Source organism: Asterias rubens, chromosome 22 (assembly GCF_902459465.1).
Source record: "Asterias rubens chromosome 22, eAstRub1.3, whole genome shotgun sequence".
Classification (NCBI taxonomy): Eukaryota; Metazoa; Echinodermata; class Asteroidea; order Forcipulatida; family Asteriidae; genus Asterias; species Asterias rubens.
The window spans coordinates 324,792-580,858 of NC_047083.1; the positions used below are offsets into that span (position 1 = coordinate 324,792).

Consider the following 256,067-nt stretch of genomic DNA (forward strand, 5'->3'; position numbering starts at 1 on the left):
ATAAAAATGAAGGTTATGAGAATTTTAAAACAATTGTAGACTTTGTAAAACAAACTTTGAAGTCAGGAACAAAATTACAAACTTTAAACTCGGTTCAAGATTCCAGTCGGATCATACAAATATTCGTAAAAAATGACTGTCGAACGCTCACTTTAAAAACACTTAAAATAGTTGCACTTGGCCCCAATTAGAGTCAAATCATCAATTCCAGAAAAAAAGAAATGTAGAGACTTCATCTCTGAAAATGGGCCGGTCAGTTGTAGAGGCAACCATCCCCGCCCTAGTTTCATAAGGGTAGAACCACCCACATGAGGTTTACAAAAAGTTGCAACAACCCCAAAACATCCCCCTTGCAGTGGCAACTGAGTCACGATTTTCACAAAGACGGAAGACACAAAGACGGACCTACTTTATAGCAAAAGAACTTCTTTATTTTGAACATAAAATAACTTGACACTTGTTCAGGTCCATAATCAACCACATGATATCCAATACATTGCGTGATCATATATAAGCTCAATTTTATCCATTCTTCATTCTGTTACCATCACTCGTTATATTTTGCATGGCACCTCGTAAACATACAGTGAAACATATAGTGGATTAAAAAGTTTTAAATGGGTACCAGTCTATTTTCCTACAAGCCTCACTTTGACCACATTGAACAGCATCAAGAAGTGTTTGTTGAGCAGCTTTATGAATATTGGGAACAGGACTTTTCCTAAAGAGCAAGAAGCCACTGGTGACATAAGCATGTTAAATTTTGCACCAAAATAAGAATCACAAAAATAATCACTAAGCAAGTTTTGAGATGTGCATTGTTTCTTCATTTAGATATTAAGTAGATTCAAATTTTAAAGTGCACGCTTTTGTTTACATTCTCTTCACCGAGCTGCGTACAAATAAAACCTGCAAGAAGCCTGCCGTTGTTGTCACCAAACTCTTCCCAACTTAGGAGTTAATCTTAGGACTTAGAATGAGGTAAGTTCCGTAACCATAGGCTTTAGGACGCATTGAATCCATCCTATACTCGTCCTAATTCAAGATAGGATTAATCCTAGCGCTTTGTGAAATCGGCTTCTGGTTTGGCGACACTTCGGAACCAAAGCAGTTTGTTGAACTGAGTAAATTAATTGACTTTTACTATGAAGAGTCTAGCTTAACGTTACATTTAAAATTAATTCACTTGAGAAATCAGACATCATAACAGAAGTTTTAAGAATAGAGAAAAGAACAAAAACTTAAAATGTTAGAGTTTCCGTGAAGTAACATAATTTCATTCCAATTAATTCGGAATTGTTTGTTATCACATAGAGCATGTAATATTATTGCAAACTTTTAAATGAAGTGCACTTTCACTATAATACAAATTATGCACTTAATATTTATTCAACTGCAAGCTATAGTTGCCTTAAACCATTCAATTGGTCCATTAAACCCCACCCCATAACATATTGACCAATCACAGCAGAGAGTACAATATGCGCATAATTACCTGTAAACCAGATATAATTTATAATTCATATAAAGGCTTGATTTTCAGCTGGTAGGTCATTTAAATATATTAAAAAGTGAAAATAACACTTGAATAAAATTCCAGCTTTTCTTGCAACGGTATCAAGACATTCACTAGTTATGTACAGTATTCACAGTTTACTACACTTATAATTACGTCTTTACATTTACAAAGCTTTTACTTAATATCTTATTTTTGTTTAACTGCTGTGTATCATACAAGCAATAAATAGTAATTTTTATATAAAAGTTAATACTTAAATAAGAAAGGAAATCTATTCTTTATAAGAGTTGGCAAAAATGGCACTCGGGTCTTTTTAAAACTGAAATAGTGTTTGAGAAATTAGAATTAGCTGTTAAACAAAACTTACCAACTAAATGAACTGATGGTATAATGCAAAAAAAAAGTTAATAGCCTGATGTTTCGACCCTAGCAGAAGAAAAAAGAAAGAAAGAAAAAAAGGAGTATTTCAAAGGCTTTGTCCAAATATAGAGGTTTGAAAATCTGCAAGAAAAGGTTTGGCCGCGGCTGTGGTATACATTTTCTCCCAGCCACTTTAAGAGAACATCTTTTCAGGGGTCAGTCTTTCATCATAAAATTGCCACAACAGAGAGATATCAAACTGAGCCTGCAACTACTTTTGAAAGTGTATCCAAAGTAAGAGATGTTTGAGGCTTTGAAGCTTTGAATTACAAGAAAATTTCAAGTTGATCATAAGTATAAAAACTAGAGTAGTTTTGTATAGTTTTTGAGGCATTGTATGGTGAGGTATCAATGTATATTCAGTTTGCGGTAACATCATGTGTGTAGATTTTGTTCTTTTGGAACTAGGCCTTGCTTTTTACTACTACCGAGGAGTAAATTTCGGAATTCGGGAGACTATTTTGTTCTGAAAAGAACTACAGTATAGAAGTCATCTTCTGAAGATGAACAGAGAACTGTTTGACGCGTCGAGACTACATTGGCTCTTCCCAGAACCAACATGGGTGTACCTGCAAGTTTAATACTATATTTTGTTATACATCCAACTATTGTGTAGATATTGGTTCATAACCACCAATTGTTTCTGAAATAGAAACTTTGATTGGCTATAATTTTCCAGCTTCTTTCTGGATCCTTCCCTTAATCCCTTTCCCCACTCTTTTTCTATAAATTGATATGTATTTGTTTGTACTTGTTTTATGCCGCTGAAGAAGGTCTGGTTTGGATCGAAAGCTAAGGCCATCTATATACCCTACTCTTGTGTGATGATACAAATCTTAAAATTTAGCATTTATAGTGCTATTACTGTTATGGTCCAAAACCCAAATCTACCAGATATGTTACAATACATAAACACTCTTTCTCCTGAAGCCAATGTAGCACATTAAAATACTATACATGCATTAACTCACTGCCTTACAAATAAAACATATTCAAACATACTGTACAGTATTGGAGAGAGTATACAGTTGACTGTCATCAAGAAAGCTTGCCTCTTCTTAAAGACACTGGACACTATTGGTAAATACTCAAAATAATTGTTAGCATAGAAACTTACTTGGTACCGAGTAATAGGGAGAGGTTGGTAGTATAAACCATTGTGAGAAACGGCTCCCTCTGAAGTAACGCAGTTTCTGAGAAAGAGGTAATTTTTCACTAAAATATTTGAATTGAATGAATTCAAGCATTTGAAAGCACACAACTTGTGCGACAAGGGTGCTTTTTCTTCTATTATTCTCTCGCAACCTCAACGACCAATTAAGCTCAAATTTTCACAGGTTTGTTACTTTGTGCATATGTTGAGATTCACCAAGTGAGAACACTGGTCTTTCACAATTACCAAATGTATCCAGTGTCTTTAACAGGATCATTGTTATAGAGGACAGTAAAACAAAGAACACACAAAGCAGAAATGTGATTCAGGACTTCAGCATGTACTCTTTGACATCAGCCTTCACACCGTTGTCGTCTTTTGGAACCTCATATAAAGACGATGTGCGAGAGTGTCTTGCAACGATGCCAGTAAATCTTGAGATGAGGCTTTAGAAGGGAACATGTGTTGGCGGAAAGATTCATTCTTAGTGAAGAGTTCTGGGAAATTGGCAAGGAAGTAGGAGTGGCAGTATTCCTGAAGGACTTCTGAGCTGTAAAGCTGTGGAGAACAGAACAAACAAAACAAAACAAGATGTTCAATGGCTGATTCATTTTTTAAACTTTCATCCAATTCTATCTGTATATCTTTTATCTACTGTAGTGCTCTTTTTATTGAATTTATTGTATTTACCTTTGCGTGTTTATAGATAATAGTGGCTGTCTCAATGTTGAGCATTCGACTGCACAGCATCTCACAATACTGCTGTAGTGGTTCAACCATGAAGAAACTGGACGCTGCCAAAAGCTATCATGAGAAACAAGAACACAAATTATTCATCACTTTGTAAATGCAAAGACAAATGAAATGGTAACATAACGTTTGTCAGCTACAATTGTACTAGAATTGGTAAAGACAGTAGAGTAAACATCTTGAAAAATTACAGACATATAATTCATTAATCTTACTTTAAAGGAACACGTTGCCTTGGATCGGACGAGTTGGTCTATAAAAAGCGTTTGAAACCGTTCGTTATGAAATGCATATGGTTAGCAAGATGTTTTAAAAGTAGAATATAATGATCCACACAAGTATCACTAAAAATTGCACGGTTTTCATTTTACGTCGCGAACTAACATGGTCCGCCATTTATGGGAGTCCAAAATTTGACTCCCATAAATGGCCGACAGTGTTAGTCGACGAGGTAAAATGAAAACCGTGCAATTTCGAGGCATATTTGTGTAGATCATTGTATTCTACTTTTACATCTTTCTAACCATATTGATTTGATAACAAACGGTTAAAGAACGCTTTTCAAAGACCAACTCGACGCGATCCAAGGCAACGTGTTCCTTTAATAAATCATGAATAATTCATTAGGCCTACTAAACGTACTATAGAAGATTAGCAAGGATAAAAACATCATTGCTCAATTTTAATCTGAAAGCTTACTAATTATTAAGGTCATACTAGAATTGTTTTTCTGTGAACTATTTTCCTCTTAAATTAAATCAAATTCCACAAAACAGTATCTGAAAATCTAAAAGAAAATGCATCAGCTTGTTGCGTTTTTTACAACCAAAACATCACTAGTTTAATTACATCACATTAAAAATGTATAGTTTCTCTTTCAGATTACCAACCCCCCCCCCTTATTTTTAGTTGGTACCTACCTCTAGAACTTCCACGGGCTCAACCTTCAATCCTTCGCTACTGCCAAAGTACAAATATTGCATCACCAACTGCAAAATAAACAAGTTGAAATGACATCAAAAACAATTTCTTTAAAAGTAGGCTTCTTTTCTTTCTCAAACTAGCTGTGAAAACTAGTTTGAGAGTGACAACCAAAGAAGAGTTTTAAATGATTAAAGGCACTACAATGTTTAAAGTTTGGTAAGATTTAAAATAATAAATCATCTAAGATTCTTACCTTGAAGATGTTATAACTGAAATCACTAATCTCAATACATGGTTGATTTCCTTCTGTGAATTTATCAGACAGCATTGCTTTGAATCTTTTAGACGCTGTGACTAAGACGATCTTATGAGCATAGAACGGCTTCCCTTCCACCATGAAGATGACGTCAGACATCTCTTGATTGTTCACATAGTGAGAACCTGACAAAGAAAGACAAAAATAAAGATGAAATTTATTGCTTTAGAAAATCAAATTGTAATTTATTCTTCAGCATGATTACAAGAGGGGAAACAATTATTACTCTACTTACATTTGAATTCCTCAGACTATAGAGACAGTTGCTATGTCAAATGATTAGGGGCAAATGATTAGGGGCAAATGATTAGGGGCAAATGATTAGGGGCAAATGATTAGGGGCAAATGATTAGGGGCAAATGATTAGGGGCAAATGATTAGGGGCAAATGATTAGGGGCAAATGATTAGGGGCTAATGGTTAGGGGCAAATGATTAGGGGCAAATGATTAGGGGCTAATGGTTAGGGGCAAATGATTAGGGGCAAATGATTAGGGGCAAATGGTTAGGGGCAAATGATTAGGGGCAAATAGTTCGGGGCAAATGATTAGGGGCAAATGGTTAGGGGCAAATGGTTAGGGGCAAGCTTTTGTATAGCAACCTCCAGATGAGCAGACCCTGATACAGTTGTACCATACACATTTATTCCGAAGTGTGTTTGGGTGTTCACCGTCTCTTACATAACTACGCAAAAGCTTACCCAGAATCATCTGACATAGCAACTGTCCCGATATTTCTGAAGATTTTCAAATTTAAGGTGGGAAGTCGGGATCAAGTCAGTGTACCTGGACATCTACATTAAGGTGGGAAGTCGGGATCAAGTCAGTGTACCTGGACATCTACATTAAGGTGGGAAGTCGGGATCAAGTCAGTGTACCTGGACATCTACATTAAGGTGGGAAGTCGGGATCAAGTCAGTGTACCTGGACATCTACATTTTTATGCCAGTGTATAGTCTAATAAATAAAACTAAACTATTCAGAATCTAACTCGCAACTGGCTTCTTCAAAGTAATGATTTCTGGACCTACCTATTCTTGCTGATGGAGGTGTGTTAACGACTCTGATACCAGGGATTGGATCGTCACCAAATAGAGAAGAGAATATACTAGAAAGCTGCTGACTGATCACATCATTCTGTCGAAGCAAAAATTCAAATCTTTATTTAGTTTAAATCAGTTTCATTACAAGAAAACTTAAAATGTGGGTCGATAAATCAAACATATTTTGGCAGGAAAATATATATATAAACCAAGGGAGCATGGGTGATTAGGAAGAAACAAACTGGTCAAAGCATCGATCCTTAATTAAAACTAATTAAACATTAGGCGATTAACTATTTTAAAATTGTACACCCTCTGTTAGCAGTTTGCAACTGCTATACTGATTTATAAACCTATAACTTTATAATTATTTCAAAACATAAATAAGTGATTAAGTAAGTAGTGTTTTATCAAATATCGGTGTTAAGTTAAAATATCATTTCAATATGGGCTCTAAATAGAACTAACACTCCTGAAGAGTAATCATAAAGGTAGGATACTCAAGCATTAATAATAATAGTAATAGCACTAATATTAATACAAGACATTTATAGTGCACAGTAGGAACCTCTATGTGCAACATAAAACATAACACAATGAAATATATCAAGCAATTTGTTACAAAAATATAGATACAAGCAAGTGAGATACAAGTATAGATACAAGCACAGTGCGGTAATCTTCACATTTTCTGAAGCAGCACTTTAAAGGAAGAAGAAGAAGAAGAGTTTATAAAAGTCACTTGAAAATCAGAGTCAGCATGACAAAAATGAACAAAAGTCATTCAATAATGAATTGTCACTATTAAGCATAGCATACAATCTCACACTTATGCAAGCATTAAAACAACTTATCAAAATACAATAGCACATTCAATAAATATAGACACAAAACCATTCACATGCAAAGATCAAAACAATCACAAGCATTATAAAGTTAGCACAGGTTGGACTCCTCCGTTGCATACAGAGACTAAGTATCCTACCAGAGAATAAAAATTGCAATAATTTCTAAAATAACAGTTCAAATGATTACGACAAACATAGTATTTGACATCATGCAACGACTGGACGCCATTGCAGTAAGCAACTCTTTAGATAAAACAATAATCATAGCAAATAATGGCAATTGCTATAAATTCTAACACAGTGCATGTATTAACGACAAACATGTATCCAACATCATGCAATGACACGACTGGACGCCATTGCAGTAAGCAACTCTTTTAGATAAAACAATAATCATAGCAAATAATGGCAATTGCTATAAATTCTAACACAGTGCATGTATTAACGACAAACATGTATCCAACATCATGCAATGACACGACATTGAAATAATCACCATTCTCTTTGCTCGTTTTAAAATCTGCATTGTCCGGGTATAGGAGGAATGTACAAACTATTCCCACATGCAGCAAGTAACAAGGGCATCAAAATACAGTTAGGATTACAAGTTTGCATGGAGGGCTAGTACAGTCGGGTGAGTAATGAAAACACATTCTCGGTCTTCAAGACAACTGCTCATTTTTAAAGACAATTTTTTCTCTTTTAACTCAAAATATTTTGAAGATGATTTCTTCAAGTTGTAAATTCATTGGGATGGAAATTAATTGAACTTACCCGACACTGTCTTAAGATGTCGAACATGAGTGTCAAACCTTCCTCAACAAATTCTTCATTATACTCTTCAAGACGTATGGATCCGAAATCTCTAAGAAGGCACTGGATGATAGCAAGACGATGAAGCTGCTTAGCGGTAGAAAGAGATTCAGTCCAACAATGTAAGGTCCAAGGAACGCCCAGACTTCTTAACTCCATTGACATGTCAAGGTAACCATGCTCACAGCTATGATACATTGCCTCCTAGTAGAGTAAAGAAACAAGGAGTAAGGGTTAGTTATTAAGCAACAGAGAAACTCTGTCTAGCAGAGTAAGGTCCAAGGAACGCCCAGACTTCTTAACTCCATTGAGATGTCAAGGTAACCATGCTCACAGCTATGATACATTGCCTCCTAGTAGAGTAAAGAAACAAGGAGTAAGGGTTAGTTATTAAGCAACAGAGAAACTCTGTCTAGCAGAGTAAGGTCCAAGGAATGCCCATACTTCTTTGAGATATCTAAGATGCTCACCCCAGGGATGCAACATTCCTGGATAAAGCAAGAACAGTTTTGAAATGTTTTGGATGTGGTGAATTTTTGAGTTAGTACCGATCATTTTGGACAACAATAATTAATGGATTGGCAATCAAGGACAGGGAAAAGGAAAGAGGTAGACAAAGAAGAAGATGGAGAGATGACATCAGGGTAATGTTTTTTATAGTCTGCATTACAGAAATATAGCTTCCATTGGCATATATAATAAAACAATTATTAGTTAAAAACAATTATTGACCAGAATTGCAAGAAATAGAAATGAATGGAGTCTACATGAGGAGGGCTACGTCTTACACTGGATGAACACAGCCTAAATGATGATAGATGATGATCATCATTTTGATTCATCAAATAAACCAAAATCAAATAAGGAATGACTCAATTATTAATGAATTATTCATTATTTATTCAGATGAGACTAATGAATTATTCATGCCTGATTACCTGTAGAGCAAGTGTTATTTTGCTTTTGCTTCCAGATCGTCTTAACTTGGGCATCTTAGGAACCATAGGCTCAGGTTCATTTCCTTCTGCTAAGATTTCTTCTAAGGATAAGATGTCTGTTGATTTGACGCTCCGTGGTTGCTCAAGAAGCTTCCTCAAGACATTCCTGAAAAGAAGAAAAAATAAGTTTCAACTTTGTTTTTAGTTCCTCTATTAATTTTGGTTATGAAGCCAAGGGCTCTCAGAAAAGCAAACTTAATCACTGTACTAGCCAAGAACCAAATGGAGAGAACCCAAGGAATGAAGTTTTAGTTTAAGATGTGGGAGCAAAACCCTTGGAAAAAATTCCAGGGAACACCCACCACGTCAGGTAAGGACTGAAAACCCAATCCACATATTGCCCCTGGCATGATATTAATATATAATTAAATAAAAATTTGTTAAATTTTTGTGTGAATGTAACTTCACTGTGTGATCACTACCATCAACACATCAGAAAGACAATACATGTTTAAAATCGGGAATACTAAAACTTTCCTGAGTGAGTTAAGTTTACAAGCCCGGTGGGCCTGCTTTTTTAATATTAGCTTACCTATGACCATTAGCTGCTGCTAAAGCAAAGGAGTTATTGTGACCCTTGGTTGTGATTCCGTTTCTATGCACCGTCGTCAGGTATGGATCACCTCCCTTTGACAGAAGCAGCGAGACAATCTCATAATTACCTGCAGAAAAAATAAATAAATAAATAAAGGTGTTGAGTTCATTAGGCTCTATTCAGAACCAACACTACTCAAAAGAGATTTGTTACGGCAAGACTTTCTTGAAGAGATGAACTCATTCCCTAGGCCTAATTTCTCAAATCTTGTCTTATGACTCCAGCCTGTTTCTACTTGCTGCATTTCCACTGCGTACGCAACGCGCAAATCCTAAGCAATAGACGGAGCCTAAGACAGAGACAGAGCCCAAGCAACAGACGAAGCCTAAGCCAGAGTCTAAGCCAGAGACAGAGCCCAAGCAACAGACGGAGTCTAAGCCAGAGACAGAGCCTAAGCCAGAGCCAGAGCCCAAGCAACAGACGGAGCCTAAGCCAGAGACAAAGCCTAAGCCAGAGACAGAGCCTAAGCAAGAGACGGAGCCCAAGCTAATGTTTGAGAGAGGCCCCTCTAATTGATTGATACGCACCTGCTGATGATGCAAGTTGTAACGGTGTCTCAGTGTAGTTATCACCACTGATATCTACAGATCCATGAACGTTAGCTCCAGCACCTAATAACAGCTGCAATTCAAATCAAATCAATAGTCAGTCACAAAATATCTTATAATTATTATCAGTTTATCTTCCTTCTGTCTGGCAATACAATAGTATCCAATGTGGCTTTAAATGATAAATCATTCGAGCCATCCTATAATATGATATCATGTGGTGAGGGCAAATACACAGTACACAACAGTCAACCCTCCTACTGTCTGACCATTCAATCATGGTTTTAATTAACAGATAAACCATAGAGCTACAGCCATTTGGATAAACCATGGAGACGGGAAACTAAGCCAGCCACAGTGATGAAAACATACACACCTATTAAAATTAAAGATGTAAACACAAAGCCAATAAAAGAATACTACGAAATTTTAACAACTTTAAAATAACAATTATATATATAATAATAAATAATAATAAATAATAATAAATAATAAAAAAAAAAAAAAAAAAAAAAAAAAAAAAAAGAGAGATGAAACTGAGATGTTACCTGGACAACGGAGACATTTCCATTGATAACAGCAAATGACAAAGCTGTCCAATGTCTAATTGCGGGATGGATGTACGGGTAGGTGGTATGCTGACTTGGAACCTAAGGAGTATAACATTAAATCAAAAAGTTTTGAGTTTGAACAAAGAAAAATTGACTGGAGTGGGACTTGAACCCTCTATCTCTGGATTAACGTAGCTCTACCAACCGAGCTATCCAGCCCTTGACAAATCGAAAAGTGTTACTTGAACATTAGGCAAGAAATCATTGTTGCCAACATTTGTATCTTGTGTGGGTTTTCCCCCATTTGGGGTTTCCCCCTCCTGCATCTAAAACTAAACAGTTCTTTTCATTTCCTATTCATCCTGCTATTAGCGCTAATGCTGTTTAGTGTGTAATCAAATAAAACAAAATTACAAAATAAATAAATACAAAATTTTGCGTTCAAGCAAAGACTCTACTAGGGTCAAAACGTTGAGCTATTTAAAAAAAAAATAACTATTTTAAAAATAAAATACTTACCGATTGGTCTACATCGGCGCCATTCTTGATGAGAATCTGTACCATTGCCTCATCCCCTCTAGAACAGGCGAACATCAACGCTGTTAACCCCTACAAACGAAATAATATATCCCCAAAAAACATTACAAGGATTTCAAACTGATTCTCTCTCGCTTTAAATTCCACTTAACTGCTATGTGACACTTGTTCATGTGTGTTCTGTTATCATTTAACCTTCAAGAAAGACAACGCTAGGGTAAAAACATCAGGCAATTTATTATTTTTTTGCACGGATTTCAAAACTTTTAAATTTTTTTTCCAACCACAATAGTTAAAACCTCAGCCTCAAATCCTTCTTTTAGCTGTGGGTACCACAAAATAGATTTAGATTTGCAAATTTGCGTTGGGATAAAGAATATTGACTGGTTTTACCATGGATTTTCTACCTCCATGGTTTTACCGTTACACTAATGTGTTATGCGCTGTATACTTCCAGGTATACTGTTCTAAGTCTTGTGGAAAACAAACACTGTCTTCAATTTGAAGACAGTCTTTAACTCCTCATCCACTGTCTTCAAGATGTCTTCAAGACAGTCTTCTCCCTGACCTTGATGCCACTCAGCGACTCATCATCCAATCATCAAATCATCCATCCAATTAAACTTAACGATAATTATTTACACATGACAAGTTTCTGATCATTAAAATTGGTAAACATAAAATTCTACCTCGACAAGGAGTCAAAATGAAGTCCTCAAAAAAGTCAGACAATAAATATTTCAAGTCCTTTGACATAACAATTAAATAGATATAAGCTGTTGCTATTTCAATTAGCAGAATCAAATCCCAACATATCAAACACGATTTATTGATAAAATGAAATTTAAAAAGCCTACCATGCGGTTTGGTTGTGAACATTTTAATGCACAAACAAACATAACTGGAGCACTTAAAACCACTTAGAACTCTGTTTGCTGTTAAAGCAAATAAGAACTCTACTGGTTGACTAGTAGCAATCTTAATCCAAAATACACCCAGGATTTATGCAAGTAACAGATCGCTGTGTTCTTCTCCGAGTATTTTCTAGAAGATGAAGTATTTATCTGAAAATGAACAGATTTGTCCCCCTTTTGTTCAGAGGACTTTCTCTGCAGAATCAGGGAGAGTTGGCAGGTCTGCATACAGGGACATAGTTTCCAATATCAGTGAGATTTTAGCAGTTAGCAATTCTGTGGATGCTCTTCCGTATTCTAGAGATAACGACTTAACGCACCTGTTCACTAATTGAGTTGATTCCATCTTTACCCAGAAGCAACACGGCTTCAGAGACGAGATCTGCTCGGCCGCATGCTAACATCTTAAAGCCAAGATCTTGCTGGAAGCGTAAAGCTGATTGGTGAGCATTCAGATGTCTTGATGAACATAAAACTTCATCAGTGCTGAAATCAAAATCAAATTAAAATCAAATTAAAACAAAAATCAAATCAAATCAAACCAAATCAAACTAAAAAAAATAAAAAATAAAATAAAAAAGGTGATGTTGTAGAACTAGGTTATATATCATATTTTTCTTTTTTTCCCTCGTCCCTTTGGTTAATACATGAGTTTATAACAATTCAAGAATTAAGTCCCCTACTTAGAATGTTAAGTTCAAACAAATTAAGCATAACATATGGGTTTGAACAGGTTTTTTCATAGATGGCTTACACTGCTTTGTTCAATGGTACACAGGAGATGAATAGACTAAACTAACAATACTAAGTGCCTGTACCAGCAGAAAACTCAATTATTGTTACTATTCAATAAATTACTATGGTGATACAAAACAACGATTGTACAATATACATTAACAGTCAAATATATTTATGTTGTCATTATACATTATTCCACCAACCTAATTAAATTTGAATCTTATTAAGCAAACGCTTTGCAATGAATTAAAATATCAAGGTTTGTACTCTTAAAAAAAAATCTTTCACATTTCTTATCATCAATTACACACTTCACAAACAAGCAATGATAGTTAAAGGCACTGGACACCAACTGGTAATTACTTTAAAAAAATATTAGCATAATAAATAACTTGGTTATGAGAGATGGACAGCTGTTGATAGTATAAATCATAGTGAGAAACAGCTCCCTCTAAAGTAACATAGCTTTTGAGAAAGCGGTTTATAGATTTGAAAGCACACAGATTTGTGCAAGAGGGGTGTTTTTTCTTTCTTTTTTTGGTGCAAAATACTACACAAATTGTATCAGTTGCTACTCAAAAAACAGGATTTGCTACTCATAGCATTCAGTGTGCAAAATAAATTCAGTCTCAATATTTTCCAACACATAATTGCTGGATGAAATTGTTTTCCTGGAGCTGTCCTTTTTGTATGATTGGATCGGAAGGAATGCACTAGTTAAGACTAATCAGGCATACAGCTTTAACCAGGGTCCAGCAGTTTGGGTAGATATAGAGTTTAGACCATATGGTGGATTCCAAAGTATCCAATGAAATCACCCAATTGGAGGGTTAGGATGACTTGCGAATTGTGTTTTGAAAAACGACCTCAAGCATAACTTATTATTAATTATTTGTCCCACTTATAATTAATTATTTACCTAGGGCCTTTTTATCTATTTGTTTTCTATCGTTCCATTTGTGGTTTTCTTCTTCATTCACATTCTTTGTTTTGCTTCTAGGTAAATTTGGCTTGGTTTGACTCTATCAAATAAATAATAAATTTACCAATAAACACAGAGCCAGGAGCTTCTACATTTAATTTGCAAATTCAGATTTTGTATTACTTCATTTAAATCCTTGTGTTTTAACAAAAGAGAATTGAAATTTTTCAAATGAGAAGACATAAAGAAAGATGAATCTCTGCTGGTACGAAGAAATTATCAAAGCATAAAAGAACAGATTAAAAGTCTCCCGCCGAGAGATTATAACAACAAGAATCAATCTTGCTTCATCTTCAGTTCGTTTCAATTCATATAACTCTATCTGCTGAGTTACAAAATCCAATCGCACAATAAATCAAGTTTCGACAATGTGCGATTGAGAAATTCCATCCATCCATTTCTAATTAGCCATGCGAGCTCTCTCTGCAACTACAACTTCCATTCATTTCACAACCACAGTAAATAAAGACCACCACGCCAGAGCAATCATGGACAATGTGTAGATGAAATATAACGTCCAGCGAGCCATGCAGTGATACGTGTAATTACTACGTGTAAAGTGGTCCTGCCAACACTGCCTCTTTACACCTTTCATGGTCAGTAACAAGAAGTACCGAACAAATTGCACCTGGACTTCGCAGTAGGATGGGGACGCATCAGAGTAAAATCTCTTTCCATGACAATTTATTGATCTTGGTTGTTAAACCTCTGAGGAGTAACTCTTGTGATTAAGTCAATCATCGCAAATCATCAAAGATGAAGGTCATTTGAAATATATTCTTGAAATATTTATTTATTGTTGATTTATTTAGACAGGGTAGCCTGTTATCTGCTTTCCCCAAAGGCCCTGTAGACAAACAGTACAAATTCAAATAGTAAAATGTATACTAAAGTAAAATGTATACTAATAAGAAAATCCATGAAAATATATGACGTATCGGTTTAAAATCGTTGTCCATGTCCAGTTTTTGATCTTGGTCATCAAACCTCTGAGAAGTAACTCTCATGATTAAGTCAATCATTGCAAATCATCAAAGATGAAGGTCATTTTTTGAGATATTCTTGAACTATTTTTGTAAGTGTTTGTTTATTTAGATCGGGTAGCCTTATCATTTTTACAACTGCTAACCTAAGGGCCCTGTGTATGTATTAAAAAGTTAAACCGAGCAATAAGAAAATCCATGAACATACATGTATATTTATGGAAGCGAAAAGGGTGTTTTGGTGTCTTTTGGACACCCCGTTTTATCTGCCATTTAAATATATTGTAAGTAAACAATTTGAACACCCAGTTTTTAATTTTTCATCAAATGTGGACAACTTTTTACTAAATAGCTAATACAAAAAAAAACCTTTTATTGAAGGTTTTGTTCTGGCATATAAAATGTAATTCAGGCCTGATACTTCAATGAGGCAATAAAGGCGATTGCCTCGGTGCCCTTGAAATGCTCCAGTAGAAATTTACAGTTTCCGCATAGGGTGCCCTTTACTAAGAAGAAAAAGCCATGGTGCCCTTGCCCTTTCAAAAACAAAGCACACAGGCACACCTTGGCTTTGGTTCGTGGAACAAATTGCCTTGACAAATTAGCAAGCTAGTGTTGTAAACATGTTGACTACCCACAGAGCTAATGTGTTTATTCCATGGTCAAGTATGTTGTTGCATAGATTATTTAGAAACCACAACCCACGTTGTATCCACGGAGAGAAATAACCATAACTAGACACAACCACCGCATCTTACCATGATGCACAGCTAACTGAGCGCCCTCGTTCATCTACGCTTTGTTCACGCCTTACCAAGCGTGATGTCTTATTGACGTGATGGAAATGAACATCGAGTATACTAGGCGATGTTGTGATATATCGCACCTCTATTTGAGGCATACTGCTGTGAGTATCAGCACCTGCGGGACCCCTGCCCGCAACGACGAACAATAAATGCTTACAATTTTCTACTTGTACATCATCATTTCTAAGGATTGTTAGGCCTATGTTTGAGTCATAGAACGAGGGGGGTTTGAGCTATACAATTGTAACAACACTTTTCTTTTTATCTAAGCAATTCATTTGAGAACAAGTTGTGACAAGTTGTTATCATCCACTTTTAAAATAGCACAGTAGGGCAAATCAAGCATTTTTTAGTGAGTTACTTTTTTTATGTTTGTATGCAAAGGAACACATCAGCAGCACAAGATACTTTTTATTAAGCTGTAACTTACTATTGTAAAGATAATGAGAAAACTGAAATGCGAGTGATTTTTCTTCTTTGAGATTGTCTGAAACTGGTTGTCTGAAAATTGGTCCATGTGACATGGCCTTAAGGACACCACTGGAAATAGAAAAGGAAACTAGAAATTATTGTCCGCATAAAAAAAATACAGATATTTAGTTTCCTTAAGCCTTCAAGAAAAGACTCTGCTAGGGTTGAAACTTAAAGCCATTACCTATTTTTCCCATTTTTACCATAGGTCCTTGTGGTTGTTAAGCAATTTTCAACCACTAATTCTATTTTCAAATTGAGTTTCCTTTGGTTTATTGGTATATTTACCTGAGTGGTCTAACGGGGCAGTCAATGCCTGGTAGTAGTAATCTAGCAGCTTGTCTAACATTGTCACTGTCTACGATGCAGCTCAATCTATGCTCACAGTGAGTTGTTGATACTCGAATCCACTCAATCAAAGGAGGTAAGACAGTGTAAGGCCTGGGAGAAGACAACAAAATTACCTGGTTAATACCACTCAAGGATTTGAGTTTCATATTCACTGGGTCTAGAGAGTGACGTAATAAATGCCTAAATATCAGCAACTTACCTCTCCGGGTTGAGTTGTATCATCGGTGGATCTACATTTGGGTTATCACTGTATTCCAGCTGACTGCAACGCATGAAGTAGTAGAGAGTATGTAGTGCACTAGGAGACCACGTTGTACTCTGACGACCGTTCAGATTACTAGGAATCTTCTGCCGTCCTTGTTGGTAATGCATCGCTCGACAAACAAGATCACCTGAACAAAATAATTGTATTTTATTGTATTTTAATCCGCAACCGGAGCAAACCCCATAACCTCTTTCTCAAAAACTATGTCACTTTACAGGAAATCGTTTCTCACAATGTTTTAAACCATCAACAACTCTCCATTGCTCATCATTACCAAGTTGGTTTTTATGCTAACAATTATTTTGAGTAGTTACCAATAGTGTCCATGCCTTTAACCATAGAATTTAGTAGAAAAAGAAGTTTGAGTCAGAATAACATCAAAGGAACTATTCCAAAAATCTACTCTGCAATAGTGAAATATACAGCAAGCCAAGTTCTCAAAAAGAACGTAGATACACACACACACATGGTGTTACCATAAACCAAATTATCCATTAATACCTCACCATGCAAAGCCACAGTTCCACATAACATTTTCCAGTTTGTCTATTTGCAGAGTGGAAACAGCTTTGGCATTTAAACCCCTAACCACCTGTCCTCAGACTACGCAGGTGTATATCTAGTTAAGACTCCATCCTAGTATCCTCACCTAACTCAGCAATGCTACCTACGCAGGTGGCTAGCAAGCTTTGCTCTACCGCCTTGCTAATCTCCTGAAGACTCCCATTAGTCTTGATCTCACATCCTCGGCAGGAGCTCTTCCCTCGGCTGTGCTCACTCCCTCTGGAGCAGGAGGATGAGGATAGGGTGGAGGAGGAGAGAGTTGAGATGGTTGTTGAGGAACTGGATAATGTCACGACACCTGGAGGAAATAAAGAAGATTAATTCAAACTTAGAGACTCAAACGTGTAAACAGAAGCAAGTTAGCAAATTTCTGATGTATTTGTAATGATAGGATTGTACATGGTAAATACTCCTCTGACAAACTCTTTCAGTGCCAACGTCGGACATGTATTACATATTTTATGTATTTTGAAAGTCATGTGCCATTATCGTACAAATGTGATCTTTTAAATGTACTGAAAAAGTGTCATCAATGATTAATGTTGCCCCTAATATACATGCTATCACTAGAGGCAATATCAGACAACATCTGGAAGCGTTATCAGACAATATCTTCCATGGTCAGAGGGCCAGACCCTACAGCAAGGCTTGCTATTTGGTCTGACCATAGAGAAAGGGTCATTTCTTTATGGTCCAGACCATGGTCAGACACTCAGACCATGGTCACAGTTAACAGTAAAATGTACCACCAGCAAAACAACCATTAACCTTCACCACTCAGCAGGGAGCACAAACCTCAAACTGCCTTTTCTGTCTAATTACCAGTTAATTAGTCATTAGTCCCTGGCACTACCCAAGCCCCAATGGGGGTTGCACTACTTGACTGTGAATCACACGTACCAATGGAGGGAAACTACAGCAGTCTTGATCGAGTGACCACTGTGGTCAGAGTTGTTTTGGTCAGCATCAATAATCCAGGTGAATAACAGCAGGGGGCAATTAATGGTTCGGCTAGTTGTTGACCTGGCTGGATTATTAGACAATCTAGACAATCAAGACACGAACACCACATCACAACAGGTACCTGCTCACTAAAGGAACACAACAAGTGCCTGTTCCCTCTAGTGGGCCACAACAGGTACCTACCAACTACTAGGAAATGGGGGAATGGGGTCTAAGGAGGGCAGTGATTTAGCCTTCGTGTGATTGCCCATTAATGAGGTCAGGTTATTGCTAAGGTTCGTAAACACCTCTTCTCTTTGAGTTCACACTTACATGTTAAGTACACAGCTTTGATGGAATCAGTTCTAAGCCATGCAGTTATAGTTAATAGAATAGGCATTTATAGATCATTCAGAACAGAATCTCTGGCTTTTGGATAAGGCTTCATCAGCCACATGCACTTGGTAAAGGGCTTCCCATTACAATGAATGGCTGAGAGTATAAGTATACAGCCAAAGCCAGTACACATATTGTAGGCCTAAAATTTCAGAAGGGAATGCCATTTCCATTGTTAAAAAGGGCACTTCCTTAGAAAAACTTAAAAAGTCCATCTAAAAAAGGCCAAGACCTGGGCAACACAGGTTGTGGCCTCTGTGTCCTCCCTGTTGATATATACAGTGCAAGTCTTGGGTGTATTCACTTACATGCACTTTGCCAACTCATGAAGGGAACAAACTCCAACACTTTAACAGTACCAATGTTCAATGTTCAACTGCACCTAGACAAGTTATGAAGAGGTTCTGCCTATAAAGAGTACATTCTGAAGTCCTGAATCTCATTTCTACTTAGTTTCTTTGTTTTGCTATCCTCTTATAACAACGTTCCACTGTTATATTAAGATGTAATTTGGCCAGTCCCAGTGACCTTGTTATAACGAGAGTTGACTATTCAGGTAATAATACTCGGAGACTGTCAGGGGTAGTGTAAACTATCTTCAATCAATAAGAAACTCAATCAGGGAAGTTCTATAAAGACTTCTCAATTACATCCGGCCTTTCCTTCTCAAGCCAGGTTCAAGGATGTCTCATTCAAAACAAACCTCTTTCTTTATTTGTGTTTTGTCTTTGGAGGAATAAGTATTGTTGTCTGTAGCTACTGAATCACAATTTCTTGATGTGTGTATCTCAAACCAATGTTTGTATGAGAGATTGGATGTTGCTAGCTTGGTGTTTATATCCCACTACTGAAAGATCATCTAAACAAACAAACAAACAAACAAACAAACAAACAAACAAACAAATAAACAAACCAAGGAACCAATAAACAAATAAACAAGTAAACACAGGGCCAGGTTTCAAGCTCTGCTTATCTGTAAGCAAATAATCAACGCTTACGGAAGCAGGGAATTCCGTACTTACGTCAAGCGTATCAAGGGTTAGCTGAGGCAAGTTCTGCTTGTGTGAGTGCGTATTCCACATTACTAGGCATTTCGCTTACACAGCTACCGCAGAATGCATGGTGAGCGCAGAATTTGGTGGTAAGCAGAGCCATGAAATTGGGCCCAGGTCTTGTTTTGTTGTGGGATGACAGTCCAGTGGAACTCTACTTCCCATAAAACACGCCAAGAACACCTGTTCACTTTTGATTTATTCCCAATTTCATCATCTCTAGTTCTTCTCCAAATCTGCACTAGTTTTGTTTACAACTCCAACCCAGACTACAAATTAGTATTTTCATCACAGATCTCCTGTGTTGTCAACTTCTATATCATTATGCTCACCCCCCCCCCCCCCCCCGCCAAATCACCTGTTGACGTCTTCACTTCATGAAAGAGGTTGAGCCAAGCATGAGCCAAGGCAAAGGAAATAAACCCTAGAGCAATCTTGACAAAAACTCCGCACAACGAACTCTCACTTTGTCTTCGTTGTACGAGGGAAAACTCGGTCAAACTTTCCACTTAACGTCCCACACTTTCTGGTGCATGTCCCCCTGAGCTGTGATTGCTTAGCTTTGAGTTTTAAGAAATACACGCTTCTAAATCCTTCAAGACATCTAGTAGGGGCAATGGACTTCAATCAAGATCGGAGCACGAAGGAAACAAGACTTAAAGGTGTACGTTCGGTAATCAGTCTTTAAATTAATGGCAATAAAAAACTGTTGGTTATAAGCATACAGCAGGGTTTGTATAAAGCATTTTGAGGAACATTTCACTTTGAAGTATTGTAGTTATATAAAAAAAGATAAAGTTTTTATGCCTGAAAATTTTAATCTGAGAATTGTGAATGTTCTAGATGAAGTTTTATTTGTATACACATCTACATTTATATAAAACAATCCAACGGTTCAAAAACCCCAAAGTATAGTTTGCCTTTAACAGGGTACTAACAAATGTAAAAACCTCAAAATTGAATGTTTCTTGCTTTCAGAGACAGAATGTCAACTTCCGAAGATTTCTTTGTCCGAGTGACATAATACATTAACTTATATTCTAACACCTTATAAGCAAACTCAACTCGATGATTCCAAATTCTCTGATGGATTTTGTCAGCACATAGTCAGGGGACAAGGCTACCGAATAATTAACAACAAGGCAACAAAAATACTCCAGGTGCAAAATGTCTTTGAAGGTCGGCAAAATTTGCTCATTCTTTTTGTGACTTTTTACCTAAGATGTTTTGATACTCTCAATAGCTCTCCATTGCTCTTTTATCAAGTAAGTTTTCCATGCTATTTTAAGTAATTACCAAATGTACCAAGGCTCAGCTGAGGTCTCGAATTTAATTAAAATATTTTAGTGAGAAATTACCTCTTTCTCAAAAACTACATGACATGTACTTCGGAGGGAGCCGCTTTTTTACAATGTTTTATACTATCAACAGCTCTCCAATACTCGTTTACCAAGTTTTTATGCTAACAACTATTTTGAATAATTACCAAAAGTATCCAGTGCCTTTAAAAGAAGCCACCAGTGGATTGGTAATCAGACACTGCTAATAAATATTCAACCACTCCAGGAGATTCCAAATGGAGTGAAATTGAGAGTGACAGAAACTAACGTCTGTTGGAATCTATCTCTGATGTTTACCTCAGCTGGATAGATCCTTCCTGCCAAGGAATGACCGATAAATGTCACCTTCATTCTAACTTGGCAGTAGAAGAAATGCTTCTTAAAAATGTTTCTGTATATCCGGCCTCGAAATTGCTGTGGTGCCCTGTGCTTTTGCTGTGGCGCCAAATCACAAGTAGCTTTCCCTCTCACTGTGACCTCTTTTTTATTTGACTTCATGTTAAACACCTTCCACAAAAACTTGGGTACTGCATGAACTTCGCACCCACAAAATGCTATCAATATCCGATAAAGACATTCCATCATTCACAATATGATAATAAAACACAGACTCAACAACCACCATCCGCCCTTTGCAGTCCAACACATAAAAACATCAGCCTTGGAAAGGCCTTTGCCACCAATAGATTTCCACAAACCCCAAGACAGACAATTGCTTAGTCCTAAAAAATTCTCACTAAAGCAATTGTGGGATTTGTTGTGGTTAGACTTCAAGACTCTGTTTACACATTAAGGTTAGCCTGGTTTTATTTGAGTTTTTGTTCACTATCAGCAGTAGGGAGAGGGGTTATCGCCATGGCGATCAATAGATACTAAGTGGTTACCAAGGATTCTATCAGGTTGAAAACAACCCCTGTGGTTCTAGGCTATGAATAATATATTTTAGAGTCCTACTGAATTGTGGCACTGGCTGATTGCTAGGCGCAGCTAGGTATAATTCACTTGTACTTTGAATGGAGTTTAATATTAAGTGATTCCTTGTTGATTTTGGTCAGTGACTAGACAAGTAAATTCAGTCACACATGTCAGGAGTCAAAGTAATCGACAAGTTTGTGCTACTTGATGACAACAAAACATTAAAAACTGTGGCTTAAGTCGGTGTTACCATTGGACTTTGTTATGTTCTGAGTACTGCAACTTTTATGTAGAATGATACAATTACATCCAATGGGGACGCATGGTAAACTGACCTCCCTGTCAACTTGCTGCGACTGTGATGTAAAACTAACAGACCGAAAGAGGTTGCGGAAGAGTTCCGTGCAGCCATGGTAACTGATCAGTGCCAGTCTCAAATAGCGAAAGAACCGTTTTGATGTGGAAAGGAAAGCACGGTTAAGTTACAGTCACCACAGACAGTCACAGTAACTTTCTGCTAGGCTGTGGAAGATTTAAGTCAAGTGGGAACATGGCTTTACAAAAGGCATCAACCAATAACAGTTGGCTGAAGTAAAATAGAAATTGTGGAGAAAGAAAACAACTGGGAAATATCCGATTGAAAATTGGATCATCGATTAAATTTTGTGAATACTTTGCAACAATCAAGGTTATGTGTAATCCTCTAATCCAGATCCTTCTCAAAAAGGTCAAATCCAATAAAGACAACTTTTGTTCAGACTCTATTAACGCCAGTCTTTTTGTACCGTCTGATTCATTTACTTTAGTAGACGTAGACCAAAAAGATAAATTACCCTCTCAAAACCCCTTGATAAATTCTAACAATTCACAGATCCTTGAAAACAAGAATCAACATTTCAAGGTTTTTTTTTATCAACAATTGAAATCTAGACGCTGCCCTAATCCCCTTTCAAAAGCTGACCATGACCATGTGAGATTATTCCATCTTAGAATTACTCACTAATCCACCGATAATCCAAGTGACAAGGATATGCTGTCATTATCCATTCATCATTACCCTATTTATCTTTTCCGACTGGAACTTAATTAACTTTGAGCTTTATGACATGGAAATCCTTTGCTACTATCTTGCTTCTTTTGAAGTCAATTTGAAAAAAAGTCACTAAATTAAGCCTATTAGGCCTTGTGCTTAAGCTTTTTGTTAAGCAGCTGACCGAGCTAGCAAACTGTGCCCCAGGAAGTTTTAGCAACCCAGACTTTAAAAATATTGTCATAAATGCATCTTTTTGTTGTATTAGGCCTAATGGTAGCGATCACAACAAGTTAAGTAGTCAAGTACAATTCTGACACTCAACAAAAATTACCACAATTTAAATTTTTTACTATTCACACTGAGAATGAGGAAACAATTGGGTTGCATTTTTTTTAAGAGCCCACAGGACAGAAGTTGAGATGTGGTTTTTACTATTTTGTAACAATTTTTACTAGAAAATGTCTGCTTGACGTAAGGTTTAGCCCCGCAGCTTGTCAACTACTTAGCCTACAACCTCAACTTCAAGTCTTAAGTGCATAGCCACTTTCTTTTCCAGTGACATTTTGTTGCTCATATTTTGCTCAATACAGGAACAAAAAAATTGAAAAAAATATGAAAGATGACACTTAACTCATTAGCCATCAACCATCTCCTTTAATTTCGCATCAAACAGTGTTTGATTACAACATATAAAAACCATTAAATAAAAAAATAATTTACATAATTAGGATGTGATTTACGAGGGGAGACTTTGCACCTGGTGTCTGTCTACAAGATTACGGTGAAGATTATGGTGATGATCAGACGAAAGATTATCAACACTGATATCTGATATGGTGAATACAGGACCCTACAGTGACTCTTAATCTTCATACATTGGAAGTATTCTTCACGGCGGCAACGAAGGCGATTGTATCCATGCCCCCTGGTCAATGCCTCGGTGACCTTAAAATGCTCCAGCAGAAATTTACAATTTCAGGCCTGTATGCTTTGTTTTTGAAAGGGAAAGGGCACCTAGGCATTTTCCCCTTGGTAAAGGGCACCCTATCTACTGGAGCATTTCAAGGGCACCAAGGCAATGACCAGAGGGCATGGAGGCAGCGCGAAGTATCAGGCTTGCAATTTCCTCATAGGGTGCCCTTTACCAAGGAGTAAATGCCTCTGGTGCCCTTGCCATTTCAAAAACGAAGCATACGCGCCTGTAAAGCAACACCCAAAGCTATTCAGATATGGCCTGATAGTAAATTTATTTTCATAAGATTATTACTAACATACCAGCAGAATTTGAGTGTAAAATTTATAAGTGCATTTATTTAGTTTAGGTGAACACACTGTAGAAACAACCACAGACGAACTGACTACACTGTAAGAGCTAGTGGAATCAAGGTTATTATAGGTCATATTTAATCACACCTGGACCAGTGTAGATCAGTTTAGACCAGTGTAGACCAGTGAGTACTGACCAGTGACCATTTAAATATTACAGAGCAGTGAGTGTTGACCACTGACCACTTATTAAAGGGCAAAGGGCAGCGAGTGTCAACGTCCCCCGTTTTTAAACTCTATATACAGGGGACCTCGACACTCACTGCCCTGATATATATATTCATAGTTTTAAGAAATCGAGGATCCGAATGGGAGTTACATGGCACACTAACAGAGCTGGATATTTACGCTGGATCGCAGGCCCAAGGCCAGTGGTGTAAGCCCCGGGCCAGTGAACTCATGACCTGACAAGTCTGGTAGTTTTATAGATGGTCAATGAGTGGACTACCATGACTTATTTGCACTTTCCAGTTCAAGTGTACTTAGGATGTTGTTCACGTACATTTAAGGTTCAAGTCTGTAATTCTCCATTCCCAGGGTTTAAGAGGTTTTCGGCAATTGTCATCTATTTATAAAGAAATTACCATAATATTTTTAATTTGCTGGTCATCTGATGTTATCTGATCCTTTTCTTGCATGATTGATTTTATTACAGCAGATGAAACCTATAACACTAATCTCCCACATACTCAATTAACCCCGCAATTTGCCCTTTTGTAGAGTACATTCCTTTAATCATACTCTAAACATCCTCAATTTCATAAATATCTCATTTCTCAATCTTATTTCTGCCCTTAATTGCCCAACAAAAAGCATAATTTAAAATGGCCGCCAATGCAAATGAGTCCTTCATGTTAATAAAATTAAACCAATAGGCCTATTTATAACTAATCAACCGTTCTGTACTGGGTACAAATTTTTTTTGGGGGGAGGGATCTGGGTAAAACAATTAATCTGACAGAACAATTAACAAAGCAAGAGAGAAAAATAACAATTATGTGACCAAAATTTTCTGTTCTTTTGTGCCTAGAACGTGCCCTACGTTTGAGACGCTCCTTTATCGTCACTGAACCCCAAAACAAGCTCTGACAGCGCCCACGATTCAACCTTAACAAGCCCAGTCAGATAATGACCAATAATTTCAAGTTTTAAACGTTCTGCCAATTAGTACGACTTAAACCTGAACAAAGCAAGAAAGAAATGAATAATTATGTGAAAAAAATCACGTTCTTTTGCCCCTCGATTGTGCCGTCACTGAACCTTAAAACAAACTTTGACAGCACCAGTCACGATTGACAACAATCCCAGTCAGATAATGACCAATAATTACAAGTTTTAAACGTTCTCCCAATTAGTACGACTTAAACCTGAAACCTGATGCACTGTAACTAATGATATTGATTTCAAATCTTCCAACCATCAATCCTTCTAACTCCCATCCAAGGATGACGCTAAATCAGAAGCCAACCAAATGTCACTCCCTATCCAAACACAAGATTTCAATTTGTTCCCATCACAGTTTCTCCCTTTTCATCCTTCACAGTTTTTGAGTCTACAGAGAGCACTTGTAACTTTTATTCTCTGGGTACAATACGCCTCGCTGGTGGGCGTTCCCGTACCCACAATGGGCATGCCATGGGGGAGATTACTTTCCTCCTAGGAGTAAAGGAAGACCTTCAAACTCTGAGTCCACATTCCTTACTCTCTTGTCAAGAATACTTCAGTGTCTTCTCTGCAAATAGGTCTGAATGCATAAGATCTTTACTACAGTTGTATTTGCATTGATGGTGTCCCAGCTTTAGTGATGGGTCTGTAATAACTAATAAGGGCTTGTCTGTGTCTGGAGTGTCTTGGTTCGGCTGTGGCTATGACTCTGGCTATGGCTTCTTTACTGTAACCAATTTTTTGTAGCCAACAGTGAGCCATGAGCTCTTACCTCTAGAGCTCTTACCTCTAGTTGTATAGTATGGATTTATAAAGCTGGGGTCCAGTGAAATGCCGAGTGAACTGGCTCTGTTGGCTTGTCCCTAAAAAAGGTTAAGGGCCAACCCTGATTTTCCTAACCCTTACCCTAACCTTAACATATAAATCACATTTGATGAGTTGTCTAAACATCCAGTTGTAGAAACATAAGACCAGTTACCAACTTGTACACTAGCACTACATTTCATCCCAATTAAAGGCCTTATTTGTTTAAGAACGAACCACGTCACATATCCCTGACACTCACAGATCCTTGGTACAAAAGTGTCGATTTCAATCCAATTGAAAAGTTTAGCAAACATTAAAATAACCAACACAAACAAAGTGAGGTATCGATTTATAGAGCACTGCTGTTACAACACAATCAGTGGTATTTAAATAAGGAGGATATTGGATTAATTCTGAAGTAAGTTGGACAAGGATTTCTGCAACACTTTGAAAACTTTTATTTGTAATAAAGACAATTCAAGGACTGATTTGTTTAAAAACGAACTACGTCACACATCCCTGACACTCACTGGTCCTTGGTATCGAAGTGTCGATTCCATCCAATTGTTAAGTTTAGCAAATATTAAACTAGAACCAACACAAACAAAGGACAAGTATCGATTATAGCACTGTCTGTACATACAACCATTGGTATTTAAAGAAGAAAGCTAAGCCTTTTTGAGATATGGCGGACACAATACTACAACACTATTATTAAGTTTGGGTAAATTTGTCTAGAGACACCAAAATCACACGCGGTGTACTCCTATAGTGTCCACAATACCTCAAAAAAGGCTAAATGGCTCAATTGTGACAACGAATTCGGCAACACGTAGTGTTTTGAAACATACACTTTGACTACGACTTAAAAAAGGCAGATGGTGCATTTAAAGCCAGAGACGAAGCTGTGGATTTGAAAACAGCCATCAAAATGTCCATAAAACAGGACCACCAGACCACCATGGCCAAAGTAATACTTATTGACTTTAATGGTCATGCCTTTAATACTGATCAATATGCAAGCCTGATGATTGGTTTTTGATGCTTGGCACCAATGGCATCTTCTCCTTGGTATTCTCCACAAGGAATATACATTGTTATAGGAACAATTGAAGGGGCTCAAAAACAGAACTTGAACATTCAACAATTTGCTTCTGTTCAAAAAAGTTAGATCATACAATGTGAGGTACAAATTAATATTCAATAAATCAAAATAAAATACAAGACTGCAGGAGTTGTCCGGTCGTGAGAAAACTGGCCAAAATCTAAAAACCACTGGCCTCGGCCTGCCGTTCAGTGTAAAATTCCAGCCCTGGCACGATGCTGATCACTAGGAATGAGGATGGGTAGATGCTTTAGATGACAAACAGTTGTGTAGGTTTTATAGTCACCTCATAAAAACACCACAGATGCAAGACGAGACAGCAAAAGCCTTCCTTACACGTGCTGTCTAGTCTTTACATAATTTAGAATCAGAAATGGCCACAGGCGTGACCCTGTTAGTCAACCATGGATGTCATTAGCGATCAACATTTCTACTTTATAATTGACATGAGATAGATTACACTTAGCATAGTATTAATTAGTGATGTGTAAGGAGCTTGTGAAAGTAATTATCATTTGCCAAAACGAGCTCGTTAGAGGAGAGTGAAATTAACTACTTTCAGACAGAAATTCTTTGGAGGACAAGAACAAAGAATGAAAGGAATTGACTGGCGCCAGTTAACAGTGTCAACATGGGCAATTTAAACAACTATCTGAGGCCTGAACTAAAAAACCTTGAGTAACAAATTTTCAAAAAACTTCACCGCTCAAATTTGGGAATAATAACAATGTACAATAGCTCACAATCATTACACACTGCAATAGACAAAATAAAGAACAGCAATCAGGGAAATATTTAGAGACTTTCAAATCTGTTCGTCAGAACATGGAAAGATAGGTTTATTTTCAGGGAACTTTCTGCAGAATCAAGGAAAGTTGGCAGCTGAGCTCTGCATAACAGGGACACAGTTTCCCAAACCAGTGAGATTTTCAAATTTACTCATCAGACTAAGGAACTTTCCGCAGAATCAGTAGAGTTGCCAGCTCTGTCAGAAGCCTTGCTTTGCTTCCCTGCAGCCCAAAACACTCCACATACAAGCCATAAGAAGTCTCATAACAAGTTCCCTTTCAATCCCACAAGTAAAAACATCTTTTCATCTACTCTTCCCTGCTCAACAAACACCACACAAAGCAGTTTTAGTTTATTTGTTCAACGCAGCAGTTATCATCTGGTTCTAATAACCTAACAGTATACCTGTCTGTCATTCTGTTGTGTGACTATTTGATAGACAGGCTTGTACAGAGACTAACCAAGCAAATATCCTTCGGCAAGCCGTGCTTTTTCCATAGTTATCTCCCAATAAAGGGACACCCAAGAGTTATCTTACCTAAAGCCCATTTCACACAAGAGCAATCTAGCACAATTTTAACACGGTTATCAACTTTTACAACATGTAGACCTACCTGGCCCCTTTTCACACTGAGAGAAATTTAGCAAGGGTCCCTCGATAAATTGAAGCATGGCTGTAAAATTTCACAAAATTTACTCGTGCTGTCCAAAAGGCCCTTTCACAGGAGAGCAATTTAGCAAGGGTCCCAATTTTATTACCCTTTTTGCTTGTGTATTTTATAAAAACAATTTTTGTATATTAATTGTTGTTCTCTTAATGATGTCCTTTTAATCTTTTTAAAATATTGTATCATAGTTGCAATTCAGTTTTTATGCTGTGATGGCTATTGTCAATAAACCTTTTATCTATCTATCTATCTATCTATCTATCTTGATAAATTGAAGCATGGCTGTTAAATTTGACAAGTACTTATTATGGAAAGGTGTTCGTATGACCATGACACCCTGCTTATTCTCCTCATGTGAAAAGGGCTAACTTGTTGTACTATCCAAGGACCCTTGTAAATCTTGTCAAACTATGCAATATTTTACAACCATGCTAAAAAATAAGCAAGGGACCTGTGTGAAATTGCTGCTGTGAGCATAGGTTAATATCCATGTGATATGCATTTTCTTCTCCAGTTTCAGTTGAAGAAACTTTAAACAATAAACAACTTCTGCAGACTCTTGCCATTATTTTTTTGTTTAAAGGACCAGTATTCTCACTTGGTATATCCCATGCATAAAACAACAAAACTGTGAAAATTTTGAGTCAGGAGAATGCAAGTTGCAAGAGAATAAAGAAAGAAAAAACAAACCATGTTGCACATTTTGGTGTGCTTTCATTGCATAATAAAAGGCCTCACAGCAACAAAGTCTTTTATTATTTGAGTAAGAATTTACCTTTTTCTCCAAATGTTACTTCAGAGGCAGCCATTTCTCACAATGTTTAATTCTATCAACAGCTCTCCCTTGCTTGTTGCCAAGTTTTTATGCTAACAATTATTTTGAATAATAACCGCTAGTGTCCAGTGCCTTTAAAGACTAACTTATTTCCCTCTTCCTTTCTAGCACTCTCCCATGTTTTCTTAACAATAGTGACGCCTGTTTGTTCTTTACATTTCCTCTGCATATCAGGGATTCAAAATAAACACAGGAGTGGTTTCCTTTTTTGTTGTGTTTCAACTTTGCTAAATTCACCAAACAATTTGGTATTACCCAAGCACTGTACAGCGAACAATTTCCCATTATGTATAGCAGAGCAAAATGCTACACAAAATGTAGCAGCTACTCCAAAATCACAAAAAAATTAATTGCTACTCAATATCAGCATTCATTTTGCACAAAGAAATGTTTTGTTATGCAAAATTCCTGGACGAAATCATTCCATGACTGTATACTCAGTACTTTCCTGAGTTATGTGATAACAAATCACTGGCATATCACTCGGGTCGGATTCGAACCCACGACCTTTGCCAATCTAGAGCAGATGTCTTACCAACTAGACTACCGAGATTTTATCAGTGGGTACCACAACTAAACAAAAATCTAATAAATTCAAGCAGTAAAAGACTTGACCTTTGACCTTGATTTACGGCACCCTTCCTCTCTCTGCTCTCAAACCATGGAGCAATAAATCAAACAAAACCCAGTGCCCTAATGTGGTAACCAACCCAACAACAGAAATGTTCAGACTCTGACTATAGAGGTGCAGGATCAGATATTATGCATTGCAGCCCCCAGTCCAACACCACACAGTAACTTTACACCCAAACTGTCAGTTTTGTATTTTTTTCTTCCATGGTCAAAGAGAATCAAACAAAACATTGGAAATTGATTGAGGCATTTGGGTGGCTAGGGTTATAAAAAAGGTCTTGGTGAGACAAGAATTCTCACAATTATTAAATGTTCAAAGTTCAAAGACCCTAACAGATGAATTAATCATTTCTTAATCTAACAGCAAGTGTAAATGTACATGTACACCTGTTTATACGACTACACTTGTAGATAATTGGAAACACGTTATGTACCTTCAGGGCATTGTACTACTACATTGCTTGGGCTAGAAAGGAATCCTGCCTAGGCAAACTTCACGATCAGGTGTCAAGTTGAATAAATATCATTTCGTTGAGATATCTTTTTATTTAATGAGACAAAATGTGACATGTGCAATCCTTCATTGGAAGGAAATACTATTGGTTCAGAACATTATTAAGATCCTTACTGAACTATCCTCTATAAGCTTAAGTAGTAGTCCCAGCCTTTTTTTACCTATCGCCTAGGTAGTAGTTAAAAAGCAGAACAGTTCTTTTCAGAACTGAGAAATCTCCCGAAATCCAGAAATCTACCAATATAAAGCAAGACAGTTCTCTAAAGAACAATAACCATACTGAAGTTCATATGAACCTAGATAGGTGGTTATTTTTTACCATAATTTGAAGCTTGTGGTAGCAGGCCTACAATTACAAGGAAGCCACTGCCTCTGTTGCCCCTTCAAAAGTTCCCCAGAAACTTAATTTTTCAATTGAAGTGCCCTTTGCAAAATGAAAATGGATTTGCCCTCTCAAAGATGAAATCCCTAGCTTGTGGTAAATTGGGTTTCTGGTGATAAGTCTCCCCCAAAGTGTTTCCTTAACAAAGATAAATGTGAAATTCTGTCATGAAAACATTTGTCTGTCATGTTTTATTCTTCGTCTGATTTATGGCCGGTTTAGACAATCATGTAAGGCGATTTTGATTATGAAATTGCAAATAAGTTGTTACATTGACGTACAGCAAGGCAATGACTCAATTCAAAACCAACCTAACATCATCATCACAATAATCTTGGAAGTGCCATTTTGGAAAGTCAGTGCCCCTGTGTCTTTGGCCTACACAACATAGTGTGAATTTTATGCGACAAGACTTTTACGGGTGCACCACACTAAAGTAAAGAGAAAACAGAGTGTCGGTCTCATTGATATTTGGTGGGCCTCAAAATATTAAATTTGAGGGTCAACTTCAGTGTAAAAATTTGGGAAAATTGGCTTCCAACTCAAGTTATTTTGGATGACATCTTACCCTAAAAATGGTCCTATTTGCTGAGTGGAGTTGAGACATTTTTCAAAGTTGCTTGGAATGTAAAATAGTTACCATCAGAAGTAAAGCTTTTGTTCCCTCGCATAGCTTCCTGACCCCACCCTTCAACTTTCATGTACTTAGCCTAAAAGTGACCTCACTAAAACCCTGTTCTACAGTAAACATCAACTACACACATCACCATTATTATGAGAAAAAACCAGCACAAATTATAATTTATTAATCCTGTTAAGTGAACTCCAACCACCATCCCCTTGCACTTTCCCACTCTGCACAGTAGGTGGTCCCACTGAAAACACAACAACAAAAATCCCCTAAAACTGGTCATAAATTGTGCATCCTATATCTTCAAAGACGCATTTAGTGAAGGTGGCTAAGGTCGGACCATTACACCTGGGTGATCAGAGTCAAAAGGGAAATGTTTTACGCTTCATGGGGTGGTAATTTGGCGGAAAGGTGAAGGCAACAACATCTGCAATGCAAAAAGCTGGCTGTATAGTGACACAAAAATAACGCATCCAAGCGCTCTGTACTTTTTTATTGCTCAATGATATATCTCTACAATTTACTGATGAATGGAACTTCCATTCATTTTTGATAACGGTTTAAGCCAGGATTTGGTAAAAGGTAGGGCCACTGATTTTCCGCGATCGCGGAAAACGGACGGAATTCGCGGAATCCGCCCTTTGAAACGGAAAACGGGATTTCAGAAAATTTGATTTTTTTTTTTTTTTTTTTTTTTTTTTTTTTTCTTGACGCCAAAACTATTGAAATTGCATTCTTTATTAAGATTCTTTTTGTTAAACTAAAAAGGCATCAGAAATCACACCATTAAAAAATACGAGATCGTAACCGTGGATCATTCTGTTCTACTTCTGCCACACCATCCTCAATGTTTACACACATGATGTACACACGTTGTTAACATGGTGAAGCGAAGGGCATTATTCGCGGCACAATAATACACAAACTAGCTTACCTATGATCTATAAGAACACATACAATGTTTTTTCATCTCGGAAAGGTCTAAAATAAAACCGTTAACTGTCAACATTCTGTCGCCAAAGCGAAAACAAAATGGCTGACATTTTGTTTGTGGATGGAGAATGGTCACGTCCATAGACTTGTTCCCAAGTCTTTGATCATGCTGAAACAGCGCCCTCTTGTGGATACACTCCTGTCATTAGCCTACAATGTGGCTGATGCAGAGAATCAACTGCAGTTTTAGACTTGGAATCAAGTCTATCACATCATGTGCATTGATACTGCAGTCACAGTGATACTGCAGTCACAGTGATACTGCAGTCACAGATCAACCTTTTTACCCTGACTACATGTTTTTGTTTCATCGAACAGCAGTATATAAAATAATCCACAGTTATAAAAAAAGTATTTTTTTGAAATTTGTCAGTTCAAATGAACATTTTACAAAGTCAACAGTGCAACTTATCTCAAATTGATTTTTATAATGTGTCCCTGGGTATTAAACAACCTTTTATCTAATTAAAAAAACATGAAACGGAATTTTTTGTGCCTGAAACGGAATTCATGTTTTTGCCAAACGGAATTTGCACTTTTCTGAAACGGAAAATCAGTGGCCCTAAAAAGGGTGTCAAAATTTATACCATAGGTCCTTTTGGTTGGTAAACAGTTTGCTTATTCTATTTTCTCATGCTCTACACTGTGATTGAAGGCTCTTTGGATGAACAGGATGATATTTCCTTCCAGCTTTGTGTTTATACTCAATTTGGGAGGAAAAACCTTCATGAAAAACTCTGTAGGGTGGAAACATCAGGCCATTTTACTAATGCATTTATATGATAGGTCCTTTTAGTTAGTAAGCAGTTTGCAATCAGCTAATTCTAGTTTCTCTTCTGTGATTGAAGGCAAGAACCTTCTCTTAAGATGGACGTGGAGACATTCCCTTCCTGCTTGGTGTTTGTATTCAAGTGGAACCGAGAGCGTTAAGGTGGTATTTAGTTTACACTTGCCAACCACAACTAGTAACAACACCAATCAGGGTATAATAGAAACTCATCTCTTGTTTCATGTCTTGTTTACAGATTGTACCTAGTTCCATTGTGTATAAATAGACCTAAACATTCCCTGCTGGGGTGTAAATATAGCTTTTTGACCCCCTGGGGTAGCCCGCTTTGGGACTCCAAGGGAAACGTTAGACTGCTTGATACATTAAAAGGTCCCCTGCATTGTTAGGGAAGGGGGAGGGGCGCGAAGGAAAAACCTCCGATCCATAGGGTATGTTGAGGACTGTTCATGGAACCATGGATTTCTACCTCTATGCGGGAAAAGTTGCTGAGATCATATCATCCAGGAATGCTATTGATTGATACAAATCCTAATTTTAAATCAGAACTGTTTCTGGCCCATCTACTCTGTTTAACCATGGTTTAACTTTCACTTATCCAAATTGTGTAGGCTATACATCAATTAGCAACAATACATTCCCTGTCCCTTTCCCCAGTGCCAATAAACATCCCCCTCCCCCCCTCTGTTCCCCCACTCAATGTTGGTAGGAGCACGGAGGAAGAACGCACATGGCGCAAGTAGAGCCAACATTGAAGGGGGCACGTGGGATGTGGTGCGGGGGCCCAACGAGAGATATGGCCGGGATTGTAGGGCCAAGCCATGGAATTTAATAATCTTGAATTAAAAATCTGGAAGAGAAAAAGGAAACACACTAACGCTACGACAAGTGCTACCCATGCTTACTCCTGGTTAAATGGGATTTAATTATTCATTTTATTTTACTACCAGTCTAAGTCTAGCTAATTGTAATTAATTGATGGATTATTCACTCTGTCTGTCTCCGTAATTAACGAACTGACTAATTGGAAAGGTGATTAATAAAATTTCTAGATGCACTTAGGCATACTGTTTTTAAGGGTATTTTTTTTGTTAACAGATACATGTATTACTTATTTACATATTGTACATCTTGTCAAATCAGTGGGTGGAACAGGTAGAATTTCTTATGTATTACTTATTAACATATTGTACATCTTGTCAAATCAGTGGGTGGAACATCTTACTCTATGGTGGAACAGGTAGAATTTCTAATCAGTGGGTGGAACAGGTAGAATTTCTTATGGGTTACAGTTTCTTCATAAAAGATAAACTCACAATGTGTTTATGTACACAGCCACAATCATTGTATACACCTGTTAGGTGTCCATTTTATGAACAACAGGTTGAAAACCACTGATGCAGCAGTTATTGACTATGTTGTTTACATATCAATTAACAATCGCTGTGAACATGAATAAAAAGTGCTCCAGTTTGTCAATGATCTGTAAAAAGAGTTTACCTCACTATTTATCTGTTGTTTGTTGGGTGTCTCTGTAATAAAAAGTGTATGCTTGATTGTGGCTGTGCACTTTGATTCATTTTGTTCACAGAAATAAACTTCCATGGCCATTTTAAAATAAAAACAGGAAGATAAACTTATCCGATAAAAAACAAAGAATTGGTTTGAGGCATTGCATAGGGGGGAAACAATGTAAAATTGGCAGTAACACATTGTGTACATTTTGAGAACTTGTCTTGAGTTATATTCTGCTAAACTGAATCTAAAAAATGTACTATTTGTGTTAGTAGAATATTTAGCAAGACAAGTTTTCAAAAGAACATATTCTACCCAGCAAGTAGATACACACGGTGTCTGCAAAATATACATTGATACCTCAGCAAACAATGGATCTAACCATAATAGAGTTGTACATGTAGAATAAAACAAGGTGGTTAAATGTTTAGTGTGTACATGTATGTGAATAATTGTTCTATAAAGACAACCGAGATTATACACGTGGAGTTACCACAAACCAAATATACAAAGATACAAGAACTTTTTCAATCTTTCTTCCTTCCTCCATGATTGAAGAAGCAGTGGGTGCTACTAGTCAATCAATATCAACAAAAAGGGCATCAAAAGCATTCTTAAGCAGGTGTTGAGGATCACAGATAAATCACTGCTTTTGTTCTCAAGGATTAGCGTCAAACTCTTCAGTTCAAACTCCAAGTGATTTGTTCCAGGATTAAGACAGTATCCAAGCAGCCATTCAAGGGATGGTTATTCAGAGATTAAAAAGGGATTAAGAAAGGATAAAGAAGGTAAGAAAGGAGAGAGGATGGGATGTGCAATAAGGGAAGGTATTTGATGATTCATGGTGGGTGATCTCAATTGTTAGAAATGTGGATAGAAACAGGGTGGAAGTGATCCATATAGACCATGAGTAGACACAAGGTTAGCAAAGCAAGATGAGGAGTGTCTGGGTGTTTTGTGTACACCCAACACCCTCAAAACATGGTTGAAATAACCAATAAATATTGGTAAAATTCAACCAATGTGGTTGGTATGTGTCCAATCAAACATCGGTTTAAACTAACCAATCCAAAATAAACCCCTGAAGCAATCCCAAAAGAGGAAATTAACATTTCATTAAAAGAACTTTAAAGAACAATGGTTTGTTAACGAGGGGGAAAAACACCTGTCAATGAAGTCTACTGAAAACAAACTAATTAATCAACAACACTAAGCATGCCACGCAAATTGCAAACAAATAAATAAGTAGCACTCATTTCCATCTGACAGAAAAGTAGTCTTTTGTCGTTTTTAATTAAACCTGAAATCCAACCTCCCAAAATGTCAACAGGGCCTCGGGCATTGTTTCAATGAGAAAGAATCCGTACAACTAAATTGCAAAAGTAATTATTGCTAATTAAAAAGGAAAGTGGGCTGGCTCTCTCAAGGACCCAATTCCTCAACCATAGCATTATAGTAATTGGTAACTAAAATGCAAATTTCTATAAAATAATTATTCATACAACAACCATTTGGGAATAAACCATCCTTCCTCTGGCCAAATGCTGGTTAAAACACCAGAGGACCAATCAGAATTCTCTCCAACGAGGGCAAATACAGTGTTGGAAAGCAGCCCTATTTCATTTGAAATATTGACTTGTGAAAAAGCTGACTGACTATTGAAATGACAAGCTACCTGGTCCTGCTGGCTGGTCATCTAGAAAAAATGAGGGTAAATCCTGACCACCTTGTTAAAAACTTAACCCTATACATGCTTAACTCTTTGGTTATATCAATTATAAATTAAAGTTGGTCTAGTCCTACAGGTGTAGCAGGTTTGCAACCCAAAAATATCCGCCTTGAGGATTTGCCAAAACTCCTTTGTTCAAATCCATTTTCTAATTCCTAAATTGGCTCAGCTACCTTGTGCCCAATAGAGCTTGACTACAAAGCTTTGATTCTCGTTCTTCGTGACGCAATCAGCCCCAGGCAGTAATTTGTTCCATTCTCTGTTAGTTTTACTGAAGCTACTTTTTTTGTAACCAGAAGGTTACTTTCCTATTTAAGATGAACTTTTGATACCCGTTGGTTCATCATGCATGTCATCTACATAGTGTGCGACTGGGTGGCCTGCCTTTAAAACAGGGAAAACTGCAGATGGTATTTTAAAAAAAATAAATAAAAAATTGGATTGCCAATTGGGTAATCCCATGTAGGGTAAAAGACTAACAGTAAAAGAAATAGTTAACTGTGTTCTTATGACGATGTGACCTCTGACGTCAATCAAAAACCATAACAGGATTCGCGCGCATACCGCCGGGCAAAACCTTTGTGTTTTGGCAGCCAGCTAGAAAGTGTATGCAATCTTGCCACGTGACTACGCGTCTTTTTGCCCAGCGCAACATGACGCATACAGTGTTTTGTCAACAGAGGGCAGTTTGAATGTAAACATAGGTGACATCGGCTATACCCAAATTGAATAACTCAAGGAGAAATTTCCACACCAGACTTTGCTCCGTTTCCTCCATGCCTATCAACTCTGTCACCCCAATTTGAATCCCAGACCATGGACAAGATTGTATTTCCAGTCCATTTGATTGCGTGGGATTTTCCCCCACATCTAAACAAAAATGAAATATTCATCAGCTTCTCAACACAGCGCCAAATTTGTGTGCTTTCAGTTCAGATTCAAAGTATTTTTTAAGTGAGAAATTACCTCTTTCTCAAAAAACAATGATACTTCAGAGAAAGCTGTTTCTCACAATATTTGTTATACTATCAACAGCTCTTTATTGCGTGTTAACAGATAAGTTTTTATGCTCACAATTATTTTGAGTTATAACCGTTAGAGTCCAGTGCCTTTAAAGTGACAACTGAAGCTGAAATAGAACACCTTGAGGGGGTCTGATGTGGTCCCATCCTTGGGACAGAGTCACCCTTAGCTTCCCTCCCATTGTCCCCATGGGGGTAATAAGAGTAAACTGCTTGCTGGTAACAAAATCATTGAAAGATCTAAAAGTTCATGGACAAATCTTACTTCTGAATTTCTCATGGATTTTTTTTACAGGGAATGGTTGATAGATGTCAGACACAAGGAAAGCAAACTTAAAGGAGACAAACAAGTCTAGAGTGAAGCAGAAGAACACTTAAAGGGGCTGTCTATGGTTTAAAAAAACCTTTGAAAGTTTCAATCATATATAATGAAGTTTTGATTAAAACCATAGCCTGCTCTTTGATAAAACTAACCCATGAATATTTCATTTTAAAAGGTGGTCACATTTGTGAGATATCGCTGATCCTCCGGCGTGAATATGTAGGCCTACTATTACACGCAAGAAGAATATATCTCTAGTAGCTGCTGTACTTCTTTAAGTTCATATTGACATTAATTTGCAGAGTCATTACTAAACGTAGGCCTACAGACCCTTGAACTTCAAGTTGAAGGCTATGAATGTAAGGTTTTATCTAAAGAGCAACCGCAACAAAATTCTGCCAGCCCAATCTAGGGATCATTGAAAAAAAAAGTTCTACTGTACTTTTATAACTTCCCGTACAAGTCAAGCGTACAAGTCAAGCGTATCTGCCGCAGGTGACTTTTCATTTCAATCAAAAAAAGAAGAAGAAAGAAACAATCAAATGAAAAGTTATACAAACGGTCCATTGATTCTGCAAATGCTAATGGTTTAGTGAGAAGGAAACTCAAATCAAACAACTTTTGCTGTAATAGTTCATTGCCATGGATCATCTCACTCTAACAAGTCCTCTCTGTTATTATTTTTACAAGCCTCGTTTGACATTTGTATTCACAGGAAAACCATAACGTACTATGAAAGCATGACAGCTAGCTGGCTCTTATGGACCGGTGAGTGCTCTATACTCCCAGCACCACTAGGTTCCAGCAATCCTATATTATTTCCAAACCAAGGCCTGATACTTCACAGAGGCAACAAAAGCGATTGCCTCCATGCCCCCTGGTCGTTGCCTCGGTGCCCTTAAAATGCTCTAATAGTCTAAATTACCAGCACCACTATGTTTCAACAATCCTATATTTCGAACCCCACTCAGGCCTGATACTTCACAGAGAGCAACAAAAGTGATTGCCTCCATGCCTCCTGGTCATTGCGTTGGTGCCCTTAAAATGCTCTAATAGTCTAAATTACCAGCACCACTATGTTTCAACAATCCTATATTTCGAACCCCACTCAGGCCTGATACTTCACAGAGGCAACAAAAGTGATTGCCTCCATGCCTCCTGGTCATTGCGTTGGTGCCCTTAAAATGCTCTAATAGTCTAAATTACCAGCACCACTATGTTTCAACAATCCTATATTTCGAACCCCACTCAGGCCTGATACTTCACAGAGAGCTACAAAAGTGATTGCCTCCATGCCCCCTGGTCGTTGCCTTGGTGCCTTTAAAATGCTCTAGTAGCAATTGACAATTTACTCTGTGCCCTTCACCAAGGAGAAAATGCCTTAGTGCCCTTGCCCTTCAAAATTGAAGCATATAAGCCCGTCAACTAGTACTACGTGTATGCTAGGGTTGGAATAGGAATATGAATAGGAAAATACACAAAGTGTGTCGGAACAATCAAAAACTATACTGTACTGTTACATCACAAATTCTCTCTTAATATCACTCGATTCCAACTCTCCAAGTTGTATGATTCGACCGCAATGCTGTGCGATTTGTGCCTACGCACCACTTACTACTCTCAGATCTCACTTCAAGACAACTCTAACTGCCATTCCTCCAGGCCAACACTTTACTCCTCACACATCTCAAGATCATCTTCAAGATCGACTTCTTGCATAGGAACACGCCTCTAGGGTTTCATCTTTTATCAACTTCAGGCCCCAAGAAACCATGTTAGTAGTGAAATAATGCTTGAGGACACACAGGAAACAAAATTGTACCACTTAATTCACTTCAACAAGTGCACATTTCATTACTGTTCTTGACATATTGAAAATAGGCATACATGTCAAAAACTTTGAGAAGCAAATTTTGACTTCCTCGATTAAAAGCAGAGCAACCCACACATCCTTACAGACCCTGTTTGGTAAATGGACCCCTGGGTGACAACTGAAGAAGTAACCCACCCCCACTATCCTGTTCCCCACCCCCGTTCCCTAACCCTCTGTCAACGTGTCTTTTTATACACAAGATTACATCAGTTTCCTTCTACAACAAGTACCTGAAGAGTAGAGAGGTACAACATCAATCAATGGCAAAATCAGGCTTTGAACTTTGTTCTTGAAGGGGCACGGCAATTGTCCTCTGGTTAGGGGCCCTTCTGAAGGAGTTACAAAGAGTATCCCAACCCCACACTATTCTATTCCCCACCCCATTCCCATACCTTCTGTCAAAGTGTCAAAGTGTCGAACAAAATTGCATCAATTTCCTTCTACATGTACAAGTATTTGAATAGTGTACATCGCCAATCAATTGCAAAATCATGCCCTGAACTTCGCTCTGAAAGGTTACATAAATAGACCGATCCATTAAGCTCCACCCCATTGCGTATTGACCAATCACAACGCAACGAAGGTCCGACACTAAGGTCCGACATGCGTGCACGTATGCTTGGCGCGCGCGGCAGAGTTGTGTAGAAAGGCATTGGAGAGCCCCACGTGTTCTTGCTCACACGTGCATCGTGGGCGGAGCCTACTGGATCGGTCTATTGTCCTAAGGTAAGGGGCACTTAAATTTTATTTTGTATACAGTATTGAAAATCTTAAAAAGGGTATCACAGCAAAAGCACAGAGCATTACGGCAATTTACTAAGCATAAAATGAGTGGGATACCAGTCACAACAATGTATAACTAGAATGTAATTTTGGCTGATAACCTTTTTCTGTTGAGCAATATTTTTTCTGTGCTTAGCAAGTTTTTGTGCTTATTCTTTAAGAAATTGGGCCCAGGTACATGTACCAAATTAAAGAAGTAGATTTTTTTTTAAATCTAACCAACCCTCAGGATGTTGTTGGTTTCTTTTGACCAAAATTGACAGACAAAGGAAATCTTACAGACATTCTCAGATCGGTTCCACTATTTGCCAGAACACAAAACCACCTTCGTAAGGATTGATTGCAAGCTGAAATAGAAACTACCAATTGTAAACATCAAAACAATGATTTCTTTTAAACACATTTTTTTGAAGATGAAAATACTTCCAAGTTGACCTGTAGCACATTTTCTGAGAAACAATTCCTTTTTGCACTAACATCATCTAGACGCAGCACATTTTCTGAGAAACAATTCCTTTTTGCACTAACATCATCTAGACGCAGACCATTTTCTGAGAAACAATTCCTTTTTGCACTAACATCATCTAGACGCAGACCATTTTCTGAGAAACAACATCATCTAGCATGTAAGCCATCTTTAAAGAAATTGGTGAATAAAGTGCCCTCAAAATAATAAAACAACTGTGAGACAAGCTGCTATCTACAAAAAGGTGTGTTTTTCATGTATTAATTCAGAAAACAATTTATCATAAAAGATCTTGCCACAGATCAAGGAAAGGAGAAAATGAATAAATAAAGGACAAGTTTCTTTTACAGTCACCAACACCAAATGCGGCAATCTTCGAACGGCTCTTGTACATGGACCATGCAATATGACTCCTTAAAACATGTAAAATCCATTAAAATTTGAAGCTAGTGTAAGATGAGAATTCTCGTTTTTATAATTTAGGCGAACATTCTAAGGTGCCCTTTGAAATTCGATCTGCAAAATTTTAACTTGATGTCTTTTCCAGCGATGTAGCATTCAACTTTCTCGGTATATCTTCAGTTTTTTCTTCTAATAGCGACATAAAAATGTGATAAAAGCATCAACATCTTAGATAAACTAAAAGCATCAACATCTTGGAGAAACTCAACCATTGTACTGCTTTTCTTATTGATTTCTGGCACATCGGAGGCAAGTGTCATAACGACAGTAAAGGAGGGAAGCTCAGGAAATAATTGGATCAAATTGCTAGAGTTTCAGGACAGGAAGTTAGCGTTATCTAATAAGAATCCAAAATCAATTATTATATTTTAGTGAAAATATATAACCTTGAGTGTCCTGCGAGAAAAAAAAAACCAGTTTACCTAGAATTAGAAGCTAGTATTTATTTCAAAGTAGGAAAGGAAATATAGGTCAATGACCTAGTTACTTGAATCTGAAATTTGTAACAAATTTCAATAATAAAGAGCCAGAAATGTTCACTGATGACCAAATATCGTCACTGTTTTCACAGTGTGATGAATCTGCACCACAGAAATTGTTTGGAGAAAATCGTTTGAAGTTGAATTTTTTTTCAAACTGCTGTGTCAGAGACTATTGATATTTTTTTTTAAGTTGAAGTTGAATTATTTTTCAAACTGCTGTTTCAGAGACTATTGATATTTTTTTTTAAGTTGTACTATGCCAGCATAAAGCAGACTTTCTATACAGAGCTGTCAATGCTTTCAATCTTGCAACATTTGTTGATGAGTTATTAGTTCCTAAACACTGTCATTTTGTGACATCAGTAGAGAAACATGCACGTAGAGCGCTTTTAATGACCAGATGAATCAAGTAAAACCAAATATTTTGTTGTGATGCATTGAATTTTTGCTTCAAAACATGAACTTGTGTGAATCAAACTTTTTCTGCTCTAAACTCGGTGACTACATGTCTATAAATATAAATAGGAAGTATGAAAAGCCAACTAAACCAAATAATCCTAAAGTGGGTGACTTTGTGTTGACTGGGTTAACCGGACCATGACAACCCAAATACCCAACTGGGTTAACCCAACCATGACAACCCGGTCATCAATCAATTATAAGTGGGCACCTACAGGTGTCTGCACTTTGTATTGTAATTTATATTTATAATCCTTTCTTGTTCTGTATCCCTCTCTTGTAACTGTCAGTAACCAAAACAGAGGCAAAACCCAGTCAAACAACGCTGTTTCCTTCGCCTACATTTCATGTTTTGCGTATATTTTGCGTATATTTTGTCAGTTTGCATAAAGTCGCGTTTTTTTAACTATATAAACACTGGTTCTGACACACTGCCATTGTCTGACAAGAAATAAAAAATGATTTGGGGTTGAACAAAGTAAAATTGACAAGAACTGATTTGAACCAACGACATCCGGATTAACGCACCGACACTCTACCAACCTGAGCTTTCTAGCCCTATGTTTGCGGCCTTCCTATTTTTGTCATCTTTGTTCAATGGGATGGGGGGGGGGCGGTGGTGCCAGTCAGAAGCCCTACAGCCATTAACTAACTGTGTGGCCAGGGATCACACCCAAGTTTACAATACAACAAGGAAAGCGGCAGAAACAACAATGAAATCCACAAGGAACAAATCGTCAACTCAGATAGGAAAGTTAGTTATGGAAATCCAAATTTTTTTCATAAAGCATAGAAACTTGCTAAGCACAGAAACAAATTACAAGCGAAACAGATTACCAGCCAAAATACCATACAGCTGCGACTGTTATCCCAACTCAATTCTTGCTTAGCAACAATATTTACGAAGCAGAATTGTCTGCAGGTGGTTTACTCATCATCTTTTCTTCCCACTAACTTGTAACCCACATTGGAGTGTGATATGGGTGGATTATGAATGTTTGAAAGTCCAGCTGGGTCTGAGATCAAAGAGCAATGGTAATAAATAACAACAGTATATGAATAACAGATGAGAAACAGTTGGGCGTTGTTTGGACAGTCAAAGTATTGTACTATTATGAGGTAGTTTCCACACACACATTTGTATTCTAAGTTCTCATTAGGTGAATGTCCTCATTTATATTTGCCAAAAATCAGTAAATCCTAGAGTTAAAATGTGGCTGCTTACACTTAGGCAGACTTTTTAAATGGTTTTCAAAACTGGTACTTGGCCTGCGGACTGTTAGTTTTAAAGGAGATCTCTATGAAGATTTGAATGCTACTTAATTCTGCAGTTTATGAAGGTCAACATGAGAAGGGTTTCCAAATCTAGTCGAAACTGAGAGTGAGAAGTGTACAGCCAGCATTTGTTATCAAGACTTTGATAAAATACCCTCTCCCCTCAAAAATTACCCCACAAGTACCAGCACCTCTTAATACAACTGAAAAATACAGCAAGCATTAAAATGTTGTCAAGATCCTCTTTAGTTCAGACATTCAGACCACAACAAGTGGTGCTACAAGCAAGGTCACCCCTGTGGGAAAAGTATACATGACGACGACTAGACTTCGCCGATAGCTATAAAGCAAGGAATTGCATTTTACTTATATCAAATCAAGGTTAATTGAACCCATATGTTACTAATAAATTAAATGTAAGCAGCTAGGTTAAGAAACAGTCAATCTTAAGGGATTTAAAATTCCACTTGAAAATGATCTGAATTGCAAAACAGACTCAAGCAGCTTTCAAACCCAATTGATAGGGAAATTCTTTTGAAGACGATCAGAGCATACTGATCAAAATGTTGGGTTATCAACCAGTAGATCTTTTCATAACCAACACTCCTCAAAGGAAACGCTCACATGGTGTTACCGCAAACCTCATCTTAAAAGACTATGGATTGATGTCGGGAAAAACTTGTTATTAAAAAAATAAAAAACACTCACCTGAGGAATTCCGTCCACAGATCAGATGCTCGAATGGTTGCATGATTCCCCATAAGTTCATATCATTAGCAATCCCATACTCCAACACCGCCATTGAAAGTTCCCCGTCTGATCTCTCATAATCGACGCAGGCGCGACAAAATATCTCCAGTACCAATGTCTCCATACAGGCCGCTAGATAGACGGCCGCGTGGCTGTGGACGCGTAGCGATATCTTGGTATCGACGAGCCAGCGGTAGAAACGTCCGACGGGAAATATCAGTTCCGATCTTGATTTCTTGCTTTTCTGGTAACATTCCGAACTCATCTGGTATAAGGAGAGAGCACGAAGAGACGACGAAAGACACACCTCTGCCAGCGGTTGGGAAAGAATCAACTTTATAGCAGTGTGGATCTCGTTTTTTGTGCACTTTCCATACATGACGCTCAGACGTTGCGCTTCCTTAGCGATGCGTACTAGAGGGCGCTGTAGAAGATACGACACTCGCTGTATGACATCGTAGGGTACAGTTTTAATGATTTGTCTCGTACGCTCAACCTGTAGTATCCTTGTAATGTGTCTCTCACCCCATGGGACTTTATCGAGTTCTGTCAGACAGTCATGTCGCTCGACGCACTCATAGTCGTCATGGATACTCGTATTGAGAGTGTCTATACTCCCTCTATGGTTACCGCTCGTCCCGTCCCAATCATGTACTGAGCTATGATTAGCTCGACTGCAACGAGACGTTGATGAGTTTCTTGAGACTGATGAGTTGCGAGACGCTGAGGAATTAGAGCGAGAGTTTGAAGAGTGACTCATACTCGTTGTTGAGGATGAGCCAGCCGACTCGTTTGATGTTGGGCTATCCATCTGCATTCGTTCAAAGGCTGAGCTTAAGTTTCCTAAGCCTGCCATTCAATTACAAAAGGAAACTGACACCTAGACAGACTCTCTCTTAATTGACGTCTTTTTACACACCTGTTTTAGCTTCCTAGCTCTCATGTGCTTGTCATGTGGAAAAGGCTCACTCAACTTCTGAAGAAAAATAATTCAAAAGATTCCATAAATATTAATTCCTTAAACAACGTATTCTACAAGTTCTCACAAGGCAAACAGCAAAACTGTGAAAAAGGAATCTTTTGTAGATCCCACTCAGAACCTGCGTACGCAGAAGAAGGAAAAAACCAAGTAATGCTTTGATAAGAGTTTTATTTTTTCAAGAAGCACAAAACTGGGTTTACTAAACCATGACTAAGCCTACATTGGAAAAGCACTGTATCAAGTTTCAAAATTTTATTTAAAACCAAAAGGCATTCAACAGCTAGCAGTATGCATTAGATGTAAATTTTATAAATTGGTTAGTGGAACTCAAGGCGTTTGTTTACAGCGAACACTAATCTTACCAGTATTGGTTGTCAACGATAACAAATCCTTGCCCCCAGCTCAAAAGTAGGAAACAACAGAAATGTCCCTTTTCTTATTCATGATCACCTAGATTCAGGGATTTATTTTCGCTTTCAAGTTTCTGGCGATGACTTTCATTAAAATTAAGGCCAAGTAGAAAAAAAACGCGCTTGCCTGACATCCTTTTTAAGGACCACATTTTTTTCTTCTTTTTTATCCCCCGAAAGACTAAATTTTTAATGTGTTTTCTTCTTCCTTTTTTCAATGATTGATTTCAAATCCACAAAGCCAGCAATTTTTTTTTATTATTGGTTGGGGTTCTTTCCTCCTTAAAAAAAAGAGGAAAAAGAAAAAGAAAAAAAAGGCTCACATCGTCCTGGACAATCAATCAGAAGGTGTGAATTTGTGTACTTGGCTTTTTAGGGATTGTGCTACGACACACAATGTGTATTGTTAATGACAAACAGCAGTTTCATTGTTTGTTTAGTTTTGAAACCCCACTTGTTACAAGATGGATGTCAATTTTTTCAAAGATTTAAGAACCCAAATGCCTTGAGTGATTTATTAGGGTCCCTGGTTTCACTAGCAAAATCCATTAGCAAGTAACAACCACCAAACTGTCGCTTACATTGCGTACTTCTACTAGCATTTTCCCAATGCAATAATGATTGTCTATTTTAGCAGTCAAATTTGGGACCCTAGTTTAGCACTGAACTAGGCAGCCAGAATACTTGAAGAAAATTCTTACTCATATATTTTGTTTTAACTAGTATTTTGCAAGTGGGTGAACGTAAAGGGTGAATGTACAATGTAGAACAAAGAAAATTGGTCGATGACAAGAAGCTGCGATTTTTAAAAGAAATTCTAGGGGTTTTTGTATCAGGATATTGCAAACATTTCTTTTTTTTCAATATCCGTCTTCGAACGAAAAACACAGACAGTCCGGATACGTTGTCGGTAAAACAACAGGAAATTTGGCTAACACCACTTATTTCCAGTTTCGTGTTGAAGGCACTGGATATGTTTGGTAATTGTCAAAGACCGGTATTCTCACTTGATATGTCCCAACATAATAATGCATAGAATAACAAACCTGTGAACATTTGAGCTCATTTGGTCATCGAATTTGCAAGAGATGAAAGAAAAAACACCATGTTGCATTACTTTGTGTGCTTTCAATGCATAATAAAAGGCCTCAGCTGAAGTATTTTATTATTTGAGTGAGAAGTAACCTCTTCTTCAAAAACTATGTTACTTCAGAGGGAGCGGTTTCTCACAATGATCATCAGCTCTCTATTGCTCGTTACCAATTCAGTTTTTATGTCATTCAATTAATACCAATAGTATCTAGTGCCTTTAAATCGAGTCATTTCAATTTCTCTAATAGAGGATGTATCCTGGGGAGTATTGGTGCACATTGGATAATATGATCTCGAACACGAGATAACGCGGAAGTAAAATGACTACCAATAACGTCCATCAAACAAAGGATTGCTGACAGCATCCCCTCGACAGGATGTGAGATGATTTTCTCTCTCTTTGTTTTCTGGAAATTCTAAATCAAATTCATTGTCACTTTATTATAGGTCACTGACTTCTTTTGTTATGAGATTATTTTCCTATTTTTTTTTATGAGGGCCTATAAATTAGCACTGATTTCATGAGAGTCTTGAAAGGAACTTATTCACACCCATGAAATTAGGAGCTTCCTTTCAGAGACCTTGTCCCGAGTGACTGAAAATGCATTGTTCCTAGCACATCAACTTCTTCTTAAGTTTGGAGAATAACAGCGAGACAAACTCTCAAAAGAACATAATCTACCCAGCAAGAAGACACAGTGCTACCGCAAACCAAATACAAAAGTTTAAATTGGCATCGAATAAAAAAATTCCCCCAAAATACTTTTTACAAAGTTCGGAATGTAAGCTCTACAGGTAGCGAAAGTACAAGACCCAAGTTTAGACGACAAAACGCCATACCGATCATTCTAATGACCACACCCACAAACACAACGACTATACTTCAAATCACCACCTGCCCTTAGCTTGCACTTCCTATTCCTAAAGACTACACAAATTCCACGGTAACACTTAACCTGCGGCCAATTATTTTTTGTATCCCGCAAGTCAGAACCTTTCAGAAAAACACCTCAAAAAAAGAGAAATGGTCGACTTCTAGTCACTCATAAAGAAAGCGTCTGTCAGAATTCTGGACTCTTTTCATACTGCGGGTCAAAAAACACCTTTTCTCCCTCTTTTCAATTCTTTTTTTTATCAAAATCGTTTTCAGAAAACCTCAACCCTTGCGGTTGAGCGTCCAATGAAAATAGGATTTGGCTCTAGGTGAGTTTAATCCCCTGAGGATCCAGAAGGCACCATTTGAAGGTTTTTGATGTTTGTGTGAGGGTTAAATACCATTCAGGATTAGTCCTTAGAAATGTTATTGTCAGTGTGCATTTCTGACTACTGAGCTTTCTGACGTCGTCCGCACAAATTGATTCAAGTAAAAGCTCACATAACGGTATAAAAATAGTTTTTTTTAAAGTATCATAAAAAGTGATTGCGATAGCTTTATCATAAAAAAAAAATATCCAATTAGGATTATAAGAAGATGAAAGATGACGGAAAAATATCAAACAAAACGAATATTACAGTATGAAAAACAAAAACACCTAAACAAAGCAAAGAAAAATCAATAAATGAACAGTAAAATATAAAAGAACTTCAATCAAAACTTTATTATCCATACCCCAATGGTATTTTATATTTATCTTTAAAGTTAAGTGTAAATTAGGTAAGTGTACATTGTAAATGTATTTCTATGCAACTCAGTACAGATACTTTTTCAGAATTTGAGTAATAAAAACCTAAGGAAAACAGCTTATCAAATAGTTGAGATGAAACCGTAACCGTAGTCACGTCACGGTTATCATAGTTACTAATCACATTTTCATATGAGCCAATATTAATACTCTTTTGATTAAATTTTGAACACGAAACCCCACACTTGCCCCCGGGTTAAGAAAGGCCAACTCACTAGCCCTAGGTTTTTATGTAACACAATACACTGTATAAATTGCAAAAACACTGCAAAAATATCACATTTCCTGATAATTGTTACAAGTTACATGATCAACCTAGTGCCATTACCAACCACAAACTCTCGTCAAATTTCAAGCTCAAAATGTAAGACTTTGGTCACAACGAAAATGAAACACTAGTCCAGCACTGCAGATGTCCAGACCCATGAATGGTCAAGCGTACCCGCGGGGCGTGTGGCTTGTTTTTTCCCGTGTAGATAATCCCAAGAAAACAAGCCAATACACGTGCGTAACTTGGTTCTTTACATCGGCAAACCATCTCATAAAACAATACAAACACAGCTTTTAATGTGCTCAAATGTACTCACCTTTGGTATCTGTCCATGCTGAGGGTAACATTCTGGATGTAAATGATTTAGTTTCCAAGCAAAAGAACTTCAGAAATGACGGAACTCTCACTAGATTTCCTATTGCTTTTTGTACACGAAATGAAAGCTTTGCACACACACCGTCTAAAAATCGTCTGCAGCACGTCGTTCGCATACAACACACACATTCACATACCGTACGTTCACTTGTTGTGTGTGTGTGAACGCGTGGCATGCATTGAATGCACACAACACACGATCGTCTGGTCACCGACTGTTTATTGCACGTCATTAACAAAAGGACCAATAGAGACACAGAATTTAATAATTTGCATATAACTCGCGCAGTGCTGTCCAATCAGAAAATTATAAGCAACAAAGCAAAGTGCCGATTTGTCAAAGATGCGTGTGGAATAGTTTCTTGGATTTTTTAAAGGCAAAGTTTATTACCTTTGGGTGATGGAACCGTTCAATTGTTTTAATTTAATGCTATTATATAGGCATAATGCAGATAGTTAGTTTTACTATAAAACTATCCTGTGAGAATTTATTTGTTCAACACCTAAAAAGTCAAATAGTTTTGCATTTCATAAGCGATGTATTGTTATTATGATTCAAATTCTTAACAATCATATCCCTTAACAATTATTCAAATTCATTGATGATGTCATGGGGATTATTGTAATAAACTGCACTTCATAGCAAAACCCTCACGTCCACCAACACATGATTCGGAACACGTAACCCATTCCATGAAACTTCCCGGTTGTGGTTTGAATATTCCAAACAATGAGTTAACATTATTTTCAGTTCCAAACTTTGCTTTTCTAATGGTGCGTAAATCAAAAAATAATTACAAATGACTTTGACAATTATACTCTGGATAAAGGTTGTAGTACACATGACAGAGCAAAAGATATTCATGTGACAACTCGTCACTTTTTCGACAGCAATATAACTGGTGTCCCTTGCTTGATTTTAGCATGGCTGTAAAAGTGTAGCAATGTTTGACAAGATTTTGCAACAGAAATTGGACACTAGGCCTGGAGTTTGTGACGTTTTCACACGAGATAAGTTTTGTAAATGTTTACAACCATACTACAATATTAGCAAGGGACCCTTGCTAAATTGCTCTCGTGTAAAAAGGGGCCCAATATGGTTGATTGAGGCTTACTTTGTACATTACACACTGTGCTTTGTATGAAACTGCAAAATCTGTGGCCCTAAATCCTGATCATAAATCGCCATAGCTTTCTCTGTCAGGGAAAGGCCACGAGAGACAATTTTAGGAAACCAGTTCCAGGCAATCTCAAAGCTATGGCGACATACGCGAGAGATCACTCTCTGTGTTTAATCTGACGATCGTGCCGACTGCAAAGTTTATTTTCACAACTGTAGTCCTATCTATATGAGATATCAAATACTATCATACCTATGATGTCACGAGTGTATAATCACATTAAACAAATAAGGTAAAAATCCCTCACATCATATCTCTTCAATGATGTCAGATAGTTATTTGGAAAATGGTGACATAAACAAAACAATCACATTCCAAATTGTCACCTGATTTCAAAATAAACTGATCTAAATTTCATTTCTCAGTTAATTTGTAAGTTAGTTTTTAATGCTCATTTTCACCCTCTTTTCATCTCCCTAAGAAATCAATGTATCAGGCTTTGGTTCCGAGTTTGACATAAAATAAATGAAAAAAGAGAAAAAGAGGAAAATTCGTGTGATCCAAAATTTTGGTCAAAATTACCAAGAAATATCGCGTAAAAAAAAATAGCCTGACCCATAAATGGGGCAGCGCGGCAGCGCCCTCACCGGGCAATAACGTGTCAATTATTACACGCCATGAAGTTTCTAGAGGGGAGCATTGGTGACCAATATTGTATAAAACCTGTAAGCAAACAAACACGCAAAAAGAGCGTAGCATTTGGTGACCATAGTGTCCAACATCATAAAGCATATAAGCATACAAACTTGCTACGTACTACAAATTAATGTGGTTTAAAACCAGTGGACACTATTGGTAATTGTCAAAGACTAGTCTTCTCACTTGGTGTAGCTCAACATATGCATACAATACCAAACATGTGTAAATTTGAGCGCGATCGGTCGTCGGAGTTGCGAGATAACTATGAAAGAAAAAAACACCCTTGTCACACGAAGTTGTGTGCTTTCAGATGGTTGATTTCGAGACCTCAAGTTCTAAACTTGGGGTCTCGAAATCAAATTCGTGGAAAATAACTTCTTTCTCAAAAACTACGTCACTTCAGAGGGAGCCGTTTCATGTTGTATGCTATCAACCTCTCCCCATTACTCTTTACCAAGTACGGTTTTATGCCAATAACTATTTTGAGTAATTACCAATAGTGTCCATTGCCTTTAACAGAAACTGATTACCAGCCAAAACTCCATAAGGTTTTCATTTTCGCAATTGTTGCCCACTAGTTTTTGCCTCAGCAAACACACTTGCTAAGCAGTTAATTTCTGCTTAACAGAGTATGAAATTGACCAAGTCTCTTACACATTAATATTAGTTTGAGCATTGTGTAACTTCTGCTTAGTTACGCATTCACAACAACAACCTCGGGCTTCACTTTAATTAGAAAATCCTTTTCGGGCAATAAGCAATGACGTCATGAGAGACCATGTTACATGTAAAGTACACTGTCAGATACAACAAATTATTCATTTATTTGTAATTTGTTCATCTTCATTCCATTATAAATTGCATACAATCCTCTCGTGTAATTCACTTCTCATCTTTGATTTAAGAAGACATCCCGTCTCTTAAAAAATTTCTTGAGATGGAATTCTCATCAGATAGTGCGAAGGTGGAAATGCGATCCGAAGTGTTTGTTTTAACCGTACTCAGGGTTGAAAACGACATGAGTAATTGGACACCCACATGAATTAAACGAGGGGTGAATAACATTGGACTGTCAAGGGAACGAGGATGTGTTGCTCACTAAACTACCCCCCCCAACCTGCGGCTTTATGCGCATGTCTCAGTGAAGGGGGGCTTGGAGTAAAGCTAATTTTAAAAACATCAGGACATTATCTGTATAACTGTTGTTCAATATTATTAATGAGGAATTTCCTGAAAATATTTTAGCTTGAAGACTACCATCAACCCATCTGGTGTGTGAACTATACCTGGTATGGGATGGGGTGTAGTGGGGTTGGGGGGGTTGGGGGGGGGGGTGGTGGGGGGGGGGGGGGGGGGGGGGTGGGGGTGCGGGGGGGGGGGGGGGGTGGGGGGGCTGTTTGGGTTTGCCTTTCCTTACCTGCCAGATCTAAGACCCCGGTTCGAATCACGCCAGGAGTACTATGTGGATTGAGCAGTCCATTAAACCTGATTGCGTAGGTTTTCTCTTGGATTAATTTTCCGGGGTTTTCCTTCCACATCTACAATTGAAACTTCTTTCCCTGTCTTCATACACTTGGGTTCTTGGCTAATGTGATATAGTTTTTTTTCTGAGAGAGTGGCTTCGCAACCAGAATTATATGAAATGAAATTAACTGGTGCTGCATGCATCAGACCTGTTTGGGTGTTTCGACTGACCAGATGAATAAAACACACAAGAGCTACTAGTGGTCGTCTACAAATATTAATGACAGTGAATTATTGCCAATAATAAATCGCCATCTGAAATCCCAATGCGGCCGCTAAGTGGCACGTTCAACCCACGTATCGGCCATCTTTCATTTCTTACAATCTCCGTCTAAATAGTAATGCACTTAAGTTGATCAGATCATCCACGCTCCATCGATTCTGAATTTTACTTCTTCTATGGGGGAATTAAGAAACTGGTAAATAACAAAGCTGGTGAACTTCGCTCCGTAAATTCATGTCAAGGGCATAGACCTAACCTAAAATCGAATTACATGTTATTAAAAACCCAATAATTAGTTCAAGGATTGGAGGGTGACCAAATTAAGTTATGGTCCATTTGAAATGCCCCCCCCCCCCCAGCGTGCCTCCATCCCAACCATTAATTGCTTCTCTATACCCAGGAGTAGTCGATCTGTCGTTTTGTATTCACATTGCAGGCATACGATCAATAAACAAAACATGTTTTACAAAGTTCCAAAGATTTAAGCATTCTACAAACCTTAGCGACACTACTCCTAAAATCAAACCCGGTCTTCTGACTAGGAAACTCCTCCCCGGCCGCCCTAACCCACTTGACCGTAAATCACACCCATTTGACGGCGCATCATTCAGAGCATGCACGCCTCGTGTTTTCCGTATCTCCGTCTACAAGATCTTACATCAACAAACTTCAGCAGGCTAATGTATTACTCCTCTAACGGTCAGTCAACCATTATCTCAAGACAGTGAAGTCGAAGAGACGTCCCCCCTATCATAACACACTCTCAGCAAAGGGGTCGAGGTGGAAAAACAACGGCGATAGAAACAGTATCTTATCAACCAGAAGAAACAACCATTCAGCTTCAAGAGTCACCGTGACAACGTAGGTTACTATGCTCTGGAAATAGTATACATGGAAATAGTGCGACGGTTAGGAAGGCATGTAGACCGCTTATGTGTTACTTGAGTGGTAGGGGAGTCATGGCAGTTATAATAAAACATTCCGACGGCTCCTATACAGAACCTTCCGGATCACATTTTCCCCCTTCTGCAGGACCAACTTCATATTGCCTGTTAGCAAAACACGTTAAGTACAGAAAAATGCTGCTTAGCAGAAGCAGGTTACAAGCCAATATTTCATACGGTTTATACTGTTGCCTCCGGTGCCCAACTCAATTTTCTGAGCAACATTTTCTGCTAAAAACTATTATGAAATTGGGCCCTGCTCGCTGCAACCTCATGCTTACATAGAGGGCGCCCTAACTGAGTGGATGGTCTCGACTCCTGCATTAAATTGAAACCTTCAAATGTGACCTGCACTCAATTTTGCCTAAGCATACCGACAAAAACAATCCATGGCTCTCTACCTTTACCACGTGGTTCCAACATGTCTTCAAGATGTCCCATTATTACATTCACCTGCACCACGTGCAAGTCACATGATATCCCAGACAGTTTGCAAACACTTCTAAACATATCCGAACAGATCAATATCTCTACACCTTGCTAAAAGTCAACAGTATCGAATGATGTACAACGAGGTTTTCAATTCATCATTTTCCTTACAAGATATGGAGACATAGTTTGGGTAATTGTTCATTTTGGACTCGTCGAAGCCCAGGGCCAAATTCCATAAAGCCCAAATTTCATAAAGTTTACAATGTGGCAACTGGTGCCCCACTCAATTTCTGCTCAACAAAGAATTTTTTTAAGCAAAATTTTCTGCCAAACTCGGGAAATTGTGACCTACACCCCTTGCATATCGTGCAGCGCACTCATAAATGCGTCTATCTTGTCAGCCATTTTGGTGAGTCAAATAACGCACTTCTCAGCCTCACTCGAGAAACATCAAACTTTAAAATTTAAAAACAAGTCATTGACAACAATGTTGACGACTTTTCGCTGGGCCCAGAGCCTTCATACCTTTCTCGCGGGGCCTATCACAAACAACTCTTTAGTGCGCAGTTCCTTTATATGCGCAAGGGGGTTTTAGCCTGAAATAATAAGAGAGAAATAAATTAAAAGAAAACAGAAAAAGGTGTTTAACTTGAACACATCACTGGGTCAACAATCTCTACTTCCCTGTGTTTGCGTCCCAGTTTATATTCTCCGTTACTTTATCCCCCTTTTTGACACACAATTAGAATCGACGTTTTTCGTTACCATGGGAACCACATAGAGGACAATACCCCAGAGTCGTATGTTCATCTCTTATGAAGTCAAGTCTTTGTCACATCGGAATAAAAAGGGTAATTTTTGAAAGCAATATTTTGACGAGAAGGCGACCAAAATACATAATCATGGTTTATAATGGAAATGTAAGAATGACCTGTAAACAAATCTTTAGAATTTAAAAATCAGACTCAAAGCAAACTTAGTTTATGGATAACCTTAGAAAAATTCTCACTAGAGACAGTTTTTTCAGATTTTAAGAATGTACAAAGGTTTAAGATTAAAAAGTAATACAGATTTTGAGATAATGTTGGTTGTATGTATTAACCGAAATAAGCTGGTGCGTTTTTTATACAAATTTTATTAGGTTTTCTTAAATATGACTTAGTTACACATTGAGTCGTGTTTGTTTAACATGAAAACCAACTAACCAACAAGCAAACTAACAAACAAACACCCCAACGAACGAGTATACAAACAAACAAAAGACTGAAATTCGAAGATAGAAAGACAGATAGACAGACAGACAGACGGACAGACATACGAAGAAAGTTAAACCTAACGCGGCAATACAGCGCACATGATTTGAAATTGAAAAAAAAAAAATAACACGATATAGAAAATGTATTTTTTCATGTACCCACACATAAAAAATATGAAGAAAAAAAATTCCCTTTCTATTCAAAAGATCTTTATCCCAATCCATCTCCCTCTGGACTGAGACTCGACAGAGAAAATTGTGCAAAAATAAAAGTGCATTATATCATCGTCTCCCTCTTTTTGATAAAAAAGGAGAATTTTTTGAAGTCGAGTTTCAGACTCGTTGGAAATATAATCCGTGTGTTTTCCCATTGGGAAATGGCCAGTTAAATTATTTAAGATCGATCCCCAGTCTACTTGTCGCACCAGGCATTAACGTTCGTGCAAAATCTGAGGCCACGTGGAAAATAAATGTTGTTTAAGGGGCCTGAGTTCAATGCCCTATATAGAATTGGAGTAATGTATTTTAGTTTTTACAAACAGAATAGCGAAGAGACACGGGGAAGATGCTGCACGGGTCACCGAATGTTCAGCCGTGTACGTCCCTAAAGGCGGTTATGGCTCTGACTACGGTCGGCTACGAATGGCTTGCCGTGTAATTTGTGTTGAAGTATCTATTAGGACGCCCTTAGTAACACCTCGGTAGCCATACAGCCGTAGCCATGAGCTGTAGCAGCCCACTCGGAAAGTAACTTTCCACCGAGGCCGAGTTTCAAATTAGACGCGGTACCCCATCCGTGTTACCGTACCGTTTACAATGGAGGTCGTCAGGGAACCATACTTGCATATAGAGAACAATGGGCAGTGCGGTAAAATGATGCAGCGAGATCGTACACTACTGGGAACGAGGTTGATATTCAAATGGAAAAGATGAACATGACATCTTGTTTTTTCCTCGTTCCAAACACTGAGTCTCGGGAGGAACTTTACTCATAATGCTATAACTACTTAGAAAAACATAACTTTTTAGCATTATGATTGTTTTTTGTTAAGTCACTTATTTCCAGAAACATGTTCACAAAATATTGCTAATTGTTGCGGATTCCTTTTCCCTGCCACCGCATACAGGACCCTTTATTTATAGAGTGTCCCAATTGTTTTGTTCTTGGGGTTGCCTTTGTTTTTCGGAGTAAAAGAGGCAGGTCCATTGTGCCCCCCTCTGGTTTCGCCACTGTAAGTTTCTCCAAGCTATAGGCTCCAACAGGCAAAACCAGAAAAATAAACCGGACAGACTGACCGATGGCATTACTCGACAAACCGCACCCGTCAAACAGCGCGTTCTTCCCCATGAGTCCCTGGTGTGCCCCGGTGATGCAAATTTGAGCGATACTTATAAAAATCACCGATTCTGATCTAGTTCCTGGGGCATTTTTTATTTATCTTGATATCCAAACCTCGAGGGATTGCCGATATGAGTATCTATTGTTCATTCCCTGACGCTCCCGAGAAGCGCCCCATGGGGATTGCTAATAACGCGGAGACCGTCGCCGGGGAAGCGCGCTTTTATACGGTAGACACTCAGCAGCCATTTCCCCCTCTCATTCTCGGAGTGTCGGGCCGCCAGGCAAAAGCGCATTATCTTTTACATCCCTTTTCTTCTTCGTTCTTTCTTCTTCATGACAGATTGCCTCGGCTTACAACAACTTTGATTCTAAAAGCCGGAAAAACATCGAACTTTTTTTCTCATTTTGTTTTATGAACGGCCGTAAGATATTGAAATCACATTAACGGATGAAACGAGAAAGCTTATCTTACATCATAGATGAGGCTAATTGAGCCTATACACTTAACATCATCTGACAGGAATACGAATCAAGAATCAAAACTTCGACATTGGATGTTTATATTGAACGCGATCAACTTGGGCCAAATTTCATGGCTCTGGTTCATCCATAGAGTAAGGACAGTTACTCTATGGTTCATCGCCGAATTCTGCGCCAAAACGATCACCATTCTCGGTAAGCGCGAAATTTCTGCGCTAGCTGTATAAGCGTATTATGCCTAGAACGCAACAAGCCAGAATTCTAACTAAAAAGCAATGTTCTGGTGCTTTAACCATAGCAGAGCAGTCGAAAAAGATAGGAACGTCCAACCATAACTCATGTTTTTAAGTTGAAGCTTTTGTTGCACAATTTGAGAGTAAAGTATTCCAGACCTGAACAACTGCGGCGTCATTTCTCTCTTTCAAGCATCTTCACATCTTATAAGACCAAAGACTGATCCACTGACCTCAGAGGAAGGTTAATGGTGCTTTAAAAGACCCAGTGAGGATAAGACTGTCTAGCCATGAGGGGTGCACATCTGCGACTATGTCTAACTTTCACAATCTGAAGCTCTTAAAAAAGATAACCGTTTCTCTAGGTCTCTTGCACTTTCTACGCGAGCAAAAATCACTTTCACCCGTTCGTTTGGTTTTCAGAGGACATTATTGGTACACGGATTATTTCAGTAGACGGAATTTAGTCTCTCGCCAGCGGCTGTAGAAGCGTCTGCTACAGTATCAAAGTTCAAGCTTCTATGCTATACTTGAAGCCACGATTTGGTTAAAAATTACTTGAGGATCGAAAGACCACTGACTCGTGGCCAAACAAGAGGCGAGTGGTTGTTGTATGGAATTGTTGAGGAACAACGCTTGTGGTATGGTTTAGGGTGACTCAAACGGGGACATGGTGGAACTGTGATGTATGGCAAATCAGCATGTACCACGGTCTCTTGGGACTAACACGATTCGGCTATGCAAGGGGCGAAGTGGCAGGGGGCGATGTGGCAGTGGCTGTGTTTATATACAGCACCGTCACAGGTGGGGGATTGGACGAGCAGGAGTTGAAATGAATGGGTGATTTTATGCTCGACCCCTCAGGTAGTGATTAGCTTAAAGTAGTCCTGATGTTATACTACTATTTAGAGGTTGACTGACGTAGAGAGATTTGTTCTCTTTATCTATGGAGGTAGAAAAGCTGCCAGTCTTTCTTGTCTATTTTTTTTTCATTCAACAATTTTAAATCTTCACTCATGAGTAGAGGACGAGCTACTAAGAACTTAGGAGATTTAGCGAGATATTACGAGAGTCCTTGCCCTCGGAACTTCCGAACTTCCGAACGGGAGAAATATTGTTCGAGGCAATTCACGAAATTCTTGCACGGCATGGAAGCTCAATCCCATAACTAGGTATCTAACAATTTCAATCAATGAGTTTTAAGGAACCTTTCCTGTACAGCCATGTCGAGATAACAGCACAGAACAGGAATTATTTGCAGTTTTGTTACACCTCCTTCAACTGAATTTTAATAAGTAAGTTTAAGAACATTTCTTGCAGTCTTGTCGAACTTCACATAATCTACAGCATCTTAAAAAGTGGAAAATTGACATTATTGTTTCATAATAAATTCTAAAATTTGTAAACCTTCCTGAACTGAAGAGGAAGCAAGCACCTATAGTAATGATTATTAGCGGAAGCTTACACATTATTTACAAGAAAATGAAGAATACCAAAATTAGCCTTAAAAAACTAAAACAAAGAGAAAAGGAACTCCCGATTTTTTGTGTGAGGAGGACTTCACCGTGTTATGCCTCACTTAGACTTTGCTGGATTAAAAACACTGAGCGCTGCTCTTTGTGTCCTTTAAAACAATGGAACAAAACGTATTGTTCCTTCGAAATAACTAAGAAATAGATTTTAAAAACCTGTTCTAAAAATTACCTATCCTAATTTTCCACGACAAATCTACAGATAGGAGGATCTGTTGCGAATGCACGGAGATTCAGGGAAGCTAATGATGTATCTACTTACCCGTGTAATAAGCCTGGATACGGTAAAGCTGCAGTGACATGTGCCTTGGGCTAGCTCATTTACGGAATCTGAGACATCTCGTCCTGGACATAGCCCCAGAGCCTCGGGAGGTAATCATGAAATTGGTTCCATGAATGCAGTCTGAGAGAACACGGCAAAGTACGGGAAGTGATCAAGATTCGTGTTTCTTGTTATGGATAAATAGAACCCCCCCCCCCCTGCAGCAAGGAACTGCCCTGCTGGCTCAATTTGGATAAGTTGATGACATGTAATCTTCCATCGAAAGTAGGTTACTTTAACACCAGCAGAGGGCGCTAAAGAGAATATATTGTCACGTGGTGTTGGATCATTTTTCCCCGTCACCCCCACCCCCCCCCCCCGCGTAGAAATTGTGTCAAAAAATAACGGGGGAATACAATTTTTTTTTAAAGATAATCTTTCCGTCAAGGGAACTCGGCAAACTCATTAACACCAAGCTGGCAACAGCCAATCTCTCTCATACAAATATTGGTAGAATTGCACCAATCAAGAAAATGTGACTCAGTATTATAACTTAACAACATACAACAATAATTATTCTATATAGTCATTGCGAAACCAGCGGTTAGCTTGGGTGATCCTAAGAAAAGAATGCCTTTAAACTTTCCACCTTGCTCGTCTCCAACAGGATCTAGCCGCTTCTTTAAGAATTCTTGATGTCTCCATCTGCATAATAGTTTTGTTCCACCACCGGTACATCTTGATATAAGAAATGCCATAAAAATAAACTCGATGAAAAAATGTATACACAAATTGTGATACATAATTTAAAAGCATATCATCCATCCACGTTTCTGCATGTTTGACCTAATAAAGAACAGCTTGATAAGTAATTTGGAATAAGCGGTTTGAAACGCAGTAGAAAGCGTTCAACCACAATGCCTTCAAATTTGTATTTGAAGTACATTGGTACAATCTCCTGAAGACGAGCAGAGTATACTGTTCGAAACGTCGAGACCAAACCGGCCCTGCTCAGAGCCAACACAAGAGATTTTACACATGGTTGTACACGCAAGTCTACTATTCATATTTATATTTATAGTAACTCTTCTTCTCAACATCTGAGCTTCAGACACCATTTATTGATGCATGTATTTATGATCTCCTTGACTTACGCCTAAAGAACCCTGGGACACCCTACCTAGGTTTCTTCCCACATTCATAAGATGGACATCTAGAATACGACAATTCTCAAGGGGAGATGAATTACATTGTTCGTAACTCAACCAAGGACATTGGAGACAAGCACATACAACAGAGGAACCTAAAAGCATCGAGATTGTAAGCCTTGAAAAAGGATATCAATTTAAGAATCGACAGTAGTCATGTGTAACTTCATATGGCATGTCTGCTTTGTTCAAGATGGCTTCATGTTTCAACTACTGTGCTAGTGTTACGTCGTGTCTTCGTTGTGTCCCTCCCAATAGACCCCGGCATTGATGACGTCACGGTGTGTTTACTGCATGGGTTCAAGTGCATTACTGTTAGACCATTCCATTGTTGATAAACAAACCTAGCTGGTGGGCATGGACGGCAGAACTTTTAGTAAAACACTCGATTGTCTTTACCGATGTTTTCATGTTATAACCAATTCAACATTTTCTGCAAACTTTCTATCAAATAAAATACCCCCCATAATTTATTGTTTTCTCCTAAGAAATTCAACACTATAGCATTTTTCCTTTGGCATTTTTTGCCTGTCTGTAGTATCCAACGTAGTCTGTGCCACATTATTGTTTGCCATACAAACGTGAACGTTTGCGCATGACGTCATTGACCACTAACAATAATGAAGTGCACGCGTGTACGCGCTGCGCACGACCTCTGCCAATGATTGTCTTTCACGCGTGCACGTTTCATCAAAGATGGCCGCCAATGCAAGATGGATTATTGTTTAACATAAACAATGACGGTCGATGCGAGGGGTTTATTAATAAAGTAACCCAGCTCATAGCTGAGTTGATATTAATGAAATGAAGTGAGTCCTGCCACCAAAAAACAACAACAGGTCAGTCAGGCAGGATTAAACTTGACTTTGATAATTACCTTCCTCTGAAACTAAACCTGACACAACAAAAGACAATCGTCCACTCCATCAGCCTTGAACATTATAAACCTTTCCCTCCAACCCCAAGGACGTGTATAGAATTGCTGCACGCCTGACCACGCGTATCTTCCAATCATTAAAATGTGTCCTTTTCTCTTCCAAGTATCTGTGTTTTTTGAAAGGAGCCGTGTTTGAATTGACAGTGACGTTCGATTCAATTTAGTAGTTGAGGAAGTTGGTAGAAAATAATAAAACACGGCAGGGGGGCGCATAGATCTACGACTTGCTTTGAGAACAACATTAGCTTGGACTTAAAGGTTATGGGACACATTTGGTAATTACTCTTAACATATAAGCATACAAACTTATTACTTGGAAAGGAGCAACAGAGAGCCATTGATAGTTTAAAGATTGTAAGAAACTAGTCCTTCTGAAGTAACGTAGTTTTTGAGGAAGAGATAATTTCTCACAAAAATATTTACAACCGAGAAAGACTACGCCTGAAGCATGTATCGTGCATCTGAAAGCACACTTTGTGCAGTAAAGGTGTTTCTTATGTCATTCTACTTCAATAGGTTTTAAGAGTGATTAGCAACTGTTGTACCTTCACTTTAAACCTGCAAACGCTTTTTGGTTATAGGAAAAGATCGTTTATTCAGATTCACCTTAGACTTATTACAGGCATTCGTGGTGTCCGATGCTAAACAATATTGTTGGCTCAGAATTGAATTGAAGTGTACTATTTTACCACCGCCCCTACTCGGAACTGGGCCCTTAAGAACCTGTGAAATACACGCTTGACGTAAGCACAGAATTCCCTGCTTCCGTAAGCGCCGATTCATTGATAACGGAAGCAGAGCCGTGAAATTGGGCACTGCTCTGCAAACTGGGTTGAAGATGATTAAACGTATAGAGATATTGTCATAAATTACGGCCTTTCCAAAATTACAAATTATTGATGACCTTGAATTTGACAGAGGCTTGTGAAATTGACGGTTATTTTCCTTGCACCATGGGGAGACTGTGCCCTGGACATCCATGTCTGGACCTAGTCTGTAATCATAACACAATGGTCGACATAGGACCACGTGTTTTCGTTGCAACTGTAGCAATATTTTCCAGCGCTCACAGCGTGATGTCCTATTTTCGCGGGTATTGTGTGTAGTCACGCAGGTAAACTAACCGTGAAAAATGAGCCGAGGGGCCCATGCACACAAGATGAATATAATACTTTGTAACGAATCGTCTCTAACCATGGAGCAATGCTCTAACACATGACGGGCATGACAATTAAGAAGTTAAAGGAAATATTTCTTATAGGTCAAAATTTGCAGCAATTTTTATTGATGGCCGGACCACAAGAACAAAAAACGTAAATGTTCAATTGGAGACTTTCCAACGCTAGGCGGCAGCAGACATACTGGGTAAATTTCCATTGTTTACGTAGTTCTGAACATGCGCATAATTCCGAAAACAATGGATTTACCCGGTAAGTCTGCTGCCCTCTATCGTCCCAGAAAGTCTCCCATTGGACCGAAGCGTAACTCTCATTTTGAATTCCCATGCATCACGTGACACATTATTATTATCATTAAAAATATTTATATAGCGCATTTACAAAATAGACAATGCACTTTAACAATTGAAATAAATACCACTTTCTCAGAGAAAAGGTACAAAAACAACAGGACATTTTGTTGGAAAATAACCCAAAACGTTAAAATCGTTTGACCAAGACCAAACAAACGGTTGGCATGTCAACAGCTGACCCCCGATAATAGGCCTAACAATATTTCTAAATAATATAACCCTCAATATTTGGAAAAGTCGCATTATATGCAGCTTTAAAATATAAACGATGTTTCCTCTTAAAGGCACTGGACGTTATCGGTAATAACTCTAAATAATTGTTTGCATAAAAAAATACTTGGTAACGAGCAATGGAGAACCGTTGAAAGTAAAACATTGTGAGAAACGGCTCCCTGTGAAGTAACATAGTTTTTAGAAAGAGGTCCCACTCGAATAATAAAATACTTCAGCTGTGGGCTTCTATTATTCATCTAAAAGCACACAAAGACAGTAGTGCAATAAAAAGGGTGTTTTTATCTCTTTTTTGTTGCACGTTCTAGGACAAATTCAGCCCAAATTGTAACAGATTTGTTATTATATCTACATGTATCATGTATAAGGGATACACCAAGTGCGAATACTGCAGTCTTTGACAATTACCAAGTAAGAATTTCGCCCCAATTGTCCACAAACAAACCCAATAGACCAACATGGAAAACTATAGTAATTTGGAAGCTCTGCGGTCTGTCACTTTAATCACAATCTGTGTCACACTCGTTCTTACAGTCAATTATTATTTCATTAACCACAAAAGTACAATTCACTTTCTCTATTGTATTTTATTCAGGTTAATTGATGGTCGAACAACTGGTCTCGAGGTTGAAAATGACCTTGTCGATAGAACAGGTTTACAGACAAAGAACTAACAGCTTCCGTGACCAACAGTAAAGAATTTCACAGAAAATAAAAACGTACTTTAATTGGACGTTCCTAATCAGGGATCCCAGACTGAAATAACACAATAATGTTCTATCATTATCTGTAAAATACCTTAACATTATTCATCACGTGTTGAAACAAATTTAAATCAACTCTCGAAACCAATGGCGCAAAAATGTCAGTCAAAATCCGCACCCAAAACCCCTTTTTCCTGAATTAAAGAAAAATACACTCCCAGATCCTGAAATTGTTTTCTTTTTCACATCCAAGCTGCACATTATATTGCTTAAAGGCACTGACTGTCGAAACCTTTGGGACTTGTCAAATACCAGTAAAGTCTCACTTGGTGAATCCCAAACATTATAATATGCATACAATAACAAACATGTGAAAATTTGGTCTCCATAAAAAATATTGGTCATTGAGTTTGCATGAGAAAAATAAAATAAAAAACACCCTCGCCGCATTTGTGTGCTTTCACGTGCCTAAAAAAGGCTTCATGCCTGACTCAAATTGCAGTTGTGTGAGCTATTACCTCTTTCTTAAAAAATACGTTACTTCATAGGGAGCCGTTTCTCAAAATGTTTATACATGTACCATCAACAGCTCTCCATTGCGCATTATCATGTAAGTTTGTATGATAATAATTATTTTGAATAATTACCAATTGTGCCCAGCTTCTATAAAATGGCGGTTTAACACAAGATTGTAGATTTATATCTTTGTACCACGATCCTTACAGAGTGTTGATGCATAATAGTCTATAGATCACGGAAACTTAACACAGAAAAACAAGTGAATGTGAATAATGTCTTGAAATTATGAATCCTAAGAAAACAAAGCCTGCTGTACTAATATTCATCAACAGTCTCCAGAACAAACATATCTTGATCGACAAAAGATTGGCTAAACATTGACACAAGTGATTTATATCAACAGATTATGTTTAGAGAGAAATCTGGGTCACAGATTGTGTTTGTTCAATCGAGTTTGTATCATTCATCCCGAAATTTGATCTACTTTAATTTAAATGAGAGGTGTTTTTTGGCGTCAAGTATGGCATCAGAAATTGTCTTCATTCGTGGGTATTAAATGGTTTGGGCATTTGATATTTTGAAATAAACATCACGCTGAAAATAAATGATTCTACTCAAGAAAGTGTTATTCCACAATCAGTAAAACAATAGGCAATAAGTGAACAATGCTTCAATAGATATGGATGTACAATCTGTCATGCATAATATCGCATACGTGATATAAACTCTCAATGAATTATTCCTTCACATGTATATTTTAATCGCAAATTCCTTCGTTTTAAGATTGTGCTTATCGGACGTTACGTAAAAGGGCCACTACCAAAATAAAATATCTAAACTATATTTTCGGAAACTTACATCAAACACGAAAATCAAAGAACAGTCAAGTTATCAACAAAGATTACACCAACAATTTAAAGTAACAAGATAATAATGTAATTTATTCCCTCTACACCAATGTGAGTGGAGCAATGTAACCCAAGTTCTGTGAAAACAAACTCAACAGGCAAATCACTCGGATGGGATTCGAACCCACGATCTTTGTATTGCTAGAGCAGATTTCATACCACTACATGTATATAGACCAACGAGCTCTAAAGCCCGGTGCCTACCTAGAGGCCGTTCGAGTCGCTTAGCAGCCGGGGGGGATTTCACAAAGAGTCAGTCTTATCTCAAATTAGGAGGAGCTACACGTTCTACTTTTAACAGGACTGGCCCTTTAGTTTTTAATATCTCCTATATGACTAGTCCAATAGTTTGGACTCGTCTTAAGTTCTTTATGAAACCGACCCCTGGTACCCAACGACTAAAAAATAATAATAACTTCAAAATGTTTTAAAAACACAAATTTAAACACTATTATTTCAAAATGAATAAATGTACCATTAAAGACATTGGACACTGTTGGTCACTGTGAAAGACCAGTCTTCTCACTTGGTGTATCTCAACATATGCAAAAAATAACAAACCTGTGAACACTTGAACTCAATTGGTCAAATTTGCGAGATAATAATGGAAGAAAAACGCCCTTGTCACACGAAGTTGTGTGCTTTCAGATGCTTGATTTCGGGACCTCGATTCTAATTCTGAGGTCTCGAAATCAAATTCGTGGAAAATTACTTCTTTCTCGAAAACTAAGTTACTTCAGAGGGAGCCGTTTCTCACAGTGTTTTACTATCAACAGTTCCCCATTGCAATTGTTACGTAATAAGTTTTTATGCTAACAATTATTTTTAGTAATTACCAATAGTGTCCACTGCCTTAAAAACAAAAACAAAGCAACAATATCAACAACATCATGGTAGGTGCACAAATTTTGTAGTGTTTTTTTTTCCCAGTGAAAATACATGTATTGTTTTACAGTATTGGTAAGCATAGGCAATTGGGTATGTCTACTCCCAATCTCCCCATATTTTATTTCTTGGCCCTTCATAATCGTTCGGTGGGAAAAACACAGGCATCGAAGTGCTGTAGTGTACCTTTAAACGGTCCATCAGACTTCTTACAATGTCTGGTTTCTCGTCTGCCAAATTGTTATTCTCACTTGGATCATCTTTGATGTTGAAGAGCCAGACTATCTTGCCATCCTTATTTTCCGAATGAATTCCGTAACCTTCACACACAGGGAAAATACGATGTTTTTTTATTTTGGGTTGAGATGAATTAAAAGAGTTGGATATTAAAGGAGCTGGACACATTTTTTTCAAAAATTAGTATTATTATTTACCTTGGTGTATCCCAACATTTGCATATCATAATAAATCTGTTAAAATGTTGGTTATATGAGTCATTCAAGTTGCAAACAATTGGTTACATAGGCCTAATGCTTTTAGATGCCTTGAGAAATGCTTCAAGTAAGCTGGCCCGTCGTGTTTTTTATTACTCAAATATTTTAGTGAGAAATTACCTCTTTTTCAAAAACTACGTTACTTGTTTGTTTGTTTGTTTGTTTAGATGATTTTCCCGTCAAGGGAACTCGGCAAACTCTCACAAGGGTATATAAACACCAAGCTGACAACAGACACCCTCTCTCATACAAACATTGGTTTAACGTCTATGCCGAATTGCACAAATCAAGAAATTGTGATCCAGTTAACTACATTACTTCAAATGGAGTTGTTTCTCACAATGTTTTATACTATCAACAGCTCTCCATTGCTTGTTACCAAGAACGTTTGTATGCACATAACTATTATGTTATGTGAATAATTACTAAAGTTGTCCAAGGCTGGTGTGGCAGGGGATTCTTTTCCTCACAACTCCGAACTGTGTACAAACTACTTTTGAGAATAGCGCCCTCTTTTGAAATATCCCCCTTCAGCCCACGTTAATCTCCCCATAGAGCTAGGACCCAGGGCAAAATTTCATAAAGCCTGTAAGCACACAAATTTGCGCAGCATGAAATTTCTTCCTTGATAAAAACAGGATTACCAATCAAATTTCCGTTTGTTGCATATTGCTTGTTACTGGTATTCAGTTGTTGCTTGCTTTTCCTGAAAATCACGTGGAAATTTGGTTGGTAATCCTGTTTTTATCAAGGAAGAAATTTCATGCTAAGCACATTTTTGTGCTTACAGGCTTTATAAAAATGGGCCAAGATCTCTCTTTTAGATTTCCCTGGGACACCCGGCTCTTGATAAATCTGTCCTCATAATAGGAAGTTAACGTGGATTGAATATGAAGAATGATTCAAAAGAGGGCGCTATCAGCAGAAGAAATTTGCACACAGTTCGTCGGATGGGGGGAGAGAATCTCCTGCCATACCATTAAGTAATGCCCATTTAAAATTAAGATAAAAATGGAAAATTTACATCGATGAAGGTTCCAAAACAGAACACTAAAAAATACAGTTTTGATGATATAAAACTCTAAAACTTTCACACATAATTGTACAGCGGAAACAAAAGAAGAAAACAAAGTACTAAATATTTTGTTAAGATGTTCGTCAAAAATGAAACGTCACATTGTTGTCTTACCTACAGGTCCTGTCATAAGCTTCCAGTCACCAACCCGTATTGCAGCCCGCATTGTTTGTGTGAATGTGAAATTATTGTGTAGTGAATATGGAAAAGGGGAATTATGGCCTCCGAAGGGATCAATGTTGTGCAGGATTTCTGTTCGAGGCGACGGTAGACCCTGACTGTAAGAAAGCAAAGAAAGAAATAATCAATTAAATTCAATGCAATCCAATCGGAGACTTTGGAACGCTAGGTGGCAGCGGACTTACAAGGTACATTTTCATTGTTTACGTAGTTCTGATCATGCGCACATTGCCAAGAAAAAAATGGGGTTTAACCTGGGCCCAATTTCATAGAGCTACTAAGCACAACAGTTTGCTTATTATGGAACTTTGCCTTGATAAAAATAGGATTACCAACCAAATTAACAAGCTATATGCAAGAAAATGAAAATTTGTTGGTAAACCTGTTTTTATCAAGGAAGAAATTTCATGCTAAGCAAATGTTTGTGCTAAGCAGCTCTATGAAATTGGGCACATGTATTACAGTCTGCTTCCACCTAATGTCCTAAAAGTCCCACAGTCAATACAGTACAATACAGTGCAATTCAATTCAATTCAATTCAATTCAATTCAATTGAAATCTATTTAATTAAATTAAATTCAATTCAATATTTATTTCCGTACACACAATAAGAAAACGAACAAAACGAAAAACGGACCTGTATAATTTTATGCACCTGTAATACAATATCCAAGAAATAACAAATTGTAGAGTAAGATGATAGAAAAGGGTGGAAGAAAATATCGCAGTTTAGAAAAGACACCGGTATAACGAGAAGTTATTTTTGTAAGAGAAGTAGAGATGTGATCAGAACAGGAAAGTTTGTGGTCAACAATCGCCTGAAAGTGCCCTCTCGTGGATTAAACCTCCGTCTAGCCTTTGCGAGTTTAGAGGCGTTTGATAGCTAAAGTGTGAGATTTTCTCGTGGCTGATTCTGATAAATAATAATAATAAACGGCATTTAAAGACGCTCTACTTAGTAAACTAAATCACAGCGCTTACAATAATAATTAAGTACATGAAAATAAATAAATTATATGAAAAATAAGCGCGATCTCAGACTTGAAATCAAGTCTAAACCTATACCGGATTGTGTCCACCAACTAGGCCCACTAGCAACGTAGAGGAAACCAATCACGGGCAAATGAAAAGTACGCGCGATCTCATACAGCCTTGAAATCAAGTCTAAACCCCTACCTGATTGTGGTCCACATGTTGTAACCATCCAATGGTTTAGTTCCATTCAGATCTCCACCAGCTAAGCCCGCTAGCATCGTAGGAAACCAATCACTGATATGGATCAAAGCTCGACTGGTTGTTCCTCGAACCCGTGGGTGTAACAAGGGACTATTAACGAATCCCACTGCACGAACACCTCCTTCCCAGAGGGACGCTTTGCCACCCTTTAGAGGCCAGTTACTGCCGCCATTGGATATCTGTCCGCCATTATCTGAAATTATATCGTAGAAATATTGTTTTGGGATTTTGAGAGAGGTTTAATAGACATACACAACTGAAGAGCGACACTAAAAGTTCATGGTCTCGAATACTTCAGAAAACTAAACCAGCTACATGTCTATACGGAAACAAATTAAACAGCGAGAGCCGATAGTTGTGGACGGAACCACGCCCAAGACCCGTCTGCCCCGAATAACGGCAAGCTCATCTCTTATTAAAGTTCAGAACAGTCATTGCTTATAACGTAACAGTCGTTCAAATTGTCAGACTATAGCAAACCTGATGAGGGGCAGTAAAATAATTTAAGGAATTTAAAATGCCTCACACAGTGCGCCAGCACAGAAATACAATAAGCAAAGAAAAAAACCTGACATTCAAATCTAAGACATTATATTAACATCTGAGATCTTCGGGTCACTCTTAAAGCCGAAGCAAAGTATTCAGACATGGCCACACAAACGTTTGGGCCATGCGCACATCAACCACGTGACCAAAGAAAACTGCCCCTCTATGACGTCATTCATATGATTAATTATACGCTACGATCATAGAGCTATATATATTGACGCAACACAGGTACAATAAAGCATTTAAAAAATTCACAATCAAATATAAATCACTATAAAAATGCAAAAAATTAAAACTAAAATGTACCTGTTGAAAAAATGAAAACTGTATTATTCCATAGTCCTCTTGCATCCAATGCATCTGCAACCGTTCCCACTGCCTCGTCCATGCATGTAGTCATACCAGCAAATACCCTTCTTTTGATGTCCTTTATATGAGCGTACTGTTTCAAATACTGAGCGGGAACTTGTAGCGGTATGTGTACGGCTTGCATTGATAGCAACATAAAGAAGGGCTGCAGATAACAACAATTTACTGATGAGTAGAGAATATTCATCTTGGTTTTTACCCTTACACCGATGTGTGTTTAGTTTCAAGAGTACTTTCGAGCTTTCTGTGAAAATAAACACTGGAACTTTTACTCGGGTGGGATTCGAACCCACGACCCTTGCAAATCTAGAGCAGTGTCTTATATCAATAGAATGTTTCTCAACAACAGATAGATTCACTAAACCAACTCATTGAAAAAGTCAACGAATATCAACTGGGGTCGATTGCACAAAGAGTTAGGACTAGTCCTAAACTTGGGACTAGTCCGAGGGGATATTAAAAACTTAACGCTAGTCCTAAGTTAGGACAAGTAACTCGTCCTAACTCGAGGTAAGACTAAGACTATAGTCTTACCTCTTTGTTAAATTCACCCCTGGACTTTTGCGTTGGATTGATTGATTACAAAAGGGCAGTCGAGTCTTTGGAACACATCTGTTTCAAGCTTTGAGGAAAATGGAAATCAGTAAAGTTACTAGAATTATCTAGACGCATTATCAAAAATGGCTGTGGAGATGCATCTGGTAGCAACAGTTCGCCAACGGTGGCGGCGCATAAACTCGTTCAACTCAAAATTGCACTACAATGAATTTGTTTCTGTTTAAAGCCAGTGGACACTATTGGTAATTGCCAAAGACCAGTCTTCTCACTTGCTGTATCTCAACATAATATGCATAAAATAATAAACCAGTGAAAACTTGAGCTCGATTGATTGTCGGAGTTGCGAGATAACTATGAAAGAAAACATACCCTTGTCACACGAATATGTGTGCTTTCAGATGCTTGATTTCGGGACCTCAAATTCTAAACTTGAGGTCTCGAAATCAAATTCGTGGAAATAAACTACTCCACTTCAGAGGGAGCCGTTTCTCACAATGTTTTATACTACCAATCTATCCCCATTACTCCTTACCAATGCTAATAATTATTTTGAGTAATTACCAATAGTGTCCACTGTCTTGAAGTTACAATACATAAAACAGGTTTTCATTAGAAAAATACATCTACACTAATTTTTATATCAAAAAGTCACGACTATTCCTACGAGTATATTATTTAAAACGTATTAGGACGAGTAACTTGTCCTTGTTTAAAAGGTTGAATAGCTACCTGGCTTGTACTTTGATGGGCGATAATTTGTTTAGCCCGGTCAGCAAACAGGTGTGTTCCATACTTCCCTTTCACCCCCTTTGCAACTCGTTCTTGGTCTCTGAAATCATAGCCGCCATCAGTATTGTGTGAATAGTAATCCTGCATGCCAAGCAAGAATCCTGACAAACAGAAACAAAAACGAAATCTTTTTAAATTGAAGTTTTTTTTCTAAGTCGGCGCTCTTCAGGGCAAAATAGAAAACATAAACACGAGGAGGATTCGAACCCAACCACAATCTTGGAACATACCCGATATTTTAAATACACGGGCCCCGTTTCATGGCTCTGCTTACCGCCAATGCGCTCACGATCACCATTCTCCGCTTACGTGTAAGCGCCGAATTTGTGCGATAGCTGTAGTGTAGATTTTGATTGACTGTATGCATAGGTATATTAATGGATAGCACTAAATATAAATACTGCATGGTTTTTAACAATAATATTACCAAACCAATACAGTGCCTTTAACTGTTCAATGAGGTACATGCTGGTCTAGCTAGCGATCAAAGTTGATCCCTGCTAGACCAGCATGCACCTCACTCACTCAACGCCAAACTAGGGTGCGTTTTGGCGGCTGTAACCAATAATTGTTTCTGACGTCATAACAAAAACGGTAACCGAGCTCACAACTCGGGTATCGTTCAGTCTGCACAGCAGCACCAACGACCAACAACCGAAACAGTTTTTGGTTACCGCCGCGAAAACGCACCCTGGCACGCGCATTGCAAGGCGTGTAAGTGTGTGCGAAGGCTATACTTACCAAAGAACGTATCAAAACCACGCCGTGTTGGCCAACAAGCTTTCTTGTACAGACCAAGATGCCATTTCCCGATGTAGTGAGTCGCGTATCCTGACTCCTTCAACTTCTGAGCAATGGTAACCTCATCAAGATTCAGGCACGATTTCATACGGGTCTTGATTATAAAGTGTTGGTGACCAGTGTGGATCTCAAAGGAGAACAGAATTGTTTTTTTAAATTTATTTTCAGTCGGAAGCCAACAAAAAAAAGAAAAAAAAAAAAAATCACACATCTTGGACCCGGCCCTCTCTATGTAAAATGGTCCAGTTTAGGATATCAATGACTTTGAATCCCCAGGTCATTGCACTTTGTAGAAAACAGTTGAATAAGTAAAACCTGCCTTGACCCAGTGTTAGCAGTGCATGCTCATTGAAGGTTTTTAAAGGTAAAGTAAGTCGTGGAAATTTTACTAGTTTTGTTGCAAGACGTGTTTTTACCCTCTCTATCGGTGGGATAATCGCAATGTTCTGTTTAGTGTTGAGTGTATGTCACGATTTTACCAACTCAGCAAGAACGTCTTGGACCAAGACTAGGAACTCACCTGATATCTCCCTGTCATTAACTGTTCTCGAGATGGACTGCAAATCGGCTGGACGTAGTAATTCTCAAGTTTGACGCCCTCAGCGGCCATACTATCCAATACGGGCGTTTTAATTTCCGATCCATGATACCCAATGTCGTTATACCCGTAGTCATCGGCTAAAACGAACACAATGTTTGGTCTCTGAGGTGTTTCTGTCCAACGGTCTTGTAAAAATTTTTTAACAAGGGGTCTTGGTGGTTCTAACCTCAATGGTTTATTAAAAACATTCACAAAAGAAGTTGAGTCGCCAGACTTTGCTGATAAGCTATACACTAAATACAGTACCACCACTGATAAAATCAAAAGAAGGAAAAAACTTGACCTTTTGTACTCCATTATTGATTTCCTTTCCTGGTAATCGATCTGTACCTTTTAAGATATGTATCTAGGAAAGATGGCATTCAGATCACACAAAAAATTCACGTCGTCTTAGTGAAAAGATGGCGTCCAGATGAACTGGTACCTACGCCACATTAACGTTTTTGAGTGTCAAGACCTGCAGTAAGATTTACTAGATTCACGTTTTTGAGTATCAAGATGGCGTCCAGATCAGCTGGTACCTAAAGAAGATTCACGTTTTTGAGTATCAAGATGGTGTCCAGAAAAGCTGGTACCTAAAGAAGATTCACGTTTTTGAGTATCAAGATGGCGTCCAGATCAACTGGTACCTAACGATGATTCACGGTGTTGATTATCAAGATGGCGTCCAGATCAACTGGTGCCTAAAGATGATTCAAGTTGTTGATTATCAATATGGCGTCCTGATCAGCTGTTACCTAAAGAAGATTCACGTTTTTGAGAATCAAGATGGCGTCCTGATCAGCTGGTACCTAAATAAGATTCACGTTTTTGAGTATCAAGATGGCGTCCATATCAACTGGTACCCGTGGTAGATTCACGTTGATCAAGATGATGTCCAGATCAGCTGGTACCCGTGGTAGATTCACGTTGTTGAGGTCAGTGCCAAAATAGCGAAGAGGTCAACTGCCACCCACCAATTCAAGTTGTTTTATAAGTCTAAGAAAGAATACCAGTAATCAGTGTATATTCTTGAAAAGAGTCTTACGACAACTATTTTTCACTTTAACCCAATACAGTCTTTGAACCAATGTACATCACCCTCGAATTGTTTTCTTCTTGATACTTCATGGACAAACATGTGGGCCTATGAATCGAGGCCTATCGGTATGCCATTCTTCGTAACCAAAATTTATACCCCACAAAATGGCCGACCGTTTTAGTTCACCAAACTGTACAGTTGATTTTCTTTTTCAATTCACATCAACATTTATTCCTGTACTGGTGGAACAATAAACGAAAGTAAGTGCAATAATTTATTGTCAAAGACAGTCAGTCACCGAGAACTAACAATAACAATGAAATGAAGACAATATAACGTACACAGAGCAAACCAGTATCGGGGCATTTACAGAAGCCAAAAAGGTATGTTTCGAAATGCCCTTTGACAAAATTACAAATTACTTGCGTGCCCGGATTGGTGTATATATGAATACAGTTTAGTTTTGGTGTACATGTTATCAGAAAAATTCACAAGAACTTATCATGTCTATTTTGTTCATCATACTCAACATTCCTTATCATAGCTAAAGTTGTGTGTTTCTCGGTCTGTTTTGAACAAAAAAATAGCATATCATTTTTTTTCTTTCTATGTTTTGATGATCCATCCCATTAAGGAAACTCAGCAAAATTCAAAATGTGAATAACGACCTTCTGGCAACAGCCATTCTCCCTGGTACAAACATTGGTTTAACGTCTATGATATGCACAAATCAAGAAATTGTGATTCAGTAACAAGACGACAATGTTTATTCTAGTCATTGTGAAATCAGCAGTTAGCTTGGGGATTTGAACCCACAACCTTTGTGATTACAAGTCCTGCAGTCTAACCTACTACATGTATGTTCCTACCAAACATTACTGAATGGCACCTACTATATTGCGTTCTACCCAGTAGACACAATCTGCTGAGCATGTACGGAAATAAAGCAACACACTCACCCTTTGACCGTAGACGAGAATTCCTTTTTCTCAGATGAGCCGTAAACTACCGGTTATTTCCCGAAACAACCCTACTCCAAAGAGACATTCAAAATGATCCAGACCTCTCTTAGTTTATAAAACTACAAGTAGGGGGACTTTAAGGCAACAGTTGCTGTATTCTCGTTTGTAGCCTTAGAGTAGCCAATAATTTACATCTCGTCAATAATTTACATCTCGTCAATAGGGTCTCTTCGGTGGTGGAGGTCATTCCCCATTGTGATTGTGAAGACATGTTGTGAGCAAGCCATTCTTTTCAGAACTCAGAATTCTTCAGTAAGAAGATGTCTGGAGTGAAAGGAGATAGGAGAGATAATCCGGGGCACAGTGATTGAGGGATTTATATGTGTGGACCATTGTACGGAATTGAATGCGTTGGGCAACTGGAAGCCAGTGTAATTGCTTGAGAAGTGGAGATGAGTGAGTGAATTTGGGCAGCTGAAAGATAAGTCTGGCACAGCGGTTTTGGAGCCGTTGAAGGCGGGACGGATCTTTCTGTGAAACACCATTCAGGAGGCAGCAGCCATAGTCCAGCTTGGACAGAATTAAGGCACGGACAGCATTATGGCAGAGTTAAAGTTAGAGTTAGACACACCATGCCTCCATGGACACACACAGTCAAACCAAAAAGTTATGGCTGACACATGGAACTGTATAGACTTGTGAACAAGTCGTTAAATCGGCCCCACGCGGTAAGATAATCGAGTTGCAGCGGTGCTCTCGCGAGATCACTGCTCTCGCGCGAACTGCTGGATTTCTAAAATCGGGGAGCCAGCAGTTCGCGCGAGAGCAGTGATCTGGCGAGAGCACCGCTACAACTCGACTATCTTAACGCGTGGGCCGATTTAACGACTTGTCCACGAAAGCAGTATGTTTTACCTCTTCCCCTGAATGTTGGATGGCACGTAACACTCGATACCTTGGACATTTCTATACATTGTTGAATTATGTGGCATCCATCTTTCCATAATTATACCCATTGTTATTTGTCTTCAACTTTATGTTTAATTGTTATTGGCAACATGAAAAATAAATAAGGGAATCAATGTGTGGTGAAGAGGTTTTCAACTAGTGGTTTAATCCCAACGAGGCCTGGTTCTTGGGAATTTTACCGAGACGAAGTCGAGGTAAATTTTCAAGAACCAGGCCTAGGCGGTTTTAAACCACTAGTTGAAAACCGATTCAACACACTTTAAACCCCATTCATAAATACCTTTTCGATCAAAAACATCAACACTTTTTGGGCAAAAAGTAAAATAAATGCACAAATTTTAATTGTTCAATGATTTCTTTCAACACAACACCCCCAGCTGTGAAATGGTAAAGCCCTCCGCCGCCCTCGGGTAAACAACTCCTTATAAGGGAATGCTGTGCGCGTCGCGCGTATCGCGTGATGTGATGTGGCACAACCATAGAGCTATATTGACTAGAGCGCTTACACCCATAGATAAAGAGATCGGCCGCGCGTACATACGCGCCATTACCTGTGTAGAAAATAAAATTGTTCGCCATGGACGCGGTAAAAATTTCACGTTCGAATGGCGACGCGCAAAAATGAACACGGGAGATAGGCCTTTGACGCGCTAAATGTCACGTGCTGACGGCAAAAAGTCACGTGCTGACGGCAACGCACAGAAAATGTACACGGGAGATAGGCAATGGCGGCCCCCATGCCAGAACCCGCGTATTTACGCGCGGCCGATCTAGTTATTCTATTCTATATCTATGCTTACACCCCGTTATACACGCGCTAAGGTTTTGAAGCCTTGTGGGCGCATCCATGTTTATGTACAAACCAATACAAAAGCTTGAAATTTTGTACGGCAATTGTACGGCTATTTGCATGATAGTGCGTTTGTTCTTTTCTATGTGCCATCGAAGCAAAAATGCAGTAAATGTGAACGCACAATCTGCTGATCAGCGCACAAACTGCGAGCGTCATGTGCGTCATGATTAAATGGCGCGTTTACTTTTTTTAGTACGGCAATCAAGTCGAAGTTACAGTTTTCGTAGCGCGGACGTACGCGAGTGGACAGTTGCGTACGTAAGCGCACACGCCGAATGTAAAATAATCGCGGCAATGTGTGTTCTCTTAAAATTCAAAATTCACGCAACACATCAAACATGTCTGCGCACAGGGTGGCTTCAAAACGCAGAGCAAGTTAGCGCTCTAGTCAATATATATAGCTCTATGGCCACAACTGTTTCAGCCGTTGCTCTCGACCAATAGGAATGAAGAAACTGTCTTATAAGAACAGATGCAAGTTCGCCTGTCACGCCCATGTTTCAACACTTTTGACTGGTCATAAACAAAGGTTTAAATACACCCACGTGACGCGCTCTCCACCAATAGGAATAGCGAAACTGTCTGAGGTATTTATGAATGTGAATTGAATGAATGCTTGAATGACTACCTCACCGTGGAATACCTCAAAAGTTGATAGCGCCCTCTTGTGGATTATGGCCCAACATTAACTAAAGGTGAATTAGAGCGTGCGATAGCGATAACTGGCGGGCTTTTAAATGAAGTCTATATATAAGTAGGATTTGAAACTTGGCATGGTGGAAATGGAAAGAGCATACTGATCGAAGCGTCGAGTTGAAACCAACGGTTCTTTTCAGAACCACCCCAACTCATTTAGAGATAGTCATGACATGGTGTTACCGCAAACATTTTCCATATATAGTCTATAGGTGTTTCGTATATGCTGCACAGCCAGCTTTGTGTAAAAACCATCAACTTAAAAAAAAACCTACAATAGATTTGGTAGCAAAACAAAACGCATTGTAAAGTATCAACGAAATAATATTACTGGATGCAATTATCATTTTCTGTACACAATTTAATAACATTTTATGTCACTTTCATGTCGTTACAATACTTTAAGTCAAACATTCAAACAAGTAAAATAATATTGTCTCCTGACGATGACCAGAGCAAGCTAGTCGAAACGTTGAGACCAATTTAAGAACTGACTCTGCGGTAGTACGGTTAATCACGATCCAATAAGCTAGAGTAGTATAGTCCCAGCCTATTTCTATACCATCCGCCCAGGTAATATTTAATAAGCAGGACAGTTCTTTTCAGAACTGAGAAGTCTCCCGAACAATCTACTCCGCGGTAGTAGAATAAAGCAAGGCAGTTCTCTAAGAACAAACTCTACCTGGCAAGTAGATACACATGGTGTTACCGCAAACCAAATCATTACATATTGATACCTCACCATGCAATGCCTCAAATCCTATATAAAATAATTATTGTTGTTACGTAGTTACACATGCTGCCAGAGAAACTTATAGCAACCGACTGATTTCCCATTTAATTGTTGACAATAATAACACTCTTTGAAATGTGGCTAATCACAGTACACGGAGCCTCTGACATGCAAGCAACATCTAGGCCCCTACTAATGATTGTAATGTGCATCTGACGAAACCTGGGCACAATTTCATAAAGCCTGTAAGCACAAAAACTTGTTAAGCAAAGAAAAATCTTGCTTAGCAAAAGTAGGTTACCGGGTAAAATAATGCACATTTACCACTGATGTTACTGATACCCCACTCATTTCTTGCTTAGCAAGGGATTTTTCCAAGCAGAATTTTCTGCTAACAGTTTTATGAAGTTGTCAACCACCGGTTCTTTTCAGAACCAAAACTATACTCGAAAGAGATTTATAGTACTACTGCATACCTCACTTGGTTATTCTTTTAAAAGACAAAGTCAAAAATAATATACGATCAACATTGCTGACACATTACATGCTTCCATGCACTTAGTTTTTGGGGCCCAATTTCATAAAACATGTAAACAGACGTTTTGTGCTTACAAAGCGTCCTTTAGCAAAATTTGTATTTCATAAAGCTGTTTACCGTAAGCAAGGGGGAATGCTGGCTACCTGCAGTAAGCAAAGTATTAAACAATGCAAATCCAGGGAAACGTTCATGGGGCAGCGCCAATGAAATGTTCAAATCAAATCAAATCAAATCAAATCAAATCAAATCAAATCAAATCAATCAACAATGTTCTGCTTACTTGAGAAATCATTGTGAAATAAGAAATACGTTTATGCTCACGTACATTTGTCTGCTGAAATAAGCACAGCAAATGTGCTTAGCACAGCAAATGTGCTTACCGTTAAAAAGCTTTTTGAAATTTAGCCCAGGTGCATGACTGTGCCATTGTTAAAACTATTTTAAAATAAACATTAAGCAGAAACAGACAACAAAAAACCTCTTGATCAGCTGTTTTACAACTCATATACAGAAAACGTTGATCAACAAAAACCAAACTTCGCTTTGTGAGCCCGTTGCTATGATGCCATACGCGGCTACATGACCCCATAAACTATGACCCCATGCCCCTTGACCCATTGTAGACGCGGAACGCTCGTCCGCAAAATGCGCGTATACAATTTCCACAACTTTGGGGGCCATTTAGTTTGTGTAATTCTATTTTTGACAAAACAAAAATGACGACAGAATATCATACGTGCTGCATATTATTGTGCAAGGGGACAAGTGCTAGTCTTGATTTGAGACGTCAGTCTTTGTATCAGACACCGATAGAGGGCGCTAGTACTATCCGCATACCTACCATTGGGCATGCTCTGATCGACTTAAGGAGAAAGAGAATACTGATCGAAGTGCTGAGATGTCAACCACTGGTTCCTTTCAGAACCAACACAGAACTAACACAACTATAATAATAATAACAACTCAATTCTATCCACCATAGTTTTATCGCAAACCTCATCTAATTATACTCCCGCCATGTTTGAAATCATATACTATTAGTTGTAACTATTACAAATAAATGAAAAAACATTTTGATGAACAATGTTACACAAGAGTTTCTGCCACAACTGGTAGGTTTTCAATGTCGTCTTGACTATGTAATGAGCTGAGTCCAGTATCCGAACTTGAATCAGTATCGATTCCAGATCGACACTGATGTTTCGATGTTGTGGTATCGATTTCAAATCGACACTGATGTTTCGATGTCGTGGTATCGTCGGGACTACTAACGCTTATTCCACTATCATGTCCATCGTCTATTTTTGATTCTTCCAGCTCGATATCATCACATTCTTCGGTTGGAAGACATATTATTTTCTGTGGTCCTAAACTGTTTTCACCGATAGAGGGCGGTTCGGTTATCGAGCTGATTTCAAGACGTTTGAGTTCCTTTAAGAGTATGTCCAGCCAATGGCATTTGTCGTTATAGAGTGTTTCGGCTGTTGCCAGCTGGTTGTGCATGGTTGTTATTTCAGATCTCTGTGCAATGCACACGTCTGTGTACCATTCCAATTGTGCACGCACCAGACCAATATCTCGCTGGTGATCTGCCATGTGTTTTTCATCATCGGTTATTACCAAAGGAGCGTTGTCAGTGGTCCCCGGCTCATTACCCAACCCTGCATGGTTCCCAGACACGTTCTTCACAGTGTCTTGACTAATATGGTGCCTCTCAATGGTTCCCGATAAGTCTGCAATCTCACCTCTTCTAGTAGACAACTGAGACTCAACATCTAATAACCGCTCGTATAATGAGATGTACGATTCTAAATCTGAACACCCATTGGTCACAAGTTCGCATAAATTATCTTCAGCATCATCTGATTGGCTGCTGTCACCCAGACGCGAGTTAAGATACGCCTCCTGAACATAATTCTTCCCGTTTTCTTCGATTCTGAGAATGTGAGCTTTGGTCTCATAGAATTCGATTTCGGAATCGATTTCACTCACTTTCTCTAGAAGTTCCTGCAAGCGTTTATTTTGTTTGACAACCGTGTGGACTAGAGAATCGAGTTCCCCTTTGGGCTCAACTTTACTTCGACTGTTCGCTTTCGATTTTCGAGTTTTCTCCTTTCGCCGAACACTAAGAGTCGAGTCACTTTTACGGTGAGCTTTTTCAGTAACCCGCAAGGGTCTCACAGTGCTATGCCGAACTCTCTTTCGACTCTCATCAACCGAAATCGGCACTTTTCCGATTATGCGGTTACCCGATGTCGATTTCCGGTCACCATGGCCAATCAACTCGTCCCCGATTTTCTCAAGGTGTGGTTCCCCTGGTGTAGATTTCTTCAGCGTGAAACATACATTCTTCTGTTCATGTCCCCATGCCTTCCATAGTTTGTATAGCCTTGTTCGTGGGCTTAGTATTCTCTCGCACCCCCTCCAGCGTTCAAACAGAGAGAATGATTCGCAATAACTTGGTAGTATATCATCCGCACGTAAATGATCTCGTAGTAGAAGTGCAACTACGTCATGACACGTGGTCGAACGCGCAACTCCTGAGAGGCGCTTCTCGCGTCCATTGACCCAAACAATCAACTCAGTCATGTTTAGTGGTTAGGTTGTCTTTCATCAGTAGAAGATGTTCATCAGCTCTAAAATCTGAAAGAAAGCAAACAAGTCTTGGTTATTAGGAGATTATATTATAAAAAAAGTATTTTATTGCGCATTATCCACCTAAAAATAAAGTGCGCAAAGAGCATGTAAAGAAAAACAAATAGCATCAATAAAGAAAGGAGAAACAGAAAGAGGGACGAGGGAACTGTGAGATGAAGGGATGAAAAGACTACTGAAAAGCTGTTTGAAACAATGAAATATTAATCTGTCTTTAAATGTGTCCGGAAATGCAAGAACTCAACCTGATTCCGATCAATCAAGAAATCTGAACGTGGGTTCAAATCCAACCCAGTAATTTACGCCTGCCATAAATTCTTTCAATGAACTCGAGAAAGTACTGACTATACAGTGCTAACACACACATATACAGATTAATAAACTAATACAGATTAATTGATTACTTTCACTTCAAGACGCAAGTCATAAATGATGAAGGTAAATGCGTCTTTAAGTAATGTTAACGGCGTCGTTAAGTCTTTAAGCAAACATGTCCACACCCTGAAGGATTGTGAAAGCGTTTACCCATCGAATTAAACAGTCATATAACCCACAAAGCCAGTGTGTGTGTTCAGAAAAATAGATAATTTACGCAATGACGTCATCCACGTCATCTTAAACATTGATGCGCGTCACACGAGCTTGACCCACTTAAATTCATGTCACTTTATTATCCCCGATGGGAAATTCATTTCGGCCTTTACTTCAAATTTAAAACAATAAAAACTTCAAACAATACTCAAGATAAAAATGTAAAAGCTGAAAGTACATACAAGATTGCTTTTTCAAAAATATTTTAGATATAATATATCTAAAATATTTTAGACTGGGTCATAATTGTCTTTATCTGCATAGATAAAGACATGCACTGTTTTTTTTTACACGGAAACAATGGTTTCAACGATTTCAATCTGTCCAATAATTGTTTAAATCAAACAACTTTCTATATTTTGTGATTTGATTAATTAATTAATTGCCAGGTGGTTCCGTCTTTAATAGCCGACGGAACCCAATTATTATAACTTTCTCTACTGTTTACTTTTGATTGGTGTATTCCTTAGATTTTCTAAACTGCGAAACATGTTTTTGATAACCAATTACATTCAGTGAGGATTTGAATTACTTTTAGTTTTTTGATTTTTTTTGTGTGGAGGGGGGGGGGGGGGGTGCGTGTTGTATACGTGGCCTTGATCAAGCTTACACCCACAATGTAAGTATACATTGTGTGGAGAGGGGGGGGGGGTTGCGTATACATTGTGATGCGTGGGTGTACACTACAGTGTACATTTCATTTTAGGTTGACATAGATTAGAGTTACAAATCCATTGTGAAATTCACTTTGCTGCAATATTCCTTTCATCTTGCCGACTTACATCGCAACCATTATGTTTTCCTCTTACAAATTAAATTTCATTGGGAAAATTAGTTCAAAAAATGCCAGTTTAAAGCCCCTTTCACACTATAGAGCAAGTTAGCAAGGGTCCCCTGCTATACTGTGGCATGGTTGTTAAATATTTGTTGGTATTTTGGCTAGTAACCCTATTCTGGTATACATATTGTATTGTATTGTGCTAAGCAATTTTTAGGTGATCTGTGTCCGGTTTCCTGCTCATATCTGCTTAGCAAAAATGTGTTAGGCATTATTTTCTTATTAAGCAGCTCAATGAAATGTGCCCCTAGATATTACTCTACATCAAGCCATGTAACCCACACTGTCTGTATAATATGCTCATTTCTGCTTAGCAGAAATTTGTTTAGTAATATGGAATTCGGCCCTGGGTATCTACATCGGGCTCTGATAACCAACACAAGATAATAAATCAATCAGAATCACCCAGCTGTGATATGATCAAATTCAATTAAATTCGATATCCTTATTACGAGAATCACCTGTATACAAAACAAATGGATATGAGAACAAAATTCCAAAGCCATTCTTTGCCGCCCCATGCTGTTAAATTTAACGAGGTTTGTGGCTTGGAGTTTTGTGTAATCACCACAGGGTGTTGTGTTAGTTGAGTTTAGAATACACACTGATGGATGTAGTGTATAAATATCACTGATAAATATCCAGTGGCATTTTCCTTTATTCTATTTTTATAAAGGGTTAGTAATTTGCCGCCGTTTGGCAAAAAGTGAGTTGTAAAACACAAATGTATCATACAATTGGGAGATTTATGTTATAGCTTTTGTATACGCCTTTGTCACATTCCTTTTAGCACAGATTCGATAGTTATTAAACTTGTCGTAAAGACACTTGTTTTTCTCTTAACAAAACGAAAGTAATAGTATTATTGTTCGTCTTTTGCTGGTAAACATGAACTCCTGTCCGCCGCCGAACAAGCAGAGTGGTGAAGACATGTAGAGTTTGCATCATGACTCAGGACAATGCTCTAAGACTAGATCCTCAAGCTCTATGATGCATCCGGATCAACTCTTAGAGCCAGGACTAGGGCTCTTAAGATGGACCCATGGATAAAAACTTAGAGGCAAGACTAGATTCTTGCTCTATAATGATCTCTTAGAGCCAAGTCTAGATCATGTCTTTAAGATGAACCCGTGTATGAACATAGAGCCAGGGATACAGATCCTTACTCTGAGATAAACGGTTATATTCCATGAATGAACTCATTATTACCCCTAGATTAAAATCGGAACAATCATACAGCCTTTCCCCACTTTCTCCCAAAAATATCAAAATGCAAGGAAACATAGGGAAAAGTTTCCGTATCCACCACCACTTGTTCATTCGTTATGAAATAAACTAGTATATAGATTTTACTAAACGAGATAATTCCCTTTGGTAACAAAAGTGACAGGATATACGGGGAGTTCCAATCATTGATGTTTAAAGGCACAGGCCACTATTGGTAAAATCAAGATTGTTAACAAAAAAACTATCCATGTACACCAAGTGAGAATACTGGTCTTTGACAAAAATGTGTCCAGTGCCTTTTAATATAAACATTTACAGCCTACCTTTGCAGCATAATAGCAACTGTGTCTGCTGCCCCTGGCCTGTATATGAAGCTTGCAACATCTGATATATAGTAGTCCATTGACTTAACCCATACCATCGACCTTCTAAACTCCAGTAACAATACTGACAAGTTATCAATAGTATATCCCTTACCTATGATCCACCTTCAAATCGATCCGACACGAAAAGTACACAAAACACACACAACCAAACTATGCCAATCAATCCAGCTGCTCACTACGTCACGCTAGTCACGTTATTTGATCTACGATTGCTATTGGATGGTTATCACACGTGGTAACAATCAATACAATTCGATTGGCTGACAAGGTTCGTGTCAACATGTCGTATAGGCCCTTTCGAAACCACGGCTCTGGTTTTGGATTCGGCTTCAGGCTCTGTCGTCTCGTCTGAAGCCCTGGAGCGCGTACGCAAAGCACGCGCAAATTGTCCAAACAACAGCGGGGCCAAGCTAACCTGAGCCGAATCTGGAGCCGAAGCCTTGGTTTCGTAAAGGGCCATAGTTTGTATACAGTACGTGCTTTAATTGTGCAATACTTCCCCAAACAACTCTAATCCAATTGCTGACGGTGTTTACCTTTAAGTACCGCAAATAAAGAAGAAAAACACTTCTTGATTCACAATAATGTTAAATGAACAATGATCTTCTTAATATAGAACAGTCCCGCTCTTGACAAGACCCTCAGTGGGATTAATAAATAAAGAGCGCAAAAAGCTTGGTAGAGCTTAAAAAATACTTGCGCAGTTGTGTTATGCAGGTGTATTTATACAGTAAACAAGCGAGCAGGTTACATGTGCCTAAGAACCAAAGTTTCTCTATCAGCTAGAACGAGCCTTTATATACATCACAAACAACAATTAGGCATACCAGCTGGGCAAAAAGGTAAAGGAATATTGTCCGAATTCAACATTAACTTTGGTTTAGACATAAATACTATTATATATTTCTGATAATGATCAAAGACTTGGGGAACCCTCAAAAGCGCGCACTTTGACCCGTATGATCATAGTCTGGTTCCCTTGTAAAACGATACGTCACTGTGACCATACACCACTGGGAACGAGGTTGAAATCGTGCTGTCAAACGTACCATTGATGACAGTCCATTTTATGATGAATACATCCTTCTTCTAAAACTCAAACAATTCATTCTCATTCACACACAAAGACAAAACCCACATCACAAACATGCTTGTGATTTTAAAGTTATTGAGACCAGTTCCACTGTTTACAAAACCTTACCGATCTGTTTACCCGATCACAAACTGACAATAGTTCAAATCCCTTATAACTGGTATGTCATTGTAGGTCCATTATTCTTACAATGGACCGTTATAATGACCGCTGGCAAATATTAACCTTGTGTGGAGGTGGTCAAACAAGTTTAGTATAACATCAACCATACAAAGGCACAAGGATAAGGCTGCCTTTTGTATTAACTATACGTTAAGTATACATGTTAATATGTTTGAGCAATGTACGTTTGTAATACCATTTGGAGGTTAGTTGATTTATTAGTTGGACAATGGAGTTTTAAGTGTGCGGCTTTACCCTACCCTTAACCCCCCATTCCGTGGTAACCATAATAAATCATGAGGAATAATAAACATGAAAATGTTGTTTTTATTTTGTTGCAAGTTTTCTCAGGGTAGTTGTTATAACAGACAAAAACATTGGAATTATAAACTACACAGCCGAAGAAAAATGACAACAGCTAGTACAACGTACAAACATGGCATCAGTCAGTTTTACTCAGACACCAGAGTTACAAGCTATTTCCATGTTAAACCATTAGTAATTACTCAAAATAATTATTATCATAAAACCTTACTTGATTACAATTAATAGAGAGAGGTTGATCGTAAAACATTGTGAGAAACGGCTCCCTCTGAAGTAACGTACTTTTCGAGAAAGAAGTAATTTTCCACGAATTTGATTTCGAAACCTCAAATTTAGAATTTGAGGTCTCGAAATCAAGCATCTGAAAGCACACAACATCGTGTGACCAGGGTGTTTGTTCTTTCATTATTATCTTGCAACTTCGACGACCGATTGAGCTCAAATTAACACAGCTTTGTTATTTTATGCATATGTTGCGATACACCAACTGTGAAGAGTGGTCTTTGACAGTTACCAATAGTGTCCACCGTCTTTAAGCATTATCAGCATTTTCAGCCCGTCAATATACTGAACACTATTCAAGCTATAAACTTTTTAGACCCACACTGATTTGCAGTTTCACAAACAAGTTAGCATTTTCAGTCAGTCTTTACCTGGCAACATTATAAGATCGATTTCTTAAGAATCCACCTCACTACAGCCTTGAAAAGGTGTTAAATCTTCAAGAATTAATGGGATTAGAGTCCTCAATCCTAAATGTAAAGATGTCTTATCCAGTTAAAAGACGATCGATTGTAACAAAAAGGCAACATCAGCTTCTGTGAAATTGACGATAAATTACTTTGAGCCCCCCCCCCCAAAAAAAAAACATGCACACTTCTCGTTCCATTTTGCAACTCTATAAAGAACCCTTGCGTTGGCCGTTATAAAAGGCACTGGGGTGGATTTCACAAAGGTAGTCCTATATTAGGACTAGTCCTATAGGCAATGCTAAGAGATAGGACTGGTCCTAAGTTAGGACCAGTAACTCATCCTAACTTAGGACTGGTCCTATCTCTTAGCATTGCCTAGGACTAGTCCTAAGTTAGGACTACCTTTGTGAAATCCACCCCGGACACCTTTGGTATGATGTCAAAGACCAGTATACTCACTTTGTGTTTCTCAACATGCATTAAATAACAGAGCTAGGAACATTTTTACTCAATTGCTCATCTAAGATGCAAGAGAATAATGAAAGAAAAAAAACCTTGTTCCACAATTTTGTGTGCTTTCATCTGCCTCATAAAAGGCTTCCACTGAGTTTTTTAATTATATATTTGAATGAGAAATTACCTCTTTCTCAAAATTACGTTTCTATAGAGGGAGCTGTTTCGAACAATGTTTTATATACCACAAACAGCTCCCCATTGTTCATTACAAAGTAAGATTTTATGTTAACAAACATATATTTTGAGTTATTACTAAATAGTGTCCGGTGCCTTTAATGAAACGTGTGGGTGCAAGGCTATCATTGGCCGAGAGTCGTGCGCAGCGTATACACGCGTGTACTTGTCCATTGTTTTACATTAAAGATGACGACCAATGACGTCATGTGCAAACATTCAAACAAAGAAATCGTTACATCGCCTAATTTGCCTTCTAAATATTTTAAAATCAATAATCCAACCTAGAAGTTCACCGAACTACAAAGAAGGTCTGATTTAATCGATGTTTATATTGTTACTTTATAAATCAAGGTTCTTATAAGATTTGTTTATCAGATTATACAACAAGTAAACACGCGACAACCTTCTATTTACCGCGAAATCTTACATAACAAAAAATACTCAATTAGTTTAACTTCTTGGAAAAGAGGCAGCAAAACCCTCTTATTCAAGAGTTTGACAACACAAACACAACTTAGTATTGTATAGTCGTTTTATAAGTGCACAATGGTGTTTGGAGAAAGTGCACTCTTTTGTGGTATGTAGATCCACCGTAAATAAACTCAGGCTCTTGTTACAGTTTTCCCCGAAACCGACAACTTTCAAAGCGCGGCTCGAGTCTCGACTAAAGTAGAAATGCAGTAAAGGCTGACGTTGAAGGAGAATACTACTTGAAGTCGGAAAAAACCCTCCATTTAATTATTTCAGTAGGGAAGCCAATGACTCTCAGAAAAGTGAACTTCATCACTGTACTAGCCTCTTAAGAACCCAATAGAGAGAGGACAAAGAAGGAAGTTTCAGTTTGAGACGAGGAACTGACTCTTAGTAAAGCGAACTTAATCACCTGTACTAGCCAAGAACCCAATAGAGAGAGGACAAAGAAGGAAGTTTCAGTTTGAGACGTGGAACTGACTCTTAGTAAAGCGAACTTAATCACCTGTACTAGCCAAGAACCCAATGGAGAGAGGACAAAGAAGGAAGTTTCAGTTTGAGATGTGCGAGGAAAACCCAAGATAAATATTTCTGGGAAAACCCGCGCAGTCAAGTAGGGACTAAAAACTCAATCCAGATAGTGCCCCTGTTGGGATTCGAATCGGAGTCATGTGCTGGAAGACGAGAAAAGAATCCATATCTACAAGGTTTCGTTTAATGGAACATTTTTGAAGTTGTTTCAAGCAAGAATGGAAAGAAAAAAATGCCAAAAACAAATTCATCTAGAAGTAGAATTATATTAAAAAATGTTACTTAGTGGTAATTAGGGCTGGTGGTATTTAAACATAATGTTGTATGCACAAGCATTGTATGAATTCAACAAGTTTTTTTCAGTTTCCCCCGTCTTTCGGCAAAATCGGGCGATGCATTTTTAAACAAAAGATACTCATTTCCAAACAGAGCTAATTTTTCAAAGTTTTAACTATCTGAAAAAAAGGAAGACATAATCAAGCTTACCTTACATCACATGGACGTCTCCGTCCCGAGTAGTTCTAAATCCTGAGACGTCTGTCATGATCCGAGGATGTAGGAAGCTTGAGAGTAGTCTCTCTCTGCAACCAATCTGAAAATGCCAGAAAATGTCAGAGTTTAAAACCACGTTTAGCATCAGTCTGTGTAGAGATCACGTGATAACAGCGGCGTGTGTGTGACGTAGCCATCAGTGGTCCCTGACAACACATTGTAAACCCCAATGGGATTGAATGACCTTCTTGAACAATACAGGGTACCACATAAATGAACAACTGGAATTGATCGCAGGATTCCTCTTCTAACTCTTTCCAGTAAATTTGACGTAGAATTTGGCCTTTATGTGATTTGTTTGGATGGACGAGCTGAGGGCTTAAATCTATGATGACCCTTAATGGTTCATCGCTTGAAATGATTTGAACGAAACGGACGCTGCGCGCGTGTACAGTGATGGACACAAAATAGATCCTTGCGGTAACTGGTGGGCACAACAGAATGTATCTTTGTGTCCATGCTGTGTCAAAACTAGCATTAAATATTATATGATTGTTGAGAACCGTTGTTTACTTTCAGTCCAAACTTCTGAAATTAATATGAAGTTTCTTGTTGAACCAATCTGTTTTCAATGAAATATTTCCCACTAAAATGAAGTCAATAGGCCTAGATAAAATAATAAGAAAATTCAAAAATCTTTAAAAACGCAAGGGAAGTAACCAGAAATCCGACTTAAGTAGGAAGAATATCGTGCCTAGCGATCTAAGGAGAGTACTAGGGTAAACCAAGTTTCTGAAGCCCTGCGGTTGTCACTCCTTAGGGGAACCAGAGGGGGTAGGTCTTGCTGAGGAATTTATGGGTCAAGGGAGTGGGGGGTAATAGATCGGTCGGTCATTGCTGACAGTCATAAGGTTTGTATTTAGCTCAGAGGGTCAGGTGGATGCAACATTCTATAAGAGTTCTGCATCAATCATCACAAATTGCTGAAATGCTCATCACTTACGGTTTGTGACATCATTATGGGTAAAATACTTTTTGTTTTACTTCGTTTAAATGCACTGGACACCTATGCTACAGATTATTGTCAAATACCATTACTCTCACTTGGTATATTCCAACATATGCATAAAATAACACTTGTTAACAGGTCTGTGATTTCTTTTACTCCTTTTAAGCAGGAGACGTCACTCCAATGAAGAGTCCTAAGATGGTTCAGATCAGGGTGTGGAGTCTCCTGAAGACCTTAGGGTAAGGTGGGGGGTGGGGGTGGGGGGGAGGACCAATGTTCTTTCTAGGTTCGGCACGGCTTCCAGTTTGAGAGAAATATTTAGAGCTGCGGTTAACTTGAATCAGGGTGGGTTTGAACTTGAATTATGATAATACAAGAACCAAACCGCAACTAAGTGGCGCTGATGGGGAGATGTTTTTAACATAAGTGATGTGACTAAGGGATACACCGATGGCTACAGTTGCAATTAGGGTTGTAGACTGAATCCTAAGTAGTTAAGCAGGTTCAAAGCAGAGGAAACTGCATTTGGGCATAGATCAAGGATTGGGCAAGCTCAGAAAAACACCAATCGGTCTACCATGTCGAAATGGGCTTAGTTATAGGGAGGAATAAGGATACCCATTGGCCAAACCAGGTTCAAAATCACAGGCATATTACTCGCGTAGGATTCGAACCCACGACCTTTTCCAACCAATTGGACCACCGAGTTTGCCCGGTAGCTAAATATAAACCAAACACTATCCCCGATTCAAATTCAACATAAAAAAGAATGTTAAGATTATGTTAAGATTTAGTATATTGTCAAGACCAATCTTCGGGTAATTTGCCAAGTTTTATTCTAAAGGAATCGTAGTAAGCTAAATTAACATCGAATATATGTCAATCATGCGATGACCTCGACGAGAGATCCAAACTTCCAGGTATCTACCGGACAATGAAACCGTCCACCAAGCCGAACACTTGCCAATTTGTACCCCACTGGTTGTCACTTTATCATATCCTCTAGGGACCTTCATTGCTAACAATAGATTGATCATTCCGCTTGGGATGATGTAAATCAAATTCAGTAGGATTCCAAACTTTGCGGAGAGGTTTGTAGTAAACACCTTGTGAATATCTCTTTTGAAACAGTCGGTTCTTTTCAGAACCCAAACTCAGAATTTTAGGAAGGATTTGAAACTTTGCATGGTGGAAGTATGGTAACACCATGTGTACAACTCGTTTGAGCAGTGTTGGTTCTGAAACTTTGCGTGGAAGATGGTACCACCTTGAGAAAATCTCTTTTGAGTGGAGGTTCTGAAACAGTCGGACCAAACTATATAAGAAGGATTTTAAACTTTGCATGGTGGTAACTAAGACATCTGGCCCCTATGATGTGTATATTTCATCCCAAGTATACATAACTTCCACCATTGTGTTAATATTAAGTTTGTAAAATTGCCAAATACGAATACTCACAACAAAGACAGACTCTTGGTCATTTCCAGAGTTCCTCAGCTCCAAAAAGTGTCAATATCAACTGAAAACAGGCTTGCTTAAGACGAAAAACAAACTGAACGTTTCTGTTCCAAGCTACCAACATCTCTTAGTTATTCAAACTATGTTGGATGATGGTCAGCTCTTGAGTATTTCCAAACGATCTTCTCAGCTCCAAAATATTGGCCATATCAACATGAAAGAAGCTTACTTATAAAGAGAAACGAATTGAACATTTCCCTCCCGAGCCACCAACAACTCTAATGTTGTATTCAAACTCACTGTTGGATGATGATCAGCTGTTGAGTATTATTTTACAAAGTTTTCTCTGCTCCAAAATATTGTTCACATCAACTCAAAATAGGCTTCACAAACTGGTAATTTCAGTTTGAGCTACAAACAACTCTCAGGTACTCAAACCATGTCGAAGTTATCGACAGGACTCATCAGACCTATGGCAGCAAATGAGAAGGCTGTGTGAGATGTCCCCAATCCTGGACAAACATTTAAAGAGCATATGATGGACTCGAAGTAAGATCAGAGTGAACAGATAGGAAGCCACATCAGAACACTGCAGTACTCCACCGACCGAACCACCACATGAACCATCCAGCTCAAACTGTTTGACACTGCAGTATTCCACCAACCGAACCACTACATGAACCATCCAGCTCAAACTGTTTGATTACAACTCTTTTTATTCTTAGAGAAAGGACCATTCTAAGATCTCCCTCTTTCTCCGGGGACCACCTACTGGCCTTTTTGTCCAGTACCAGGGTTAATCCCTAGGAGGCATTGTAACCATAAACAGTCCGGATGTTGTGTCCATCCATGGTCCAGCCATTCCACCTACTTTGTACAAGGCTAGGAATGGGTGACCAGCCCCCAGTTTCATAGAACTGCTAAGCACAAAAATATGCTTAGCATGATGATTTTTCCTTCATAAAACTGGTTTACCAACCAAATTCAGCTGTTGTTTGCTCATCCTGAAAATCTTGTGGAAATTTGGTTGGTGATCCTGTTTTTATCAATGAAGACATTTCATGCTAAGCAAATTTGTGTGCTTAGCAGCTCTATGAAATTGGGCCAAGATTCTATGGTTATTGTACTCAGGTTGAAATTGCAGGTTTATGTTTTCCATGTTGTCACTTCAGCGGCATGACTAAGGAGATTTATTGTTTGGGTCGAAAGTCCGGAGCGAAAGTTCAATGCATGAAATAATAATTCCTAATAGGAACACACACCCTGAGAAGCGTAACGCGGTAACGCTTCAACTACCCCTATTGACTGACACCCCTGTAGGAAGTGGTATGGTCCAACGTAGGATATCATAGCATATTATGAAGTGTGTACAATTTGGTTAAGACAATTAAATTGTTACTAAAATAATATGTCAGAATGTGCCGACAACGTTCCTTATTGCATAATATATTGCCGCTTCGATTCTCTTGCAACATTCCACTCAGGGATATAGTGACTTCAATCACAAGGTCTTCATGTATTCATTGTCTACAAGAAGACTGGCAGCCTTAAGGTAGCTTCCACTCCAAGAGAACTTCAAACCACTCATAAACTTCAAGCCCCCCCCCCCACCCGGGGTATGACAAGAGCCTCGCTTTATGTCTTAAAAGTCAATGACTTTCACCAAAGTCACCTTTTAAGCTCCTTTAAAGATGCCCTCCCCCTGTACACTTGATTCCCTTTCTCTGTCACTCTTTCTTTGAGACCTACAGAGGATTAGCTCAACAGCAGATCAAGAAAATATCCATATCCATCATCCTCAATGACTACTTATAAGACGTTACATCAAACCAAGCACTTGAGAAGCACCTTGATGTTTAAGGATGTGGAGCTCTGTAATTACTCGCAATGACCACGTGGGGGTAAGGCAAAGCTCAATTAAATCCCTTCTTCTACTCGACTGATCGGATCAAGAAGGGATTAAAGATCCCAATTTTAGGATGATGAGACCCCCTGCTTGTTATCTTGAATGTACTCACAAGACACTTGGCTGGTAGACATGTCAAAATATCATCTATAAACTGTGCACGACATGATGTCATGTCAATCATGGTTTCAGCTTTATGCCACTTGGATAACTTGCTCTTCATGTCGCATTTTATTTTCTACCACTGTCGTAGTGCTTTTTAATTTTCCCCCTTCTAAATCGATTCGAAAAAAGGGAATCCTTGAAGAAAATCATGAAATATTTGAGGATTGCAGTTACAGCTACGGCTACGACTGTTGCTAAGGGTGTTGCTAAGGACGTCCCACGCAAGATGGCACGGAACTCTAGCCGTAGCCCGTAGCCTTTTGCACAACCAGAATGGAATCCATTGTTTAAAGTAGACACTATTCACAATAGGATGCAAGCCAAAACTGGCGGCTGCTTCTTTAATGTGATACAACGAAAACAAATACATGAACAGTCTAAAAAAACACCAAAGTAAGACAAAGTCTGAGGAATAAAACAACACATTTTTGTGCTATTTCCTCTAAGCTGTTAATTGGGTAAAGGCCTACATCGTTCACCAAAACTGCCAGTGTCACCCCACTCCAACCCCTAACCCCACCACAACAAAGACATGCCTCAATTCAAATCTGCGCTCACCTGTTCGAAAATTTCATTAAAACAGAAACAATACAAATTGTCACCGCATACCAATGTCAAATCTAATGGCGGTTACCTATCAGACCAAGACTTGGCACCAACACGTGCATGCAAACAAACCCAGTAGTCATGGCAACGTTCATACTAGGAGGGCGGGGTCAAGTCTAGGAGCAAGATCTTACGGGGAGGATTTCAAAAATTAATTCCTTCATCGGTTTCAAGTTCTCGTTTTTTCCGTTAACGACTTATTCCCACGAGATTATTGGAGACGTCGAATATTAAAGAAACCGTAATGTGATGACAGCAAGTAATATCTTCCTTCAAACTTGAAGTTGTTTGTACAAATATTGGATTTCATATTTTAGAAGGTAGGTGCCAGACGACATTTTGCTGTCAGTGTGATCGTTTCCTTGGCAACATAACCCATTCCAGGCCAACTTGTCCCCAGGGCACAATTTCATAAAGCCTGTAAGCATAACAATTTAGTAAGCACAACAAAATCATGCTTAACTGAAACTGGTTACTAGCCACAATTCCATACGAAAATTAATGCAACTGGTGCCCCGCTCGTTGTCTGTCTAGAGCAAAGAAATTTGCTATGTAGTATTTTGAAATAATATGGGCCAGTGAATTTCTCAACGAGTTTTCAACTCTTATCTTATCTCGAGTAATATCTCCTACAACTAAAGTTCTAAAGTTCTTTAGACCCTAGAGTCTTTATAAAGTAACTTTATAAAGTAACTTCATATTAGATATTTGTTTGAAGTTGATTCATTAAGCAACGGGACACTAGAGTCATAAATAACCGTCCTTTTACAAACAAATTATCCAGACAGTAAAATTGAAAAATTACTCCCCAGAATCCTGAACAGAAAACCCCCAGACTAAGGCAACCTCTTTATAGGTATCATCAATGGAAGGATTTAGAAACCTTAAATGTGCAGGGAGCACGCAAAACGTTCGAGTTATTCCAATTCAAGGCGGTTCGTTTGTTACCGCCTACTCTAATTTCTGGGGCCAAAAAGCGATCCCTGAGGCACCCCCTTATTCGTGCATCGACGAGGGATGTAGAATCTAATTGGGTGAATAACGGTGAGCATGTGCACTGCTTGAATATTACCAAATCAATGCTCTTCTGTAGCAGGAATCTGTTACAATATTGCAAAACGAGTATGACACTGCAATATATCGCTGCTTTTGCTCTCCTTTTTAGTAGTTGAAGTAAAGAGGTATATCTAGACAAACACAACAGTATAACTTTACAGTGGCCGATCTCACAAAGCCCTATGATTGATCTGCACTGTGTATCAATCTTAATTGCTAAGCAAAGTGTATTGTCACTAAGATGATCCTTGGTGCAGAAATGATCAGGATACTAGTCACAAACTGTACATGAAACATTGTAAGTTTGGCTGGTAACCTTATTCTTGAAGGCAATTTTCGTCGTGCTTTAACTACTTTTTAAGCTTAAGACGCCTTATAAAATTGCCCCCTGCTCAATGCATCGGCAGTCATCCAAAAGAGAGGGCTGCATTGATTGAGCTAAGCATTGATTTTAATTTGAGGCTTACGAGAGAGACCAGTCAAGGATTTCAATAATAGACAGATACCTGGATGTAATCAAGTGAATAATAATCCTGCCAAGAATGTGCAGTTAGACTTGATTCAAGTCCCAATCCCGTGTCATCGCCAGAAAACTATAGCTGGTGCGTTACATGTGTTTGGGACCTCGCACGAGAAAAATACTTGAATCAAGTCTAGTTTGAGTTAAATCACGCAAGCGAAATGATGAGCCGAGACATGACTGAAGATCTAAGCTGGGTGTCATTTACAGAACAACAACTCTGTCTTACTCAAAGAAAATGTCAAGAAATGAGAAAGAAATTGTTGACAAGTCAACACAATCAGAAAGAAAATGTCAACAAATGACAAAGAAAATGAAGCAAGTCAACACACATCAGAAGAAAATGTCGGCAAATCAACAAAATGAAAAGAAGAAAACATGTCGACGAATTGAGAATGAAAATGACAACAAATTAATGAAGAAGAACATTTCAACAAGAGTTAAAAAAACACGTCGACGAAAATGTGTGAAAGAAACTGACCACAAAAATAAACGAGAAAGAAAATTACAAAAAAAAATAAAATGCCACTTTTTGTAACTGAAATCAATAAACAATATATCTCGCAGTGTCACATTCTATAATACCAGCTGAGTGCAAGTTTAACAATTCGGCATATTGACACGATACTTCAGATTTTAATAATCAAATTTGTACAGAGCAACAAGAACAGGTTGTCCGTGTATGCGCACTGTCACTATGGCAACACCCCTACTGAGGTCAATGGGGTCATGATAGTCATTCACGCAACTCCTTTCAGTTTCTACTTTTCCTTCACTCTCTCTTTTCTGAATTATTTCCCAATTGTCAGCAGTTCACTCAAGAGCCCTAGTTCCTGGGTACACAATGGCAAAATCCCAGGACAGGTGTTTCGGGCTCACTTCATTATGTGCATTTTCATTGCCATTTTCATTTAAAAGGAAATACGATATAGTAAGGTGTGCGGTAACACCAATTAATGATAATCTCTAAATGAGTGGTTCTGAAAGAAGACGATCAGAACATACTGATCGAAACGTCGAGTTGAAACCTACGGTTCTATTCAGAACCACCCAACTATCATCACAAGGTGTTTTTACTTACAGTTTTTTTTGCCAGCGAAACAGTGCGCGAAGGTCGGCACCATATTATAGGATATCCAATGTTTTGTACGAAAAGGTGGACACAATGCAATAAATTTCAGCAGTAATTGTGGCCACTCAACCATAACCGTGGTATCGGCTTATGGATAATTGATAGCAGTTAATAGCAAACAAGTGTTTTCACGTGATATGTCTTAATCAAAGTCTAATAATTACAGCGTCCGGAAAGCTGTTCCTCAGTTGTCGTAATGATCAACAAAATGCACTTCTTCAAAGATTTTTATCAGCACAATAATTTTAATTTTCACTCATTTTTTTTTATTCAAGGAATATCTCATTGAGTCACTTAAATACGAATTTATTTCATATCGAATAAAAAAGTGGTGGCAGTATACTGAAAGTTGTCCATTTACAATAATGATAACAAAAGAAACACAATATTACCTCTGGTATATATTTCTGACAGTATCAATATGGAGAGATGGCTGGCAAACGTTCTGCCCGAATGGTTGGGAACCCTTTACCATGTCATAGACGCAAATCTGTACCGTTCAAAGAAGCATCGTCACGGCTAAATCGGAACTCCCAGCTCTACCACGGTGCTTGCTGTCGGGGCACACAAGTGAGGCATAGGTTTGTAACCAACTTCAGGCCTTCGCTTCAAAATCCAGTTAACTGTACACCAAGTACCAAAACGTGGCTAACTTTGTAGTTCAATACACAACGCACTAACAAGGAGAATGTCCAATAAAAACCCACTAACAGTTCGTTGCTCTGGTGTTCTGCTCTCGTGTTTCCACTCAACTTTTGTATCAGAGTTTTTTTTTTTATACAGAAAGATACTCCACGGTTCGCTGCCCTAGCTTAGGGGTGTAGGGTGTACAGCAGTTTGACCGTATTAGTTCACACTACATAACCATCAAACAGTGTGAATGAGCAGTGCTGTAATACTGTGCTCCAGGGCGTCCAGTGCTCCATCCATCACTTTACACGCGGTTAGAAAAATCAGTGCCAAAAAAGTCTTGCTCTTTCGACAAAAAAAAAGCAGTTTCACCGACACTCGGTTATTGGTGCAACGTTTTGACGGCAAGTTAGCAGACTCTTATTGGCACCACGTTGTGATTGGTTTAATCAGAAGCCTTTAGAAATGTTTGCCTTGCAATCTTTCCATCCATCGCAGTGAGCTAAGCTCGAATAGCAGACCAGACTCACACATTGGACCTCTTGTCTGAAGTCTCAGGTACACGACCCAGTGATCACGTGATGCTTCGCTGGTAATCGTTATTGGATTACAGTTATTCTTAATAGAGGTATGGTTCGACAGGAAGGGATTTAAGTTTCAGGCAATTTGCCAATAATTTGGGCGATTAAAAAAATCTCATTCAAATAAAAAAGGCCGTGTGGTCTTTTGAAGCAACGCCAACTCCCACTTGGAGCGTCACAACAATTCATACAAGTTCAAGCCTGGGACTTGCGAGCATGTTTAATTCAACCTAAACGTCATTCCAAAGCAGAGAAAGAAAATGATTTTCACTAGTCAACTATAGATTGGCATTTAAGCCACTTTCTTAAAACAAAATCCACTGTTAAGTAATCATTTAAGACACCAAACCCAAAATTGTACCAAACTAATTCAACAATACCGTGATTTATTTCATATCTTTGCTCCTTTTTTTGTTATTTCTTTTTAGAAAGTTCAAAATTTAAGCCGTTTTTCCACAACCTCATGGTATGTAGCAATAGCGTGAACGGGCTATCGAACTCCTCTGTATAGAGTAACAATGGTTAGAGGCGATGGCATGTCTGGAAAATATCCTTTTTATAGATATATTATGATTATAAATATTGTTCAATAATAGATTATTCAACTAAGACCAAACTTCTTTTCTCAAACTACCTCCCGGAACGCCAACCAGAGTGAAATCTTTGTTGATGTATGTTTATCAAAGCAACAGTAGCTTTTTAGTCAAGCAAATCAGAATTGTGTGGGAATTTCTGTTTTTGTGTTTGAGTTGACCTTGAATGTGAAAGCAAGCGAGACGTAATCTTTTGACACACGTGACAAGATCACTACAACGCTAAGCAAAATTACTTCACTTTAGTAACTGGGCCCCATTTCAAAAAGCCTGTAAGCAAAATAAAATTGCTTAGCATGAAATTTCTTTCTTTGATAAAAACAGGATTACCAACCAAATTTCAATTTGTTGCATATTGTTATTGCTTGATACTCTGGTATTTAGCTGTTGTTTTTTAATCCTGAAAATCACGAGGAAATTTTGTAGGTAATCCTGTTTTTATCCAGGTACAAATTTCATGCTAAGCAATTAATTGTTGTGCTTACAGGCTTTATGAAATTGGGCCCTGGTAACTACCGTTGTTCAATACTTGGCTCTGAAATGGTGGGTAACCACCTGCAATGATGTATGGCACTTTTACCCACTGGCCATTTCCCTCGCCCCCATTCCACTCTAATGGTCGCATTAATTTTCTACCCATTCCTGGAATCACATTTTGTCAGGCCAACCCAAAAACAAAACTCTCCTGAAAAGTACAAAGTGGTTCTTCTAGAGTTCATGATGAGTGACTTGATGGTAATGGATGACGGGATTGACCGGGGCTAGCACAGTCCGTCAACAGGTAATCTAGCACCGATGAACCCACCAAGTTTCTTGCTATCACACGCTGACTTAGACAGACCTCCCTTAATATTCGGATCAGTTAACATATTCTGTCCAAGTTGTGATATCGGACCAATTGATGACAAATGGACAAACAAAATGAGAGTTTCAACGCTGCACCTCCTGTCCAAGTTGTGATGTCAGACCAATTGATGACAAAATCGACAAAAAACGAGAAATTTCAACGTTAACACCACCTGTACAAGTTGTGGTATCGGACCAATTGATGAATATTTGTGACTCTTTAATTTGTCTAGCCCCAGTAGCATCATGTATCCCCACTTTAAGCTTTCATTTTTCTCGTTTAGGGGATGATAAATAGGTTTCTTTTCCGGTTCCGTCCAAACTCCCCACACTTCCTGTGCATCATTAAAAAAAACTATGCCGGAAAAGCGGAAAGAAAAAATAAATAAAATTGAAGATTCCAGACACGTCTTGAAGCGCACGCGCTCCTGGGATGATTGAAGACCGATCATTTTTCATTTACTTAAATACCACGACATGTAAATACACACCCATCTTATAAACACTTTTATTTACAGAGCTTAGGTTGCCGAGAGGTTTCCATGGCACCATATGGTCCAAATAACATAACATCTGACGGGGACGAGGTTACAAGGTCAACTGGGGTCACAAGGTCAACTGGGGTCACATGGGTCTGTCAACGTCAGGAGAAGAGTCTAACTGCCACCGCAACAAGTGGTTTCGTAAAAGGAGTGGTCGAGGAATTCGAAAGACAAATACAACATAGCACCGGAAGAAGACTAACAAAGTGAACAAGATGAAGTGTCTATTTTTAAAGCAAGTTCGCCCGAAACAAGGCAAAATGCCACTCTTGGTAGACCTGCAAATATTAAAGATGAAAACGAAATATTAAAGATGAAAACGAAATATTAAAGATGAACTGAAGATATAAGGAATTTATATTCCTCTTAAAACAGTCTAGATTGTAGGATGGAGGGAAACGTGCACAAGACAAAGAGTCCCAAAGAGATGGTGCATGGGGGGGATGTTGGAGGTAGAAATTGATATTCCTCTTAAAACAGTCTAGATTGTAGGATGGAGGTAAACATACACCGCAGGTGTGGAGTTCTAAAGAGATGCGGTACATGAATAAAGCTGTTGGAATGTCTCTTTGTATGTACTACATCTCAACAAATCAAGAGTGTATGGATGAGAAGAAGCAGAAAGTCTGGTTTCACGCTCAAACATTCTGATAGGAGGAACTAGGTCTGCGACAATGGTGGCAAAGATTGTCCAACCTGCATGGCTCTGTGTCAGCAAAGCCAGATATATGGATAAGAAGAAGCAGAAAGTCTGGTTTCACGCTCAAACATTCTTATAGGAGGTATAGGTCGGACACACTGTGGCAAATTTTTACCAATGAAAGAGGCCTTGCTACGGGACTATGGATTGTAGTCCCTAGTGGTGTTACAAATACATAATCATATACTTATACCAATCCGCATTCTTGATCTATGAATATACTGGGGGAAAAACAAGTTTTTAGATAAAAATTCCATATCTTGCCCTGGACCCTCTGCTGCCTTTCTTAGCGTCTGTTTCTTGTATAATCTCATGAACAATTTATTGGCTTGATGTCGTAAGATCAGACGAAATGAAACAAACGTAAATATTTCGCTCATGACTTCATCGCCTTAAGTTGTAAATAACTATAAACTTCTCTTGACTCAAACATAAGACGGTACAACCAATTAAACTAAGAGTATAAGCCTTGTATTTTTGAAGTCTGTGTTATGTTTTACTCCGAGCAGAATTTGTTGATAAACATACAAGAGGCGCCAAAACTGCGACTATTACTTTCAAATAATAAATCTATCAATTTAAGAGTCGGTACACATTCCACCAGAAAGTTAAATAAACGTAAGTTAGGACCTCTGAGTTTCTGCTCCGCTTCACAAAAATCGACACTGAATCTCGCGAGAGGTGATCGAACGCGTTATGTTGAGGAATAAAATTATTAGGGCCTCGTCACACACGAGTCAACTTTAGGCAACTTGGAGGCAACTATCTGCAGTGCATTCTGAATTACCATTAATTTGGTTGTACGTCACATAAGTCATTTTTCGAACAATATAAATTGTTGCGATCAACAAGAAAAATGAATAATGCAAAAATTAACATAAATCTGAATGTGTTTTTTTTCTTTCTGGGAGACTGCCTATAGTTGCCTGTAAATTGCTACTGTGTGACGTAATGATGTAGACCCTATGTACATATACATGTAATAATCTTTGCATAAAATGTTGTGTCACACAAAACTCTTTGGAAATCGTAGCTCTATCTGAAAATGCACACTTAACATTGATACTCGGTTGACCCAGTCATGCAAAAAGTGAACAAAACCAACCCAAAACCAACAAGTTTATCTGGAGATACTTTGATCTCTCCTTAAAAAGTAATTGATCATAAAAACCCCACAATCCACTGTTCACCGTTTCAATTGTGAAATAAAATTGTTACAGAGTGTTACAGGAGTGTGTTTGCAGGTGAAGTTATCAACAAACAAATAGAACATTTTGTGTCAAGTACCATGATCCTACCTCCGGAGTTGCGCAAGTTGTAGATATAGAGCTTTTGTTATAATATTGAACTTCTAATCTAGGTTGTTAAATGAGGCAAGAAATAGTTCCTCTCCTTTTATTCTAAACTTGAAGAGAGAGAGTCAAGTCTTCGGGGAGCCCCCATCGACCTGTCTACCTTTTAATACCCTCATACTCACAAGCTCGTATAATATAAACCTGAGGAATACCCTTGTTTTAAACTGACAGAAATCGCAATGCCCAACCGACTATGTTAACTCTACCCACAAACAGCAAGTGATAAAACACCAGAGAAAGACTACAAAAAAATTCTTATGGGAAGTCGATAAGATAAGGGATGATCAATTTCTTGTTTTCCGAAATTTTTACAAAGCAAAATTGATTGTCAAAAACCAGCGACTTTGATTTACGATTGTTTTCTTATCATCAGTCGGAGTACAAACTCCAAATTCCATCAACTACAAAACTTACTTGCATATCATGCCAAAAGTGACTTTGCTTAATAATTTGCATTACTTCAAAATAATGACATAACAACTATTATTATACAGGTACATGTACATGGGGACGTTGGGTTTCACAATAATTATTTGAATGTCTGAGCCACAGCCTGCAACTTGCAAAAAATATCAGAGGGCAGGCTTCTGTCATGTTATTGAAAAGCATGCAATATTTCTACCCTTTTTAGATCTCACTTATAGAGTTAAGATTATTGTAATTTTTTTAACAATAATCTTATGCATTAAATATATTGACAAAATAGAGACACCGCCATCATAGGGCTAGATAGTTCAGTTGGTAGAGCGTGGGCACGTTAATCCGGAGGTCGTTGGTTCGAATCCGTCAGTTCTTTGTCCAACCCCTAAAGTAATCTTATGCATCAGGAAGGAGGTCTGAGGTAATTGTTTTTCTACTTGGTTTGGCAAAAGTTCCATTCTAAGTACAAGTAGACTACTTCAAATTGCTACAACTTTCTCTAAACAGGAATTTATTTATTAACAACTATTTAAAATACTGACAATAGCAATTAAACTCTTTACTTCTATATTTATGACAAATTCAATCCAAACAGTTGTAAACAACCTTGAAAGTTATTTTGCAAGCTACAGTTTTCGCTCGACTGGCTGGCCGCTGCTAGTAGCTGGGGCCGCCGAGCGACAGTTTTGCAGAGGGCGCCCTTGTATGTTGATTTTGGTTGCCAGGCTTTGCTTAGCGATAACAACACGAGTGCACTTTGCAGTCGGTCGTCAACACACGAAGATTTTTACACGAAAGAGCTTCGTGTATTTTCAATTCAATAAGACAGGATCCAAGTGCAACAAGTGACACAGTTCAACTACTTCTATTGAAAATTAAGTCAAAGTGAAATCAAAATGCCTGCCGAAAGACGATTCGATCTACACCAGACGAGTTCAGGACGGGGCCTGAACTACAAACCTGAATACTATTTCCCAGCTTCAGATTTTAAGGTAAAAAGATTGTCTTTATATAATATTATCATGATTATATTAAATTTACATGAGACTAGGACTCGAATTAATTTTAAAGTAATGATTGTTTTGAATTTACAAACAGGATTTGTCTTAACTTAAATACAAGTTGATTATCAATCATTCAATCATCATCATTGTTGTTCATGCTTCAACAACTTGCAGTTGAAATGAACATTTTATTTCATTAAATAAACATTTATTTAGGCGACTTTTTATTTTTCTCAAATAACTTTTTGTGTGAGTGATACTATCTGAATCTGATCAAACTGACATTAATAATTTTGACGCTTTTGTAGTTTGGTGTTGTTACCCTGGCTTAACTACCAAGTTTTCTTCAAGTTAATGTGATTGTGAGCAAGCAAAGGCAGCAGAACCATAGTGCCAAATTATTTAGAAACACAGTGGTAAGCAATGTATACATTTATAAAATCATTATTTGTTTTTATTGCAGACAACTGTCAACAATCCATTACCCCCAGAGTTAGCCAAGCAAGATGAAATCATCAAACCCTACACGACAACGACAGGTGAAACCCATGATTACAAACATCACGATGCTATCCTAGGTAACCCTGAACATCATAAAGCACCGGGCCATTGGAACGCTCACTACAACAAAGATCTAAAAGAAAAGGTATGAAGTCAATAAGATAAGAGAAATGTTTTTCAAATTCATCTAAGTCTTGTAAAAAGTAGTAAATGGCCTGACGCTTCAACCCTAGAGTCTTTCTTGAAGGACATTCTTAGCCTTTGAGAAAGACTCTGCTAGGGTCAAAATGTTGGGCCATTAACTATTTTTTGCTTTTAACTATCTTTTGCTTTGGTTGATAAAGCAGTTTGCAACAGGTAATTCTGTTAATGAATTTGTGTATTCTCTCTCTCTCACAGCTTCAGAACCGTCCATGGAGGAAGCCTTTAAGCATGGGTAGCCAGGAGACCGAGGTACAAGCTAATTATAAGGGAGCACAGACGCAACCTGGCGTTGACTTCTCAACCATCATGAAACCACAGACTACCGATCTGATCGATCACCATAAAAACATGCCAGCACCTCTAAAGGTAAATATTGTTAAAGTATACTCCAATTTAAAGGCACTGGGGGTCGATTTTACAGAGTTAGGACTAGTCCTAAAAATAATAGGTGATATTAAAAACTTAAGGCTAGTCCTAATTTTGGACGAGTAACTTGTCCTAACTCGAGATGAGACTTTTTGAAATCCACCCTCGACACGTTTGATGAATTGTCAATGTCAAAGCCCAGTATATCACTTGATGTATCCCAACATATGCATCAAACAAACTTTTGAAAATTTGTGCTAAAATAATCATCAAAGTTGCAAAAAAACAATGAAAGAAAAACACCCTTTGTCTCAGCAAGGTGTTGAGTTACCAACCCTAGATGTCTTCAAGAATAGACAAAGCATGGCTTGCACAATATGTTTTTGTATGCCTTAAGTTTTGTCTGCGATTGCTTGTTTAACCAATGTGCAACTTCAAAGTTTTGAAGAGGTTTCTGCACAAAACAGGAAAGTAGAAAGAAAGATTATTCAAGTCAATAAAATGTTGAGATTTACCTTTCTTTATCACCAACTTTCTTCTTATCCTTCACAGGACAACTTGCCCAAGTACAAGCCTTCTTTAGTCCGTGATGACGGAGCTCTCCAGCTTCTTGATCCTTACGTCCCAACATCACATCAAGTCCATAAGAGATTCAGTCGTCATGAGCTAGGAGGTTATCCCAAGAAAGATGCTGCCACTTACTGGAGGTGTGAGGACTATCCGCATGCCTGGGGCCATGGTACAAAACATAAGTAAGTCATTAGCTTTCTATTAAGTTTGTATTTATTTATTTTTTAGATATTTCTTTATATAACACATAAACAGCGACAGTGCCAATAAGTGGATGTATAAGAAACGAGAAGAAATGCTCGGTTTTAGATGAGCGAGAAAAAACCTCTCTTAACCTTTCCATCCATCTGCAAAAATCATTAATTTAAAGTTGTTCCCTTCATTCATTTGTTTTCCTTTCATTCCCACAGCCCTCTGCCAATGAACTCTGTACCAAGGGAGCGTCCACCAATGAGAGACGAGATGGTATTCAAAACACCCGTCGTAGAACCCGTCCGCTGGCCAGAGAGATTTCCTCGCGTTCCTCACAACGGTATCAAATCTACCATGACGACTTCCTACGGCCCACCGTCCGACCCTAAGAATCGTGAGCTGTTTTCCTGCCCTGTCGATACACCTTGGGTCATTCCAAAGTCTGGTCCTCAACAGACTTTCTCCGTTCCTTCTATGTACAGTACAGAGTACCAAACTTATGCAAGTGGCAAACCAATTACAACATAAAGTTTTTTATATTATATTATTGTAAATACAAATTATGTATAAATTGTTTATGATGATGTTCCTTCTGGAAAGCTGTCGGCTAGTTGATGTCAATGCATAAGGTCTACTAGTACAAGTACCTTGACAATTCATACAGTGCCTTACTTATATGAATTTGAAATTCATATTTTTGGGGTCGGTTTGAAGTATGACCTAAATTGCCTTTTTAAAGAACTGTTAAACTTGCCTTATTGCCTTAAATAATTGTTCAAGGATCAAAAGTGTTTTCCTTAGGAGAGCAACTTCCACCAGTTTACAAAAATAATGTTAGTTATCAACCTTGATTTTGCGAAAGCGTGCATACCGTGTGTATCTGGTCAAAAGCAAGATACGCAGTTGAATTTTACACCTATTGACCAAATAATATAAACCTATTATTAAATTTTAAAATATTTAACTTTAATTTGTAAGTTGTTTTACTTCCATTATTAATGATTATTTGAACGTTTTGCATTTTGATGATTATACTTGGTGCTCTGAGAACATTGTATGCTTTAAAGTTGTCAAAAATGGTTTAATTGACTGTTTATAAAATAAAAGAGTTTAAAAGATTCTAAAAATCAAAACAGGAAGTTAACTTTTGTTTTTAAATTTTAAGGAAAGACAAAGTACAGATTGTTACAATAATAACATCGGTAAACAAACCAAACCCCAAAACGCTGTCTCGATCATTCCCAGATCCCAATATCAGAGAGCTGATTATTATAAAATATAAGCTCAAATAGTTTGGTAGCATAAAACAATGCTTACCAGAATAAGGCTGCCAACCAAAGAAACATCTCACATGTACTGTCTGTGGCTGTCCCCTGCTTATTTCGGGTAATCTTCCGGTCGTCGCCACCAATTTATCCGCCGTTAATTAACTCCAAAACCACTGAATTTTTTTCTTACCTGAGAAGAAGGGTTAACGCATATATACATCCAGAAAAAAAAAAAAAAAAAAAAAAAAAAAAGTGCCGGAAGTTGGTGGCGACGACGTAAAATTTTTCCCTTATTTCTGCTTAGCAGATTTCTGGGAAAGCCAACTTTCCAGAACTTGGAGAAGTACCAGGAATTCTTCCTCCATGGAAGTCTTCCTCCATGGAAGTCTTCCTCCATGGAAGTACTGAAAGCTTAGCCCCCCACATTGTCACTGTTTATGGCGCTATGACAGCTTTCTTTTGCTCTCATCAGTTCCAAACTTGAAGTTTCTTTCCTGGTCGAGACGTCGAAATACAACCGGGGTCTTCAGACAAAGAAATCTTCAGGTTTTTAATATCATAAATTTAGCCAAAGATGAGTCTGCTGAGCGCTGTGTTGTGCTGTGATCCTGCAGATAGCCTTTCTCTTTTTGAACAAGCGGTGGCGCTCGCTTAATCTTTGGAGGTTAAAGTGCAACTGAAACCGAGGCCGTTTAGTGAGGCACTTGTTTGTTTGACAACAAACGTACTGCCGCGATCATCCCGAAAATACCCCCTAAATCGGATAAATTTCCCCTTCTGGAAAGTTGGTACGTATCTTTATTAGACTTGGAATGTTTCTGATTCATTTGGGTGTTGCGGTTGTTTGAGAAATAGTGTGAAATTTGAGGTAAAGTGGATCGTCATTGTTCGTAAAAATGGAGTTTATTAATCATGCTAGCTCTCTCGAACCTCCACTCTGCGCAAAACACGCTGCGACACGTTGGGGTCGAAGGTCATAGGTCATTTATTCCTTTTAAACAAACACGGTAGTTGTTTGCCCTGCGAATCCGATGGAATTGTCCGTATCCTGCCACAATTTTGTTAATTCGTTATGAAGTAAATTGCCTTCCAGTTTACGAAAAAAAAATACTTTGATATTCCGTTTGTTTTTTTGCTTTTTTGGGCAAATAATAAAAAATGAGTGAAAAAGTGGTGGCAGGATTAAGAATAAATATGAACACATAAGAAAGTCTTTCCTTATTTAGTTGATTATTATGATTAAATTGATTGAAAAAGCATTATGCCTATTAAGATTTTAGAAGTATAAATTGGGCTATTTGAGGTATATTATAAAGGTAGTGGACACTATTATATTGGTAATTACTCAACATAATTTTTAGCATAAAACCTTTCTTGGTGACGAGTAATGGGGAGAGGTTGATGGTATGAAACATTGTGAGAAACGGCTCCCTCTGAAGTGCCATAGTTTTCGAGAAAGAAGTAATTTTCCACGAATTTGATTTCGAGACATCAAGTTTAGAATTAGAGGTCTCAAAATCAACCATCTAAATGCACACAACTTCGTGTGACATGGGTGTTTTATTCTTTCATTATTATCTCGCAAGTGTGATGACCAATTGAGCTCAAATTTTCACAGGTTTGTTATTTTATGCATATGTTGAGATACAGCAACTGTGAAGGGTACAGCTTAAAATTCAAGTGTTGTTTTCCCCTTTTTCCCCCACTATCTGTAAACAATGGACGTAATTTTAATGACTAATGTCTATCTCATCTGTGGACATTTTGTGGTTTGGTTCAGAATACAATTTATAAGTACCCTGAAACCCTTAAAGAAATTTTATGTTATTAATTTTTATACCAAAGTCCCTGTGAGGAATTGTTACAATCAGGATGCCACGGAAGTCTCGGTCAGTATCAAAGAGCCCAGGAGCAGAGCCAAGGCGTCACAGTGCTCGAATAGCTGCACTGCCACAGGCCTCTCCAGAGCCCAAACCCTCACCAAAGGCCAGGACACCAGCCTCAGCCGACAAACCGGAACGTCGAGGGCGCCCTCTTGGATCTACGAAGAATTCTCCCTCACCGAAGAAGGTACAGAACATCTGTGATTTTCTCATTTGTAACTTGTTTATTTATATGTGGTGGTCCACACTGCATTCAACAGCAAACATAGCAAAGAAAAATACAATATCATTTATGAGTAATGTTTGTAAGACTGCTTAGTACAGCTGACTGTGAGACAAGTGGTTGCAGAAGACATGTTAAGTAAAGTTCAGTTATTTTAATTGATTTGATTTCATCTGCCACATTAAGATTGAAAACTCTAATATAGTACTGTTTCTTCTTTCGGAAGACAAATGTTTTACTAATTCTGAAAGTCGTTTTGCTAGTAACTACAGGAGGAATTAGTTTCAAAGACCCACGGTTCAGGATAGACTTGGCCATGTTGTCATTGCAGTTGTTTTGATTGCATCATGAATTTACTTTGCCGGGCTTGATTCTGGAGACATGATCCCCCAAATCCACTGGTGCCGTGCCTGCGATCCAGTGTAAATTAAAAGTTCAAAGTTTATGGAGAAAGAAAGTAATTGCTCTGACAAGAACTGGTTGTTTTTCTCAATATTTACAATTTTTCTTGCAGGCCTGATACTTGGTGCCCTTGAAATGCTCCAGTAGAAATTTACAATTTTCCCATGGGGTGCCCTTTACCAAGGAGAAAATGCCTTGGTGCCCTTTCAAAAACGAAGCATACAGGCCTATACACTTGATTGTAATGACTTTTTGTCTCGATGCTTTAAAGGATGCGAATAAACGCGGACGGAAGAGAAAGTCAGAAGCTGAAGCTGAAGCTGAGGAAGTACCTGAAGCCAAGACGTCTAAAGATGAGACTGAGGAGACTGTAGAGGCCAAGGAAGATGCTAAGGAAGAACAGGAAGCAGTAGAAGCTAAGGGGGATGGTGCCAAAGAGGGTAAGTCAAAGGTCAACAGGTCAGGTCAAATCAAGTCATCTGGCCTTTTTTTTTGGAGGGAGGTAATAATTTAAAGAGTTGTAGTTATAAACATTTTTTCTGTTTTTTTTTTTATTATTATTCTTTGTTTGTTTTCTTAAGATGAAGCCAAGAAGGAGGAAGATACTCCCAAGGAAGCGGAGAACGGAAAAGACGAAGCAGCTGAAGAACCAACTGAGAAGATGGAGACCAACCAAGGTTTGTTCAGAAGAATTTGTTTTGTTTTGTTTTGTTTTTTAGAAAATAATGTTTTCTCTCAAGAGCATGCTACCAGAAACACACAATTATTTTTATTGGGCCTTACTAAAGGTACCAAAACATCTACGTTGTGATTCTGTAAAACTATCCGATTCAAGAAACTTTAATTCAGGGAAAGATTTCGTCCTAAATATTTTGTGAGCACACTGAATGCCAATTATTGGGAATCAAACGGTGAGTTTTGAGTAGCAACTGATACATGTTGTGTAGCTTTTTGTTTTGCTATACAAGGAAAAACGTGTTGAGGAAACAATTTGAAATGCCAGAGATGCTTTAAATTAAGTGTAAAACTAAACCTTGAAGCTTTCGTTGGAATTAGTTGTTTTTATCAAAATCAAATGTTGCTCTGAATTATTATTTATAGCCTTTTGAAACACATTGCGCCCTTCTCTATGTTAATTTTTTTTTTTTTTCCACTTGTTGTTTTCCTGTCCACATTTTCAAAACAACCAACTCTAACTTCCCAAACACCATCCCCACTCACAACAAAAAACAAAATATCCAAACACAATTTTGAAACGCTTGGTACAGCTCTGAGCGAGTCTTCTTCTTCTCAAGAACCTAAACCAAAAGCCGCTCCAGTGGTTCCGGTTATTGAACAGTCCTCAACCGGCCAACAAATTCAGGACCCTGTCGCTAAGATCGCTCCGCAACCATCACCTCAAAAGATCGTTCAAGCAACTCCTCCTCACCCTGTCAAGTCGGCAGCCTCACCTGTTGAGGTCTTTAAACCAACTCCAACGGTTGCTCAACAATCACCTAAGAAAACAATTCATCAAGAGATTAAGACCGCACCCCCTGGAATGAAACCGGCTTCTCAGCCACTGCCCCAGCCGACGCCCCAGCAGAAGCCCCAACCGGCACCCCAGGCGACGCCCCGTCAGAAGCCCCAACCGGCACCCCAGGCGACACCCCAGCAGAAGCCCCAGCCGACACCCCAGGCGACGCCCCAGCAGAAGCCCCAGCCGACACCCCAACCGAAGCCCCAGCCAACGCCCCAGTCGACGCCCCAATTGCCTAGGATAGAAACTCAAGGCCAAGCTTCTAAAGCTGTACCTGACGCTGTTATTCCAGCCACCCAGGTGGCACCAGCAGCAGCCTCTCAGCCTGAAAAGCAAGCTGCTGAGAAAATTGTAATCGCCCCGAGCGTACAAGGTACGGCTCCTGTTGAACTAGACAAATGCTCTACGGAGCCACAATCGGTTACTCCTGAGATGAGAGAATGCGATCAAGCTGACCAGAGCAATGTTCAACAGCAACAAGTCGGTGAGGAAATCTGATTCTAACGGAGCATGCAGTCATTTGGCTTTTTGTGTTGCTCTTGCTTAGAATGTTTCATTGGCATTTGGGGGATCGCAAATAGTGCTTTGACATACTTATACTGTTTGCTTGCAAGTGAAAATACAGCCTTTGTGACTTCAATAGTTCAATTGAGAATGTTTTTAGACCATCGGTATTCAGTTGGTGGGGGTCGAACAAAAAAACTTTCAAGACAAGAATTTGAAAACATGTTTATTGAAACGTTCCTTTCATATGAAAGAAAGAGCAAAAATATTCCGAAAACATTTTTTTCAGAATGTTTGAACCTCTTGCAGCTTGGGGCTGCTTGATGGTTTTCAGATTCACATAGCTGTAATTTCATCCATGTTTTCTTTGATGCTTTTGCAATGCAGTAGAATTTTGCATCTTGCTGTTTGTTAGTTTTTAAAGTCATTTCCAGTTTGTGTTTTTTTTTTGCTTAGATGTTATTTAGATTGGTTTTGCTTGCTGATTCACTGTGCTTTGTTAAACTGTGCTTTGTTGAACTACTGCATCTGCTTTTGGCTTTAAGCCATTGCAATGCTAACTGGCTTTAAAACTACGGGTGTGGCTTAGCCAATGACTTACTGCATTTCTCTAGTTCACAGACCTTGCAGATCTCACCACAAATACTGGTGATACATATTTAGGAAATAAAATTTGCATTCATTGTAGAGGAGCCTGATGTTCAAATTTTCAAGGAAATAAGAATTCAGTTCATATGGAACAATAACAATCACACAAAGTTAACTTGTGGCTCAAAACTGCCAAAGGCCAGTGGCTTCATTGTCAGGCCAGTAGATTTATGACCAGATAAGTCCAGTAGTTTTGTGTTTTTCAACTGTTAAATAACAACTGTTACATAACTGTGGAATATCTTGAACAGAAACAAAATTTAAAAATGTCGACCTTTGAGTCTTAAAATTACCTTGAGTAATACTTATTAATATCTCAAATTTACCTTGAGTAATACTTATTAATACCTCAAAATTACCTTGAGTAATACTTATTAATACCTCAAAAGACCGATGAGACAAAACTTCTCAACATTGTCCTAGAGGGTGTGAATGCATGTTGTCAGGACTCAGTCATTTATCTTTCATTTTGAGTCGGTCAGTGAACGATTTCCCTTGTTGAGCTGAGCAAAATGCTTTGCAAATTATATCAGTTTCTGCTCACAATTTGGTACTCTATAATATTAGCATTCAGTTTGCACAAAATCTATTTAGTTAAAATGTTTTGGAGGAAATCGTTCACGAAGTTTGGTCTCGTGCCAACAATTCTGGTCAAGTCACCATTTCAAGCTTACAAACCTTGTGGATTTCTCTCCAAGTTTCAAGCTTACAAACCTTGTGGATTTCTCTCCAAGTTTCAAGCTTACAAACCTTGTGGATTTCTCTCCAAGTTTCAAGCTCTGACTGTACAGTTAGTTATTATATTAGAATTAGAATTAGAATGTTTCATTGTCCGCATCGTAAATAAACAGAAATTTAGTTTCCATTGGCACATAGAAAAAACAAAACCTTGGTTAACAAAATTAATGTGCACAGTTGCACGGCAATGCACAACCTTTGCATTCGTCAACTCACTTTGGCAAATGTTATAGAAGTGCAGTGGTTTGAGTTAACTGCATTGCAGTTGAATGGTTTTAGAAGGCTTCGTCAACTCACTTTGGCAAATGTTCTAGAAGTACAGTGGTTTGAGTCAACTGCATTGGATTGTCGTTTTGTATGTTAAGTGGAATCCAGATACATAAGACACGACTGTGTCTCATAAAAACAAGATCACTGGGACTGGCCAAACTGCCTCTTTATAAAACAGGAATGTTTTTTAAGAGGACAGCAAAAACAAAGAAACACAAAGCAGAAATGAGATTCAGGACCTTAAAATGCACTTTTAATATGCAAAAATAAATGTTTGGGAGGTAGTGCTTTCTGCTCTACCAGCCAGGCTTCTGATGGATGATAACCAAGCCTACATCCATATGGACCGTAAAGGGGTAGCCCTGTTTCAGCCCCAGGATTAAATGACAACGGCCCCTAGAAAAAATAGTTGAAATGTACCCCACACCTTAAAGTGGCCTTCAGGCCTTGTGTGTCTGGCGACTTGTATTAAAAAAGAAAAACTATTTTTAGCAGTGCTCTATGAAACAAGAGCTGAGTGTATTCTGAAGTGCTGGTTTGTCAGCTTATCAATCTAAGGAGTTGCAAATAATCGGGCACTTGTGTGTGTTTGTCTGTTTGTCTGTTTGTGTGTTTGTTAGTTTGTTCTTAACTTAAGTAGTCACGCTTATTTCACATTGTCAAAACAGATACCTCACTGTCCCTTCATCGTAAGGGTCAACCACCACCACTGCAATACCTCACAAAGCCTGAAATCACAATAACTCCCGCATCGGACGCTGAGCCTAGTCCTACTCCGGGCACCCCCGGAGGGGAAGAGTCAGACTTTGAGGAGGAGGAGGGTGAGATCCGTGGAGCAGCATCAAGTGTTATGCATGACAGTAGTTGTTTTGGGCTGTTGCTGCAAAATTTCATGTCACTTGCTCCACATAGTGACCTTTGCACATTGTGGCCATGTTATGTTTTTAAGTGCAATTGTTGAATCAACAAAATATTTTGTAGTCATTACTGGACTTTTTGATTGGTGAACCAAAATTGAATTAAAAAAAATTAATGTTAATTGTTGTAAACAAATAAAATGCAGAAAAAGAAACACCACAATAATGGTAGACAAAAAGCAGTCTGGTTCCCTTTTCACACTATAATCAACCATGTGAAATTAATGCAAGGGTACCAGGAGTGGATTTCACTAGTCTTATCTCGAGATAGGACAAGTCCTAACTAAGGACAAGTCCTAACTTAGGACTAGCCTTGAGGTTTGGATATCTTCATGGTACTAGTCCTAACTCTATGTGAAATCGACCCCAGAAGGAGGCAAGATTCAAAGTAGTCTGGTCTCCTGTTTGGCATTTAGAATTAAACACACTTGAGACTTGGGTGACCAGACCAACATGGCTACAGTGTAGTAATGGTTGACGTGTTATGCAAAGTTGTTGTGGATGCACAGTTTTTTTTCTAATATTAAAGTTGTCACTGCTTGACCTGAATCAGCCTGCTCACCTCCCCCTCCTAAAGCAAGACTCAAGTTTCTTTCCTGTAGCTAAACCGGGCCCAATTTCATGGCTCTGCTTACCGTAAGCAAAGAATCCGCGACCATAAGCAAAGAATCGGCGCTTATGTAAGTAGGGAATTCCGCGTCAACGTCTCAAGCATATTTCACAGGTTAGCAGGGAATGTTTTTCTTGTTTGTGTGCGTACTCCACGTTACTAGGCTTCTTTGCTTACTTATACAGCTAGCGCAGAAAGTTGCCGCTTGCACAGTAAACAAAGAATTGTGATCAAAAGCGCAGAATTCGGTGACAAGCAGAGCCATGGAAATGGACTATGGATAGAGTTTTGAAGCAACTATTCTAGGTTCATCCCAGCTAAAGATCATTTTACGTTGTCACTGTAAACCGTAATTTACTGATATGTTCAGAGATTTTGCATCTTGTGGTGACCACAATCTGAGTCAAATTGTCCATTTAAAGAAACAACTTTGACTCAAAGTGGGTTTGTTGACTGAAACAAAAGTATGATTCTGTGTAAAGGAGTTTGAACTAATCGTTTGTACAGATTGGACAAGAACCGCTGGACGATTAAACAACCAAATAAATGGTCAGCACTCTTTCCATGCTAATGTCTCATACGACACCATCAGGTCAGGATGCTTGACTCTGAGACCTTGTATCTAGTCTGTATAGTGTCTGCAAACTCAGACTATTTTTTCATCTAATCATATTTCAGGCAAAAAATGTGATTTATTTTGTGGCGAATACTAATTTGAGTAAATTTTTCGCATGACTTACTTTCTGCATTTCAGGATTTCTCTTGATGTTGTGTCATTTTAATTTTCTTTTTGTTCGCTCAATTTCTATCGCTTTTTAAATGTTTGCAGCATTATTTGAACCTTGTTTTTGCTTTGAAGCAAACCTAAGATATTTAAAAGCTTCCCGACGCTTAGTTTGTATATTTCTCCTAGCACTGTCCTCATAGTTTGTGTAGCTTGTTAGCTGTGTTGGTTTCGTGGAAATATGCAAAATTTCCCATCGGTTTTGAAAGAAGGAAAACAACAGATTTTTTTATTGTTTATAAATTTGTGATATTTTGAATTATTTTTTTGCAGTGGCTGAAAAAACAGCGGAGGATTTAACCAAAGAACAAGTGAGTATTTAAAAAATAAAATAAAACAAATATCTTCTCTTTTAAAGGATTTGGGTACTTTTTGGGACACAATGTCAGATTTACATTAAACAGATTTGCATTAAACTTACACTGTTTGAAAATAATGATATTGGAAGGCTTCCCTTAAAATATTATTTGCTGTGGTGCTGTATTTTTTGAGAAATTAGTAAACAATGTCATGAAAATACGTTGTACGCTAAAATAAAGTTTTGTCTCTTGAACAAACATTATTTTCTTGACATTGTTTTACTCATTTCTCAAAAACTAAAGCACCTCAGCAACTAATGTTTACGCTTTCTACTATCATTATCTTCAAACAGTGTAAGTTTAGTGTAAATCTCTGGACATTGTGTCTTGTGTTACAAAAAGTACCCACATTCTTTAAAGGTGTTACACAGGATTGGCAGAGCTGACCAAATAGTCACAGTGTTCTATGGTTTGTGTGATCAACCTTCTACATGTAACAACAACCCGGTGAAAACTTGGGCTCTATCCATCGTGTAAATCACAAGAAAGCAGTGAAAACCAGCACAATTTGCAGCATGTAAACACATTGTTCTTATTGTTGGTTGTAACAATGGTTTTCTTAAAAAAAAATCAGACACAGTTTTCTTGAATATAAATCCATTTCAGAGAGATATTTTTCAGAAAAATTTGTTCTTATCAGAAATCTTTTCCTGCTCTACCAGCCAGGCTTCTGATGGATATGATACCAAAGCCTACGTATAAACATATGGACTGTAAAGGGGGTAACCCTGTTGCAGCCCCAGGAGTAAATGGCAACGCCTCCTGGCAAAAATTTCAGGCCTTGTGTGTCTGGCAACTTTCATAAAAAATTTGCAAATTATTATAATAATTTCAATCGTTGTTGTTGTTTCAAGGAGGTGCCCAATAACAATGTCCCGACTGAAAAGATTGACACTTTGAAGAAAGACGGAGTTCAACACGACGGGATGAACAACGGAGAAAGTGTCGCTGCGGCGGTCGCTGTATAGATCAGTCAGTCACATGTAAAGTATCAATACCCAAGATGGTACGTAACCCTCCAAGATTCATGTTGTGCAAATGAAGGGAATTATACAAAAAAAGTGATTTTGGGAGTTTTTAAAATGAGAAAATGAATTAATTAAAGATAGGCTTGAAGCCATTTGGACACCGTGTCATCTAGAGAAAATGTTTTTTTAAAAACTAGATGTTTTTTAATTGTTATGTTTTTTAAAAGGTTGTACCTTCTTTAGGATATTAATAAGTGCAGGGTAATTTGAAGATATATTCTCAAAAGATTGTTAACAATTCATTTACTGATTCTTAGCACTGATGTTTGTTCTTTCTTACTTGAGGAATACATGGATCAACATAATATCTTAAGAAAAGCAACCCTTAAAATGTGATAAAGGTCTATAGAGTTTTACTGGATTACATGTTTGTATCAGTTTTAGACTTGGTGCTTTAGGTTTGTGTGGGATAGTTTTATGTTTTGTGTGGGATCCTGAAGATGTAGTTGATTGTTTGAATTGGAATGGTGTAGATTTGGTGACTAAGGTCTTTGAACGCTTGCTCTCCAAAGATTTCAGAATGTTTGTTTTAATTCATGAGTAAGTACAACTTCAACGTAACAACAAATGGGTCATTCTTTAACTTGTTATTTCTCAGTGACCGTTGTTTCTCCTGGTTGACTTCCAAACTAAACTAAATCATTCTTAAAATTGGAGTCATTGAACTTTAATCAAGTAGCTGCCATATTGCTCTTCAATATCAACCACATCATAGTTAGGCTCTAGCCATTAATGAGACTGGTGCCTTCAGACTGTTTCATTGAAACTAGTGAATGTAGTCAAGGAACCAAACAAAATGGCAGCTGCTTGATGATGATATTAATCCATGTAACCTAGGTGTTATCTTAGAGTATCTTATTTGTACATAAAGAGAGGGATTATGGCATAAGTCTACTGTAAACATTTTTATAGAAACTGTAGGCATGTGGAAGGAATAATATTCCTAAAAAAGTAGTCAATTGAAAAAAAAAAATTAATGTAAGCATGCAACTGTAGCTAGCATTCATCTTTTGCTATGATTCTGTGTTGTGGCCATTTGTTGTCTAGTTCCCAAATGGCCTTGTGTAAGATCAGTTAAAAGTAGGTCTTGATAACAAAGGTGCCAGCCTATTCTGTACATAGCCTCATTATGGCTCTCATAGAATTTGTATGTAGGAGAGTCAAGTGGCAGTTTTGTGCTGTAGGATGTTAAAGTCTGGTACCCAGACTTGAAAAGCATGCAAGATTGTGATTAGCATTCAGTTTGAACTAGTTGTAGTAATTTATGTGATGTGGCTGACTGTGTTTTGGTTTCTGCGTACATTTCAGTAAAACTGTTTGTGGTGTAAAACAAGACGCCCAATTATCTTTATTTTTACGCTAACACAAACCTCGACATTTTAAATCTGACTCGAGAAAGTGGTTATGTCCTCCTACTTGGGCAGTTTGCATCATAACACAATAAAAATGTGTCTTCAAATCAAATCCAAAGGTTCTCAAATGCGGACAAAACAATCACTAAAAGACAACTCTATTCCAACTCCAAATTTCCACAGTAACTATATTTCTACAAATTAAAATGAGACTATTTTTTAACTCAAAGTGTAATTTTTCCAAAAAACTAAGGCATCACATTTTGATAAACCTTGGCTTTTTACCTGAGGGAAAAATCATACTTGTTTGTTTTTTCCTTTCATACACATTGTGCCCTTTTCACTTCATATCTGAAATGTTGTCTTTGGTCACATTAAACGTTTTTTCCTTTTAAAAACTTCAGTAGTTTTCTTTACAAAACTTAGAATCAAGTTGGAATTGAAACTTAACATGGTGGGAGTATAATTTGGTGATGTTTGCAGTAGCGCCATGTGGCAATCTCCTTTCTGTCCCTTCCTGTATTTTTATTTTTATTTTTTGTTTGGGGGGAAGTGTCGGTTCTGAAATGAACTGTTAGTTGGCAGCTCTAAATGTATACAAAAGCCAAGCTTGATCGAAAAGTTTCTTAAGAATTTGTTTGTAATTTAACAAATAATTGAACTCAGATGAGTTTAACTAAGCACCTAATTTCATGTTTCGACAAAACGGTTGATCAAATTTCGTAATTTTCTTAGAAAATGTTTCCTTTGCCTTGCAAACTTTTATGATTCCTAGTGATTTGTAAGTCTTTTTAAATGAAATTTATACGAATTCTTAATCTTCTTTAAGCTTGTCTAAAATCATCAGATGCCAAAAAGAAGAAGTGTAACAAAACCAGTCATGATTTGAAACAACCTTCTTGTTGTTTTATTTAAACAGAAAAAAGCAGCAATCTTTGTTATATTGGAAAACATGAATTTGCAACTCCTCAAATATCTATTTTTACCTTATTGCTTTTCTTTAAAGAAAATGTTTTTAAATTTTGTATTTTGTTATCATCATTTTTGGAGCAAAGATGATATAAGATGATAATTTGAGACTTGCAAGAAGATAGTCTGGTAGCTTTGTGAGAGTGCGTGCAATTATCATAGTTGCATACAGGTAGTTGGACAAAGATGTAAAGCTTCAGATTGCTTGATTAAATCTGTTTATCCTCTGGTAATATATCTTTAAATTTCTGTGCATTTGCGTGTGATAATTAGTTCTTTAAAAGTAGCAATGGCAAATTATTTGACTCTAAATTCTGCAATGTTTTTTTTTAAATGAAAGTATGTCTGTTGTTTCCAGTAACTTTGCTCAGTTTGTACCCATAACGAGAATTGTAATTATTCAGCACAACATTTTGTTACCTGTTCATGTTTGTTGTGTTGTCATTTAGCCTTCGAGAAAGACTCTGCTAGGATCGAAACGTCAGACAATTAACTATATTTTGCACAACATTTTGTGTTACAAATCCATGTCATGGTCTCCAGTAAGTCGTAACTGTGTTTTAAAAACTGAGTTTCAAGTTGATTGAGTTTTTGTTGTCATTGCAAGTGTTGAATGATGTAAAGAATTTAAATGAAATGTTAATCAGATAGTATGTGTCATGTGCCCTAACTCTACAAACTTCCGGATCAAAATGGGGTCAAGATGACCTGAAATCTAAATTTGTAATCACTTTGTGGGTCAGCTTGACGCAGAAAGGGTCAAGACTCTGGACTCTGGCTTAATTCTGACCAGGGAGTTTGTGGAGTATATCATAAAGGCAAATTTAACGAGTATTTCAAATGAATTGGTTAGCATTTTGACTTGGTACCTTGCTTTATGTCATAGTCGTGGCGTTTCATCATAAGGCTGTCATTTTGTTTTTGTTTTTCAACGCAATCAGAAAAAACCTGTCTGTTCCCTTGATTGAAAGACCAGGAAAGCTACATAGTTGTAAAGGGAACCAGACAATGGCGGCCATATGATGAAGAACCACAACATTGTTTAGTCTGTATCGCAAAAATGTGGTAAAGTGGCAGAGAGTTCAAATCAAGCATAGTTGCTTTTTAAAGTCATTGTTAGACGAGAGTTTTTTAACAAATGTATCTAGGCATGTTTTGAAAGTTTTGGTTATGCATATATTATGTTAAAACAGTAATATTTTACTCTATGCTGATGGTTGCAGCCCAAAACTTTCTATATAATTGTGAATGTCTAAGTATTGTTCCCCAACGACGCAATGAACTAAAGTAATACAGTCCGTTACTGGCACCCAGTCATATTGCCAGGGCGCTATTTTGATTGTCAATTTGATTACGTCATCATGATTATGATTTGAGGAACTGTCATAATTTTAAAATTTAAATTATTGCACATCGTATTAAACAAATTAAGTAGAACTTATTCTATATCTCAAAGAGAAACAACTCGTTGCAAGTAGAACTCAATCTGCTTTTAATACCGAAAATTGTTTTCAAAACTCAGCAATCTTTGCCAAATATTTACCTTACCAGTCCGACTGTTCTTTGCACAATTTCAAAGAGCAGCCAAGCTTTAAAATAACCGCAGAGTGAAACTTTGCTGGGAAAAGTCGTATACAAAAAAACATAAAATTGTTTGAAATTTGTACCTGATTACGCCAAGCTTTGAATGTTTTGAATGCTCGGAGGAACTGTGGAATATTATTGTTGTTTATTATTGTTAGAATTTAATACTTTATTCATGGGATCTGATATTTCAATTAATAGTAGAATTGTCTCTTGAGTTGTCTGCTTTATTTTAGATTAAATAAAAACAGCCATGTTGAATTCGCAAAGGAAACAGTGATGTAATAATTTGTCATTTGTCGAATAGTTTTCTCTTTTTGTTCACTTTAAAAAAATGACCTTTCTTGCAATTAATGGTTTGGCCGTTTACGTATATGTTGAATGAATCCTATGATACATAATGTAAAATTTCAGCGAATAATGGTATTGAGTTCCCTCGGCACAAGGGGATGGCTGGCAACAGCCAATCTTTCTCATACAAACACCGGGCTGGCAACAGCCAATCTTTCTCATACAAACATTCGTTAAACGTCAATGATTATGAGTTACACAAATCAACAAGTTGTCAATCAGTAACATACAAGTATATTCATGTTGGTTTTTACCCAAACACACCGATGTGTGTTAGCACTGTATACTCGGCACTTTCCCGATTTCTGTGAAAAAAAATCACAGTCATTCCTCTGACGGGATTCGAACCCACGACCTTTGCAATGATAGCGCAGTGTCAAAACCAAGATTGCCCGTTAGCTAGAGGCAGTTCGAATCTGTGATTTAGCAGCAGATTCTGCAAACGATTTTCAAAACCAAAACGAATATTCTTTATCCTCTGTGCAAATTTAACATAATAATTTTTATTAAAAAACACGTACATTCAAGTACTTATTCTAAAACTATTCATATGAAATCAGTATCTTAAAGGAGTCGAACCTACCACTTTGACATAGAAGTTACAGGGATGAGATTTGTCAGACTTTTGGCTGAATTCATACTTTTTATGTCGGCCTGGTGAAGAAAATAAGACAATATTTGTTTCTACAAATAAATAAATCTTGCTCATTGGTCTACTTCTCTAGTGCTTTGGATACTGTCTCCAAAAGCTCCTTGGAATCTATAACTCCAAAAAGTAGAAATGCCATAAATTCAACGTTCTTTAAAATTTATGTCAAAGTTTAAGACTTTTTAAATATCACCCCTGAAGTTAGAATTATCTGCATTTTTACGTTCTAATAAAATATGCCAAGCCACATCACCATATCCCATGTGAAGCGGTAACACAATGTAGTATAAATAAATACCATTCATGACATTGGTTACCTTGCTTTATCTATTGGAAAACAACACGCCTCTGAACAGAACAGGGTACCAGTGTACATAGATGTGTATTCCTATTGTAGTGTTACGTAACATTTTGTGTTTGTTAGCACCGGAGTATTCTCGAGTCATAAAGCAACGATTGAACCACTTGGAATCCTCCGTTACAATACCGTTACGAATGATATGGTTCACCATAGACATCTTAATATGGGTATGGGTGACGACAAATTATCACCCACTGACCTTATCTTTCTCGGTTTGAATTTCTACAATTAAAATTGTTTGCTGTATTGTCCATCCACTCTTGGATACAATTGCGATAACATTGGACAATAACAGGAATTTTACGAGTGTTGTGCAGCGAGATGCATTGGACCATGCAGGACGACAACACCTGCCTACGGTATACGGAGGACTTCACAGGTTGATAAAATCAAACAATTTGATGTCTTGCTCTATGGTTTAGACACTGTTTACACCGTCTTAGGGACTGAAGTAGTGCACACCGGTTTCTTTAAACATCTTTGGTGATTTTGAGCTCACAAGGAAAGACCACAACAAAAAGCTAATGAAACACTGATTCTGTAAAGTTTCATCAACTGCTTCAACCAAGGAAGACCAACCCTTAAAAACGAACCAGCAGAGCAACAACATGTTTTTCTGCAGAGGTGGGAGGCAATCCCGACCCAAGTCCACCTTCATCCTGCTTGTTATACTCCTTGGCGCTGGTTACTTCTATATACGCTACTATAATTCAGACCAGCAGAACCAGCGCGATGGGAGTCTGTTTGAGGGGCGAGAAGCAGGGTTTGGTGGGGGAGGGAGAGCGCCGGAGCCCCCACTAGAAATCGGCAAGAGACCGGGTGATTTGGGTTTGGAAAGGAAGGTAGCTGCTGTCAAAGAAACTGTGAAGGAACCTGCAAAATATATATCAGGTAGGTACAACCGTATATGTAGAACCCCTCCGGGAAACGTTCCGTATCTTGCCACCACTTGTTCACTTTATCTTGACAAAAGAAAAATATTTTTTTTTTGAGTAAATTTATTTTATTGCACTAACGAATGAAAAAGTGGTGGCAGGATACTGAAAGGTATATTGAACATAGCTAACGCACTAAATTGGTCCTGGTGGCTATAGTCTAGAATTTGGGGAGAGCAAACCCTGGCTACACTCCTACCCAACCACCTATCGCCCCTTCTTTCACTCTAAATCTGAATCTGAATCTGAATTATAGAGTCGGCAAAGCATCCTTTCAGGAAATATCACACCAACTTTTGTTTAGCTTGCGCGTCGCGTGGGGGGAGGGGGGGTTGACACTCTTCTTTCACCACATGGTCCAAATTGCATAAAGCCTCAATCACAGAAACTTGCTAAACTCGACCGCACTTCGAAATGACTTAATGAAACTCAACAAATTATTAATTCGAGAAAACACAATAACATAAATTCCTTTGTTTTTCTCTACCAAAACGTCTGCAGCTTATAATACAACAAATTGTTATTTAATTTTGACCTTGTCACTATCGGCATACTTTAAACAACATTATTTTATTGATCAACATAATATATATATTTTTTCAACCTGTATTTTAATGGGGAGATGAAAATAACAAACTTAAATTTTCACTAACAAGAACATGAACATAATGTGACCTACAGAATTAGTACGTCCCGTAGCTTTTGAACCCTGTATTCATCTAAACCTCTGTCTACGTCATTAACAAGGTTTACACGTTGGAGTAAAGTCCATTCCTCAAATGTTTATTCAAAAGATTCCAGAACAGGCAACCGATCTTGAATAGAACACTTGTTTGAACAACATGGGTTGAGCAAAGATGTCCACTTTAGGGAGCGCCACTTTTACAAACACACTGTAGGTATATTTGCTGTTAAGACCACACATGCCACGTATACAGTTTAGGCACTTTCAGACAGAATACACTCTGCTTTTTGTTCGAATTATACCTTAGTTATTCCATTTTATCTACTTTGGGAGCTTGAGTTTGGGGAAAAATCGTCAAAATATCAGAATAAACGTTTATGTGAAAGTTTATGACAGGAGATGTGAAACTACATGGTCTGCTTTGACGACTAGACGATTTAGTTGCTACGGTAGTATTGCGTAACAGTTTTGCCTATTGGACTCAAGGTGTCTTCAAGAAAACTACGTCAATGTATTTAGCCTCTTCTTACACCAGAAATCACCGCACAAAGGATATAGCAATTTTCCGTTTTTCATCGAGTATCATCGTCTGAAAGTGACAAGCATCAGAGGTATTATACGACTGCAAAGAAGACTACATTCCAGTGATGTCCATAATAACTCTTTATTATCCTGTAATCAGATGAAACTGATAACTGATAGTCTCTTTTCGTGCCGCCGAGGTGCTGATCCAATCCAGATAACAGTAAATCTCCCGTGCTCAACGGAGATCTGATGACGACTTTTGTTTTTTCTCCAAATTCCCAGTGAAAGTTTTGAGAGAATTGTTTCACATTTTAAGTGAACCTTTTCAAGTGAATCTTTTTATAAAAGGGATTAATTTTCACAAACATCAGAGCGATGTTTACAATCAGGCATTTAATCAGCCGGATGAACAGATTGAAGGGCACGTTGTTAATCATCATTGCGCTTTGTGCAGCAAGTTTCTACGTCGGACTTTACCTAAAAGCGGACTCATCTAAGGCTACCCCTACCGACAAACGACTCGCTGAGCCCCGTCGTGCCGTGGACCCTCCTGATGCTCCGGTCGGTGCTCCGGTCGGTGCTCCGGTCGCTGTTCCGGTTCAACCAAGGCAAACAACATTAAACCAGATTATTACAGAGACAAAACCCAGATCTTTCATCTTAAATTCAGCCTCGACCAGTGCATTCAAGTCAGGTATAATTAATATCTTTATTTTCTAAACTTCCTAAGTTCCAGTCATTTGTATTTCACCCCTGTCCACACATTCCAGTAATACCAATGGAAACAAGACGAGTCTGTGAAGAAAGCAGTCAGGCTCCCATCCATTTGTGATGTAGACATCAGGGCAAAATTTCATATAACTGCTAAGCACAAACATTTGCATGACAATTCTTCCTTGATAAAAACAGGATTGCCAACCAAAGTTCCATTTGTTGCATATTGCTTGGTACTGTTATTCAGCTGTTGATTGCTTATAAAATTCACATGGAAGTTTGGTTGTTAATTCTGTTTTGACCAAGGCAAACATAATGCTCAGCAAATTTGTGTGCTAGCAGCTCCATGAAATTAGGCCCATGTTCACTTTATGCGCTGAGAGGCTTTTGCATCATTGTTTGTATCAGCCATTTTTATTTTAATATTTTTCAGAGTAACCCTTCTTTTTTACTCTTTATTTGTTTCTTTCCAAAGCTCTGAATAAAACTTGGATGACATGGACTGACATCGAGAGTCCTGGGGTCTACCGCGCATGCGTACCGAGACCCAAGGACGGCATTGAAATGACTGAAGTAGTAACGGGAGGACTGGTTGAACACTCTAACAGAATGACAATAACGCATTGTCTACACAGCTGCATTGCCCTCGTAAGTAAAATGGGACACGTTGGAACGCTAGGTGGCAGCAGACCTACCAGGTATAATTTCCAGCGCTTACATAATTCTGAGCATGTGCACATTGCCGAGAACAATGGATTTACCTGGTGACTCTGCTGCCACCTAGAGTCTCAAAAGTTCCTCTTTTTTGGAAAGGATTACAAACCATCATTGTTTAATTTTAGTCTAAAGGTACGTGTATACTGATTGTATATGACAACCATTCTGTGAAATATTTAACCCTAAAATGAAGTCATATTCAAGAAAATTGTTCTACTGTATTACTTCGAAATAAAATGGTTTCTTTTCATGATTCTCTCAATGTTGTTTACACAATCGAAAGCTGTACTTCAATAACCAAGTAAGTTTGTTTTGCCAATCATTTTAGCAGTGATTTCCAAACGTATACCTGAAGGAAACAACATCTAAGTATGCTTTTACGGGTCGAAATGTTTGAATAATGTATGCAACTTCTTCTTGTAGGGTTTCACCTATGCTGCCCTCAGTCGTGGTACTGAATGTTTCTGTAGTGACGTCAAAGGTGAATCACCTCTGCTGAACTATATGGAGAGCGCCCTCTGCGACATACCGTGCTCAGGTGAAGGCAGGTATCACTGCGGTGGTGCTCATCATATGTCGCTCTACAGAACGGCTGTGCCAGGTAAAGTTCTTATGTCACTGTTTTGTCCCAACTTGACAATCGTCCCAACTATAGTTGGGACACCAAATATAGTTGGGACAGGTCCCAACTTGAGTTCAAGTTGGGACGTCCCAACTGTAGTTGGGGAAAGCCCAATAGAACTCTTAGGCCCTTATACAGGCTGCAAGGTACATGATAGCATCCACCAACTATTAAAAAAAAATTAAGAAAACAAAAAAAATAAGAACAAGAAAGAACGATTATTGTACTTGTAGATAACGCAAAACAAAACCAACATTTATTTATTCAATCGTAATGTTGTTATTAAAAAGAAAAACAGAGTTACGATTATGTTATTTACCTTTCAAAAGCGTTTTTTTTTTTTAAACCAAAGTACAAGTAGTAGTAATGCTAGTTTTTTAATTTTAGTGTTTATCCCTCAGTGTTTTTAATTATTGATGGCTGTGTACAGGTTCTGCATTTAATTACATTTTAACTGCATTATCTCTAAGGTTTTATTTATAACTGTATAGATTTTAATGGGTTTGCTTTTAATTGTTCAGCGCCCAGGAGCATGTTTCATGGATGGGCGCTATATAAATTGCCATTATTATTGATTCATAATTGATAAATAATTCCCATAATTCTCACCCCTTGTTTGATTTGACAGATAATCGTTGTTCTAAAGTTGAGCTAAAGCCGGTAGGTAGCTTGCCCCTGGTTGCTCTAGCTAGCTACCCCCGGTCTGGTAACACTTGGACACGGCAGCTCATCGAGCGAGGAACCGGGCTCCTGACGGGAAGTGTGCACTGGGTCAATGAGAAAGATATGACCATCTCCAAGAAAAGTAAGTCATTTTGAAATTCCTTTTTTAATATTTTATTGTATACCATGCTGTATTGTCTTCAGCACCTTCAGTTCCTTAAAGACCCTGGACACTATTTGGCAATTGTTGAAGACCAGTCTTCTCACTTGGTGTATCTCAACATTATGCACAAAATAACAAACCTGTAGAAATTTGAACTCAATTGGTCGTCGAAGTTGCGTGATAATAATGGGAAAAAAAAACACCCTTGTCACATGAAGTTGTGTGCTTTCAGATGCTTGATTTCAGGACCTCAAAATCTAATTCTGAGGTCTCGAAATCATATTAAAATATTTTAGTGGAAAATTACTTATTTCTCGAAAACTACGTTACTTCAGAGAGGGAGCCGTTTCTCACAATGTTTTATAATTATCAACAGCTCTCCAATGCTTGTTGCAAGTAAGTGTTTATGCTAACAATTATTTTGATTAATTACCAATAGTGTCCCTGCCTTCCAGTTTTTTCTCTTCTGATTGCACTTTTGTGTGCGATCTGCACTCGACCAACAAGCACTGTCCTCCGCCCTCAATCACATGTTATGGACCAATACATGACATTCCAATGTGTATCTGTTTTAATTGTACCCTTTCGTACATTACAAAGACCATAAATCAGTATTTTTATGCGAGTGTCTTTAAAATCAGCATTGAAGAAATAAATTAAAACAATAATTTACAATAATTTCCTTCCTGCAGTATTTCCCGGTGGAAACATCGACTACCATTCTCGGCAGACCATCTGCGTCAAGTCCCACCTCAACGAGGCTAAGCATATCCAGACGTTTGAGGGCGCTGTTCTTCTCATTAGAAACCCTTATAGCGCTCTTGTGGCGGAGATCTTCCGGAGGCAGATGTTAGATCAAGCGAAGACAGCGGAGGAAACCATTCAGTATTTCAATTCTCCCGGTAAGACGAGGATCCTTCTCTTTTTTCGTATCTTCTTCAAATACTAAAATGGATACGGTTAAAAAAGGTCATATCACTGCCCTCAAAATGAGGATGAATTTTACGGTTTCTGGGCATTACAAAACAGTTCTTCTCTTCATAGTCAAATGTGAGACTTTTGGGGACATTACGTTGCAGCAGACTTAAAAGGTAAAACCTTTGTTCTTGGGAATGTGCGCATGATCAGAACTACGTAATAAGTGGAAATTGTCATAGTAGGTCTGCTGCCACAAAGCATTCTAAAGTCTCCCATTGGAAGAAGGTTTTTAAAGTTTTCATCAGGCTGAGAATCACTTGAAGATCAAGTAGCGAATGAATCAATAGTAACTTTTAGTTTTGTTGTTAATTTGGCACTGTGAAACTAAAGTTCTTTTGTGGCACAAGCCTATGTAGAAAGTGTTTTCTCACTGGAATTTCCGAGTTCATGAGTCATACTTCCTAAAAGGTATGCCATCGGGCCTGTCTGAGGAAAGAACTTGACAGATTTTACCTCTCTTTTGCTGAAAACCGAATACTGAGTAATTAAAGGCACTGGACACTAGGCCTATTGGTAATCACTCAAATTAATTGTGAGCAAAAAAACTTACTTGGTAACGAGCAATAGAGAGCTGTTGATAGTATAAAACATTGTGACACAACTTGTGCAACATTACTCTTTCGCAACTTCGACGACCAATTGAGTTCAAATTTTCACAGGTTTGTTGTTATGCATAATAATGTCGAGGTACACCAAGTGAGAAGACTGGTCTTTTACAGTTACCAAAGGTGTCCAGGTCTTTAACTATTCGTGTGTTTTTGGTCACTGTCGCTGCTAGGCCATCGAAGGGTTTTTATACCAATGTTTCAAGACAGATCTTCTTTTTGTGAAAACAAGTACAGCGTGCATGGGTGTATGCTTTGAGTGTGGAAACCCTTATGGAGTGTGGGCAATAATATTGTTCTGAAACTAGTAATTAAAAACTGTTTAAAGTGTTTTTTGTTTGTGGTTTATCTTCCGTGACAGAATGGAGAAACTTTGCCGAGAACCAATCAAAGAGCTGGAAGAAAATGGCGGTTCAGTGGATCACAAATTCGAAAAAGATCTTTGTGGCTCACTACGAGAATCTTCAGGAAAACACCAACGAAGAACTCACAAAGATTGTACAGTTCCTAAACGTCCCTGTAGATAAACAACGTGTGTTGTGCGCCGTACAGGAGCACCCGTCTTCTAAAGCCACTGGTATTGCTCTTGGCAACCATGGACGAAAGACCCGCGTGTATCTGACTAAAGATCCATTCCCAAGCGATGTCCGGAAACTGGTCGATGATAATATTAAAGAGGTGAACGCAACTCTGATAGCACATAAGCTAACACCACTCCCGAGAGACTACTCTGTAGAAGTATACTAATCCCGTCAACAGCCGTCAATAACAGACAGTTGATTATTCGTATAAGCTTACATCACTCCCGAGAGACTACTCTGTGTAGAAGTATACTAATCCCGTCAAACGACCGTCAATAACAGACAGTTGATTATTCGTACGAGAGGAGTTGTGACGATGCATAGGCAATCACGTGTTTATTTCAACAAACGAAGAAATACAAAATATTATTATTATTAATTAAACGAACTTACTACTATTTTCACTAGATACTTAACTTCCTTTTGTTAAAGGGCATTAAATGAACTCAACTGAAGCTAAAAGAAAGCGAGAAACAGCGAACCGCAAGAAGATAATGTTATTATATATTTTTTTAGAAGCTGCCCTGCTTATAAGCATGAAGGTATTCTGTTTATCAGGATGCTGTTTTAGTTTTAAGATTCTGTCTGTTTCACAATACCGTGAATTATATACAAACTTATTCTGCGGTAGATTTCACAAGACTTTACGCAACTGCATACTCTCTTAATGTAAAAGAGTGAAAAAGCACTCTTTGAAGAGCCATACTCTTTTTCGAGTGGTCTTCCACTCTTTTAGATTGAAGTTTGCATCTTTTTGAATGTTGAACTCTGTGAAATAACCACAATTCTTTTTAAAGAGCCATATGAGGGACAACTCGAAATGTACAGAGTGGTGTTTTTCACTCTTTTACATTTTAGAGAGTAAGTCGAGCATTTATTGCTCATAGTTGTGCACCAATGACACAATAACTCTTGCACAAGTGGAATATACCTTAATCGCGGTGTGGCCATCTTGGTTTTACTCCATTCCAACTCATTGCAGCCAAAGTGAGGCTGGACGAAATAATAGTCTGGTGCCGTGTTTGCGAAATTTACGTAAGCATTTACTGCACTTGGAAACAGGGAACATGACCACTGGTGACAGTGTGATGAAGGTCTATTGGCGCAGTTGTGTAAAGTTTCATGAAATCGGCTGCCGAATAGCGCCCTCTTTGAACCATTCTCCTTCAACCCATGATCATTTTAAATAATGGGTTGGCAGATGCGGATATTTCGAGGGACAAATTTCCCATCGACACTGGCACAGATTTATAAACTGCATATAAAGCAACTTCAAAGAGGGTGCCTTTTAGGCTTGTGACGTCATAAGAAAACTGAATGTTTTAATTTTGTATTTTTTTTCACACTATAATGATCATAGAGCTGATCAACTTGTCTTTCAATCTGTTCTTTTCAGAGTTAGTTCCTTCGATATTCATTTATGTGTTTACATTTTTATTTAAATTTTTTAGTACGAGTTATAAACTAAACAGGTGTCTAACTGAACACTGAGAAATAAATCAGCTGAAACAATAATGAGTTTATTTCCACAGTTCAACTTTATTTTGCACTGTTTGCATGATAGGGTTGTCATGTCCCGAGTCGTTCCCCGACGTAGTTTGCGATAATAACCAATTCTTATAATATAGCGCATTTCACAATAACCGTATCAATGCGCTTTACATGAGTGCCCTGGTCATAGGACCAATAACATCCCTTTTTAATGTTTCTCAGCTCCCTTGGGAGTATACAACCTGGGCAACAGTTTATATCGCTCCAAAGGCTTTTTCATACACAATATCATCCTCTACCCTCGCAGGTACCCATTTATACCCCTGGGTGAAGAGAAGCAATTATGGTAAAGTATCTTGCTCAAGGACACAAGTGTCACGACCGGGATTCGAACCCACACTCCGGTGAATTATCGATGAAGATTAAGATGGTAAACGAAACAAGTTTATACTTATAAGAATGTACAGATTTATTTACAATATTACACGAGTTAAAAGTTTCACCAAAATAAAAAAATACGATATCTTAGGAATAACTTTGTGTGAGTGTCACTCCTTGTCTATACATCTCTACACCAGTCCAACTCCTCGTCTTAAGAGTTAGCACTCATTCAATTTCAAATAGGCAAACAACATTTTAAAATAATTGATCGTCCTCTCCCTCATACATTTTCGAGGCCGCATCCTTTTTATTTCCCTTTTTTTAATTCCATTTTTGTTCTGCAAAGGGCAAATATTCTGTGTAATTCTCATTCAGAACTGACTAATCTCTTAAGAACTTGTACACTATGGCCTTCATAAAGTAAGTGGATACTTTTAAACTGAAGAATTGGTGGCCAGTTTCAATTTAAATGCTTGGCGGTAACCTTTGAAGAAAAAAAAGAAAGAAAAAAAAACAGCAATAAAAAGGCCCTCATCCTCCTCGTTTTGGAAAAACCCGGACGATCAACTTTTTTTTTACCATACTTTTTTCATTTCATTTTCATTAATTATTTTCTTGATCTGTCCTTGACTGTCTTTGACTTATTGTACTTAATTTGTTTATTATTCTCTTGTTTTGACCGATTTGGACATAAATGTTGATTGAATTGAATAGAGTTGATCATGATGGCGCAGCGCCACGTTTTCACCCTCTACTGGTTGCCTGTCTGCTCCCGTGCATTGTTGTAGATGCCACGCTTCGGTACCCATCTACAGTCAACAACCTATCGACTCAGACACCTGTGAAAGCTACCCGATTGCTGTTTTTGTAAAGCTATGTCCTAGACAAGACTAACAGTCATCATCGTATACTGTGAAGTGCAACAAATGTGAGCAGGCCGTGGGAACACACATTTTTGTCGCGATCCATGTGAACATTTTTGTATAAACTGCCATCTCAATGCCGATCGATCTGTTTTAAGATCGCAGTGTTCTATAGGTAAAGATAAGCGAGTGATAAACACACAGGTAAAGCCTATCTAAACCTACATCTACGCTGGAACTCAGCAAAGTCTACTTCTGGATGTAAACGCTTAGGTGAAGACTATATGGGCGTGAATCAGGTGGAAAGTTGTGCCAAATACAAGTAAAACAACACTGGTTGGAGCCGCATGACTCTGAGGTTACTACCGAAAGTAACTGACTGGTAATTAACAAACAGGTGTGAGCAGATTATGCAGCCGATTCTTTAGCTTGCTATCACAGGTACACCATGACTCGTCGAACGTATCAAACAACATGTCGGTTTCTAAACTTGCCAGTCAGACTATTGGCACTAGTTTTACTGATAGTAGGAGGTTATCGTATCGCGAAAAGTTGTAATCGAATTGAGAAGGGTACCAACGTATCTAAACAAGAAGTACAGCAAGACGGCGACGGACAAGGTCAGGTGCCAGAAATTCCTCAGCATCCAGCATCTCTTCCTGACACCAAGGAGAAGTTTATTTCCGGTAAGTCCCACTCCCTTTTACTCACCCCTCCTCCCAACCCAAATGACTCCTCCCTTAACACCCTTCCCAACCCCAATACCCCCTTCCCTACTCACACGCACACTATTGTGTATACACCTGCAACCGTGGATGTCCCTGTTTTTTTTTGCAACAGCTCCCATAATACTGGCTTTGCCTACGTTTTCCAATTAATTATTAAAAAAATGTACCTTTTTTCATGTTGACAGTAAAAATTTTAAGCATACAGTAGAAAACAAATATTGATGAGTATAATAATGAAGGATGGATGCCAGACAATTTAACAGTAATACAATGTATAGAAGTTTGAAGAAAATAACTACAGAAATTAACGAGCTAGTCAACATACAGGACAAAGTTTACGCATCATGCTTTTGTATATTTCCCTGAGACAAACAAGGACTTTGACGACAAGAAAGAAAACAAAAACACAGAACAAAGAAACAAAAACACAAACAACTGAGGATCTTTCCCGAACCGTGGAATCATTATCCCTTTTTTATTTTGTATTATTGGTTTATTCTTTAAAATAAACTCCCATGGCGACCAAAGGTGGATTTACAGGAAAACATACAGAGATTAAAAACTAGGAGAAAAACAAAATTAGAAAACATTAGAAAAAAATTACACTAAAAAAACGTGATCAGTATAAAGTTACTTTAGGTTAATATTTTGATACCTTTTCATTTTTAAACTTGTGTTGTTTTTGGTTTGGGTTTGTTGGTTTCGATTTTAATGTTTTGTGGCTGTAGAGAAAGAGGTTTGAGGATCGGAAGGGGGTGGAGTGAGGGCCTCCTGCGCCATGCACACACTAATTCTTCCTTTCAAGCGCTGCTTCAATAATTGAAGATTACCGCATTGCGGCTCGGCGCACGCGTGAAACCATGATTAATTGTTTTAATCTGTTGTTAATTTATCAAAAAAAAAAATACAAATACAAATCACTCATACAATTAATAGAATGGTAATTTATTATTACTTATTTTAAATGCGAATACACACATCTATACCTCGTCTTTTATTATAACAATATTCCTGTTTTGTAGCAGCTCTTAATAAAACGTGGATGACATGGACTACTATTGATAGCCCAGGGGTGTACCGCGCATGCGTTCCAAGACCTAAAGATGTGTTAACAGCGCATGATATTGTGACGGCTGGATTGGCGAAAGAGTCGACGGACATGACTATTGGACTGTGCCTAAAAACATGCATCTCGCTTGTAAGTTGTTAACAAATATTCAAAAGTTTTCCTATGATTTATTATGTTAATGATTAAAAGAACTGGGACCCAATCAGCTATTTTGCACATAACATATAAGGCCAGATAAAAAAAAATATTAGTTGATCGTCCCCTCCCTCATCCTTTTTTGAGGCCGCATCCTTTTTAAAAACTTTTGTTCCCTTTGTTTTCTTCAAAAAGACACATTTTCTGTGTATTTCTCATTGAACTTACTTGTACTTGTTAACTACTGCTGCATGAAGTAAGTGGTGACTTTCAAACTGAAAAATTGGTATCCAATTTGAATTAAAGGGCTTAGCGGAAACCTTTGAAATAAATAAAAAATAACAAATTAATTTGCCCTCGTCCTAATATACACCCTTTTAGGAAAAACCTGGATGATCAACTTGTATTGTTTTTTACTTGGCCTTATATAGCAGTATAGTAGTTTGGCTAATAACTGTAGTTTGGCTGGTACCTTGGTAGTTTTGGCTGGTACCTTGGTAGTTTGGCTGGTACCTTGGTAGTTTGGCGGTTAACTTGGTAGTTTGGCTGGTAACTTGGTAGTTTGACTGGTATTAAACTTGGTACTTTGGCTGATAACCTTTTCCTTTCATATTTATATGTTTTTACGAAACCGAGGCCGTAAAGAATTTACAGTATGGCCCCTCATTATGTTTCGTGTAGTAGAGTAGTAAAAACAAACAGGAAACCAAACATTGCCATGATAAATCCTCAAAAATGAGTAACTATACCGATTTTTTTGTCTATAATGCAGCATCTCACCTATGCCGCCCTCAGTCGGGGAAGTCAGTGTTTCTGTAGTGACGTCAAAGCCGAATCAGTTTTGTTAGACTACATGGAGAGCGCCCTCTGCGATAAACCATGCTCAGGTGACCCGAAGTACCACTGTGGAGGGTTTGAGTTTATGTCTTTATACCGGACATCAGTTCCAGGTGGGTGTGGTTTCTCTTCCCCCAACTTCAGTTGAAGTCTTATTTTTATTTGGTCTCTATCAACAGCACTGCTCTCCATTGCTCCTTATGCCAACAATTATATCAAGAATTTACCACTAGTGTCCAGTGCCTTTAAAAAGTTTTGATCTGTTGACTATTTTGTAGATCTTCGATGTTCAAAAGTGGAGCTGAAAGCTAAGAACAGTCTACCGTTTATCGCTTTGGCGAGCTACCCTCGATCCGGGAACACGTGGACCCGTTCGCTCATCGAGAAAGGAACAGGAATACCGACTGGAAGTGTCTACTGGAAAGGCGAGAGTAAAATGCAAATCTCAAAGAAAGGTACATTGTTTGAATGAATGACGTCAAAGCATACGTAATATTGATGTGAATCTAATCATTTATTGTTTTATACTAGTTACAGTTAGCAATCATATATATTTGTGTTTACTCTTACAGTCTTCATTGGTGGGAACGTTGACTACAAAACGAAGCAGACAATTTGCATCAAATCTCACCTGAGTGACACTAGCCATGTAAAAGAGTTTGAGGGCGCTGTTCTACTCCTGAGGAATCCATACAGCGCAATCGTTGCCGAGATTTTTAGACGTCTTATGATAGAGAAGAAGATCGCTCACGATGAAGCGATAAAGCAATTCCAGTCTGCAGGTAACGCACCCCCAAAGGAATTTTTCTCAAACCTCTTTAGTATACAAAACTACACAATCAAAATTATTTTGTAAAACAAACTACTTTTAGAACTATTTTTATGTAAAGAAAAAACAACAGCACATGAAAAAAACAGGAAATTTTATGAATGGCATTATTTAGTTAGCTCATAGCAATATAAAAGGCTCCCATTTGGTATTGAAATTATCCAAGTTGTTACTTTGAACTCTTAAGATTTTTTTTAACATTACCCCCCCCCCCCAAAAAAAAAAACCCGAGGGTTTTTATGTCATTCATCCTCAGGCAAAATAATATGAAAATAGCAAAGAGCAGACCATTTCAGACCATACACTTTGGTCGTGTTGGCAAAATTAAAAACAATGTTCCGAGAATTAGTAACCTTCAGGTAAATCTTATCTAAGATAGCAAAGCTATAGTTTGAGTCGATTTTAATTCTGTAGATCATTAATATAAAAACATTGGACACGATTGGTAACTATTGTTAAAGACCAGGCTTCTCATAAAAAAAAACCTGTGGAAATTTGAACTCGGTCGTCGAAGTAACGAAATAATAATGGAAGAAAATAACACCCTTGTCACACGAAGTTGTGTGCTTTCGGGACCTCAAAATCAAAATCTGAGGTCTCGGAATCAAATCCGTTGAAAATTACTTTTTTCCCGAAAACTACGTTTCTTTAGAGCCGGTAGCCGTTTCTCACAATATGTTATACTATCAACAGCTCTCCCTTGCTTGTTACCAAGTAAGTGTTAATGCTAACAATTATTTTGAGTAACTACCAATCGTGTACAGTACATGCCTTTAAAGAGTTGAACCAAGGGTGCGTACCACTTGCGCAAACGTTTAGCAACCACAGGCGAACGTACAACTTAGGTGTTGGTGGTGGTTTTAAAATGGCGAATAAAGCCATGCACAAGTTTCAAATCCTAACTAGTCAAGTTATAGACAACACAGTATAGTCCCCAGTCTCTGATACTCGTTTTTGTATGGTCTTGTTACACTAGAATGGACGAAATTTGCCAAGGAGCAGACTGCACAATGGAAGACAATGGCATTACAGTGGATCACACACTCTAAGCGCATCCATGTAGCACATTACGAAGACCTACAGCAGCACACCAGCGAAGAACTCACAAAGATTGTGCAGTTCCTGAACGTCCCTGTGGATAAACAACGCGTGCTGTGCGCCGTACAAGAGCACCCATCTTCTAAAACCACTGGTATTGCTCTTGGTAACCATGGATTGAAGACCCGTGTGTACCTGACTAAAGATCCATTCCCAAACGAAGTCAGGAAACTGATAGATGATAATATTAAAGAGGTGAATTCAACTCTTGTTAAATATAACTTGACACCTTTCCCGATGGATTATTCGGTTAAGATTTTCTAAAAGGCACTTTGTCAGCACACGCTGGCTTCATTTTAAACTGTTCATTGTCTTAGTTACATCGTCCACACTGATGGTCTGCTCATATGCAATGATATACCAAGCTGGACCATACCACACGTCCTGGAGGGGTGTCAATCAAACAGGGCATGTGGCTGGGATACATGGGAATGGAACCAAAAAACATGGTTTGTCGATTGTCAATGGTTCAGATGAAACTAAATTATAAAACTTCCTTAATTCGGAAAAGAAGCACAACAAGAGAAAATAGAATTAGCTGTTGCAAACAACTTACTAACCAAAAGGACCGATGGTATAAATGCAAACAATAGTTAATGGCATGACGTTTCGACCCTAGCAGAGTCTTTCTCGAAGGCGATTTTCAAAGTGCATGTACATATTGGATATTGTGTTAGTAACTATTGGCCCTATCGCAAGTCGGGAGGTAGGCTGAGTACATTGCCACGCCCTTAAAGAGCTTAGAGATTTAGAGAAAGATATAAATTAAATGGTATGCTAAACCACTGTTACGATCTTAGACAAATGGCTTGGCATGTATTTAAAGGCAGTGGACACTATTGGTAATTACTAAAAATAATTATTAGCATAAAACCTTTCTTGGTGACGAGTAATGGGGAGAGGTTGATGGTATAAAACATTATGAGAAACGGCTCCCTCTGAAGTGAAATAGTTTTCGAGAAAGAAGTAATTTTCCATGAATTTGATTTCGAGACCTCAGATATAGAACTTGAGGTCTCGAAATCAATCATCTAAACGCACACAACTTCGTTTGACAAGGTTGTTTTTTTCTTTCATTATTATCTCGCAAGTTCTATGACCGATTGAGCTCAAATTTTCACAGGTTTTTTATTTTATGCATATGTTGAGATACACCAACTGTGAAGGCTAGTCTTTGACAATTACCAATATTGTCCACTGCCTTTAAATAAGTCACATAGAAGATGTACAAATTGTTGGAATAACAATGCCCAGAAATATTTTAGCAAATAGATGTTGTGTTGGGAAAAATTGGCTCTTAATTTGAAAGCAAAAAAATCTGCAAAATAAAGCTTCTTTTTTGTGTCCTTTTATTTTGTTTTCTTCTTCTTCTTCATGATAACATGTTTTTATACAAAAGTAATCAAAGCATTCCCCGAGCTGTAAACCTACAACTTCAAGAATCAATTTCTTTTTTGTTATAGAACTCTAATATGAGAAACTTGAATGATCGTAGAAGTCCCTAGAAAATGTATAGCAGAATGTAAACCAAACACTAATTTGTAAAAAAAAAAAAAAAAAAAAAAAAAAAAAAAAAAACACAAACATGTAATAAATAACTATGCAATTTTATTTTGTGTTATATCGATGGAAGATGACGTCCAGTTTGCACACATTCCATCACTTTCAGGAACTAGAAGATTACAGGACTCGGGAAAGTACTGAGTATACAGTGCTAACACACATCGGTGTATGGGTAAAAACCAAAATTAATATTCTTTATCCCCGATGCAAATTTAACATCTATTAAACTAGAAGATTGTCTTTCACTACAGTTTAAATAAATTATATCTCACTGTTTTCTGAAACATTTGATTTTTGTTTTAATTAATGTAAGATAAATATTTTGGAATTGATTTTTACAACGTATGGTTACCACTAGAGGGCGCTTAGTTTACATACTAAGAAAATAATAAATTCCGCGTATCCTGCATGTCCATACACAGCTATTAGTCTGGGCTGTTATGTATGGATTTCAAAACGGCCGCAATTGTTTACTTAGTTTATTGAGTAACATGAGTTGTGAATGTCACATGAAGTTCACTTTGGTGGCGATACCCCCCAATTACAATGCTAATGAGTTCAAAAGCACCAATTAAAACTTTTTTTAAGTAATGGATAGCAGCCATCGTGGATTTCAAAATGGCCGCTTTTTAAAACTTGGTCTCCTGAGTAACATGAGTTGTGAATGTCACATGAAGTTCATTTAGTTGGTGGATACCCACTTTGTAACACCAATTAACTTAAACCTGAAGCTTTCTCTAGTTTTGCAAATGGAATAACCTTCTTAGGATACATAATGTGCCAGCAGACTTGACTAGACTTTACTTTAGCAGACTGTTCGAACCCACAACATTGTGATTGCAAGTCCTGCAATTTAACCACTTGGCAACAGTGACAGGGGTATTCCCCGATACGGCATAGGGCCTACTTCGAACAAAAACATATAATAAACCTTTATTTATGGCTGACTGCAAGGGCCTTTTACGTTACCATGCCAACGGAGGGAAATAAAACGATTTATTATCCCTCGGATTGAAACACAGCCGTATAGATGAAATAACCCAGCAGGAGAGCAAGTCACACGCGTTGGGCTAAACAGAGTGTTGCCGAAGCGACAGGTTAAACTCTTCAGTACTCTGGTTTGATACGTTGTTGATGTAGCTACATCAGAAGGACGAGTTGTCTCCCCTAGCTGAGTTTGTGTCAATACAGCAGGACGAGTTGTGTCACATCTCACCCAAAGATGCCAGCAACATGCCCTACACTATTTTAGAATGAACCAAGATCATAATATTGTGGTATTTGTTTCCGCTGTTTTGTGAGTGAAGACCTTTCTTTTGAAACGCCACAGCCAGAGTTTTTGCCAACCCATGGTTGGAAAACTATGGAAAACCATAAATGCAAATCAAAATAAGATCGTTACCGTTTGTAAATATGTTACCAAATTATTCAAAAATTGTGTTGATTTTGTTGGAAAAAAACCCAACTAATTACGAGAGGTATTTTATTTAATGAAAATTTGCAGAAAATGTTGAATTTGGTTAAAACATCTGTTTATACGATTGAGTGTTTTACTGACCAAGGCGGTTTGTTTGCCAAAGAAAGGTGTATAGCAACCTCTCGATGAACGACCTTAGTAGTACGTGTACCATGGTGGTGTACACCGCTCCATCAATGTATGGATGTTTAACGTCTCTTACGTAACTACTACACAAAAACTGTATTGTTGAAGATGTCACGCTTCGGTACCCACTAAGCAGTCTAGAAGACTGGTAAAATTACAAATATTCTTTGGCTTACTATCACACGTACACCATGGCATTGTGTTGTACGTATAAAACATCATGGAAGTTTCTACAATTGCCATTTAGACTATTAGTGTCATTGGTGTTAGTTGTGCTGATAGTAGGAGGTTATTATATCGCGCAAATTAGTTGGAATAGAGCTGAGAAGGGTACGCAAGATGAAGATGGCGACGGACGACATGGTCAGGTACCAGAGTCTCCTCGGCGTCCAGCTATTCTTCCTTACACTAAGGAGAAGTTTGTTCCTGGTAAGTCCCGATGCAACCATGGATACCTATTCATTGGTTTTATACTCACTTTTTATTTTGCAACTTTGTACAACTTTTCCAATTATTATTTCTTACATCAAAAAAATCTCAAAACGCTGTACATATTTTTTACATATTATTGTAATCATTAAGCTAAAACAGATAAGCAAAATACAGCAAGATTACATTGGACAATAAGAATGACAACAATACAAACAATGAGATAAACCAATAAGAGACAATCAACAATATATCACACCACTAGAAAAAGCAATAAATAAAATGTTAAAAGGATACAAAGATTCAAAGATAATGTCTTATAAAAAGAAATGTTTTGAGATGAGTTTTAAAAATACCAAAGTTGGATGATTGTCCTCAAATGAGTCCTGAATACCCTGAATATTGTCCCTTTTATTTAATTTATTCATTTTGTTTGAATTCTTCGAGCAATGCAAATAAAACAAGCACATGCCGTCTTGGGAGGGGCAACAGTAAAAAAAAGAGAAAAGAAAAAAAATGTAATTAAAAAGATTTGCTCTCCCAGATCTAGCTCATAAAAAGGTTAAAATAGATTTACTATATTAAGACACTCTAATAGGAGACTTTCCAACGCTAGGCGGCAGCAGACATACCGGGTAAATTCCCATTGTTTACATAGTTCTGAACATGCGCATAATTCTGAGAACAATGGATTTACCCGGTAAGTCTGCTGCCCTCTATCGTCCCAGAAAGTCTCCCATTGAAACGGAAGATGGCAAGTAAATGCAATACACACACGATATATAGAAGAACCACCATTTTTCATTATTGGTGTATTCTTTGAAAACATGGCGACCAGAGGTCATAATTACACTTAAATATACACTGATTCAAAATTAGCAGAACAAAAAAACTACACTAGGAACGTGATCAGTATAATTACTCTAGGCCACATACCTTTAAATAATATAATGAGCATATTATGATTTGTACTTAATTACTTGTATTAATCTGTTATTAATTAATTTATATCAAAATACATGTATAAACATTATTACAAACCACTCATACAATTAAAATGACACTTTATTACTATATTTGTAAATGCGAATACACACATCTGTAGATACCTCGTCTTTCATTGTCAAATCTCCATTCTGTGGCAGCACTTAATAAAACATGGATGACATGGACTACCTTCGACAGCCCAGGCATGTACCGCGCATGCGTTCCAAGACCTAAAGATGTCCTTACAGTGCATGATATTGTGACGGCTGGATTGGCGAAAGAGTCGACGAACATGACTATTGGACTGTGCCTAAAAACATGCATCTCGCTTGTAAGTTGTAAACAAATATAATTCAACAGTTTTTTCTTTATGATTTATTTTAAAATGATAAAAGGCACTGGTCTAGACTTGCGGACAAGTCGTTTATGGTCCCACGCGGTGAGATAGTCGAGTTGCAGCGGTGCTCTAGCTCCCCGCGCGAACTGCTGTTGCGCGACTACTGCGCGCTGCTCGACTTCACTCCATGGGGAGTAGAAGTCGGCAACCAGCAGTTCGCGCGAGAGCAGTGACAACTCGACTATCTCACCACGTGGGGCCATTAACGACTTGTCCACAAGTCTACACTGGGACACATTCAGCTATTTTGTCACTGGTAATTTGGCTCATAAAGAACTGGGTAGTTTGGCTGGTAAAGAAATTGGTAGTTTTTTGTAGTTTGGCTGTTAACTTGCTATAGTCTGGCTGTTCACTTGCTAGTTAGTTTGGCTGTTAACTTGGTACTTCGGCTGGTAACTTTTTCCTTCCATATTTTCTTACGAAAAGAAAAAAACAGTATGGCCCCTCATTATGTTTCGTGTTGTATACAGTAGTAAAAGCATACAGGGAACTAAACGGTTGCCACGATTTAATCCTCAAAATGATTATCTATTGTTTTATCAATAATGCAGCGTCTCACATATGCCGCCCTCAGTCGGGGAAGTCAGTGTTTCTGTAGTGACGTCAAAGCCGAACCAGTTTTGTTGAACTACATGGAGAGCGCCCTCTGCGATAAACCATGCTCAGGTGACCCGAAGTACAACTGTGGAGGGATGGAGTTTATGTCTTTATACCGGACATCAGTTCCAGGTGGGTGTGGTTTCTTGTTTTTTTCCCTTCCCCAAACTTCAGTTGAAGTCATATTATTATTTAAATTACCTCTTTCTGAAGTTATTATATTTGGTTTGCGGTAACACCATGTGTGTATCTACTTGCCAGGTTCTTATTTAGACAGTGACCGTCTTTATGTATTCTACTACCGCGGAGTCGGATTGTTCGGGAGACATCTCAGTTCTGAGAAGAACTGTCCTGCTTCTTAATAAACTACTACCTGTACACAAGTTGAAATATAGAAAATCGGCTGGGACTACTACATTGTATAGCTTTATGGGATCATAATTAACTGCACTACCTCGAACTCTTGAATTGGTCTCTATCAACCAGCTCTCCATTGCTCGTTATGCCAACCATTATTTTAATAAATTAACAATAGTGTCCAGTGGCTTTAAAATAGTTTTGATTTGTTGATATTTTGTAGATCTTCGATGTTCAAATGTGGAGCTGAAAGCTAAGAACAGTCTACCGTTGATCGCTTTGGCGAGCTACCCTCGATCTGGGAACACATGGACCCGTTCGCTCATAGAGAAAGGAACAGGAATACCGACTGGAAGTGTCTACTGGGAGTACGAGAGTAAACTCCGAATCGCCAAGAAACGTACATTCTTTTGTTCTCTCTTGTATTTTTTAAGATTCAAGATTCAAGATTTTTCTGATGATGGCGTCACGTGAAATGGGTCAATACGTTCATTTGCCAGTCCTGTACGTCACGCATGAAATTCCGTTAATACATCATCGGTTTTGCATCAAGATGGCAGCCGAATAAAGTCAAATCATACGTTATTGAATCTAATCGTTTATAATACGTGACCAATCGTATATATTTGTGGTTACTCTTACAGTCTTCATTGGTGGGAACATTGACTACAAAACGAAGCAGACAATTTGCATCAAATCTCACCTGAGTGACACTAGCCATGTTGAAGAGTTTGAGGGCGCTGTTCTACTCCTGAGGAATCCATACAGCGCAATCGTTGCCAGACGTCTCATGAAAGGAAAAATGGCTCACGATGAAGCGATAAAACAGTTCCAGACTCCAGGTAACGCCCGAGAATTTTACTCAAACTTCTTAAGGAAACAAAACGTCACATTAAAAAGTATTTGTAAAACCAACTATACTATAAAGCCATGGTACACTTTCGGTAAACAGTATTATCCAAGGCCCACACTTCGTGTATATATAACATAACAAACCTGTGAAAATTTAGGCTCAATCCGTCATCGGAGTCGGGAGAAAATAACGAGAGAACCCACCCTTGTTTCCGCACGTTTCGCCGTGTCATGACATGTGTTTACTATAATCCGTAATTCTCGATATCGAGAATTGATATTGTTTTATTGTTTTCTCAACAAGTAAAGCATTTCATGGAATAATATTTCAAGAAAAGTTTTTCACCACTACCTTCTGTAAACCCTGTAAGTTATTTGTAAATCTGCGAACTTTTATTTTTGTTCTGTTCCGAAAGTGTCCAATGGCTTATAAGCACTATACAATGTATTATGTAAAGAACAAAAGAACAAACAGCAAAATGGCAACAGGAAATTGTGTGAATCGCATTGGATTTGTCCATAGCAACAAAATGGCTCCCATTTCGTATTGAATTTATGTAAGTTTTTACAAAAATAAAAGTTTCTTTTTTAATAAGAATAAACGAGGACTTCCTGTCATTTAACTTCATGCGATATTGAACACGGCAAAGAATGAGAGGTAAATTAAGAGCAGACCATTTTCTATTAAGGACTCCAAGTAGCTTGGTTGTGTTGTCAAAATTAAAAACAATGTTCAGAGAATGAATTACCTATGTACAGGTAAATCTTATCTAAGATAGCTAACCTATAGTTTGAGTCGATTTTTATTCTTTACTTCATTAATCTAAAGAGCTGAACCAAGGGTGCGTACCACTTGCGCACACGTTGCCAATGATTGCGCATGTCGCCAACAATTTCGAAATGAACTGGTTGTGCGCCACCACCGTTGGCTAAAGTTAACAACCACAGGCGAACGTACTTCTGGGTTGTTGGTAGGTGATTTTAAAATGGCGAATAAAGCCATGCAAAAGTTTCAAATTCCTACTTAGGCCGTGTCCGAATTGGTGGCTACGGCTGCGGCTACGACCAGGGGTGTTGCTAAGGGCGTCCTATACTTCAATGCATGATGACGCGGCGATCCAGCCGTAGCCGTAGCCGCCAATTCGGATCCGGCCTTACATGTAATCAAGTTATAGACAACACAGTATGATCCCTAGTCTCTGTCACTCATTTTTGTATGGTCTTGTTACACTAGAATGGACGAAATTTGCCAAGGAGCAGACTGCACAATGGAAGACCATGGCATTACAGTGGATCACACACTCTAAGCGCATCCATGTGGCACATTACGAAGACCTACAGCAGCACACCAGCGAAGAACTCACAAAGATTGTGCAGTTCCTGAACGTCCCTGTGGATAAACAACGGGTGTTGTGCGCCGTACAAGAGAACCCGCCTCATAAAGCCACTGGTATTGTTATTGGTGACCATGGACGAAAGACCCGCGAGTATCTGACTGACGATCCATTCCCAAACGATGTCCGCAAACTGATAGATGATAATATTAAAGAGGTGAATTCAACTCTTGTTAAATATAACTTGGCACCTTTCCCGATGGATTATTCGGTTAAGATTTTCTAAAAGGCACTTTGTCAGCACACGCTGGCTTCATTTTAAACTGTTCATTGTCTTAGTTACATCGTCCACACTGATGGTCTGCTCATATGCAATGATATCCCAAGCTGGACCATACCACGCGTCCTGGAGGGGTGTCAATCAAACAGGGAATGTGGCTGGGATACATGTGAATAAACTGATTGATTGATTGATTGATTGATTGATTGAATGAATGGCAATTTTATCCTCAATGTGTCCCCTAGATTGAGGCAATGATTGATGCTTGGTTTCGTATCAAAGACTTTTGAACAGAGGAGGTATTTCTTTTTAGCCTGCAATATGTATAAATGTGTTAATGGTTTAGCCCCAGAAAAACTTTTAAATAACACTGAGATGTACTTTGATAGGCATGGGTTCATTCATAGAAATGCTGATTCTCACCCTCAGCCTAACATCGAATGTTTCAAGCAATCTTTTAATTATTCTTGTGCTCATAAGTGCTGTTATATGGAACAAGTTACCTACTGAGGCCCAAAATGCATCGTCTATTAGTGCTTTTAAAAATATGTATAAACAAATCAATTTGTATATATATTTTAATCCTCATGTTGTTCTGGTTTGTATAATGTTAATTTTTTTTGACTACTTTTTAAGTGGTGTTTTCCTTTTTTTTGTTATAACACAGAATCATAATGCAATACCGAATTTTGTATCCTGTATAAAGATTTTTTAATAAATAAGTAAATAAATAAATCACTCAATCCTCGGTGAGAATTTAGTCAATATCAGGGCCCATCGTGGCTCTGCTTTCCGTAAGCCCAGAACCGGTGCTTACGGAAGCAAGGAGTTCTGTGCTTACGGCAAGCGTGTTAGCGGCGAATATTGGCTTCTGCACGTGCGTACTCCACGTTACTAGGCATTCTACGCTAATACAAGGCTAGGGCAGAAATTCGGCGCTTGCACGTAAGCGGGAAATCGTGATCGTCAAGCCCAGATTTGTTCGGTAACCCTGGTTTACTATATTGAAACCTTTTGAATAATACAATATTCCCATATAAGGCATAGGGCCGTCTGTTGCCATGAAAACAAAACACTCTATTATATATTATGTGGTGATGGCTGATTGCAAGCGCCTTTTACGTTACCATGCCAACGGAGGGAAATAAAACGATTTATTATCCCTGGGATTGGAGCCATCAGGCCGTAGATGAAATTACCCATCAGCAGAGAAGCATGCCACACGCATTGAGCTAAAGAGAGTGTCGCCGACGGGAAAGGTTGAACGTTGTAGTGGCTGGTTTGATACCCTCGCAGCGAGTTGATGTTACTACATCAGAAAGACGAGTTGTCTCTACAGCATCATGTGGACGAGTTGTCTACCCATACTGAGTTGATGTTACTACATCAGAAAGACGAGTTGTCTCCTCACACTAAGCTGATGTCACTACAGCATCATGAGGACGAGTTGTCTACTCACACTGAGTTGATGTCACTACATCAGAAGGATGAGTTGTCTAACAGGTCTTATGCCCAGTCGTTGGCGGGATCTTTATGCATAAAAAAGTGGCTACGACTTGGCGGGAATAACTGATCGTCTGCTCACTTCTGTTGTTTTTTGAACAATCTAGACACTGAGATTCTGTGTCTATTTGTTGTCAAACCCACATGACATGACTCTAAACAGAGCTTTGAGATCCAGATCCAGATTCACACTTTAATGCTGAGATAGTGTGGTTCAGAAGTTGACTGTTACCCCGGGAGATATTTTGCTCCTTGGGATTAATCGAACGCTGTTCCGGAGTGAACTACCGACTGCGGAAGTGCATCTTTACATACAGATCACCGGAGCACAAGGGCCGGAGTGCTGCTATTTATCGGAACCACATTTTGACAGGAATTCTCTTCCTATGGATTCAGATGGCAAGTAAGGTGGTAAGTTAAAATTTTGTTCTTCTTATAATGGATAGGAGTTGTACATAATGTATAACTGTACCCAAAATCTGTGGTAACTCCTTTTGTTTTTCCGTTTCTGTTTTGGTTTCTTTGTGCCGTTTAATAATAATAATAAATAATAATAATAATAATATTAATAATGCCTTGTATAGTGTATTGGTAATTGACAATGACCAGTCTTCTCACTTATTGTATCTCAACATGCATACAAAACAAACCTGTAAAATTTTGAGCTCTTGGTCGTCGAAGTTGCGAGAAACTAGAATGGAAGAAAAAAAACGAATGCTTGAATACAGCTCATGTTAACAGTAATACGGAACTCAGCACATTTTTATTTACGTAAACAAAAACAAATGGCAGCACATAAATCCAATTCTTAAGCCTTTTTAAATGAAAGTTAATCTCCTTTATCATTAAATATGCAAAATGAAATTATGGAGTGCAATGAACCGTGTCAAATGTCCCTGCGCGTGCCCATGGAACCGTGACTAATAAAGTGAATGGTGGAATACACATTAGTTGTCATAATACATGAGCAGCCATGCATGACTTACCAGTAATTGGTTTGTCTGTAAAGAGTTTGGATGGGGGGGGGGGGGGTGGTCATTTCAATTTGACCTACATGTTTGTTTAACCATATTGATGCATAAATTACAGAAATCGAGCATCTCATTATTATTATGTTATGTAATACTGGACTGAACTATATCTGTAAACACGTGCTGCCACTATGTCATGCACTTAGTGCATAGTGCGATGCTCATTACCTCGATCGGATATATTACGAAGAAAACGGACCAGTCCGGCGAACCTGGTACTAACGGGAGTCAACTGTATTTGGATTTAAATGACCTTTAAAGGTCAAGTTTGTATGCAGTCGGTCAGACGTGCCCGTGTCACATTGACCAACTTGGACCCTTATTCTTGTATACTTTCTGGCGGGAACTATGCCGCCACGCTGATATTCTGTTTAAAAATACATCTCCCTCCAGAGTGTACGTTATGCTTTGATACCATATGGTACAATAATAACACAAATGAACCAGGCTAGTCGCTCAAGGATGCCAGCTACATGCTTTCATGCTGTTTAGAATGAACCCAGATCATAGTTTTGTGGTATTTGTGTCCGCTGTTTTTTTTTTTTTAGCTCTGAGTCGGGAATTGAAATATTCATAGATACATAATTTGGTCTCGTGTGACGCGAGATGCTTAAAGGTACTGGTATGGACACTATTGGTAATTAGTAAAAAATAATTGTTAGCATAAAAAATTCTTGGTAATGAGCAAAGGAGAGCTGTTGTCAGTATATACAACATCGGGAGAAATGGCTCCCTCACAAGTCACGTAGTTTTTGAGAAAGAAGCATTTTCTCAAAATTTGAAAACTGAATAAAGATCTCTGCTGTGGTCTCGAATTAAGGGTACCAGAAAGCACACAACTTGTGCGACAAGGGTGTTGTTGCACCTGTTATTCTCTGGAAACTTAGATTGAGTTCAAAATTCACAGGTTTGTTGTTTATGCATATGTTGGGATATACCAAGTGAGATGCCTTTTTTTTTTTAATTAGCGAAGTTGTCCATGCATTTAATGAATGCGTTGAATTAGACTTGTTGAAATATTGTTTTGTCAAACTGTAACAGTTATTATCTTTATAGAACAGGTAAAATTTTAAAAGGTTACTAATTTGATTGATTGACTTACCACGAAGTGATTATCTTGATATAGCAAATTGTTTTTATCAATCAGATTTGCTTCCTTCTGAAAATAATCATAATTGATCTTGATACCTCACCAACCATTGCCTCAAATTCCATTATGTTTTCTATCCTTACCTTTTTTGTAAACACTTTTAAGAGTTTATCGGTGTCAGCACTAGCTGTGTATATTGTCGATTTGGAACCGCAGGTGGTTAAGACCTTAAGCAATGCTTAATTTGAAACTTTGAGGTAAGCCTAATGGGTTTTTAGGTAGACCTAATGGGTTTTAAGGAAGACCTAATGGGTTTTAAGGTAGACCTAATGGGGTTTAAGGTAGACCTAATGGGTTTAAGGTAGACCTAATGGGTTTAAGGTAGACCTAATGGGTTTTAAGGTAGACCTAATGGGGTTTAAGGGAGGCCTAATGGGTTTAAGGGAGACCTAATGGGGTTTAAGGGAGGCCTAATGGGTTTAAGGTAGACCTAATGGGGTTTAAGGTAGACCTAATGGGTTTTAAGGGAGGCCTAATGGATGTAAGATGGTTTACCATAAGCTCTTTAGAGGTAAAAGCTTTCCAGGTACAATACGCACATCTTCCTAAAATAAAAGGAAGTATAAAAAAAGTCCAAGCTTTCTGTAAGTTAACCCAGCAGAACTTAATTGCAGCCAATATACAAGCAATACGCCTCTGTTAATATTAATGAATGACGTCATAATTCATACCCAAAATGAGGCTATGGGCGCACGTCCGCCACCCACTTGCAGTGGCGGCGACCACGGCCTCGTTTGAAGTTGTTCTGTAGCTTGCACTGCAAATGGTTGACTCAAAGTTGCCTGTAAAAGTTGCCTCCTGTGACAAGGCCCTTACATGTGTAGTCTGGTCCTTTGATACAATCGGTAATCCATGATTGCTTTAGACACAAATGTACAAGACAGGTGGAGACAAGACACAAGTAAACCGGGGAAAGAAAGCCCACTTTTTCTTCCTTGATGTCTTTTTATATTGTATCTTAATATTTTTATTTACCTTTAGTAGTTGACGATTCTCAATCTATCCAGGGTTTTGTTCAGTTTTGATGAAACTCGAGGCACAGGTGTTTCTTTTCTTTCAGAAAAGACTCAAATGGAGAGCGTTGAACCTTAAGATCTCAACCACTTTGGTGAAGAAATCCATACCTGAATTTTACAAAATGTCAGTTTGACTGCTAAACCGAGTAAATTGACTATTAGCAGTTACGAGTAAACCCCCTCGGGATTTCACCCCGGTTGAATTTCTTCCCCTGGTGACAATATTACTTGAGACACTCTGATCTTCATTTTGAGTATTTAAAGTGACTATTTTCTTTAAGTGACTATTTCTTTAACTGTACTACCCTCATGATTTAAGTTAGAAAAGCTTAAACTTAGAAAATTGCAAGGCCTATGAATTTATTAAAAATCAGGCAAAAACGAACAAAATATCTAAATTTTTGCCTCATTTATTTTGCTAGAAAATTTGTACAAGGCTGAAAATGTGTACTACTTTAGCATTGTGTCTGAAAAGGTGTACTGTAGTCTTGTGTACCATTTTTGCTTGAAAAAGTGTACAAGTGCCTTGTGAACTTTTTATTTTTTGCTTGAAAAAGTGTATCAGGCTATAGCCTTGTGAACCTTTCGTTTTTTGTTTGAAAAAGTGTAACTTTTAATTTTTTGCTTGAAAAAGTGTACAAGGCTTGTGAACTTTTCATTTTTTGCTTTAAAAGTGTACAAGGCTATAGCCTTGTGAACTTTGCATTTTTTTGCTTGAAAAGGTGTACAAGGCTATAGCCTTGTAAACTTTACATTTTTTTTCTAAAAAAAGTGTACAAGGCTAAAGCCTTGTGAACTTTGCATTTTTTTCTTGAAAAAGTGTAACTTTTAATTTTTTGCTTGAAAAAGTGTACAAGGCTTACCTTGTGAAGTTTGCATTTTTTGTCTAAAAAGTGTACAAGGCTATAGCCTTGTGAACTTTGCATTTTTTGCTGAAAAAAGTGTACAAGGCTATAGCCTTGTGAACTCTTCATTTTTTGCTTGAAAAAGTGTACAAGGCTATAGCCTTGTGAACTTTGCATTTTTTGCTTGAAAAGTGTACAAGGCTATAAAGCCTTGTGAACTCTTCATTTTTTGCTTGAAAAAGTGTACAAGGCTATAGCCTTGTGAAATCTTCATTTTTTGCTTGAAAAAGTGTACAAGGCTATAGCCTTGTGAACTTTTCATTTTTTGCTTGAAAAAGTGTACAAGGCTATAGCCTTGTGAACTTTGCATTTTTTGCTTGAAAAGTGTACAAGGCTATAGCCTTGTGAACTTTTCATTTTTTGCTTGAAAAAGTGTACAAGGCTATAGCCTTGTGAACTTTGCACTTTTTGCTTGAAAAAGTGTACTAGGTTATAGCCTTGTGAACTTTGCATTTTTTGCTTTAAAAATTGTACAAGGCTATAGCCTCGTGAAGTTTGCATTTTTTGTCTAAAAAGTGTACAAGTCTATAGCCTTGTGAACTTTGCATTTTTTTGCTTGAAAAAGTGAACATTGTGAACATTCCATTTTTTTGCTTGAAAAAGTGTACAAGGCTATAGCCTTGTGAACTTTGTATTTTTTTTCTAAAAAAGTGTACAAGGCTATAGCCTTGTGAACTTTGCATTTTTTGTTTGAAAAGTGTACAAGGCCTTGTGAACTTTTATTTTTTTTTCTTGAAAAAGTGTACAAGGATATAGCCTTGTGAACTTTGCATTTTTTTGCTTGAAAAAGTGAACATTGTGAACATTCCATTTTTTTGCTTGAAAAAGTGTACAAGGCTATAGCCTTGTGAACTTTGTATTTTTTTTCTAAAAGTGTACAAGGCTATAACCTTGTGAACTTTGCATTTTTTGCTTGAAAAAGTGTACAAGGCTATAGCCTTGTGAACTTTTCATTTTTTGCTTGAAAAAGTGTACAAGGCTATAGCCTTGTGAACTTTGCATTTTTTTGTCTAAAAAAGTGTACAAGGCTATAGCCTTGTGAACTTATAATTATTTGCTTGAAAAAGTGTACAAGGCTTATAGCCTTGTGAACTTTGCATTTTTTGTCTAAAAAAGTGTACAAGGCTATAGCCTTGTGAACTTTGCATCTTTGTTTGAAAAGTGTACAAGGCCTTGTGAACTTTTCTTTTTTTTCTTGAAAAAGTGTACAAGGCTATAGCCTTGTGAACTTTGCATTTTTTTTCAAAAAAAGTGAACTTTTCATTTTTTGCTTGAAAAAGTGTACAAGGCTATAGCCTTGTGAACTTTGCATTTTTTTGTCTAAAAAAGTGTACAAGGCTATAGCCTTGTGAACTTATAATTTTTTGCTTGAAAAAGTGTACAAGGCTATAGCCTTGTGAACTTTGCATTTTTTGTCTAAAAAAGTGTACAAGGCCTTGTGAACTTTTCATTTTTTGCTTGAAAAAGTGTACAAGGCCTTGTGACTTTTCACGTTTGCTTGAAAAAGTGTATAAGGCTATAGCCTTGTGAACTTGTGCATTTTTTGTCTAAAAAAGTGTACAAGGCTATAGCCTTGTGAACTTTGCATTTTTTGCTTTAAAAATTGTACAAGGCTATAGCCTTGTGAAGTTTGCATTTTTTGTCTAAAAAGTGTACAAGTCTATAGCCTTGTGAACTTTGCATTTTTTTGCTTGAAAAAGTGTACAAGGCTATAGCCTTGTGAAATCTTCATTTTTTGCTTGAAAAAGTGTTTACCTTGCGAAGTTTGCATTTTTTGTCTAAAAAGTGTACAAGGCTATAGCCTTGTGAACTTTGCATTTTTTGCTTCAAAAGTGTACAAGGCTATAAGCCTTGTGAACTCTTCATTTTTTGCTTGAAAAAGTGTACAAGGCTATAGCCTTGTGAACTTATAATTTTTTGTCTAAAAAGTGTACAAGGCTATAGCCTTGTGAACTTTTAACTTTTTGCTTGAAAAAGTGTACAAGGCTATAGCCTTGTGAACTTTTCATTTTTTGCTTGAAAAAGTGTACAAGGCTATAGCCTTGTGAACTTTGCACTTTTTGCTTGAAAAAGTGTACTAGGTTATAGCCTTGTGAACTTTGCATTTTTTGCTTTAAAAATTGTACAAGGCTATAGCCTTGTGAAGTTTGCATTTTTTGTCTAAAAAGTGTACAAGTCTATAGCCTTGTGAACTTTGCATTTTTTTGCTTGAAAAAGTGAACATTGTGAACATTCCATTTTTTTGCTTGAAAAAGTGTACAAGGCTATAGCCTTGTGAACTTTGCATTTTTTGCTTGAAAAAGTGTACAAGGCTATAGCCTTGTGAAATCTTCATTTTTTGCTTGAAAAAGTGTTTACCTTGTGAAGTTTGCATTTTTTGTCTAAAAAGTGTACAAGGCTATAGCCTTGTGAACTTTGCATTTTTTGCTTGAAAAGTGTACAAGGCTATAGCCTTGTGAACTCTTCATTTTTTGCTTGAAAAAGTGTACAAGGCTATAGCCTTGTGAAATCTTCATTTTTTGCTTGAAAAAGTGTACAAGGCCATAGCCTTGTGAACTTTGCATTTTTTGTCTAAAAAGTGTACAAGGCTATAGCCTTGTGAACTTTTCATTTTTTCTTTGAAAAAGTGTACAAGGCTATAGCCTTGTGAACTTTGCATTTTTTGCTTTAAAGTGTAAAAGGCCTTGTGACTTTTCACGTTTGCTTGAAAAAGTGTATAAGGCTATAGCCTTGTGAACTTTGCATTTTTTGTCTAAAAAAGTGTACAAGGCTTATAGCCTTGTGAACTTTTCCTTTTTTGCTTGAAAAAGTGTATAAGGCTTATAGCCTTGTGAACTTTGCATTTTTTGCTTGAAAAAGTGTACAAGGCTATAGCCTTGTGAACTTTTAACTTTTTGCTTGAAAAAGTGTACAAGGCTATAGCCTTGTGAACTTTGCATTTTTTGCTTGAAAAGTGTACAAGGCTTATAGCCTTGTGAACTTTTCCTTTTTTGCTTGAAAAAGTGTACAAGGCTTATAGCCTTGTGAACTTTGCATTTTTTGTCTAAAAAAGTGTACAAGGCTATAGCCTTGTGAACTTTGCATCTTTGTTTGAAAAGTGTACAAGGCCTTGTGAACTTTTCTTTTTTTTCTTGAAAAAGTGTACAAGGCTATAGCCTTGTGAACTTTGCATTTTTTTTCAAAAAAAGTGAACTTTTCATTTTTTGCTTGAAAAAGTGTACAAGGCTATAGCCTTGTGAACTTTGCATTTTTTTGTCTAAAAAAGTGTACAAGGCTATAGCCTTGTGAACTTATAATTTTTTGCTTGAAAAAGTGTACAAGGCTATAGCCTTGTGAACTTTGCATTTTTTGTCTAAAAAAGTGTACAAGGCCTTGTGAACTTTTTATTTTTGCTTGAAAAAGTGTACAAGGCCTTGTGACTTTTCACGTTTGCTTGAAAAAGTGTATAAGGCTATAGCCTTGTGAACTTGTGCATTTTTTGTCTAAAAAAGTGTACAAGGCTATAGCCTTGTGAACTTTGCATTTTTTGCTTTAAAAATTGTACAAGGCTATAGCCTTGTGAAGTTTGCATTTTTTGTCTAAAAAGTGTACAAGTCTATAGCCTTGTGAACTTTGCATTTTTTTGCTTGAAAAAGTGTACAAGGCTATAGCCTTGTGAAATCTTCATTTTTTGCTTGAAAAAGTGTTTACCTTGCGAAGTTTGCATTTTTTGTCTAAAAAGTGTACAAGGCTATAGCCTTGTGAACTTTGCATTTTTTGCTTCAAAAGTGTACAAGGCTATAGCCTTGTGAACTCTTCATTTTTTGCTTGAAAAAGTGTACAAGGCTATAGCCTTGTGAACTTATAATTTTTTGTCTAAAAAGTGTACAAGGCTATAGCCTTGTGAACTTTTAACTTTTTGCTTGAAAAAGTGTACAAGGCTATAGCCTTGTGAACTTTTCATTTTTTGCTTGAAAAAGTGTACAAGGCTATAGCCTTGTGAACTTTGCACTTTTTGCTTGAAAAAGTGTACTAGGTTATAGCCTTGTGAACTTTGCATTTTTTGCTTTAAAAATTGTACAAGGCTATAGCCTTGTGAAGTTTGCATTTTTTGTCTAAAAAGTGTACAAGTCTATAGCCTTGTGAACTTTGCATTTTTTTGCTTGAAAAAGTGAACATTGTGAACATTCCATTTTTTTGCTTGAAAAAGTGTACAAGGCTATAGCCTTGTGAACTTTGCATTTTTTGCTTGAAAAGTGTACAAGGCTATAGCCTTGTGAACTTTTCATTTTTTGCTTGAAAAAGTGTACAAGGCTATAGCCTTGTGAACTTTGCATTTTTTGCTTTAAAAATTGTACAAGGCTATAGCCTTGTGAAGTTTGCATTTTTTGTCTAAAAAGTGTACAAGTCTATAGCCTTGTGAACTTTGCATTTTTTTGCTTGAAAAAGTGTACAAGGCTATAGCCTTGTGAAATCTTCATTTTTTGCTTGAAAAAGTGTTTACCTTGTGAAGTTTGCATTTTTTGTCTAAAAAGTGTACAAGGCTATAGCCTTGTGAACTTTGCATTTTTTGCTTGAAAAGTGTACAAGGCTATAGCCTTGTGAACTCTTCATTTTTTGCTTGAAAAAGTGTACAAGGCTATAGCCTTGTGAAATCTTCATTTTTTGCTTGAAAAAGTGTACAAGGCCATAGCCTTGTGAACTTTGCATTTTTTGTCTAAAAAGTGTACAAGGCTATAGCCTTGTGAACTTTTCATTTTTTCTTTGAAAAAGTGTACAAGGCTATAGCCTTGTGAACTTTGCATTTTTTGCTTTAAAGTGTAAAAGGCCTTGTGACTTTTCACGTTTGCTTGAAAAAGTGTATAAGGCTATAGCCTTGTGAACTTTGCATTTTTTGTCTAAAAAAGTGTACAAGGCTTATAGCCTTGTGAACTTTTCCTTTTTTGCTTGAAAAAGTGTATAAGGCTTATAGCCTTGTGAACTTTGCATTTTTTGCTTGAAAAAGTGCACAAGGCTATAGCCTTGTGAACTTTTCATTTCTTTATTGAAAAAGTGTACAAGGCCTTGTGAACTTTGCATTTTTTGTCTAAAAAGTGTACAAGGCTTTAGCCTTGTGAACTTTTCATTTTTTGCTTTAAAAGTGTACAAGGCTATAGCCTTGTGAACTTTCCATTTTTTGCTTGAAAAAGTGTACAAGGCTATAGCCTTGTGAACTTTTCACTTCTTGCTTGAAAAAGTGTACAAGGCCTTGTGCAAGGCCTTGTGAACTTTTAATTTTTTGCTTGAAAAAGTGTACAAGGCTATATAGCCTCGTGAACTTTTCATTTTTTTCTTGAAAAAGTGTACAAGGCCTTGTAAACTTTGCATTTTCTGCTTGAAAAAGTGTACAAGGCCTTGTGAACTTTGCATTTTCTGCTTGAAAAAGTGTACAAGGCCTTGTGAACTTTGCATTTTTTGCTCGTGAACTTTACATTTTGTCTTGAAAAGTGAACTTTGCATACTTTTTTGAGATATATTCTAATCTATAAAAGGAATTATTATAAATAGATCGACCTACAAACGTCAGTTGTGTTTAAGAACCCCAATCTCTGAAATACACTGTCATCGCTTATTTTTGTTAGACCACTATAAATAAGAAATCAGTTTAAGTCGGTGTATATAATTGATAACGAGCTCTTTAAATAATGCATAGGTTCGTCCCTTTGATATGAAATGAAGTTGGGGCACCATACACTGCACTAACTATGGTAATGATTCAACAGAAAATTAATGGTTTAAACTGAAATGATGCCTCTTTATTTAGCTGCCTCAACAGAAAAAAGAAGTAGTGTACGATTATATCATTGATATCTTCACTGGCAGTGGCTGGCATCCCCCAAAAGCACAAAACAGAAATAAATAAAAAGATTAGCAAATCCATAAACTCATTTTCTTTACAAGAAATTAGAAGACCCGTGTATCAAACTAAACCATAAACATTTTAAACTAAATAGAGGGAAATGAAGCAAAAATCTTTGATCAATCATTTAATTTCAGAATAACAAATCTGAACTTTTTTAACATGCAGTGTTTATCTTAACATAAAAATAGGTCGATCGCAACACTCCATCAAAATAAAAAAAAATCAAGATTGTTTGAAATGGGTCAAATTTTACCACGAGGGTATCAAAGTACTGTGTCTTCGACGAGCTCTCGACCGGGGTAAGACGACGGAGTGTTGGGTGTCAATTTGATATGCGACACGGTGCAACCTCGTAATCCCGGCAGATCTAAGACATATGGTTGGATTGGTGTAGATGGAGATAATGATTGCGGGTCTTTCTCCTGAGGGAGAGTCAACCCTAGGGAGATAAGAACATCGTCAAGGAAGATGGATATAAGACACGGGAGGAGTATTCTTGGTAACTTATCGGAAGTAGAATAAGATGTGATGACCTGGGAAAGAAAGTTCTTGTGACTTTAATATTCATGAAATAAAAAAGCTTGTCAGATGAATTAAGTTCTTATTCTGTGACATTATCTTCAATTTAGATGAAAGTTTGGCTATTCCCTATGTAGCATCAATAAAGATGAATTAAAAGAAGAAGATACACACAAAGTTGTATCGAACGAAATGGAGCAATAGAGAGCTGTCGTTGGTATACAACATTGCGAGAAACGGCTCCCTCTGGAGTAACATTGTTAATTTCTCATTAAAATAACAAAATAAATAATAAGAAGAAGAATTGAAGAAGAATAAATAACAATAATAATTAAATACGACAGACCTGAAGCCTTTTATCATGAATCTGAAAGCAAACACAGTTGTGCAAGAAGCGTGAATTTTACGTTGGGATACACTAAGTGAAAATACTGGTCTTTGATAATTACAGAACGTGCCCAGTGCATTTAAAAGCAGTTTTCAATGGAAAAACCAACGCCGTCTGATTAACATCGCATTAATATATTGTGCAAGACATTCTGAAGAAAATTAAAAGCAAACATAAGTTGTCTTGATGAAAGTATAATTGAATTATAAAAATAATTGGAAAGAAAATTTGGTTTCCAAGTTGCTTTGTATCCTAAGATAATTTTATAAATAATTAAAGTCATCAGGACATCGTCCTTGAGGTCATTGCATGAAGACGACTGTATTTATTGAAAAACAGTCAATATTTACGAAATTATTCGGTCTGGAAACATTTGATTTAATCATGGGCAGTCTGGAATCCCACACACATCGGTGTTTATGGGTAAAACCACAATTAATATAATTATTATCATAATGTGATAATAATATTTCTTCCCATGTTAAGATTGGATGATTTGGAAGGAATGATTTCTACAACATCACGCTGTCCCATCAGGCAGGTGGTCTTTAAGATTGGACTCTATCAATTCATTATGTTGAATACACTGTACAGCCAGACAGGCATGAAATTGTGCACTGCACGTTTTCACCTGCAACGTTCAGGGTCTTCAAATGCACTAGCAATTGTCAGACAAATTTTATTTTCACTTGGTGTATCTCAACAAAATATGCATACAAAAAAAAACATGTGCGTACTGAACATTTGGGCTAAACTAACTTTCCAAAATTATGCCTTTTGGGTGGATTTCACAAAGGTAGTCCTAACTTAGGACTAGTCCTAGGCAATGCTAAGAGACAGGACCAGTCCTAAGTTAGGACAAGAGATAGGACTGGTCCTAAGTTAGGACCAGTAACTCATCCTAACTGAGGACTGGTCCTGTCTCTTAGCATTGCCTAGGACTAGTCCTAAGTTAGGACTACCTTTGTGAAATCCACCCCTGGTGATTCTTCTACAATTAAGATGATATTTATTTGAGGGGTGTTTCCAAGTAGCCTATGACTTTGTGTTTTCAATTACAGAGTTGCTAATGTAATTATGCATGGATAAGGTTCCAGGCTGTCATGAATGCTGTCGTCGTACGTCTTGCTTCATAGAAACTTTGGCCGCCATCTTTGACGACAAACAATGAACGTGTGTACGCGTGTACTGCGCTGCGCATGACCCAAGCCAATCATCGGGTCTTCGATTGACCTCCGTGTAGGTGCTGTTCGGGCTTGTGACAAGGTGACGTCATATGCAAATGTCCTAATGTTCATACTTTTGCATCTTACCGTGGCTGGTTATAAATATTTTTTTCAATGTGGATTTAGATTAAGACAAGCTAAGTGTGGTAGAGACTTTCCTCATGTTCTACAAAATTGTGTAGAACAAAAAACAACATCCGATTTATGATTCTAAATGTTTTAAATCACTGAAACTATGAAATTTATAAATGCAGTTCAATTCTTCTGAGTATAACTTGACCAACTTAAATTCTAAAAGGAAAGTTTCCATAGCAACGGCTATGTAAATTACAATTTTCTCTCAGACGTGAAACGAGTTGTTTCCAATCCACTTGCTCGATACATACGCATAGACAGAAATACACGACACGTTGCCGCCTTTTTGACACTTCGCTTCCGTTAAGAGAAGAAGAAGAATAAATCATTGCCGGGATTTCTTTTTCACCAAACATATTTTGGTTGAGGAAATTAAATTTGGAGGTTATGCTTGACTGACTTGATATTATCGAGTTCTGAACTTCTTTGATTCGCGTGAGGCTACTTTTCCACCCACACTTTTGTCGACAATCATAGGTCGAAGATGGTAGCAAGACGCCTCCCCCCTCCCCTCACCTATACGTAAAACTGAAATCAATGTTGCATCAGAAATAAGCTGGTTCCTTTTCTTGTTTGGGCCATCAAAGCAAGTTGTTTATATTGACAGGTAGGGAACCAGACCATCGATACGAACTGAATGCAAAGACATGGGCAGTATACCCTTGTTATGGTTAAAGGAAGTGGAAACTTTTTGTAATTACTCAAAATAATTATTAGCATAAAACCCTACTTGGTTACGAGTAATGGGGAGGTTGATAGTATAAAATATTGTGAGAAACGGCTCCCTCTGAAGTAACGTAGTTTTCGAGAAAGGTGTAAATATCCACGAATTTGATTTCGAGACCTCAGATTTAGACTTTGAGGTCTCGAAATCAAGCATCTGAAACCATACAACTTCGTGTGACAATGGTGTTTTTTCTTTCAATGTTATCTCGCAACTTCGACGACCAATTGAGCTCAATATTTTTACAGTTTTGTTATTTTATGCATATGTTGAGATACACAACGTGAGAAGGTTGCTCTTGGACAATAACCAATATTGTCCAATGTCTTTAAAGGTTCATCAACCGACGTGTTGTCGGTGATGTTATTGTCCCAATATTGTCCCATTATGTATCACCATAGTAACCAGCGAATTCGTGTATTATATGTTAATGGGTTATTAAGGGTTCCTTTGTTAATGGAGGGCTTGTATGTCTCACTAGCAAGAAGGTGTAACTGCTTCTTTGTCTTTGATAAGACTACGTCTTCTTAACGCGTGGCTGCCTTTTAGGGTTCTTCGTTCTGAATATTCACGGGGAAGATTTTTCAGTATGATTTGAGCATACAGCTTTTACGCCATCATGTCTGTTAATGTTTGATTTCTTACACACTATAGCTTATTAAATGGACAGACTTTTTTGCATTTATACGTTAGTATTGTTTTGGTTAAAAAGCAGTTTGCAGCAGTTTCGCCATCGTCTACGCATAAATTAGTCATGCCATTTAGAGCTTCTTGATTGGTCAGTCCTATCATCAGATTATTATTCGCTGAACAGTTTGAGGCTTTTTCTGCTTGATATCCCATGCATATAGAACATGTCTCACTGCTTGTCACTCCGATCAATCTATAGTTGATTTGAAATTAAAGTGTTGAGTCTTGCTATGGCTGATATCCGCCATCTTGAATCCAAAGCCCACTGGGGCACTGTGTGGATTGGGTTTCATTCCCTACCATACTGCATGGGTTTTTCCTGGGCTAATTCTACGGGGTCTCCTCTGACATCTAAAACTGAAACTTCCTTGTTTTCTCTCCATTGAATTATAGTATAGTAATTAAATTCGCTTTTCTGAGAGTCCTTGCCTTCACAACCAGAATAAATGAACTGATAAAAAACATTAAACGCCCCAATAATATATAGTCGTTTGTTATTCGTTCACTGACAGATTCTGGACCCTTTATAGACTTTGTTAAGACGTTAATGGTGTGGAAGTGAAGATGGCGACTGGATTAAAGACTAGACCTATCCTAATGAAAGGTCCAAGTGCAAGGGTCATACCACCAAGATTGACCACTAAGAGCTCGACTGACTTATTGCCATTGGAGATGAGATTGGGCACCAGTAAGGATGCGGTAAGATATTCAAACAATAGTCATCATTTCGATTTATTTCTATTTTTAATTATTTGATGTTTATTTATTTTATTACACGGTCATCCAACAGCACAACTAGCGAAAATAACAGGATGGATAGAAAAACAAAATGAAATAATCAGTATTCGCAGTATTAGATGTAGGGAAATCCAAAATGGGAAAACCCATGTCGGGACTGAATACCCAATCCACACGCAAAGCTCCGGTCTTAGAGGGGACTCAAACCGGGGCCAACAGAGGTGAAGTGAAAGGCAGCGCAACTGAGCCAATATTGTGATGTGGATGTGTATACTCAAATAATGACAATTAATAAATAAGTAGTACTGGCTATATATTGATGCGGGGGAGGGGATTCTTGTCATACGAACCTATTGTGATTATTAATATTGCAATAATAATAACAATAAACTCTCAAGCCTTGAGTGACAAACAAAGACTGACCTCCCTGGCACAAAACAGCAAACTCATCCGAGTACAAATTCAGAACCTGATGCACTATTGCAAAGAGACAAGGAGAAACACAATCCATGTAACAGTCCCGTGGAGATTTAAATTGTTTCCCAACCCGTAAGATTGTTATTGTTAGCAGCGCTGACATCATGTCCGTGTACTCGTGGCTGGGGGAGAATGCGCGAGAATTCATTGAGGGAAATCAAACAATGAGCCATGAGAAACATGTTTACGTCGTCGACAGAGTATACATTGAATTTGCAATAGTCAAATACATTGTATTTACCTTCTAGTCTGTTTACATTATGCAAAAGCTAGTCTGTGTACTTTATACAAATACAAGTCTGTATTTACATTATTCAAAACTAATCTGTAATTTACATTTATCTCCTCCGTGTGTGTTTACAATACCCAACTGCTCTGTATTTACAAAATTCAATAATGCTCACGTTTTAAAATTACATTATTCAAATACACCTTGTTTACATTATCAAAATGCCTGTGTAGTGTATGCAAAATGCTTTGTGTACTTGCATTATTCAAATGCACCGAACACTATTTAAAAGCTTTGCATTTAAATTATTCAAATGCCCTTTAATTCCCATTATTCAAACGCAATGTATTAACAATATTCAAACGCACCTTATTTACATTAATCAGTTGCTCTATGTGGCTAAATTCAAATGAACATTTATCATTCAAAAACTAATAGTTTTCTCAGTTTTGACATAAAGAAATGAGGTCTATAATGCAGCTTTTTAAATTGTATCTTATTATACAATATCGTCGACAGGGCTACAAAATATCCTACGGTTGTTTCATGACACTACCCAACCATTACTTTAATGCAACAGGAATCTGCAACACATCCCCTACACACCAAACAGCCGTTTATGCATGACGTATGACTGTTCAATAACACTATTAGAGGACAATGTGGTTGCAAATTCACACAACCTGTCCATGAAAACGTAATTTCAATATAAAGGCAGATGGTCGCACCTCAGAAGATGTTATAAATGAATATTAACGCCCCCCCCCCCCCTCCCCAACCACATACACTCACACGCAAACACCATTTTATGGATCCGTTTGTGGGTCCTGCTTTTGTTGTACTAGTATTCCCTTTTCTTAAGAATTCCCTTGCGGGGTCAAGGTTGAACTAATAAGACCCTTGTGGGGTCCAGTGTTCCATAAAATACCCCACTAGGGTTATTCGCACATTATGACCCGTCAAAGTGCGCGAGTTCCTTTCAGGAGTTAGAGCAACGTTTGCTAGATAAGAGTAGCCCCAAATATTCGAAAACAGGTGGAGACTTGCCTGGTCTACAGACCCCTTGCATATAATAATGATGAGGAAAGCTCAAAATAGCGCCATGTGAGGTCAATGAAGAGCTTTCATTGGTTGAGAGTCGTGCGCAGCAAATTTCCATTGTTTGAAATCAAAGATGGCAGCCAATGCCGGGTTACTATACTTTGATTCCGTTGAATAGTAAAACAAAACGACCTATAATATGTCTCATTACGTTTCTTAAAAACACATTTTGAAGAAAGCTAGTTGATAAAACGAACTGTGCAACAAATCATGTTGGTTAATAAAAGTACTATACTAATGTAGTGACTGATAGGCCAATTACTGCCCCCAGCTGTCCCTTTTTATTCTCCCAACAATCCCTTTCTCAATTTCATTTATCGTCTCGCAATACTAAGCGGCAGGGTCCTTCTGGTGCTATTAGTGTTTCACTTGCACTATACAGTGACGAAGAACACATCGCACTCTCTAAGTATTATAACAAGACAGCCAACCCCATAAGTGCAACGGCAAATTGACTCGACTAGAGTTGCTTGAAGTGATTCCATGCAGCCTGAACGGAAGACTAATGGAGTCCAAAAGCCCCCCCCCCCCCGCCCTTGCGACAGTGTTTTCAATACATGTGACAAAAGTATACGTTTTCCGGGTCTACTGAATAACAAGCATCACATTTTGTACTTATTGCTTCATGCTCATGTTCATTGTCGGTATCTTATGAAGACCAAAGAAGAAACAGAAAAATAGAAAGCAAAAGGGCTCCATATGGGAATTCTAAAGACTAGTGCTCCACAAGGACATTTCTGTACAACGTCTCTGGGAAACTGTAAAGTCGATGGTCATGACAAAGATTTAAACAAAGCTCCACAAAGATGCATTTTTTGATCCAGTGCGTCAAAAGTTTGTTTTTTGACGCGAGGTGTCCGTAGCGAGTGTGAAACTACGATGTTTCCAATATTATTACAGACCCATGTATGTACAAATTCAGATCCCATATCCTGGCAAGATGTCTATAAGAGCTAATCAAATAAAAAAATGGTCACGTGGACTTACTGCTCTCGGGGGCATTAAGGGCAGGGCTTGTTGATTTTATCTAATTGCCACTGAACGTGACTTTCCCGTCGTTTCACACCATTTTTCTTTTTTTTTTTTTTTTTTTACAAAATGGCTGCCCCCGCCCCGGGGATACCGAATCAATCAATAAAGTGGGAGTTGCAATGTTACGTCCAGCTGTGACAAGTTGAAATTTCATCTCCGTTAAGTGACTGTGAAAATTGTACACCTTTGGCTTTCCCTTTACAAAAGAGGGAAAAGTCTTAATTGACAGATATGTGCGCGGTATAAGTACATAACTATTATTATTATTATTATTATTATTATTATTATATTCTCGGCAAAAAAAGGGAAGTAATATGATTGAAGTTTTGAACGATAATTGGAGAGACAACGGGGGGGAGGGGGGGGGGGGTACAAAAACTTCGTAGGACATGATGAACTCACAATACATATCGGCACGCCCATGTGCGATCGGAGCAGAACTTATTGATTTATACTATTCGCATATTAACTTAAAGTCTTCGTACATTCAACTACGCAGACCAAACATGGGTTTTCTCAAAGTAAGCAGAAATATTATTGACAATTTGCTGCTAAGCAAATCCCAAGAGGACACCAATCATGCACTGTACATGTGACATGGTGTGATGACTGGTAACCGTAGTCTGCGGAGTGTTGTTCTTTTTGTGTTTTAAGCAGATCCATGAAATTGGGCTCGTTAAATAAGATTTCTGCAGCTAGATCGATCCCAGGTGCTGGGACTAGATCGATCCCAGGTGCTGGGACTAGATCGATCCCAGGTGCTGGGACTCCCTACTTTTAAACAAACGCTCTATTCCTCAATTCAAACATAAACGCAATTCAAATCATTAATTCCCATGTATAACTGAACGAAAAAACAAATAAATAATGTGTTTTTACAAAGTTTGCTTTGTGGAAAAATTCACCGGTTAGAGGCAAGTACCTCTTTATTATGTTTGAATTATTAATAGACATCTTTGTTGGTTCTTTATTTATTATCAAACCATAGCAACCGGCCGCCATCTTGAAACAGAAGCAAGTTCAGAAGCTTGACATTCCCGCTCAAACAAGACGGAAATCGTCTGCCGATGTAGATGAACAGAAGGGAGTCTTGAAACCAGACCAAACGAGTCAGACTACTGAGAGTCTATTGTACGTACAGTGTCAGGTTAGTACATGGATTAAAAGAGAATGAATGTCGTAACACAATAGTTAAAGCTCAGTAGAGAACTAGCTCCATTTTACTTTTCTGTCTGTTCTAGTAAACAATTCTCACACTTTAACCAAAATGTTTCTACGTGAATATTTGCAGTTGAATGGAGAGCAAGCAATCGCATTGATTGATACGGGAAGTCTTCAGTCTACTATACCACGTGGAATCGCAGAAGTCTATGGGTAAAAGTTAAATTTGGCTATTTATTTATTTATTATGTTATCGTTATAATCCCAGGGCAATGTCTCGTTATTTATCTCTTATTTATTGATGTCTTGATTTACACCAGAAAGAAGCAATAGCAAAAGCTATAAAAAAAAGATAAACAAGAAACACAACCATTCTGATTTCATGATAAGAGTTATTAGTCTTGGCACAGTGCAGAGAGATCGCCACCATTTACTGAATAACTCTGTGGTGCTACCGCGTGAGGCGTGACTGGGTATTTTCTAAAAATCATTCTTCATGAGCAGTAAAGATTGACATTTCCCGTTCATTTTCATTTTATACACATGGAACCGGCAAATTAAAAGAAAGGGTGCAGGTTCTTTTTAGTTATTGATTTTTGTTCGTAAGTTCATAATTCAGTTAGCGTGAATCTTCTGGCGAAGTATGCCGTGTCTTTGCATCATTTAACGGTACAGTTCTACTGTCCCAAATCGATTGCTAACACGGTCGACCTGAATTGTTCGCACCAATGACACAATCGTTTAGCTTCACTCCACTAAGTTTGTTGTACCGCGAAATGTTGATCATTTATTTTGTGACCTTTTTTACACAGCTAATAAAAAAATACACTCTGACGATATAATAGATCGAACTCTACTGGAAATAAAAAAGTTCTCATTTTACACACCGACGAATAACCCTTTTCCGTATGATTACTGCTTTTTTTTTTAATAGAAGAAAATTACTTCACTGGAAATGTAAAAAAAAAAAAAAAAAAAAAAAAAAATAATGATTTTGTTTGTCTTTTTTTCTATCAGATTAATCGGTTCAGGTGGCAAGGCGATTAATTGCCATGGCAACGGAACTAAACACAACATATGTCCCGAGATTGAGACGGATGAATATCGGATAGTAACTGAGCTTCGTCTTGGAAGGGCGCCCTCTGACTACTCACTGATCGTTGTGCCTGGTAAACTCAAAGTCTTTGTGTTTTGAATTAAATCAAATTGTTGTGTTTATTTGCCTGTTATGGAACAGTTTAACGAAAAGGGTACAAATTGTGTTTAAATTGTAACCTAAAGCTAACGGACAAGAAACAGTGACCAATGAATAACCGTCCATGTTTACAATCAATCAGTTGAAAACAGTAATTATCATAATCAAAATGACTGCCGTGTTAAAAACATGGAAGGTATGTGTATGCACAGACTACGAACTAACTAAATCAAACACTGCACAAGCTTTTCTAATGACTAATTGCATCCGATAGTGCTCCTATGAACATCATGAGACTGGTGAACATGTTTTTCGTGTAAAGTTATAGAGTCTACCACTACTTTTTATTCGGGGGAGGGGGGGGGGCACTATTGATCCACTACTAGCCACCACACGCCTGCTGCACCATTGATATTCCAATAGTGGGGTTTGTGTGCAGTACCAAACGGATACAGATACAGATACTTGTTTTAGAGATCATCATACAGTTCTTGGTTTCTATCTTTTAGTTTCCAACGTAAATTGTATATAATTATGTTGTAAAGTCTTGTTTTTGTTTCTCCTTTATAGATACATCTAGTTTGGTTTTAACAATCGGAATGGATGTCTTACATCGGAACAAGGTAAATAGGCACAGACACAATCCAAATAATTATATGTGGATATGTTTTCGGAGAACTTGGAAAAGTAAATACGTAATTTATCATCGGCACAAAGGGTGAAAACTAATTATAAACACAAACTATTGTGGATGATAGATTCAACTAATCTTACATAACCTTCCACCCTGGGGAAACTGACTGGATATAAGACAAAAATCCTTGGGACAATGCTTATAAAACTAGTCCTCACACGAATTCATTACAATAACTTGCAATGCTATTATAGAGACAACGTTTCCTGATTCACCGTCAAAAAGTTATTCATTAGTGAAGCCATTGAATAGGAACGGCAGTATTTCCTTAATCAATCACAATGTCATTACCATTACTCGAGGCAATCGTTTTCTTCATACAACACTTATTATCTTGGGGGGGGGGGGGGGGGGGGTACTTTAATCTCGTTATTAATAAAATAATTGGAAATTCTTGATATCATTAACAACAATGCTATTTTCCTTCCAATTTCGGGGAAATTCTGCTTTGACAAATTGCAATTTCAGGAATAAAGATAAAACATATTGAGTCCCTTGCACATTATTTAAAGCTGTGTTTATATTAGTGAGTCCTTTGCAATGTTGACTTATGCAAAGGCCAGGAAGTATGGCACAAGAGGGCGCTATTGGATTGTTATGGTCCGATGGTACCGTTGGGTAGCAGCTGAACACTGATCATGGAAATGTACAGCAGGTCGAGTTGGTACCAACATAGCTGCGATATAGGATTACAGCAGGTCGAGTTGGTACCAACATAGCTGCGATATAGGATTTGAATAGTTTATCATGGTTACAAATTCTAACCCGACACCACTACTATGATGTCACAGTCATCGAAGGATCCAATCTTTAACAACCTTCACCAAACTATTGCCAATATCCTACTTATTGATAAAAAGGCACTTACCTGTATTCCTTGCAGTGCGTTCTTGACTTTGAATCTCGAGTTTTGTACCTCAACGGCGTATCCGGTGACGTTAAGGAACTACTCCTCCATGAAGAGGTGTATGGTGATACCAGACTAGTCAGATCCCAGTCATCGACATTGTGAATCAACGGTATATAGGAGTCTGGGTTTGTTTCAAATAAAAGTCTGGTCCCTCAGAGTGTCTGTTATTGCGTCTCATTGGCAATTGTTTAAAAACTATCCTGCTGAAATCACGCGAGGACGCCCTGTTTTTGTTGCGAGATGGTGGCATTTTTATGTATCGAGTCTCCGAAACTCCAGATATTAAAATGTTTGGTAAACAAAATAATAACTGTATACGAGTGGACTCTTATTTAGAGATAATTGTATGTCAAGTTTACAATTATTTGATTTTTTTTTCTATGCACAGATGAACAAGTGTAAGGCATATCGCTGTAACTAAATTAGTGTACATTGTAGAATAAAGCATTGTTCAATTATTTTGAAAGCATCATCACGTGTACAATAATAATTGTTCTGACCCCACATGTACAGAAACTCCTGCTAATGACTTACTCATTATTCAAGTGAAAAGGCTGTATATAAGAGTGAAAACATGCTTTGAGGTTTCTAAGAATGTACATGGACATTAATCGAGTGAGATTGACAGAAATGATCGTTTGTCCTCATGGTGGCGCCCTTTCCATAATAATGTTTGTACAAAATGGCGTCTTTAAGCACCCTGGTCCTAGTCAACTTTTATAAAGATGTTTACCTGTAAGCAAACTTGTGTGCTTGTTATAGCAGGAAGCGAAATGTTTAGCAAAAGTGGAGTAAAAACGATTAAGAAGATTTTACAGGGCGTTGTGCGTTCACAAATAGTTGTCGCGTCACTCCTAGCAAAAACTACTAGCATGTTAGCGTCGTTTTATTTGCTTACCGGTTAGCAGTGTATGAAGTAGAAACTGTGTTAAGAGTTGCTCCGTAAGCACAAAACTTCTGCTTACTGGCTTTATGAAATAGCCACCTGGCCTCATTATGATCAAAAGTTTAATATTTCAAAAGTATAACAATTACGTAACAATAGTGAGTTTCTACTCAGAGACATGTACTTTTAACCAATAGGATGGTAGAATTTGTTAAAGTGTAGAAGTCAATATAGACAAGCCGAGGCTGGCAGGAATAGTCGGGCCTTTTTTTATTACAATAATGCGTTTTAGTATATTATCAGAGCGGATAAGACATGTCCACAAAGCAAGCCAAATCACTTGCCTTTATAAACTTATGAATGACTTGTTGTACCTTTAAGACATGGAAAGTTTGGTTTACACTATAAATTAGTCACTTTAATTTCATTTACCGGTGTATGGCACATGTCTTTATAATTATTGTAGTTAACTAATGCAAAGTAGTCTTTTAAAGAGAAGTAAGACGAAGAAGAGGGGGACATGGCAAAAGCTTGACCAGTTTGAGGAGTACTGTTTTATTATTTTGTCTCCACATTTTGGTACTTATTTACATTATATTTTAATCGGTATACACTCTCTCGCCCAGATAATAGTTGTTTCTACTAAGTGTGTATTCATACTTTTTTTCCAAGGCGAATTCGGCTAATTAAAATAAAAAACAATTTGGCTCAAATTGTGTTTACAAAAGCTCCCATGAATCGTATATTTGTTGCCATGGTGTTTCATTGTCCACCCTACCTGCCCTGTTTTTTAAAGGCAGTGGACACTATTGGTAATTACTCAAAATAATTGTTAGCAAACAACTTACTTGATGACAAGCAATGGGGAGCTGTTGGTAGTACAAAACATTGTGAGAAACGGCTCCCTCTTTTGCAACTTCGATGACCAATTGAGTCACAATTTGCACACAGATCAGTTATTTTATGCATAGGGATACACCAAGTGTTATTTGGTCTATGGCAATTACCAAATGTGTCAAGTGCCTTTAAATTTATGGCAAGTTTCCTTTTTTAAACGTTCCTATTATTGAAGACTTTTTGGAAGATGTTTCTTCGATGAACAAACTGAAAGCTGAGTGAACCAAAATAATTGTCAGATGAATTCCAAATCGAATGTACATGCACGATGCGTGTTGTAAGTTTATGCAGTCTTGTGTTAATTATATTTACGTAATAAGCTATTATTTACAAAATGCAGTCCAAAAAGAACTGTCTGTTTCCCTGAAATACGTTACGCTGTTCCATAAATCCCCTGTCCATGGTCATGGGAATTTTAAAAATCAATCTACCTAAACAATTCTATCTACGACTGTTTGCCGAAACAAATTTATTCTACATGAAACAGTTAACGGATACAGACGAGGCGTGAGGCACGCGTACCCGTCACTTAGCCGGTAACCTGTTTTTGACTTTTGATACATTAACACAGTAGTGTATTGTGGCTTAGTAATAGCTAAATGCATCATGAAGCAGTTCACGTAGTAAATGCTTTCTTCTGATGAACTACGTTGGTATCCCAATATTGCAATTTGTTTTGAATACTGCAACTGGGCCATCGTATAAAACAAAGACATAAATACTCGATAAGAAAAGCTCGAAGGATGCATGTAACTATTCAAAATGTTTCCACAAACGTTTCCCAACTTAATCTTTCATGACATATCCATAATGGTTGGCCTATTTTTGACAATAACCGGGTTAAATCGTAGCTAGTCTACCTCTACATACAGTCATACATCTAAATCGCTGAACTTGGCAAGCACAATAGCTGGTTGACTGAATACATTTTCGCCATCTACACGTTTTAAATACATCCGCAAGAAGTATGATCTACTCGGTATTTAAACATGTGCTCAAATAGGCGGAAAACAATCAAGAACATTTTAAACATTTTAAAATTAAACTGGCTTGCATTTTAACCCCAGATTTTGAATGTTCTGTTGACGAATTGCTCATCCGATAGAACGCTTTCTTAAAATATTTGCAGATACATAAACACAACCATAACAATTTCAACAATAAACTTAATTTGATCAAATAGTTAAAAATTCTCTTTAAAATGATATAAAGACATGTTTGACAACTGACAGTAATCTATGATCTCAAAAACAGATAAAAAATTATTGACACAAAACATAGTTAATCTTCACAGTGATAAGTTTCCAATTGGATAGAAGACAAGACAGCCCCATCATATGCAGCGTAAATTTGTTGTCTTGTTAACATTTTGAACACCCTAAAGTAGTATTCACAGTACAAAATGTCGATTATTATTTTGTGCCCTTTTATTATGAGCGAAGATATGAGTGTAACCAATGGCCGCTGTCCAAAAATAAACTACTCAAGTAAAATGTAACTTATAGAGCATGGATAAGCGGGAAGAGCAAACACTTTTATTTTTTTAATAAACATTTAAAGCATTATTTTGACAAATATTTTGCACCTTTTTTATAATAATAGTTCTACTAAAGATGGTCTCAAAAAGTCTTTTATGGGGAGTGCCTGTAAACATTTTGTTTGGTTTTGACTGCGCATGTCTCACAGTAGCTTCTTAGATCCAAGGAGGCGAGATCGCTGCGTCAATATCTCTCGTCACGTGGGTATTGACTCATGAATATTCATATTTCTCCACTTCAATGATGTTCTTTAGGAAAGATCTGAGACCGACGGCACACAACCCTCAGAAACACAACAATGTGCTACTGTCGATCCATTGACATAATCCTATTTGCGGTGGTAGAACTGTAAACAGATCTGTTTACAATCCGCGGTCAGCAATCCCACTTCTGCCACCAACAAATTACTGTGTTCTCCACTCGGATCAGAAGCTCTTATCGAATAAAATTGAGATTCGCGCCCTCTACGGTCGTAACTCTATACAAAATGGGTTCATATAAATATTGATGCTGCTCCTAGCCGTGCATACCGAGTTCTAGGAGTAACCGTTCATCATTCCTACAACAGTGCTGTGTTCCTTCGCTCGTAACCTCAGTGCAGCTATACTGTTCGTCCTTCGATCTCCACCCTCCTGCCCACAATGCATCACTCCACCACTCTCCCCGTACTGTCCGTTATATGTATTCACATTCTGTGCAGCTGCAGCGTGTGACATGAACTGCGCAGCGGCGGGGTTACCGGCGGTGACGGCTTGCGCCATGGCGTTGATTGGATTATTGGCTTGTTGTGTGAGTTGGTTGAGCTGGTTGAGTTGGTTCTGATTAGTAACGCCCATAAAACTGGGGAGATTGGACTGAGGTGCCATACATGAGTTGTGAGGAGGTTGTTGCATCTGCATAGGGGCGGGGTTCATTGTTGAGGTCAGGGGTGAAGACATGTTGTGACCCCATGGCGAGGCCTGCATCTAAACAAATCAATCAAAAACAAGAAAAAGATCATTAGTTATCGAAAAGACTAAACTCATCAAAACTGAAATTCCTCTAACTATAAATGTACTAAACCGACATGCAAGCAAACAGCAGTGCCCGAATTTCATGATGTCGTTTCACCTAAAGTATCGATATTATTCGTTGATGGTAAATGAATATTATAACTTTGCAACAGAAACAACCAATACCGCAGGTACAAATTGGTAGTTACATAATCGTCATTCAAAAGAGGGCGCCGTTTATGCGATTTTAACAGAAACAGCTGTAAGTTCCGGTTTTGCAGTAGTTCATCCTACATTGGTTGCCATAAATGAACATCTAAGTACTTCTCAAACTGTTAGTTTTAAACTTTGCAAACAATTTGATGCAAGTATTAATGTTTAATATTCATTTCTGAATATGCTTATGAGAAAAAGGTGTGTAAAGTAACACAGTGCAGTTTGAAAACACTGATTGCGTCATAAAAACATTAAATTCGGAAAAAAACCCACCACAGAGCATCATGGTCATATATCTTGATGTTTATTTGGTGTCAGTTTAAAAATTTGAAGTGTCTGGTAACAACTAAAGTTAATATCAATCATTGATATCAAGGTACCAGACCAAAATGCTCGGCTTGTGTTTTCATGATGCATGCCACGTGCTTACATGCGTCATAATTGCAATAGTTCATTCCGGTTGGAAACTAATTAAGAAACAACTTATAATGAATAACTGAATGTTAATGAGAAAAATCGCATGCAAAACATAAAACCATGCTTGATGTGATATGTGGAGTCTTAACTCGAAAATAACAAAATAAATCATAAAAAAGATTGGAAGAAGAACCAAAACGGATTATCGAAAGTAAAAACAGAAACAATGGTAAGAAACGTGCACAAATAAACAAAAAGAAATAAATTGTAACTTCAACAAAAACCGAGTTCACACATGGCTTGGAATTGAGTGTTTATTCTTTGTTTTGACAAAAAGGGAAAAAATTGTGAGTTTGTGACGGAAGAATGAAAACAATCTGGTGGGTATCAAACGAAAAAAAAACATGGTTCTCGTACCTTTTCACAATGAAAATTGCGAACCCACTGCCCCATTAGTCCATAATCTGTATGCTTTAAACGAGAAACAGAAAGAAACAAAGAGCAGGGGGTGAATATTTATAAAACCTTTTTTTCTGTTTCAGAAATGTATTAAAATGTTACCCACTGTGTCCTTTTTGTTTACTTTCTTGTGTTTTAGGCGATACCTTATTTGTAGTGCTCTAACGATCTTCTTTTAAATCGGCTTATAATGAAGGTTTCTTTTGAGGCTGAATCCGTCAGAATTAAAACTATTGTTGGGAGGAGACTCTGTTTTCAGAGCATGCGCAGATGAGACGAATACTAACAACACTTGTTAATTCTGCTTTAATACAACTTGTGTTTTTAAAGAAAGAAATTAATAATGTGTTTATTAGACCATTAGACGAACTGTAAAGCAATACAACTCAAATTTTAAAAATAAAAATCACCGTCTACATGTTTAAGAAATAAAAATGAAATCAAAATAATTTTGAATCAAAAGAGGCTGGGCAGGCAATGGCGGGCTCAAAAGTCCGACGATGCTTTGTGAAGAAGAAAGAAGTCGAAACTAACTAGTTACCATTGGCGACTGGCTATCAACAGCGCCCTCTGCCGCCTGCCCGGAAGCCAGCTTGCGCGTGTCAAATTCTCGCCGCAGATTTTGCAGGTTCCTGCAAATGCGGAGCATGGCGCCCTCAACGGGCGCCGGTGGCTGAGTGATGTCGCCCACGTGGAACCCGGGGGGACTCACCTGTGAGTATGCGTCGGGTCGTGGGGCTATAGGCATTTCGTAGCCACCGCCGGGCCCTATACCACGCATGCCCTGCAGCTGTTGGAAGCGCTCCCTCTTCCGCCATTTTGCACGACGATTCTGGAACCATACCTGAGAGAGAAAGATTAAGAAGATAGGAATCAAATCAGTGACGTCATGACTTGAATGATTGGGGGAGTCATGGCGAACTGTGAGAAGCATCCAAGTTCACTGTTGTGTTATAACACTCTGTGTTTATGATTGCACTGGATGGTGGAATGTGCAGAAGTTTGCAACAACAACAGCACTTAAGGTTGCTACAACAAAAAGCCCCTCATATAATGTACAACTGCACGTCACACACACTTCAAACACATCGCCACTGCTGACCAATAACTTGTTTCATTAATAAACCCATCGGAGAAAAATATTCTACCGCTCTTTAGCGATAGCGCCATCTACGAGGCATAAGTGACATGCTCGCCAATAAATATTTCTCTCTACAACAGACGTACTATAGCGCCATCTGTTGTCTAAATACAACCAGTGTTTCATCAAGAAGTCACAGCCGACATTTGATTCCAAACAGACCATCTTGCCACAATAAACCTTGTTGGCATTAGTTTATACATGGTTTATATGATTACAAAAGAAACATAATATTGTAAACACTTTTTTTGTCTCTTCGTAAAAACTTTACCCTTTTACAAATTGACAAATTATCACGATATGGATTGTAAGTGTGGATGACATGATCCTAAACCACTGCCAACTAAATAGTTAACAATCTTTATAATTTAGGTTAATAATAATAATAATAATAATAAGACTAGTAATGCGCACGTATCCACCTAGCCCTGGCGGCCTTACACTTTTGTATTATACTACAGCACAGAAGACGAGTCCTATATAGGGCTAGTATCCACCCTGCTGGGTGTTTAAGGCGCAGGTTTACAACAGAACCCAGTCATATTCAGGGGGCATGGGAGTCAACCAATAATCGTTAGAGACGAGGTTTGCAAATAATCTGCCCATTTGATAATGACCAAACAATAATGGTAAACTTTGTGCAGAAACAGAAAGGCTAATATCTCACCAACTTAGGATTAATCTCAGGAATATAGGACGAGTCAATTTCCCTATCCATATACGTTATGACACATTGAACCCATCCTAAGTTAGGACGGGTTTAATACTCGTCCTAACTCAAGAAAGTATTTAGTCATAGCGTTTCATGAAATCGGCTTGTGGAGTTTATTTTCGCCGTCACGTTTGCTACCTTTAGCTAGAAAGAACAAAAACGGAAAATACGCAGTGAGCAGCTGAAACCAGCTGTTGGGTGAAAGTCGACAAGCACCATGAAAGTGACATACTGTCTGGACGACAAGCTATGATGACAAATAGACTGGTTGACAGGGTATGGTGACAGGTCAATGGGTGGAACAAGCCTCTCGCTAGGTTATAGTCAGATCGGTAGGGGTGATGTCCCAAACATATTCCTGCTGATTATGTGAAACAAATCACTTCTGAGGAAGTTGTCACTGAGAACTTACTCAAAGGGTTGACAACATTACTAAGAGATGTGTGAATGGAAGTATATGAAAAATAAATGCTTGACGAAAGCTAATTCCATCTTTTAATAACACTGTACGATCATGAACTCATAGTTTCAATAAATACATTTATTTGAAAGACAGAAAAAAAGGTTCCCCCTTCAGCAGATCGTGAATTTTGTTTACCGTCTCAAACCCCCACCTAGGGTCCACCTGTCTAAACCAATCACCCACACAGACAAAAAACTCGGCATCTCCAGTTTCCTTAGCGTAACCTGCATGTAAACCACCAGTCCGGACCATCCCGGCTCATGGGGCCGCACGACGTTTGATACGGGCTGTAGAGGAGGTCAGTTTACGCTGACTACTCCCTCCCCCGGAGTGCCGACCGCAGCGATGGAATCTGCATTGGTTGGGGAACATGGATTGCGCCCCGCCACCGTGAAACACAGGAAAAAGTGGAGCAAGATTCTATATTTATCGGTTCTAATCTTGCAGCTGCGGACGATAAATGTGAACGGACTGGAGAAATATCCAAGACATGGGAAAATGCGAAATATTCCTGTTTTTATTTAAGAGATAATATATTTTGCTACACAGTGTAGACTCCGGTTAGAGATCTAACATTGTTGGAGAAAGGATTTAAAAACCAGTCATAATTCTGGAGACAAGTTGTTTTGGATCATAATGCGAAAATTTGCGTGAATTACTTTCCTTATAGGCACCTAGTCAAGATATATTGCATTAAAATACAAACTTAAAAGTATTGGACATTTTGGTCTGGTTTCCTATAATATACACAATTACAACTCATTCCAAAAGGAGTCAAATCTTTGTTCCTTGCTCGTCGCCCGCAAGTAAATTTTTCTGCTAATATTTTGATAAATTAAAGAACGTGTCCAGGGTTGGATTTCACACAGACTTAAGAAATAGTCTAATCTTAAAGGACTAGCCTTAAGTTTGTACTAGTCCTTATAGTTTAGCACTAGTCCTAGCTCTTTTTGAAATCAACCTTTAGCCTTTAAAGCTATTGTACACTTTCGGTAAACAGTATTGTCCAAAGGCCCACACTTCGTGTATCACAACTTATGTATAAAATAGCAAACCTGTGAAAATTTAGGCTCCATCTGTCATCGGAGTCGGTAGAAAATTACGGGAAACCCACTCTTGTTTCCGCATGTTTCGCCGTGTCATGACATGTGTTTAAAATAAATCCGTAATTCTCGATATCGAGAATTGATATTGTTTGAATGTTTTCTCAAAAAGTGAATCATTTTATGGACTAATGTTTCAAGAGAAGTCTTTCACCGTTACCTTCTGTAAACCCTGTAAGTTATTTGTAAATCTGTGAACTTTTTTTTCTGTTCTGAAAGTGTATAATGGCTTTAAGCGTCGATTGTGCAAATGTTCAAATCACAAATCAGTGTGAATGCAGAAGACAGGCATTTCCTGGAGGTCTCCAATAAGGACATCCTGAAGATCAACTTGCTACTTGCTATAATCAACCCGTAGCTGAATGGTACGAACTGTGCAACGTTGCATGCGTAATTTCACCATGCGAATATTTCTTGAATCTTAATTACGATCATAGGGTCATGTCACATGAGACAACTTACAGGGAACCAGTTCCAGGGAACCAGTTACAGGCAATCTCCAAGAAGAAAAGTCATTCACACTTCAATATTCTGTTATTTTGTTTGTTGATCACAAGACATTTTTGAAAAATTACCCCTGTGCTACCAAAGTATTCCTGTAGCATGCACTACTGCCTCCAAGTTGCCTGTAAAAGTTGTTGTGTGTGACAAGGCCCATAGACTCAATTCTTCTAATATTTTGCTGCATGGTCACAGGTGACTTTGATTTGTTCAGCCAACATTGAAATGTCCTGCTTCAATGACACTGTATTCCCTAACAAAAGAAATAAGCCAATCTAGCTTCAATCACAGGGAGCACTTCTTCCATACTAAACGTACTGTATGCTAAACTCATTGGCTAGTTATCAAACATGTTATTTCCTAATTACTACGAATCAGTCAAAGTCACATTGCGTATGGTTTACCGCATAATTCTAGCAACATCATGATTAAACTTACAACCCACCGCATCATTTAAAAATAAAGATCGCCTGACAATGTTTCCCCCACCCCAAGGGCGACTTGGTGTAGCTATGGGCAGTCACTACCGTGAGGGAACACCACACGACCGCCATGTCTATGTTTTTATCTTTTACCCCTGCACGGGAGTTTCCATCAAGATGCTAGACGCCTCTCGTATCCATCGACTTCCGGTGACCCGGTCACGAAGAAGACACTGTTATGACGTCATTGATGAGCAAGGCAGGTTGTGCGACTCCCCCCTCCCAGCCCCCCCCCCCCCCGAAGAAAAACAACAATTTGTTCTGCACCCACTCAGAGCAATGACTCACGTAACGTTACAAGCCAACAGCCATAATATATTTTGTTAAAGTTTTCAGGTAGGCAAATCTTTCTGAGGCACAATTCTAAAATTGTAAACTTAAAATAGAAATCATTATCATAATTTGGCACATTATTAAAAAAAATTGTTAAGTATTTTTATTTTACATTCTTCAAGACCCTACTTTTAAAGGTGCAGTAGATATGTAGCAGATGGGTGATAGAACTTTAGAAGACAAGTGTGTTATCTAAGCGCGGTGGTCCCTTTAAAGTTAGCTAGAACTTCAGCCACTGATGAAGTAAATTCATTCTTCAGATGTATTTAGTTCTTCTAAGTAATGTAAAAGTTTGTCCATGCACACATGTCATTCCTCATCAAAATTTAGCTTAGATAAAATGTTAAAGAGTTAAATGTATTTTCCTCTGGTGGGATAATCTATTTCAAATATGGAAAATCATTTTCTAAAGTATTTAAAATAAAAAAATAGAAAGTACAAAGACCTCGTGGGAAGGCGTGTTGTGAATACCACAAAGTACTTGATGTCTAATCTGGTCTATTTTGCAAAGTTCATACACAGTTTAAAACAGTGATTTGAAAAGCATGCCTTCTCTACTATGGTTTCGTACTCAAACTGTACGTTGACTCCAAAGTACTCCACAATTGTGGAAATTGAAAACATCAAAATTCTTCAAACAACGTTGAACAAGAGTAAAGAATTAGCCTATTTATATCCTCTAAATGAATAAGAAAACTAAATGAATAAGATGTTGACCATTTCTTATGTACATGCAACAAGTTGACATGAATGTGGTTTTAAGTTACTCTAGCCGCTTCGTCACAAGCCACGTGACTGGGAAAATACGCTCATTAATAAAAACACAAACAAACAATTATCTTAATGAAAACACATTCGTAAACTAAATCCAAAAACGAAATCCCGCAATAGGTAATATTATCCTACCATTAGACTGAGCTAAGCACCATGTCTCAGGGCCAAACTTTAAACATATATCAAGTATTTACGACCACTTCAACATCACAAGAATTGCTTTATGGCAACGTATAAATCTCAAAGTTTGTGGCTTACCGACAAAACAGGCCTGGAAACTGGTGAGTTTAAAGGAACTCATCACTAGTTAAATGTCACATATTTTGGATATCGGTCTCCCACAGATGACGTTAATGAAAAAGTGGTTACCAGATATAATCTATCAAAATATCACACAAAAGTGGTTTTTTTTCTGACAACGCAAATACTACATTATATGAAATCTTGCAAGACCAAAATCCCATGTTTGAAAACAATGAAAATATCTGAAGGTTTTCTTGAGAGTCCATTGACAATTGAGCTGACAGGTTTGTTTTGTCATGTAATTGTCGGGTCACATCAAGTGTGGATACTGGTCTTTGACATTTTACCACTGAGTGTGACCTTTGCTTTAGTTTAAAGAACCGTGAAAAAAAACAAAGATTGTTTCCCTTTGTCTCGACGATAGTAGGATGCCATCGATAGCTCAGTCATCTTCAATCCCAAAAGGGGCATATCATGTAACTTCTACGCACGATTTATTTTGATACACTTCCTTTAACTGTTCTTCATGTAGTATCGAAAGTTGATGAAGTTAATCGAGCTAGGATCGACTTATTAGTCGCCCGGGAACCATTGGAGGCTGCAATGCCTTGATGTGGCGGGTCGCAAGGGACGATATACGGTAGGCTGCCGAGGCGATCTACGGCGCCGCAACTACGCCCCGGCAGCTGGCCCCGTATTGATGGAGTGTTTACTGAGTCGCAGTCACATTGGAAGCATTTTAATAGACTCTTTTGATGAAGAGAAATCTCCAGATATCAGAGAGGTTTATACAAAATAACTATTTTGATTCCCCATGACTTATTCATAACTAAACATTACATGTTTTCATTTTGTTAAAAAAGCAAACAAACGTTTAATAACCGCCACTAAATATTCGTACGTTTTGACGTCACAAAATATTTGTGTGCACATAAAAATACACACACAAAAACCCCAAAAATACTAATAACAACAACACGTCGTTGAGAGACACAAACATGCCACAAATAAGTTATATGTACGAAAACAAAAATCGCAGCAGTAACAGATTGATACTCCTTTCTCATCACTCTAGAAATATATTGTACAATAACAAATTGAAGAGCAACGTCAGAAGAAAGATAAACGATAATCAGAAGACTCCCCAATGAGTAAAGATTTGTTGGGCATTTGAGACTCCTCAGTTGCGGCAAAGTGGCTATGGGTCGAAGGTCAAACCAGAATGAAAAACTACAAATCCAGAGAACATTTGTTTCACCTGTATCTATCATCAATCATGGAGTCCGAGATTTCAGGAAATGAAAGTAAAACTAAACATGACTAGAGTCACCTGGAATAAATCATGATCTGGTTCCACATGCACTGAGTAAAGTGTGAATGTAAATTCTAAACCTATGATACAGAGCCAGACTATTCCACCCAGCCTCGGTTTGGTAACATTGATTTGAACTCAAAGAAAAAGTCTGGTCGTCCATCATGATGATGAAGCTTACATCAAAAATCTCGGATACAGTCTATCAAGCTTCGTTTGTGAACATTGAACGCAAACCACATGCATTGCAAGACTTATCCACCAACTTTAAAAACAGCCAGTTTCGGGACAAATTAGCTATATCACTCTAAAAGCTGAATTAACTCGACAACCCTGAAGTATGTTTCTTGTATCTATTCGTTACCATAGCTATATGACTCAGGCTGCTCCATGGGCCAAAGAACTATCATTTACCCCCAGACTCTGACAAGCTCCAACTGTAATCTTGAAGTAGCGTGGACTTATCTTAGTCGGTTCAGCGTCAGGCCATATTAGTAATCTACCTTAACATTGGTAATTAGGTGATAATTGGATTTGTGTGGTCCCCCCTCCCCAATCACAGTTCAGCTCTTTGGTGGGGGTGATGACGTCATACCTAAGGTCCTGCATAGCGTCAAGTGGAACAATTCCAAGACTTCCCCTGCCCCTTTCCGGCCTGTCTTGATAATCATACCCTCCCGCCAGTGTGCGATAGGAATCCAGACTACGGGTAGTTAAAGGGGCAGTGCGACACTAAACAAATAAATGTTTCGGTGTTGCCATCGTGATTTTACTCCATTCCAACCCATTGTAACCAAACTGAGGCTGGACGAAATAATAGTCCGGTGCCATGCACAATGAATGTTAGCACTCATTACTGTTTATAATGTAAACAGGGAACGTGACAAAGATGGTGACAGCGTGAAAAAGGTCTGGTATTACTGATCTTTGACAATTACCAAAGGTGTCCAGTGCCTTTAAAGGGACAGTGCGAGACCAGAACAACAATATTTCTAACTCTTACATCTAAGGAGGCAGTCTCATTTGGTTTTCAGTTTCTAAGAAAATATGCTGCTCAAAATAAATAAGATGCAATTAAAGAATAAAAGCAGTGGATATAAATTAACACAAGAATGAGTGAAATAAGAATTCGGGCATATGTTGCATGGGAACTTTACTTCGTTCTTGATTAAACTGTTTCCGAATAAATAATACCCTCATATAAAAGTCTTGAGAAAGGTTTGGTCTTTCAGTAAACCAATTTGAGTAGTCTCTTTAAGACTAAATGCTAAGTTCGACCTCCTTTGCAGTAGGCCACGAGAGATCGAGATGGGAGCGGGAAATTCGAAGTGGCGGGTGGGGGACCACAGCTGGATCTGCCCCCGATCGTTATCAAGGCAGACCCGGTGGTTGACTCTACCTTCGCACCATGTTATTAACAAGTGATGTTGGTATTTGTATAGAGGTATATGTGTGCCCCCCCCTCCTCCCCTCGCAAGGGCAGACTGAAATAATCTATGACTAAAATGTCTTCATTGTCTTCTCTACAACAAGGTCGTATGATATGTTTTCATAAGGATGCTTTGCCGACAATATAATTCAGATTTAGATTCAGAACTGTCTGTCCGTTCGTTCTTGTTTATGTTTATGTTGCTGTCTGTCTTCAGACATCTCATCACAAGCCTCGGCTTTTATAAATGATGCCTCTATACTTCTTTAATGTGTCTGCCTTGTTTGCCTACTTCGTTTTCTCATCTTAACAAACTACAACAACAGTAAAACCCCAACATCCACAAAACTTCAACTACCTTTAAATCTCCATGTCACGAGTGCTTCTTTAACCATGGATACACCATCGCCCCCATCTTTTAATTCATGTTACATCAGGTCGACCTTGCAAATTAACCACTCAAAAACTCGATTTAAAAAACCCAACACTCATGACATGTTAACGTAACTATCTGACGTCCAGCCTGGCCTATAACACTAAAACCACACACCTACACACACCAACCGAGTCTTAAAATAACATGACAAGACAACATCCATCCCCAACAAGAAGAATAAAGAAAATCTTAATTTAGATTGGTTGATCTGACATAGTGTATGATTAAAAACTAGGTCTTGCAATCCCATTTCGCCCCACCCCCCGCTACGAGCCCTCAATCGAAGTCACTTGCAATCAACGAGTCATCTTAGAGACCAAAGGGAGAAAACCTCAAGGTTTCAATACATCAATGCAGTCCCTTATTACTGGCTGCATTAAATTCTCACTTAATTTCTGACTCCACCCCAGCAATGTGATGCGCTAATAGCGCCCGGGAGGGCGTCTTGTCGATGAATAGGGAGTATGCGCTAATATAGCGCCCAGGAGGGCGTCTAGTCGATGAATAGGGAGTACATAATTTTATTATAAATCTAGTTTGCGGTTGTAATGTCATCATGAATGGTATTGTATGGATGCCGAGTCCTTGGCTCTATACTTGTTAAGTCTACTGGTCACAGAGATGGTTTGATGCAAATTAATTGACGAATTAGAAAGCGCAAAGCAAGCTGCCTACTCGAGCCCAGCATGCCCATATATGGCACAGGATGTCCAGACTTTAACACTCTATGTTTCCCTTGTTCAGAAATACACCCAAGATCCTTCAAAGAATTCCTATGATTCCAAGAACACAATGAGGACTCGTCCTTCAAATTTAAGGTATATCCTTTATAAATAGAATAAAATAATGTACCTTGTATTGTTGTATATCCAGTAAAAAAAACTATAATCCAAGACGATACCGTGGAGCAACTTCCGAACCTTTTGAACTACAAATACATGAACCTTATCCCGAGGTCATCCTAAACCGATCTCCAAAGAAGGCGGGGCTGGATGGATGACAATTCATGACATATGTCATCGGTTAATTGTAGGATCAATATGACAGTCTGAACACCCAAACCCTCACACCCGTCTAATCATAAACCTCTTTTTACATCGTGGCGTATTGGTAGCTTGGTATCGAAACATCTGTAGTGAATTTTAGTGTGGTCGCATTTCGGGACGCACAGCACCCTCAGCGCAACTGCACAGCTGTTACTTATAGTTGGTTTTGCAATTAAAACACACATCTAGTTGGTTAAATCATCCAATGATTTTTTAGATTAGCAATGCCCACGAGAAAACGTAGAATTCACGCGAGTTTTATTGAAGGCCGGTGGCTCATGACAATCCCCCACACCCACCCCCATCCATCTCCCTCAAGACCTAGGTGTTGCAACAGACATCGCAAATTAAAAACCGCTATTCCGTCGTTGCCAACGTACGGAGAAAAACGAATATTTCTCGGTTCTGTCGACAAGCGGCCGATTTCTTAATGTCGTGATGAGGGAGTCACTTTTTAAATCTAGACCTTAAAAAAGAAAAGATGATTCAATGGCGGGGAATAATTAGTTTATTCTGAAGTAAAGAATAGAGGAAGATGTCCTTTTTGGGCAGGCAGACATCGCAACGCCTGGTGTCTTCCTCTATGGTGTGATGAATCGTGCACACCCCAGCGACCCATAAACCTAGATTTTAAATACCGTACGTCATGTGGTTACATCGCGGGACATTTTGGTCGTCTCTTTTTCACTGCTTTCTCGTCCCACCCTAATTGATGGTTATTGACTAAGCTCTTAACTGTATTACAAATGGACCATATTTAAGTGTATTTTATGTCTGATTCGAATTTAGCTAAAAGCCATGATGGGTTGCAAGTTAGATTTGAATAAGGGGGGAGGCGGGGCTTAAGACTCATAGAGGGTTATCTCATTTTTATCATTATTTAGATTGACACTATTATTCCCGATTGATAATGAAAATTTGCAATAACAAAATAAATTCAACATCGACAAAATAGCGTTTATAAGACAAATAATGTAAATTTGTTATTTTCACGAAAGCTTCGTAGTTAGTGATGTAGTCTTTTTATCAAACTGGAATTGAACACGTCTACAGAATTACCACAATTCAAACAGACAATTTAGAATAAACGTCACACGAAAGCCAGCGTTTGAAATAAATAGCTATTTTATGTGGGTTTTTATTGTTAAGCAACTATAAGCTCCATCTCGAGCGGGCGGCGACCGGATGAAGAGGCCGTACAAAACGAAGGAAACACGGTAGGATAAAGTGGTAGTATCGCAGTCAGTTTTAAGTGCTCGTGGATACGCACTTGACAGGTCCGTCTTGACATACAACTAGTACCGTGGATGAGCTCTTTAGGGTTTAAGTGGCTATGCAGGTAGATACTCAAGTCATTCTTAGGGTAAAGGACAAAACTCAGTCTGTCGATAAATTGCCTCCAGGGATCTTGTCAAAGACGAGTATTTTCTTTTTGTTACAGATGTCAACAGGCGGATGCAGTGAGAATGGACACTAACTAATAAAGAACAAAGGACTTCTAAAAGGTATCACTCATCAACTTTTTTTTGTATTTTTTTTTTCCATCAAGATTCTATAACCTCAAACTGCTTTAACTTCGGATTCACTAACTGCATCCTGCCTCCTAAAACCCGTCTCCCAATTCAAACGCAAATTCAATGGTAATTTGTCTACCTATCGATTTCCTTTCTGCTCATGTGAGTTCACACTTTTTAGTAATTTGTTGGTCACATTATTCTGGTAAGCATAATTTTGTTGTGCTTAGCTACTGTATATGCCTTTTGAAATCAGCGCTTTAACCTGTATTGATATTTAAATGTTGGTCATCTTAATTTTCATGAAACATCACAGAGAGTGGGTTTCTTTCCATGTTGGCAACTATATGTCATACAAAAATTACAATATTTTGTCGTGAAAAAGGAAATGACTCTCCCAAAAAAAACATTTCCCCCAACGATATCCCCGCCCCCTCTGTAGAAAGACCATTAGCTTAAAGTCCACTTCAACCTGTCCAACTCAAAGCCGTCAATTTTTCATTCTCCTTTCCCTCTAAAAAATTCTAGCTCTTCGGAAACTTGTCGACTGACAACAAATCCTTTCCAATCCATGAGAGAAGGGGTAGACATAACTCTATCTTAGGGGAGATTCCACTTCAAATCAGCCATTAATCTCGAGGCATTTTGTTGCTGTCCGGGTGTTTCGGGAGGGTGGTCGTCGTTTTGGAAGTGTTTCGAGAGCGTTTTAGCGGGTAAATTCACCGCGAATCGTGAACGAGAGAGCGAGCGTGTTCCACCCGTAATGGATGCGTCTCGAGTGGTTAAGAGAAACACAGACGAGGTTTTAACGGGCACTTCGTCGTGAAAGAAACAACTGAAGGGGACACAAAATATCGACTCGACTTACTAAGGGGGACGAGCATTAATATTGCTAGGTTTAGAGGTAAATCATACTTTTGTTCTAAACAAAATAGTTGATGTAAAACTTCTCGCCAAACGGTTCTTTATTTTACATCAGCAGTATTTGTACCTCTGTGTAATTTATTTTCTCTTATTGGCCGACAAGGATGCATTTTTATGTTCCACACCCATGTTGCTTACTCCTTTAATAACTTGCAAAAAAAACATATAATGAATATTCCGGTTAACGAAAGACAAATACAACAAAAATGTAAAACCAATTACACAACAGAGAAATGAACACAAACAACCGGGGGCTGTTTCCATCTTTCTCATTGAACAATTTCCAGCTGTAATTTGTCCTAAGAGAAGTTTGCAAACTTCTTAATCTCACCCACAATACACCTGAGGTGGATTTTGTGGTCCCCCATCGGAAACCTTGAGATGGTAAATCGAGTGTGAAATGAGGTTACGAGTCGAGGAGGTAATCGGGCGAGAGAATGGAGAATAATTAGTGGGTCTCAGACCTGTGAGTAGACGGCCAAAGTATTAGTTGAGGATCCGGTGGTTTTTACCTTCGTCGGTGTATACGAGAATGAATTACCACTCTGTTTTGCTTCTGTATTTTTGAAGCTCAGAAAATCAAGAGGGACAGTACATAATATAATAACCTGATAATCTCTCCTCTAATCAAAACAAATGCACCCAAACTGAGGCTGAGAGGTCTAAGATAGTCTGGTCTCTATTAAGGAGAATACTTCTATTTACCAGGGAAGCATGCATGGAATGCGACCGATCGAAACTCTATAGTATTTTGACCATAGTGTTATAGATCTAAGTTGGTAAGAAGTCAACTCGACCTCAGTGCTTTAACACCAACCAGTTTCCTATCAATAAAAAAAAACAAGTAGCTTCTTGGAATTCAAAGTGTATCCTTCACAGTCTTCAGTGCGGCTTTTTTATTTGGTTTCGATTCAAACGGAAAACCCCTAACTTCCTCTAGAGGTGAAACTTGTAAGCATATTAGTCTCCTTTACCAGCCGTTCAAAGACCACAGTCTTTGATGAAACGCTTCCTTTAGTGTGTGGAACATGTGTTGTGTGGCGTTGGTTTCCCATTGCAATTCATCAAAACGCCTTGGATGACGGAACTCCGAATGCTATCGCTGTATCATGATTTCAATGAAGTCATTGGCCTCAACTTGTAATTCTTTATGATTCCATGCCCGGAGTTGAACTTGCTTCATTTCTACTATTGATGGGTTTCTAACATGTTTATGGTGTATGACATCATTTTGCTCGTCTATAAATAGATACAGAACCTTTCTTTATGGTAGTGGCTTATGTATGGTGCCCGAAGCTATCTCAATAAATCAAGCGATTTGAGAGCTATCTCTAATCAAGCGATTTGAGTACAGATTTGTTAACTCAATTAGAAAGATAATTTTGCTGATGTCTGCAAAACATGGTTACACTTCTTACGGGTAGATATAAAGATGGGATAAAAAGTGTCCTCTTCACATTCACATAACGAGAAGATGCCATGATGACACTCTCTTCCTTGCTCTATGTTCTACCTAAAGTCCCTTTCACACGGGGGACATTTAGCAAGGGTCCCTTGTTTAATCTTAGCATGGTTATACAGTTTTACAAAACGTACCTCTAGAAAGGCAACAATGTACTGTCAAAGGTTTCTTGTCAATATATATGGTCAAACAAGTGCTACATTACACAACTTTCTCAAATTAAACAAGGGACCCCTGTTAAATTGCTGTCGTGTGGACGCCATGATGGAATCTCTTCGTTCACAATAATGACCTTTCGGGTATGACCTTCGCATGTGTAAGACTCCTCCATTCCTCCAAGACAAGAACCACACTCCAAGACGCACAAATCTTACAAGATACATGTACACATGTACTACTCATCCCACATGTCACATATACAAGCTACATTCCATCACCGCCGTTTGAATCCCTAATATTCCATTCCAAAGCGACCGTGAACAAACCCTCCACATACTGTTTTCATAGTTAAACCACAGGGTATCAGCGTAGAGCCGCTGCCTCCACTGGACGGCAGGCTGGGGTGTTCTTAAACACGGCCCACACCAAGCAGCTTGTCTCGGTCAGGGGGACACCCCAAACAGAAAGATGTATCGGCGGCGGTGAGGCAATCCTCATCAAGGAAGACACAGTCTTGTCATTTCTTTTGATCTTAGAAGATGACATTAAATAAGTGTCTTGAGCACCCGTAGAGTTTAATTAAAACAAGTAGGTTTGGTTTGAACATGTGACTAAGATTATTGGGATAGCCTATAGGCCTATCTAGTCCAGCCGATTGTCCGGTGGGGGTTTCTATTTGGGGTTAAGGAACACAGTTCAACATCTGTTGCTTGGCTGGATTGAGATCCATAGGCCCTACAGGCTTTATAATCCAGCAAAGACATGAGGCAACTTTAAAAAGTAGATGCTCATTTCATTTTTTGTGTTAACAAATTTAAGAAATTTAGTTTAGCCAGCAACCCGTGAACTTGACCTCTTAATTCCTTTACCCTTCTGAGATCATTTGTGACCTTGCTGAAAAGTACTAAACCCTTTATTTATCAAGCAAAATATTTGAAAATGGCTTTTCCATACAGCATTGTGGTTCAAAACAACAGACTGCAAACGTACCAACCCTCACCCTAGATGTGGGGTCACTTAAAGGTCAGATCATCCAATTTAAATCACCCAAATCATCAAGTTGTGTCATACATGCACCTGTAAATAAAAACCAAAGTTAATCCCATTTTTTTTATATCGTCGAGAAGTGGGATTAGAGTCAGAGCCTGACTTTTTTTTCATAACGCTGTTTAGCAGAAAAATGCTGCTAAGCAAATTTCTTTTTGCCGAGCAAGAAATGGGTGGGGCTCTGACGCCAACAGTATAACCTTTAGAAATGTTGGCTGGTAAACCAGTTCCTGCTAAGCATCATTTTGCTGTGCTTAGGGAGGATTTTCTGCTTACAGGCTTTATGAAATTGGGCACAGGACCAAACTCCCAGAGTCAGAGCGTCTCCCCTGTCTTTAAAGTGCTATTCACACGACATCAATTTAACTGGGGTCCCTTGCTTAGTTTCAGCATGGTTGTAAAATGTAGCAATGTTTTGCAAGATTTTGCAAGACAACTTTACAGGACAGTAGAAAGAATTGTCCTTTCACACGAGGTGCATTTTGTAAAATACTACAACTGTGCTACAATTTAGCAAGGGAGCCTTGCTAAATTGCTCTCGTGTGAAATGTGCTTTAGTTACTGCCCTCTCAACTCCAGTACAGTTGTCCGAACTAATAAACTGACTAAGTTGTTGTTGTATAAACCCCAGACCATACCATGACATCTGACGATAGTGGAGATCAGCGAGCGTACAGGTCCCCCAAAGCCCTGGGGCCACAGACGGGGTTGAACCCCCTCGAGGGGCCCATGGAGTTAAAGCCCCCCGTTCATTAAAAACCTATTTTATCTCATGCTTGCACAAACGCTGAAGGTAGTGTACAGTCATCGCCCTAGAGCACAGGAAGGCCTAAGCAAAGTGGACACTTCGAAGGTACTCAACACACACTAAAATCAGTCAAGAGTCCAAGATTACTATCGTTTCCAGTTTTTATCTAGCGTGGGACAGGTACATACTCGTGGTTGAGATTTTCACTGCAAGTTATTAGAGCTTTCATCACCTAGATATAAAAAAAACCATTGGTGTCAAAGTTCATACACTTTATCTGTTTTTGGCCTGGGGTAAGATAAACATAGTTATGGGTAGATACAGATCATAATGGATGGATGAAGGCTTATCTTGATGAATTAGAGAGGGAAAGTAGGCTAAAAATGATCCATTTACCCTAAAAATAACAAATTTACTCCATAAATCCAAAGACGTAACTAAGTTACTTTAAAATCAAAATAGCTGAGCCGATATCCAAAGAGTTTATTCGTCACATTGATGATGTAATCAATGACGTCACTAGACATTACCAGCTTGGTAAAACTAGCTTCACATTCAAGCTAGTTTAAAGCAATGACGATTAAATTGAAACAAAAACTTGATGAAGACCCATTTTGGGGGAGATGAAACGTTCACAATTGTAAGACAACTGAGATATCTATATCATCGTCACAAGAAGAAACAAACTTGAAAACTCCGTATAAACTCGTTTCTCGTGCGAGATTCAACGTGACTTGGCAATTTTGCTTTTGTCTCAGCATTTTTAGCAACTTAGCTGATAGAAACCAGACTGTGGTGTTGCTGTTATCATAATAGGAGTCTGTTTCCGAGGGTCGGGTACTAGACCTTGGTAGCCTAAAATAAAAGCACCCTGAATAATGGCTGCTGAAAGATAGACGGGTATACTGCAAATGGTGAGTCACAATTATGTGTGTGTAAGTAGGACATGAACCTCTACAGTAAGTCAAGGAACTAGTTTAGAACTAAATTAGACCAAGTTGAGTTCAAACTTAAACCCGTGTCCGTATTGACGGCTTACGGCTTATGGCTACGGCTTTAGCATCACTTTAACATAAAGCATATAATGTCCATGTAACACCCTTAGAAACAGCCGTAGCCGTAAAACATAGACTGTCCAAAATACAAGCCGGACTTCTTTGATTCCAGAAGAGTTTATAATGACCGCTAAAACTAAGCTGCAGTTCATCTTGTATCAAATTTCATATTATTTTGTACATTATCCATCTTGACTACAAATTTGCAAGATTTGGATCAAACGGAACAATGAGAAACATTAAAACGGAAACTTACAGCGTCACAGGTTTCAACAAAACCTTTAATGAAACTTAAGGTCTGCTTCTATCTACGGTTTCTAAATACCAGCGCTAAGTTTTAATCCGTCTAAAGCCGTTAATGCTTAAGGATTAACAGACCAGATAATAACTGACTCTCGATTCATTAGAGAAATTTGACCAAAACACACATGTTACACAGATAACAATTGTGACGTCATCACGATGACGTAAACGAATTTGTTTGAGATCTTCAATTCAGAATCACGGCAGAAGTTTTGAAAGGTTCGTCCTTCAAGTTTAACATCTCATGCGGATACAGACTGAACGGTGGGAACAAAACAAACACTTCACTCTACCTCGTAATACCATACAGGTTTCTTAGTTTGTCTTTGTTGCCTCAAAAAAGAAACTACGTGAAGTGAACATCCAACAAGCCATACAAATAGGTATGGACAATTAGAAATGCAAGCTCAAAAATGGTATCACGTGATACAAAACCCACCAATCACTGGACTTCATGTCAACCCATGACCTTATTTGGTCTCCCGCACTTGATGTTTTGTACATCACAGGAAACTTACACCCACAAAACTTCAGATTATAAAATATCAATGGAACCCCTTTAAAGGTTTTTGAAATGTCACAAAGTTTTCGAAGTCGAAAGCACCTTTAAGGTTTGGGTTCTCATAGTAAGGAAACAACTTTCCCCAGGGGAGCTCACCCTAATGACATCGCGGAAATTGCCCTGCGCCTGTGGGATATGGCAGGGCAGGGTTTAAGATCGCTGGGATAAAACAAGTTGTGTATCCCCCTGGTTTAACAACCGAAGAGAGCCTATTTTACCCCACAGTCCAAATAAATGCAATTGGTGAGAGTTTTTGATTGGGCTTCATATATCAAGATTTGAAACCACGTGTGTGGACCGAGTCACAAACTGCCCGATTACGGATCTATTCGCCAGACTAAGAATATGAAATATTTCAAGGAATACTCTTTTACAGTACAGAACTGATTCTGATATGTTTCATGGAGACGCGTTCCTCAAAATTCCACTGCTTTACCCAGCAGCAATGCATGGATATAGTTTATAGACAAAAATTCAAAACTTTAATTTATAGATTTCTCCATCTTATAGAAAACTATTAGCAACAAATCTGCAGTTAAATTCAGCATTATCTTAACACAAACTCATGCATCAAACGAAGAGTAAAAACAAATATAAACAGAGAATTTCTTAACAAAGCTGCACCCCCACCCCCCCCCCCCCCCGACCATCAGCAAAGAAAAAGAAGGAACAAGTAAATGCCACAATAAAAATAATGGAATTTTAATAGCCGTACGATAATGAGAAGTCCTTGGGTCGGACTTCAAGAAAAAGCCTCCACCAAAGAGAGTCGGCCCAGCACCAAAACTGCCTCGACGATATATTTACGGTTTAATCATTAGAGTTAGATGCTTATCAATATTCAGTCGACTAAAATACTTTTGACATCTGTTGTCGCGATCTCTGAAGTAAGGTCGACCGTGTTTACTAGCATTTTCAGATTTTAGTTTTTTTTTAAGGGTATGTGAAAAGAATGACAGAAATGTATACTTTACGTAGAGTTTAAAGGCACTGGACACGTTTGGTAATTGTCAAAGACACAATATTCTCACTTGGTGTATCCCAACATATGCATTAAATAACAAACCTGTGAACAAAACACCTTGTTGCACAAATTTGTGGGCTTTCAGTTGCCTATCAAAAAGGTAGGAAATGTCTACAAAAAGTCTTTAAATATTTGAGTGAGAAATTACCTCTTTCTCAAACACAATATTACTTCGGAGGGAGCCGTTTCTCACGATGTTTTATACTAAGTAGCATTTTGGTTATTTATGTTTATTGATTCTAATGCAAGCCAAACATAGTTGTAGTATAGTTGATGTCTTTCAGGTACGAGGGTTGTTGGATGGGAAACTTTGCTCTGAAAATCTAGCAACAAAGAGAAAAATCTCGCCCTTATTAAAGGAGAATCTATTAAGTTAAATAAACCGTCTGTACAATGTACAATGTGTTAGGCTCATTTGGCATCGAGACTTCATGTGAATTTTGGGCAGTTAAGGACAAGGGTTGTCATGTAGCCTCTGCTACCAGGCGGTGAAGCTACAAGCATCTGCTTCCGTACTTGACACTTCTGGTTTTTGAATTGCTACATTCGGGAAAGGCAAGCACAAGGAGACTCGTTTGTTTCAAAGTACATCCTCGAGGTCAACAATTTTTGGGAAGAAAGAACAAAAGTTCAGTGAGTTTTCAAAGTAGAAGTGGTAATGTTATGATTTCTGTCATTCAAACTCAACCCTCGGATAACGTGTCAAAGAACTTTAGTATAAGACATACGTTATTTTGTTTATTTGAAAAGAAGGTTCAGGATCGATAAAATATAGGTAAGTTTTTAATAATTCAGTACCCTGACAAAAACAAAATCAACTTTGGGTGTTCCATTTTGTGAAACAACAGAGAGGCATTCAAACACACTATCAAAAATATGTTCACAATCGAAAGCACATCCGGAGGACACGTAGTGATAGTTTTGTTCTACTTTATATTCGACTTTATAGTCGAAATATATTGAATACTCTCAGTCTGATAATTTGATCGGCAGGTCTTCTTTTTTAATATTGTATTTTTCATCCATGGTTTATTCTTGAATTTAGACTAAAATAAATCAACGAATGAACTCATGTTTCTGTATACAGTTCCCCCCTTCATATAAAAAGAATTGTTGGCCAAAAATCCCTCGTCAACTCCCAGTCATCTCATACTGCGTAACTCGAAGAACACTTAATTATGGAGGGCTTTTGTGGTGACATTTTACGAAAAGAGATTTGCCTCAAGGTTACGGCCGAGCCGCTTCTGTCCGCGTGCTCAGCTCTCATGGCCCGCCGTCTCTATCGCCACACAGACGGTCGCAGTTACACGGGAAACACGCTGATTACATTCACACGTGCGTGGATGACACGGAACGCTGGAAACCTAGTCTTGTATAACGTATTTTCCACAGACTGTTCGTAGAGTTTTAAGTTTGACGTGGGAAATGCACGGACTTGATTTAAGCTACGTTGATCACTAGGGTATTTGCGATACCTTCAAGATGCATATTAGATTTAAATTATACCATTATTTCATCTGGTACACGTGTTGTGAATATGATGTACCAGACATGCTTGTGTGGCAGGGATGGTCGGAATTCTTTGGCAGACAGGTTGGGCGCAGAGACAAATTATCAGCCAAATTGTTGCTCATTACAACGTTATTTGGAAACAAATTGAATGTTATGCTTTCTAACCCAGCTTCTGTCCATCTATTAAAACGATTTCTGTTTTTTAGACCACTCTTACAAAATATGGTCATCAGAAAACAGTACAGATGGACAACGGGGGATTGCAATGGAATCTAAATTACTAACACAAGACCAAACTTATGGCAACTTTGCCTCATCAACTTTGTATCATACGTTGTGTGATAAACTTTAGTTATTAAGGACATCTTAAAACGTATGCATTAGAGGTTTCCATTGTCATACGTCATACTGTTGTACATACTGTTGAGAAACCTACACGGATATACTATGTTTAGCTTTTCATAAAGGGGCGAAAATGTACATGTAATGTACATTGAAATCTAAATATTCTTGCTTTGTTTCCCAGGATGTTCAATAATGACTAAACATAACCTCTAGCTAACTATGATTTATACAAAAAGAGTAAAGCACCACATTTATAAGCTTGTGTGTATTATACAATTCAGCCTGGCTACGTCACACACGCTGTAGCCATTTAACCTATTAAAGTCTAGTATCCTGTCTCTAAACATTCCTACCTGAGTGATTTAAAGATGGAGAATTAACTGGATTACAACCCAATCCAATATAAGCACCAGGTTGTTCATTATCTTTGGGTTGGATTATAGTGAAGTATTATCGATACCCAGATTGGGGTATGTTGTTACAATAGTATACCTCATTACGGATACATAATTTGGTTGAAAAGATCCATTGCATTGACTGCCATCTTTGATGACCAACAGTATACGCTTGAAGCGCTGCACACGGGCAATCTCCAAGAAGAGAATCCATTCAAATTTGAATGTGGACTTTGTTTTGGGAATCGTAAGACATTGTTTGAGAAATCACTTATAAGCTACCAAAGTGGTCCTGTTGCATGCACTGCAGTTGGATGTGTCCAAGTTGCCTGTAAAAGTTGCCTCGTGCGAAACGGCACAAAGACCGTGGGGAGAGAAAACATTTCTTTATCACTGGCTTCAATGACGTACGAATTCGAAGGGTAATATTTTGTTTTCAGCTACTTAATTATTTCAAGATTTCTTCTTTTTAATCACATGTGAGAGTTGATGAAAGATTGCTTCAGCTTGAGCACCTCCTCAGCCAATAATCATTTCAAATAGTCCAACTTATCGATTCTTAGATGTATCTTCCACGACATGTACAGAAAAAGCATCAACATCTGAAATGAAATTACCTAATTCCGACTTTCGCCTCCCACCGGACTTTCACCCAAATTAATTCTTCACCTTTTCTTAATTGGTCACAAGCCGCACTCCGAAGGAGTGATGACGAAAAAGGAGTTCAATAAAAATAGAAAAAAAATCCCTCCCTCGCCTTACACCGACTAGAAGGAAACTGAAAATGAAGGAGTCATTTAAAGCAATTTGCTGCAATACAATAACGTAGTTATGGTTGACAAGGTTAAGGGATTTATTGCAGGGATATAGGGTGATCCCATTTAACAATTAAGTGCTCAAGCACCATGCAGAAAGAGCCACTGAAAAGAAGACCAAAACGCAAGTGATTATTTCTTGGGATGTAGCAAGCTATACGCAGCAATTTTGTGCAGCACTTTCCAGCTCTGAGGTCATTTTTTTTTTGACAGAAAGAACCACTGAAAAGAAGACCAAAAACGAAAGTTTATTATTTCTTGGGATAGCAACATTTTTGCAGCCATTTGCAGCTCTGGGTTTATGTGGCAGAAAAACACACTCAAAAGGAAGCCAAAAGATTGCTTTTCTTTGTTTTTTCTTTTCTTGGGAAGTAGCGAGCTACGCAACAATTTTTGCAGCCATTTGCAGCCTTTATATACCAGAAGAAAAGAAGCGAAAACTCAATGTATTTAGACAGTAATTTCCTTTCTTGTGACTATGGCAAGCTGTGGTACATACGCATCAATTTGTTCTATACGTTGGCAACCGTCCGCAGGTATAATAAATGTTTATTGCTGGTGGGTTTTTAGTGGACATCAGGGGGCGGTTTATGTCATTCCAGGGCGTGTGTTTAACATTTGCCTGGTGCCACACTCTATATATAAATATAGGAGGATACAATACGACTTACACTCATCAATAAGAAAGAAAAAATGTATATAAATGAACAAAAGGGTTAACTCGTCAGCGTTGTCTCCCCCCCCCCCCGCCTTGCCCCTCTTAATGCAGCCAGGGCAAACCCACTCTCTTCTAATCCTTACCCATTAACTACGCGCGATTCCAGGATAAAATCCATTAATTGAATTATTTGGAGGTGCTCCCAACCAACGTCACTTATAACCGCCGGTCTGCGCGGCCTTCAAGGGTTATAGAAGGATTAGTTGGTTATTTCCCAATTTAGCGTGGAGACAACGATTGTTCATGCCGTGGATACAGCACTATCGGCCCCACGGGCACATTTCCTTCGTCACGCTGTTTTTTTTTTTTTTTTTTTTTTTTACTCATGATAGAAATGTCGAACGGTAAATCATTTGATGGGAATGTTTGTACACAATACTTTCGGCATTATCGACTCGCTTAATTCGAGATGTGTTGGTAAGCTTTGACAATCCGAATACTAGCCTGCGGACTGTTAAAGAGAGTGTTGCATTCCTATATGGAACAAAATCCACTCTACTATGATCGATTTTTAATCGAGTCTGGTATTCGATACTGTATCCCGATAATTACATGCCCCCATTTTTTTTTCTAAATTCAAAAAATGCAGCTTTTAATTGAACAAGAATACATTTTTGACAAAGACATCAAGACGTTAACAGGCCTGTAATATTCACGATACAAAATCCCCGTTTAAGATCAAGTTCCCTCATTTGCATATCGATCACGAAATCAAAATGGCGGCAGTATTCTGAACCTTTGTCCAAAATGGCGAGCAGGAAAAAACAAATTAATTTGACGTAAACATAGTTTTTTATATATATATCTGCCAACTTCCTGTGCAACCCAAAAGAGGACCGGTGACACTATACAACAGCTGTAACTTACAAAACTTCTATCTTTTCCCATTACATTACCCCGAAGTGCAATGATTCTCTTAAAAAAGGTTTATATCAAAAGATGCTGCACTCTTAACCAAGTAAGTTGTATTCGCCATAATTGTAACAGTGACTACAAATCGTATTTTATTTATGGTTTATCTAATCTGAATAAAAAACAACCAAGGGTTCGACAAAATTCAATTTACAGTTTTTACAGAGTTAACATTCAACAATAATGTTAAATCCATACGCAAACACAAAAAGTATATAGTTTATCAATAACGATGAATTTCTGGGGCAGTTTTTGTCTGCTCACAGTGACCAAACCCCCAGGGGTCAGACTCTGGCTGCCCCACAGTGTTTGTCACAGCATGTGGCACATACAACATGCAGTGATTCTTTGTTGTATACGAGTCAAGTTCAATCTAAGTGTCTTGCAGTCTTCACAAACACGGGGTATGTCAGGCCGGTGGTCCAGATCAAGTCTATATTTGGCTACAAAATAGGAGATCCACGATTGAGTTTTGGATTTTGTTGAGGGTCATGACAACTCTATCTGTGTCCTACAAAAAGTGAAAGTTCACAAATGGTTTGTACCTTATTCTAAATACACGTCTTGTAAGAATACAATATTATCATGGGATGATGTGAAGTTGGGATTACAAAATAAAAACATTTCAAAAGTAAAACAGTGAAGAATTGTCAAAATGTTCTCTTGTGACTCCAATGACTGATTGAGCTTAACTTTCACAGGTTCGTTATTTTTATTTTTTAGGGTCATATAAAAAGAGGATACTGGTATTAAACAACAACCAATCTTGTCCCCTGTGCTTGAAAGTGTATACACATAGCAATGTTATAGGACGAGTCAGTTTCTATAGAAGACAATAAGTAAATCGAAGTAGTATACATATCAAATGCATATCAAAAAGGAAGTATCACATGCTTACATAAGAATAGCATTTTGACATATCAAGAGAATTTTTTTTTTTTTTAAATTGGGTTAAAAAAAAGCTGTTTTAAAAACCCCAAATCACTTCAATATTGTTCCATGTTATGCTTCGGGGAAAAAAAACTACCAAATTACATTGAAACATTCTTACAAATCTGAAGACTACTTTGCCAGTCTAATTCCAACACAGCTGGATGGGATAGAAGTAGCGGACCAACCGGATCGCTGTAATTATTATCTGGACGTTGGCCTACATCCCTGTATCGAATGGGGTCTATGCACTTTATTGCCTGAGTAGGATTTGCGGCTTGAATGTATTGGATTGAAGGAAAAGGGGGTCAAAAACTAATTCTTGATCCCGTCTCATAAATCCTTTTAAATGATTTTAGATCGATCTCTACCACAAGTCAAAAAAAGAAGAGAGAAATCTTTGCAAAGTGGATTGTTGATTACGAATCAAAGCTGGAAGTGGGAAGTGTAACACCTTAATGTACACAGCTTAACAAAGCACTGACCTCAAAAATCCATCAAGATTTCTAGGTTAGGGAGGCCGTCTTTAACTAACCCCCATTTACCGCCGAGAAACAAATCGCTCAAGTTTCCTTCCAAAGTATAACACTTGTGAGATAATCAAATCCAGAGTTTCTTTAATACGAGCAAGTAGTAACGTTAAGACAATAATAATGGCTACAAAACTACCGCGGAAAAAACACTGTTTCTTCCTCCATGTTTTGTTACCTAGCATTCTCTACTACTTTTTCTTCCTCGATTCCTCCAATATTTAAGACATATTTTCTGTTTCTTGTAAAAGTTAAACACAGTGAGTGAAAGCAGCCGTTTCATGTTGCCTTGAGGCAGAATGACCGAGCTCCATGAACCCACCATTGTTTTATTGAAGGGTTTTGGGGGTAAACCCAAAAGAGCCCTGGCGAATTGTCCTTCATTTAACCTTTTTGCACACCCTTGAAATTGGATTTTTCCCCAGCCGGTTGGCAAAACTCGTCATCGTGAGAAACTTGAGCTTCTTTGGGGGAGCCGGAAACTTTGCAAACCGACGGGGTTATATTTACTTCCATGCGGTGAGTAAGAGTGACAGAATATAATGAAATTTATGAAGTGGTTCCTTAAAGTGGAGGACTGGTTAAAAAAACCTGAAACATACCCACAATATTTCTGATAGCAACTTTAAAAAGATATGGAAGTGAAGTTGGGAAGGCTAGTCTAGTCTTCTTATTATGAACAAAGCACAACAAACCACCAGATTTTCAGAGCCAGAATGTGGCATTTCATTTAGTTCATTACAATTATTTAGTTCATTACAATTTGATTTGAGTTTTACATTCACCGCCATTGCCAAGTATCAATCTTTCATTGGTCAATTGCAGAGTTTGAGATCAGCAACATGGCGGCCTAAATAGCCTCAGAACATTACACAAAACAAAGCACAATAACGTCTTACTTCTCTTCTTTTTTCATGGTGGGTTGGTGAGATGGAGAACAACTTTACCTTAAGGCTTTCGAGTCTACCATCGAAGACAAACTTACACTTCAAAATATTTTCTTTAATTTCCTTTATAAAAAAAGATGATTTGAGAGAACACCTAGGGAAGCAACCATGGGTGCCGCAAGTTGATCCGCCCCTATCGGGTGTAGCAAGCACCAGGGTGCCATGTTTCATTTGGTAGGAGTGACAGCTGATTCTGTTATTTCTTGCCACCAGGTGCCAAGACTGGAGATCAATCAAGGGGGACTGGGTTCAAAGCAAACCGGCAGGGACCCGTGTGTCTGGTCGTGGTGCTGTGAAAACACCACGGGGCTGATCAAGCAAGGTGCAAGATATTTAATCATAAGAATCCTCCATCCACGCCTGCTGGCTGGTATAGACTGGGGTTGAGGTAATTTTAAAATAACTTAAAATGGTAACGTTTTGACCGGGTGCTGTCTTGGTGGTACACGACAGTTGAGTCTCCTCTCACAATCTCAAAGTTATTCTTGATTTTTTTTTTTTTTTACCGAGTTGAGGGATAAAATTTGAGGGTTTGATCGGAAATATCGGATATCCTGTGAAATAAATCTTGTCTTTAATACCTAACCACATCCCGATTCTATCGTGGGTTGTCGTGACGTATCTTATTTATGGTATTGCGAATGTTTGAAACAGCTGCAACAAGATGTGATGCAACCTTGAGCTGAGGTCGCATCATGTTATCCATTTGACTCAAGTCTAGATCCCTGACTCATTACATAGTTGAGGCAATAATGAACCATTTTTATTTTGTTCTATTGCAGAAGATGCGTTAACATAAACAGTTAAATCAGGCAAATCGTGCGCGCTTCTATTTTTGTCTGTCGCAAAATTTAAGCTTTCCAATTGGTTGGTCTAGTTATTGTTGCCATACAGGCTAGTCACATGGTATTAATACTATTTGTTAACGGTTGACAAAGAGGGCGTGCACAGTGGACACAAATGACAAGAGAAAAAACATTGTCCATGTTATGTTTATATTATGGTATAATGTACACAAATGGGCCCTACTTAATATTAGGGCTACTTAAGTACAAAAATAAGCTAGGCAAAACAAACAAATGCTTACCAGAATAAGGTATCCTGCTCATTATGGTATCCTGCTCATTATTGCTAAGTAGGAATTTTCCAAGCAGGTTTAACTGCTTAGGCAGCTCTATAAAACTGGGCTAAGTTCTGTGTGTGTCACTAAGAGTTCTTTAATTTCGTTTTATTTTAGTTTGAAACGGCAGTTTTGGCTTATTCTGGCGGGAAAGATAATTTTGAATGGTAGTCTTACCTGCACACGTGCTTCAGTTAGATCACATCTCAGGGCGAGCTGCTCCCTACAATACACGTCTGGATAATGTGTCTTCTGGAAGACCCTTTCCATCTCCTCAAGTTGGAAGCTCGTGAAGGTTGTCCTGTTTCTTCTCTTCTTTCTCTTAGAGGCATCGTCCCCCTTAGAGCCCTCGCCATCCTTCCCGTCATCACCTTTATTGTTGTTATTCTCCTCGGAGGATTTGTCACGTGGACTACCGGCTGAGGCGTCGTGCAGGTCGGAGGACTTACCGCCTGCCGTTCCGACTCCGGAGGGGTTGACGCTATCATTGTCCTTAACGGACTCGCCGATTGGTGACGTCAGAGGTGTCATGTCTTTGTTATCTGTGAATGTAAAATTACCAAAGAAAAAAACGAAACAGTAAATAAATTGCATCTGACAAATGTATTCTTGTTTCTGATTTCAGTCTTCAAAAATTCTTAAAAGTTAGTCAAATCTGAGAAGGTTGGCCATATGTTGCAGGGGTTATAAGCTAAACCCTGAACCCTCTTCAGTTATTTCACCAGCTTAGGGGCTTATGAAGCAAAAGGTAAATACGACTACTGTGTACAGCAACGGAATGAAAAACTGTCCACGCCTGGGTGTAAATTGCTTAGAAATTGCTCTTCTCTAGAGTTTGCTAATCCACAAAACAGATCAAATGTAATGCAGCGTAGCACGCAACGACGTGTTGAGGATACCAGGGAATTAATGATGCTTCACGCTCAATCTGAAAGTGCTATGACCAATTGGTGACATGAAGAGAGAAATCGTAGGGGAATGTGAGAATGGGTTTCAAGACGTAATGGCGGTGAGTTGGGGAGCAGAGTGATATAATGTACATAGTAGTGTTGTGTTGGTGTTATGTGGCTTTGAATTGGATAGCAATGATATCACTAAGGTAGTGGTGTTGTGTTGGTGTTTGGTTGGTGTTTATTGGCTTCGGGTAGGAGTAAGCAATATAATATTACAAAGAGAGTGGTGTAGTGATAGTGTTATGGTGGCGCGGTTGGGAAATCAATGTATAACTTAGTATTGGTGTTGTGCTGGTGTTGCTTTGGGTTTGGGAAAGGAAATTATGTTACAGAGATATTAGGTTGTGTTGGTGTTAGGTTGCTAGTTGGTGGGGAAGCAAATGCACCATACAAACATTTGCGTTATGGTATGAGTGTTGAGTTTGGTTGAGTTATTGGTGTAGGCCTAAGTAGGTGTTATGTTGGTTATGTTAGTGGAAGATTGTACATGTTTGTGTTTATATTTGTTGTTGTCGTTGTTCAAGGTTGTGGTTTAGGAGCCCTATGTGGTAAGGGTGATGATCAAGTGAAGCCGCCTCTTCAAGATGGTAAAACAATTTAGGGGTTCCTCTTTCCCCACGTGCAGACCCGACCCTCAAATAAAAAACAACATCCTAATAAATAATAAACATGTTATAACCAGAGTACAAAAAGACCAGACAACAACGTAACAACTCCTAGCCTCCAGTAATGCGTTTTGAAAACAGCGATCTCGTGCCGAGACCATAGAGTACCGCACGCAATCAAAACACCGGGACTCACGTCTGAGAAGACCGTGGTGCCGCAGCTTCCATCCCCCGGGGGAGATGCACTTTCACTCCGGTACAGCCGACAGCTAGCATCGGTCCGAGGCACGGACGCCAGCGAGCACCCCCAGGGAAAATGAAATATACCCTGAGTTTATAAGAGTTGGCCAGACGATGTACCCAAATGTAGGTACCTCCTTGACCCTTGTTTGGATACAAGGGGTACAAGGTCTCGCCTAGGGGTGTCAAGGTCGTTACCCATGGGTCTCCCAAAATACGACAAGAAAGACACCGTGGGACTATAGTGTTAGAATAACTTGTTGTTTTCGAGTTAGCTATTTAGGAGTTGTTCTCACTGACTTTGTCTGCCGCCCTGGGACTGTTTTCAACCAATTGAGGCGATAAAAACCACAATAATTTCCAGTACAGCGGGTGGTAGCGGTAAGCGGCTATTTTAACATCTTGTAATCAGAATTGTAATTTGTAAGATGCCTGGGGACTTCTCGAAGCCCCAAACAAGCAGAGAGGAATGGTTGCTGATCAACAAAAGTGAATTTGGTCATGAATAATCCTTTAAAAAAACTGACTAGTTATACAAGACCATGGGAAGAATACGTATGAATTCACAAGGCAGGAAAAGTTGCAGAATAATTTGTTTAGCAAATGTTTACAATGAATCAGCAATAATTTATTTACAACATGACATTGTGCCACTTGATCGTAAGCTGCTCTAAGCAATTATATATTGCTACTTAGCAGATTTGTTCCTGGTTACTTTGAGTCCCTGCTCTTATGCTTTGAGATGAGGAAAACAATAATATATATATACCCACTGAGTTGAGAAGAAAAAACAAAATTGTAGAAGAATATCTATCTTGAGTTGAAATCGATCAAATACAAAGATATCATCAATTAGATCATCAATTATATATCATCAATTAGATGTCATCAATTAGCATCATCATAACAATGTTAATAAGTGTAAACAAAACCTTGTTCAATGATCAGGTAGAAACAAGGGTCCCTTGCTAGATTGTAGCATGGTAGTAAAATTGTACAAAATGTACCTCTTGTGGAAGGACAACAAATATGTTCAATGATCAGGTAGAAACAAGGGTCCCTTGCTAGATTGTAGCATGGTAGTAAAATTGTACAAAATGTGACTCTCATTTCAAGGTTCTAGAAATTGATGAATTTAACATATTTTACTTGCGACTCAAGTAGGGAAAATGAACATGAAAAAAAAAACCTATAGCCATTAAGTATACAATGAAACATGATATGAAAGTTAACGTGTACGAGGATCTTCTCCCATTTCAACGAAAACGGGATGGCAATCTACTTAGGAAACTCTTTGGTTCACCAGGGTTATCCGACGGCAGCTAGCGATTCATGGTAGACCACTTTATAAATATTGGCCAACGTTCATGATCTGAAGACGAAACACTCAACATGTCGTCGTGTTGTGAATCTAGAAACATCGAAATACTTTCACGAAAGTAAACACTCATCGTGACGAGAATGAATAACTAGCAAGAATGACCTTTAACCTATCAGATGCTACGTCACTATGACGTACATCTTCACTAATAAGTTAGTTAGTTAGTTAACACTCATCTATTAAGTATTTGCATTGTCGCTGTTCTTTAAACACTAAAATGAACTAAATCGCAAGGTGCCATCACCAAAGAAGCCGTAAAGCTGACACAATAAAAAGTGTGGTGAAAACAACAGCTAAATAAAAGAACGGTTGCAAAAAAAATTAAATACAACTTAAGTACTTCAACCTCGTATTCACAACCTCGAATTTACCTTGGTATACATAGTTATAGATACGTGCAGGCCACCTTTCAAACGATAAACAAACGAATAAGTCAATGCAAGAGTATTCTAAGCAATAAAACGTTAGCTAGTGTTTCAAAAAGATATCAAAATACAACAACCTTGATTCCGGAAGACCGCTGCCGCACCGATCAAAGCGTGTTTCTCCAGGTAATACCTGCCGACCAAATTGAGCATTCTACGGCAGTAGACTTAGTGAGTGATGCGGTGATTATGATGATGATGACGGTGTCGTTTGCTTACAGGCTAGCTTCCTCATTGACCATTTAAGTCGCGTGTGACGTGCTTTATACTACGCGGTATCCGGTGCGCTAGGAGAGGGTGTGTACGTATGAGGGACTACAGAGTCCCAGAAGGTCCATGGGGAGTCACCAAGAGCAGGTAGAGAGAGGGGTGGAAACGGCGCAAGGACACAAGCAAACCAATCGGATCTTTTAACTGTCCTATTACACTAAGTATTGTTTCTTGATCACCGCTTTCCGGTTTCACAAAAGCCACGCCCCTTTTGTCTCTCACTGTAATCTCTGAGGCGATGAATCCTGTATGGACAATTTATTATATGATTGACAAGTTGCCTTGCTGACGTCACTGGGCCTTTGTTCGTTAATTGGTAGAGTCCGGTAAGTTGTAGGATATCGAGGTTTCTTATCGGCAAAAACCAGGGTTTTATTTTGGTGTTTTTGAACTAATTGACAAAAACAAGTTTTTATTTGTCGCGATTTTTTTAATTGGATAGATGAAATACAGATGGTGACAAAATGCGACTTTTGATGTTTTGGGTGTCAATTTGTATTTTGAGTGACATTACTTTATAATCGTTGACGTCAGCAACTTTGCTAACATCGGAAACAGGTTTCATCCAAAAAGAACCATCAAAAATGGAGTTATGACACTAGAAGGTTCTAAGCGGTTACAATTGACTGATTAATATTGAAAAGAAAAATCATGAACATGCTAATAAAGCCATTGGACACTTTCGGAACAGAAAAAAATTAAAAGTTCACAGATTTACAAATATCTTACAGGGTTTACAGAAGGTAATGGTGAAAGACTTCTCTTAAAATATTATTCCATGAAATGCTTTACTTTTTGAGAAAACATTAAAACAATAGCAATTTTCGATATCGAGAATTACGGATTTATTTTAAACACATGTCATGACACGGCGAAACGTGCGGAAACAAGGGTGGGTTTTCCCGTTATTTTCTCCCGACTTCGATGACCGATTGAGCCTAAATTTTCACAGGTTTGTTATTTGATATAGAAGTTGTGATACACGAAGTGTGGGCATTGGACAATACTGTTTACCGAAAGTGTCCAATGGCTTTAAAGTACGCTTTCTTAGTATTTCTGTAACTATTTAGACCTACTTATTCTTAATCGAATCCTAGAGTTCAAGTTAGAAATGAACCATAAGTAGTTGAAAGATAAAGAACAATGTGAATATTGTTCTTGTTTCTTATTCAGATTTCAAAGCTCACGTCACGAAGTCCCTGTTTTATGTTACAATGGCAACATGAGATCTTACCATACCCCGCATTAACGACAGAGGAAACTCATTAAACTAAAGCTATTTATAGACACTTATGTTCCTTTTTAGTATTATTTTATGGTTAGGACACGGGTGTGCCACGCGACCATAAAAAAAAACCAACTCCGTTAAAAAGCCGCAACCGAGGGTCAGAAACCATTTAGCGGTGATTCCGCGCACCAGGCCATCCGGCGATCCGCGCCGTTTGACGGTACAGGAAGACTCTGTCAACGCCGTAACATTAGTGGGAGACCTCGGTGCGTATCTGGGGGAAAACATCTTTGGCGATTGTGGGGGCTTGGTCTTGAGGCTTGGGGAAACTATTAAGTTCATGGAGAGTGGACTGAACTGAGGGTCACCAACAGATATTAAAAACGTGTTTGTATGTTTTATAAATTGCTCCCGTTTTCAATTGCTGAGCACTAACTTCTAACTTCCAAAGGTCATGCTTAGAGGGGTTTACAAAGTTACAACCATAAGCAACAATAAGGTTTTGTTTTATAAAACACAGAAAATAGTGATGGTAATTTTTGTTTTTTGTGGAGAATCATTGTCTAAGGTCAATCAAGGCCATTGAGTAGGCCCCCTATCATGTACAAATTGTTTCACTGAACAAAGTCCAATGGTGGAAAGTTATGTTTTGCATTCCATGTTTTTGTAGGCTTTTAATAACGGCGATACACTCAATGCACTGAAGTGATCACACATTATCATTAACGGTTATTTTGTCTTAAAGTACAACCTAAGCTGTTGCATGTCATGTTGTCATTTTAACAAAAGAAACTTTGAAGCAAAAAATTGATCGAAATAATGTCAGTATCTGTTTCTGTTTGTTTGAACTGGGTTTTTTTCGGGGGGGGGGGTATCGTCCACCAATTTTATTCATTTATCAACCACTCATCATTCATTCATTCCAACAGCTTCCACCGGACACTTAAGTCATGGCTTTCCAAACATTCCTGTCCAGAATTGTTATTAAGACATTAAATTAGCGTCGATGCCCCTTTCCTGTGAGTGCCTCGTGTCTCATCTCAACCAACACCTCAGAATCACTTCTTGAGTTTTACCTGACACTAATTCTTGGCAGTTCTTTGATTCAATAAGAAGATTGCATCCGATAACTCTAACATCTTCACTTCAAGAAGAACTGTGATAAGATTTCATTGCTATTGGGGCATACGATGACCTCGCTCAGGATAGTCTAGAAAACACACATGCGTGTAGCGCAGGAAGACAATGGCGACGTCGATATGGGTGTTTCGTAGTTAGGTTCCCACCCAAATTAGCAAACAATTGACCCCAAATTGGTCAAGTAATTCCCCGATCCTGTATGTGTCACCCTCGGGAGTTGTCTACACACTTCCTTCCATAGGAACCATTCAGAGTGACATGTACTGTATTTGTCAACGCGGTGTGTTTTGGGGCGCTTGTTTTGACGATAATTAAACGGAAACTTTGTCAACACGTGAGATAGGTGTCACACGATGTTACGCACATTCTCACTGTGAATGGTTTAACAAAGTTATAAAGTTTGCAAATCAGTGAGTTTCCGTTACGCCTAGTTGAGACTCCAAGGTGGGGACGAGCAGCTAAAGCAATGCCTTGGGGACGATCAGCTATAAATGGCACTGCATTCGGGACGACATGAAGTTTCTCAAGATATAATAAAACGCATCGACTATGTTGTGCAACTTTCAACGATATCACAAAGAGCTAAGAATTTATATTAACGGCCCATTGATCTTAGTTGCTAAGTGAAGTGTGATATCACAATAACAATCACTATGGTAATACTGACAACTCATATTAGGATGAATCTTATCTCTGTCTGAAATCGATACATAGAAAGACTTCTATGAGAACTAAATTACGATCATAATGATCTTACAAGACTCTGTCAGGACACTCAGTCTCAACAATCTCTCAAGTCGGTTTCCCGCACCTTCATTTTATAAGCATCGGATCTTACATCTTAATCTTGACATCATAATCAAAGACAGACACTGAGGATCAGCAAAAGATGGATTAGTGATACTACTTTAGTATTAGAAAGAGATTAAAGGACGATTACCTCAGATCAAGAATTCACACACTCACCTATTTCATATTCACTTCAATCTTGAAATAAAGACTTACATGACAACTGAAAAAAGGAAGTTGGTAAAACATCTTCAATCTATAATATAATAGCAAATGTCGTTGGTTCCAGTCCCACACGGGTAATACGTGTGACCTACACACATCGGAGTAAGAGCAAAACCAATCATTTTCGCCAATACTTCTGGTAAAACATTGTCATGATTGCAGCAATCTGATTGTTGTTTTCCTTACTCCATTGTTAAATCCATGTGGCTTAACCGAGGCTTTGCGGTAAAAATAGCCTGGTGCCTTATTCTATAATTAAAACCAGTGTTTTTGTTGCTGCAGTACAGGAACTCGACAAAGTTTTAGTCTGATAGGCCAACAGCTTCAAATACTAGCAAGAGAAAATCTACCAAAGTCATCACAAGAAGTTATTAATTCCTTCTTCAACATGTTCTGATTAATTTTGCAAACACAACATTTAGTAGCAAAGCATTGAAACCTCATTAAACAACACCAGGGCGTTTTAAAACATGTCATTCAAACTAACAGCTAAACCTTTACTGGCTGCACTCAGAACAATCAAGTGCTGCTATAAATATTTCTTATCATGTTCTTTCTTTAATTCACATCAGTGTACTCAAACAAAGATATGAAGGAATATAGTATGGTCCCTTGATTACAGTATGATCTTATTTACGCCCTAGCGTACAGGACACTAGACCAAAAACAGGTCATTCAAAAAAGCCAAACCCTATCGTTCAAAACAGTCAAGTTCTGCTGTATAATTTTCTTTCCTCATATCAATGTCCTCAAACCGAGGCATGAAGAAATTTAGTCTGGTCCCTTGATTACAGTATGATCTTATTAACGCCATAGTATACAGGAACAAGACCTGTACGTCGTTACCATATTAAAGGTAGCATTGACACATGGTTTGCCATAGTGTTACACCTCCGTTAATCTCTTGTAGTTAATTAAGGGAAGGAGGTAGACCTCATCGCTCACTGCATGTAGGATTTAATGCCCTTCCTGGTGCAGTACACCCAACGATAGATCATGGGCGTTACCCTTAAGATATGACGTCACAAACAAAATGGTTTAAAATCTTCTCAATACAGTGCGTTCTAATGGGAACGAAACAGTGTTAGGAACTGCCAGGATGGCCGCCATGTTGTATTTTACATGTCATTGTGTACCGCATTGCTTTAGAATCAGCGCGTCACGCAGCTCCATCTCGCGAACATCATCAATATAAAACACTGCAAATGGTCAAATGAAAAACGACCATTGATTCTTTGAAGGTAAAAGACTGATCCTGTGAAGTTACTCAAAATGTTGTTACAATTACATAAACCACCAGCGTGAACTTCCCTTTAAAGCTATCAAAACGAACTATCTTGTGGTTTCTCGATATAGCCCTATAGAGCCCAAAGATAGTTCTAAGATTTGATTGATAAAGATGCATCTTCATCTTGACAAGTCTAAGATGATCCAATGACAGCTTCTGTGAGTCATTCATTTAGACACCATTGTCCTATGCCACATCATTTGTAACCATGATAAATTAAGGACTATTAATAGGAAATGTGGAACAATCAAATAAGTGAGGAGGGCGCTTGGACGACTACAAAAGCACTGCTATTAGGCGATCTGACTACAAGCCCAAAACGAGCCCAATCCGCCTGAAAATATTATGTGCTGAGGTGCTTTAGTTTTTGGGTAATGAGTAAAACAATGTCATGAAAATAATTTTCGTCTCATGAGACGAAAATTATTTTAAGCATTTCCAAACCTATTTTCGTTACATTGTTTTACTCATTTCTCAAAAACTACAGCACCTCAGTAAATAATATTTGAAGGGAAGCTTTTCACTCTCATTATCTTCAAACTCTGTAAGTTTAATGTAAATCTATGGACATTTTGAAAAAGTTCCCAAATCCTTTAACATGGCCTGTGCTGAAGTTGCTTATTCAACTCATCTCCAATGCGCATGATCAGACTGTCGTCCAAGATTGACCCCCTGGGTTCCGGGGAACTAATCTTCTATACTAAAGGGAATTCCATGCACAGAGGCCTTTTCCCCTTTCACAACCCATAAACATCAACCACAAGCTATCAAGTCACTTGGGTACAGTCATGTACATATCACACCACCATGGGTACCTGTGTGATATCGGGCGTGGTCCGAGAGAAAACATGTCTTCGCAACCTGCATCCCGTTCAGAACGCGATAAGACTCGCCCTGCTCGCGATAAACAAATACGTTGCAGAAAATAGCCCGTTATCTGGGCTATCTGTGGGTACTGCAGCGTACCCTAGCGAATCGGTGCGGCTTAACAAATAAGCGCAATGCACAAGGTGATACTAAAATGCACGCGATGACGGGAGGGGTTTTTATGCAGTGTCATTTTGCCCCCTTACTCTCTACTGGGGGGATTTGCCAATGTCGTGTGCTGGTGATAAGGCATGATGGCTGACATCGTCGCTAGCTTCAACTTGTTGGAGGCTAGTAAGTGTCTGTTCAAGTGAATGTTTGCAAAGGATAACAGTTACAATTAAGGCCTGATGGCTGACATCGTCACTAGCTTTAACTTGTTGGAGGCTAGTGTCTGTTCAAGTGAATGTTTGCAAAGGATAACAGTTACAATTAAGGCCTGATGGCTGACATCGTCACTAGCTTTAACTTGTTGGAGGCTAGTGTCTGTTCAAGTGAATGTTTGCAAAGGATAACAGTTACAATTAAGGCCTGATGGCTGACATCGTCACTAGCTTTAACTTGTTGGAGGCTCCAAATGTAGCATTTGCTGTCTAGTCTGGCACCCTATGTGCGCTCATGCGTTTTGGGGACCCAAAGTTTTTTCTATGTTTTCAATTCAATATTGGTTTATTTTATAAAAATACATCTCCAAGTAAAAAGTCACAACTGAATTTAGTTTACAAAATTTGGTTTACAAAAGTGGTATCTAAATATCACAGACAAGAGCTGTGGAAAGGAAATAATACAAATAGTAAACATTATGTGTGCTAATGGCAAGGTTTGTATTGCACCACGTGATCGGAGAAATGGTAAACACATCTGGGTAACTTATAGACCTTTCTTTTGCAACGTCACAGCCCGAGTTTTTGCCAACCTAGGTTGGAAACCTATGGAAATCCATAAATGCAAAACAAAAACAGATCGCTACTGTTTGTAACAATGTTACACAAATATTCAAACATTGTGTTAATTTTGTTGAAAACAAAACAAATATTTATGGGCGTATTTTAATTGATTGAAAAATTTCAGAAAATGTGGAACTTGGTTAAAACATCTGATAATACGATATTCAGTGTTTTACAAATATTCGGCCGTCCATGCCAACCAAGGCGGTTTGTTTATCAACAAAAGAAAGATCTATAGCATCAACGTGGCTTAGCAAAAACTAATCTGAAAAGACTTGAGTAAACCTACTTTACAAAATGATGGACAACCCTGGAACATGCAGAGCGATTTGTCTTATACACGAGGAAAACAATTCACATCGAACCCCTCTGGGAACGAGGTTGTGTATGATATACACGGGCGGTCTGTTTTTCATTTCCCACGTGTCCTCTGGGACGGTTATCGACATTCTATACAGGAAAACACTCTTCATTTTTGTTTTCCCACCCACAACTTGAAAAGAAAAGAAAAAAAGTTGGCAATCTGTCCAGCCGTCAATGGGAAAGGAGGAAGGAATTGTCTGTAGTTTTCGCTCTTTACCAAATTTGTTTTTAAAGTGACAGGGATATAAATAATTCCCGGACAGGTCCTGCAGTCCTCAGTGTAACTTATAAGAAAGTTGGCGTCACTTCAAGATGGAATATTCACGAGGAACAGTTAGCAGGAAAACATTCTTAAAAGTTTTCCATATCCATGGTCCAGTGACTAGACTGCAAGACTTGTCATCACAATGTTGTGGAGTCAAATCTTACTAAGCTATAGCCACGGGTTTCACAATGACTAGACTAAGTATTTGCGTCTAGTTACAGAATCAAAACTTCTTGATTTGTGCAAATCATTACCAAAGTTTGAATGAGAGAGATTGGCTGTTGCCAGCTTGGTGTTACTAGTATAAAGCTCAATGGAGGGCCTGTTAAATGTTAAATTGATTCATTGATACATATTTATATCAATTTTTATATCAGCGTTTTTCTTTGTTTGTTAGGGTTCTTGTTTGTTTGTCTGTTTGTTTGTCGATAATGCAGTTATTTTGTTTTTCTTTTTTAGCTGGGGCAACGGTTTAAGATTTTATACAGTTTATTAAACAAAGGAGCAAAATGTTTTCTTGGGTTGGAATGAAGGAACTCTGAGATCATTGTTGACTCATCGTCCCTTTAAAGCCCCCATTGAGTCATTTGCAATCACAGGCAGACAAACTCGACGAAGCGTCTAGAGTGGTTAGTCACGCTCCGTTACGTCCAAATGCCATAGAAAGGCCATGGTATAGAATCACTACAATTATGAAAAATAATAATAGAATTAAGGGTAACGGTAGAGTGGCATTAAAAACCCATAAAGGGGACGAGGTGGGGCGAACAGGAGGAGGGGGAATGATGAGAAAATTGATGAGGTGTGGAAAAGAGTAGATGGTGGAGGAGGAGGAGGATGGTTGGTGGATGAAGGGAGAGGTTTTGTGGATGTGTAAGATGAGGCGAGTGGAAGTTGTTTGAATGAGCAGCAGGTTGAAGTAGTGGATGAGAAGGAGAAGATGGTGGGGCGAACAGGAAGAGAGGGAATGATGAGAAAATTGATGAGGTGTGGAGAAGAGGAGATGGTGGAGGAGGAGGAGGGTTGGTGGATGAAGGGAGAGGGTTTGTGGATGTATTATAAGAGGAGGCGAGTTGAAGTTGCTTGGATGAGCAGCAGGTTGAAGTAGTGGATGGGAAAGAGAAGTTGGGACGAACAGGAGGAGGGAATGATGACGAGATTGATGAGGTGTGGATGAGAGGAGATGGTGGATTGAGGGAGAGGGTTGGTGGATGAAGGGAGAGGGTTTGTGGATGTGTAAGAGGTGTGTGGAAGTTGTTTTTATGAGCAGCAGGTTGAAGGTGGATGAGAAAGAGAAGATGATGGATGAGGAGATTGACGAGGTGTGGAGGAAAAGAAAGATAAAGGAGGAGATCTTGTGGATGTAAGAGGAGGGATGGTGGTGGATGGAGGAGGAGGATTTGAAGATGCGTGGTAGGAGGGAGTGGAAGTTGTGGATGATGATGGTTGGATGTGCAGGTGATGGTGAATTGTATACAGGGAGGTGATGGATTTGGAAAGAGGATGGTGGATAGAGACTTGGTGGCATGGAGGAGGCGAGTGAAGATGAGATAACAATTATGATGTGCTCATGGCAATGGGTGGGTTTGTATCCACGTTCAAACCGGGGACCTAGAACAAAAGGAACATAGGGTCTATGTTTGCTATCACAAAGGAAAACAAGGGGGTACACCATTGCTATCACAAAGAGTTGAACAGAGTCCACGATTGCAGGTGTATACACACTTGTGTGTGGGGGGGGGGCTTTCGTATTCTCTGAAGATCTTTGTCTCTCGATAGTAAAAAAAAAACCTGAGAGGCAAAATTAAGGAACCTCCAAATTGTTACAATTAAAGGAAGACATAACTCAAGTCACTCATCAGCAAGGCTCAGACACCTTTATCAACATTAATACCGAGTACAACAATATCAATGACAATGACAATGACAATTACAATGTGATGACAATGACAATTACAATGTGATGACAATGACAACGAAATTTGTCCCGTAAGAAATCAACAACGATGACTTGAGATTACCCTTCTCTAAAATGCAAACAACTTAAACAACTCTTGCACTTGAGGGTTCAATCATTAACCACTGTGCACTACTGACCCCAAAACAAGAAACCAAACGAACAGCCTACCCCCCCCCCTTCTATAATAAGATGATCATTTCAATCGCACTATAATTACATTTGGCAACTGATACAGAGGCCTAACTTCTCCCCCTCTCTTGTCTCCTTAACTACCTCCAGATTTCTAAGAGGGATCAAAGCCAGATCATTTAGGCCAATCCAATTCCCCGGATTGAATCGGGCTAATCCCGATGAGGGACCCCCATTGCCGGGGTTTATGGAGCTTTCTATCCGCTAGATACCTGATGTGATTTCAGCTCTGTATGGACGGTCGACATGAGTTACACGAATTGGGAAACCATGCTACATGCCCCTCAGGGTCTGCGTCGATACAGAGTGTGGGTAGTAGACAGAGCTAAAAGATAAATGAGTATGATTTATTAAAGATGTAGTTTGATATTGTAGATAAGGCTGCAAAGTCTACGTTAACATACTGTTGCTTGACATCTAGCGCAAGACGCACCTAGGGAAAATAAAACGACCGAAAACGCTTGACAAAAAAATATTAAAATATAACCGGTTTAAGTAGTTTTATGTTGTTTCCATTTTGCCTATGTGAAACACATTTTGCTGATCTTGTTTTCCTTGTTAAAGATATTTTGAAAAAATAATAATAAACGCATCAAAATGTTTACGGGATTGGAACCCGTCTGTAAGAGCCGAGCAAAAATAAGGCATTTTAGGACCTTCTTTAAGAAGATAATGACGAGGGAAAGCACAACTTCAGCTTCCTTCCTTAAAAAGAACGTCACTGCATATTTATAAAAAGTTAACCGCAAGCAAAAAATGATACCCTAAAATAAAAAATACCAAAATGAATCGTGAATCATAAAATTATGAATCATCCTGAACACATTAAGAATCAAACTATGTTTCTTCAAGAGTTTACAAGGGATGGTCAACTGTTTAAACTATTTTTACAGCCAGGTTATTTCATGTAGGCAAAACACTGTCTACGACTATTTTGCAGCTAAACGTGAAAAATACTTTTTTGTATTTTTTTTCTTTTTTGAACCTTCAAGAAAGACTCTGACGTCAGGCCATCAACTATTTTTTTGCATTTATACCATAGGTCCTTGTGGTTAGTAAGCAGTTTACAACAGCTAATTCTAGTTTCCCATACCTTTAAATTCTAATAATTTAACAACCAGTTTTGCTGGTGAGTGTACGCCCTTCCTCCTTTGTAAATTGAGGCATTGATAAGCAGCAAGCTGCCCCGTGCACAGGTCCCCGGTTTAGCCGCGTTAAATCAGGCTTGAATGGCGTGGTCACCTTATGGGATAGTTTAGCAAACCTTTTACCCTGGTTCTTTCCTGTAGTAATAATTGACATTATTGAATGAATATGGGAGGGATATTAGGCGATCCGTTTCTGTTTCTTAATAGTAGTTTAAAGGTAACAGTTACCTTTTGGATTGTTGAACCATTTGATTCGTTTTAATCCTATACAAATGTAGATAGTATATACAATAAAACTAACCTTGAAAATTTCATTTCAAAATCTAATTTCGTTTTAGAGATCGCCTTAAATTCCGGAGCGGTTATGTCCATGCAGGAAGAATAGTCCATAATTGGAATACACAATCGGTATACTATCGGTAACGCTTCTATTATTCAAATTAACGGCATCAAAACTTCAATTATATTTGTCCAACCACATTACTTCCAAGTTAAATTATTTTCAAAATGTTGTTATCGAAAGCTGTGCTGACTTCTAACCGAGTAAGATTTGACTGCCTTTAATATTTTAAGAGTGATTACCAAACATACTTTCACTTTACGGGTTAGACCAAATGACTTTGTTCAATGAACCTCCCTTTAACGCCGTGTGTGAAACACAGGGTGATCAGCCTTAAAGTTAAAATTTGAATTTAGATCATGCATATGCATGAAATATCTCTTCTGTTTATGTAAATTTAGTTGAATATTCATTACCCACATACAAGAAGCATTTTAGATCATGCATATGCAAGATATATCTCTTCTGTTTATGTAAATTTAGTTGAATATTCATTACCAAGATCCAAAAAGCGTTTTGTAATAGTATCATATAGCATGAAGTGTGGCTTTTCTACTTGTGAATACACTATTGCGAAATTAAATTTAAAAAAACCTAATAATCGAAGATGTGAATAATTAAAGGTAGTTTTCAAAAGAAACTGAATCTCAGGTTCTTTTTAGACCAGTCCGTTTTTCCGAGACACTTTTTGTTGTCATGTATTATTACTTCAATTCAATTGATTTATTGTTGAATATTAACTGAAATAGTTCCTAGTTGGATTGCTATCATGAAGTCATCCAGAGTCAAATACTTCCCAAGTACTTCCGGGCTTCCGGTTATATAGGAAGAAAGTATAGACCAGAAGCTGATATACCAATAGTTTCTTTTTAACAATAATAGGAAAATCCGCACAATGTGGACTTAGCATTACATATTTTTCTCATTGTTTCATCTTCATTCGTGAACAATTAATAAAAAGAAGACAACAAGAATAAACACATTATTATAACAAGCTTTGTTCTACGCAATTTTTGTCAAACTGAAATAAAATTTCAAAAACTTGAACGCGATTAAGTCAGATCCTGCGATCATTACACAAGTCTAACTAGCATTTATTTCCTTTTTGCAGGCGATGTTTTAATTGGAAATCCACTAATCATAAAAAACATCTAACCTCCAATTTTAGATGTCTGTGTTATGTATATTGTAGTATATAAATGTTTACCTTTTAACGAGCAAGGTCTGTGAGGGCACATCTTTTTTGATGACAGTTTTTATAAATAAAACATCAGTCAAGAAGTAAATCAAACAAAGAAATAAAGAACTCTTTCCGCTCACAAATAAATAAATAAACAAATCAAAATCAATCCCCGCTCCCAGCCCTCAAGTTACGCCTCTCTCTCAGTCTCATATCACATCTGTATACAATAATATACTTTACCATTTGATCAGCCATGCAGTTTATTACGCTTATATAATCATCGAATTAACCCAAACTCAATTACTCAAAGCAGTCGGCTGTAATTTGTGGTGGCATTTATTGAGGGCGTTTAGCGACAGTCTTGGCAAGAGAAAAAGGAGCTGTGCTGGGAATCCTAAAGTGAATAATGAACGGACTCAATTGGAATCTAGAATTGGTCTTGAGGTTTTGATTAGAGGAATGGTATCATCAGTAGAGCTTTAATGAGTCTGTATTATATTCAATTGACTCACGTGTTTATTGAAATAAATGCAACATGTCGGGTAACCAAACTACTCTAACAATATAATTACATTACTTCGTTAACTTTAATGATACATGAAGATTGTTTTATTGACTTTAAAAAGACATTGAATGTGACATGATGCCACTTGTTTTGTCAATAAAACTAAATTACCGATTAAATGATTTAACTGGTGCACGCGCTCAGTGATTAAAACCCACTACGGCATTGTTAGAATGTAATTGAGTTGTCTTATTACGCCATATTGATCCAAGGTACTAAACTACGTCAGAACGAAAATTGTTTTGTTAATAACATTACTCTTTGATTGATTCTGATTGGGGTAAATTATAGCAGGCTAAACAAACCTCCACGTTTTACTCAATATTGTTCCAGTTTATCAACTTATTTGTTTCATTACGTACATTTAATATGCAAACTTTGAGCTTGTCTCGTCTTGTCGGAAAAACAACTCATAAAATCATAGGTCCAAATGTTATTTGTTCCGTTCGAACCAATGATAAAGCATTATTACAATTTTCGTTATCGTTTCAACTTAACGTCAAATATTTAATGAAAATATTTGACAACAGATGTTTATTTTACTCTAATTAATTATTCCTTTGTTGAATAATTGCTTTTCTTTCGCCATTAAACTTTCACATGTTGACGCCATCATTGTTTGTGAGAAAACAAGTAGAAGTCGTCGTTTATTTTCCTTCCTTTTCTTAATCAGTAAAATTACCAGAAACGTCTGATAAAATAAATGCATTCTGGATTTTAAAAAGAAGAAACCACACATGTTGCAAATTACTCCACACGTCTATTGCGGTTCCATTGTCTCGACGTAAACAAAGTGCATTATTTATTTATTTTAAGTAACAAAATTACAAATTTTGTCTGCAATATTTATGTTTGTTGCAGAATGTTTGTGAGTTTTCTGCGCAAAGATGTCAGATCTCAAGATGAAACTGTTGTTTTTCTTAAAAGTGCCGGTAAACACACGAATATGAGCATTTTGTTCAACAGCTTATAAACTGCTTCCCGTGTCTAACTCTTAAACTGAGCTGAGATGCAATATCAATTTATCAACTATGTTGTCTTGCGTTTTCTTTTTGGATGTTTATTTTTAAATAATTGCATTAATTTTTGCATCAATTAAAACACTTTAAATTAGCTGTGAAGGCCAGACTTACTACATGTCTCAATATTTTTCTCTACAACAAACAATTGAAAGAAAACAAGGTGATTGTGTGGTCTTACCGGGCGATGGTGACTCCCCGCTACCGTTGCGGCCTCGGGCACCCCCGTTACCGAGAATCCCGTCGATTGAGTGTGGCATACCGTAGCCAGGCCTGCAAGGCCCGCCGGCCAACGCGTTGGCGAGCCCCGTCGCCGTCTGCTGCGAGTGGTGCATACTCGGCTCCTCGGACAAGCCGGCGAAAGAGGATTTATGCAGACTTGACATATCCTCCGAAGTGTTAAAAATCATCATCACTGAAGCTGATTGTGTAACTAGGTTTTTAAAACCACGTTGGGAAAAATGAAATCTGCTTAGGCGCTTTGAAGAATCTTAAAACACACCAGAGAAAATTCAGCAGAGTTTGAGATGACAATGTCTTGGGTTGCTTCTTAGCATTGAGTAGAGGGTGATCTCAGATGGTTATTGGGTACACGATACACTGCTAAGCATCTTCTCATCAGGTGTATCACACACAGAGAGAACAACACAATCCAGGCTCTCCGATCACACGCTGTGCAGGCTTCGTCTTGTGTCCTACTTCTTTATCCACTACCGAGCTGAAGTTGTAAAATAGTGCAGACGGTGTTTCACTATACTGCGTAAACCACGTTGTCAAAGCGGTACCCTGGTTCAAACCAAAGCTAGGCCAGCTGGCAGGCTAGGTCAGGAGCTCGCTGTCGGGTCTTGTTTAGTCCTCAGCTGACGCAAAACACTGAAGCAGATTTTCAAGCCTGGCGGTGGAGTTTAAGGGAATCAGGTAGCACTGATAACTTTGCAAGATCTGCTCTACACAGCGAAGTCCCAAGCGGGTTTGGTTATACCATACGCAACACACGTATCCCTAAAAACAGGAATAGTGCCATTACACACTGTGGAGTAGTACGTAGTAGCCGCGCGTCTGTACTCCACGCATGCGTGAGAAAGTTGGAATGATTTGCATATTTAGTGGACTGGCAGTGGGCCAATGGGCTGAAGCGATAGAGACGGCGTGTGTCCATGTATCGTGTGTGGGTTGTTATGCTTTCATGTAGCCGCCTTTACTGGTTTAGTGCATTCCCTCGAGAATGTCCCATGGTGATTCCTATGAACTTTAAATTAGATTTGCTGTTATGATTCAGCCTCAAGCTTTTCTATCTGATACAGTAGTGTGGATTGGATGTACAGTATACAGTCAGTGGACAAGAGTATAAAACACACTGTTATTAAAGAGTGTAACAGGCCAAGAAAAATCACAACAAACAGAGAATTAATGTCGTTGTCTTAAGGTTGCGGTATCCAACCAGCAATTTATGACAAATAAATAACAGAGCTGAGGAAAACAATGTCTTTCAACCGACGCACCATCACAACAAGATACTTCATTAAACAAAACTACAAAGTCATTTTTCTTTGAAAGCCAGACTAAAGTTGATGGACCCTTTGGCGAAAACAGTAGCCAATTTGAACTGAGGTTGCACTTTACTGGTCATACCCCTGGGGACAAGGGGGCATGGTCTCCATTCATGTAGTGCAAAACGTGATGACGTACATGTTAACTGTGCAGAACAAAGAACTGAAAAGTATTGCTTTTAAAAAGGAAAAGGGGTATTATTATTTTTTTTCTTTTTAGTTTATTTTTATGCTTTGCTCTGCTTCAATTTCTTTCTCACCACAAATCGTAGCTTTTCGTCGTAAAAACCCTGAAGCAACTTTTACATTTTACTATTTATTTGACAGGCGACTGATATTTGTTATTCAAAGAAACGGTCTTTACAAACTAAAACGCATTGTTCTAAAGTGTGAAAAGGTATTTGTACTTTTTTCTTTTGACTGATTTTCATGGAATAAATCATTGGAGGTAATTTGTTTGTTTGTTGATACACCTGTTGTCTAGGTGTAGTCAGACGGAAAGTCTGTCTTTAGTTGTCCTTTCTATACGTTCCACCTGTCCATCGCTTTGTCATTAAGTCTAGAGATCTATTTCCCGGGTGTGCACTTTTAACTTTTTGTGTCTGCTTTCAAAATGCTAAATGCACACCGTTTCAGTCCGTGCGTCACAATGCGAAAGAACAACAGATAATGTTGTTCAGGAACAAATCTGAGAAAATTACAGCATCAAACTGAAGGGGGTAATTAAAAATTGCATTTTAGACAAAAACACTTCTTCTTTATATTGTTTTTGTTTAGTGACGAATACTGCATCGTTTTTAAGTCAGACAGATCTTTGAATCACACCACATGAAGCCAAAACGTTTCTAAAACTGTCACAACTCATTATTTAACAACACCAAACTCCAACCCTAAGAACTTGAAATGTATATATACAAACCAACAACACAAGAGTAAACAACCTATGCAGTTAGCCTCATACCAAGCTATTATGTATAATTCAAATTAAATCAAACTTACGACCAGACAGAAGTAAAATTTACTCATAAAATGTTTGCCCTTGACATCTTCTCCATAGCTAAAGATCTTAGGACCTGGATTCCACACCACAAAATACCAATAGTAAAAACAATCACTCTCGCATTTAGCGACTATATACTCCTGTACGATGCCATGAGCACCAAATTCAGCCGTAGAACGCTCGGGTTTACCAGCGGGGAGTCCGGGTACCAATAATTGAATTCATTAGTAAATAACACCGAATGATCGAGTTGAATAAGACTTTAATAAATCCAATTAGTGTTTCTTGGGGGCTCTGAGCCTTGTGTCTTGCCTTCCACTCTATCCTTTCTATATTTGAGTTGAAGTGAAACAGTTTAGCTTGAGGAGCGCATGGGCCTGGGGGAGTTTAACTGACACGTCATAATATGACGACCAAGGTTTGTCTTTGTGGATGCGGATTGCTTAAAGGGATGGGTACAATTATTGAACATAAAGCGGGGTTTTGTTTATCAAGATGTGGATCATACAGTGACAGGTCAAAGGTCAACGCTTATTATGATTCAGTATTTACAGTGAAAATATACATATTTAAGAAATTCGATGTAAGTATCTACAAATGAACCAGATTGAGCAAGGTCTGGGAGGGAGGGCACATCTTTATTGATGACAGTTTTTGACTTTTGCTCTTTCCTGGACGGCATCTGCTTGTTGTATTAAAATAATTTTTAAAAAAATTAAGGAAAATAAATGATTAGAGAACTAAACACATCCTCTGTTACAATTTATCTGAATAATATGTCTAAGAATTTGAGAGTGAATTACCACTATGAGCTAAGCCAAATATACTGCTAAGCACAAATAAGCAGAAAGGAAAGTTGTCACAAACTATGTAGCCCTATATACGGTACTTTGACTGGCTACCCCTTTCTGCTACGATGTTTTCGTTTGCACTTAGCTGATTTGTTGTGCTTTTAGGAGCTCGATAAAATCGCCCCTGCAGTTCCTTTCCTTTACCCCAAACGAAATTCCATTCACGTAATCTTTCATCTGTGAGATTTACAACGTCGGTAAACAAAAATGTGTAGATATCTTCTTATAAGAGTGCTTCTTATAATATAGGAGGGGTATGTTAGAATCATTAAGATTGAAGTATGGTTGCACTACGACCCCATGAGAACTTGGTTAAAGGGTTGGAAATTAACCTAATACACGATGAATTAACCACAGATTGGTACTTAAGATTATCAAAAGGCAATCTGGAAAATGAGGAATGGTTTGCAAGATGCGTAAGAATGTTGTAGCTTTTTTTTTTTTTTTTTCAGGTACCCTAATTGCCTGATTTCACAGGTTCATTTTTACGATGGGTTTAGGTTTCTACAAACAGGAAAGAAGTAAAAGCAATGGTCAAGTGAAAATGTACTCGATTTTAAAACGCAAAATTATAAGTTTGTGCATACAAACGTGTAAAAACGCTGAGTGTGTTTGTGTGTGTTGGGGGGGGGGTGTAGGGAGTGATGGTTGGGGAACTTTTACTTTCGATTCGTGATCTGTTTTTCTCGTTTTTCTTTCTCCGTGTTCGATCGTCGCAGTTGGGTCTTTGCAAGGGGCTTGTGCCGAGGCCAGGGCCACATCGGATCGGTCAGGTACCGTCAACATTTCCAGCGTGAGAAAAAATAACCCCTCACGCACCATCAGCCAAATGTAACACTTTTTTGTTAATAGCATGTTTGTAAATCTGACATGGGTTGTAATTGGGAATGAAGGTCGTTTATCGTATATTCGAAAGACCTCTGTGCTCAGAGCTGAACTGAAGAGGTGGGGGGGGGGGGGGTAGGGTGCTGGAAAAAAGGCACATTTTTAAAATAAGACAAATAGCTCTTGATTTTCCTTTTGATTGGAATTGGATAGATTGTGAGATGGGAATCAAGTAGAATCGCTTATGAATGCAACATGTAGATCGCTACTTTGGTTTACAAAGTAAAAATATTGATTGAGCGGTTTAATTTGGGAGTGAAGTTACATCCAGGTGGATCTCACGAGCACTTAACTCTGACTGCGTGTAGCTACGTCTGTAGAACTTACGATTCAATACGATTCAGAGAAAGTTGAAGCTAAGCTTAACCACTGCGACATTTGCGGTGTGGGTTTGAATCATAGCAAGCTAACTACTGATTTTACAATGACTATTAGAATAAGTATTGTTGTCTAACTACTGATATACCAATTACATGATTTGTACAATTCTCAATCATTGTTAAACCAGTGTTTGTATGAGAGAAATTGGCTGTTGCGAGGCTGTTGCGAGCCTGGTGTTCCTATACCCCTTGTGACCATCTAAGCAAGCAAGCAAACAAACAAACAAACAAACAAACAACCCAACAAACAAACAAACAAACAGTTCTGTGTGACTGGTTTGCTTGTTCTTTGTGTACCTCAATAGTAGGTCAGGGGTGAGTTTGTCATGAAATCATAATTTGCCAAACGTGGCCCTGTCAGACTCTTTATTAACTATAACAACCGGGATCTGGAACCACGCCCCTATGCTTAGGAACAGGTTGTTGTTTATCCATGATGAACAACGTTAAGAATGATATTTGAAAGGCGTGGTCGCATTAGTTTCCTCAACAGATCCATTAAAGAAAACTGCAAGGTAAAAGAGGTTGCCCCCTTTGTCCTCTCTAGGTTCCCTTTATCGACTGATTGCGGGTCTCGAGAGAGGAAGTAAGATTACGTGGTCTGGGTGCTTTGTGGAGCTGAGACGTGGATGTCTTACGCTACAAACTTCACCTCGGGCGGGTGGGCACCGATTGTCCACATGTTCCTATGAATAATGTATTTATAATTCTCAAATCATACATTATGATTCAGGAAATTTACTCAAGGAGCTGACTGGTTTTTCTGAGTGACTGATGTCTTAATTTTGTTATAAGTTTACTGGAAGTTGGTTTTAGTTTTGGTGTTGTCAAACACGCCCATCTATAAAATGCAAGAACATATTTTTAACCTTATGATTGTATTTTTTTTTTCAGTTTTATATATTCATGTTGCATAACTTTACACAATAAAAGGCGTTAGTTGTATTTGTGCTGCACATACAACCCAATCTTAAACTTTATGTGTTCTCATTCAGTTCAATAAATGAGACATTATCAATATTAGTTCATCTTGTTCACACACTGAAGACTGCATTTAATCTTTGAACCTTTGACTGTGTGATATATATTCTCACCATTCAGTCGACTTTTAAGACGTTACGGATCTTTACTGAGATTCCCTTTGTGCTTAAATTAACAACCCACAAGGCATCACCCTCCCCCCCCACCCCAACCTCCAAATTAAATTGGACTCGGCTTACAGTGTTCACCAACAACTACCCTCATTTCCAGAATGATGTTTGTTTTATTTAATTTAAATACAATTGATTACGTCCAGGAATAGTTTACTTCTCAGAATGAATGTGTCACCCCAAACAATTACCGCCAACCAGCTTTCAATGTAGCTTTACAGGTGGACAAACTTTTTAGGAAACTAAATTGCTAACTTTAAAGAGCATGAGCATGCACTATTTATTCTTATCATTCGTAACATGAAAGAACGGTCACAGAAAAATAAATAACAGGTAAAGACGTTGTACGGGTTGAACTAATGTTCGTCTCCTGAGACGAAAACTGTTTCCTTGGCTCTTGTTTTACTCATTTTACCTCAGCAAGTAATTATTTAAAGGGAGCTTTTTACATTATCTTCACCAAGTTTAATGTAAATTATGTGGAAATTGTGTCTTATGTCTACAAAAAGTACCCACCAACCTTTTAAGTATAGACTGAAGAACCAACCATGCTAATGTGAGCTTCACTCCCTCGATCTTAAAACACGAAAAAGGAATTTGTAATTAAGAGCAGGAAATTGGGTCATTTAGTTGTGGGAAACTACGGTGGGATTCCCTCCTGAATGATTCTTATTAATGTTCTATTTCCCTTCTGAAGAGAATAAGACCACAGAGACTTCATGAGGAGTCCCCCTCTCTCAGTGTGCCTCATCCTCCCACTATTCCCTAGAGAATCAGACGTCTTGAGAAAACTACACCTCCCATTTCCAGAATTAGAATATCTTGGCATTGTTTTAAAGAAGTTGTTTTTGTGGGAAAGAGCTTTCGGAGGAACACTTTCAGGAGCACCCAAACGCAGAAAATTGTAAATAGAGCCATGAGAATAATCAAATTAAAATTGTTGTACACGTTTCCAAGTTGTTTCAACAGACAGAATATAATCAGACAAGACACTTGTTCCTTGAGGCAAAAGTAGGAATAGTTGATCAGGTACAAGGGATGGCCTACTTGTATATACAAGGTAAGCTCAAACAAAGTCAGCCTTTTTTCACACTTTGTCTCAAATTTCCAAGGGCAAAAAACAAAAACAAACAGACTCAAGTAATAGCAATAATAATAAGCATTTAATGTTATCACTGGTGTACCGTTTGCACCTTCTATTTTTAATAAAATTAATAAATTACAAATAAAAAAATATTTCAACGTCTACTTTTGTTTTGTTTTTATTTATTTATATTTACTTGTATTTATTTGTTTATCTTTTGTATTTGTATTTGTGTCTCTCGTTGTCTCTGTCCAATTGACACACATTTAAATGGTTTAATAAACTTCACGGTGGCACACGTAGACTTTAACAACAAGGGTTGCCAGTTGAGTCGGGCACCCGTTGTTTCTACACTCTGGTCTCCAACCCAGTCCAATATGTCAGATTCGCAGAGGGCCTTAGCTTCGTGTAGGGCCGCTACGGGACTCTGGGGCTGGGTAATCGGTCCGATAGTATTGATAATAAGTCACTAATGACCTACCAGCACAAAATGTAAACTTGGATGAGCACAAATTTACACGAGTATGGGAAATAATTACTAAGAAATGTTAGTCTGCAGATTGAGGGAGTGTTTTAAAAATGAATTCTTAACTTTAAAAAGGGTGGGTGAAAGATGTCTTTGACCTTGTATATCAATATTTATAAACATATTGCAATAAATAATAGTGACTTGAAGACATTAAGTGGAGAGAGATTGAGTGGTGTCTTTTTCAGGTAGTGATTTAGTGAGTAGTACTATTATTGGAGACAGGATTTCACACAAAGATTGATAATGTATTGGTCCTTATCGATATGCAATTCCTATAATCGATATCACTTCCTACAACGTCTACTAAAACTTCCCAGACACTACAAGAACCCAACTACTTCGAAGCTGAGACACATTTTTTAGACTACCCTGTGAAAAACAACTGCATGGTATCCTGCTGTTTACATGCAACCCCTTCGCGGTGAATCCATTACCAGTTATAATGACTCAATTACAATTTCTTATAGAAAGAATTTGTACTTTTCTTGTTTTTGTGCGTCTTCGTGTGCTCCATCAGTGCTGGGATCAAGGCGCGTTTGACGGCAGGGGGTTGGGGAGCGCACGCTGCGATCTGATTTGGGACGGTTCATTGATATGCTACCATAATATGGGAAGTTTTCACCCACAAAAAAGTTTGATTACTGATTTTGTTTCAATATTTATTGGTGTTGGATGCGAGAGATTCATGTTTTATACCTAGTGATGTTTGAGTGAGTTAAAGGCAGTGGACACTATTGGTAATTAATCAAAATAATTATCATCACGAAACCTTTCTTTATTACCAGTAATGGGGAGAGGTTTATAGTATAAAACATTGTGAGAAACAGCTCCCTCTGAAGTGACGTAGTTTTCGAGAAAGAAGTAATTTTCAACGAATTTGATTTCGAGACCTCAAGTTTAGAACTTGAGGTCTTGAAATCAAGCATCAGAAAGCACACAACTTCGAGTGACAAGGGTGTTTTTTTCTTTCATTATTATCTCGCAACTTCTACAACCGATTGAGCTCAAATTTTCACAGGTTTGTTATTTTATGCATAAGTTGAGATACACCAAGTGAGAAGACTTGTCTTTGACAATTACCAATAGTGTCCACTGTCTTCGGGTAACTTCAAGTTAGCTTAAAAGTATTGAAATGTTATTTTAAAAATAAGCTCCCTTCTGTTTTTAATCAATATTGCAACTTGTTGTTTTATGTTTCAATACTATTAATTTAGATTTCTGCGTCATAAGTAGGCCTTTATTATTGTTTTTCTTTTAAATGAGCAAGGTCTCGAGGTAAAATTTTTTTTTTTTAAGTGGATTTTTCAAATTTAATTTTACCTGCGTCTTTCCCTGGACGGCCTCTATACTTGTTATATAATTATTGTTGTGTTTTCACAAGAATTAATATATAATAAAAATGAGATTATTGCTAAAATTTACTGTCTTTTATTGGCAGCTTGTTGTGTTTGACAACGTAAGACGAGTTTTGAAAATGTTTCCATGAAAAAATAATTACATGTTCTAAAAATGTGCTGATATTGATGTTGATGTAACATAGTCATAACAAAATACACTCGTGATCAGAGCTTCCAAATATTGGTTGAGCGTCTAACCTTTAAAGCCATTGGACACTTTCGGTAAACAGTATTGTCCAAGGCCCCCACTTCGTGTATCACAACTTCTATATAAAATAACAAACCTGTGAAAATTTAGGCTCAATCGGTCGGAGTCGGGAGAAAACGGGGAAACCCACCCTTGTTTCTGCACGTTTCGCCGTGTCATGACATGTGTTTAAAATAAATTCGTAATTCTCGATATCGAGAATTGATATTGTTTTAATGTTTTCTCAAAAAGTAAAGCATTTCATGGAATAATATTTCAAGAGAAGTCTTTAATCACCATTACCTTCTGTAAACCCTGTAAGTTAATGTAAATCTGTGAACTTATATTTGTTTTTCTGTTCCGAAAGTGTCCAATGGCTGTAAGAGGCTGCGGTATATTTTACAAATACCAGTTGTTAATGCCGCGGGAAAGCCGACTGTCACAGCTGGGTCGAACTCTAGCACATCAAGTCGATGGGAAGACTGTTCAAGATTCCCCCACTAGAGTTGGGAGTGAGTCTTGATACATCGAGACGGTAAAGAAACTTGGCACCCAGGCTTTCCGGCATTAACAACAATCGGGGTGACGGGCAAGAAAAAGTGGGGCTGTGAACCTTATTTTTGCTTGTGTTTACTCAGTAAACCTTAGAGACTGGCAACTATGGTAAGAAAGTAACAGTTAAGTTTGAGGTAACTTTGGGGTATAAACGGTATATTTTTTTAGAAGAGGGTTTGGTTATCTGCATGATGGTTGTAAATTGAGCGGTTAGCATTTTTTTTATCAGGTTTTCCCGGGCAAAGTTAAGTTTTCCACGCACAAACATTTTAAAGTCGCAGAACATTTGCGGTGTGACAATGTTTACAAAAAAGTCCTAGTTTTAATTTACACACATTTGCAAGCCATTAATGAGAGATGGAGCGACAGACAAAAGTCGCAGCGAATACGTTTCGAAAGAAAACACATTTTAGTTTAATTTTGTACAACATTTTTTTCTTTTTTAGATCGGTACAATTATATTTCATAAATACACTCTTATCCCCATTATTTTCTTGAAGGAGAATAATTGTTTCATATTGTGGGGTGTTTTTGTTAACTTCAAGTTTGCCCATGGTTGGAAAGAGGTTGTAATATTACGGTGAAAATCTAAAACAATTATTGCATGAAACCGCAACCTAAGACGACAAGCAGTTTAGATCTAACGGGGAAACTCTCCCCTTTCTGGAAGTGTAAATTTCAATGTGACTCAGAAAGTAACTCCCGGACAAAATATCAGTAATATTGCGTGATGAAACGTCACACCCACTACAACCGCCAACAATATCTAAAAAAAGGGTAAATTAGTGAAATCCTGCTGTGAGGAAATAGTCTGTCCTCTGCAATGCCTCTCAATTAAAGCACCATCTTAGAGAGGATGAAGACACAAATGTACATGTACATCCATTTTTCACGTCTTGGGTTAGCAACTAATTTTAAACCACCACCCAACCCCAACAAAAGACCGTAACCACACGAAGAGCTAAGACAGCAGGGTTTACCCTAAAAACCTTTTCAATGTTCACCTTGTCCATATGTAATAACTATTGTTAACACTTAGAGGCACTGGACACTATCACTCAAAATAGTTGTTACCATAACATTTTACTTGGAACGAGCAAATGGAGAGCTGTTGATAGTTTAAAACACTGTGAGAAACGGATCCCTCTGAAGTAACGTTGTTTTTGAGAAAGATGAAATTTCTCACTACAGTACTTAAATTGAATTCGAGACCTCAGGTGAGGTCCCGAATTCAAGCATCTGAAAGCACACAACTTGTGCATTATGTTGAGATACACCAAGTGAGAAGACTGGTCTTTGACAATTACCAAAGGTGTCCAGTGCCTTTAACTAGGCAGTTGGACCACATACAGGTCTTTAGATAATTTGACCAGTATTTGGCCAGTGGATTGCACAAAACTAGACAATGCTTAACGTACTAGTATTGTTTTGTGTTTGTAATTTGAAATGTTTGTCTTAAAATATGTGTTGTTTGTAATGTTTTTAGATCACACTAGGAAAACAAATCTAACCTTTTCTTGTTAACGGTCATGAAATAATAAATTTGAATTAATTGAATTGATTGAATCGATTGACTCTGTCAGGTCAAAAGGTTAATCCATTCCAGAATATTTTAAACAATAAACGGTTTTTTTAAATGACTTTATCGGTTTGTTATAGGATGCTTCACAACTTTTCAACTATTGCATTCGAACTTCTGTTCTACAAAATAAAATTCTAAAGAAAAAAATGTTTTTCTTAATAATTAAGAAAACAATGTCACGAGGAAGGAAACATGAATGAAGGAAGTCTTCAAGGTCACAGTATAGAGAGTTTCAAGGTTGACATCGAGTCAAGAAAGCGGATCTTATAATCAAGACGTTCTAATGTTTGGAAATGCATTGCAAGACTATTTTTTACTGTCAGTCAAAGTCAGCTATTTATTTTGCAGAGCGTGTTGCCCTTGAGTGAACTGTACCCTATAAATCACAGTTTAATTTGTGTGTTTTATTCATACAGACAGAGGGACTTCTAATATGTGAGAATAGATGTAGAGATTGTTTCTATTTTGCCTATCTATCTTGTCATGTTAACGGCACTGGACACTATTGTTAATTACTCAAAATAATTGTTAGTGGCTCCCTCAGAAGTAACGTAGTTTTTGAGAAAGAAGTAGTTTCTCAGTAAAATATTTGTGTGACAAGGATATTTTTTCTTCCATTATTATCTCGCAACTTCGACGACCAATTGAGTTCAAATTTTCACAGGTTTGTTATTTTGTGCATATGTTGAGATACACCAAGTGAGAACACTGGTCTTTGACAATTATCAAAGGTGTTCAGGTGTTCAGGTGTTAAAGCAACTTACGTATACGTCTCGTGTGTGTTTGAACATTCTTTGAACCACTTTGGTCCAACGGCTTTACTTTACATTCTACGTTTTCCTTATCTGAACAGGGTCTGATTTCAGAGAGCTGCTTTGTCACAAAATAGCTGCTTAAGAATCTCCTGCTAAGCAGAAATGAGCAGGATACCAATCACAAATTGTACTTGTGGCAATAGCAGTTTTCCTGGTAAACCTGTTTTTGGTAATAACTCGAACCTATGAAGTTATTATGTGTGAGAGTTTAGGTAAACTGAAATGTATTGACATCAGTATAAATGGACTAACATGTGAAAATATTGACAACATGAAATAGATAAGGAATCATTTGTGTTTGACAACAAGTAAACAAGTCCTTGAGGTCAAATTGGTACAATCAGACACTAGAAGATGGTGACAATGATGAACGTCTTCCTGTTGTTTTATTAAGATGCACCTAGACCAGGCACGTTTAACAAAGAGTGTGTCCCACAAGTCCGGACAGTCTTTGTCCATACTATAATTTAATTAGCGTAAGAAGAAAAAAAGAGTTGGTTGTGCTCGTGTTGGAGAATTGATAATACCTTTTGTTGTGGTTAAAGACACAGGAATTAATTCCACTTAGTTAGGAAGAGTTACTCGTCCTAACTTAGGACTTTAGCCTTGCGTTTTTACTTTCTCTTAGGACTAGTCCTATTGTGAAATCGATCCCTGGACACCTTTGATAGTTGTCAAAGACCCGTATGCCCACGTGTATCCCAACATACGCATGAAATAACAAACCTATTCAAATTTGGACTCAAATAATATTCGTCATCGAAGTTGCAAGAAAATAATAAAGAAAATAACGAAAGAATAATCACTCTTGTTGCGAAACTTTGTGTGCTTTTAGATGCATAATAAAAGGTTTCAGGCCCGTTGTTATTTGAATGAGAAACTACCTCTTTCTCAAAAACTACGTTACTTCAGAGGGAGCCGTTTCTCACAATGTTTTATACTACCAACCTCTCCCTATTACTCGGTACAAAGTAAGGTTTTATGCTTTTTATACAAAACGTGTCCACTGACTTTAATTCACAAGGCCGGACAGGCTTTAAACAAACTATAATTAAATTAGGGAAAGCAAAAAAGACTTTGTTGTTCTCGTGTTCTTGAGAAATAACAATACCCTTTCTTTGTGGTTACCAATCATCAATTAAGATGGATAATAAGACGGTATTGTAATTCACTCACGCCTCTACTTTCTTCAATTCCATTGATCTAAAACTCTTACATAAAAGACTATAACTACAGTACACGTGAACTGTCCTTCCAAAAATTGTTTTTGATTTAATTTGTAAAATAATAAACGTCTTTTTGTTGGTCATAAATATGTGAAATTAATCTTCTTTGGGCTGTGTATTTAACAAGGGAATAACTTTAACAGGTCATCATTATCGCTGACCCTTTTTAATACACACCAGTTCAGGGACTTCCGCCGGAGAGAAAGCTGTCTGAAAGGTTTTCATGAGTTCGATAGAGGCAGGAAAAAAAACTTGAACATTTAAAATTATTTTTCAATATGTTTTTATCGGCGAAAGCAGGGTAGAATACTGCTGGAGTTTCGATCAAGGTTTTTTTTACTTCCGATGTCGGCTCGGGCCGGCCCCTTTGGATCGTCGCTAGCCCCGCCGAGGAATCGGCTTCAAGGCCTCCACGATGGATCGGCGAATCTAGGGTAATTCTAGACCCGTGTTTATGAAGTTTAGATGACATACAATTTTACGGGTCATTTGCTTTAAAGCTAAGCAACAAGTTTGGGTTTATTAAGAGTTGACTTTAAATTTCAATTGTACACCCGTTATTAGGTGAGATGAGCTAGTTATTGAGTGAGATGAAAAACAAAAAGATCACGTGATGAGTTAGTCGTCACGTGCACTGATTCCTCATTGCCTGCAAAAGTTATACAGTAAAGCTGGAACCAAAGCCAGCAGCCACAGCCAACAGCCACAGCCAGCAGCAACACCAGAAAGCCAATACATCCAGATGCCACAACATGCAGCTTAAGCCAGAAACTAAAGCCATCAGCCACAGCCATACGCAAATGCAACACCCTTAACAGGCAGCCACAACCAGAAGCCACGCCTCGCCCAATACACCCAATGCATTGAACCGTAGACATTATCATGGAGACGCCATCTTGCTTTCTCCCATTCAAATAAATGTTATCAAACCGAGGCTGAAAGGGTTAATAGTCTGATCCCCTGCCAAAAACTTCATCATTGTACATAAAAGGTCAATGGGTATACAGGGAACATAACTTAAAATATCATGGCGGTACCGGTAATGAAATTTACACATAGATGGACAACCAAAATTATGACTTAATTTAAATGATTGTTAAGTTATTCTATAACCTGTCACAGGTCACAAACTTAGCAATTATGACAAATCTAGATCGCGGTTTCAAAAACACCATACCTGTATTTTCATTCAGGAATAAAAAACAGATGCCAAACAGATTCTATTTGAGAGTATGCAGACTTCCGTATTTATTATTTGTAGTTGTTTGTTGGTGATTTTTCAGCGGAAACACCATCACGATTTTGAAAACCAAAATAGCACTTTCTGGACTCAAGGGACTTCAGGTCATGCAGTTTGTTTTCAGGGAGGGGGAAAGGACTGGATGAGTGGTGAGGTAAAAGGAACTCTGACCGAAATTGAATCATTTTATTTTGCTTTTATTGACCATGAGATATAGTATTAGATGTTGCAAAGTGCTTACCTACTAAAATGACCTATTGTGTTAATGCAATATATAGATAGTGGTCTGATGTTTCGTTCATTTAGCTTTCGAGAAAGACTCTGCTAGGATCGAAACGTCAGAGGACTCTGACAAGTCAGAGTCATAGATTTGTTGCACAACTCAACAAAGTATAGGGTCTATAAATTATAGGTATAGACCTATTCGTCCGAAGTTAACAGGCGATGTTTACATATTATACATAACACGGACAGAAACTAGCGTCTCTCAATCTTCGTACTCTTATCAACTTGACTGAAGAATCTCAAAAAATAGATTTCATTTTTAAAAAAAGACACATTTTCTACTTCTTTTTGGTCAAAACCGCAATTGAAAAACATCCGCGAGCTCGTACATCCGGCATTTTCACAAGGGAACCCACAATATGAACAAGTCAAATTAAACGGCTCCTAGCCCTGGTGTGCCGGAAAGAGTAGATTATCAAGCCACCTCTACGTCTGACAAATAAAAGTAAAAACAATTTTTTTGAAAAATGGAACATCCCCATCCAGGTAAAGTGTGCTACCAGCAAACAAAGATTACAGAACTGGGCAAAGGGGTTTAGGACAGGGTCACCCCTCCACAACCCCCACCCACCGACAAAGTCTCATTTTATTTCATCAGTGAACTTTTGTCAAGCTTAAGTCAGATTTGCGGTTATTTTATGTTAAATATATTACGTTTATTTATGATCCTTTTTTGCAGCGTTCTATTAGTTTTTAAGGATTCCGTTTAGTGAGTTTAATTATTGTAGCTCACAAGTCTGAGGAGACCGCTAAAAAGGGATGTTTGTTTTTCATTTGACTTGTAGCTCACAAGGCTGAGGAGACCGCTAAAAAGGGATGTTTGTTTTTCATTTGACTTGTATCCTTCTTTCCTTTGAGAGAAAGGGGCTGCTAGACCTCCAACAATAGAAGCGTACCTTCTTTTCGGTGTCAGTTCTCATCCCAAACACATTGGGTGAAAGCAGGTCCGTGTAGATATAAACTGCTCCCCTTCCATACCTTGGCGACCAGCACTGTGATTGCATAGACATACAAAGGGATCCAGACCTTGGCACCACACTGCATCCTTTATAGACCTTCAGGAGTTAGAAAGAACCATAGAAAGAACGAGTCTTCAAAAATAAAATAAACAAGAAATGATCTATCGACTAAGACGAACTTTACAAAATCACAGATGACCCGAAAAAATGTTAGTGGCTTGAAGTTTCGACCCTAGCAGAGTCTTTATCAAAGGATAATGAACAGGGCCAATTCCATAGAGCTGCTTAAACACAAAAGTAGCTAAGCACAACATATTTATGCTTACCAGAACAGGGTAATACCAGCCAAAATACATACAATTTGTGACTGGAATCGTGCTCATTTCTGCTAAGCTCAAATTGCTAAGCAAATATTTCTGCTTAACCAGCTCTATGAAATTGGGCCCATCAGGTAAACTGGTGCAACAGAAACAGTCAAGTTGATTTGTTTTTCCTCAAAAACTCCCAAAATGGAGAAGGTAAAAATATAAAAGTACAAAACTGATGACCGAGATGAAAACACAAAGAGAAATCAGGGGATGAATGAAGAGGAGGGTAACAAAGGTTTGGGAAGGGGGCTTGTTGACCACAGGAGGTGGGGAAGATTGATAAAGCCAGATCAGAATCGATTCATCTGATCCTAATTATTGGTCAATGGCGAATCAAAGATGAACTAGAAAATTAGGAGTGACCCATTTTTCCACCTTTTATTTTCTATTAAGATATTATGACTTGCACCTGCCGCGTTCATATGCTCTAGGCAAACTCTGCAGAAACCATGGAGTTGAAGGTGAGGTATGGGGACACATTGACCATGGGTCAACGTAGAGGGCCTATGAAGTGACCAAGACATTGAATCAATTAGATGCTTTTCTTATAGACGGTAACGGTAACATGAGCAATGACCACATGCTGGTCTTATTTAAAGCCAAGCAACAGACTCTTAACCTGGTCATCCTGACTGCAATTGATAGGTTTTGTCTTGATGAAGAAAACTTGTGACAATGGACAGTTTTTAGGAAAGGCAGGGTCACTGAAAGGTCACAATTCAAGGTCACAGTTCAATGTCACATTTCCTGCAATGCATGACCCTCATATGGTTCTCATTTGTAATTTTGAAACCTGTGTCTCTTGAGAGAACGGGAAGATGAAACAATGAGACTTTGAAACCCCTGGGACTAACAGGTTACAATTAAAGATTGTTCAACTAACCACCCTGCACCCCCCCCCCCCTTTTTCTTGAGTTGTTTTGCAAATTGAAGTAAACCCAACAAACAAAAAACAAACAAACTTGGAGCTATATCAGGTAAGAAAGCCGATTTAAAACAAACAAATCTCGCCCCCCGAAAGTATTTTAAAACTTGATGTATAGAATGTTTTGGTTTCTTAATGGATACCATTGCTCTTTGAAAAGCATTTGTTGCTACTCAACCAACACACGTAGAAGCAAAACAGCAATCCACACTAGCAATGCCCTCTCTAACTTCAATCAGTGAAAACACTTGTCATACAACCATCGTGGCCTTTGAGTACCACGACGTCTTCACTCCACGGCGGTACCACTTAACGATCGCCCAGGCATGCCATTAGCGCGGTTGCCTCGCTAAGGGGATACCGTGTTCTTCGCCTTATTAACCGGGGCGGAAAGTGCGACCGACCCGCACTATGCTCTTTTGATTGCCGTGTGCTTCCGGTGCGGTGTGGGATAAATTGCGCAGTTTGGGAATGTATGACTGGGGTTGATTTAACCACTTGAACCACAGTATGGTGTGGTGTGGCTAATCGGGAATAATGATGCATTTAGTGAGGCAAGGAAAGAGAGGAAATGAGACCAATCCAGGGTGTCTAAGCAGTGAGGAATCGAACACTTACAAAATGACTGCAAAGATGTACTTCAGCTGTAAACTGAACCACTCCATTATTGTGACATTGTCAGCTAAGATGTAAACTTGTCAAAAATGTAAAAGAGTTTCAAGACAGTCCTAAAACCCTCTGGTTTAAGAGATAAAGAGTGAGGTGACAACATACCTGAGGAAAAGCCAAGACGTGTTTTCCATGCTGTTCAGCATTCTTCCTCCATTCTTCCAGACGGCCGCCATTTTGTTCGCTTGAACGCATTGTTTAGCTTTATCAAAAGACTGTGACTTACGTAATGTTACGTATGATAGGAATCTAGACCTGTAGTGTATGCATACTCTATATGAAAATGAACTGACTACTGTGTTTAGTGATTGCAGTAAACCAGTATGTATTTATGTATAGACTTTTTATGTCAGTGCATTCAAAAAAATTCAAGGGGTTATTTTACTCAACAAAGTGCTGTTAATATTCATTTAGGCAACAAAAAATTAGTAATTATAAAGCGTTAGCTGACAATGTATTAACAAAGATTTCAGATTGATATAGAAATTTATAATCAACAACTCACTTTCGTAGAGTTGCTTAAGCACAAAAAAATAGCTAGTAAGCAAAACAAAAATTACGCTTACCAGAATATGGTTACCAGTCAAAATACTACATGTCAATTCGGTGACTGATATTCCTCTTTTTTTTGCTTAACAGAACAATGTTTAGCAATGATAAGCAGCTATATAAAATCTAGCACTGGTCACACTGTTCTCTACTGACTTTGATCTTATTTCTCCCATGTGCGATTTAGTTACTAGTATGTAGCTAAACCAAAAAAAAAAAAAAAAAAAAAAAAACTCTACCACCCTATTTTCGTGTATTCGATGCATCTCAAGTTTTGTTTTCCTATTTTAAAGTCAAATAAATAAATCAGCAATATCACAATGAGATAATAATATTAATTTAGAAAAACATTTAATAAGTTCATGTCGACCATTTTGAATTCTTATATTTCCTCTGTCAGCAACGATGACGCCCTTTATTTTAGACAGTATCGGACTTACACATTCCTATGCCTACCACCTTTGCCTACCACCTATGCCTACCACCTATGCCTACCACCAGACAAACAAATCACTCAGTTGTTATCACCCGAGACCATACTCTCAAAATAACTGCCGACCAAACCCCAAATTCAACCCTATCTCCACATCGTCTCACCCTGGTCTCACCGAGGACAGGTGGACAAAATGCAAGTCAACTTACCGTCTCATTTTGGTGTAAATTTGGCGCGTGAACTTTTCCCGCCCCAAAAAACATTTTATGCAATTTCATCCCCCCCTGCACCATACGGTGAAAGAACTTCCTCTCAGGTTTACATCTTTTTAAAAAGTTTGTCTTGTGACGCAGGTGTTTTTGCCCTACCCTAGAAACGCTGATATGTGATAAATCAGTCAGTGTGAACGCACAGGTACAGGTGTTATGGTTTGGATTAAAACTTGCCAGGTATCGCAAAATAGGTCCGTCCATATTGTATAGCAATGTGTCCACCATGAAAATTATACCAACCATACGTGAATATCCAATATCGAATATAGCAAAGTAGTTATGTCCAATATCGAACTGAAGTGGGCATTAAAACTTAAAAACAAAAATATTCCCTTCTTTTATTTGTTAATTTTACCACATCTCTTAAAAATTCAAATCCTTTTCCCATGCTGTCAGTGCATCTGGATATCAAAAATCCGTAGTCTTTTATCGAGTCGTCATCTTCGCTATGAGGTATTACGAACAGATCAATCCCGTATTAGTCATCAATACTTACTCATCATCCAGTATGGACTAAGCGTCTATAGGCGGCTGATGGGTCTGGTTCCCTATCTCCCTTGGGATGAACAGTGTCGCCAGGTCCTGGTGGACGGTTCAAGGACACGTTTGTCAGATTCAAAGGAACCATACGACATTTTTTTTTCTTTCGGCAAAAGCATTTTAAACTCTACCTACAGAGTCTGACTGAACAACGTCGACGTTTTGCACATTTTAGAAGTGTTTTTTAAACTAAAATTGTTCCCTTGTCATATAAAATAACCCTTGAGTTCCGTATGTCTATGCTCTTCCGAGTTAAAATTGCATAAACTATACAGGCCTAATTAAGTTGTAAAAGAGCAGTTGTTAATTAATTAATTCTGTTGTCACTTAACACCTTGAAGGTTTTCCCAACAAAATATATTTTCCTAAGGTGCATACCATAATAGGAAGCACGGTTAAGTATAGAGGTATAATGTTCTTTGTTTAAAATGTTGACGCAGTTAATCTCATTCAAACCAGGGGCCCCAAACTGTGCCAATATTTTACGTTACCACTTTGAGGTTACCAGCCAAACCACCATGTTTTATGAACCATTTGTGACTGGTATGCTGCTCATTTCTGCTTAGCAGAAAATTGTTAAGCAATATTTTCTGCAGCTCTATGAAATTTGGCCGAAATAATTCTCCAGATTCTTGCGGGGAAAAAAATGGACTCTCTGCAAAGGTGAATCTTTCTATGACAGGAGGAGCACCTGATGACATAAAGGCGACAGATTTGTCGGTTGTCAAGATAAACGCCATGTTCCGATCATCTAAGGGTTAGTAAGAGCTTCACTTGGCGCCGCCGTGACTCGCCGGGGCGAAGCAAGCCAGCTCACCGGGTCCAAATCAACAAGGGACCACACCCTACTACCGTCTAGTGGCTGTTGAATAGAAACGCTCAGATTCTGTCATAGAGGTGTATGATCCATCTTGTGGATTGTACAGGTGTTTGAGGGTACTCGGACTGTTTCGTCTTACCTGCCTGCTGTTAACTTAAGGAGTCAGCTAATTGATTAGGTTCTAATTACTACTGTCTGCGGAGCTTGACAGGAAAAGACTCTACATTCATTGCAATATGTCTTCTCACTAATTACTCCGGTGCAATGAAAGTGTCAAAAGAAAACCTAGGGTGTTTTCAATTCCAATTGTTGGTTTCTTTGCAGACCCACAAAATCACTTTCCTCTATACCCAATTCTAAAAAATATTTCAAGTTCTGAAACATTTGTAGGTTAAAACCCCGTTCATACTTCCTGTGAATGCGAATACGATACGAATACTATCAACTCTTCAACAATTTAATCCATCCTCAATCTCTCTGAGGTAACATAAGACGAAACCGAGACAGTTCCTTCAAGACGCTAAAGCCCCTTTCATACGAGAGCAATTTAGCAAGTCCCTTGCTAAATTGTAGCAAGGTTGGAAAACTTTTCAAAAAAGTACCTCGTGTGAGAGGACAACAATTGTTTCTCCAGTTCAAGTTCTTGTCAAACGTTGCTACAATTTACAACAGTGCTAACATTAAGCAAGGATCCCAGTTAAATTTCTGTTTAACTTATGGGGGTCCCTTGTCTTAAAAGACGTCTTCATGTACATTTTACGCTGCTACAGGTTTCCCTGTTGCTTCTTAACTGACACGAGCAGCCTAGTGGCTAATCACTTACTAATTGGCCAGTCTGGGCTGTTAAGCTTGCTTAGGGTGGACCCAAAGTGTCGCTTTACTTTGAACATAAATCAGGTAAGTCTAGCTCCCAAAGGGGCGTGAATATATTGGATCTAAGCGTCAACCTGTAATCGTGAAGACCATATAAGTCTGATCGAAACGTCAGTTTAAACCATGGCCAAATTTCATAGAGCGTCTTGAGCACAAAATGTAGCACCACAGCATTATGCTTACGAGAATGAGGTTACCCAGCCAAAAGACCATCTAACATGTACATTGTGTGACTGGTATTCTGCTTATTTCGACTTAGCAGAAAATTGTTGGGCAATATTTCCTGCTTTAGTCAGAGGGTCTTATGACAGAGTTTGCTTTATGCCTTTTAGCTATATGGGCAACAAATTCGAGCAATATCTAGCGATAAAACTGATTCAGTGACCACGATTCAAGCAAGAAGGGCAAGTACGGTCAACCACAATGTTGTCAACCACAAGTCCATGATAACCGATGCACGAAATACATTCTTGGTACCAGACGAAATCGCCCAATGGTCGCCATATTGAAATACATTCTTGGTACCAGACGAAATCGCCCAATGGTCGCCATATTGAAATACATTCTTGGTACCAGACGAAATCGCCCAATGGTCGCCATATTGAAATACATTCTTGGTACCAGACGAAATCGCCCAATGGTCGCCAATATTGTCAACTATTGTCCCTTGATCAAACTTTCTCTAAGCTGTCATCGTCAGCCATTCGGTCGTTGACCCGTGACCCAGTTTACACAAGATACACCTGCGACATTGCGGTAAAGCCTGACTCACCCAGGATCAAAAAGAGGACATGGAAGGGAATGTTAAAAGCTGTTGAAACAAAGGTTATTCTTTCTTTTGTTTTAGACCCACCTGCGGTGAGTCATTGCCGTGTTCTCTCCCGTCATTGATGTCTGATTGACAATGACATGAGAGTCACAAGATGGTCCTCTGTATCGAGCCAACCCCAAAGTCTAGATAAGTCTACGCCGTCTCAGCGACTCAGACGACGGCAGAGGAAAAGGAATCAATTCGCTCTCTATTATACTCCGGACTTTGGGTCGAGAAGATTTTGAAAACTTGTGACACATTTGTGTCAAAACAATTATCACTGTTTTATTGCAGTCGATGATTGGCAAGTCAAGAGGTAGTCTACTGTTTAGTATTGCGGTGGTGTAGGACAATCCATTTTGTGATAAGACTATGGATGGATTGCACATGACGTCATTGGCCGCCATCTTTAATAAATTGTGCACGCATGAAGAGCTCCCATTGGCTGAGAGTCGCGCGTAGCGCGTACACGCGTGCACTTTTCCATTGATTTACAACAAAGATGCACAGTGCCCTTACACACGCCAACTTACGGGGTACTTTGAACTGCAATGGAACAATGCTACCCACTAGATATTCTTTGTTATAGTGGTACCCCACAGAGAATTTCTTCAGAAAAGTGATTGATAGAACAACAATAGCTGGATCTAAGCAAACAAGAATTAGAGCACCAATTGCAACAATGACATGTTTATGGAATTTTGGCTGGTAGGCAATTTCTATTAAGGAAGATTTGCTTGGTTGTATTCTGTTTGCAGAGAATTCCTCCAGTCAGTCAAAATTCGTCATGATTTTGCAAAAAGGTTCTGCAAGAATGAAGATTTTGATCCGATTCGGATCTCTCTATGGCCTAGCCTCTCCCGTCATTCAGTCTAACTCTACTGCCCCATGGGGTGGGATCTAGAAACTGCACCGTCATAGAAAGGTCGTCTAAACCTCCCGAGTATTACAACACAGTGAGGAACCTTTGAGTTTCCACTCAAGATTGTGTTTGGGACAAAATTGCGCACTTTCACGGGCTCAACGTTCGAATTCCCGCGAGAATTTGCTGTAGATTGTTTTGTGTTTAACCACGAGGGCACAACATGTTTGAGGGTCAAACAAACAAATTTGCATATAGATGCATGTTCCTTCTGCTCAAGTTTGAAATCACAGCTTCAATACAATATACCGGAGTTCAAGATTGAAGATTTAAAGCGCACCAGGTAGTCGTTTTTAACGCCAGTTTTGTATGCAATATTTTAGACAGAAATATCTGCACAACGCGGAAGGCACCTCCACACAATGCGCGCTTACCATTTCCACCATTTAGGAAGTCAATTCCTTTGAGCACGTTTTGACTCCCAAAATGGCGAACGGGATAGGCGCGTTAAGTGCGCTGCGCGTTGTGCGGTAGGTCTATAAACAGCAACAGTGAAACTAACTTGACATGGTCCTTCAACCCCTCGCTACCCCCATGCCAACCTTCTTACCACCCCCTCCCCCATATCAACTCCATAATAACTTAACCACCAATCCATTATACCTAGAATTATCATCGTGTTAAGCTATTAAAGGGTATTGTCTCTGAGCTTGAGTCAGGCCATGCGGAGGACCCAAGCCCTTAACTAACTCCCTCCCGTAAAACCAGATAGCCTAGCAGATAATTAATACTGAATTAACTTCTACCCTCCGTCGCTTATCCCGTAGTTATATACCGGCGTGGGTTGGAAATGGGGTGTTAGCGACTCGGGAAGTACTTACTTATATTTTGTCTCAAGTCGATGGGGACAGAACACATTTTTTGAAATAGAAGGGATGTGTGATTGATAAGAACACTGGGTTGGGGGAAGAGATATTCTTGGTGACAGTTGGAAGATTATTGTTGAATCCGGGGATCTTAAGACCATTTATGATTTAACTAACTATAATAAACGATAGACTCCTTTGTTGTACTTTATTTGAGTATTCTGTTTATTTTGTTTAAAGCACCCACATTATTATTTAGGCCTTCTGATGAAATTTATTCTACAAGTTCAGGAGGGATCATCAAAATTGCAAGATTCAGATGCCAATAAACATGCTTCAGCCTGAAGTCTTCAATTATTTGAGCGGGAAATTACCTCCTTCTCAAAAATGAAGTTACTTCAGAGGGAGCCGTTTTCCACAACGGTTTATACTATAATCAACGGCTCTCCATTGCTCGCTTTAGCAATTAAGTGTTTATGCTAACAATTATTTTGAGTAATTACAAACAGTGGCCATAAGTGCCTTTAAACTTTAAGCTGAGGTACATTTTGCGTTTCGAGTCCAAGTCCAGTGAAACACAAAACAAATAGATTCTAAAAGAATAGAAATCATTTCTTAGTTAATCCAATCTGACAGATAAATGCAACAACTGATCACAGCAAAAAACTGATTCGAATTGGCATTATGACTATTTCTGAGAACTTTCAAATGTGTTATGAATCATTCCAAATGATGCGTCACTAATTCATTCTGTTCTCAAGGTGTTCTCAAGGTGTTCTGAGGGTGTGAACTGCACTTATTCGGGGCCCAATGTTAAAGACCTACTTAAAGACGAATTGAGTCAAAACTTTCCTAAACTTTTCCAAACGTGTCGAGTGCCTTGGGCACAAAAGGTTTGAGCTAAGCACACCAAAGTTATTATTACACTAGACTACGGTTACCAGCCAAAATATCATGTCACATACCATTAGAGATTGGTATTCTGCTCATTCTCGCTTAAGCATCAATTTGTTCAGCAATTGTTTTCTGATTAAGCAGCTCTGTGAAATTTGGCGCAGGTTTACAGCAGAGTGTAGTTGCCTTTTATTGGTGGCCATTTCAGCATATACAGCGAGACAGTTCACTTCCATTGGTGAGGCCTTGAAGTCAATACGTACGTAACAAAATGAGCAAACACCTCATCGAGGCTTGTGGAAGGAGGAGATAATACTAAACGTCTTTGTGAATCGAAAACTTTCTCGATTCGGAAGCTCGATATCCTGAAACCGAAAATTGAAACAATCACAAAATAGCCGTCGGGTAATCGAGTGTAGTATAATAGGAGCCCCCATCTGTCATGACTCCGATGTTTAGGTTTTTGATCTATTGGTCATTATGGATAACAATGGCTACTTAGAGTACCCGGATGTCTTGCATTGACGTCACAAGTCACGTGTGTTTTGATAGACTAAAAATGAAGTAAAGGTTGCTGATCAGAAACAAGGGCTTAAAGGGGCAGTATAACAATATTTAAAGAATGGTCCTTCAAATGGTTGTAAAGGAACCACCGATAAGCATAAGTCTACTTTTACAATAGGGTTGAATTTAGAGATCTTACCCCCTGAAAATGCAGAAAAGAAAGATGTATTTATTTAAAAACATCCTATTGTTTCCCATTGCTGTTCCATTGACCTTAACTTAACCTTTACATGGCAAGTTCCACTTGGCATGGAGTTGTAACCCCAGGAGCCAACCGAGGACTACTTCACAAACTTGACAGCCTCATATTCAAAGACGTTCTTACAACCAAAGACACCCTCACAACCGAGGACAACCTCAAAACCAGAGACAGCCTCACAACCGAGACATGGAAGTTTGGATGCATGGTTATTGTTCTGGTAAGTATACTTGTTGTGCTTAGCATCTTTTTAGTGCTTAAGCAGCTGTATGAAATTGAGCACACTGTGCAATTAAAGTAAGAATGCACCTGTTATTATCTGCGTGATAAATGGGGCTTCTCCTTTAACACGTCAAGGACCCTGAATCAGCTCTTTTTCATGATGGTAGTTGCTTTTAATTCGTGTTGAAAGCTGACCTATACAGAGACAAGATTCTAAGATTGTAAGAAAAGAGACGCATCGTCCAGACCCCTACAGCGTGTTCAGATTGAACTCTCTCTAGACGATGCATAAATATAAGACCTTTTTGGAGAAGAAATACAACGACGATTTTAAAGGGATGAGAAAACGATCTTTGGAAGAGTCTCAGAGAGTCTTCAAGGTTTCAAGAAAATCAACTTGTAAAAATCTCACATTTTCAGACAGCAATAAGTTTACTCTAAAAAAACAATTATACATTTGCTTTAAAAATGATCCACTGGTGTGTTGTATCCTTGACTACGTAATTTGATACATAGAACAGCCGTTGTCCGGTTGAAGCCCAGGGATAGGTTGTGTGGGTATATCTATGCTGACGGCAGACAGTTTTGAAGCCCCCTATGTGCCTGAGGGGAGGGTGAGGGGAAAGGGGCTACATTGTTTAGTAGGGAGAGGGATCTGTTGTTTATCTCCGGCACACCATTCCTGGATTGCTTAATCTAATTGGGAAGTTTGCGTTGCCGGTGTGGCCAAAAAGTTTTTACCCCCTCCTCTCAGAGCCGCAATCGCCCCTCCCCACCCCCAATTCCCTCCCCGTCACATTATAAACCCTTTACTTGTAGTGCAAAACGAGAGAAGGCCAGACAGAACATCGACGGTGAAGAAGTCAATATCTACCCGGGTCTTCTCTGAGTAAGCTCTCGGTGTTTTCGAGAATAAACTGTAGAATGAGGTATTCACAACCTCCAATAAAAGTCATGTACCTTCAAATCACCAAGACTCTGGAATTCACTTCCTGAACTTAGAAGACCTTAGACAAAATGCACAACATCACTCTCTTCCAGCAGAAACTTAAAACACACTTGTTCTTGCTTGATTTCCCAACAATGTTGACAATGCTTTAACTTAACTTCTACATAGACCGGCGCCTTTGAATGGTTTACAGGAAAGTGCACACTGTATTATTATTATTATATCAAGAATCAAAACCTCACAAATCACTTTGGAAACTGTCTTATATAGAAACACATCCCTACTATAACAGCATTATGCAAGCACTACCAGAGGATGTTATGCACTGGGAAGAAAAAGATAAGAAAAACAGACAGGAGAGGGAGAGGCAGACGGAAGAAACTTAGAGTACTTCCGAAATCTGGAAGGCGTATATTTTCTCTCTTTAACTTATTACAAAGTGAGCTTTTACCAAGCTGTGTTTGATGTGTCTGCATTCTCCTTTTTATTGATGATTAAACATGGAGAGAAAGTCCAAACATGAGCTATTCCTTATCTCCAAACCCACGAGTCCGAAACTGGACTGTATTTTCATTCTGTCGTTAACATCGATTCAGAAATAAAACTCACCCAAATAGCTCCTTTGCAAAGTCATGTTTTGTCCAATATATTCTTTCTTGCTTGGATTTTTTTCTTCTTTGAATGTCAAAAACATGACCCAAAACTTGTTGAGGTTGTGCATCCGATTTGACATTACTGAACCGGAAAAAATAAACAAATAACCCAACTTTGAAAATTTCCCCCATCCGGCCCTTTTGGGGGGTAGTGAACCTTAACTTATGTGGCTTACAATCTGTTTTTGAAAACCTACAAATTGACATAAATCTGTCACATTATTCCCCCCAAAAATAAGATATCGAGTCTTAAAAGATCATGCGGTTTGCCTCAAGTCGAATTAGTGGCTCTGGCTACGGCCACGGCTGTTGCTTATGGCGTTGCTATGGGCATTCTCGGCCTCGATGCTTAGTTTCCAACACAAAATAATTAATTGCAAAATAATTGATGCAGAGACCCAAACTCATTTTGGTACCAGTCTTCCTGAGTGTTTAGTTCTTGTTAAATATTCATTGTTATCTTTTATTCAGATGTTTCGGAGGTCCAATTTATTTTGTTTATTTTTTTATTTATTGGGAGTAAAGGAGAGTGATTTTGTGGGTCTGCAAAAAGCAGTTTATTTGAATTGAAAAACCCCTAGGTTCTCCTTTGACATTTTCATTGATACCGGAGTAATTAGTGAGAAGAAATGAATGTGGAGTCTTTTACTGTCAAGCCCCGCAGACAGTAGTAATTAGAACCTAATTAATTAGCTGACTCCTTAAGTTGACAGCAGGCAGGTAAGACGAAACAGTCCGAGTACCCTCAAACACCTGTACAATCCACAAGATGGATCATACACCTCTATGACAGAATCTAACAGCCACAAGACGGTAGTAGTAGGGTTTGGTATCTTGTTGGACCCGGTGAGCTGGACCCAATTTCATAGAGTTGTCTTAAGCAGAGAATATTGCTAAACAATTGTGTGACATGACCCTTAAAGGCAGTGGACACTATTGGTAAATACTCAAAATAATTGTTAGCATAAAACCTTACTTGGTAACGAGTAATGGGGAGAGATTGATGGTATAAAACATTGTGAGAAACGGCTCCCTCTGAAGTGACATAGTTTTCGAGAAATGAGTAATTTTCCACGAATTTGATTTCGAGACCTCAGATTTAGAACTTGAGGTCTCGAAATCAACCATCTAAACGCACACAACTTCGTGTGACAAGGGTGTTTTTTCTTTCATTAATATCTCGCAACTTTGACGACCAATTGAGCTCAAATTTTCACAGGTTTGTTATTTTATGCATATGTTGAGATACACCAACTGTGTAGACTAGTCTTTTACCAATAGTGTCCAATGTCTTTAAGTAAGACGCGGTCATGTGGTAACTTAGGGGAAGAGTTATCTCGAGCTAAGGCTGGGGAGGTTGGGAAGGTTCGAGCTATAAAAAAAAATTCCTGTAACCTCTCTCAATCTACCTTCACCTCCTCCCTGAGGTGATCAAATATTTGAGAAATCAGTTTAGAGTTCCGGAATAACTCCAGACGAGTCATCATCGACATTTTATGTCTCCATTTTCTTATTTGAAGCTCTGATCGGTCGGGGTTTTTCTCCTATGGTGCTTAGGGACACTAAGGGGCTGGATTGTACATGACTAGTCATGTTATATTACCAAATAAACAATAACTCATTTTCAAGTGATATTAATTAAAAAATATCTAGAGTATTTATTTAAGGGAAATAAAACATCATTCAATTTATTGTTTTGATTAATAGCTACAATTGCTACCTACTGGTCATCCATTCATGTCACAAATACAGATCACTATGGTTACTTTAGCTCGTATTAAAAGTGAAGCTTGCACTTGGTTAACATGAACCTACGGTCGATGAGAAAATCATCTCAAATCCCTTATTTTACTCCCTACCAAACCAAACATTTACCCCTCACCACCTCCCACAACCTCCCACCCCTCCCACTACCATAGAGTAAGGACAGATGCTACTACTAACCTCTTTGTGTTCCAAACTAAAGTCTCAAACGGGCCAGTTTAGCTCCCCTCCCCAACCTCCCCAACTCTCCTGCCACTATAACCTATGTCTTTCAAAGTAAAACCTCAACCAAATAGTTTCCCCTTCCCCTACCCCCCACCCCAACCCCCACTGCCAATGGCCGGGCACTCTATCTATACAATATCAAGCACTACGTACTGCCCCCACCAGACGGCAGACTTGATAGTCAACGTGAAGAAGTGGTCTTGGTTGAACGCTAGGCCCTTCAGGTGACTTCCCAATTGAATTAGGATTCAGACCGTTTGGTTATACCAAGATAAGGGGCTACAGGGGCGCGAACGTTTGGGTCCGATTTTATTTTTGCGCGGTTAAAATGTTTCAGAATCTTGAAGGGAGAGAGAGGTGGAGAGGGGAGGGAGGGTGGTTGAAGGTTGTGATTGACGGTGGGATGAATTGCAGGAGATGTGGACAGGTACACGGGAAGGTTGTTGGAGAGTTTCTTGCCTGTAATTAAAAACTAAATTAGGAATATTTGGGTTTGAGTTGGGGGAAGGGTTACCCCTAATTTCTTGATCGGGATTGTGATCGACTGAGATTTCAATTGCAGGAAATGTCTTGAGGTAAACGGGAAGGTTGGAGTAAGGGTTTTTGGCTGTAACTAAAGTTTAACTTGGACTTTAAGATATCGGTAATATGAGAGCCTGTTTATGGGGGACATGTTTCTTTGGTTAGACGGGGAGGGAGGGAAGGGTACTTCACTGCTATTAACGATTAGATCAATCCAACAAGAAGTGTAGAGGTTTGGCTTTCTTAAGGTAGCCTCAAGACATGGTTTATGTATGCCAATATGTCACTTAAAAAAACACAGAAGTGTTGATTAAAGTAACTAGACAATATTGATATTTACTCAAAACTATTGTTAGCATCAAACCTTACTTGGAAACGAGCAGTGCATGGGGCAGGGGAGGTGGGAGGTGTATTTTACTGTGGTGGACTTATTGGACCAATCCCATCCGAAGTTAGAGGTAGGGTCTCATCAGGTTTCATAGGCCATGGTTTATATAATTATGAATTTATTTGACTTACAAAACAAAACAGAAGTGCTGAAAAAGTATCTGCGGAGGCTGTTAAAATCAACTCAGTTATATTTGACCCCCGACCTTTGTATTTGATTAGACTCGTCACAAGCTTGTAAAAATAGAAATGCAACAAACAAATACTTATCAGCCGATGCAACGTTTCATAGCTGTCTTTCAGCCTCCTCCAGGCAACGTTAGCAATAATAAAAATGTTTTCTTGATTTAAACTTACGAGAAATCTGGGGCAGTGGTAAACATAGAAAACGGATAGTTCGGTCACGTATACACATAGTTACCGGCAGCACTGACCTAAATCTGACCTCAACTACACTCCGACAAATAAAAGTACAATCATTTAAAGACCAAATGAGTGATTTCCGTAAAACGTAGATCGACATCTTGAATGAGAGTACATGAATTGTAGATTCTTTTCCATTCTCATGTTTTCAATCAATACAGTTCAAACAATCTGTGAAATTGTCATCAATGAGTATCCACGTTTTACGGTAAAACAACGAAATATTGTTAAGTGATTTTGGTTTAATGTCCATTCTCGAGGGTTGTGAGAGGTGGGTAAAACCCACCCACGCGCTTCTATTAATATCAGATACGAAGTGCACCATCATGTGGAACTACACATGTGCAGTGTTGACTGATTGGTGTTCCCAGGTACGCTGCACATGAGCTGTCACAGAAGACGTTCAACAAACTTTGCTGCGAACTCCAAACGGTCGTAGGTTCGAGTACCAGCAATGTCATCTTTGGATGTCACTAACAAGAACTTGCACCCTTAATTATCATCATCATGTATTGAACCCCACTAGCGCGACGCAGAACTCAAAGCCGCGTTATGCGCGTCTACCATTTCCATCATTTTGGGAGTCAATTTCTTGTACTTGCTTAAAAACGAACATTGCCAGTGATTTTAAGGGCAAATAACAGAGAACGCTCTAAACAGTTAAAATGCATCTTTAAAGTTAGCCAATATTATAAACATCTCAACATTTTAATAATAACTTCAGATACGTGCATACTTATATGCGCTTTTGAATTGATTTATACATTTCTAATGTACCGATTAACTCTTTTAATTATTCTGTTTTCCAACAATAGTATGGAATAAACGTATTATTGAGTTCTCAACTTGCGCGTCCTGAATGTTGTCAATAATGTATTATGTTAATGTTTGATATCATGTGACGTCACACACAGCACAATGCATGAGGCATGTTCGATACTAGCCCTAACCATCGACGTTATGTTAATGTTTGATATCATGTGACGTCACACACAGCTCAATCAGCACAATGCATGTGACATGTTCGATACTAGCCCTAACCATCGACGTTATGTTAATGTTTGATATCATGTGACGTCACACACAGCTCAATCAGCACAATGCATGTTGCATGTTCGATACTAGCCCTAACCATCGACGTTATGTTAATGTTTGATATCATGTGACATCACACACAGCTCAATCAGCACAATGCATGTGACATGTTCGATACTAGCCCTAACCATCGACGTTATGTTAATGTTTGATATCATGTGACATCACACACAGCTCAATCAGCACAATGCATGTGACATGTTCGATACTAGCCCTAACCATCGACGTTATGTTAATGTTTGATATCATGTGACGTCACACACAGCTCAATCAGCACAATGCATGTGGCATGTTCGATACTAGCCCTAACCATCGACGTTATGTTAATGTTTGATATCATGTGACATCACACACAGCTCAATCAGCTCAATGCATGTTGCATGTTCGATACTAGCCCTAACCATCGACGTTATGTTAATGTTTGATATCATGTGACGTCACACACAGCTCAATCAGCTCAATGCATGAGGCATGTTCGATACTAGCCCTAACCATCGACGTTATGTTAATGTTTGATATCATGTGACGTCACACACAGCTCAATGCATGTGACATGTTCGATACTAGCCCTAACCATCGACGTTATGTTAATGTTTGATATCATGTGACGTCACACACAGCTCAATCAGCACAATGCATGTGGCATGTTCGATACTAGCCCTAACCATCGACGTTATGTTAATGTTTGATATCATGTGACGTCACACACAGCTCAATCAGCACAATGCATGTTGCATGTTCGATACTAGCCCTAACCATCGACGTTATGTTAATGTTTGATATCATGTGACGTCACACACAGCTCAATGCATGTGACATGTTCGATACTAGCCCTAACCATCGACGTTATGTTAATGTTTGATATCATGTGACGTCACACACAGCTCAATCAGCACAATGCATGTTGCATGTTCGATACTAGCCCTAACCATCGACGTTATGTTAATGTTTGATATCATGTGACGTCACACACAGCTCAATGCATGTGGCATGTTCGATACTAGCCCTAACCATCGACGTTATGTTAATGTTTGATATCATGTGACATCACACACAGCTCAATCAGCTCAATGCATGTTGCATGTTCGATACTAGCCCTAACCATCGACGTTATGTTAATGTTTGATATCATGTGACGTCACACACAGCTCAATCAGCTCAATGCATGAGGCATGTTCGATACTAGCCCTAACCATCGACGTTATGTTAATGTTTGATATCATGTGACGTCACACACAGCTCAATGCATGTGACATGTTCGATACTAGCCCTAACCATCGACGTTATGTTAATGTTTGATATCATGTGACGTCACACACAGCTCAATCAGCACAATGCATGTGGCATGTTCGATACTAGCCCTAACCATCGACGTTATGTTAATGTTTGATATCATGTGACGTCACACACAGCTCAATCAGCACAATGCATGTTGCATGTTCGATACTAGCCCTAACCATCGACGTTATGTTAATGTTTGATATCATGTGACGTCACACACAGCTCAATGCATGTGACATGTTCGATACTAGCCCTAACCATCGACGTTATGTTAATGTTTGATATCATGTGACGTCACACACAGCTCAATCAGCACAATGCATGTTGCATGTTCGATACTAGCCCTAACCATCGACGTTATGTTAATGTTTGATATCATGTGACGTCACACACAGCTCAATGCATGTTGCATGTTCGATACTAGCCCTAACCATCGACGTTATGTTAATGTTTGATATCATGTGACGTCACACACAGCTCAATGCATGTGGCATGTTCGATACTAGCCCTAACCATCGACGTTATGTTAATGTTTGATATCATGTGACGTCACACACAGCTCAATCAGCACAATGCATGTGACATGTTCGATACTAGCCCTAACCATCGACGTTATGTTAATGTTTGATATCATGTGACGTCACACACAGCTCAATGCATGTGGCATGTTCGATACTAGCCCTAACCATCGACGTTATGTTAATGTTTGATATCATGTGACATCACACACAGCTCAATCAGCACAATGCATGTGACATGTTCGATACTAGCCCTAACCATCGACGTTATGTTAATGTTTGATATCATGTGACGTCACACACAGCTCAATGCATGTGGCATGTTCGATACTAGCCCTAACCATCGACGTTATGTTAATGTTTGATATCATGTGACGTCACACACAGCTCAATGCATGAGGCATGTTCGATACTAGCCCTAACCATCGACGTTATGTTAATGTTTGATATCATGTGACGTCACACACAGCTCAATGCATGTGACATGTTCGATACTAGCCCTAACCATCGACGTTATGTTAATGTTTGATATCATGTGACGTCACACACAGCTCAATCAGCTCAATGCATGTGACATGTTCGATACTAGCCCTAACCATCGACGTTATGTTAATGTTTGATATCATGTGACGTCACACACAGCTCAATCAGCACAATGCATGAGGCATGTTCGATACTAGCCCTAACCATCGACGTTATGTTAATGTTTGATATCATGTGACGTCACACACAGCTCAATGCATGTTGCATGTTCGATACTAGCCCTAACCATCGACGTTATGTTAATGTTTGATATCATGTGACGTCACACACAGCACAATGCATGTGACATGTTCGATACTAGCCCTAACCATCGACGTTATGTTAATGTTTGATATCATGTGACGTCACACACAGCTCAATGCATGTGACATGTTCGATACTAGCCCTAACCATCGACGTTATGTTAATGTTTGATATCATGTGACGTCACACACAGCTCAATCAGCTCAATGCATGTGACATGTTCGATACTAGCCCTAACCATCGACGTTATGTTAATGTTTGATATCATGTGACGTCACACACAGCTCAATCAGCTCAATGCATGTGACATGTTCGATACTAGCCCTAACCATCGACGTTATGTTAATGTTTGATATCATGTGACGTCACACACAGCTCAATCAGCTCAATGCATGTGACATGTTCGATACTAGCCCTAACCATCGACGTTATGTTAATGTTTGATATCATGTGACGTCACACACAGCTCAATGCATGTGACATGTTCGATACTAGCCCTAACCATCGACGTTATGTTAATGTTTGATATCATGTGACGTCACACACAGCTCAATGCATGTGGCATGTTCGATACTAGCCCTAACCATCGACGTTATGTTAATGTTTGATATCATGTGACGTCACACACAGCTCAATGCATGTGGCATGTTCGATACTAGCCCTAACCATCGACGTTATGTTAATGTTTGATATCATGTGACGTCACACACAGCTCAATGCATGTGACATGTTCGATACTAGCCCTAACCATCGACGTTATGTTAATGTTTGATATCATGTGACGTCACACACAGCTCAATGCATGTGACATGTTCGATACTAGCCCTAACCATCGACGTTATGTTAATGTTTGATATCATGTGACGTCACACACAGCTCAATGCATGTGGCATGTTCGATACTAGCCCTAACCATCGACGTTATGTTAATGTTTGATATCATGTGACGTCACACACAGCTCAATGCATGTGACATGTTCGATACTAGCCCTAACCATCGACGTTATGTTAATGTTTGATATCATGTGACGTCACACACAGCTCAATGCATGTTGCATGTTCGATACTAGCCCTAACCATCGACGTTATGTTAATGTTTGATATCATGTGACGTCACACACAGCTCAATGCATGTGACATGTTCGATACTAGCCCTAACCATCGACGTTATGTTAATGTTTGATATCATGTGACGTCACACACAGCTCAATGCATGTGACATGTTCGATACTAGCCCTAACCATCGACGTTATGTTAATGTTTGATATCATGTGACGTCACACACAGCTCAATGCATGTGACATGTTCGATACTAGCCCTAACCATCGACGTTATGTTAATGTTTGATATCATGTGACGTCACACACAGCTCAATGCATGTGACATGTTCGATACTAGCCCTAACCATCGACGTTATGTTAATGTTTGATATCATGTGACGTCACACACAGCTCAATCAGCTCAATGCATGTGACATGTTCGATACTAGCCCTAACCATCGACGTTATGTTAATGTTTGATATCATGTGACGTCACACACAGCTCAATGCATGTGACATGTTCGATACTAGCCCTAACCATCGACGCTCCAAGTTTGTTGAAACTAAAAACACTTATTTTATGAAAGCAAAGGGAAACCAAATAGACTCCACACTGCACACGTGTATTCCTATACTACTGAGGTTACATTGTAGATATCATTGACGTCATCGTGTGAGTGGAACTGCAAGATTACAAAACCACACCTTGATGAGACCACAGTATATACCATAAGGGGATATCAAAGTGTACCAACCTGTTCTTAAGATACCCAAGACAGGTGTGGTTATTCTAAGAGTGACGACCCCGGAGGAAAACATGAACATTGAGGCAATATGAATTTTTTTTTTCAGAATCTGCTCTTTTTGTTTGACTACAGTTGCATGGACTGAAGCCAAAAACTCCCAAAACCACAAACTAGGTTGTTTTGTAAAAGCAACTTTGTCATTGTTTTTCTTACAAAAGAATTTCCGCAGTTCATTCGTGATTTATGTTTAAAAACAACTCATAGCTATACAGGAACCAGACTTATCCCTCTCAGCCTCGCTTTGATTGGAATGGAAGACAAACAACATGGTTGTAAACTTTGGTCTGGTATCCAGACTACATGGTCAAATATATTCCCAAACATCAACTCATCCTAACCAATTACTCATGTGGATTTAATGAAGAGGATACCAGACCATTCCATCCAGCCTCGATTCAACATTTTTTTGAATGAAATTAATCAAACAATATGGCTTCATCAAGTCACAATCAATGGATCCAACAATATCACCTTAGTGCCAAGTGTAAATCCACCACCATTTCACCAGCATATGAATCACACAGCTTGCTTAGCACATCATTTTTTTGCTTATTTAAAAGAAACATAGTCCAATTTCATAGAGCAGCTGCTCTTAGGGACTGTTCTCCATTCCCGAAAAACTGTTGGTGTCATATTTTATTATATTTTAACCGTCGTGTCCCTTTAAGGACTATAGTTGAATGGGCTATGGAACTATGTTCTACGGTTGAATAAAGAGACAATCGAGATAGCCATATTGCGAAAGGTCTCTATACGAACCAGACTATACTCCAAGCCTCAGTTTGGTTACATTCTACGGTTGAATAAAGAGACAATCGAGATAGCCATATTGCGAAAGGTCTCTATACGAACCAGACTATACTCCAAGCCTCAGTTTGGTTACATTGAGTTTGAAGAAAGTAACTTTTATACATGAACAATAAGAAGGTATGAGGTTCCAAATATCTTCCTCAATCCCACCAGGTTTACTTCCAACTTGCCCCCCTCTCCCCCTTTTACACATCACCGGATGTCAAAGCTCGTTCCTCTATTTTAGTCGTCTTCAAACAGGTGGTGGATAGTTCAAAGTCTAAATATAACCCTAGTACACACCGGAAAAGCAACTTTTATAAGACCATGACATACGTCAATGACATCGAAGACTTTTAAAGACAACGGGGACAACCTGAAGGCCCGGATGTTATTGTCCATGGATGGTCAACGAGGCAGGAAACGACTGGGCCGACAATTCAATTTCAGCTGCCCGCTCAATGGCTCCGGAATAAGTTACCCCCTTTCATATTTTCGATCGCGATAAGAACTTATCGACACCTTTTTTTGTCAACACCTTTTTGGGGGTTGAAATCGCCCAATGGCGAATCTGGGTTCTTTTACGACATGCCCTCATTGCCACAGCAGGTCCACAAAATATCCCTGGTCCAACTTCATAGAGCTGCTTAAGCACACAAATTTACTAAGCATCAAACAATTTTGCTAACCTAAAAAGGGTTACCAGCTAAAGTATAGTATGTGACTGGTTCCCTGCATAAGTAATTGTTTAAACAATTTGTGTAATGCTTATACAGCTATATAACTGGGCCAGATCTCGGAATTATGTGATGATAGGAGGAAACTGAAAAGTTTACCCAATCTTGACGCTGTTACAAAATGTCCCCTGTCTGATTGGGTACCAGTAGGCCCAAATCCGTTTGGGTCATCGCGTCATGAAATCTGTGTCAGATTGATCAATAATCTTCGTCAATTCCCGTCATCTATATATACAAGATGGTGGTCAGTTTGAGATGAAAATAAATACAGTCACGCTTACCGATTGGGTCAATTGGACTTTAATTGTGATAATACATGAGCGTTGGGCACAGAATGAGGTGAGAATTGCCTGGTGCAGCTCAGATCTAAAATGAACCAAACGAGAGCAAATCCCCCCTCTTCATCAAACCATTAAGCTACGCCCACCTGTCCTTCAACCATCAATTAACGCATTGCTCCTTGCAACCTGCTGCATCAGGCAATGGGTGATGTAGAGCCAAAAACACCCCTATGTGGTTTGGATGACATGGCATAAAGACCATTTTAATTCTACTTGCCGGACAAGCTTGTGGTGGCTAAACCACCGGACGCCATGGTCTGCTCATGTCCGATGCCCCTGTTTCAGTTCTACCTCCTTCGAGTAGAACATGGATGGGTAAAATGGGGTTCGAGGGGGGGCTCAGGGGTGGTTACTAGGGGATTAGAGCGGGCTAGACGTTGACCCCTGTGACTGGGAACATTGAAACCTCGATAAGGGGAAAAAGGTCGGTCAGTTTGAACTGGAGTCAATGACACGTGCACTGTGGACTCAAATTTCACCGCACTTTATAAATTGTCAACAAATCTGTTATACACGTTTATATGTTGTTGTATTTATCTTAGCATCAGCAGCAAGTTTCCAAAGCTGCACCAAACTGTACCTTCACTTGATTCAAAGGCAGTAGTCAGATATGCAGCAAACCTTTTTTTATAAACGCACAAATACTATTTCTTATGATGTTATGAAAGCTAGAACACCAGTGTTGTCATCAATATCATTGCTGAACATTATCTTGATTCAAAAGAGTAAGCAGGCATGCCATGAAGCAGTAGTTTTCCAATAACATAGGTCACCGATTTCTGCTTAGAAAGATACAAGTCACAGATTGCTTGGTGTTTGGTTTGTTACTTTATTCTGGTAAGCATAAACCTTTTGAGCTTAGCGTGCTTTTGGGCCCAGCTCATATTATGACATTTGTATAGTATGATATCATCATTGTCTATTAAGCATGGATTACCAACTACCGGAGGATGTATCACGAAACCATCTTTCTCTGGACATTGTCAACAGAACTATGACATCGACTGGTAATTGAGCAATTT

General features: G+C 38.3%; 10 protein-coding genes across 24 annotated transcripts; 6 read left to right on the forward strand and 4 right to left on the reverse strand.

Annotated features, from left to right (window-relative positions):
* Window positions 1–3,291: 3,291 nt before the first annotated feature.
* On the reverse strand, window positions 3,292–49,476 carry LOC117305073 (ankyrin repeat and BTB/POZ domain-containing protein BTBD11-like). 2 transcript variants are annotated; one of them, XM_033789797.1, is made up of 18 exons: window positions 49,290–49,476; window positions 44,495–45,512; window positions 17,172–17,384; window positions 16,457–16,649; window positions 16,195–16,347; window positions 12,247–12,412; window positions 10,995–11,084; window positions 10,473–10,574; window positions 9,904–9,997; window positions 9,314–9,443; window positions 8,722–8,887; window positions 7,745–7,987; window positions 7,467–7,523; window positions 6,111–6,216; window positions 5,020–5,207; window positions 4,763–4,831; window positions 3,783–3,896; window positions 3,292–3,650 (listed from the first exon to the last, which is right to left on the reverse strand). In XM_033789797.1, the coding sequence occupies exons 2-18, from the start codon at window positions 45,390–45,392 to the stop codon at window positions 3,453–3,455; spliced, it is 3,180 nt and encodes a 1,059-aa protein (XP_033645688.1). In that variant the 5' UTR covers window positions 45,393–45,512; window positions 49,290–49,476; the 3' UTR covers window positions 3,292–3,452. The 2 variants fall into 2 exon arrangements, with proteins under 2 accessions (XP_033645688.1, XP_033645690.1); XM_033789799.1 differs by lacking the exon at window positions 7,467–7,523.
* Window positions 49,477–66,233: 16,757 nt separating this feature from the next.
* Window positions 66,234–75,121, reverse strand: LOC117305074 (arylsulfatase I-like). 2 transcript variants are annotated; one of them, XM_033789801.1, is made up of 8 exons: window positions 74,951–75,121; window positions 72,890–74,225; window positions 72,310–72,496; window positions 71,509–71,669; window positions 70,159–70,366; window positions 69,244–69,496; window positions 68,002–68,165; window positions 66,234–66,638 (listed from the first exon to the last, which is right to left on the reverse strand). In XM_033789801.1, exons 2-8 carry the CDS (start codon window positions 73,265–73,267, stop codon window positions 66,418–66,420), a joined length of 1,572 nt encoding a protein of 523 aa, XP_033645692.1. In that variant the 5' UTR covers window positions 73,268–74,225; window positions 74,951–75,121; the 3' UTR covers window positions 66,234–66,417. The 2 variants fall into 2 exon arrangements, with proteins under 2 accessions (XP_033645692.1, XP_033645691.1); XM_033789800.1 differs by having other exon boundaries at window positions 72,890–74,230.
* A 4,562-nt stretch (window positions 75,122–79,683) lies between these two features.
* On the reverse strand, window positions 79,684–105,092 carry LOC117305136 (ras association domain-containing protein 10-like). Of its 5 annotated transcripts, none has more exons than XM_033789913.1 (3): window positions 105,007–105,092; window positions 88,892–88,997; window positions 79,684–81,385 (listed from the first exon to the last, which is right to left on the reverse strand). In XM_033789913.1, the coding sequence occupies exon 3, from the start codon at window positions 81,329–81,331 to the stop codon at window positions 79,829–79,831; it is 1,503 nt and encodes a 500-aa protein (XP_033645804.1). In that variant the 5' UTR covers window positions 81,332–81,385; window positions 88,892–88,997; window positions 105,007–105,092; the 3' UTR covers window positions 79,684–79,828. The 5 variants fall into 5 exon arrangements, with proteins under 5 accessions (XP_033645804.1, XP_033645806.1, XP_033645803.1 ...); XM_033789915.1 differs by lacking the exon at window positions 105,007–105,092 and adding an exon at window positions 97,142–97,909 and having other exon boundaries at window positions 88,897–88,997; XM_033789912.1 differs by lacking the exon at window positions 105,007–105,092 and adding an exon at window positions 97,142–97,909.
* On the forward strand, window positions 103,147–106,354 carry LOC117305137. Its single transcript, XM_033789917.1, has 5 exons — window positions 103,147–103,408; window positions 103,884–104,066; window positions 104,321–104,491; window positions 105,044–105,243; window positions 105,472–106,354. The coding sequence occupies exons 1-5, from the start codon at window positions 103,313–103,315 to the stop codon at window positions 105,779–105,781; spliced, it is 960 nt and encodes a 319-aa protein (XP_033645808.1). The 5' UTR covers window positions 103,147–103,312; the 3' UTR covers window positions 105,782–106,354.
* Window positions 106,355–107,210: 856 nt separating this feature from the next.
* Window positions 107,211–120,585, forward strand: LOC117305011 (cell surface glycoprotein 1-like). Of its 2 annotated transcripts, XM_033789690.1 has the most exons (8): window positions 107,211–107,309; window positions 108,367–108,591; window positions 109,301–109,469; window positions 109,611–109,706; window positions 110,298–111,032; window positions 113,377–113,529; window positions 115,293–115,330; window positions 116,233–120,585. In XM_033789690.1, the coding sequence occupies exons 2-8, from the start codon at window positions 108,394–108,396 to the stop codon at window positions 116,344–116,346; spliced, it is 1,503 nt and encodes a 500-aa protein (XP_033645581.1). In that variant the 5' UTR covers window positions 107,211–107,309; window positions 108,367–108,393; the 3' UTR covers window positions 116,347–120,585. The 2 variants fall into 2 exon arrangements, with proteins under 2 accessions (XP_033645581.1, XP_033645582.1); XM_033789691.1 differs by lacking the exon at window positions 113,377–113,529.
* Window positions 120,586–121,725: 1,140 nt separating this feature from the next.
* Window positions 121,726–130,378, forward strand: LOC117305375 (WSC domain-containing protein 1-like). The gene is made up of 6 exons (XM_033790246.1): window positions 121,726–122,563; window positions 125,007–125,179; window positions 125,672–125,849; window positions 126,499–126,675; window positions 127,389–127,598; window positions 128,641–130,378. Exons 1-6 carry the CDS (start codon window positions 122,281–122,283, stop codon window positions 129,024–129,026), a joined length of 1,407 nt encoding a protein of 468 aa, XP_033646137.1. The 5' UTR covers window positions 121,726–122,280; the 3' UTR covers window positions 129,027–130,378.
* A 1,212-nt stretch (window positions 130,379–131,590) lies between these two features.
* Window positions 131,591–137,180, forward strand: LOC117305018 (WSC domain-containing protein 2-like). 2 transcript variants are annotated; one of them, XM_033789704.1, is made up of 6 exons: window positions 131,591–132,281; window positions 133,346–133,521; window positions 134,300–134,477; window positions 134,643–134,819; window positions 134,937–135,146; window positions 136,170–137,180. In XM_033789704.1, exons 1-6 carry the CDS (start codon window positions 132,044–132,046, stop codon window positions 136,553–136,555), a joined length of 1,365 nt encoding a protein of 454 aa, XP_033645595.1. In that variant the 5' UTR covers window positions 131,591–132,043; the 3' UTR covers window positions 136,556–137,180. The 2 variants fall into 2 exon arrangements, with proteins under 2 accessions (XP_033645595.1, XP_033645596.1); XM_033789705.1 differs by having other exon boundaries at window positions 133,349–133,521.
* A 2,384-nt stretch (window positions 137,181–139,564) lies between these two features.
* On the forward strand, window positions 139,565–145,372 carry LOC117305019 (WSC domain-containing protein 2-like). Its single transcript, XM_033789707.1, has 6 exons — window positions 139,565–139,886; window positions 141,032–141,204; window positions 141,822–141,999; window positions 142,448–142,624; window positions 142,869–143,066; window positions 144,311–145,372. Exons 1-6 carry the CDS (start codon window positions 139,649–139,651, stop codon window positions 144,694–144,696), a joined length of 1,350 nt encoding a protein of 449 aa, XP_033645598.1. The 5' UTR covers window positions 139,565–139,648; the 3' UTR covers window positions 144,697–145,372.
* A 287-nt stretch (window positions 145,373–145,659) lies between these two features.
* Window positions 145,660–168,980, forward strand: LOC117305020. 3 transcript variants are annotated; one of them, XM_033789709.1, is made up of 8 exons: window positions 145,660–146,604; window positions 158,145–158,349; window positions 160,371–160,557; window positions 164,424–164,582; window positions 164,727–164,809; window positions 165,614–165,765; window positions 166,362–166,414; window positions 167,369–168,980. In XM_033789709.1, the coding sequence occupies exons 3-8, from the start codon at window positions 160,423–160,425 to the stop codon at window positions 167,495–167,497; spliced, it is 711 nt and encodes a 236-aa protein (XP_033645600.1). In that variant the 5' UTR covers window positions 145,660–146,604; window positions 158,145–158,349; window positions 160,371–160,422; the 3' UTR covers window positions 167,498–168,980. The 3 variants fall into 3 exon arrangements, with proteins under 3 accessions (XP_033645600.1, XP_033645599.1, XP_033645601.1); XM_033789708.1 differs by lacking the exon at window positions 158,145–158,349; XM_033789710.1 differs by lacking the exon at window positions 158,145–158,349 and having other exon boundaries at window positions 145,660–146,596.
* A 278-nt stretch (window positions 168,981–169,258) lies between these two features.
* LOC117305306 (ALX homeobox protein 1-like) lies at window positions 169,259–218,129 on the reverse strand. Of its 5 annotated transcripts, XM_033790158.1 has the most exons (5): window positions 217,369–218,129; window positions 199,975–200,339; window positions 173,513–173,644; window positions 172,759–172,812; window positions 169,259–171,681 (listed from the first exon to the last, which is right to left on the reverse strand). In XM_033790158.1, the coding sequence occupies exons 1-5, from the start codon at window positions 217,598–217,600 to the stop codon at window positions 171,253–171,255; spliced, it is 1,212 nt and encodes a 403-aa protein (XP_033646049.1). In that variant the 5' UTR covers window positions 217,601–218,129; the 3' UTR covers window positions 169,259–171,252. The 5 variants fall into 5 exon arrangements, with proteins under 5 accessions (XP_033646049.1, XP_033646051.1, XP_033646048.1 ...); XM_033790160.1 differs by lacking the exon at window positions 172,759–172,812; XM_033790157.1 differs by lacking the exon at window positions 172,759–172,812 and having other exon boundaries at window positions 173,342–173,644.
* Window positions 218,130–256,067: the final 37,938 nt, after the last annotated feature.

Coding starts and splice junctions, on each gene's coding strand:
- LOC117305018 (XM_033789704.1), top strand. CDS start 132,044: ATGACTCGTCGAACGTATCAAACAACATGTCGGTTTCTAAACTTGCCA. Junction 132,282..133,345: donor CAAGGAGAAGTTTATTTCCG/GTAAGTCCCACT, acceptor CCTGTTTTGTAG/CAGCTCTTAATAAAACGTGG. Junction 134,820..134,936: donor AATGCAAATCTCAAAGAAAG/GTACATTGTTTG, acceptor TTACTCTTACAG/TCTTCATTGGTGGGAACGTT.
- LOC117305137 (XM_033789917.1), top strand. CDS start 103,313: ATGCCTGCCGAAAGACGATTCGATCTACACCAGACGAGTTCAGGACGG. Junction 103,409..103,883: donor TCCCAGCTTCAGATTTTAAG/GTAAAAAGATTG, acceptor TTTTTATTGCAG/ACAACTGTCAACAATCCATT. Junction 104,067..104,320: donor ACAAAGATCTAAAAGAAAAG/GTATGAAGTCAA, acceptor TCTCTCTCACAG/CTTCAGAACCGTCCATGGAG.
- LOC117305306 (XM_033790157.1), bottom strand. CDS start 217,600: ATGATGATTTTTAACACTTCGGAGGATATGTCAAGTCTGCATAAATCC. Junction 173,645..199,974: donor TAACTGAAGCACGTGTGCAG/GTAAGACTACCA, acceptor TTTCTCTCTCAG/GTATGGTTCCAGAATCGTCG. Junction 171,682..173,341: donor TTGATAGCCAGTCGCCAATG/GTAACTAGTTAG, acceptor TGATTTGTTTAG/ATGCAGGCCTCGCCATGGGG.
- LOC117305073 (XM_033789797.1), bottom strand. CDS start 45,392: ATGGCAGGCTTAGGAAACTTAAGCTCAGCCTTTGAACGAATGCAGATG. Junction 10,575..10,994: donor GCGCCGATGTAGACCAATCG/GTAAGTATTTTA, acceptor TATACTCCTTAG/GTTCCAAGTCAGCATACCAC. Junction 4,832..5,019: donor TCAGTTATAACATCTTCAAG/GTAAGAATCTTA, acceptor TTTATTTTGCAG/TTGGTGATGCAATATTTGTA.
- LOC117305019 (XM_033789707.1), top strand. CDS start 139,649: ATGGCATTGTGTTGTACGTATAAAACATCATGGAAGTTTCTACAATTG. Junction 142,000..142,447: donor ATACCGGACATCAGTTCCAG/GTGGGTGTGGTT, acceptor GATATTTTGTAG/ATCTTCGATGTTCAAATGTG. Junction 143,067..144,310: donor AAAACAGTTCCAGACTCCAG/GTAACGCCCGAG, acceptor TTGTTACACTAG/AATGGACGAAATTTGCCAAG.
- LOC117305375 (XM_033790246.1), top strand. CDS start 122,281: ATGTTTTTCTGCAGAGGTGGGAGGCAATCCCGACCCAAGTCCACCTTC. Junction 122,564..125,006: donor ACCTGCAAAATATATATCAG/GTAGGTACAACC, acceptor TTCTTTCCAAAG/CTCTGAATAAAACTTGGATG. Junction 126,676..127,388: donor TATGACCATCTCCAAGAAAA/GTAAGTCATTTT, acceptor TCCTTCCTGCAG/TATTTCCCGGTGGAAACATC.
- LOC117305136 (XM_033789913.1), bottom strand. CDS start 81,331: ATGACTGAGTTGATTGTTTGGGTCAATGGACGCGAGAAGCGCCTCTCA.
- LOC117305011 (XM_033789690.1), top strand. CDS start 108,394: ATGCCACGGAAGTCTCGGTCAGTATCAAAGAGCCCAGGAGCAGAGCCA. Junction 109,470..109,610: donor GGGGGATGGTGCCAAAGAGG/GTAAGTCAAAGG, acceptor TGTTTTCTTAAG/ATGAAGCCAAGAAGGAGGAA. Junction 115,331..116,232: donor AGGATTTAACCAAAGAACAA/GTGAGTATTTAA, acceptor TGTTGTTTCAAG/GAGGTGCCCAATAACAATGT.
- LOC117305074 (XM_033789801.1), bottom strand. CDS start 73,267: ATGGAGTACAAAAGGTCAAGTTTTTTCCTTCTTTTGATTTTATCAGTG. Junction 72,497..72,889: donor TAATGACAGGGAGATATCAG/GTGAGTTCCTAG, acceptor TTCTCCTTTGAG/ATCCACACTGGTCACCAACA. Junction 70,367..71,508: donor CCCATCAAAGTACAAGCCAG/GTAGCTATTCAA, acceptor TGTTATCTGCAG/CCCTTCTTTATGTTGCTATC.
- LOC117305020 (XM_033789709.1), top strand. CDS start 160,423: ATGGCGACTGGATTAAAGACTAGACCTATCCTAATGAAAGGTCCAAGT. Junction 165,766..166,361: donor CTCACTGATCGTTGTGCCTG/GTAAACTCAAAG, acceptor TCTCCTTTATAG/ATACATCTAGTTTGGTTTTA. Junction 166,415..167,368: donor ATGTCTTACATCGGAACAAG/GTAAATAGGCAC, acceptor TATTCCTTGCAG/TGCGTTCTTGACTTTGAATC.